At 65.5% G+C, this 219,633-nt stretch overlaps 13 protein-coding genes across 23 annotated transcripts in view; 9 read left to right on the top strand and 4 right to left on the bottom strand.

Annotated features, from left to right (window-relative positions):
- Nucleotides 1–688: 688 nt before the first annotated feature.
- Nucleotides 689–16,944, top strand: PHF8 (PHD finger protein 8). Its single transcript, XM_045000369.1, has 21 exons — nucleotides 689–915; nucleotides 1,669–1,754; nucleotides 1,868–1,988; nucleotides 3,202–3,362; nucleotides 3,903–4,044; nucleotides 4,676–4,862; nucleotides 4,941–5,103; nucleotides 7,126–7,213; nucleotides 7,992–8,098; nucleotides 8,193–8,284; nucleotides 8,662–8,751; nucleotides 9,443–9,676; nucleotides 10,223–10,320; nucleotides 11,556–11,725; nucleotides 11,982–12,067; nucleotides 12,314–12,444; nucleotides 13,079–13,338; nucleotides 13,905–14,000; nucleotides 14,847–14,956; nucleotides 15,664–16,021; nucleotides 16,362–16,944. The coding sequence occupies exons 1-21, from the start codon at nucleotides 818–820 to the stop codon at nucleotides 16,448–16,450; spliced, it is 2,967 nt and encodes a 988-aa protein (XP_044856304.1). The 5' UTR covers nucleotides 689–817; the 3' UTR covers nucleotides 16,451–16,944.
- Nucleotides 16,945–18,891: 1,947 nt separating this feature from the next.
- On the top strand, nucleotides 18,892–85,159 carry HUWE1 (HECT, UBA and WWE domain containing E3 ubiquitin protein ligase 1). Of its 4 annotated transcripts, none has more exons than XM_045000334.1 (84): nucleotides 18,892–19,034; nucleotides 23,414–23,545; nucleotides 35,091–35,161; nucleotides 35,873–35,971; nucleotides 37,514–37,720; nucleotides 38,299–38,451; nucleotides 38,542–38,604; nucleotides 39,247–39,324; nucleotides 39,849–39,896; nucleotides 39,985–40,053; nucleotides 40,340–40,439; nucleotides 40,545–40,645; nucleotides 40,865–41,015; nucleotides 41,357–41,484; nucleotides 41,897–42,037; nucleotides 42,112–42,223; nucleotides 43,842–44,003; nucleotides 44,079–44,180; nucleotides 44,337–44,417; nucleotides 45,258–45,364; nucleotides 45,898–46,075; nucleotides 46,489–46,580; nucleotides 47,094–47,305; nucleotides 48,021–48,078; nucleotides 48,768–48,944; nucleotides 49,392–49,637; nucleotides 49,732–49,865; nucleotides 50,212–50,312; nucleotides 50,876–51,070; nucleotides 51,372–51,588; nucleotides 52,099–52,221; nucleotides 52,414–52,648; nucleotides 53,076–53,306; nucleotides 54,395–54,517; nucleotides 54,636–54,731; nucleotides 54,907–55,176; nucleotides 55,303–55,455; nucleotides 56,252–56,379; nucleotides 56,739–56,820; nucleotides 57,624–57,800; nucleotides 57,875–58,034; nucleotides 58,208–58,566; nucleotides 59,170–59,365; nucleotides 59,698–59,865; nucleotides 59,951–60,096; nucleotides 60,193–60,259; nucleotides 60,945–61,159; nucleotides 61,290–61,501; nucleotides 61,977–62,159; nucleotides 62,564–62,736; nucleotides 63,849–63,997; nucleotides 64,083–64,158; nucleotides 64,561–64,659; nucleotides 65,141–65,274; nucleotides 65,668–65,839; nucleotides 66,058–66,286; nucleotides 66,433–66,611; nucleotides 66,697–66,786; nucleotides 66,869–67,023; nucleotides 67,537–67,582; nucleotides 69,617–69,883; nucleotides 70,116–70,356; nucleotides 70,465–70,598; nucleotides 71,125–71,339; nucleotides 72,087–72,375; nucleotides 73,151–73,253; nucleotides 74,051–74,594; nucleotides 75,361–75,811; nucleotides 76,293–76,408; nucleotides 76,487–76,643; nucleotides 76,749–76,881; nucleotides 76,960–77,162; nucleotides 77,630–77,757; nucleotides 78,944–79,040; nucleotides 79,842–79,991; nucleotides 80,421–80,666; nucleotides 80,932–81,049; nucleotides 81,753–81,893; nucleotides 82,145–82,432; nucleotides 82,514–82,619; nucleotides 82,706–82,823; nucleotides 83,407–83,588; nucleotides 84,244–84,434; nucleotides 84,631–85,159. In XM_045000334.1, exons 3-84 carry the CDS (start codon nucleotides 35,117–35,119, stop codon nucleotides 84,731–84,733), a joined length of 13,104 nt encoding a protein of 4,367 aa, XP_044856269.1. In that variant the 5' UTR covers nucleotides 18,892–19,034; nucleotides 23,414–23,545; nucleotides 35,091–35,116; the 3' UTR covers nucleotides 84,734–85,159. The 4 variants fall into 4 exon arrangements, with proteins under 4 accessions (XP_044856269.1, XP_044856268.1, XP_044856270.1 ...); XM_045000333.1 differs by lacking the exon at nucleotides 18,892–19,034 and adding an exon at nucleotides 19,654–19,797; XM_045000335.1 differs by lacking the exon at nucleotides 18,892–19,034 and adding an exon at nucleotides 19,654–19,797 and having other exon boundaries at nucleotides 77,630–77,712.
- A 5,355-nt stretch (nucleotides 85,160–90,514) lies between these two features.
- LOC123357093 (protein FAM71C-like) lies at nucleotides 90,515–94,174 on the top strand. Its single transcript, XM_045000404.1, has 7 exons — nucleotides 90,515–90,776; nucleotides 91,355–91,569; nucleotides 91,667–91,848; nucleotides 92,160–92,424; nucleotides 92,814–93,109; nucleotides 93,307–93,359; nucleotides 93,940–94,174. Exons 2-7 carry the CDS (start codon nucleotides 91,414–91,416, stop codon nucleotides 94,047–94,049), a joined length of 1,062 nt encoding a protein of 353 aa, XP_044856339.1. The 5' UTR covers nucleotides 90,515–90,776; nucleotides 91,355–91,413; the 3' UTR covers nucleotides 94,050–94,174.
- Nucleotides 94,175–94,465: 291 nt separating this feature from the next.
- Nucleotides 94,466–99,693, top strand: APEX2 (apurinic/apyrimidinic endodeoxyribonuclease 2). The gene is made up of 6 exons (XM_045000386.1): nucleotides 94,466–94,582; nucleotides 94,857–94,940; nucleotides 95,057–95,243; nucleotides 95,423–95,569; nucleotides 98,592–98,661; nucleotides 98,791–99,693. The coding sequence occupies exons 1-6, from the start codon at nucleotides 94,474–94,476 to the stop codon at nucleotides 99,691–99,693; spliced, it is 1,500 nt and encodes a 499-aa protein (XP_044856321.1). The 5' UTR covers nucleotides 94,466–94,473.
- A 5,805-nt stretch (nucleotides 99,694–105,498) lies between these two features.
- Nucleotides 105,499–117,540, bottom strand: ALAS2 (5'-aminolevulinate synthase 2). 2 transcript variants are annotated; one of them, XM_045000374.1, is made up of 11 exons: nucleotides 117,447–117,540; nucleotides 116,150–116,341; nucleotides 115,831–115,989; nucleotides 115,236–115,358; nucleotides 111,314–111,521; nucleotides 110,984–111,168; nucleotides 110,599–110,778; nucleotides 109,237–109,401; nucleotides 106,584–106,852; nucleotides 105,978–106,140; nucleotides 105,499–105,771 (listed from the first exon to the last, which is right to left on the bottom strand). In XM_045000374.1, the coding sequence occupies exons 2-11, from the start codon at nucleotides 116,322–116,324 to the stop codon at nucleotides 105,608–105,610; spliced, it is 1,791 nt and encodes a 596-aa protein (XP_044856309.1). In that variant the 5' UTR covers nucleotides 116,325–116,341; nucleotides 117,447–117,540; the 3' UTR covers nucleotides 105,499–105,607. The 2 variants fall into 2 exon arrangements, with proteins under 2 accessions (XP_044856309.1, XP_044856308.1); XM_045000373.1 differs by having other exon boundaries at nucleotides 115,831–115,992.
- A 1,688-nt stretch (nucleotides 117,541–119,228) lies between these two features.
- On the top strand, nucleotides 119,229–130,807 carry PRICKLE3 (prickle planar cell polarity protein 3). Of its 5 annotated transcripts, none has more exons than XM_045000378.1 (9): nucleotides 119,229–119,337; nucleotides 122,672–122,757; nucleotides 123,427–123,610; nucleotides 124,018–124,131; nucleotides 124,773–124,910; nucleotides 126,258–126,326; nucleotides 126,473–126,659; nucleotides 127,747–128,163; nucleotides 128,776–130,807. In XM_045000378.1, the coding sequence occupies exons 1-9, from the start codon at nucleotides 119,296–119,298 to the stop codon at nucleotides 129,435–129,437; spliced, it is 1,899 nt and encodes a 632-aa protein (XP_044856313.1). In that variant the 5' UTR covers nucleotides 119,229–119,295; the 3' UTR covers nucleotides 129,438–130,807. The 5 variants fall into 5 exon arrangements, with proteins under 5 accessions (XP_044856313.1, XP_044856310.1, XP_044856314.1 ...); XM_045000375.1 differs by having other exon boundaries at nucleotides 126,123–126,326; nucleotides 128,776–130,806; XM_045000379.1 differs by lacking the exon at nucleotides 119,229–119,337 and adding an exon at nucleotides 119,563–119,672 and having other exon boundaries at nucleotides 126,123–126,326; nucleotides 128,776–130,805.
- Nucleotides 130,808–132,754: 1,947 nt separating this feature from the next.
- On the bottom strand, nucleotides 132,755–140,139 carry PLP2 (proteolipid protein 2). Its single transcript, XM_045000410.1, has 5 exons — nucleotides 139,759–140,139; nucleotides 135,296–135,451; nucleotides 134,363–134,458; nucleotides 133,875–133,965; nucleotides 132,755–133,535 (listed from the first exon to the last, which is right to left on the bottom strand). Exons 1-5 carry the CDS (start codon nucleotides 139,846–139,848, stop codon nucleotides 133,516–133,518), a joined length of 453 nt encoding a protein of 150 aa, XP_044856345.1. The 5' UTR covers nucleotides 139,849–140,139; the 3' UTR covers nucleotides 132,755–133,515.
- A 1,533-nt stretch (nucleotides 140,140–141,672) lies between these two features.
- On the bottom strand, nucleotides 141,673–154,036 carry MAGIX (MAGI family member, X-linked). 2 transcript variants are annotated; one of them, XM_045000420.1, is made up of 12 exons: nucleotides 153,760–154,036; nucleotides 152,265–152,649; nucleotides 150,758–150,903; nucleotides 150,380–150,456; nucleotides 149,737–150,279; nucleotides 148,625–148,900; nucleotides 146,754–146,915; nucleotides 146,534–146,616; nucleotides 146,144–146,305; nucleotides 145,548–145,686; nucleotides 144,069–144,183; nucleotides 143,054–143,190 (listed from the first exon to the last, which is right to left on the bottom strand). In XM_045000420.1, coding segments are annotated over exons 3-12 (1,623 nt in total). In that variant the 5' UTR covers nucleotides 150,823–150,903; nucleotides 152,265–152,649; nucleotides 153,760–154,036; the 3' UTR covers nucleotides 143,054–143,189. The 2 variants fall into 2 exon arrangements, with proteins under 2 accessions (XP_044856354.1, XP_044856355.1); XM_045000419.1 differs by lacking the exon at nucleotides 144,069–144,183 and having other exon boundaries at nucleotides 141,673–143,190; nucleotides 152,293–152,649; nucleotides 153,760–153,914.
- A 1,301-nt stretch (nucleotides 154,037–155,337) lies between these two features.
- GPKOW (G-patch domain and KOW motifs) lies at nucleotides 155,338–162,207 on the top strand. The gene is made up of 11 exons (XM_045000433.1): nucleotides 155,338–155,546; nucleotides 156,556–156,704; nucleotides 156,904–157,043; nucleotides 157,173–157,279; nucleotides 157,492–157,702; nucleotides 157,833–157,965; nucleotides 158,059–158,194; nucleotides 158,770–158,908; nucleotides 159,175–159,244; nucleotides 159,672–159,757; nucleotides 160,800–162,207. The coding sequence occupies exons 1-11, from the start codon at nucleotides 155,338–155,340 to the stop codon at nucleotides 160,932–160,934; spliced, it is 1,515 nt and encodes a 504-aa protein (XP_044856368.1). The 3' UTR covers nucleotides 160,935–162,207.
- A 64-nt stretch (nucleotides 162,208–162,271) lies between these two features.
- Nucleotides 162,272–166,135, top strand: HSD17B10 (hydroxysteroid 17-beta dehydrogenase 10). Its single transcript, XM_045000425.1, has 7 exons — nucleotides 162,272–162,518; nucleotides 163,571–163,735; nucleotides 163,977–164,141; nucleotides 164,338–164,466; nucleotides 165,011–165,119; nucleotides 165,720–165,944; nucleotides 165,982–166,135. The coding sequence occupies exons 1-6, from the start codon at nucleotides 162,492–162,494 to the stop codon at nucleotides 165,908–165,910; spliced, it is 786 nt and encodes a 261-aa protein (XP_044856360.1). The 5' UTR covers nucleotides 162,272–162,491; the 3' UTR covers nucleotides 165,911–165,944; nucleotides 165,982–166,135.
- Nucleotides 166,136–167,196: 1,061 nt separating this feature from the next.
- On the bottom strand, nucleotides 167,197–171,220 carry RIBC1 (RIB43A domain with coiled-coils 1). Of its 2 annotated transcripts, none has more exons than XM_045000424.1 (8): nucleotides 171,009–171,071; nucleotides 170,185–170,309; nucleotides 169,598–169,679; nucleotides 168,836–169,180; nucleotides 168,314–168,432; nucleotides 167,886–168,113; nucleotides 167,599–167,765; nucleotides 167,197–167,368 (listed from the first exon to the last, which is right to left on the bottom strand). In XM_045000424.1, exons 2-8 carry the CDS (start codon nucleotides 170,299–170,301, stop codon nucleotides 167,287–167,289), a joined length of 1,140 nt encoding a protein of 379 aa, XP_044856359.1. In that variant the 5' UTR covers nucleotides 170,302–170,309; nucleotides 171,009–171,071; the 3' UTR covers nucleotides 167,197–167,286. The 2 variants fall into 2 exon arrangements, with proteins under 2 accessions (XP_044856359.1, XP_044856358.1); XM_045000423.1 differs by lacking the exon at nucleotides 171,009–171,071 and adding an exon at nucleotides 171,089–171,220 and having other exon boundaries at nucleotides 167,198–167,368.
- Nucleotides 171,221–171,467: 247 nt separating this feature from the next.
- Nucleotides 171,468–191,062, top strand: SMC1A (structural maintenance of chromosomes 1A). Its single transcript, XM_045000328.1, has 25 exons — nucleotides 171,468–171,720; nucleotides 172,565–172,753; nucleotides 172,842–172,954; nucleotides 173,076–173,279; nucleotides 174,044–174,282; nucleotides 176,242–176,500; nucleotides 176,872–177,012; nucleotides 177,763–177,845; nucleotides 180,415–180,622; nucleotides 181,353–181,538; nucleotides 182,975–183,154; nucleotides 184,404–184,550; nucleotides 184,819–184,956; nucleotides 185,252–185,368; nucleotides 186,123–186,229; nucleotides 186,405–186,546; nucleotides 186,788–186,933; nucleotides 187,315–187,468; nucleotides 187,953–188,063; nucleotides 188,727–188,883; nucleotides 189,138–189,292; nucleotides 189,680–189,831; nucleotides 190,005–190,074; nucleotides 190,352–190,462; nucleotides 190,677–191,062. Exons 1-25 carry the CDS (start codon nucleotides 171,612–171,614, stop codon nucleotides 190,758–190,760), a joined length of 3,702 nt encoding a protein of 1,233 aa, XP_044856263.1. The 5' UTR covers nucleotides 171,468–171,611; the 3' UTR covers nucleotides 190,761–191,062.
- A 24,608-nt stretch (nucleotides 191,063–215,670) lies between these two features.
- Nucleotides 215,671–219,633, top strand: part of IQSEC2 (IQ motif and Sec7 domain ArfGEF 2) — a 40,597-nt gene continuing 36,634 nt past the window's right edge. The window contains exon 1 of the mRNA XM_045000326.1: nucleotides 215,671–215,830. Coding sequence (XP_044856261.1) covers nucleotides 215,808–215,830 — 23 coding nt within the window. The 5' untranslated portion in view covers nucleotides 215,671–215,807. The remainder of the gene's footprint in view (nucleotides 215,831–219,633) is intronic.

The following is a 219,633-nucleotide window of genomic DNA, read 5'->3' on the forward strand; positions in this document are numbered from 1 at the left end:
GCTCTCCGGCTGGCACGGCCGCCACTCCGCAGATGGGCGCCGCTCACTGGCCCCTGATCGATGCCACACTCAAGATGGCGGATGGGCCCGGCCGGGCAAACATGGCTTCCGCACCCCCCCTCCCAGCCAGGCCACTCCCAAGATGGCCGCGACGCCCGGCCGCGGCCGGGGCCGCTCCCAAGATGGCGCCGGGGCCCCTCCCCGTGTTTTGAATAAACTTTATTGGGAGGCCGGAGCCGGAGCAGGATCCTGGGGCCTGGCCAGGCCGAGCGGGACCGGACCGGGCCTGGAGAGACCCCCCCCCGCGGGGCCTGGGCGGCGGGAGGCGGGGAGCCCCCCCATTGGGCGGGGGAGGGGAGCGGGAGGCGGGGAGACCCCCCAGTGGGAGCGGGAGGCGGGGAGACCCCCCCCGGGAGGGGGAGGGGAGCGGGAGGCGGGGAGACCCCCCTATTGGGCGGGGGAGGGGAGCGGGAGGCGGGGAGCCCCCCCCCGGGTTGCAGGTGGGCGGGAGGGAGCCCCCCCGTCTCTAGGGCAGAGGGAGGGGGTGTGGGGTGACCCCCGGGGGCTGCAGGGGGAGGGGAGACCCCCCAGGGCTCAGGCTCGCTTGGGGGTCAGTAGCCCCAGGGCGGGGCACCACGAGGGGGGCACTTGCTCTTTAGGGTGTCGAGGGGAGCCCAGAGTTTTTTGGGGGGTCGGGACTGATTTGGGGGCACCCCGGGGGCCGGGCTCTAGGAGGGGGGAGGGGCCCCCGTGTCCAATGCCCCGTAGCGGGCCCTGAGGGGGGCGTCAGTCGATTATTGGGGGGCGGGGGGCAGCCATGGCCTCGGTGCCCGTCTACTGCCTGTGCCGCCTGCCCTACGACGTGACCCGCTTCATGATCGAGTGCGACATCTGCCAGGACTGGTTCCACGGCAGGTGGGGCAGGGCCCGGGCCCTCGGGGGGCGCTGGGGGGCCGGCTCGGGGTGAGGGGTGGGGAATGGGGCAGGGCCCGGCCCCTCGGGGGAGCTGGGGGGCCGGCTCGGGGTGAGGGGTGGGGAATGGGGCAGGGCCCGGCCCCTCGGGGGGCGCTGGGGGGCCGGCTCGGGGTGGGGGGTGGGGCATGGGGCAGGGCCCGGCCCCTCTGCAGGCGCTGGGGGGCTGGCTCGGGGTGAGGGGTGGGGAATGGGGCAGGGCCTGGCCCCTCTGCAGGCGCTGGGGGGCTGGCTCGGGGTGAGGGGTGGGGAATGGGGCAGGGCCCGGCCCCTCGGGGGGCACTGGGGGGCCGGCTCGGGGTGTGGGGTGGGGAATGAGGCAGGGCCTGGCCCCTGGGCTGGCTGGTTTGGGGGGGGGTGGGGAATGGGGCATGTCTCCTCTGGGGGCGCTGGGGGGCTGGCTGGCTCCGGGGGGTGGGGAATGGGACAGGGCCTGGCCCCTCTGGGGGCGCTGGGGGGCTGGCTGGTTCGGGGGGGTGGAGAATGGGGCATGTCCCCTCTGGGGCGTGCTGGATCCCACCAGGGCTGGGGGGCTGGCTGGCTCCGGGGGGTGGAGAATGGGGCATGTCCCCTCTGGGGCGCGCTGGATCCCACCAGGGCTGGGGGGGTGGGGAATGGGACAGGTCTGTCCCGCCGGGGGGCTGGCTCGGGGGGCTCGGGAATGGGGCACCGGGTAAGCGACTCTCTCTCCCCCAGCTGCGTCGGGGTGGAAGAGGACGCGGCCGCTGACATCGACCTGTATCACTGCCCCAACTGCCAGCTGGCGCACGGCCCCTCCGTCAGTGAGTACCCGAACCCGCCCCCTCAGGCCGGGGGGGGGGGGGGTGGCTGCCACGGGGACGGGGGGAGGGGATCTGCCCCCCACACCCTTGACGGGGTCTCCTGCCCCCTGCAGTGAAGCGGCGCCGGGGGCCCCAGAGGCAGCAGGATGTGGGGCTGAGCCGAGAGGCGGGCGCCACGGTGCGGACGGGCAGCGCCCAGTTCATAAAGGAGCTTCAGGCCCGGACGTTCCCCAGGTGAGAGTCACGGGAGGGGGCCGGGGGGGGCGTGTGGGCTGGTGCTGGGAGGTGCCAGGGGTCTGGGTGAGGGGCACTCTCCCCTGGCAGGGCCGGGCGCTGGGGGGCGCCGGGGAGTGGGACGGGGGGCTGGTTAGGGGGCACTCTCCCCTGGCAGGGCCGGGTGCGGGGGGGCACCGGCGTAGGGGGCTGGTTAGGGGGCACTCTCCCCTGGCAGGGCCGGGTGCTGGGGGGCGCCGGGGAGTGGGACGGGGGGCTGTGATGGTCGCACTCTCCCCTGGCAGGACCGGGCGCTGGGGGGCACCGGGGAGTGGGACGGGCGGCTGGTTAGGGGGCACTCTCCCCTGGCAGGGCCGGACGCTGGGGGGCACCGGCATAGCGGGCTGGTTAGGGGGCACTCTCCCCTGGCAGGACCGGGCGCTGGGGGGCGCCGGGGAGTGGGACGGGGGGCTGGTTAGGGGGCACTCTCCCCTGGCAGGGCCGGGTGCTGGGGGGCGCCGGGGAGTGGGACGGGGGGCTGGTTAGGGGGCACTCTCCCCTGGCAGGACCGGGCACTGGGGGGCACCGGGGAGTGGGACGGGCGGCTGGTTAGGGGGCACTCTCCCCTGGCAGGGCCGGATGCTGGGGGGCACCGGCATAGCGGGCTGGTTAGGGGGCACTCTCCCCTGGCAGGACCGGGCGCTGGGGGGCACCGGCATAGCGGGCTGGTTAGGGGGCACTCTCCCCTGGCAGGGCTGGGCACTGGGGAGTGGGGTGGGCTGGGGGCTGGGCAGGGGGTTTCTCACCCCTGGCAGTCAGTGCTGGGCGCTTGGAGGTTTGTGAGGTTGTCAGCACCTGGCCCCAGGATTTTTGTTTCTAGCTCTGTCCCTAAATCTCATGTCCGCACTGGGCGAGCCGTCCCCTGCGGTGTTATATGTGGCTGTTCCCAGCCGCCCCGCCCCAGAGCTGGCTGCATCTCAGCGCCGGGAGAGCCGTCCCCTGTGGTGTTATGTGTGGCTGTTCCCAGCCGCCCCGCCCCAGAGCTGGCTGCATCTCAGCGCCGGGAGAGCCGGCCCCTGCGGTATTATGTGGGGCTGTTCCCAGCCGCCCCGCCCCAGAGCTGGCTGCATCTCAGCGCCGGGAGAGCCGGCCCCTGCGGTGTTATGTGGGGCTGGTCCCAGCAGCCCAGCCCCAGAGGTGGCCGCACCTCGCTGACTCTCCCTCCCGCCGGCAGCGCGGACGAGGTGGTCCTGAAGCCCAGCGGGGCGCAGCTGACGGTCGAGTTCCTGGAGGAGAACAGCTTCAGCGTCCCCATCCTGGTGCTGAAGAAGGAGGGGCTGGGCATGACGCTGCCTCCGCCGTCCTTCACCGTGCACGACATCGAGCACCATGTGGGTAAGGCCGGGCCGGGGGGCTTCCAGCGCTGGGAACTGCTGCCGGGGGGGCGGGCAGCGGGGGGGGTCAGAGGGCTGGGGGGGGACAGTAGGGAGGTCAGGGGGGTGGTGGCGGGGTCGGGGGGCCGTGGGGGGCCCATAGCTGCCGGGTGGGTCAGGGGGCCACAGGGGGATAGTGGGGGGGTCGGGGGGCTGTGTGGGGGGTGGAGGGGTCAGGGGGGCAGTGGCGGGATTGGGGGGCCGCAGGGAGCCCACAGCTGGCGGGGGGGGTCGGGGCCAGAGGGGGGCAGTGGAGGGGTCATGGGGGGATCGGGGGGCACTGGGGGGGTTGGGGGACCCACAGCTGGCGGGGGGGTCGGGGCCAGAGGGGGGCAGTGGGGGGGTCGTGGGGGGATCAGGGGGACAGTGGGGGGGTTGGGGGCCGCGGGGACCCACCGCTGGCGGGGGGGTCGGGGCCAGAGGGGGGCAGTGGGGGGATCTGGGGGGGTTGGGGGACCCACAGCTGGCGGGGGGCCGGTCACTCTCACCCTGCGCCCCCCAGGGCCCGACAGAGAGATCGACGTGATCGACGTGAGCCGCCAGGCCGACCTCCGCATGCGCCTGGGCGACTTCGTCAGCTACTTCGGCGCCGCCCGGCGGGACAAGGTGCTGAACGTCATCAGCCTGGAGTTCTCCGAGAGCCGGTCAGCGGGGGCCGGGGGGGCGGGGGGGAAGCCAGGGGAGAGCGTATTATCTGTCGTATCTCCCGGACGCCTGGGTCCCTGAGATGCACCCTCCACCTGCCCCGTTCTGTGCCCCCCAACATCCCGGGGTTCCTTTGGCTGCGGTCTGACGGCCGGGCCCCCCCCCTCCCGGACACCGGGGTCCCGCAGGAGGGTAGCCAGGTCCCCCTCCCGGATTCTGGGGTCCCGCGGGCGGGTAGCCGGGCCCCCCTCCCGGACGCCGGGGTCCCGCAGAGGGGTAGCCGGGCCCCCCTCCCGGACGCCGGGGTCCCCGAGCGGGTAGCCAGGCCCCTCTCCCGGACGCCGGGGTCCCGCAGGGGGGTAGCCGGGTCCCCTTCCTGGGCGCCAGGGTCCCGCAGGGGGGTAGCCGGGCCCCCCTTCCTGGGAGCCGGGGTCCCGCAGGGGGGTAGCCGGGCCCCTCTCCCTGGGAGCCGGGGTCCCGCGGGCGGGTAGCCGGGCCCCTCTCCCTGGGAGCCGGGGTCCCGCGGGCGGGTAGCCGGGCCCCTCTCCCGGGCGCCGGGGTCCCGCAGGGGGGTAGCCGGGCCCCCCTCCCGGGCGCCGGGGTCCCGCGGCTGACGGCTCTGCCCCCCAGGCTGTCGAACCTGGTGGAGACCCCGAAGATCGTGCGGAAGCTGTCGTGGGTGGAGAACCTGTGGCCGGGCGAGTCGGTGTTCGAGCGGCCGAGCGTGCAGAAGTACTGCCTGATGGGCACACAGGGCAGCTACACCGACTTCCACATCGACTTCGGGGGCACCTCCGTGTGGTACCACGTGCTGTGGGTACGGCCGGGCCGGGCGCCGCGCGGGGGGGGGGGGCGGGGCGCGGGGAGCCCCCTGCTCACTGTCCCGTCCCCCCAGGGCGAGAAGATTTTCTACCTGGTGCGGCCGAGCCCGGCCAACCTGGCCCGGTTCGAGGCCTGGAGCAGCTCGTCCAACCAGAGCGAGACCTTCTTCGGGGACCAGGCCGAGCACTGCTACCGGTGCCCCCTGCGCCAGGGCCAGACGCTCTTCATCCCCACGGGTACCCGCCCCCCGCCCCCCGCGGGCCCCCCCCGGCTCCCCCCGACCCCTGCCCCCCGCGGGCCCCCCCGGCTCCCCCCCGCCCCCCGCGGGCACCTCCCGGCCCCCCGCAGGCACCGCCCAGCCCCTCTATCCCCCACTGCTACCGGTGCCCCCTGCGCCAGGGCCAGACGCTCTTCATCCCCACGGGTACCCGCCCCCTGCCCCCCGCGGGCCCCCCCCACCCCCCGCGGGCACCGCCCAGCCCCTCTATCCCCCACTGCTACCGGTGCCCCCTGCGCCAGGGCCAGACGCTCTTCATCCCCACGTGTACCCGCCCCCCCGCCCCCCGCGGGCACCTCCCGGCCCCCCGCGGGCACCGCCCAGCCCCTCTATCCCCCACTGCTACCGGTGCCCCCTGCGCCAGGGCCAGACGCTCTTCATCCCCACGGGTACCCGCCCCCCCGCCCCCCGCGGGCCCCCCTGGCTCCCCCCGCGGGCACCGCCCAGCCCCTCTCTCCCCCACTGCTACCGGTGCCCCCTGCGCCAGGGCCAGACGCTCTTCATCCCCACGGGTACCCGCCCCCCTGCCCCCCGCGGGCCCCCCTGGCTCCCCCCGCGGGCACCGCCCAGCCCCTCTATCCCCCACTGCTACCGGTGCCCCCTGCGCCAGGGCCAGACGCTCTTCATCCCCACGGGTACCCGCCCCCCGGCCCCCCGCGGGCACCTCCCGGCCCCCCGCGGGCACCGCCCAGCCCCTCTGTCCCCCACTGCTACCGGTGCCCCCTGCGCCAGGGCCAGACGCTCTTCATCCCCACGGGTACCCGCCCCCTGCCCCCCCAGGGCCCCCCCGGCTCCCCCCGCCCCCCGCGGGCACCTCCCGGCCCCCCGCGGCCACCGCCCAGCCCCTCTATCCCCCACTGCTACCGGTGCCCCCTGCGCCAGGGACAGATGCTCTTCATCCCCACGGGTACCCGCCCCCTGCCCCCCCAGGGCCCCCCCCGGCTCCCCCCGCCCCCTGTGGGCACCTCCCGGCCCCCCGCGGGCACCACCCAGCCCCTCTATCCCCCACTGCTACCGGTGCCCCCTGCGCCAGGGCCAGACGCTCTTCATCCCCACGGGTACCCGCCCCCCTGCCCCCCGCGGGCCCCCCCGGCTCCCCCCACCCCCCGCGGGCACCTCCCGGCCCCCCGCGGGCACCGCCCAGCCCCTCTCTCCCCCACTGCTACCGGTGCCCCCTGCGCCAGGGCCAGACGCTCTTCATCCCCACGGGTACCCGCCCCCCTGTCCCCCGCGGGCCCCCCCCGCTCCCCCCGCGGGCACCTCCCGGCCCCTCTATCCCCCACTGCTACCGGTGCCCCCTGCGCCAGGGCCAGACGCTCTTCATCCCCACGGGTACCCGCCCCCCTGTCCCCCGCGGGCCCCCCCGGCTCCCCCCGCGGGCACCTCCCGGCCCCCCGCGGGCACCGCCCAGCCCCTCTATCCCCCACTGCTACCGGTGCCCCCTGCGCCAGGGCCAGACGCTCTTCATCCCCACGGGTACCCAGCCCCCTGCCCCCCACGGGCCCCCCGCGGGCCCCCCCCCCGGCTCCCCCGTGCCCCCCGCGGGCCCCCCCCGGCTCCCCCCTGCCTCCCGCGGGCTCCCCCCGCCCCCTGCGGGCACCTCCCGGCCCCCCACGGGCACCGCCCAGCCCCTCTCTCCCCCACTGCTACCGGTGCCCCCTGCACCAGGGCCAGACGCTCTTCATCCCCGCAGGTACCCGGGCGCCCCCCATGGGCCCCCCCCAGCCCCTCTATCCCCCACTGCTACCGGTGCCCCCTGCACCAGGGCCAGATGCTCGTCATCCCTACGGGTACCCCTGCTCCCCACAGGCACCCGCTGCCCCCTCTCCCTGTGGGTACCTCCCTTCCTCCCCCCTGCGGGCACCCCCGAGCCCCCTTCATCCCCACGGGTACCTGCCCCCCTCCTGCTCCTGTACCTGCGGGTCCCCGACCCCCCATCGCCCCACGGGTTCCCCTGGTTCTGACCCCGCTCTGCCCCCAGGCTGGATCCACGCGGTGCTGACCCCCGTCGACTGCCTGGCTTTCGGGGGCAACTTCCTGCACAGCCTCAACATCGAGATGCAGCTCAAGTGAGTGTCGGGGGCGCCCGAGACCCCCAGCCCTGCCCAGGGGGGTGGGCTTGGTGCAAAGCGCTCTGGGAAAGGGCCCACGGTGGCTCAGTGGAGACAAATGGGACAGCCGTCCCCAGGCTGCGTTGTGTGTGGCTGTTCCTAGCTGCCCCGCCCCAGAGGTAGCTGCATCTCAGTGCCAGGCGAGCCCCCCCCCGCTGCGTTGTGTGCGGCTGTTTCCAGCTGCCCCGCCCCAGAGGTGGTTGCATCTCAGCGCCGAGCAAGCCATCCCCAGCAGCATTATATGTGGCTGTCTCCAGCTGCCCCGCCCCAGAGGTGGCTGCATCTCAGTGCCGGGCGAGCCCTCCCCATGTGGCGTTGTGTGTGGCTGTTCCCAGCTGCACCGCCCCAGAGGTGGGTGCATCTCAGCGCCGGGCGAGCCATCCCCAGCAGCATTATGTGTGGCTGTTTCCAGCTGCCCCGCCCCAGAGGTGGCTGCATCTTAGTGCCAGGCGAGCTCTCCCCTGTCGCGTTGTGTGCGGCTGTTCCCAGCTATCCCACCCCAGAGGTGGCTGCATCTCAGCGCCGAGCAAGCCATCCCCAGCAGCATTCTGTGTGGCTGTTCCCAGCTGCACCGCCCCAGAGGTGGCTGCATCTCAGCGCCGAGCAAGCCATCCCCAGCAGCATTCTGTGTGGCTGTTCCCAGCTGCACCGCCCCAGAGGTGGCTGCATCTCAGCGCCGGGTGAGCCGGCCCCGAGCTGCCCCGGCCCAACCCAGCTCAGTTGTCTCCCCCGGCAGGGCCTATGAGATCGAGAAGCGCCTGAGCACGGCCGATCTCTTCAGATTTCCCAACTTTGAAACCATCTGCTGGTACGTCGGCAAACACCTCCTGGACATCTTCCGAGGTGAGCGGGGCCAGGGGGGCGTCGGAGGTGAGAGGGGCCGGGGGGGAGGCCGTGTCCATCCTCTGAGCCCTACCTGTGCCTCTCGCCCCCCCAGGCCTGCGGGAGAACCGCCGACACCCGGCTGCCTACCTGGTCCATGGAGCGAAAGCTCTGAACACGGCCTTCCGCGCCTGGACCCGCAGAGAGGCAGGTGGCTGCGCTCCGGGGGCCGGGAGCGATCGATTCGCCGGAGGGAGGAAGACGCTGCGGGACGAGGAGCCGTCGCGCCCCACCCCAGCGTCAGCCGCATCTCGGGGCTGGGGGGGGGGGGGGGGGGCGTTGGCCTTACAGAGGCGCCTGCTCTGGGCTGCGTCTGTTCCACGACCGTAACTCGACAGCGTTAGCTCGACTCACAGCCCCCCCGAATTCCCATGGGGACCCCCCCGCCGCGCCCGCCCATGCCAGGAGCCCTTCCCCCGGCTGGGGAGGGGCAGAGAGGGGGGCTGGAGCTGGGCTCTCAGATCCGCACGGGGCTTCGGGCCTCCCAAGCACCGGAGCCCCCCGTGACCCCCCCCTTCCCCCAGGTCCTGGAGGAGCACGAGGACGAAATCCCCGGCACCGTGCGTCCTGCGCAGCTCATCAAAGACCTGGCCAAGGAAATCCGCCTGGTCGAGGTGCGGGGCAGCCGGGCACCAGGGGGCGGCGGGGCAGGGGGCGCTCTCCCCTGGCATCCAGGACTGGGCGCTGGGGGGGGCAGGGGCTCTCCCCTGGCAGGTGGGACTGGAGACTGGGGGGCGGGGGCCAGGCCATGGGGGGGGCACTGTGGGGTGGGGGCCTGGCAGGGCCGGGGACTGGGGGCGGGGGCCAGGCAGTGGGAGGGGGCACTGTGGGGCGGGGGCCGGGAGGGGCCGGGCACTGGAGGCGGTGGGGGGCACTGGGGGGCGGGGGCCGGCCGGGGCCGGGCAAGGTAGGCTGTGGAGTGCACTGAGGGGCGGGGGCCGGGTGGGGCCGGGCACTGGAGGCGGTGGGGGGCACTGCGGGGCGGGCGCCGGGCGGGGCCGGGCACTGGAGGCGGTGGGGGGCACTGCGGGGCGGGGGCCGGGCCCGGGAGGCGGGGGGGGGCACTGCGGGGCGGGGCCGGGCACGGGAGGCGGTGGGGGGCACTGCGGGGCGGGGGCCGGGCGGGGCCGGGCACTGCGGGGCGGGGGCCGGGCACGGGCACTGGAGGCGGTGGGGGGCACTGCGGGGCGGGCGCCGGGCGGGGCCGGGCACTGGAGGCGGTGGGGGGCACTGTGGGGCCGGGCACTGGAGGCGGTGGGGGGCACTGCGGGGCGGGCGCCGGGCGGGGGATTGAAGCCCTCCCAGGATATCTTTCAGCAGAACATCGGGAAGACGGGCAGCCCCTTCGGGGTGCAGCGGGCCCCCCCGCCCGGCGCCAGGAGGGGGGACCAGAGCCCCCAGGAGCCGGGCCGGAGGGGGGGCCGGAAGGGGCGCGAGGGCCCAGCTGCCGGCGCCCCCACGAGGCTGGACTTGGAGCTGCTGGACACGTGCGCGGAGCTGCCGACGCTGGAAAGCAGCGAGAGCCCCCCGGCGGAGGAGGTGACTGCTGGGGGCAGGGGCTGGGGAGTGCCGTGGGGCAGGAGGGGCTCGGCAGGGGGCTGGGGGGTGCCGTGGGGCAGAGGGGCTGGGGGCGGGTGCTGGGGGGTGCCGTGGGGCAGAGGGGCTGGGGGCGGGGGCTAGGGGGTGCCGTGGGGCAGAGGGGCTGGGGGCGGGGGGTAGGGGATGCCGTGGGGCAGAGGGGCTGAGTAGGGGGCTGGGGGGTGCCGTGGGGCAGAGGGGCTGGGGGCGGGGGCTGGGGAGTGCCGTGGGGCAGAGGGGCTGGGCAGGGGGCTGGGGGGTGCCGTGGGGCAGAGGGGCTGGGCAGGGGGCTGGGGGGTGCCGTGGGGCAGAGGGGCTGGGCAGGGGGCTGGGGGATGCCGTGGGGCAGAGGGGCTGGGCAGGGGTCGCTGTCCCCTGGAAATCAGAATCCCGGTATCTCCTTGCCAGCCTTACGTGCAGCTGTTCCTAGCGGCTCCACCCTAGAGGTGGCTGCAGCTCCTCAGCCGCACCCCCCGTTTGCTGAGCCCCCCCCCCCCCTTTTCACAGTTTGACGTTCCCAGCTCCAGCCTGGAGGAGACGGACGTGGATTCGGAGCTGGCCGAAGGGGAGCTCACCTTGGTGCTGGCCGATGGCCGGCCCCTGCGGTGAGTGGGGCGAGTCGGGGCTGGGCAGGGGGCGCTACAGGGTGGGGAGCGGGGCTGGGGCTGGCAGGGGGCTCTGTGGGGCAGGGAGCTGGGGCGCTGCGGGCCGGCAGGGGGTGCTGTGGCCTCGCAGGGGGCTCTGCGGGCCGGGGGGCTGCGGGGTGGGGAGCTGGGGGGCTGCAGGCCGGCAGGGGGTGCTGTGGGCCGGGCTGCGGGGGGGGGCCAGCAGGGGGCTCTGTGGAGAGCGGGGTGGGGGGTGCTCTGGGGGGCCGGGCTGAAGGCACTGCGGGGCGGGGAGATGGGGGGCTGCGGGCCGGCTGGGGGGCTGCGGAGCTGCAGGGGGGCTGGGGCGCTGCGGGGGGCTCTCGGGGGCCGGTCCGGGGGTGGGGGCGGGGAGCTGGGGCGCTGCGGGGGGTAGCTGGGGGGCTGGGCGCTGCAGGGGGCTCTCGGGGGCGGGGGGTGGGGGCGGGTAGCTGGGGGGGGGGAGCTGGGCGCTGCGGGGGGCTCTCGCGGGCCGGCCGGGGGTGGGGGCGGGGAGCTGGGGCACTGCGGGGGGGTAGCTGGGGGGCTGGGGGGCTGGGCGCTGCAGGGGGCTCTCGGGGGCCGGGGGTGGGGAGCTGGGGGGGGTAGCTGGGGGGCTGGGCGCTGCGGGGGGGGGTAGCGGGGGGGCGGGGTGCTGCGGGGGGGGGTAGCTGGGGGGCTGGGCGCGGCGGGGGGGGTAGCTGGGGGGCTGGGCGCTGCAGGGGGCTCTCGGGGGGTGGGGGTGGGGGCGGGGAGCTGGGGGGGGTAGCTGGGGGGCTGGGCGCGGCGGGGGGGGTAGCTGGGGGGCTGGGCGCGGCGGGGGGCTCTCGGGGGCTGGCTGGGGTTGGGGGCGGGGAGCTGCGGGGGGGGTAGCTGGGGGGCTGGGCGCGGCGGGGGGCTCTCGGGGGGTGGGGGCGGGGAGCTGGGGGGGTAACTGGGGGGCTGGGCGCTGCGGGGGGGTCGCTGGGGGGGGTAGCGGGGGGCTGGGCGCGGCGGGGGGCTCTCGGGGGCTGGCGGGGGTTGGGGGCGGGGAGCTGGGGGGGCTGGGCGCTGCGGGGGGTAGCTGGGGGTCTGGGCGCGGCGGGGGGCTCTCGGGGGCTGGCCGGGGTTGGGGGCGGGGAGCTGGGGGGGGTAGCTGGGGGGGGTAGCTGGGGGGCTGGGCGCGGCGGGGGCTCTCGGGGGCCGGCCGGGGGTCTGACCCGCTCCCCCCCCCGCAGGCCGAAGCAGACCAGGGGCTCCCGGCGCCCCCGCCCGTCCCGCTCCCCGTCGCCCCCCAGCTCCCCGGGCGCCCCGGGGCTGGACCTGGACTCGGAGGAGGATTTGCAGATCGACGAGGCACCAACCCGCAAGGACCGGCGGGGCCCAGCGCCCCCCCGGAGACTGGCCAGTAGGTCGCCCCCCCGGCTCTGCCCCCCTCCCCCCCCTGGGGGCCGTTGGGTGAGGGGCTCTGCGCCCCCCCCGGGGGCCGTTGGGTGAGGGGCTCTGCCCCCCCCCGGGGCTGTTGGGTGAGGGGCTCTGCCCCCCCCCGGGGGCCGTTGGGTGAGGGGCTCTGCCCCCCCCGGGGGCCGTTGGGAGAGGGGCTCTGCCCCCCTCCCCCCCCCCAGGGGCCGTTGGGTGAGGGGCTCTGCCGTTCTCTTTCCCAGAATTCCCCAGGAAGCTGCCAAGGGCCAAACCCTGCTCTGACCCCAACCGCGTGCGGGAGCCTGGGGAGGTCGAGTTCGACATCGAGGTAAATGGGGCTATCGGGGGGTGGGAGCAGGGGGTCGTGGGGGGCTGGGCCCTGGGGCTGGGAGCAGAGGGCCGTGGGGGGCTGGGCCCTGTGGGGCTGGGAGCAGGGGGCCGTGGGGGGCTGGGAGCAGGAGATGTGGAGGGCTGAGCCCTGTGGGGCTGGGAGTAGAGGGCCGTGGAGGGCTGGGCCGTGGGGGGCTGGCAGCAGGGGGCTGGCGGCGGGCGCCCCACGTCTCTCTCCCCCCAGGAGGATTACACCACGGAGGACGAGGGTGGCTCGGGGGACGAGGGGCTGGGGCCGGGGGGCAGCGCGGCCGGGATCCTCGACCTGCTCAAGGCCAGTCGCCAGGTCGGGGGGCCCCACTACGAGGAGCTGAGGTGAGATGCGCTGCGTGGGGGGAAGGGGTAGGGGCGTGTCATGGGGCACCATGCTGGGGGGAGGGTGCTGGGCATTGCTGGGGGGGAAGGGGAAGGTGCTTGGGGGTCGTCGGGGGGCGCTCTGCCTGGAGGGGGGGGCTGGGTGATGCTGGGGGGGCGCTGTGCCGGGGGGAGGGGAGGCTGGGTGAGGCCGAGGGGCGCTGCGTCGGGGGAGGGGAAGGTGCCGGGGGGCGCTGTGCCGGGGGGAGGGGCGGGGGGGCTGGGTGGTGCCGAGGGGCGCTGCCCCGGGGGGAGGGGAAGGTGCTGAGGGGCGCTGCGCCGGGGGGCGGGGGGGCTGGGTGAGGCCGAGGGGCGCTGCGCCGGGGGAGGGGAAGGCGCCGGGGGGCGGGGCGGGGGGGCTGGGTTCGGCCGGGGGGCGCTGCCCCGGGGGAGGGGAAGGCGCCGGGGGGCGGGGCGGGGGGGCGGGGTGGTGCCGAGAGGCGCTGCCCCGGGGGAGGGGAAGGCGCCGGGGGGCGGGGCGGGGGGGCTGGGTGGTGCCGAGAGGCGCTGCCCCGGGGGAGGGGAAGGCGCCGGGGGGCAGCAGGGGAGGGGGTCGCAGGGGATCCCGCCCCCCCTAACCCCGCTGCCCCCCCAGCGAGGCGCCGGCCTCGCCCAGCACGCAGGAGGCGATCCAGGGCATGCTCTGCATGGCCAACCTGCAGGCTGCCGGCTCCTCGCCCAGCCGCCCGGCCTGGTGGGTGCCGGGCCAGGAGCGCGGCTGGGCGGGCGGGTCGGGCACCAAGCGCCGCCGGGCCCCGACGCGGGCGGCCGCCCACAGCACGGACAGCGAGGGGGAGACGGGCAGCCTGGACGAGCAGGAGAGCCTGGGCGCCTGCTTCAAGGACGCCGAGTTCAGTGAGTGCCAGGCCGGGGGGCAGGAATGGGGCAGGGGCCTGGCCCCTCTGCGGGGCACCAGCTCCCACCCAACACAGGGCGGGGACTGGCTGGCTCAGGGGGGCGGGAATGGGGCGGGGGCCTGTCCCCTCTGCGGGGCGCCGGCTCCCACCCAACACAGGGCGGGAACTGGCTGGCTCAGGGGGGGGGGAATGGGGCAGGGGCCTGGCCCCTCTGGGGGGCACCGGCTCCCACCCAACACAGGGCGGGGACTGGCTGGCTCAGGGGGGCGGGAATGGGGCAGGGGCCTGGCCCCTCTGGGGGGCGCCGGCTCCCACCCAACACAGGGCGGGGACTGGCTGGCTCAGGGGGTGGGGAATGGGGCAGGGGCCTGGCCCCTCTGGGGGGCGCCGGCTCCCACCCAACACAGGGCGGGGACTGGCTGGCTCAGGGGGTGGGGAATGGGGCAGGGGCCTGGTCCCTCTAGGGGGCGCCAGCTCCCATCTGGCCCCTGGGCGGGGGGCTGGTTGGGTCAGGGGCATGGGGGCCCCCCAACTTACCCCCTGCCCCCCCACCCCACCCCACAGTTTACCCCTCTCTTGAGTCTGATGAGGACGACCCAGCCTTGAAATCGCTACCAAAGAAGAAGAAATGTACAGATGACGCCCCCTGGAGCCCGAAAGGTAATGGAACCCAGGAGCCCGGGGGTCTGGGCTTGTGGTTAGAGCAGGGTGGGGCTGGGAGCCAGGACTCCTGGGTTCTCTCCCGGCTCTGGGTGGGTAGTGGGGGCTGGTGGGTTAGAGGAGGTGGGGGCTGGGAGCCAGGACTCCTGGGTTCTCTCCCGGCTCTGGGAGGGGAGTGGGGGCTGGTGGGTTAGAGCAGGTGGGGGCTGGGAGCCCGGACTCCTGGGTTCTGTCCCCAGCTCTGGGAGGGGAGTGGGGGCTGGTGGGTTAGAGTGGGGCTGAGGGGGCTGGGAGCCCGGACTCCTGGGTTCTCTCCCAGCTCTGGGTGGGGAGTGGGGGCTGGTGGGTGAGAGCAGGTGGGGGCTGGGAGCCAGGACTCCTGGGTTCTCTCCCGGCTCTGGGAGGGGAGTGGGGGCTGGTGGGTTAGAGCAGGGGGCTGGGAGCCAGGACTCCTGGGTTCTCTCCCGGCTCTGGGAGGGGAGTGGGGCTGGTGGGTTAGAGCAGGTCGGGGCTGGGAGCCAGGACTCCTGGGTTCTCTCCCGGCTCTGGGAGGGGAGTGGGGCTGGTGGGTTAGAGCGGGGGGGGGCTGGGAGCCCGGACTCCTGGGTTCTCTCCCGGCTCTGGGAGGGGAGTGGGGGCTGGTGTGTTAGAGCAGGTGGGGGCTGGGAGCCAGGACTCCTGGGTTCTCTCCCGGCTCTGGGAGGGGAGTGGGGGCTGGTGGGTTAGAGCAGGTGGGGGCTGGGAGCCCGGACTCCTGGGTTCTCTCCCGGCTCTGGGAGGGGAGTGGGGGGCCCGGTTGCCGGCCAGGCCGAGAACTCTGTGGTTCCCTCTCTGCTCCCCCCACAGCCCGGGTGACCCCGACGCTGCCCCGCCAGGACCGGCCCGTGCGGGAGGGGACCCGAGTGGCGTCCGTGGAGACGGGGCTGGCGGCTGCCGCGGCCAAGCTGGCCCAGCAGGTAACGGCCCCGCGGGGCGGGGGCTGGGCAGGGCCGGCTCTAGGCACCGGCAAACCAAGCGCGTGCTGGGGGCGGGGGCCCGTTTTCAGGGGCGGCGGCAGCGCGCGGTGCCTGGGGGCCGCCGTGGGGAGCAGCGCCTGCACCTTGTGGCCAGGCCGGGCAGGCTCCGAGCGTGGGACACTCGGGCTGGGGCCGCCCCGTGGGGCACACGGAGCCGCCGGCAGGTGCCGCAGGGCAGCCGCCTCCCAGTGCCGCAGCCGGGGCTGGGCGAAGCGGCCCGAGCTGGCCAGGGCCTGCGCAGGGCAGCCACCAGCAGCAGCAGCAGCGGCAGGGCCATGGAGGGTGGGGCCCGTGTCCCGCTCTCTGGGGCTCCTCAGCCCCCTGCCGGGACGGTTCCCCGGTTCTGCCCTCCCGGGTCCCAGACGGTCCTGGAGGCGGGAGCCCCGACCCGGCCAGCGCCGGACCGGCTGGAGGCGAGGGGGGAGCGGGCGGAGTCAGCACTGGTGGGGGGGGGAGCAGGCTGGGGTGGCAGGGGGTGCGGGTGTGTGGGGGGAGAGAGAGCCCTGGGCTGGGGGTAGCAAAAAACCTAGAGCTGGCCCTGACTAGGGGGCACCGTGCCGTGGGGAGGCAGGTGGGGGGCACTGTTGCAGGGACAGGCGGGGGGCACGCCGCAGTCCCCCTCCCCACCCCCACGCTCCCTCCCCCAGGAACACCAGCGGCTGCAGCGGCGGAAGAGCCAGGCCAAGCGGAGGGCCCCGTCCCCGTCCCCGAAGGAGCCGGAGCCAGACCCGGAGCCGGACCCGGAGCCAGAGCCGGAACTAGAGCCGGAGCCGGAACCAGAGCCGGAGGCGCCTGCTGTGCCGGACGGCGCCCCCGGGGTGCCCCCCACCCCCGAGCCCAAGGCAGAGCCCTACACCGGCAGCCTGGCCGACCACGAGTACACGGCCCGGCCCAGCGTCTTCGGCATGGCCCAGCTCAGCCGCGGCACCACCCCCATGGCCCCCGGCGTCTTCCTGTCCCAGCGCCGCCCCTCTGCCGGCGCCCCCGGCACCCCACCCGCTCAGGGTAAGGCAGGGGCAGCTGGGGCCAGGACGCCTGGGTTCCTTGCCGCTCTCTGGGAGGGGAGTGGGGGCTGGTGGTTAGAGCAGGGAGGGCTGGGAGCCAGGACGCCTGGGTTCCTTGCCACTCTCTGGGAGGGGAGTGGGGGATGGTGGTTAGAGCAGGGAGGGCTGGGAGCCAGGACGCCTGGGTTCTCTCCCTGGCTCTGGGAAGGGAGTGGGGGCTGGTGGTTAGAGCAGGGGGCTGGGAGCCAGGATGCCTGGGTTCCACAGTGGGTCTGTTGGTATCTCCTGGGGGTAGGGGAGGGATCCGCCCCACTCCCCTAACCCTCCACTCTGCCCCCCAGGAAAGCGCCCCAAGAAGGGGCTGGCCACGGCTAAGCAGCGGCTCGGCCGCATCCTCAAGATCCATCGCAACGGGAAGCTGCTTCTCTGAGCCCCATGGAGCGGGGTGGGGGGGCAGCATGGACGGCCGTGCCCCCCCCCAAACCTGGGACTGCAGGGGGGAGGGGCTTGCCTGGCACCTCCACTGATTGGCTGCTGTGTCCTGGTAGCCCCCCCCCTCCCTTTGCCTCTGATTGGTCTCTTCTGCCTGGGGGGGGGGGCTCTTCCGAGCCTGGATTGCGTGGGGCCCCCATCAGAAGGGATCCAGACTTCAGCCTGTTCCCCTGCCCTGATTTTTGGGGTACCCCAGTCCCCCTTCCCCATGACAGGACCGGCCCAGGGAGGGAGGTGGCTGGGGGGCCCTGAGCCCAGCCAGTGCCCCCGCCCCCCCCGCTGGTGGGGCACACAGGGGTGGTGGTAGAGGGTCCCTGTTCTGCCCCCCACTCCAGGGGTCCTGGGCTCCCCCGGGGCCGTGGGGGTTCGGGCCGCGCTGGGGCTCGCGCCAGACGTTTTATATCCAGGGTTAGAATAAAAATCTGTCGGTTCCGCTCGTCTCGGGGAGACCCCCCGTCTCTTAACTGTGCCCCCCCGCGCCAAACGGCTCCCCTCCCCTTCCCGCGAGCCCCCCCGCGCCGAACAGCTCCCCCCCCTTCCCGCGAGCCCCCCCGCGCCGAACAGCTCCCCCCCCCTTCCCGCGAGCCCCCCTGCGGCGAACAGCTCCCCCCCTTCCTGCGAGCCCCCCTGCGGCGAACAGCTCCCCTCCCCGTCCCGCGAGCCCCCCTGCGGCGAACAGCTCCCCCCCCTTCCCGCGAGCCCCCCGCGCCGAACAGCTCCCCCCCTTCCCGCGAGCCCCCCCCGCGCCGAACAGCTCCCCCCCTTCCCGCGAGCCCCCCGCGCCGAACAGCTCCCCCCCTTCCCGCGAGCCCCCCCGCGCCGAACGGCTCCCCCCCTTCCCGCGAGCCCCCCCGCGCCGAACGGCTCCCCCCCTTCCTGTGAGCCCCACTGCCTGCCGGCCCCCCTGCGCCTAACAGCTCCCCCCCCTTCCCGCGAGCCCCCCTGCGGCGAACAGCTTCCCGCGAGACCCCCCGCGGCGAGCCGCTCCCCCCTTGCCGCGAGTCCCCCCGCGGCGAACAGCTCCTCCCCTTCCCGCGAGCCCCCCTGCGGCGAACAGCTCCCCCCCTTCCCGCGAGCCCCCCCGCGCCGAACAGCTCCCCTCCCCATCCCGCGAGCCCCCCCCCCGCCGAACAGCTCCCCCCTTTCCCGCGAGCCCCCCCCGCGCCGAACAGCTCCCCCCCTTCCCGCGAGCCCCCCCGCGCCGAACAGCTCCCCTCCCCTTCCCGCGAGCCCCCTGCGCCGAACGGCTCCCCCCCTTCCCGCGAGCCCCCCTGCGGCGAACTGCTCCCCCCCCGTCCCGCGAGCCCCCCTGCGCCGAACAGCTCCCCCCCTTTCCCGTGAGCCCCCCTGCGCCGAACAGCTCCCCCCCTTCCCGCGAGCCCCCCGCGCCGAACAGCTCCCCCCCTTCCCGCGAGCCCCCCTGCGCCGAACAGCTCCCCCCCTTCCCGCGAGCCCCCCTGCGCCGAACAGCTCCCCCCCTTCCTGCGAGCCCCACTGCCTGCCGGCCCCCCTGCGCCGAACAGCTCCCCCCCTTCCTGTGAGCCCCACTGCCTGCCCGCCCCCCTGCGCCGAACTGCTCCCCCCCTTCCCGTGAGCCCCCCCGCGCCGAACAGCTCCCCCCTTCCCGCGAGCCCCCCCGCGCCAAACAGCCCCCCCCTTCCCGTGAGCCCCCCTGCGGTGAACAGCTCCCCCCCTTCCCGCGAGCCCCCCTGCGGCGAACAGCTCCCCCCCCTTCCCGCGAGCCCCCCGCGCCGAACAGCTCCCCCCCTTCCCGCGAGCCCCCCCGTGCCGAACAGCTCCCCCCCCCTTCCCGCGAGCCCCCACTGCCTGCCGGCCCCCCTCCTGTCCGTCACCCCTCACCGTACAGACCCCCAGACCGTTGCGCCAGGTGCTGCACAGACCCTGACCGAGAGCGGAGCCCCCCATAGCAGCCTCCCTCACTCTTCCCAGGGGTTCTGTTCACCCCCATACCAGCCCCCCCTCCCCCCAGGGGCTCTGCCCCGATACCAGCCCCCCCCTCCCCCACGGGGCTCTGTGCCCCATACCAGCCCCCCTCCCTCCAGGGGCTCTGCCCCGATACCAGCCCCCCCTCCCCCTCACGGGCTCTGCCCCCCCCGGGGCTCTGCCGTCATTAGCCTGAGCGGTGACGTGCCATGACCGCATGGGGGGAGGGGCGGGACCCTCGCGTGTCCGCCCGGAGGCGGCTCAATAAAGTTACATTTGTCTCAAGAACGGCTGGGATTGGGCTTTGGCAGCGAAGTCTCGCGAGAAATAGTAATCTGAGGTCTCGCGAGACGAGGGTTCGATGGCGGAAGATCGTCGGCCGAGATCTCGCGAGAGTTCAGAGGGTGACACAGCCTCCCGAGATCTCGCGTGATTAGAAGCCTCCTTGGAGGAAGCGCGGCGCCGTTGCAGGTCGGCGCTCTCGCGTGGTTTCCTATCATCGCGATACCTCACGTGGGCTCTTGGCCAGCCACCCCCGCCGCGGCCGGCCGTTCTCGCCCCCTGTCGCCTTGGAAACGGTTAGTTCTCGCGCGAATTCCCCTCAGGGCTCCCATCCCCTTCTAGCACCTGGCACGGGGGGAATTCGGGGGGGGGCGCGTTCATCCCCCCCCGCCCGGCCTGAGTTCTCGCGAGTTTTCTCTTCTCACAGCCCGGGGAGTGAGTTCTCGCGAGGTTCTGTTCCCGGGCCGAAGGCAGTTTAGTCTCATGGGAAGGGCGGGACCAAAGCGAGATCTGCAGCCACAAGTCTCGCGAGATCTCGCATCACCACTTTATTCCGGGCCGCAAACAGTTAAAGATCAGTCTCGCGACCCTTGCGAGATTTTCACCCTCAAGTCTCGCGGGATCTAATGCTCAGCAGGCGGACTCGCGGTGAGGTCTGCTCCACGAACTATCGCGAGATTTCGCTCGTCCCTTCTAGCTCCGGCGATCGCTACCCCGGTATTGAATGCGGACGAGAACCATCAAGGTCTCGCGATATCTCGACTTTGCTTCTTGCGGGAAGGGGGAAGTCTCACGTCGCCTGACTTCTCGCGAGATCTCTCCCGCTTTGCTTCATCGCGGCCTCGCGGGATCTCCCTGGCTCGGTTCTCGCGGCCGGGAGGGAGGGGGCGGAGCCTGTCTCGCGGGAACTCGCTCCCGAAGTCTCGCGGGATCCCGTCCCGAGCGGCAGGCAGCGAGTTCTCGCGGGATCTGCCTGCTGGGCTGAGGCTCGGGGGCTGCTGTTAAGATGGCGGCGGCGGGAGGCGACTGGGCCTGGCACTGACCCCGCGCCCGGAGCAGGTACCGCCGGGGGGGAGGGGCCCCCCCGCCCGCGTGGGGCTGTTCCTCGGGGGCGGGGCGCCCGGCACATCCCCCCCCCCCGCGACCCGCCCCCCCCGCCGGCCCCCCTATGTCCTGAGCCCGCCGCCCCTCCCGCCCAGCGACCTCCCCCCGCCCAGGGACCCGCCCCCCCCCGCCTGCCCCCAGCGACCCGCCGCCCCCCCCCGGGCAGGGCCCCGCCCCCCCCCGCCGGCCCCCAGCGACCCGCCCCCCCCCCCCCGGGCAGGGACCTGCCCCCCCGCCGGCCCCCCAGCGACCCGGCGCCCCCCCCCGGCCCGGCCCTCCCCCCCCCGGCCCCCCCCAGCGACCTGCCCCCCCCGCCGGCCCCCCAGCGACCCGCCCCCCCATGTCCTGACCCCTCGCGGGCCCCCGGGCAGGGACCCGCCGCCCCCCCCCGGGCAGGGACCCGCCCCCCCCGCCTGCCCCCAGCGACCCGCCGCCCCCTCCCGGACAGGGACCTGCCCCCTCCGCCGGCCCCCCAGCGACCTGCCCCCCCATGTCCTGAGCCCAGCGACCTGCCCCCCCCCGGCAGCGACCTCCCCCCGCCCAGGGACTCCCTCCCGCGACCCCCATCGTATCCCCATCTAGGGACCTCCCCCCACGCCGGTCCCCCCAGCAAGCTGCCCCCCATCATACCCCCCCGCCCAGCCACCCACCCCCCCTCATATGCCCCCCCGGCGCCCCCCCTGCCCAGTGACCTGCCCCTCCAGCAACCCGCCCCCAGCGACCTGCCCCCGTCATATCCCCCTTGCTGGGCCCCCCATCGTATATCCCCGCCCCCCCCGTGACTTCCTCCCGCCCTGCCGGCCCCCCCATTATATAACCCCCCCCACCCAGGGACCTTCCCCCCACACCAGTCCCCCCAGCAACCCACTCCCAGTGACCTGCACCCCTGTCATATTCTCCCCGCCGGGCCCCCATTGTATCCCCCCGAGACCTCCCCCGCTCAGGGACCTGCCCCCCACCGGGCCCCCCATCGTATCCTACCCCCCACCAGTGACCTGCCCCCCCCCGCCACACCCAGGTACCTGCCTCCCGCCGGGCCTCCCATCGTATCCCCCCCGGGACCTCCCTCCCACCCGGTGACCTCCTCCCCCTGCCCAGGGACCTCCCCTCATCATACCCCCCTACCTCACCAGGCCCCCCCCGTCTTGCCCCCCCAGTGACCTGCGGGGGGGCCCTCACCCAGAGGCCTCCCCTCATCATACTCTGCTGGGCCTGTCCCCACATCATATAGGCCTCCTACCCAGATGGGCGACAGGGAGATCTGTCACCTCCCCCCCCCCCAAGGGACTTGCCACCCCCCCAGGAAGAGAAGGAAGACACCCCCCCCCAAGCGCAGGGACGTGGACCCCCCCAGGGAGAGATGAGAGACCTGACCCCTGCTGGGAGACACGGGGCGCCCCCTCCCCCCCCACCGCCACAGGCAAGAGGGGACTCTGCTTCCCATGGAGACCTGTTCCCCCAGACTGACCTGCCACCCCTGTGAGAGGAGAGTCCCTGCTCCCCCTGGACAGGGACAGAGCCACCGCGGGGCAGAGACTTGCTTTCCTCTTCCCATAGAGCCCTGCCTCTCTCCTACCCCCATCTCCATAGAGCCCTGCCCCCTGGACAGGGACCTTCCCCCCCTCCCAGATCTCCCTGTGGCGATCCCCTGAGCCTGATCTGCACCATCCATCCACAGACTGCTGTCCTCCTGCCACCCCCATTGGGTAGGGACCTTCCCTTCCCCCCACGAGGGTCCATCTCCCCCCATTCAGTGCCTGGCCTCCCTTCTCCCGCGAAACCTCCCCCCCCCCCCCCAATGAGGGAGCCTGTCGTTCCCCCTTCCTGGGCAGAGATCCCGCCTCCCCTTGGGACCCCAGGAGTGAACTTGCTACCTCTCACAGGGACTTCTCCCTGGAACCCGTCCTCCTTGCAGGGTATTCGCTCCAGTTCCCCATAACTCCATAACAGGACGTCCGTGCCCCCCGAAACCTGGGCGTGGATGTCCCCCGAAGGCAGGGGATGATTGCGGGAGTGAAGAGCTCACAGGGGGATCCCTGAAGCTAGCGGGAGGTGGGGAGGAGACGCTGTGAGACTCCCACCCAAAGGGGAGGGTTCTTTTGGTGGGTGCTGCCAGGGTAGGGAGATGTGAAAGAGGGTGCGTCAGCGAGGCCTCCCTGATTTCTTTGCGGGGCGGGGAATGGTGCCCGCCCCCGGTCTGGATGGGAAGCTCACCAGGAAACTTTATCATTGGGGAAAACCCTCCCCGCCCGCCCGGCTGGGAGAGATGCTATGGGGCTCCCCACTCCCAGGCCAAGCCCTAGGAATCTCTCCTGGAGAGGGGGGGGCACCTGGAGCTGACAGTTCTTACCGCCCCTTGCATGTGGGGCAAAGCTGCAGCACCCCCCAGTTCTGGGGCTAAATTGAAGTGGCAGCTCAGGGGGAGGTTTTTCTCCCCCCCCCGGACCCGTGTCTGGGCTCGGCTCGGGACCCAGCAGGGCTAGTGGGCGGGGAACTTCTAGAGCGGCAGGGCTGCTGAAAGAGCTGGAGCGAGCCTAGCACGGGGGCGGGGGGTGTTCCAGCACCGCCGGGCTGCCCGGGCTCGTCCTCGAGCTGCCAAAAGTTCTGTCTGCCACGGCCGAGCCCAGCCGGCCTCTCCCTGCTGCCGGCGCTCAGCCCGGTTTGCGGGCGACCAGCCGCATAGTGGGTGGTGCGCAGAGGTGGGAGACCCCCCGTCAGTAACGTAGCGCCTACGCGAGGGCAGAATGCTTGTTGGGTGACTAGGCTCACCCAGCCCTTCGGTGCTTCGTTTGGGTGAATAACGACCCTCGGCGCTTTCCTCGGGGGCTGGAGCGGGGTGGGAAGCAAGTCTGTCTGGGGAGGTGGGTGGGACTAGCTCCCCATGTAACACAGGCCAGGGGGGATCACCCCCGATTTCCTGCTTTGTGGCAGGTGAGCCCATAAGCCGGGCCAGACGTGCAGAGCAATGGTCCATCCAGCCCAGTATCCATCTCCTGTGGTGGCCAGGCCCAGAGCTTCAGGGCAGCCCCCCCGCCCCCCCAAATCTTCCCCCTCCAGGTTCTGGCCGTCAGAGTTGGGACACCCCAAGCATCCTTAGCCATCTGGGCTAGTAACCTCCTGGAGGACAGCTCCATTGCTGGCTGTGTGGTTCTATTCGGACCCCGGTTATCTGCTTCTGGCCTTCACAACACCTCAGTGAGGTGGCCGTGGGTTCCACAGGTTAACGCTGTGGGGGGGGTGAGAGGGAGGGAGGGAGGGAAGAGGTGCTTCTTGTTTCATGTTCATGCCGTTGCTTGTGGATGTTCTCAGGGAACTCCTGGGTGTTGTAGGGTGGGAAGGGGAAATGCCACGGCTGGGTTCACTCTTTCCACGCCAGGCAGGGGTCCCCTAGGGCGAGTGGGATGGTATTACTGGTACCCCACTTGCCCCCAATTCGCCTGCTAGGGACGGATCTGTTCTTAACCCTGTATAAGGAAATATCCAGGTCTCCATGGTCTGGCCTCTGCCCCGCGCCCGTGCTGGGGTCTCACCCCCCGTGCCAGGTCTCACCCGTGTCTCTGGTTTCTCCTAGGCCCTCAGTTAGTCTGGTGGAAGTGGATCAGAGCGGAAGGTGTTTCCCTTGGCCGGCTGGGGCGACACGTGGGTGCCGGATTAGTGATTCGGATAGCAGACCGGACCGAGCATGGACTGGCTGTGATTCCAGGTGGGTGTCCGCGCGCCGCCAGCGCTTGCTTCTGTTGGTGACCTAGCAGGGTGCTTGGCTCTGGCAGCGATCTCTGGGTGCGGTTGCCTGTCTGTGGCGAGAGGAGACTGTGGTCCATGTTGGTCGCGCCGCTGAGGCTCCTTCTCTGATGAGTGGGTGTAGGGACCCACGTGCGGCGGCGGGCACGTGGTGAACTGGCTAACACCGCAGCCGGCAGGCGTGTTCTCTCGGGATTGATCTGTATTCTGAGGGGTGCCCTGCTCGGTATCAGGCCGCCTGTCTGCTGGGGCCCGCACAGATGTGGGGAGAACGCCCCTTTCCCAAGGAGTTGGTGGGAGGGGAAACTGAGGCACGGCTGAGCTCAGAACTAGGCCGGGAGCTCTGGTCTCCAGACAGTGCTGCAGGGAGGGGGCCTGGTGCTGTAGGTGAGGGGTTCTGCTCTGAAAGCCCTGGCGTCCGCTCTCTCTGGAAAATGAGGCTGGTGATGTGCTGGGAGATCCTCGCTGAAGGTGGTGGATGTTAGAGCAAGACCTGCTGGGGGTTTCAGCGTCCTGCGTTCTGGCTCTGGGCGGCGGTGAGGTGGAGTGGGGTAGTGCAGGTGGCGGGGCTGGGCGCCAGGACTCCGGGTTCCTAGGTTCTTCCCAAACTCCCAGCCTACAGCAGCACGGCAAGTTGTCTGATTAAGTCCAGTTAGATCCGGGTGTGGCCGCGCCCGATGTGATGCAGTGGAGCTGTATGTCCGAGCAGCTCGGTCACAGGGTTTCAGCCCTAGAAACGTCCCGGGTTCGATCCCCAGTACTGTCGGCCTGCTCAGGGCCTGCAGTTGCGGGGAGGTGCTGACGAGCTCCTCTTGGTACTGCTAAATTGCCTTAAGAAGGTTTATTTGTTGGCTGTGTAGGGAAGGGAGTGTGTCTAATGGTTAGCGCAGGGCCTTGCTAGCTCTCCTGGGAGAGAGACTGGGTGGTCTGATGCCCCAACACCTGTGGGATGACCCCCCACTCCAGCTGGAGTGCTCCTGGTGTGACGTACTGGGTGTCAGGTCTCCTGGGTTCTTTCTCCAACTCCAGGAGCAGAGTGGGGTCTAGTGGTTAGAGCGGGGTGGTGACTGGGAGCCACAATTCCTGGGTTCCATTTCCAGTTCTGCCACTGACTGTAACCTCTGTCATGTTACTTAACTTTCTGGTGCCTTTCGCTAGTCAGGACCCAGAGGATAGCACGTGGGGGGCGCGCGCAAGGTTTGCTGTTTTAGGTTCAAGTGGGGATCCTTTCTGTAAGAGTTCAGGCCAGCCTGACCCGAGTCCAGTGTACGTGCCCCGCCGGCAGCACTGCTCTGCTTTGCCCTGTGCTCTGCAATGGGGGTAATAGCTCTTTAGCGGCGTTCTGCAAGCTCTTGGCTTGTCTGAGGCTCGGGGTTAGCCCCGTGGGGGAGCTATCGTTTTTCCTTGAAAAAAGGCTGATTCAGACGGCTTGGCGTACCTATTAACATGCAGCGTCACTATGGGATCCCATATTTAGCCTTGTGAATCAAACAATCGAAAGAACCTTTTCCACTTCAGCTCCCCCTGCTTTGGCACGCCCGTGAGGAGCGGTCCTGGAGGCAGGCTCCCTCGGCGAAGCTGTGCCAGGACTGCAGCCTGCCAGCCCTCCGGGCACTGTCCACTGTCAGCTGATGGGAGACTCAGGGTAACCGAGTCCAAGATGCCACTTGTTTCAGTCTCTTAAATGCCTGCATCTTAGAGAACCACGAAACTGACTGGAGCAAGGATCAGAGCCTGCAGGCAGCCGTTGGGGTGCGGGGTGTGTGGGTGTGTGTGTGTAGACGTACTGGACTGGCTTTGTGGCCTGGTGTCTGACACATTTCCTCAGCAATAGCTAAGTGGTGGCTGCATGGCCAGATAAATAGGACATCACTGGTGGAACCTATTCTGCCCTGGATCCTTCAGAGACTCAGTCTGATGTGTGTCATAATGGCTGAGTTACTAAAACTTGCTATACTTGTTGGTCAGCTCGCTGGGGCAATTTTCCAGGTGAGCTGGCGGGTTGAAGTGAGTGGATGGGTGTATTCTCTCCCCCCCCCCACCCCTCGTTAAAGGTATTGGCAGATTTCGCCTCTCTAACCAAGTGCTCTGCTTCTGTTGTGGAGGACAAGCCGCCCCCCTGGGCAAAAACGTGGGAATGTGCCTTCCAACCTCTGCAGTTTCTTAAGGGTGTTCGTCGGGAGAGCCGGCCTCACTGCCAATGCCTGCAGCCTTCTGTGTACCGCTGTCACCATGTCTAGAACCTGTGCAGAATAAATCGCTCCGGGGTAGAGACACCACTGGTCAGAGTATCTCCACACTTCCTGTGTCTCAAACTTCTGCCTCTTAATCAGTGGGGAAACAGGCTCGGAGGTAGTGACTTGCCTGTGGTCTCACCTTGTCAGTGTAGGAATAGAGCAGAGCACAGAACCCAGGAGTCCTGGCACTCAGGCGGGTGCTGTAACCACCGCGTTGTACTTGGCAGTGGGAGCTGGTTCTTTGGGTGAGCAAAGAGAATCCGACTTGAATATTGTACAGGAGCCTGACGTGATCTGATGGACTCTGCTTACCGCCCAGTCAGACTGAGAGACCAGTGTGTGGCTGCAGTGTCTACGTGCCTTCATCCCACGCTCGGGTCGGAAGCCCCTTCTAGTGGTGAAAGGTGGAACCGCCACCGATTGGAAGCTCAAGCCAGCCAAACGCCAATCGCAAATGAGGATGATGAATTCTTGGGACCCGCTTCCCGGGGACGGAGATGGAGGCTCCCGTCCAGACTGGCTGCCGGTTAGCGCCTGCTTTTGCCAAACACAAGTTGCTCCCTTGGGGGGAACTAGTCAAATTCTCTGTTAGCCAGGAGGTCAGGCTGGGCTGATCCCTTCTGGCCTTGGAATGGCAAGTTACAGACGTCAGGGGCCACTGTCCAACTGAAATCGTGCCAATTAAAACACTTGGCTGATCACGCACCTCTCCCCCTGCCTTGGCAGGTCGTGTCCAGCCCCCCGTCTCCCCCCAGGCTGGCCCCTCGTTCAGTGGGAAAGATCAGAACAAACGAGGGCTAACGGTACAAAGCCAGCGCTTTATAAAGCGAACCAAAGAGCCTGTTTCTCCCATCGATCGTAGGCAGGGAAAACCATTAGACATTGGCGGAGAACGGAGATGGTGTCCCAGCGAGGAACCTCTCTGGACCATAGATCAGGCTAGCGCAGTAGCTGTCTTCGTCTGTTGGTTTCCCGCGGATGTTGACCGGGGGGGGGGGGGGGGAATGTTATGTACCCTCTTGGGGACTCAGCGTTCTACACCGAGCGCTTTCATTTCACTCTAGAGCAGTAGCTGCGTAGTGAGGGACAAGGGGCGCTGAGGTGGGAGGCAGGACTCCTGGGTTCTGCCTTGCTGGCTTCATGTCTCCAGGCGTCTTTCCTCTCCCCGTCCTTTGTCAGGCTGTAAAGCCGTGAGCGGCGTCGGTACAGCACCTGGCAACGGGAAGGAGCTGCGGTTGCTGTTGGGCAGGATGCGAGAAATTGACAAGCGCATGCTGAGCGCTAACGTGTGACTGATGGATGGCTGTCGTTGGAGCTGAGACAGGCGTGTGCCAGGCAGTCCCAGCCGCTAACGTGAGGATGCAGCTAGGCCGGGTGCTTTAGGAAAACACATCCTCATCCCTTGCAGAGATGGGCCGGGTCATTGGGAGGTTGTGTCTAGGTCTGGTGCCCCTGTGGATCTAGAATGATGCTGGGAAAAGTAGGAGAGGGTTCGGAGAAGAACCGTGGAGGCCATTGAGGGCTCGTGTGGTGAGCAACTGAAGTAGCTTTATGGAAGCAAAGCTTGAGGTGACTTCACCGCAGCCTAGGGAGAAGAGACGTGATCTCCGACGGCTCTTGGATCTAGCCCACGAGGCAGGTGAGATCGCTGGTCGGAGTTGGTCCATGATGGATGAAAATCAGGAGTAGGCTGCTGCCCATTGGGACAGACAGGCAGAGATCTGGTATGTGAGTCTCCGTCACACGCAGGTCTTCAGTCAAGTCTGGGTGTATTCGTAAGAGGGATGTTTGTTCAATTGCCTCTTATTGAACTCAGCTCAGGAGTCCTGTGGTCTCACCTTACAAGAGATTGGACTAGATCTACGGTTCCTTTCTAGCCTTAACACTTCCGAGGGGACGGGCAGGAACCGCTGGGTGGATTCGGAACGTGCGGCCCATAACCCCACAAGACCGGCACCTCCACTGGCTGTCCAAGACCTCCTCCTAGCTTGGCACTGGGACGGGGACTGTCACTGGAGGCCCGGAGAGGAGGCGTTCAATGAGAGACCCGTGGGTCTCTTTCCGGCGGTGCTTTTGGCACACGTGGGCTGTGTTGGGCCAGAATGTCTCCGGTTTGATCTTGGCTCAAAGGGGCCACTCGTCCCTACCGCCGGGTGACTTGTGCTCAGACGGTGCTTTGCTCTTAAGGCCTGAAGCAAAGTGGCCTGTTTGAAAACAGCTCGCCAGGAAGGGGGTGTGAAGACCCCAGCAACGTTCCAGGAGTGGAGATGGCCAAGCAGGATTTGTAGATCAAACGGGTGCTGACCCGGCAAAGTTTGCCACCTCCCCTGTTGGATTTAAGCGCTCTGTCTTCCCCAGTCAGGCTGACTCCAACTGCATTGATCTCAGAGCACCTTGCTCCTCGCTTCGTTGGCATCTTCAGCCAAGGTCCCGTCTCCTCTGCACGGGTTACTGGTATGGCGGCAGTCCCAGAAGCCCCTTGTTTTAGGTGCTGCACAAACAGAACAAAAAGAGCCCAAAGTCTTAAGTAAGCTGCTAAAGATCCCGTATTGCTCTTCACGGGGCTTCCTTGGCGGCCCAGAACTCCCCCCTCCCTCCCTGTCCCGCAGCTGCCTGTTCTGTTTAGCTGCTGCTCTCTGCACCAGAGGTGGCTGCGCTTCCTTCTGCCTCCGAGATTTCTCAGACTCCACAGCCCGACTGTTCGCATTGATGTGCCATGGAGGGCCAGGGCCTTGGGGGGGAACCACCTTTCAGTCTCTAACAGCGGAGCCGTGCAGGGCCGTATTTCGTCTGAGACGCCAAAACCTCCAGCAGCCAGGACCCTGCCCCCGTGGCACGTGTTAGCTCACAAGTGTCACCGCACCAGCCGAGCAACGTGCCGTGGGTGTGAGTGGCGGCTCTCGGAGGCTGAAGCAACGTAGTGTCACGGGTGGTGACTGTTCCTGGGGTTTATTCCCGCTGCCCCATCGGGCGACTCTTCTCTCTCTCTCTCGGTGCCCCTGTTCCTCTCCCACCCTGCGTCTATTGTCTTTGTTAGACGTGGCTGGTGCAATGTCAGAACTACCGGAGCCAGGAGCGTCCCCAGCCTTTGCACCCGTGCGGGGTTCTGCCTTGAACGCGGCGTGTGGCCCAGCAGGCGCCTGGTGGGGTTGGGTGTGAGCAGAATGAGTAAGTGCTGCTTGCTGGGCAGTGGCCCTAGCAGAGATGGACCCCGCCCCAAGGAGCTGATGTTCTCGCTAGGCTGGGAAACCTTCTGTGGAGACGGGGGCTTGAGAGACGCCTGATTTCGCCAGCCTCACTTGGGATCTGACACTGGTGCGACTGTGGCTGGAATATTGTGTCCCGTTCTGGTGCCCACGATTCAGGGCGGATGTCGATCAGCTGGAGAGGGAGGGTTGGCAAACCGGCCTGTGAGCTCCCTGCGTGTGTCGCTCTTTCTGACAGGTTTCAGGGTAGCAGGCGTGTTAGTCTGTGTGCGCAAAAGCGAGGGGTCCTTGTGGCACCTTCGAGACCAGCAAATGTATTTGGGCCTAGGCTTTTGTGGGCTACAACCCACTTCGTCGGCTGCACGGAGTGGAACGTGCTGTAGGGAGGTGTAAAGACGGGAGTCGCCTTACCAAGCGGGGGGTCAGTGCTAACCAGCTGATTCAGTTAAGGTGGAAGTGGGCTGCTCTCAACAGTGTAATCAAGGTGGCCCATTTCGACCAGTTGACAAGAAGGTGAGAGTATCACCGGGGGGCGGGGGGGTCACTTTTTGCAGTATTAATTCCAGTTGTTGGAGGCTGGTTTTGAAGGGTTTGGTTGAAGAATGGCCACTTCTCAGTCTGTTGTTGAGTGTCCAGGACGTGGCCTCCTACAGGCTTGTGAATGTTCTAGTTCTTGAGGTCTGGTTTGTGCTTCTGCCCAGGTAGATTTTAGTCTCTCAGGTTTAGCCACCGGGACTCGCGTTGTTTCGCTCTCTGGTTAACCTCACAGAGCAGCTAAGGGGCGACTCGATCCCGGTTCAGAGAGCCCCCTCAGCTCCAGCCAGCTGCTGACGCCGAACACACTGAGAGGAGAAATCAGATGCGCGGTTTTCACAGGGAGGCGAGTGAACCGCCGGCGCAGCTCGCTGAGGGTCACGCTGGCTTCGCCAGCGCTGGTGCGTATGTCAGAGCTCTGCTCTGGTTCCATGGGAATGAGTTGAGGGGGCTCAGACGGGTGAACGCCACGCGCCCCTCAGCAGGACTCTCTGGCACTTAGGGTGCTAGCCTGGGAATTGAGACGGGGGCAAGTCTCTTAGGTTGGGAAACTGAGGCAGCGCTGCTCCTGGCACTGCCCTCCTCACAGGGCGGTTGTGGGGATCAGTGACCTACAGACTGAGACACCGCATGGGGGTGGGCATGGACCAGACCCAGGCCGCCCCCTTCATTCCTGCCCCTTGGCCGGGGGAGTTTTGGGTGGGGAGGGCTCTGAAGCTCAGCGCCCCAGCAGCTCCCCACCCCACAGCACATGGGGTTTGTCTAGCGCCAGCTTAGCTCCAGCCCCGCGAAGCTGCTGCTGCTGGAGCCTGAGTCACAGCAGGCAGGATGCAAAAGAGGGGGCGGGAAGCCCTGGCGCGCTCCAGGCTTTGCCCTATATTTTTGGCGTTGCCGCGTGAGCGGGCAGCTATGTATTGGGCGGGGGCTGAGGGCTCTCGTTCCAGAACCGAAACGAAAACTCCTCGTGGAGTCATGCCTGTGACTAAGCAGCTGCGGGTTACAAGGTGTCGGTGCAAATCCCCGGGGAGGAAGTCTCTGGAGGACGACACCCTGGGCCCTTCTAGGGTGTCCAGTGTTGCTGGGGGTGGGGGGCAGGAGGGGATTGACTTCCTGATCGCTCTGATCTCCCCAGATTTGACTGGGGGAAGTGGCTGCCGTGGGGCGGTCTGGTGAGTGTCGGCCGTGCTCTGTCACTCGGAGCCTGCGCTGGTAGCTCTTCAGCTTGGGATGCTGAGTGACTTTTGCTTTCAGTTTCAGGCTGGAGCCTGGCTCCTTGAGGGGTAGGAAAGGGGGGGTGTCTGTGGGCTGTGCCCAGCTGGAGGAAGCCTGGCATCGGAGCAGCTGGGAGCTGTGCAGAAGTGCAGCCGGGTGGCTTTTAAAGCCAGCCAGTGTGAGGAGAGGCGTTCCCGCAATCTGCCCCACAGCCTCGGGGCCTGCAGCTGGAGCAGACGGCTCTGGGAGCGGCCAGCATCCAGGCTCCGGTTGTTTTGGCACGTTAAGGCAGCCAGCCTGGAGCGGTGGGGGCCCGCTGGCCTGCAGCCCTGCCGAGACGTCTGGAGCTCTCGGAGGGCTGGTGGGGTAGGCTCCCAGGCCTCGCCAAGCGGGTGTGTACGGCGGGCCCCGGCCCACCACCGGGCTTTGGTTCCCAGGGAAGGCTGGTTTCTCTGGCAAACTGGGTCATCCAGCAGGAAGTGCTTTGTCAGCGTTTCCGGGCCGGCCCCGGGGGGAGGCGCGGCGTTTCTGTGCTGTAGGCTGCGTTGAGGCTCCTCTCCCAAGGGTCTAGGCAGAACGTAGGACGTGGTGCTGGGATTAGCAGCGATCTGCCGCCCAGGCTTGGAGCCCGAGGCCGTCGCCGTCGGAAGAGGGGCAGGAGCTTTCAGTGGGAGCCTGGCGCTGAGCACCGTTGCCCAGCCAGGCTGATGGAGATGGCAGCAGCTCCAGCCCAGGGACGAAGTTCTTAGCCCCGCGGCTCGGCTGGCGGGTCTGTGGAAACCCGGCTTCGCGGGGTACTGCACAGACACCCAGTCGGAAGGTCTCTGCCCTGAGGAGGTCCCAGTCTAGGCCACAGAAAGAGACAGAAAAGCCCCGTGAAAAGCTGGTCCCAGCCACCGGCCTGCGCTGGATCAAGGGCGAGGGAGTTAAAACAAGTGACACATCCGCACGGTTACTCGGCTTGCCTTGAAATGTGGTGCCCCTCAGCCGGGCCCGGAATAGGGTGAGCGGTGCACTTTGGGGCTGTCTGAGCAGATGGGGCCTGAGACCCCCCCCCCGGTCAGCTTTTCTTACCAGTGACATTCGTCCAAACTCCCCCCAGCCTGGGAATCCAACCACGGGGGAAACCTTCACAGGCAAAATCCACTGTCACGTGGGCTGCCTGGGCTAGAACCTAATCAGGCCAGGACTGGCTCCTTGCGCCCCTGTGTTTCTCTCCCCGGTCCCGGGTCCTGGGCTCTGTAGGGAAGGATCCTGCTGGCTGGTGCCCGTTGCGTGGCAGGAGAGCTCGTCGATCTGCCGTGGGGCAGGCTCCGCGAGCCAGGACTGGCTTCCCTAATGACCTGACCGGGGGTGCAGGAGTCGGCAGTTCCTCTGGCTGGCATCGGGTACCGGGAGCCAGGACTCCTGGGTTCGATTGGCCTGTCTGTGCCTTGTGCGTCCCTTCTGTCAGAGGGGGGAAGATCCCGGTGTTCTGGATTCCGAGCTTGTGTGGCCGGAAGGCTCCTCTGTGATCGGTCAGTTTGGCCTGACCATGGTGTCTCGAGACATCAGCTGTGCAGGGAGCTGAGCAGATCCTGGCCGGAGGAAGTTAATCTAACCTCCCCCCAAAGGGGTGTGAAGAGTTTGGGACCTAAAAGGGACCCTGAGTTCTGTCTAGTCTGCCCTCCTGTGCATTGCAGGCAGTTGGAGCTCATGTTTATAGAGCATGTGGCTGCTTTAGAAAGGGTAAACTGAGGCACGGGACTGCGTGCGCTGAGAGGACCTGGTTCCCGGTCCTACGCTCTGTCAGGCTATAATTAATGACTTCCTTGGGGTGGGGAGCAGTGCTGGCTGGGCTCCAGAAGGTCAGAGCTCTGAAATTGGCCTTGGTAAAGAACGTACGTTTCCCCGGCCTCCTTTGTGTACCCCGGCAGGTGGGCTAATAAACCTCCCTCCTGGCCCAGCCCCGCTGGGACACGTGGCCATCTGTGGACCTTGCCTGCTGCTCCTCCCAAACTGGCCTTCCAAACGCTTGTCCTGGCAGCCTGTGAAGGTGTCTGGCCTCCTGTTCACAGCAGCCATAGGACTTCCCTGAATTAATTCCTGCCTAACCTAGAGCCAGGCTCTTCGCTGACTTGCTTTACAGAAAGCGGCACCGGCTGCGCTCCTCCAGTCTGTCTTTCATTTTTTGAATGTCTCGTCCAGTTTATTCAGTCACATTGGAAGTGCTGCAAAACCAGGACTCCTGGGTTCTGTAGCGAGTGAGGGACTGGGACCTGTCGGGGGGCAGTTCCCTGGCCTGTGCCAGCTGAGATCCCCGCGAGCCCTTCATGCCGTGGAGAGAGACGGAGAGGAAGCAGGCAGGGCTCCTAGTCCGTAGGCTCTGAACGAACCGGGGAGTTGCCTCAGGTGTGTCTGGGGGGCCGTTGCCAGCGCCGGGACGCAGCTCAGGGTCCCTGTTGTGCACGTGCTGTGGATTTGAGCCTGCACGCTGGGTTTCGGACCCGAGGCTGCCCCAGCAGCCCTGAGCGTGCCCCCCAGACCCCTCCCACCCACTGCCCCTGCGGGGTTTTTGCACATTCATTGTTCCAGAGCCGGAGCTGTGATGTCATCAGCCGAGGCCAGCCCACTGCCTTCTGGGAGTTGTAGTTCAGGCCTGACTGCGGCCCCGGCTTTGTTTGCGGGGCAGCCTGGCCCTACAGAGCAGATTGCAAGGGCAGGGGTCAGCGGCCAGCCATGTGCCCGAAGGAGAAGTGCCCAGTTTGGGCTCAGACCGGGGTTCCCAGCACAATGGAGCTCGGCTCCTCTGACCTTTCTCTGCGGGATCAAAGAGCCTGGTCTCAAATGTTGGTTCCCCACGGCTAGACCCTCGGCTGGGATCAAGTGCCCCCCCCAACACCTTCTCCTTGGGGAGCTGAAGAGCTGGCGGTCCTGGAGTATCGCTCGGAAGCCGGTTTGCGAATCCCTTAATCGTGGCCTTCGCCAACCGCTCTCTGACTGAACTGGGCACCTCAGTCCAGCCGTGGTCGCACCGGTGCCGAATAAAGCTCTGCAGGCCGGGGGCTCGGGGAGGCTGCGAAGCCGCTCCTGGGAGGAGGCGCTGTGGCTGTTCAGGCCCCGTCCCCGTCCCCTCTGGGCTGCCCTGGGGGCCGGGAAGCTGTCTGCCTCGCTCTGAACCGGAGGCTTCTCGTGCAGGGGGAGCTCGGGCTTGGGGTGGAGGGTGGTTGTTGTTTTGCCGTTGATCTGCCTGGGGTGGGTTCCAATCCAGCCATGCCGCTTGCTTGCTGGCCCCTTGTGAGGCATGCGGAGCCCAGGTGTTGCCCCCGTGCCCACAATCAAGGGGGCGCAGTTGAGATCGGGGTCCCTCCCTCCCCGTGCTGCCTAGCCAGTGGCTGTCCCGAAGCCTGTGCTCCTTGGACAGCTGGCCACCTGCCGCCCAGAGCGAGGGAGCCATTTGGGTGCCCGTGGGTCAGACCCGGCTGGCGGGGGACCATTGGGCTCGCCCCACACGTCTCTTCCGGGCCAGCCCAGTCACGGTCGGGGCTGGAGCCTGAATCGAGGGTCAGAAGCCGATTCCTTTCTGAGGGGCTCAGACCCCCGGGGGCTCAGATCCACTGCTGCCGGAGCAGAGACCCACCCCCCTGCCCAGGTGGGGGGGGAGGGGTGAAAGCGGAGAATGGATCGGAGGGGGAGGGGGCATTCCCAGAACTCCAAGCTGTTGGCCAGGTGTGTGGGCTGGCCGGGGGCGGAGTCAGCTTTGGCTCCGCCCATACGTGGCACTGTCGCCCTGCCCTGGGTAGCTTGGGGGTCACCCTTCCCTGCTCCAGTGGGATGGGCCGCGGGCTGGAGCTGGGCTGCCACAACGGAGGGGGCTCGTTTTGTTTGGGGGAGGGGGGAACTGAGTGGCACCCGGTGCAGTGGGAAGACCCCCTGATCTGGGAAGGGGGCAGCACAGCTGGAGTCTGGTGTGATTTAGGGGGACCCTGGTCTCGAGTCAAGGTGGCTGCGGTGTGGGCACATGGGGTCCCCCAATCTTGATTGACTGAGGGTGGGGTGTAGTAGTTAGTGAGGGTTGAGCTGGGAGCCAGGACTCCTGGGTTCTGTCCCCAGCTCTGCCACAGACCTGTGGCCATTCTCCTTAGATTGCCCCTGCGGGGGGAAGGGCCCGCCTGGGTGCGCTGTCTGTCCAGGCCTGGCTTGGTTGGGGGGCCTTGAGCCGGGACACGGGTGCCTGGCTCCTACGGCAGCGCAAACAGGACAAACCCCTCTGCTGGCTGCGAGGCTCCCTGCCTGGCCCCCCCGTGTTCACCGCCCGTTCTCCCCTCTTCTCTTCCAGGATCAGAACGTGGAAAAGAATAAAAAATGAAAGTGGACCGAACGAAACTGAAGAAAACCCCCACGGAGGCTGTGAGTATCGCTGGGGGTTGGAACTTCCGGGCATGACTGGGGGCTGGAAGGTTAAACACAGGGGTCGGGGCTGGCTAACGAGCAGAGTGCTGGGCTACTGGCCAGCCAGGCCGTCACGCCGACCGGGAGATATTACCACTGCGGGCGGGATCCTCCCTTCGCAACGGGATGTAAATCCTCTGGCCTAGGAATTGCTAGGCCACGCTTGGGCTGCCATTTTTACTGGGATCAAACTGAATCCAGAGCTGGAGAGAGAACCCAGGGGTCCTGGCTCCCAGCCCCCCCTTAACCCCGCTGCTCTAACCACTAGCCCCCACTCCCCTCCCAGAACCAGGGAGAGAACCCAGGAGTCCTGGCTCCCAGCCCCCCCTGCTCTAACCACTAGCCCCCGCTCCCCTCCCAGAGCCGGGGAGAACCCAGGAGTCCTGGCTCTCAGCTCTCTCGTACTAAGCACTAGACCCAACCCGGTGTGAAAACTGTTGCTCCCTATAGGGGGTGTTCTGAGGGCCCTGCTGTGTGAAGAGGGGGTGCTCTCCCTTGATGCCAGAGGGCTGGGGTTCAGTCCTGTGGGTCCATCTCTGATGCCCCGCAGACCTGCCGGGTTCTCCCAGCGTGTTGGAAATCAGCCCTGGGGGAATCCGGCCGGATCATCGCCCCAGGCCCCAAGCAGCCTGGTCCCCCTGACCTGCCTCTCCCCACTTGTCTCCCCAGCCTGCCGACTGCAGGGCCTTGATTGACAAGCTCAAAGTCTGCAACGATGAGCAGCTGCTGCTGGAACTGCAACAGATCAAGACATGGAATATCGGGAAGGTGGGTGTCCGGGCGCTCGCCGCTCGGCTGGGGCCGCCTCTGGCTGGGCACTCGGCTCCTGGGCCAGCCCCAGGCATTGCTGGGGGGTTGGCAGGAATCGGTCACTCGCTGCTTCCAGGGGTCCCCGGCTAGGGGTCTGTGAGAACTGAGGAGAGGAGAAGGTACCACGGCCCCTCCAGGGAGCACCAGCTCTGGGGACTGGCTGGCTCAGTGGGTGGGGAATGGGGCTTGGGGCTTTCCCCTCTTGGGGGCGCTGGCTGTGATCCCAGCCGGAGAGTGGGGGCCGCCAGCCGAGCCCGTGACTATTGGGTGGCTGTCGTGTACGGTTGTGACGCTGGTGCCCGGGGGAGCCAGCTGAGGTCACTCAATCAGGGTGAACTGCAAACAGACCGGGGCAGAGGAACCCCAGACGCTGGTGGATCTTCCAATACTGAGATTTAGCAGCCAGCAGAAACCAGCTTCTCTGGTACCTGCCTGGTTACTGAGGAGTCCAAACCCTGCAGTTCCCGTCCAGTGCCCAGCTCAGGCCTCCGCCCAGACACACCTCAGATCGGATGGTGATTCCTGAACATCTTCTCTCCTCATAGAAAAGGAAAGTTCTTCCCGCCCCAGAGGGTCAGCCACACACCCGGGTCCAGCCGTAACTTAGATCTTACCCAAAATACCCGCTACAGCCAATTCTTATTAACGAAGCTAAAATCTATTAAAGAAAAGCGAGTGAGCGAGAGTTGGTTCAAAGCTCAATCTACAGACACTGGAATTCAATTCCTGAGGTTCAGGGACAAGCCGAGAGGAGCTTCTAGTTGCCAAAAGTCCTTTTAGAAACAGTCCAGAGGTTACAGTCCCATGTCTGTATTCAGGGCGACCCCAGTCAGTGACTGGGGATCTCGATCCTTGTGGCTCAAGGTTTCGCCCTTTTGGACCCCAGAGCGGCTCTGAGGTGCAGCCGGATCGTGGCCCAGGGTTTTTATACATTTCCTGCAGCCTTTGGGCCTGAGAAAACAATCGGCTTCACTCGCCCCCTCCCAGCCATGCTGGCAATTAGCCCAGGGTGATTTACCCATCAAAGCGGTCAGATACAGGTTACCACGACCTGCAAAGAGACGCAGACAATAATCCTATTTCCCTCAAGGATCTTCCTAAACGTTAATGGGCCTTTTCTGATCCCTGAATCCACAGCGATAGACCAGACTTGTTTGCTCACGTGGCAGGACCTGAGCAAACCTCCCCTTGTACCCCTAGCAACGCCCACCGGCTGCATGTCCCAGCTCGGGTCAGTTCCAGACCTTCCGAACCAGGCTGGGTCAGGCTGGGGGGGATTAACTCTCTCGGGCCCTGTCACCCTCCAGTGAGAGGTTATATTACACTCCTGAGGTCACAGCGGTTAGAGCCTCCCATCTCGGTACTGGCCTGGGGCTGTGTGGGGGGAGAGCCGTGTAGGGGCTGGGGGGAGCCAGGACTCCGGGGTTCGCTGGGGCTGGGGGGAGCCAGGACTCCGGGGTTCGCGGGCTGCTCCCCTCACCCCCATCTCCCCCCCTCCAGTGCGAGCTGTACCACTGGGTGGATCTCCTGGACCGCTTTGACGGCATCCTGGCCGACGCCGGGCAGACGGTGGAGAACATGCTGTGGATGCTGGTGTGCGACCGGCCGGAGCGGGAGCAGCTCAAGGCCCTGCTGCTGGCCGTGCTCAACTTCACTGCTCTGCTCATAGAGTACAGCTTCTCCCGGCACCTCTACAGCTCCATCGAGGTGGGGAGGCAGGGCCCCTGGCTTCCATGGGAGGGGAGTGGGGGCTGGGAGCCAGGACACCTGGGTTCTCTTCCTGGCTCTGGGAGGGGAGTGGGGGCTAGTGGGTAGAGTGGGGCGGGGGGCTGGGAGCCCGGACTCCTGGGTTCTGGAAGAACTTCTTCCACCAGCATAGTGCTGTCCACACCCGCACTTAGGTTAGTGTAACTTACGTCACTCAGGGGGTTGGACTAGATGATCTCCTGAGGTCCCTTCCAACCCTAATAATCTATGATTCTCTCCTGGCTCAGGAAGGGGAGGGGGGTCTAGTGGTTAGAGCACGGGGGATGCCCTGGGAGCCAGGATTCCGGGGTTCTCTCCCTGGCTCAGGAAGGGGAGTGGGGGCTGGTGGGTAGGGGGCGGGGCTGGGAGCCAGGACTCCAGGGTTCTCTCCCTGGCTCAGGCTGGGGAGTGGGGGCTGGTGGGTTAGTGTGGGGGGGGGGTGCTGGGAGTCAGGACTCCGGGGTTCTCTCCCTGGCTCCGGCTGGGGTCCCCCGGCTCTGAGCCCCGTGCAGCGTCTAACCCCTCCCGCCGTCCCACAGCACCTGACCACGCTGCTGGCCTCCTCGGACATGCAGGTGGTGCTGGCCGTGCTGAACCTGCTCTACGTCTTCAGCAAACGCTCCAACTACATCACGCGCCTGGGCTCCGACAAGCGGGCGCCCCTGCTGTCCCGGCTGCAGCACCTGGCCGAGGTGAGCGCCCCACACGCCGCGGGGGGCGGGGCGGGGCTGGGGGGGCTGTGGATGTCACTAACCCCCCTCTCCTCTCCTCTCCTCCTGCAGAGCTGGGGCGGCAAGGAAAACGGCTTTGGACTGGCCGGGTGTTGTAGAGACTTGCACATGGTGGTGAGTTCCCACCCCTGGCTTCCTTCTCTTCCGCTAGCCGGCCCTGGCACGCCCTGAGCTGTGGCTTCCTGGCACCTGAGCGGCTGGCCCAGGGTGGGGACAGATTCCGCACCCCGAGCCCTCATGGGCGGAGTTCTTGGGGGATCCCCAGTGCTGCCCCACATCACTTGTTCTCGCCTGGACGCCTGGGTTCCCTCCCGGCTCTGGGAGGGCAGTGGGGTCTAGTGGGTTAGAGCTGGGGGGGCTGGGAGCCAGGACTCCTGGGTTCTATTCCTGGCACAGGGAGGGGAGGGGCGGTCTAGTGAGTTGGAAGGAGGGCTGGGGGCCCGGACTCCTGGGTTCCCCCCTGGCTCTGGGAGGGGGTTCCTTGTAATGGTAGCTGCTCCGTCTCCCCTCCCTGAAGCAGCAGCACACGGTGCCCTGCCAGGGCGGCTGGCACACGAGGCTGGTGCTCCGGACTCCTGGCTTCTAGTCCCAGCTTGGCCTGCGTGCCTCAGTCCCCCTCTTGAGGGGGAACTCAGAGGCGAGAAGAGCGGGGTAGCTGCCGGCGCTAGGTGGGGGGTGGGGCTCTCCCCGGTCTGGGAAGGGGCAGGCCGGCCCCTGCAGTCCTCTGACCCCCCCCGTGCTGTGCTCTCTATGTAGAAATACCCACCCAGTGCCACCACGCTGCACTTTGAGTTCTATGCAGATCTGGGCACCGAGGTCAAAGTGGATAAAAGGGTGAGTGTCCGGCCGGGGAGGGCTGAGCCCCTAGGGGGAGACCCCAGCGTGGGGCTCGGGGGGGCGGGGGTGGAATCGTAGCTTGAAAGGCCCTGGAATGAGGCCAGTTCCGGGGGGCTCTGGCTCACAAGCTCTGTCCTTAGCGCCCTGAGCTGGCAGCGCTCATCCGGGAAGGGCAGGTTTCCTTAGCCGTGCCCACAGCGCCGGGGCGCCTTCCCCCCTCAGCAGCTCATGGCCCGCCGTGCCCCCCAGAGCGAGGTGGGACTGGGAGCCAGGACTCCTGGGTTCTCTCCCCGGCTCTGGGAGGGGAGTGGGGGCTAGTGGTTAGAGTAGGGGGCTGGGAGCCAGGACTCCTGGGCTCTATCCCTGGTGCCAGGAGGGGCGGGTGTGGGGGAGGTTGGAAGTCAGGACTCCTGGGTTCCATCTCCTAGCTTTTGTGTGGGGAGACTGACCAAAGCTGTGGGCAGCTCCCCTCCCAGTTCCCACCCGCCGCCCCCTTAACGCCGCCCCCCCTTCCTTTGCAGACGACCAGCAACACGCTGCATTACATCCACATAGAACAGCTGGACAAGGTGAGGCTTTGGGCCTGGGGGGGATGGGGGGGGGACGTGGGTGTGAAGCCGCCCGGTGCCGAGCGCCTCCTCTGGTCTCCTCCTGCAGATTTCAGAAAGTCCCTCCGAGATCATGGAATCCCTCACCAAGATGTACAACATCCCCAAGGACAAGCAGGTCAGTGCCGGGGCATGGCCGGGGGGGCTGGGAGCCGGGGGCAGAGGAGGGGTCCTGGGGGGCAGGACTGCTCTGGGAGGGGGCTGGGGGCCGGGAGCCAGGACTCCTGGGTTCTATCCTCAGCTTGACTTGGCTCTGGGAGAGAGCCCGGGCGCCTCTGCCTCAGCTTTCCACCCGCCCCCATCTCCTTGGGGGTGGGGGGAGCTGTGCAGTGCCAGGAGGGGTGGGGCCCAGTTGTGGGCTGTACCGGAACCCCCCCAATACTCTGTCCCCCGCCCCACTCCAGATGCTGCTCTTCACACACATCCGCCTGGCGCACGGCTTCTCCAACCACAGAAAGCGGCTGCAGGCTGTGCAGGCCCGGCTGCACGCCATCTCCATACTCGGTAAGGGGTCTCTGAGCCTGGCGCCGCTGGCGCCCGCGCGGCCTGCTCGAGCTGAGGCCGCTGCCTCTGGCTTGGGCCCTGACGCGCTGCCCTCTGTGCCCGCAGTGTACTCCAACGCCCTGCAGGAGTCGGCCAGCAGCATCCTGTACAACGGGCTGATAGAGGAGCTGGTGGACGTGCTGCAGATAACGGACAAACAGCTCATGGTGGGTGTCACTGGGGGGGGGGGGGGCTGGTAACCCCATGGAGTCGGGGTACCGGGGTTCTCGGGGCGCCTGTGCTTGTCGGCCGCACTCACATGGGAGGGGAACCCAGCCAGCCGCTGATGCAGGGCGGCCTTAGCGGCTGTGCCTCAGTTTCCCCCCAAGGGGGCTGGGAAGCCGGGGCCGGGCTTGGCGTCTCACGCCCCTCGTCACCTCACGCAGGACATCAAGGCAGCCTCCTTGAGAACCCTCACCTCCATCGTGCACTTGGAGCGGACCCCGAAACTCAGCAGCATCATCGACTGCACGGGAACCGCCTCCTACCACGGCTTCCTGCCGGTCCTGGTGCGCAACTGCATCCAGGCCATGATCGGTGAGCGGGGGCGGCTGGGGGGAGTGGGGCCGGGAGAAGCGGGGCCGGGCTGGGGGAGCGGGGCCAGGGCCAGGCGGGGCTGGGCTGGGGGAGCGGGGCCGGGGCCAGGCGGGGCTGGGCTGGGGGAGTGGGGCCGGGGCCAGGCGGGGCTGGGCTGGGGGAGTGGGGCCGGGGCCAGGCGGGGCTGGGCTGGGGGAGCGGGGCCAGGCGGGGCTGGGCTGGGGGAGCGGGGCCGGGGGAGCGGGGCCGGGGCCGGGGAAGCGGGGGCCGCCGGGGCAGCGGGGGCCGGGGCCGGGCCGGGGGAGACCCGGGCGAAGGGCTGACCGGGACGTCCCTCGCAGACCCGACCATGGAGCCGTACCCTCACCAGTTCGCCACGGCCCTCTTCTCCTTCCTCTACCACCTGGCCAGCTACGACGCGGGCGGGGAAGCGCTGGTCTCCTGCGGCATGATGGAGGCCTTACTGAAGGTGACGTGGGGAGAGGCCTCTGTCCTCTAGAGGGCGCCGGCTCTGATGGGGCTGGCTCGGGGAGGGGAGGGCGTGGGGGACAGGACATGGGGCCCCAGCTCCCGTCTGGCTCAAGGGCAGAGAGCTGGCTGGCTCACTGGGGGGGCTGGCTCACTGGGGGGGCTGGCTCACTGGGGGGGCTGGGCTGCAAAGGGCTTCTGCCCTCCCTGGACCTTGTCCCGGAGCCGGAACTGAAGACCCCCGGACGGGTCCTGGGTTGGCAGGGCTGGCTGGGACGGTGGTGGTCTCGGCTGTCCCCTCGCGCTGAGCAGGCCGCACTAGGGGGGTTTCAAAGCCCCGCAGGGGTGGGGGGGCGCCTGGCCCCCTCCTGGGCTCGCTCCGGAACCAGAGATCTCGCTGCTCCCCCCGCCAGGTGATCAAGTTCCTGGGGGACGAACAGGACCAGATCACCTTCGTGACCCGGGCGGTGCGCGTGGTGGATCTCATCACCAACCTGGACATGGCGGCCTTCCAGTCCCACAGCGGCCTCTCCATCTTCATCTACCGGCTAGAGGTAACCAGCCCCCCGCCGCCTGCCCCCCCCCCGATCCCCCCGCCCGGCCCCACTGACGCCGTCTCTCTCCCCAGCACGAGGTGGACCTGTGCCGCCGGGAGTGCCCCTTCGTCATCAAGCCAAAGATCCAGAGGCCGCCCACCGCCCCCCTCCAGGAAGGGGAGGAGATGGAGACGGACATGGAAGGTAACTGGGACCGTGGCTGGGCCGTGCGTTTCACCCCCATCGCCCAGCAGCTCTGCCCTGTCTGCGGGCGGCTCGGCGCTGCGGCCGAAACCCCGGGGAGATGGGTGCCGGCCTGGGCTTGGCCAAGCTGCAGGTCTCCTTCGCCTCCCGGGCAGGGGTTGGGGATTGAAAGAGATTCCCAGAGGTCTTTGCTTCCAGCCCCCCCGCTCTAACCCATAGTCCCCACTGCCCTCCCAGAGCTGGGGAGAGAACCCAGGAGTCCGGGCTCCCAGCCCCCCTGCTCTAACCCATAGTCCCCACTGCCCTCCCAGAGCTGGGCAAAGAACCCAGGAGTCCGGGCTCCCAGCCCCCCTGCTCTAACCCATAGTCCCCACTGCCCTCCCAGAGCTGGGGAGAGAACCCAGGAGTCCGGGCTCCCAGCCCCCCTGCTCTAACCCATAGTCCCCACTGCCCTCCCAGAGCTGGGGAAAGAACCCCGGTGTCCGGGCTCCCAGCCCCCCCCCCCCCCCCCCCGCCGCCCGCCCCTGCTCTAATCCACCAGCCCCCACTGCCCTCCCAGAGCTGGGGAGAGAACCCAGGAGTCCGGGCTCCCAGCCCCCCTGCTCTAACCACTAGCCCCCACTGCCCTCCCAGAGCTGGGGAGAGAACCCAGGAGTCCGGGCTCCCAGCCCCCCTGCTCTAACCCATAGTCCCCACTACCCTCCCAGAGCTGGGGAGAGAACCCAGGAGTCCGGGCTCCCTGCCCCCCTGCTCTAACCCAGCAGCCCCCACTGCCCTCCCAGAGCTGGGGAGAGAACCCAGGAGTCTGGGCTCCCAGCCCCCCTGCTCTAACCACTAGCCCCCACTCCCCTCCCAGAGCTGGGGAGAGAACCCAGGAGTCTGGGCTCCCAGCCCCCCTGCTCTAACCCACCAGCCCCCACTGCCCTCCCAGAGCTGGGGAGAGAACCCAGGAGTCTGGGCTCCCAGCCCCCCTGCTCTAACCCATAGTCCCCACTGCCCTCCCAGAGCTGGGAGAGAACCCAGGAGTCGGGGCTCCCAGCCCCCCTGCTCTAACCCATAGTCCCCACTGCCCTCCCAGAGCTGGGGAGAGAACCCAGGAGTCTGGGCTCCCAGCCCCCCTGCTCTAACCACTAGCCCCCACTCCCCTCCCAGAGCTGGGGAGAGAACCCAGGAGTCTGGGCTCCCAGCCCCCCTGCTCTAACCCACCAGCCCCCACTGCCCTCCCAGAGCTGGGGAGAGAACCCAGGAGTCCGGGCTCCCAGCCCCCCTGCTCTAACCTATAGTCCCCACTGCCCTCCCAGAGCTGGGAGAGAACCCAGGAGTCCGGGCTCCCAGCCCCCCTGCTCTAACCCATAGTCCCCACTGCCCTCCCAGAGCTGGGGAGAGAACCCAGGAGTCCGGGCTCCCAGCCCCCCTGCTCTAACCACTAGCCCCCACTCCCCTCCCAGAGCTGGGGAGAGAACCCAGGAGTCTGGGCTCCCAGCCCCCCTGCTCTAACCCGTAGTCCCAGGGATCTCAGCCCCAGAGAGGTGGGCTCCATGGGGCTGGAAGGAGTCGGGTGCCGGGGAATTCCGGGGTGGGGGGTTCCCGGCGTGTAACGTTCCGTGTCCCCCTGCAGTGTCGGACGTGGCCATGGAGAGCAGCCCGGGCCCCTCGACCTCAGCGGAGCCCCGGCCGGAAGCGGCGGCAGTGGTGGTGGCGGAAGCGAGGACGCCGAGCGCCGTTGCCCCCAGCTGCAGCACCGGCGGCACGACCAGTGCGGCGGTCGCCCCCCGCAGCGGTGGGTTGGGCTGGCGCGGGCGGGGGGGGGCAGTGAGCAGCGGCCCGGGTGCTGACCTCTTCCCCCTGTCCGCAGGCGTGCAGTGTATCCCGCAGCGAGCCGCCCTCCTCAAATCCATGCTCAACTTCCTCAAGAAGGCCATCCAGGACCCCGCCTTCTCGGACGGCATTCGCCACGGTGAGGGGGCACCTGTGGCGGGCGGGCCCAGGATCTGAGCTGCCTATTTCCTCCTCTGTCTCCTCCCCCGCCAAGAGAACCCAGGAGTCCTGGCTCCCAGCCCCCCTCCTTTCTCCCTGTTATGAAGTGTGTCTCACGGCCCCTCTCCCCTCGCAGTGATGGATGGCTCCTTGCCTACCTCTCTGAAGCACGTCATCAGCAACGCGGAGTACTACGGCCCGTCTCTCTTCCTGCTCGGTGAGTGCCGGGACAGGGCCAGGGCGATGCCTTCCCGAGTCCCCCCTCCAGCTGCCCTTCTTGGGGGGAGCCACCCTGCGTCCACGAATCCTCCGCAGAGCCGGGGCTAGCGGCCTGGCGTGATCCGGGGAGCCCAGCGGTTATCTGAACTCTGCTGCGGCCGGCTCTGGTGCCCACAATTCAAGGCGGATGGGGGGGTCGGCAGCGGCGGCTGGCTGGCCCGCTGGTGCCTTGGGCTCAGATTCCCCAGCTGTCGAAACGGGGGAACGACCCCGCAGAAGTGAGCTCTGTGTTAGCCGGTATCCCCAGCGCAGCCTCGCGATACGGCCTCCGGACTGGCTCCTGCGGGGCGAGCCCTTGCCCGGCTGTGGTGGGACACAGCGGGCAGCCTGCTGCTTGCGCGAGTTAGGGTAGCGTGTGGAGTCAAACGGAAACTGGGGTGCCCTGACGTACAGCGCCTGGCGCAGGGCGGGGGCTGGGTGCGGCTCATTAGTGTCCAACTTCCCTGACCGCCGCACCCCATAGCCGAGCCAGGCTCCTAAAAGAGGATTCTCTGGGGCAGCCCAGGCTGTCAGATGGTCTGTCTCCAGCCTCCCTGATGCTGCAGAGGAAGGGAATAACTAGCCCCATTGGGCATGGGTGGGGGGAGGGAAATTCCTTCCTGACCCCCGCAGGACCCTGGCTGAAGCCCTGAAGCATGAGAGTGGGTGAGAGGCGTTTCAGTGGGCTCTCTCCCGAACGGGTGGCTGGGCGTGGTAGCTGATCCCTGGCTGGGGGGCGTCTCCGAGAGGAGTGGGGCAGCCGTCCCTCACCCCCCGTGCTCTCTCCTCCGCCCTGCAGCCACCGAAGTGGTGACGGTCTTCGTGTTCCAGGAGCCCTCGCTGCTCTCCTCGCTGCAGGACAACGGGCTGACGGACGTCATGCTACACGCCCTCCTCATCAAAGACGTGAGCCCGGCTGCCCCACCGTCCCCACGCCCTCGCCTGGCCGGCTGGATCCCCGGGCGGGCGGGCTGTGGGTCCCCGCGGGGATCGAAGCGCCTTCGGCTGGGGCTGGGTTCCCGGCTGAGCAGGCCTCCGGTGCCCCCTTGGCCGGGGACTGAACCATCCGCCTGGCGTGTGCTGAACAAGTCCCTGCTGTGGGGTCACTCTGGCCCCCCTCTCACTGGCCCTCTGTTCTGGCTCCTGGCGGCTCTTGGGAGGGCGTGGGGGGGGGCAGCTGACCCCCCGCCCCCGTGGCCGACTCGGCTCTTGGGAGGGCGTGTGGGGGGGGGGCAGCTGACCCCCGGTGGCCGACTCGGCTCTTGGGAGGGCGTGTGGGGGGGGGGCAGCTGACCCCCCGTGGCCGACTCGGCTCTTGGGAGGGTGTGGGGGGGGCAGGTGACCCCCCGCCCCCGTGGCTGACTCGGCTCTTGGGAGGGCGTGGGGGGGGCAGGTGACCCCCCGCCCCCGTGGCTGACTCTGCTCCCCCCATCGGGCAGGTCCCGGCCACACGGGAAGTCCTGGGCTCCCTCCCCAACGTGTTCAGCGCCCTGTGTCTGAACGCCCGCGGCCTCCAGTCCTTCGTGCAGTGCCAGCCCTTCGAGCGGCTCTTCAAGGTGCTGCTGTCCCCGGATTACCTGCCCGCCATGCGGCGCCGGCGCAGCTCCGACCCGCTGGGTGAGTACCGGGGGGGGGGGGCGCTCGCCAGCCATCCCTAGGCTCCTGAGCCTGGCACCCTCCTGGCAGTGGGCATCGGATGCTTTTCTGGGGGAAGAGACTTGCCCAAGAACTCACAGCTAGAGAACCCAGGAGTCCTGGCTCCCAGCCCCCTGCCCTAACCACTAAGCCCCACTCCCCCCCCCAGAGCCAGGGAGAGAACCCAGGAGTCCTGGCTCCCAGCCCCCTGCCCTAACCACTAAGCCCCACTCCCCTCCCAGAGCCAGGGAGAGAACCCAGGCGTCCTGGCTCACCCCGCCCCCAGCTGTGGCCGGCCCTGACAGGCTGCGCTGCCCCCGGGGGCGCCCCAGCCCGTGTGGGAGGCTGGCGGCTCTGGGGCTCTGCTCGCGCGCTGAGCCTGCTCTGCCCTGCAGGGGACACGGCCTCGAACCTGGGCAGCGCCGTGGACGAGCTCATGAGGCACCAGCCCACGCTCAAGACGGATGCCACCACCGCCATCATCAAGGTAGGGGGCGGAGGGAGGGCGGATCTGCCCCCCCCGGGCCCTGGACTCGCCCGGCCTGCGGGGTCGGGCGGGGGGGGGTGGCACTGCCATCCTGCAGCGCTGGTTGTTGTGGGTCCTTAGCGCATGGCTCTGACCCCACCAGCCCCGCCCCGGGCTCTGGCCACCAGGAGGAGCCGTTTGCCTAGTGTCACCTGGCTTAAAATCCTCGTGAGCCCCTTCGCTCCTCCCCCCCCCCGTCCCGCCAAACGCCCTCTCCTGGCCTTTCTCCCCCCTCCCCTGCTCCCCCCCCCCCGCGCTTTGGTACGCGCCGGCCAGGCCAGTCCGTCCCTTGGGATCCCATCTGTCTCTGGGTCTCCTCCCCCTCCCTGTCTGTCTCTCCGACCTCACCCTGGGGTCGGCAGCCCATGGGAACGGCCCCCCCCCCCGCTGCCCGAATCCCCCCAGTCGGGCGCTGAGCAGCTGGGCCCCTCCCCGGCCGCCCCGGCTCACTGCGCCGTCTCCTCCCCGCCGCAGCTGCTGGAGGAGATCTGCAACCTGGGCCGGGACCCCAAGTACATCTGCCAGAAGCCCTCCATCCAGAAGGCCGACGGCACGGCCACGGCCCCGCCGCCCCGCTCCACCCACGCGGCCGAGGAGGCCTCCAGCGAAGACGAGGAGGAGGAGGAGGTGCAGGCCATGCAGACCTTCAACGCCACCCAGCAGAGCGAGGCGGAGCCCGGCCAGCAGTGAGTGCCCCCCCCCCCCCGATGGCGCCAGGCTTCACCCGTAGACACGGGAGCCCTTCGGCACCTGGGCCGGCCCCGCGTCTTTCCCAAGCTCGTGGTGGGAAACTGGTCTTCGCAGCTCAATTTGCCGTGAACCCAGGAGTCCTGGGTCCTAGCCCCACCCATGGTCTGATCCCCTAGACCCCACTCCCCCCCCCAGAGCCGGGGGTTGAACCCAGGAGCCCTGGTGCCCAGCCCCCCCCCGCTCTAACCACTAGACCCCACTCCCCTCCCAGAGCCGGGGGTAGAACCCAGGAGTCCTGGCCCCCAGGCCCCCGCCGCTCTAACCTAACATGTGAATTAGGCCCCAATGGCTCTGCTCCCAGAGCACAGCCAAGCTATCCCCACCTTGATGATGATGGGGTGGGGGAGGGTGCAGAGGAGAGGGAAACTGAGGCACGGTGGGGGGAGATGGCTTCCCCCGGGAGGAGGCTACGAACATCCCAGCCCCCTAGAGTGGCTTGGAAGCTGCTGTCCAGCCCAGGGAGAGGTGGGGGCAGATCTGGTCCCGCCACGTTTCGGGCACGGCAGCGCCCCGGCCGCTCACGGGGGGCGTGTGGGAGCCAGATGCCGCGTGGGTGCGAGATCTCCGTGCTGGGGGCTCCGGATCCCACCGCTTCCCCTCAGCGCCAGGCTGGGCGAGGCGCTAACTGGGGCACTTCCCTTCCTCTTCCAGGGTGGTTGGGACGGAGGAGCGAATCCCCATCCCCCTCATGGACTATATCCTCAACGTGGTGAGTTGGGCAGGGCTGGGGGGACGTGGGGCCCCTCGCCGGCCGCCCCCTGGGCGAGATCCCCCCGCTGGCCTGTTGCAGTGCCCGGGGCAGGCTCCCACCCGCATGGCGAGGCTCGTGATGGGGCCAGCATCTGTGCCACGCTCCAGGGGGCGGCTGGGCCGCGGGTGCGAAATCATGTTTCCTGGGCACGGGGCTAATGCCCCCTCCCCCCGTCCATCTGTGCAAGGGACCTTTCCCCACCTTGGGGGCCCCCAAACCTCCAGTGTCCTTCGGTCCCCTCCCCTCCCCATTCACCTCTCGGCTGAGCCCGAGGGAGTGGGGCGGGGACTGCGCCCCGGGCCGGCGGGGCGGGGGGCTCGGGGGGGGCGGGGGCTGCGCCGCGGGGCGGGGGGCTCGGGGGCGGGGGGCTCGGGGGGGGCGGGGACTGCGCCGCGGGGCGGGGGGATCGGGGGCGGGGGGATCGGGGGGGGCGGGCACTGCGCCCCGGGCCGGCGGGGCGGGGGGATCGGGGGGGGCGGGGACTGCGCCCCGGGGCGGGGGGATCGGGGGGGGCGGGGACTGCGCCCTGGGCCGGCGGGGCGGGGGGATCGGGGGCGGGGACTGCGCCCCGGGGCGGCGGGGTGGGGGGATCGGGGGGGGCGGGGACTGCGCCCCGGGCTGACCCCCTCTTCCCCCCCCCATCCCAGATGAAGTTCGTGGAGTCCATCCTTAGCAACAACACGACGGACGACCACTGTCAGGAGTTCGTCAGCCAGAAGGGGCTGCTGCCCCTGGTCACCATCCTGGGCCTGCCCAACCTGCCCATCGACTTCCCCACCTCGGCCGCCTGCCAGGCCGTGGCGGGCGTCTGCAAATCCATCTTGGTAAGGGGGGGGCTGCCCGGGGCTGGGCCGGGGGAGACACAGCAGGTGGGGAATCGCTCTCCCCCTCCCTTTCGGAAATCGCTCTCCCGGGGCTTTGAGAGCACTTGGTACCCCAGATCCTTTCCAGCAGGGCCGGGGTCCTGCGGAACTCCCTGCCACCGGGAAACGGGGCTGAGCCCTTGAGGGGAATTCCACGGGGAGGCCGGCACCTGCGGGGGTTGGGCAGGAATGGGGGCGGGACCACAGCCCTCCGTGGGCACCCCGGCTCCCATGGTGCATCTGGTTCAGCAGAATCAGCGTCTGCCCTCAGGGTGGGCAGAGGGCAGCTGGCAGCGACTCGTGGCACCTCGCGTCTCCCACCCCAGCTAGCTGGAGTCGGCCATGAGTCCCACCCCAGCTCCGGGGCCCGTGTGTCAGGCCGGACTCACCCCGCTCCCTCTGTTCCAGACGCTCTCCCACGAGCCCAAGGTGCTGCAGGAGGGGCTGCTGCAGCTCGACTCGATCCTCTCTTCCCTGGAGCCCTTGCACCGGCCCATTGAGGCGCCGGGCGGCTCCGTGCTGCTGCGGGAGCTGGCCTGCGCGGGCAACGTAGCCGACGCCACCCTGTCGGCCCAGGCCACGCCGCTGCTCCACGCGCTGACGGCCGCCCACGCCTACATCATGATGTTCGTCCACACCTGCCGGGTGGGCCAGGTGAGCCGGCGGGCTGGCGGGCGGCTGGGGGTGGTGGGGCCCACCTGGGCCGGGCGGCGGGCTGAGTCTGCAACCGGAGCTCTGTCTCTTCCAGAGCGAGATCCGGGCCATCTCGGTGAACCAGTGGGGCTCCCACCTGGGCCTGAGCGTTCTCAGCAAGCTGAGCCAGCTGTACTGCTCCCTGGTGTGGGAGAGCACCGTCCTGCTGTCCCTCTGCACCCCCAACAGGTACGGGGGGTCCGCCCCCCACACTGCTCCAGCCTGGTGCAGACGCTGCTTCCGGCCCACGGCCGCCCCAGAGTGTTCGGAGCAAAGGGGCAGCTGCAGCTGTCGGGCTGGACGCTAAGGGGTGGGGGTAACGGGGTCCTGGCTGGGGCTGGGGTCTAATCCAGCTGTTGGGGGAGGTGCCGGGCCGGGTGGGCCCACGGGTCGGATTGGGCGGGTACCAGGCCGGGGGGGCCCACGGGTCAGATCGGCGGGGGTGGGCGGGTGCCAGGCTGGATCGGGGGGGCGGGGAGGGGGTGCCGGGCCAGGGGGGCCCACGGGCCTGACGCCCCCTTGCCCCTATTCCCAGCTTGCCAACAGGCTGTGAGTTCGGCCAGGCCGACATGCAGAAGCTGGTGCCCAAGGAGGAGAAGGCGGCACCCAACGCCCCCCAGGGAGCCAAGAAAGCAGGTACGGACTCGGGGACAGGGTGCCGGCAGGGAGCTCCCCTCAGCTTCTCCTCATGCAGGTTCCTGGGCCCTGGCTCTGGGAGGGCACTGGGGCCTAGTGGTTAGAGTGGGGGGGAGTGAGAGCAGGGATCCCAGCATGAACATAAGAACGGCCAGACCGGGTCAGACCAAAGGTCCATCTAGCCCAGTATCTGTCTGCCGACGGTGGCCAGTGCCAGGTGCCCCAGAGGGAGTGAACCCAACGGGTGGTGATCAAGTGATCTCTCTCCTGCCGTCCATCTCCACCCGCTGACAAACGGGGGCCAGGGACCCCATTCCTCACCCAGCCTGGCTACTAGCCATTAACGGACTTAACCTCCATGAATTTATCCAGTTCCCTTTTAAACATTGTTATTGTCCCGGCCTTCTCAGCCTCCTCAGGCAGGGAGTTCCACAGGTTGACTGTGCGCTGCGGGAAGAACAACTTCCTTTGATTTGTTTTAACGGCTGGGGCAAGGTCTGGGGGGCTGCTGGTTAGTCCAGGGCTCAAGCCCCACCCAGCACTAATTCTTTCCCTCCCCCCAGAAGGTGAAGCGGAGGCAGTCGCAGGGGGGAGTGTGGAGCCCCCGGCCCAGGGCCTGCTGGAGGGGATCGGCCTGGACGGAGACGCGTTGGCCCCCATGGAGACGGACGAGCCCAGCACTGCCGATGCCAAGGGCAAGCCCAAGATCACGCCGGCCATGGCGGCCAGGATCAAGCAGATCAAACCCCTCCTGTCGGGTGAGCGACACGGACGCCACTGGGACGCCTGGGTTCTCTCTCCAGCTTGGGGAGGGGAGTGGGGTTTAGGGGTTAGAGCAGGGGGCGTGGGAGCCAGGACTCCTGGGTTCTCTCTCTGGCTCTGGGAGGGGAGTAGGGTTCAGTGGTTAGAGTGGGGGGTGGGCTGGGAGCCAGGACTCCTGGGTTCTCTCCTCAGCGCTGGCGGGGAGGGAAAGCAAATCCTCCATGCCAGGGGATTGCAGGGCCTTGGGTAGTGCCTGGTGTTGGCTGCCCGCTCACCTCTGCCCCATGCCCCCCACAGCCTCGTCCCGGCTGGGCCGCGCTCTGGCCGAGCTGTTTGGGCTGCTGGTGAAGCTGTGCGTGGGCTCCCCGGTGCGCCAGAGACGGAGCCACCACGCTGCCAGCACCACCACCGCGCCCACGCCGGCCGCCCGCTCCACTGCCTCGGCCCTCACCAAGCTGCTGACCAAGGGGCTCTCCTGGCAGCCCCCGCCCTACACCCCCACGCCGCGCTTCCGGTGAGTGTGAAAAGCAGGCGGTTTTGGCTCCCCGCGCGCCGGGTACAGGTCACAGGTTGGAGCCCCTCCCGCTTAGTTCAGTGTGGTTCAGGTGTTCACTGGTGTCACCAGCGGGGAGAGGGGGGGGTGTAGAGGCCACTCTGGGGTGCAGGCGACAAGCCGGCTCTTGTGGACGTGAGGGGTGAGGCTGTGTCTGATGCCTGGGCATTACGCAGAATTACAGCCTGTTGCAGGAAGAATCTTACAACGTGTAGCGTTACTGCACCCGTGTCGCCGGGACAATGATGTTCAGCGGATTATGGCTTTTCAAATAACACCTCACAAGTTCATTAAGTGGTGAACATAATGGTATAGACCGTCACAGGGGTGTGTGTTGGGGCCGGGGTCTGATCCCTTGGGGAGGGCATGGGTGGGGGGGCTGGATGGGAGACGGTTCTGGTCTGCCAGGTGGGAGGGGGGGCTTGGGGGTGTCCCCAGCGCGGGGCTGACCGCTTTCCCCACCCCCCACAGGCTGACGTTCTTCATCTGCTCGGTGGGGTTCACGTCGCCCATGCTGTTCGACGAGCGCAAGTACCCCTACCACCTCATGCTGCAGAAATTCCTCTGCTCCGGTGGCCACAACGCCCTCTTCGAGTGAGTCCCCGGCAGCCCTGGGGCCGGAGCCGGGGCCCTGGGATGTCCGAGTTCCCTGCTCGAGGCTGAGGGGGGAGTGGGGACGAGTGATTAGAGCAGCGGGGCTGGGAGCCAGGACTCCCGGGTTCTGCTCCCCGGCGTGTGGGGGGGATCCCAGCCTGGGACAGACCTTTAACCTGCCCTTACCCACAGGACCTTCAACTGGGCCCTCTCCATGGGGGGCAAGGTCCCCGTGGCCGAGGGGCTGGAGCACCCGGACCTGCCGGATGGGACAGGGGAGTTCCTGGACGCCTGGCTCATGCTGGTGGAGAAGATGGTGAACCCCAGCACGGTGCTGGAGTCGCCCCACGCTCTGCCTGCCAAGCTGCCGGGCGGGCAGAACTACCCGCAGTTCAGCGCCCTGCGCTTCCTGGTGGTCACCCAGAAGGTGGGTGCCGAGGCCGGTTGGCACCGTCCGGGCCGCAGCGGTGTGACTGCCACAGCCTGGGCCAGTGGCTCGCAGAGCGCGGAGACAGTGGGGTGTCCGTCCCCGTCTCCCCCCGCCGGCCCATTGCTCAGTCTGCGGCATGAGAGGGCGCCAGGCCGTATGCCCCAGCTACTGGGGATGGGCATGGGGGATCCTTGCTGCTGCTGACAGGGTGGGGCTCCCTGCCCCCCCTCCTCTGCCATGGGGCCTTGTCAGCCCCTCCCAAGGAACTGGCAAGAGAGAGCATGTCAGGTCAGATGCTGTGGCTCTTGGGTGAGGGGATATGGGGGGATCCCACTGCTACCACCAGCAGTGCTGACTGGTGTGGGGGGGGGGAAATCCCACTCCTGCCACTAGCGGAGCTGCCACTAACTCCTCTGCCTCCCAGGCGGCCTTCACCTGCATCAAGAACCTGTGGAACCGCAAGCCCCTGAAGGTGTACGGGGGGCGCATGGCAGAGTCCATGCTGGCCATCCTGTGCCACATCCTGCGGGGCGAGCCCCTCATCCGCGAGCGCCTGGGCAAGGAGAAGGAGGGGGCGCGTGGGGAGGAGGAGGCCGGGCAGGAGGAGGGCGGAGCCCGGCGGGAGCCCCAGGTCAACCAGCAGCAGCTGCAGCAGGTAGGGGGTGATGCCGGGGCTGGGAGCCTGGGTTCTCTCCTGGCTCAGGGAGGGGAGTGGGGTCTGGTGGTTAGAGCAGTGGGGCTGGGAGCCAGGATGCCTGGGTTCTCTCCTGGCTCGGGGAGGGGAGTGGTGGCTTGGAGTGAGGGGGCTGGGAGCCAGGACGCCTGGGTTCTCTCCTGGCTCGGGGAGGGGAGTGGTGGGTTGGGAGCCAGGACGCCTGGGTTCTCTCCTGGCTCGGGGAGGGGAGTGGTGGGTTGGGAGCCAGGACGCCTGGGTTCTCTCCTGGGGAGGGGAGGAGAGTGGTGGGTTGGGAGCCAGGATGCCTGGGTTCTCTCCTGGCTCGGGGAGGGGAGTGGGGTCTGGTGGTTAGAGCAGGGAGGGCTGGGAGCCAGGATGCCTGGGTTCTCTCCTAGGGAGCGGAGGAGTGTGGGGTCTGGTGGTTAGAGCAGGGGGGTTGGGAGCCAGGACGCCTGGGTTCTCTCCTGGGGAGGGGAGGAGAGTGGTGGGTTGGGAGCCAGGACGCCTGGGTTCTCTCCTGGCTCGGGGAGGGGAGTGGTGGGTTGGGAGCCAGGACGCCTGGGTTCTCTCCTGGGGAGGGGAGGAGAGTGGTGGGTTGGGAGACAGGATGCCTGGGTTCTCTCCTGGCTCGGGGAGGGGAGTGGGGTCTGGTGGTTAGAGCGGGGGGGCTGGGAGCCAGGATGCCTGGGTTCTCTCCTGGGGAGGGGAGGGGAGTGGGGTCTGGTGGTTAGAGCAAGGGGGCTGGGAGCCAGGATGCCTGGGTTCTCTCCTGGCTCGGGGAGGGGAGTGGGGTCTGGTGGTTAGAGCAGGGGGGCTGGGAGCCAGGATGCCTGGGTTCTCTCCTGGCTCGGGGAGGGGAGTGGGGTCTGGTGGTTAGAGCAGGGGGGGCTGGGAGCCAGGATGCCTGGGTTCTCTCCTGGGGAGGGGAGGAGAGTGGGGTCTGGTGGTTAGAGCAGGGGGGCTGGGAGCCAGGATGCCTGGGTTCTCTCCTGGCTCGGGGAGGGGAGTGGTGGGTTGGACGCCTGGGTTCTCTCCCTCTCCCGCTGAGGTTCGCCTCCCTCTCCCAGCTGATGGACATGGGTTTCACGCGGGAACACGCCATGGAGGCCCTGCTGAACACCAGCACCATGGAGCAGGCCACCGAGTACCTCCTGACCCACCCCCCGCCGCTCATGGGCGGGGTCGTACGGGTAAGCACCCCATGGCCCAGCCCCGGGTCCCCCACCCCCACCCGGGCCCTGTGCCCCCCAGCTCCCTCTGGGGCCGCCCGGCGCCTGCCCCTCAACTGCCCCATGGCTTGTGCTGCAGGACCTGAGCATGTCGGAGGAGGACCAGATGATGCGAGCCATCGCCATGTCGCTGGGCCAGGAGATCCCCATGGAGCAGCGGGCCGAGTCCCCGGAGGTAAGGGGCCCGCCCAGGGCTGGGGTAGCAGGAGTGGGGGGCGCTGCGGATACGGTGTAGGGGACCTGGCAGTGCTGGGGGGATCCGGCGGTGGGGATCCGGCTGCGGCAGGCGGGCGGGCGGGGGATCCGGCGGCCGGGCAGATCTCACCCCGTGCCCCCCACCCCCGGCGCAGGAGGCCGCCTGCCGGAAGGAGGAAGAGGAGCGCAAGGCGCGGGAGAAGCAGGAGGAGGAGGAGGCCAAGTGCCTGGAGAAGTTCGAGGACGCGCAGCCGCTGGACCCGGCCGAGCTGCACGGCTTCACGGACGCCATGTTGCCCGGCTGCTCCCAGCTGCTGGACGAGCTGCCGGACACCGTGTACCGCGTCTGCGACCTCATCATGACGGCCGTCAAGCGCAACGGCGCCCCCTACCGCGACACCATCCTCAAGCAGGTGGTCAAGCAGGTGAGGAGCCCGCACCCCGGGCAGACTGCGGGCAGCTGTCCCGGGCCTGGCACCCATGGGGGGGGAGGGAGTCACTCAGGGGGCCATGGGGCCTGACGCTTGCCCCTGTCCCCCCTCCCTGCCCAGGTGTGGGAAGCGGCCGACGTGCTCATCAAGGCAGCCCTGCCCCTCACCACCAGCGACACCAAGACGGTCTCGGAGTGGATCAGCCAGATGGCCACACTGCCCCAGGCTGCCAACCTGGCCACCCGCATCCTGCTGCTCACCCTGCTCTTCGAGGTGAGGCCGCCGGGCCGGGGGAGACCCCAGGAGTCCTGGCTCCCAGCCCCCCTGCTCTAACCACTAGACCCCACTGCCCTCCCAGAGCCGGGAGAGACCCCAGGAGTCCTGCCTCCCAGCCCCCCTGCTCTAACCACTAGACCCCACTGCCCTCCCAGAGCCGGGAGAGAACCCAGGAGTCCTGGCCCCCAGCCCCCCCTGCTCTAACCACCAGCCCCAGAGCCGGGAGAGACCCCAGGAGTCCTGGCTCCCAGCCCCCCTGCTCTAACCACTAGACCCCACTGCCCTCCCAGAGCCGGGAGAGATCCCAGGAGTCCTGGCTCCCAGCACCCCCTTTCCTACATGCCTGACTCCCAAGGGGGGGGGTGTCTCCACTCATCCCGGGCCGGCCCCGTGGCCTCCAGCCACCTCCGAATAAGCCCCTGGGCTCAGGTCCTCCGGCTCCCTCCCCCCCATGCTCTGCCCAGCAGGCCCCACCGCCCCCGGCTCCCTCCGCGCTGCCAGCCTGGCTGGTGAATTACCCGCGGCGCAGGAAGCCTGTGGGGTAGCACAGCCCGGAGCCAGCTGGGGCCTGGTGTCCGGGGGCCGGTTTCTCGGCACTTTGGGGGCCGCTCGGCCTGGGGACACCCCCCAGTGCCTGCAGTGCGAAGTATCGGGGAAACTGAGGCACGCTTGGGCTTCCTAAATTGAGCACAGACCATTCAAAGTGGGGCTTGTCCCCTCCAGCAAGGGGTGCTGTTTTCCCGGGGGGGGCTTACCCAGTGGCCCTGCCCCACATCGCTTGTGCCCCCTGCAGGAGCTGAAGCTGCCGTGTGCCCGCGTGGTGGAGTCGAGCGGTGTCCTGAACGTGCTGATCAAGCTGCTGGAGGTGGTGCAGCCCTGCCTCCAGGCCGCCAAGGAGCAGAAGGAGGTGCAGACCCCCAAGTAAGGGCCCAGGGGGTGCCCTCAGCCTCCCCACAGCTGGGGTGAATGGGGGACGGGGTCCCCGGGGGACTGCCCTGGGGTGCTGCTCAGACCCTGTGAATGCGCCCCCCATAGGGGACAGGCCCCATTCCCCGCCCCCCCCCCGAGCCAGCCAGTCCCTGCCCTGGGGCCGGATGGGAGCTGGCGCCCCCTAGAGGGGACAGGCCCCTGCCCCATTCCCCGCCCCCCAGCCAGCCAGATGGGGCCGGGTGGGAGCCGGCGCCCCCAGAGGGAACAGGCCCCTGCCCCATTCCCTGCCCCCAGAGCCCCGACCCCGTCATTGTTCCGTGGGACCGACTGCCCTCCCCTCCCTGCCCCAGGTGGATCACGCCGGTGCTGCTGCTCATTGACTTCTACGAGAAGACGGCCATCTCCTCCAAGAGACGAGCCCAGATGAACAAGGTACCGGCCTTGCGAGGCCTCGTCGGCTCCGTCCAGGGGGGTCTGTGCCCCCGTCACCTCCCGCTCCGCTCGGCCGCCGGGCCGGGAGCGTCCCCAGTGGGAAAGGCCGAGGGGTCAGGGAGGGATCCGGGCGGCGGGGGGAGCGCAGGTCAGCGGGGCTGGGGATCCGGGCGGCGGGGGGAGCGCAGGTCAGGGGGGCTGGGGATCCGGGCGGTGGGGGGAGCGCAGGTCAGGGGGGCTGGGGATCCGGGCGGCGGGGGGAGCGCAGGTCAGGGGGGCTGGGGATCCGGGCGGCGGGGGGGAGTGCAGGTCAGGGGGGCTGGGGATCCGGGCGGCGGGGGGAGCGTAGGTCAGGGGGGCTGGGGATCCGGGCGGCGGGGGGAGCGCAGGCTGTGGGTGGGGGTGGCTGGGAGTGGGGGGGATCTGGGTGGGAGTGGGGGGCGCAGGCTGTGGCTGGGAGTGGGGGGATCTGGGTGGTAGTGGGGGGCGCAGGCTGTGGGTGGGGGTGGCTGGGAGTGGGGGGATCTGGGTGGTAGTGGGGAGCGCAGGCGGTGGGTGGGGGTGGCTGGGAGTGGGGGGATCTGGGTGGTAGTGGGGAGCGCAGGCTGTGGGTGGGGGTGGCTGGGAGTGGGGGGATCTGGGTGGTAGTGGGGAGCGCAGGCGGTGGGTGGGGGGATCCGGGCGGTGGGGGGATCCGGGCCGTGGGGGGAGCGCCGGCCGGGAGGGGCAACGGGGAAGGTTCCTAGCAGCAGGAGAGGCAGGGCCCGGGCCCCCCCCAATCCACTGGGTTCTCTGCCCCCCAGTATCTCCAGGCCAACGGGAACAACTGGCGCTGGTTTGACGACCGCTCCGGCCGCTGGTGCAGCTACAGCGCCAGCAACAACAGCACCATCGACACGGCCTGGAAGGCGGGCGAGACCAGCGTGCGCTTCACCGCCGGCCGCCGGCGCTACACCGTGCAGTTCACCACCATGGTGCAGGTATGTAGCCCAGCTCCCGGGGCGGGGGCAGCCCGGTCCCCCCGAGCAGGCGCTGACCCCCCTTCCCCTGCCAGGTGAACGAGGAGACGGGCAACCGGCGCCCGGTGATGCTGACGCTGCTGCGGGTGCCCCGGCTCGGGAAGGGAGCCAAGGAGGGCAACGGGCAGGAGCTGGAGAAGACCCTGGAGGAGGCCAAAGAAATGGAGGGCAAAGCCAAGGAGGAGAAGGCAAATGGTACGTGGCTCGGGCTGGCGGGGGGCTGCGGGTCGGGAGTGAGGGGAGCCCAGGGCTGGGCTGGGCTGGCAGGGGCTGCGGGTCGGGAGTGAGGGGCACCGGGGCTGGGCTGGCAGGGGCTGCGGGTCGGGAGTGAGGGGCAGCTGCCATCCCCAATGTGCTCTGCCCCCCAGAGGCCCCAGTGCCCGCGGAGCCCCTGCCCCCCGAGAAGGAGGTGGCCCCCGAGGAGCCGAAGGCGGCCGAGATCCTGATCGAGGGGCTGACGGAGGAGATGGTGACGGTGCTGATCCGGGCCTGCGTGAGCATGCTGGGGGTGCCGGTGGACCCCGACACGCTGCACGCCACCCTGCGCCTCTGCCTGCGCCTGACGCGCCACCACAAGTACGCCCTGATGTTCGCCGAGCTCCGCAGCACCCGCATGATCCTCAGCCTGACCCAGAGCTCCGGCTTCAACGGCTTCACGCCCCTCGTCACCCTGCTCTTCCGGCACGTCATCGAGGAGCCCTGCACCCTGCGCCACACCATGGAGAAGGTGGGTGCCGCCCGCCCCGCCCCGGCACTGCCCGGGGTCCCCTGAGAGATGGTGGGTGCTGCCAGCCCTGGCACTGCCGGGCTCCTTGGCCGTACTAGGTGGATGGTGGGTGCCCGTGGGCCCTTGGTCCACACCGGGGAGAAGGTGGGTGCCGCCCGCCCCGCCCTTGGCACTGCCCAGGGTCCCCTGAGAGATGGTGGGTGCCGCCGCCCCTGGCACTGCCGGGCTCCTAGGCCATGCCAGGTGGATGGTGAGTCCCCGTGGGCCCTTGGTCCACACCGGGGAGAAGGTGGGTGCCGCCCGCCCCGGCACTGCGCGGGGTCCCCTGAGAGATGGTGGGTGCTGCCGGCCCTGGCCCCTGGCACTGCCGGGCTCCTAGGCCGTGCCAGGTGGATGGTGAGTGCCCGTGGGCCCTTGGTCCACACCGGGGAGATGGTGGGTGCCGCCGGCCCTGGCCCCTGGCACTGCCCGGGCTCCTAGGCCGTGCCAGGTGGATGGTGAGTGCCCGTGGGCCCTTGGTCCACACCGGGGAGAAGGTGGGTGCCACTGGGCCGCCCCCTCCCTCCCCCCCCCAGATGTTGCATTGTGGCCTCCCCCCCCCAGGTTGTGCGCTCGGCGGCCACCAGCGGCGCAGGCAGCACCACCTCCGGGGTGGTGTCGGGCAGCCTGGGCTCCCGCGAGATCAACTACATCCTGCGCGTGCTGGGCCCGGCCGCCTGCCGCAACCCCGAGATCTTCACCGAGGTGGCCAACGGCTGCATCCGCATCGCCCTGCCCGCCCCCCGCGGCTCAGGCACCGGTAAGTGGGGCACAGAGACCCCCTGGCTCCCCCTGCCCGGACCAGGCAGGCCTGGGAGCCAGGATGCCTGGGGGCTCTCCCCGGCTCTGGGAGGGGAGTGGGGTTCACTGGGTTAGAGCAGCGGGGGCTGGGAGCCGGACTCCTGGGTTCTTTCCCCGGCTCTGGGAGGGGAGTGGGGTTCACTGGGTTAGCGCAGGGGGTGCTGGGAGCCAGGACGCCTCGGTTCTTTCCCCGGCTCTGGGAGGGGAGTGGGGTTCACTGGGTTAGAGCAGGGGGGGCTGGGAGCCGGACTCCTGGGTTCTATTTTGCTTCCCTTTCTCTCCCCTTGGGAGCATCGGACGACGAGTTCGAGAACCTGCGGATCAAGGGCCCCAACGCGGTGCAGCTGGTGAAGACGACGCCGGTGAAGCCGTCGGCCCTGCCCGTCATCCCCGAGCCCATCAAGGAGGTGATCTACGACATGCTGAACGCGCTGGCCGCCTACCACGCCCCCGACGAAGGTAACACCCCCCCCCACCCCCCAATGCCGCCAGGCTCCCCGTGCGCCGGCCGAGCCGCGTCTCACCCGCCCCCCCCTCTCCGCAGCCGAGAAGAGCGAGGCCAAGCCGGGCTCGGCCAGCCAGGAGGTGAGCCAGCTGCTGTCGGACATGGGCGACGACGTGTACCAGCAGTACCGCTCCCTCACCCGCCAGGGCAGCGACTTCGACTCGCAGAGCGGCTTCGCCATCACCGTGAGTCCGGCCGCGCCGGGGCGGGGCGGGGGGCTGGGGGGGGCGCCCCACACCCAGGGGACCTGGTGCTGACCGGCTGCCCCTCTCCTTTCCCAGGCCCAGGTGTTCGGTGCAGACGGAGCAGCCGCCGAGACGCCGCCGTCTGGGACCCCCCAGGGAGAAGGTAACGGTGACTTCCGGGGCTAGGGGACCCCCTGTACCCCAGTACTGCCAGGGGTCCCCAGGATCCCTCCCCCAGCCGGCGCGGGGGCCCCCCCGGGACCTCCCCCCCCCTGCCCCCGACAGCCGGCGCGGGGCCCCCCCGGGGCCTCCCCCCCCCGCTGCCCCCGACAGCCGGCCCGGGGCCTCCCCCCCCCGCTGTCCCCGACAGCCGGCCCGGGGCCTCCCCCCCCCGCTGTCCCCGACAGCCGGCCCGGGGCCTCCCCCCCCCGCTGTCCCCGACAGCCGGCCCGGGGCACCCCCGGGGCCCCCCGCCCCCCGCTGCCCCCGCCAGCCGGCGCGGGGCGCCCCCGGGGCCTCCCTCCCCCCGCTGCCCCCGACAGCCGGCCCGGGGCACCCCCGGGGCCTCACTCCCACCCCCCGCAGCCCCCGACCGCCGGCGCGGGGCGCCCCCGGGGCCTCCCTCCCCCCCCCCCCGCTGCCCCCGACAGCCGGCGCGGGGCGCCCCCGGGGCCCCCCGACCCCCCCCCGCTGCCCCCGACAGCCGGCGCGGGGCACCCCCGGGGCCTCCCTCCCCCCGCTGTCCCCAACAGCCGGCGCGGGGCGCCCTTGGGCATCTGCTGGCACCGGGTTCCCAGGGGACCCCTTTCTGTGCCCGCCCCCGCCTAACCCATCCCCCCCCCCCGCAGCCTCCACCCCCGAGGAGTCGCGGGAGGGCCGGAAGGACAAGGAGGGGGACAAGGCGACGGAGGAGGGCAAGCAGAAGGCCAAGGGCAGCAAGCCGCTCATGCCCACCTCCACCATCCTGCGCCTGCTGGCCGAGCTGGTGCGCTCCTACGTGGGCATCGCCGCCCTCATCGCCAACTACAGCTACACCGTGGGCCAGTCCGAGCTCATCAAGGAGGTGAGGGGCAGCCCGGACCCCTGGGTTCTCTCCCTGGCTCTGGGGGGAGTGGGGGCTGGTGGGTTAGAGCCGGGGGGGGGTTGTGGGGCTTGGCGTGGGGACCCGCTCACCCCTCCCCATGTCCCGGCAGGACTGCAGTGTGTTGGCCTTTGTCCTGGACCATCTGCTGCCCCACACCCAGAACGCAGAGGACAAGGACACCCCCGCGCTGGCCCGTCTCTTCCTCGCCAGCCTGGCTGCAGCGGGCAGCGGCACGGACGCCCAGGTGGCGCTGGTGAACGAGGTGAAGGCTGCACTGGGGCGGGCGCTGGCCATGGCAGAGAGCACGGAGAAACATGCCAGGTGAGTGGGGGCTGGCAGCCCTGGGGTCGCTGCCCGGCTGGGGGGTGGGGTCAGGAATCTGGGCTCCAGGACCTGGTAAAGGCCGTGGCTCCCGGGATGACACAGTGGCTCCCAAATCCCCTCTTCAGGTTTCTAGCCCTGATGGTTGGGGAGAAAAGTTTAAGACGACGACGCTGCCGGAGTTTGCCGAGAGCCTGAGCCAGTCGCTTGGGGGTGGGGAGGATGCAGCTCAAAGGGGTGTCAAGTCCCACGTTGGGAGCTCTGGGCGATTGGCGCTTTGCCAGCAGCACCCCACTGAGGGGCAGGAGAACAGCCCCCCGTGACTGTTGGGAGAACGTCTCGGGGTATCCCACCGCTGGCACCAGCACCTCGCTGGGGGTGATCTCCCAGTGCAGACGCCGGTGCCTGTCTGGGTGCGTGGGGGGGGTCCCAGAGTAGGGGTGTCGCGGCGCTGACCCCTCCTCTCCCTCCCCAGGCTGCAGGCCGTGATGTGCATCATCAGCACCATCATGGAGTCCTGCCCCTCCACCTCCAGCTTCTACAGCAGCGCGGCCGCCAAGACGCAGCACAACGGCATGAACAACATCATCCGCCTCTTCCTCAAGAAGGGGCTGGTCAGCGACCTGGCGCGGGTCCCCCACAGCCTCGACCTCTCCAGGTGTGCCTGGCTCTGGGAGGGGAGTGGGGGCTGGGCGCCAGGACGCCTGGGTTCTCTCCCGGCTCTGGGAGGGGAGTGGGGGCTGGGCGCCTGGACGCCTGGGTTCTCTCCCTGGCTCTGGGAGGGGGCTGGGCGCCAGGACGCCTGGGTTCTCTCCCGGCTCTGGGAGGGGGCTGGGCGCCAGGACACCTGGGTTCTCTCCCGGCTCTGGGAGGGGAGTGGGGGCTGGTGGGTAGAGCGGGGGCGGGGGGCTGAGAGCCAGGACGCCTGGGTTCTCTCCCTGGCTCTGAGAGGGGAGTGGGGGCTGGTGGGTAGAGGGGGCGGGGGCGCTGAGAGCCAGGACGCCTGGGTTCTCTCCCGGCTCTGGGAGGTGGGTGGGAGCTGATGGAGACTCTGCCCTGCAGCCCCAACATGGCCAACACGGTGAACGCGGCGCTGAAGCCCCTGGAGACGCTGTCGCGCATCGTCAACCAGCCCAGCAGCCTCTTCGGCAGCAAGAGCACGGCCAGCAAGAGCAAAGCGGAGGGCGAGGCGCAGGGCGCTGCCCGCGACGCCAACAGCAACCAGCAGGACGTGGGTACGTGGGGCCGGGATCCCTCGCCCGCAGCCTGACACCCCCCCGGCCTGCTGCCTCCCCCCGGCCTGCTGCCTCCCTCTCTGCCGCGCCCCCTCCCCTCCCCTCGCCCGCAGCCTGACACCCCCCCGGCCTGCTGCCTCCCCCAGCCTGCTGCCTCCTTCTCTGCCGGGATCCCTCCCCTCCCCTCGCCCGCAGCCTGGACACCCCCCCGGCCTGGACCCCTCCCCTCCCCTCGCCCGCAGCCTGACACCCCCCCGGCCTGCTGCCTCCTTCTCTGCCGGGATCCCTCCCCTCCCCTCGCCCGCAGCCTGGACACCCCCCCGGCCTGGATCCCTCCCCTCCCCTCGCCCGCAGCCTGGACACCCCCCCGGCCTGGACCCCTCCCCTCCCCTCCCCTCCCCTCCCCTCGCCCGCAGCCTGGACACCCCCCCGGCCCGGACCCCTCCCCTCCCCTCCCCTCGCCCGCAGCCTGGACACCCCCGCTGCCGGGACCCCTCCCCTCCCCTCCCCTCGCCCGCAGCCTGGACACCCCCGCTGCCGGGACCCCTCCGCTGCCGGGACCCCTCCCCGCCCCTCGCCCGCAGCCTGGACACCCCCGCAGCCGGGACCCCTCCCCTCCCCTCGCCCGCAGCCTGGACACCCCCCCGGCCTGCTGCCTCCCCCGGCCTGCTGCCTCCCTCTCTGCCGGGATCCCTCCCCTCCCCTCCCCCGCAGCCTGGACACCCCCGCTGCCGGGACCCCTCCCCTCCCCTCGCCCACAGCCTGGACACCCCCGCTGCCGGGACCCCTCCCCTCCCCTCGCCCACAGCCTGGACACCCCCCCGGCCTGCTGCCTCCCCTCCCCTCGCCCGCAGCCTGACACCCCCCCGGCCTGGACCCCTCCCCTCCCCTCGCCCGCAGCCTGGACACCCCCCCGGCCGGGACCCCTCCCCTCCCCTCCCCCGCAGCCTGCTCCCACCCGCCTCCCCCACTGGCAGGTTCCCTCTCCGATTTCCCCCCCGCTCCGCCTGCCGCCCCCTCGCCTGCGCCCCTCCCCATGCTCCCAGGATCCCTGCGCCCCGGCTGGCAGCTCCCCAGCCGCGGGCCGTCTCCTGAGGGCTCTGTTTCCCCAGGGGAGCCGGGTGAGGCGGGTGCCCACGAGGAGGACCACGACGCCGGCCAGGCGGAGGTGGCGGACGGCGACATCATGGACGGGGAGGCGGAGGGCGACGCAGTGGTGATCGCCGGGCAGCCCGAGGTGCTCAGCACCCAGGAGATGCAGGTGAGGGGCCGGCCGGGGAGCCGGGGGGGCCAGGACGGGGAATCCCAACCGGCCTGGCCCCCACCCACCGCCTCTGCCCCCGCAGGTGGAGAACGAGCTGGAGGACCTGATAGACGAGCTGCTGGAACGGGATGGCGGCCCCGGGAATAGCACCATCATTGGTGAGGGGGGGACTCGGGGGCAGGCACCGAGGGGCGTGTGCTGGGTCTTGGGGGGGGGGGGGGGACGAAGCAGGGCCTGGCAGGATACACGCTGCTCTGGGAGCCAGGACTCCTGGGTTCTTTCCCTGCCTCTGGGAGGGGAGTGGGGGCTGGTGGTTAGAGCAGGGGAGCCAGGACTCCTGGGTTCCCTCCCTAGATCTGGGAGGGGAGTGGGGGCAGGACCCCTGGTCTGGTGTGGGGGGGGGACAGAGGGCCCATGTTGAGGGGGATCTTGGTCAGGAGCCTGGGGGGCGAACTCACCCGCATTCACCCCCCTTCCCTGCCTCACCCCTGTGGCCCCGGAGCCAGGCCCGTGTGTGTGGCTGCGTGCGGGGCCCCCCTCACCCCGTCCCTCCCCCACAGTGAGCCGCAGTGGGGAGGACGACGCCCCGGAGGACGTGCTGATGGACGAGGCCCCCTCCAACCTGAGCCAGGGCTCCACGCTGCAGGCCAACCGGGAAGGTAAGGGTTAACCTGCGACACTGCCCCCGGTGGCCAGTGTGGGGTGCTGCCGGGGACACCTGCAGCTGAGCCCTGCGGCCAGAAAGACATTGGATGTGTGTGCAGAGAGGACCCGGACGCCTGGGTTCTCTCCCGGCTCTGGGATGGGGGCGGGGGCTGGGACCCCGGACTCCTGGGTTCTCTCCCCAGCTCTGGGAGGGGAGTGAGGGCTGGTGGTTAGAGCCGGTGGGGCAGGGAGCCCGGACTCCTGGGTTCTCTCCCCAGCTCTGGGACGGGAGTGGGGTCTAGTGGTTAGAGCGGGGGGGGGCTGGGAGCCTGGACTCCTGGGTTCTCTCCCCAGCTCTGGGAGGGGAGTGGGGGCTGATGGTTAGAGCCGGAGGGGCTGGGAGCCAGGACTCCTGGGTTCTAGCCCGGCTCTGGGAGGGGAGTGGGGGCTGGTGAAGGGCAGGGCTGACCTGTGGCCCCCCCGTACCGTCCCCAGACTCGATGAACATCCTGGACCCCGAAGACGAGGAGGAGCACACGCAGGAGGAAGACAGCAGCGGCAGTAACGAGGACGAGGATGACAGTCAGGACGAGGAGGAGGAGGAAGAGGAGGAAGATGAAGATGATCAGGTGAGGTGGGGGCCAGCAGCTGGCATCACCCCTGGCTCTGGGAGGGGAGTGGGGTCTAGTGGTTAGAGCGGGGGGGGGGCTGGGAGCCAGGACTCCTGGGTTCTCTCCTTGGCTCTGGGAGGAGAGTGGGGGCTAGTGGGTAGAGCAGGGGGCTGGGAGCCAGGATGCCTGGGTTCTCTCCCGGCTCTGAGGGGGAGGGCAGCAGGGGCTGGGCTGGGCTCCAGGACTCCGGGGTCCTCTCCCGGCTGGGGGAGGGGGCTGGGCTGGGCTCCAGGACTCCGGGGTCCTCTCCCGGCTGGGGGAGGGGGCTGGGCTGGACTCCGGGGTCCTCTCCCGGCTGCGGGGGGCAGGGGGGTGCTGGGGGCAGGCTGTAAGCAGGCTCTGCGCCGGCAGGACGACGAGGAGGGCGAGGAGGGGGAGGAGGAGGAGGAGGACGACGACGGCTCGGAGATGGAGCTGGACGAGGATTACCCCGACATGAACGCCTCGCCCCTGGTGCGCTTCGAGCGCTTCGACCGCGAGGACGACCTCATCATCGAGTTCGACAACATGTTCTCCAGCGCCAGTAAGGGGAGGGGAGTGGGGCGGGGCGGGGGGGTCCCCAGGCTTTCAGTCCCAGCGGTCAGGGCTGGGTGGGGCCGGGCCCCCAAGTTCTCAGCCCTGGAGCGTGGGGCCGATCCCTGCCAGCCCCTGAGCCCCACGGTTCCCTGGCACCCCCAGTGGGCGGCGTGGGCTGCTCTCCAGGGGCTCTCTGTGGCTAACCTCTCTCCTCCCCCCCCGCAGCGGATATCCCCCCCTCCCCAGGAAACATCCCGGCCACCCACCCGCTCATGGTGCGGCACGCGGACCACGGCTCCCTGACCCTCGGCAGCGGCTCCTCCACCACCCGCCTGGCCCAGGGCATCGGGCGGAGCCAGCGGACGCTGCGCCAGCTGACGGCCAACACCGGCCACACCATCCACGTGCACTACCCCGGCACGCGGCAGCCCAACCCCCCCCTCATCCTGCAGAGGTGAGACGCGCTCGCTCCCGCCCGGCTGGGGACCCAGCCGCCCTCCCTGTGTGCTGTTGTGTGCGGCTGTTCCCCACCTGCTCCGCCCCAGAGGTGGCCGCATTTCGGCGCCAGGGAAGTACCCTAACGGCACCCCCTCCCCTCAGGTTGCTGGGTCCCTCGGCCGCAGCCGACATCCTCCAGCTGAGCAGCAGCCTCCCGCTGCAGAGCCGGGGCCGCGCCCGCCTCCTGGTGGGGAACGACGACGTCCACATCATCGCCCGCTCCGACGACGAGCTGCTGGACGACTTCTTCCACGACCAGAGTACGGCCACCAGCCAGGCAGGCGAGTGCCGGGGGGGCCGGGGGCCTGGCCCTTGGGGGTCTCCGGCTCCGAGCCAGCCTCCTTACCCTCCCTCTTCCCTCCGCAGGGACCCTCTCCAGCATCCCCACCGCCCTGACGCGCTGGACCGAGGAGTGCAAGGTGCTGGACGCGGAGAGCATGCACGACTGCGTGTCAGGTGAGCCTCACGCCCCCCCTCACCCCCCCACCCGGCCCCCTCGCCGGCCCAGCCCCCTGACCCCGGCTCTGCCCCCCCGCAGTGGTGAAGGTTCCCATCGTTAACCACCTGGAGGCGCTGCGGGACGAGGAGCTGGAGGAGCGCCGGGAGAAGCGCCGCAAGCAGCTGGCCGAGGAGGAGGCCAAAGCCACGGACAAAGCCAAGGAGGAGAAGGACGGGAAGGAGCAGAGCGCCCAGGTGGGGAGCTGCCACTGAGCTCACCTGGCCCTTGAAGGCTTAAAGGGCCGGTGCAGAACTAGCCACACCCCTCCCCAGCCCTGCCCTTCCCCCATGGCTGGTGGGGCCCAGGGCTCAGACCCCACAGACTCATTGCATCCATGGCGATGGCTGGAGAGCAGAGCTAACCTGCGGCGGGGTGGGAGCTGGCGCCCCCTAGAGGGGACAGGCCCGGGCCCCATTCCCTGCCCCCCTGAGCCAGCCAGTCCCCACCCCTGGGGTGGGTGGGAGCCAGCGCCCCCTGGAGGGGACAGGCCCGGGCCCCATTCCCTGCCCCCCTGAGCCAGCCAGTCACCACCCTGGGCTGGATCTTAGCCAGTGCCCCCTCCCACATCCCCCATTCCCTGCCCCCCATAGCGAGCGGCCCCCCCAGGGGGTCCAGGCCGCATGCCCCATTCCCTGCCCCCCATAGCGAGCGGCCCCCCCAGGGGGTCCAGGCCGCATGCCCCTCTAACTCCCTCTCTTGCTTTCCAGGGGGCGGTGCCCACACCTAACACCGCCACCGAGCAGAGTCTCTCAGGTAACTGCCCCGCCCGTCACCCCCACTTGCCCCTCGGTCCCAGGCCGGGCCCAGCAGCGCCCCGAGGCCCTGGGGGATGAGGTAGTAGATTGTATAGTTTTAGGGTCACACCCGGTCTCGGAGATAACTATACAGTCTACTGTCTTTCCCGCGGGGTCACCCTCAGCACTGCCAGCAGGAGCCAGGAACCGCCGTCGGCCCAGCTCGCCTGGGTTCCCCCCCGGCTCTGGGAGGGGAGTGGGGGCTGGTGGCTAGAGCAGAGGGGGCTGGGCGCCAGGATGCCTGGGTTCTCTCCCTGGCTCTGGGAGGGGAGTGGGGAGCTGGTGGCTAGAGTGGAGGGGGCTGGACGCCAGGACGCCTGGGTTCTCTCCCTGGCTCTGGGAGGGGAGTGGGGTCTAGTGGTTAGAGCAGAGGGGGCTGGACGCCAGGACGCCTGGGTTCTCTCCCGGCTCTGGGAGGGGAGTGGGGAGCTGGTGGCTAGAGTGGAGGGGGCTGGGCGCCAGGATGCCTGGGTTCTCTACCGGCTCTGGGAGGGGAGTGGGGGGCTGGACGCCAGGATGCCTGGGTTCTCTCATGGCTCTGGGAGCAGGCGGGGGAATGGGGTGTAATGGATAGAGCATTGGGGGCCCAGGATGCCTGGGATCTCTCATGGCTCTTGGAGGGGAGTGGGGGCTGATGGTGGGAGCACAGGGGGTCCTGCCCTTTCCCCCAATCGTGGGTCTCTGTAGGACTATGAAACAAACTGTCTGTGCATCCTGCCAAGCTGCGTGTGAGAGATGTGGGGCGACAGGAGGGCTCCTGGGGTGGATCCAGCCCCCGCAGTGGGTGGGTGTCAGATGGGGGGCGGCGGGAGGCCCCCGGGGTGGATCCAGCCCCCGCAGCGGGTGGGTGTCAGATGGGGGGCGGCGGGAGGCCCCCGGGGTGGATCCAGCCCCGCAGCGGGTGGGTGTCAGATGGGGGGCGGCGGCAGGCCCCCGGGGTGGATCCAGCCCCCGCAGTGGGTGGGTGTCAGATGGGGAGCGTCGGCAGGGCCCCGGGGTGGACCCAGCCCCCGCAGCGGGTGGGTGTCAGATGGGGGGTGGCGGGAGGCCCCCGGGGTGTATCCAGCCCCCGCAGCGGGTGGGTGTGAGATGGGTGGTGGGGGGAGGCCCCCCGGGTGGATCCAGCCCCCGCAACGGGTGGGTGTGAGATGGGGGGTGGCGGGAGGCCCCCGGGGTGGATCCAGCCCCCGCAGCGGGTGGGTGTCAGATGGGGGGTGGCGGGAGGCCCCCGGGGTGGATCCAGCCCCCGCAGCGGGTGGGTGTCAGATGGGGGGCGGCGGGAGGCCCCCGGGGTGGATCCAGCCCCCGCAGCGGGTGGGTGTCAGATGGGGGGGGCGTCAGGAGGTCCCCCGGGGTGGACCCAGCCCCCCGCAGCGGGTGGGTGTCAGATGGGGGTTGGCGGGAGGCCCCGCGGTGGACCCAGCCCCCGCAGTGGGTGGGTGTCAGATGGGGGGGGGGAGGCCCCCGGGGTGGATCCAGCCCCGGCAGCGGGTGGGTGTCAGATGGGGGGGCGTCAGGAGGCCCCTCGGGGTGGACCCAGCCCCCGCAGCGGGTGGGTGTCAGATGGGGGGTGGCGGGAGGCCCCCGCGGTGGACCCAGCCCCGGCAGCGGGTGGGTGTCAGATGGGGGTTGGCGGGAGGCCCCCGGGGTGGACCCAGCCCCCGCAGCGGGTGGGTGTCAGATGGGGGGTGGCGGGAGGCCCCCGGGTGGGTGTCAGATGGGGGGGGCGTCAGGAGGCCCCCCCGGGGTGGACCCAGCCCCCGCCGGGATGAGGTAGTACGTTGTATTGTTGTGGGGTCGGGATTCGTGCCCCAATCAGAGATAACGATACAACTTACTACTTTCCCCGGCGCCGGGCCCTCGCCGGCAGGAGGAGCCTGGTGGGCCGGAAGCCAGGACTCCTGGGTTCTCTCCCAGCTGCGGCGGCGGGAGCAGGGGCCGGCATGGCCTGGGTGTGGGGTGTCCCATCTAAGCCCCGTCTCACCCACCCCAGATGCAGCTGGCCGGACCGACGGTTTCCCCGCCGCCCCGCCCGCTGCCGAGGGCCCCTCCGCCGGCCCCAAGCAGACGCTGGTCACCCTGGAGACCCCACAGCCGGCAGCGGCGGGTGGGGAGCTGCCCCCGGAGCTCGCCGGGCAGCCCAGCACCGAGGCCCCGCGGCAGCTGCTGGTACCGGCCGAGCAGGAGGACTCGGGGCCGGGTAGGCCCAGTGCCGACGCGGAGGCCACCCAGATGGAGCTGTCACCTGCCCCCACCATCAGTAAGTGGGGGGGATTGCGGGGGCTGGGAGCCAGGACGCCTGGGTTCTCTCCTAGGCTCTGGGAGGGGAGGGGGATCTAGGGGTTGCAGCAGGGCGTGGGGGCTGGGAGCCAGGACTCCTGGTTCTGTCCCGGCTGGGTCACTGGCTGACCCTGGGAAGGCATCCGTCCCCTCTCTGCCTCAGTTTCCCCTCCGGGATCCCCCTGACCTCCCCACCCCCGTTTCTCCCCCAGCCTCGCTGTCCCCAGAGAGGGCAGAGGACTCGGATGCCCTGACGGCCGTTAGCAGCCAGCTGGAGGGCTCGCCCATGGACACCTGCAGCCTGGAGGAGGGCGTCGGGGAGGGCGCCATGCCTGGCGGGGCGGAGCAGCCTCCCGCCCATGGTGCCCCTGGGGCCGAGCCAGCCCAGCAGCGCCCCGAGGGCCAGGCCAGCGGCGACAGCCTGGCCGATGCCAGCCAGCAAGGGGAGGACAGGTATGGGGCAGGGGGTGGGGCAGCGGGTGGGGATCTGGCTTGGGGCGGGACTCGCTGAGGAGGGGGCTGGGATCTGGCCCCCACTCACCCCGTTTCCCATCCCCCCAGCTCACCCCCTGCTTCGTCCTCCGAGAGCTCCTCTACCAGGGACTCGGCCGTGGCCATCTCGGGAGCCGACTCCCGGGGCATCCTGGAGGAGCCGCTGCCCTCCACCAGCAGTGAAGAGGAGGACCCGCTAGCAGGTACCGGGGGCGACTGACCAGCCTCTTTGCAGCGGGGTTGGGTAGCTGGGATGCTCTAGCATGGCTGGAGGGGGCGCTGTGCTGCCGAGGGTGGGCGGGGGCCTCGGCAGGGGGCGCTCTCCCCTGGCAGCCAGGGCCAGGCACTTGATCCCTTCTGGGCATTCGAACGATGGAGTCGGGAAGAATCCTGGTGTCCTCGTCCCCGTTCTCCTGCTGCAGCCCCACGGTGCAGGCCTGCCCCAGAGGTGGCTGCATCTCAGGGTGTGCCGAGCCTTCCCTGTGCAGCGTTATGTGCGGCTGTTCCCCAGCTGCCCTGCCCCAGAGGTGGCTGCATCTCAGGGTGTGCCGAGCCTTCCCTGTGCACCGTTATGTGCGGCTGTTCCCCAGCTGCCCCGCCCCAGAGGTGGCTGCATCTCAGGGTGTGCCGAGCCTTCCCTGTGCAGCGTTATGTGCGGCTGTTCCCCAGCTGCCCTGCCCCGCCCCAGAGGTGGCTGCATCTTTTGCTGACACCCCCATCTCTTTTCAGGGATAAACCTCCCTGAGGGCGTGGACCCCTCCTTCCTGGCGGCCCTGCCAGACGACATCCGGCGCGAGGTGCTGCAGAACCAGCTGGGCATCCGGCCGCCAGCCCGGCCTCCCCCCACTGCTGCCATCCCCACCCCGCCTGTGGTGAGCAACCCTGGGGTGACAGAGGTCAGCCCCGAGTTCCTGGCTGCCCTGCCCCCCGCCATCCAGGAGGAGGTAAGTGCTGCTCCTGAGGGGGAGGAGCTATGTTTGAGGGGCGGGGCTAGGTGGGATGGGGAGGAGCTCTGTCTCGGGCGGGTCAGTGGGCTGGGGCCGGGGCTAGGGGCAGAGCTGAGGGTGGAGCTAGGTGTCAGGGTGGGTGGGGCCTCTGCATGGGGTGGAGCTACAGCCCTGTGGGCAGGGTCTCTGGCCATGGGCGGGGCTATGGCTCTGTGGGCGGGGTCTCTGGCCATGGGCGGGGCTATGGCTCTGTGGGCGGGGTCTCTGGCCATGGGTGGGGCTATGGCTCTGGTCATGGTCTGTGGGTGGGGGCTATGGCTCTGTGGGCGGGGTCTCTGGCCATGGGTGGGGCTATGGTTCTGCGGGCGGGGCTATGGCTCTGTGGGCGGGGTCTCTGGGGCTGGGCGGGGCTATGGCTCTGTGGGCGGGGTCTCTGGCCATGGGCGGGGCTATGGCTCTGTGGGCGGGGTCTCTGGCCATGGGCGGGGCTATGGCTCTGTGGGCGGGGTCTCTGGCCATGGGTGGGGCTATGGCTCTGGTCATGGTCTGTGGGTGGGGGCTATGGCTCTGTGGGCGGGGTCTCTGGCCATGGGCGGGGCTATGGTTCTGCGGGCGGGGCTATGGCTCTGTGGGCGGGGTCTCTGGGTATGGGCGGGGCTATGGCTCTGTGGGCGGGGTCTCTGGCCATGGGCGGGGCTACGGCCCGGCAGACAGGGTCCCCCCGGCAGTGACCTGTCCCCCCAGGTGCTGGCGCAGCAGCGGGTGGAGCAGCAGCGGCGGGAGCTGGCGCAGGGCATCAGCTCGGACACGCCCATGGACCCAGTGACCTTTATCCAGACGCTGCCCTCGGACCTGCGGCGCTCGGTGCTGGAGGACATGGAGGACAGCGTGCTGGCCGTCATGCCGCCCGACATCGCCGCCGAGGCCCAGGCCCTGCGCCGCGAGCAGGAGGCCCGGCAGCGCCAGCTCATGCACGAGCGGCTCTTCGGGCACTCCAGCACCTCGGCCCTGTCGGCCATCCTGCGCAGCCCGGGTACGGCCCCCGGGCACCCCCCCACACCCCTACCCCCGCTCCGGCACCTCGGCCCTGTCGGCCATCCTGCGCAGCCCGGGTACGGCCCCCCCGGGCACCCCACACACCCCTCGGGCACCCCCCCACCCACCCCTACCCCCGCTCCAGCACCTCGGCCCTGTCGGCCATCCTGCGCAGCCCGGGTACGGCCCCCCCGGGCACCCCACACACCCCTCGGGCACCCCCCCACCCACCCCTACCCCCGCTCCAGCACCTCGGCCCTGTCGGCCATCCTGCGCAGCCCGGGTACGGCCCCCCCCCCCACACACCCCTACCCCCGCTCCGGCACCTCGGCCCTGTCGGCCATCCTGCGCAGCCCGGGTACGGCCCCCCCGGCCCCCCCCCACACCCCTCGGGCACCCCCCCACCCACCCCTACCCCCGCTCCGGCACCTCGGCCCTGTCGGCCATCCTGCGCAGCCCGGGTACGGCCCCCCCGGGCACCCCACACACCCCTCGGGCACCCCCCCACCCACCCCTCCCCCCTCTCCGGCACCTCGGCCCTGTCGGCCATCCTGCGCAGCCCGGGTACGGCCCCCCCGGGCACCCCACTCACCCCTCGGGCACCCCCCCACCCACCCCTACCCCCGCTCCAGCACCTCGGCCCTGTCGGCCATCCTGCGCAGCCCGGGTACGGCCCCCCCGGCCCCCCCACACACCCCCTACCCACCCCTACCCCCGCTCCAGCACCTCAACCTGCAGCCCCCCAACTCCTGTCTCCTCTCGTCTCCCTGCAGCCTTCACCAGCCGGCTGAGCGGGAACCGCGGGGTCCAGTACACGCGCCTGGCCGTGCAGAGGGGGGGCACCTTCCACATGGGCGGTAGCAGCAGCCACAGCAGGTACCTGCCCCGGGGGGGGGCGGGGGGGGGACCTCTTAGCTACAAGGCTCAAGTCTCCTCTCCTGTGGAGACGCAGGACACGTGGGATCCATGCCGGGCTCCGGGAGGGACGTGGGGGCTGGCGGCTCCAGCACGCGGAGGGGGTGGGTGGAACCTCCTGGGTTCCATGCCCAGCTCTGGGAGGGACTTGGGGGCTGGTGGTTATAGCGGGGTGGAGGCCGCCCGGACTCCTGGGTTCCATGCCGGGCTCCGGGGGCTGGTGGTTATAGCGGGGTGGGGGCAGCGTGAGCTGGCCCCCGGACTCCTGGGTTCCATGCCGGGCTCCGGGGGCTGGTGGTTATAGCGGGGTGGGGGCAGCGCGAGCTGGACTCCTGGCTTCCATTCCGGGAGGGATGTGGGGGCTGGCGGCTCCAGTGCTGGGGGTGGGAGCAGCCCGGACACCTGGGTTCCATGCCCAGCTCTGGGAGGGTGGTGGTTATAGCGGGGTGGGGGCAGCGCGAGCTGGACTCCTGGGTTCCATGCCGGGCTCCGGGGGCTGGTGGTTATAGTGGGGTGGGGGCAGCGCGAGCTGGACTCCTGGGTTCCATTCCGGGGGCTGGTGGTTATAGCGGGGTGGGGGCAGCGCGAGCTGGACTCCTGGGTTCCATGCCGGGCTCCGGGGGCTGGTGGTTATAGCGGGGTGGGGGCAGCGCGAGCTGGGTTCCCTTCCGGGAGGGACGTGGGGGCTGGCGGCTCCAGTGCGGCCCTCGCAGCCGCCCGGTTCCTCTCCCCGCTGTCTGAGCCGCCTCCTCCCGCAGGCCGTCGGGCAGCGCGGTGGACAGCCTCCTGCGGCTGCGGGGCCGGCTCCTGCTGGACCACGAGGCGCTCTCCTGCCTGCTGGTGCTGCTCTTCGTGGACGAGCCCAAGCTGAACACCAGCCGGCTGCACCGGGTGCTGCGCAACCTCTGCTACCACGGCCAGACGCGGGGCTGGGTGATCCGCAGCCTGCTGTCCATCCTGCAGCGCAGCAGCGAGAGCGAGCCCTGCCTGGAGACGCCCAAGGGGCCGCCGGACGAGCGGGGCAAGCGGGCCGCCAAGGCCGGGGCCCCCGAGGGCCGCCCGCTGGAGCTGCTGCACAAGATGGAGGCCCGCAGCTCGGGCCAGCTCTCCTGGCTCTCCGTCTCCATGGACGCCGCCCTGGGCTGCCGCACCAACATCTTCCAGATCCAGCGGGCCGGCGGGCGCAAGCACACGGAGAAGCACGCGGCCGGCACCGCCGCCGGCGCCGCCGTCCACATCCACCCGCAGGCTGCCCCCGTGGTGTGTCGCCACGTGCTGGACACCCTCATCCAGCTGGCCAAGGTGAGGGGCCGGGGCAGGGCGGGGGTCTCCCCAGGCAGGGGACACTGTCTCTCGGCAGGCAGGGCTGGGGGTGGGGAGGATGCAGGGTGAGGGGCTGGGCGGAGGGCCCTCTCCCCCAGCAGGGCTGGGCACTGGGGGTGGGGGCTGGGCAGGGGACACCTTCCCTTGGAAGGCAGGACTGGGTGTTGGGAGGGTGCAGGGTGAGAGGCTGGGCAGGGGGGCGCTCTCCCCGGGGGGGGTGCAGGGTGAGAGGCTGGGCAGGGGGCGCTCTCCCCTGGGGGGGTGCAGGGGGAGGGGCTGGGCAGGGGGCGCTCTCCCCTGGGGGGGTGCAGGGGGAGAGGCTGGGCAGGGGGCGCTCTCCCCTGGGGGGGTGCAGGGTGAGAGGCTGGGCAGGGGGCGCTCTCCCCTGGGGGGGTGCAGGGGGAGGGGCTGGGCATTGGGAGGGGGAGGGGGCGCTCTCCCCTGGGGGGGTGCAGGGGGAGGGGCTGGGCATTGGGAGGGGGAGGGGGCGCTCTCCCCTGGGGGGGTGCAGGGTGAGAGGCTGGGCAGGGGGCGCTCTCCCCTGGGGGGGTTGCAGGGTGAGAGGCTGGGCATTGGGAGGGGGAAGGGGTGCAGGGGGAGGGGCTGGGCAGGGGGCGCTCTCTCCCGCCAGCCAGTCCCCCGTGGCGTTATGTGCGGCTGTTTCCCAGCCGCCCCCACCCCAGAGGCAGCTGCATCTCGGCGCCAGGCCGGCCGGCCCCAGGCTGAGACTCTGCCCTCTCCCCAGGTGTTCCCCAGCCACTTCACGCAGCAGCGGCCCAAGGAGGCGCCCTGCGAGGGGGAGCGGGGAGCCAGGCAGTCGGGCAGCCCGGGCCAGGCCAGCGGCATCTCCACCGACTTCTGGGACTTGCTGGTCAAACTGGACAACATGAACGTGAGCCGCAAGGGCAAGAACTCGGTCAAGTCGGTGCCGGTGAGCGCGGGCGCCGAGGGCGAGAGCTCCCCCTACAGCCTGGAGGCCTCGCCGCTGGGCCAGCTCATGAACATGCTCTCGCACCCCGTCATCCGGCGCAGCTCCCTGCTGACCGAGAAGCTGCTGCGCCTGCTCTCGCTCATCTCCATCGCCCTGCCCGAGAACAAGGCGCCCGAGGGGCCGGGCGCCGCCCCCGCCGCCCCCACCGCGCCCTCCGCCGGGGCCGCCGCCCCGCCCGCCCCCGCCCCCGCCCCCGCCCTGCCAGGTGAGGGGGGCCGCCTCCCTGCCCCGGGGGCTTCTGGGATTCAGGGGGTGGCAGCTGGTGTATCCCTGCCCCGGGGGCTTCTGGGATTGAGGGGGTGCCAGATGGGGGCGGGGGTGGCAGCTGGTGTATCCCTGCCCCGGGGGCTTCTGGGATTGAGGGGGTGCCAGATGGGGGCGGGGGTGGCAGCTGGTGTATCCCTGCCCCGGGGGCTTCTGGGATTGAGGGGGTGCCAGATGGGGGCGGGGGTGGCAGCTGGTGTATCCCTGCCCCGGGGGCTTCTGGGATTGAGGGGGCACCTGGTGTGTGTCTGCCCCCGCAGACTGCTGGGATGAGGGGTGGTGGGATCCTGATTCCGCCCTGCCCCAGGGGGTTCTGGGGTTGAGGGGCACAGGGTCCCAGCTGGGGTCCTGCCCAGGTTGCCACCCCCATTGCCCATGGATCCTGGGCCGGGCCCCGCTAACCCCACGGTGTTTTCCCGCAGCTCCTGCCAAGGGCAGCAAATCTCCGGCCAAGGCAGGCGAAGCGGGCGGTGGCGGGACAGACGCCAAGATGGTGGCGTCGGGCCTGACGGAAAACCAGCTACAGCTGTCGGTAGAGGTGAGTGCTGGGCAGTGCCCGGGTGGGGCAGGGGGCACCCGGTGCCCTCCCCCCCGCTCACCCCATGTCCCCCCCCAGGTGCTGACGTCTCACTCCTGCTCGGAGGAGGGGCTGGAGGACGCAGCCAACGTCCTGCTCCAGCTGTCGCGGGGCGACTCGCCCACCCGGGACACGGTGCTCCGGCTCCTGCTCAGCGGCGCCCGCCAGCTCGGCTACACCCTCTGCAAGCAGATCGGTAACGGGGCGGGGGGCTGGGGGGGAGAGGGCGGGGCCAGCAGGGAATAGCTGGGGGGCTGGAACAGTGAGGCGTGGAGGCCCTGACCCCCCGCTCCCCCCCCAGGCACCCTGCTGGCGGAGCTGCGCGAGTACAACCTGGAGCAGCAGCGGCGGGCGCAGTGCGAGCTGCTCTCCCCCGACGGGCTCCCCGACGAGCAGCCCCAGACCACCAAGCTGAAGGGCAAGATGCAGAGCCGGTGAGTGATCCCCCCCCCGCCTGTCCCCTGCCCCCCCGCCGGCCGCCCCCCCCCGCTAACTCCCCCCTCCCCGGGCAGGTTCGACACGGCGGAGAACGTGGTGATCGTGGCCTCCCAGAAGCGGCCCCTGGGCGGGCGGGAGCTGCAGCTGCCCTCCATGTCCATGCTGACCTCCAAGACCTCCACCCAGAAGTTCTTCCTGCGCGTGCTGCAGGTCATCATCCAGCTGCGGGACGACACGCGCCGCGCCAACAAGAAGGCCAAGCAGACGGGCCGGCTAGGTAGGGCTGGGGCTGGGCCCGGGGATGGAGGGGGGCTGGGCCTGGGGGTCTCGGGGATTGAGGGGCAGCAGGGCGGGGGGGGGCACCTGCCTCTGGGATTTGGCCAGAGGGGGACGCCTGCCCTGGGGGGTTCTGGGCCGGAGGGGGACCGGGGCCGAGTGGGCGGGGGAGGGGGGTTCCAGGGGACCGGGGCCGAGTGGGCGGGGGAGGGGGGTTCTGGGGGACCAGGGCCAAGCGGGGGGAGGGGGTCGGTTGTGGGCCGGAGGGGGACCAGGGCCGAGTGGGCGGGAGAAGGGGGTTCTGGGGGACCAGGGCCAAGCGGGGGGGGGTCGGTTCTGGGCCGGAGGGGGACCGGGGCCGAGTGGGCGGGGGAGGGGGGTTCCAGGGGACCGGGGCCAAGCAGGAGGGGGGGTCGGTTCTGGGCCGGGGGGGCCTGGCCCCGCGCTGACCCGTCTCCCCCCCGGCAGGTAGCTCCGGTCTGGGCTCAGCTAGCAGCATCCAGGCCGCTGTCCGGCAGCTGGAGGCTGAGGCTGACGCCATTATACAAATGGTACGTGAGGGGCAGCGGGCGCGGCGGCAGCAGCAAGCAGCAACGGTTAGCATGGGGCCTGTGGCGCTTGGGGGCCACTCCATCCGTGGGGTCCAGCCCCCCTTCCTGGGACCCCCGCTCCACCCTGCCTCGGGCTGGCAGCCAGGACGCCTGGGTTCTCTCCCCCCTGCCGCAGGGTGGGGGCTGGCAGCCAGGACGCCTGGGTTCGCTCCCGGCCCTGGGAGGGGGTGAAGCTTCCTGGGGATACTTAGGGCTGTGTGGGCCCCCCCTGCTGTTCGAAACCCCCCGGGTCCCCCCCCCCCCCCCCGCGAGAACGAGGAGACGTTCGCCTGCCGGGGAGCCGAGCCCCGAAGACGCGAGTAGCGTTAACGGGCTCCCGGGACGATACCACGTGCGTCATCTCACCCCGGGCACCAGCAGCCAATCCCCTGCCTCCGCCCCTCAGCCCTTCTCCCCAGCCCCCCCTTCGCTGCCTGGGAATTGAGGGGCCCCCGCACACTCTGCTGGGGGAGCCAGGACTCCTGGGTTCTCTCCTGCCTCTGGGAGGGGAGTGGGGGCTGGGGGTTAGAGCAGGGGGGGCTGGGAGCCAGGACTCCTGGGTTCTCTCCTGTGGGAGGGGAGTGGAGGCTGGGGGTTAGAGCAGCGGGAGCTGGGAGCCAGGACTCCTGGGTTCTCTCCTGGCTCTGGGAGGGGAGGGGGGGCTGGGGGTTAGAGCAGCGGGAGCTGGGAGCCAGGACTCCTGGGTTCTCTCCTGGCTCTGGGAGGGCAGTGGGGGCTGGGGGTTAGAGCAGCGGGGGCTGGGAGCCAGGACTCCTGGGTTCTCTCCTGGCTCTGGGAGGGGAGTGGGGATCGGGATACATCTAATGGCTCCCAGCCTCAGGGTCCCCCACTTCACAGGCCCTGATGGAGGTGGGAATCCGCACCCACCCACCCTCATCCTCCTCCGATTTCACCCTTCTGGAGAGCGTTCCCCCCGCATGCCCCCATCCCCATCCGGCTGCCGTGGGGCTGTGCCATCGCTGATCCATGCATGCCATGCTGGGGGGGCACCTACCCATCATCCCTTGCAAGATCAGCTTGTGTGTGTGAGCTGCATGGGGGGGCACGCTGTCTGTCTGTCAAATTGTCCCCCCCCCGCCACTGCTGGAGTGAGAGTCCCTCCGTGCCCACCATACATCCGGCCCCAAAGACCCCTCCAGCCCCGCCCTGACCCCCCCTTTGTCCCGTGCAGTCTGAGTCGAGCCAGTCGGAAGGGTCTGTTCGGAGGGACGAGTCGCCCATGGACGTCGATCAGCCCTCGCCCGTCACGCAGGATGCCCAGTCGGTTGGTGAGTGTCCTGCTGTCACAGCCACGCCTGGGGCCGGCTCACCCAGCGCTGAGATGCAGCCACCTCTGGGGTGGGGCAGCCCAGGAACAGCCACACATAACGCTGCACAAGGATGGCTCGCTCAGAGCTAAGATGCAGCCACCTCTGGGTGAGGCGGGCGGGCGATGGCTGCCCATAACGCCACGCTGGGATGCAGCCAGCTCTGGGCGAGGCGGGCGGGCGATGGCTGCCCATAACGCCACGCTGGGATGCAGCCACCTCTGGGGCGAGGCGGGCAGGTGACGGCTGCCCATAACGCCACGCTGGGATGCAGCCAGCTCTGGGGCGAGGCGGGCAGGTGACGGCTGCCCATAACGCCACGCTGGCATGCAGCCACCTCTGGGGCGAGGCGGGCGGGCGACGGCTGCCCATAACGCCACGCTGGGATGCAGCCACCTCTGGGGCGTGGCAGGCGGGCGATGGCTGCCCATAACGCCACGCTGGGATGCAGCCAGCTCTGGGGGGAGGTGGGCGGGCGACGGCTGCCCATAACGCCACGCTGGGATGCAGCCAGCTCTGGGGGGAGGTGGGCGGGCGACGGCTGCCCATAACGCCACGCTGGGATGCAGCCAGCTCTGGGGGGAGGTGGGCGGGCGACAGCTGCCCATAACGCCACGCTGGGATGGTTCACCTGGTGCTGAGATGCAGCCACCTCTGGGGCGGGTTGGCTGGGGAACGGCTGTGTATACGCAGCTCAGCCAGGGGTGGGGAGGGCTCCTTAGCTGCAGGGACCCCCGGGGTGACCCTGCCCCCCCTTTGCAGGTTCCGAAGGGTCCCAGCCCGGGGAGAAGGACGAGCGCCCCCCGGATCTGCCCCTCCTTAGCGAGCAGCTGAACCTGGACGAGCTCTGGGCCATGCTGGGCGAGTGCTTGAAGGAGCTGGAGGAGTCCCACGACCAGCACGCTGTGCTAGGTAAGGGTCCCGGCTCCCAGCTCCCAGCCCCCTCCCCACCCCGCAGCGCTGCAGCCGGCCGTGGGGTGGGGGTCCCGGCTCCCAGCCCCCTCCCCACCCCGCAGCGCTGCAGCCGGCCGTGGGGTGGGGGGCCCCGGCTCCCAGCCCCTCCCCACCCCGCAGTGCTGCAGCCAGACAGCCAGCTAGCCATGGGGTGGGGGGTCCCGGATCCCCCCCAGATCTCAGCCTTCCTCCCTGCAGTGCTGCAGCCGGCTGTGGGGTGCGGGTCCCTGGGTCTCCCCAGATCTCAGCCTCCCTCCCTGCAGTGCTGCAGCTGGCTGTGTGGTGCGGGTCCCTGGGTCTCCCCAGATCTCAGCCTCCCTCCCTGCAGTGCTGCAGCCGGCCGTGGGGTGGGGGGCCCCGGATCTCACCCTCTCTCCCTCCCTGCAGTGCTGCAGCCGGCGGTGGAAGCCTTCTTCCTGGTGCACGCCACGGAGCGGGAGAGCAAGCCCCCGGTGCGGGACACTCGCGAGAGCCAGCTGGCCCACATCAAGGACGAGCCCCCGCCCCTGTCGCCCGCCCCCCTCACCCCCGCCACCCCCTCCTCGCTGGACCCCTTCTTCTCCCGCGAGCCCTCCTCCATGCACATCTCCTCCAGCCTGCCGCCCGACACCCAGAAGTTCCTGCGCTTCGCAGGTGAGGGGGGGTTGGGGGGTCGCAGGGCTCCAAGGGTGAGGGGCGAGGCAGATGGGGAACGGCCCCACATGGGGAGGGCTCGCTCAGCGCTGAGATGCGGCCACCTCTGGGGTGGGTCAGCCTGGGAACAGCCGCACGTACCATCGGGAGGGCACAGCCTGGGGTCAGGTTAGCGGGGGAGGTGAGGGGGGAGTGGTTTGGGGGGGTGTCTCGTGGTGCGGGGGAGAGCAGCGAGTCTCACCCCACACACCCCCCCCCTCCCCAGAGACCCACCGCACGGTGCTGAACCAGATCCTGCGCCAGTCCACCACCCACCTGGCCGACGGGCCCTTCGCCGTCCTGGTCGACTACATCCGCGTGCTGGACTTCGACGTCAAGCGCAAGTAGGGCGGGCCGGGAATGTGGGGTGAGGGGCTGGGCAGCGGGGCCGTGTCCTGTGGCGGTGGGTTCCCCAGGCCCTGCACCGGGGGATGGGCAGCGGGGCCGTGTCCTGTGGCGGTGGGTTCCCCAGGCCCCGCACCGGGGGATGGGCAGCGGGGCCGTGTCCTGTGGCGGTGGGTTCCCCAGGCCCTGACACCCCGCACCGGGGGATGGGCAGCGGGGCCGTGTCCAGTGGCGGTGGGTTCCCCAGGCCCTGACACCCCGCACCGGGGGATGGGCAGCGGGGCCGTGTCCAGTGGCGGTGGGTTCCCCAGGCCCTGACACCCCGCACCGGGGGCTGGGCAGCGGGGCCGTGTCCAGTGGCGGTGGGTTCCCCAGGCCCTGCACCGGGGGCTGGGCAGCGGGGCCGTGTCCAGTGGCGGTGGGTTCCCCAGGCCCTGCACCGGGGGATGGGCAGCGGGGCCGTGTCCAGTGGCGGTGGGTTCCCCAGGCCCTGCACCGGGGGATGGGCAGTGGGGCCGTGTCCAGTGGCGGTGGGTTCCCCAGGCCCTGACACCCTGCACCGGGGGCTGGGCAGCGGGGCCGTGTCCAGTGGCGGTGGGTTCCCCAGGCCCTGACACCCTGCACCGGGGGATGGGCAGTGGGGCCGGATCCAGTGGCGGTGGGTTCCCCAGGCCCTGACACCGCCCCCGCCCCGCCCCCCAGGTACTTCCGCCAGGAGCTGGAGCGTCTGGACGAGGGGCTGCGCAAGGAGGACATGGCCGTCCACGTGCGCCGCGACCACGTCTTCGAGGACTCGTACCGCGAGCTGCACCGCAAGTCGCCCGAGGAGATGAAGAATCGACTGTGAGCCCTGCTTCTTGGGGGGGGGCAGCAGCCGGGTACCCCACAGCTGGGGGGGGGGGGAGAGGGTTGTGGGGCAGGGGACGGGGCCACGTGGGGCCCGCCCACTAACCCTCTCCTAGGTACGTTGTGTTCAAGGGTGAGATGGGGCAGGATGTGGGTGTGGGGGAAGACGGGGGGCAGGGGGTGTGGTGCCTGGTGAGGGCAGGGCTATGTGGGTCCTGCCCCCTAACCAACTCTCCCCTGCCCCCCAGGTACATCGTGTTCGAGGGCGAGGAGGGGCAGGACGCGGGCGGGCTGCTCCGGGAGTGGTACATGATCATCTCGCGGGAGATGTTCAACCCCATGTACGCCCTGTTCCGCACCTCGCCCGGCGACCGCGTCACCTACACCATCAACCCCTCGTCCCACTGCAACCCCAACCACCTGAGCTACTTCAAATTCGTGGGGCGCATCGTGGCCAAGGCCGTGTACGACAACCGCCTGCTGGAGTGTTACTTCACCCGCTCCTTCTACAAGCACATCCTGGGCAAGTCCGTCAGGTGCGCCGGGGCCGGGGGGCGCGGGGGGCGGGCGCGGGGGGGGGCTCCGTGACCCCGCTGACCCCATTGTCCCCCCCCCAGGTACACGGACATGGAGAGCGAGGATTACCACTTCTACCAGGGCCTGGTTTACCTGCTGGAGAACGACGTGTCCACACTCGGCTATGACCTGACCTTCAGCACCGAGGTACCGGGGGGCTGCACTGGGGGGCTGCGGGGGGCTGGCTGGGAATGGAGCCCCCCCTCACCTGCTGCCCCCCCTCGCCCCGCCAGGTGCAGGAGTTCGGGGTGTGTGAGGTGCGGGACCTCAAGCCCAACGGGGCCAATATCCTGGTGACGGAGGAGAACAAGAAGGAATACGTGCACCTGGTCTGCCAGATGAGGATGACGGGTAGGCGGCTGCGGGGTGGCTCGGGCAGGGGGCCCGGGTTTCTGTAGGACCTACACAAAACAAACGTCGCCAAGGAGCCCAGTGAGACTGTGCTGTAAATAAAGAGCTAAGCAGGAGCCAGGACTCCTGGGTTCTCCCCCTGGCTCTGGGAGGGGAGTGGGGTCTGGTGGTTAGAGCAGGGGGGGCTGGGAGCCCGGACTCCTGGGTTCTCTCCCCGGCTCTGGGAGGGGAGTGGGGTCTGGTGGTTAGAGCAGGGGGAGCTGGGAGCCAGGACTCCTGGGTTCTCTCCCCAGCTCTGGGAGGGAAGTGGGGTCTGGTGGTTAGAGCAGGGGGGGCTGGGAGCCCGGACTCCTGGGTTCTCTCCCCGGCTCTGGGAGGGGAGTGGGGTCTGGTGGTTAGAGCAGGGGGAGCTGGGAGCCAGGACTCCTGGGTTCTCTCCCCGGCTCTGGGAGGGGAGTGGGGTCTGGTGGTTAGAGCAGGGGGGGCTGGGAGCCCGGACTCCTGGGTTGTCTCCCAACTCCGGGAGGGGAGGCTGGGGGTTGGAGCAGGAGGGGGCTCACTGACTCGGCTCCCCGCCCCCCAGGAGCCATCCGCAAGCAGCTGGCTGCCTTCCTGGAGGGTTTCTACGAGATCATCCCCAAGCGCCTCATCTCCATCTTCACGGAGCAGGAGCTGGAGCTTCTCATCTCGGGACTGCCCACCATCGACATCGACGACCTCAAATCCAACACCGAGTACCACAAGTACCAGTCCAACTCCATCCAGGTGAGGGGTCGCCCCAGAGCTGGCTGCAGCTCCGGGCCGGTCGCTGTTATGTGCGGCTGTTCCCCAGCTGCCCCGCCCCAGAGCTGGCTGCATCTCAGCACCAGGCAAGCCGTCCCCGTGCGGTGTTATGTGCGGCTGTTCCCCAGCTGCCCCACCCCAGAGCTGGCTGCATCTCAGCACCAGGCGAGCCGTCCCCGTGCGGCGTTATGCGCGGCTGTTCCCCAGCTGCCCCGCCCCAGAGCTGGCTGCATCTCAGCACCAGGCAAGCCAGCCCCGTGCGGCGTTATGCGCGGCTGTTCCCCAGCTGCCCCGCCCCAGAGCTGGCTGCATCTCAGCACCAGGCAAGCCAGCCCCGTGCAGCGTTATGCGCGGCTGTTCCCCAGCTGCCCCACCCCAGAGCTGGCTGCATCTCAGCACCAGGCAAGCCAGCCCTGTGCGGCGTTATGCGCGGCTGTTCCCCAGCTGCCCCGCCCCAGAGCTGGCTGCATCTCAGCACCAGGCAAGCTGTCCCCATGCGGCGTTATGTGCGGCTGTTCCCCAGCTGCCCCACCCCAGAGCTGGCTGCATCTCAGCACCAGGCGAGCCAGCCCCGTGCGGCGTTATGCGCGGCTGTTCCCCAGCTCCCCACTCTGACCCGCTCCCTCTGCCCTGGCAGATCCAGTGGTTCTGGCGAGCCCTGCGCTCCTTCGACCAGGCAGACCGAGCCAAGTTCCTGCAGTTCGTGACGGGCACCTCCAAGGTCCCCCTGCAGGGCTTCGCCGCCCTGGAGGGCATGAACGGCATCCAGAAATTCCAGATCCACCGGGACGACCGCTCCACCGACAGATTGCCTTCCGCTCACACGTGGTGAGGGGCCGGGCGGGGCCACGGGGCAGGGCCCCCCCATGGGATAGGGGCATAAGCTGTAGACTCTGATCTCCTGGGAATGGGGGTGGGGTCTGTCTCAGCCCCGGGGGGGTGGGGGGGGCAGTGTCCAATCCTAGAATGGGGGGGGTTCGTTGGCCTCCCGCCCCCACTCACTGGTTTCTCCCCCTCGCTCTAGTTTCAATCAGCTGGACCTTCCCGCCTACGAGAGCTACGAGAAGCTACGTCACATGCTGCTACTGGCCATCCAGGAGTGCTCGGAGGGCTTCGGCCTGGCCTGAGCCGGGCACCCGCCTCCGCGGCTCTTTGTGCTGAGGCAGACTCGGGGGATGGGAAGGGGCGCGGGGGGGGGCGGGGCTCAGCGGATCTCCACCCCCTCCCTTTCCGAGGTGGCGCCCCCCCTCCCACCACACACACACACGCCCCCCACGCGTCCGGAGAGAAGACAAATGATATATATAAATATATATATATTTTTTTTGGTTTAGTTTGCATTTCTTCAGTTGTGCTTGGAATGTGTTGCCGTGAGCCGGACAGACGAGACGACGATACAATCTGCTTTGGTTTCTCCATCCTTCCCCTTGCCCCAGCCCCCTTCTGCCCCCGCCCCCACCCCGTTGGGCCCCCGTGGAGGGGGAGGGGAAAACAAGGGGGGGGAGACACCCTGAGGTTTAAAAAAAAAAAAAAAAAAAGAAATCCCTCCCCCCTCCAAAAGAAGAAAAAGACAAAAAAAAATTAAAAAATAAAAGCGCACTCTTGGTAAGAAACTCGGCTGCCGCGTCTTTGTCCGGCGCCACCGCTGGGGGGTGGCGAGTTCATGGGCCCCAAACCCGGAGGGGCCGGTGTGACCCAGGTCAGAGAACAGCCTGGAGCCGCTCTGTTAGAAACACCCGGTGTTGATGGGGGAGATTCCCCCACGCCCCTGGGTCAGACATTCCAGCCGGTGACGCCTCCTTCCCGGGCTGTTTGTCTCACTTCCGCTTCCAGCTTTGCACTGGGAGCTCCACCGCGACCCCCAAATCTGCCTAGGAGTCGCTGCTTTCCAGGGGAGAGCCCGCCCCCGCCCCAGCCTGTACACATGCCTGGCCTCTCGTTCCCGTATTAAATCACTTTGCACCCACTTTGCCAGCCGGCTCCGGAGCAGTGACCTGCCCTCTGCACCATTTCCCGCTCCTGCAATGCTTGTGTCGTCTGCAGCTTTATCGGCGCGGATTGTTTGCTGCCAGGTCATTGATGATAAAAACGTTACACGGCGTTGGGCCAAGCACCAATCCCTGAGGGACCCTGCTGGAAACAGACCCACTGGATGACGATTCCCTGGTTAGACCTATCAGTCAGCCAGGTTTTGATCTATTTCATGTGGGCTGGGTTCATTTTGAGGTTTTCATGAAGATGTCGTGCGGTACCAACTCAAATGCCTCACGAAGTCTTACGTCAGCACTTACCTCTGTGGACCCAACTTGTAATCTCATCAACATACCAAGTTTGACAGGAGCGAATTTTGATACCATTACCCTCCTTTAATTCCTTATTAACCAGAGTCCTGTTCCAACCTCTCCATTATCTTGTCCGGGGTTGATGCCACATCATGCACCCTCTTTAAATATTGGCATAATATTTCTTCCAATCTTCTGGAACTTTGCCAGCATGCCAAGACTTACTGGAAATCAGCGTTAATGGACCAGCGAGATCCTCGGCCAGCTCTTGTAAAACTCTTGGATGTAAGTTACCTGGATCTGCTGATTTTTAAAATGTCTTAACTTTGGTAGCTTCTGCTGAACATCCTCTAGAGATATTAGTGGAATGGAAAGTGTTGTAGTCACCATATGACTATATCGTGTGTTCCTCCCAAACACAGAAAAGAAATATTTATTGAACACGGCTGCCTTTCTGCATTAAAATTTGATAATTCTACTGTTTCCATCTAGTAATGGACCTATACCAGTGTCAGGATCCTTTTTGTTCCTGATATATATGTATGAAATACTCCTTTTTGTCCTTAATTCTGTTGGCTCCTTGTCTCTCTCTTAGCTTCCCTCATCAGTTTTCTACAATTCATAAGTTCTGGTTTATATTCATTGCTATCAACTTCCCCTTTCTTCCTTTATGTGTGTGTCTATAAATAACTCCTTTCACATCCCCACTCAGCCTTTGTCAAGGGGGAGATTATGGCTTTTAGGGCATCTAGTACATTGTCCTTCAGTGGTTCCCAATTCTAGTCACATTTTTGTGGTTAAATTCTTCCTCCCAGCTGCCTGGGCTCATCACCTTTTTCAGCATTGGGAAACTGGCCCGGTCAAAGCACCAGGTGTAGCGGTCACTGGGCTGGCTGCAAATCACATGGACCGAAGCTCCCACTAACTTTTAGTGCTGTGAGGTTTGGACAAGGCCTAAGAAAGAACGGCCAGACTGGGTCAGACCAAAGGTCCATGTAGCCCAGTGTCCTGTCTGCCGACAGTGGCCAGTGCCAGGCGCCCCACAGGGAGTGAACAGAACAGGGCAATTATCAAGTGATCCGTCCCCTGTCGCTTGTTCCCAGCTTCTGGCAAACCAGAGGCTGCGGACACCATCCCTGCCCAGCCTGGCTAATAGCCATTGATGGACCTGACCTCCATGAACTCCTCTAGCTCTTTTTTGAACTCTGTTATAGTCTTGGCCTTTGCAACATCCGGTGGCAAGGAGTTCCCCAGGCTGACTGTGCGCTGGGTGAAAGAATACGTCCTTTTGTTTGTTTTAAACCTGCTGCCTGTTAATTTCATTGGGTGACCCCTAGTTCTTGTGTTATGGGAAGGAGTAAATAACACGTCCTCCTTTACTTTCTCCGCACCCGTCGTGATTTTATAGACCTTAATCATATCCCCCCTTAGCCGTCTCTTCCAAGCTGAAAAGTCCCAGGCTTATTCATCTCTTCTTTTGTTCCCCTTTTCTGAACCTTTTCCAATTCCAATAGATCTTTTTTCAGCTGGGGCGACCACAGGTGCACGCAGAACTCAAGGTCTGGGCAAACCATGGATTTACAGAGCAGCAACATGATATGTTCTGTCTTCTCTCTCCCTTTCTTAACGATGCCCAACGTTCTGTTGGCTTTTTGGCTGCTGCTGCACATCGAGTGGGTGTTTCCAGAGAACTATCCACAGTGACTCCGAGATCTTTCTCGAGTGGTAACAGGTCATTTAGAGCCCATCATTGTGTACGTAGAGTTGGGACGATGTTTCCAATGGGCATCACTTTGCATTTATCAACACTGAATTTCATCTGCCATTTTGCTGCCCAATCGCCCAGTTTCGAGAGATCCTTGTGTAGCTCTTCGCAGTCTGCCTGGGACTTCACTATCTTGAGTGGTTTTGTAGCATCTGCAAATTTTGCCACCTCCCTGGTCACCCCTTTTTCCAGCTCATTTATTAATATATGAAAAGGACTCGGCCCAGCACAGACCCCTGGCGGGGGGGGGACACTATTTACCTCTCTCCATTCTGAAAACTGACCCTTTATTCCTACCCTTTGTTTCCTGTCTTTGAACCAGTTACCAATCCCGGAGAAGCTCTTCCCTCGTATCCCAGGGCAGCTTCCTTGGCTTAAGAGCCTTTGGTGAGGGACCTTGTCAGGGGCTTTCTGAAAACCGAAGTGCACTATATCCACGGGATCCCCCTTGTCCACGTGCTTGTTGACCTCCTCAAAGAATTCTAGTAGAGTGGTGAGGCGCGATTTCCCTTTACTAAAACCATGTTGACTCTTCCCCAAGTTATGTTCATCTCTGTATGTGACAATTTTGTTGTTTACTATAATTTCAACCAGTTTGCCTGGTACTGAAGTCAGGCTCACCGGCCTGTAATTGCCAGGATCACCCCTGGAGTCCTCTTTAAAAACTGGCATCACATTAGCTACCCTCCAGTCATCTGGAACAGAAGCTGATCTAAGTGATAGATTACAGACAGGTGCTAGTCCTGCAATTTCACTTTTGAGTTCCTTCAAAACTCGAGTGAATACTTATTACTGTTCAGTTTATCAGTTTGTTCCAAAGCCTCCTCTACTGACACCTCAATCTGGGACAGTTCCTCAGATTTGTGTCCTAAAAAGAACGGCTCAGGTTTGGGAATCCTCAGCTGTGAAGACCGATGCAAAGAATTCATGTAGTTTCTCCACAATGGCCTTATCGTCCTTGAGTGCTCCCTTAGCACCTCGAGCGGCCAGTGGCCCCACTGGTTGTTGAGCAGCTTCTGATGTACTTAGCAAATTTTTGTTTTTTTACTTTGGCGAATTGTTCCTCAAATTATTTTTTGCCCTTCCTCATGGTATATTTACCCTTCGTTTGCCGGAGTTCAGGCTCTTTATTTTCCTCACTAGGATTTAACTTCTGCTTTTTACATGAGGCCTTTTGGCCTCTCACTGTGTTTTACTTTGTTGGTTAACCACTGTGGCTCTTCTTTGGTTCTCTTACTATGTTTTCTAATGGGGGGAATAGGTTTAAGTTGAGTGTCTCTTATGGTGTCTTAGAAACGTTTCTATGCGGCTTGCAGGGATTTCACTCTTTGCAATGGACCTTTTTCATTTCTGTTTCCCCAAACCTTGTTTTTGTGTAGTTCCTCTTTCTGCAATTAAACGCCACAGTGTTGGGCTGCTGTGGTGCCTACCCTGCCACAGGGATGTTACATTTCATTATATTATGGTCACTGTTACCAAGCGGTCCAGCTCTACTCACCTCTTAGACCAGATCCCGTGCTCCACGGTGGGACTACATCAAGAATTGCCTCTTCTCTGGTGGGTTCCAGGCGTCGCCGCTCCAAGACACAGTCATTTCAGGTGTCAAACTTTATCTCTGCATCCTGTCCTGAGGTCACATGTACCCAGTCAAGGTGGGATAGTTGAAATCCCTCATTATTATTGAGTTTTTTATTTTAATAGCCTCTGTAATCTCCCTGAGCATTTCACTGTCACCATCCTGGGCAGTAATATATCCCTCTTGCTATATTCTTTATTTTCAAGCAGGGGATTACAATCCATAGAGATTCTAGGGTACAGTTTGATTCATTTAAGATATTCATTCAATTCTATGCTTTCTTTCACAGATAGTGTCACTTCCCCACCATGACCTGCTCTGTCCTTCTGATATATTTTGTACCCTGGTATTACTGTGTCCCACTGATCATCCTCATTCCACCAAGTTTCTGTGATGCCTATTATATTAATAGCCTCATTGAGTACAAGGCTCTAGTTCACCCATCTTCTTACTTAGACTTCTAGCATCTGTATATAAGCACTTTAAAAACGTGTCACTTTTAAGCTGTCTCCTATTTCATGATGGAATTGACTGGGTCTCTTTCATTGGCCTGTGTCTCATCTGATCTTACCTGTATTTTTATGATAGAGAATCTCCACTAATCCCTCTCCCCCCCCCCCCCCGGCCTGCCTTTGTCTGACCCAGGGGCTCCTCTGCACCTGTCGGCTTTGCTCCAGCCCTTAGAACCAAGTGCCAGCAATCCGGTTCCCGCGTGGTGGAGCGCATCCTTCCCCTCTCGGTTCCCCCTTTCCCCAAAGTTTCCCCAGTTCCTAAGGCCTCTAACCCCCTCCCCCCTACACCATCACCTCCTCCACGCAGTGAGACCGGGAGCCAGCTCAGGAAATGGGAGGGGGGGGGGGAGAGAAGCTAGTTCCTCTGCTCTGCTAGTACCTGACCACCACCCCCCAGCCCGGTTAGTGCCCCTCACTCCTGACTTGCAGCCCCTTAGGCATTTCCCCCCCCCCCGCTCTGCCATCTTAGCCCCAGGCCATGGAGTGGCAAGAGCTCGGTGTAGTGAGACGACGGGGGTGGGGGGCGAGACATTAATTCCCCCCACATCCCTGCCCCCACCCAAGTGCAGGGAACCAGGCTGGAACCTTAGGCACGCAGCCTCTGTCGCAGGGGGGGCGGAATGACCGCGCACATCAGCGCCATCTTGGTAGAGTCCGGGAAGGGCCGTCGCGCGGCCGCCATATGGGGTGTGGCGGATGAATACTCCGTGCGCGGGAAGAGGAAACAATGGGGCGCGTCCCGTGCGCCATCTTGGGTGTGGCGGATGAATACTCAGTGCGCGGGAAGAGAGACGCCATGTTGATTGTGTCGGAAACAATGGAGCGCGCGGACCGTGCGCCATCTTGGGTGTGGCCCTGCCACAGTGGGCGCTATTGAGGGGCCATCTTGGGTGTGGCACGTGCTAGATTGGCTCCCCCGGTATTATGTCATAGAGAGGAGCGTGACATCATAATTTCCCCTCGCCAGGCACAGGGAGGGGGGAAAGGGGTGGGGCCAGTGGGAGCTGGAGCCCGCCCCCTCTAGGGGCAGCAGAGGTGAGCCCCTCCCCTTCCTCTAAAATGGCTGCTACAGAGACACCCCCACCCCCACCCCAAAGGAGCAGAGGGGCTGGTCCCTCCCCTGCTGGATAACTGCCCCCCAGCGTGGGGAGGGGCGGGGCATGGGGCTAGGGGGCGGAGCTTGGAGCTCGGGAGGCGGAACTGGAGAGCAGAATGAAGCTGGGGGGGCGGGACTATTGGAAAGCCCGGAGCTGGGGGGGGGTTCAGAGCTGGGGGGGACATAAGGGAGGTGTCTCAAGATTGCTAGGAAATTTCCCACTGCTACAACCCTCCCACCCCCAAAACATTGTTGAGTGCGATACCCCCACCTCTACCAAAGTGGGGGGGGAGGCCAGGCACCTGGGGGTGCAGGACCAGCAGGGCTGGGGTGGGGGGTCTCAGCTTATACACACGGGGCCCAACACACACCAGGCAGCAAACAGAACCCAGGAGTCCTGGCTCCCAGTGCCCCCTGCTCTAACCCTCTGGACTCCCCTCCCAGAGCTGGGAAGAGAACCCAGGAGTCCTGGCTCTCCCCACCCCGCTCTAACCACTAGTCCCCCCTCCTCTCCCAGAGCCGGGGAGAGAACCCAGGCGTCCGGGCTCCCTCCCCCCGCTCTAGGCTGGTGAGAAGATGCACCAGGAGTTTGTGCTGCCGTATTACACGGCGGATTGCGACCAGGCGCGGGGGCTGATCAACACGGCCATGGGGCCCCTGCAGCGCCAGCTCCGGGCCGGCGAGTACGAGATCTTCCAGTACGCCCCCATCTTCGAGAGCGACTTCATACAGGTACCGGGGCTGGGGGCGGGGCTATGGGGCAGCGAACAGCTGGGGCCAAGCAGCTGAGGGGGAGGCACTAACCTGCCCCTCTACTCCCCACCCGCAGATCAGCAAGCGCGGGGAGGTGGTGGACGTGCACAATCGTGTCCGAGTGGTCACGGTGGGCGTGGCCTGCACAAGCCCCGCCCTCCTGGTGCCCAACGTGCTGCTGCTGGCCCGGCCTGTGGTCCCCTCCGAGGAGAGCCGGGGCCGCAGGGGCCCCCCTGCCAAAGCACTAGAGCTCACCAGGTGAGACACGCCCCCCCCCCCACCGCCATAAATGGTGCCCCTCACTCCTGACCCGCAGCCCCCTCCTAGCCCAGCCTCAGCCCTGCCGGTGCCCCTCACTCCCGACCTGCAGCCACCTCAGGCCCTGCTAGTGCCCCTCACTCCTGACCTGCAGCCCTGGGCTCCCCCCTCCCAGCCCTGACAGCGCCCCTCACTCCCGATCCGCAGCCCCTGCCAGCCCAGCCCCCTCCCCCCCCCCGGCCCCTCACTCCTAGGCCTAGGCTCCCCCACCTCAGTCCCTCCCGACCCACAGCCCTCTGCTGTCCCGGCAGGCTGCTCCCGCTGCGGTTTGTGAAGATCTCGGTGCACGACGGCGAGATGCTGCAGCTGCGGCTGAAGCTGGCCAGCGGCCGCTCGTTCTACCTGCAGCTCTGCCCCCAGGGCGACGCCCACTACGAGCTCTTCGACATGTGGGTGCAGATCATCAACCTCCTCCGGCCGCCCGCGGAGGGGAGCCACGGGGGACAGGCCCTGCCCGGAGACCCTGGGGCTTTCGGGGAACCCCTGCTCCAAGGCATCAGCCAGGACACTACCGGGGTGAGGCACCACCAGCTGCTCTGCTCCAGGCAGGGGGCTGGTGGTCAGAGCCGGGGGGGCTGGGAGCCAGGACACCTGGGTTCTCTCCCCGGCTCTGGGAGGGGAGTGGGGGCTGGTGGGTCAGAGCTGGGGGGCTGGGAGCCAGGACTCCTGGGTTCTCTCCCCAGCTCTGGGAGGGCAGTGGGGGCTGGTGGGTCAGAGCTGAGGGGGGCTGGGAGCCAGGACTCCTGGGTTCTCTCCCCAGCTCTGGGAGGGCAGTGGGGGCTGGTGGGTCAGAGCTGAGGGGGGCTGGGAGCCAGGACTCCTGGGTTCTCTCCCCAGCTCTGGGAGGGCAGTGGGGGCTGGTGGTTAGAGCAGGGAGCTATAACCCATTCCGTTGTCCTCCCCAGAGCCTGGAGTCGCTGGCCCCCGAGGAAGGGGGCCCGGATGCCTTGAGCATCTGCAGTCTCCGGACTCCCAGCCCCTCCCGGGATGACCCAGGGAGCTCGCGCAGCCGCACCCCCCCCAGCCTCAGCCCCTCACTGCCCCGCAAGCCACCCAGCGTGGGGAGGGGGTCGCAGCGGGGCGGGTCCACAGGGGAGCGCAGGAGCCAGTCTGAGTCGCCAGGGGGGTCACCGGCCCCCCAGGAGAGGAGTCAGGGCAGCCAGGGGAGCAGCCCCTCGAGCAAGAGGAAAGAGTCCAGCAGGTGATGGCGGGGGGACCAGGAAATTGGGATCTGGGGGGGTTGGGGCAATGGAAGGTGTCGGGCGTATGGGGTGGGGAGGCTGGGGGCGGAGATGGAGGGCCTGGGAGGTGGGGGGAAGGGGGGGAGGATGGAGGGCCTGGGAGGTGGGGGGAGGCCTGGGGGGATCCCAGCATCTCATCGTCTCGTTTCGTTTCCAGGCGGGCGGATCGAGGGGGGGGAGCCAGACAGAGCAAATCATCGCAGAGCCGGGGTAAGAGCCAGACACAGGCCGGGGAGGGTGCCCCCCCCCCCCCGTGTGACAGCCCCTAGCCCAGCCCCTGCGGCCCGAGCCCAGGGCGCCCCGTCTGGCCGTCCCTCTGGGGCCTCGGGTGGCCAACTTCCTAATGGCACAAAACCACAGACCTGGTCCCTTGCTCCGCCCCCTGCCCCGCCCCTTCTCCGGAGCCCCGCCCCCATTCACTGCCGCTCGCTCGCTGTCACCGGGCTGGGGCTGGCGGCCACTTCTGGGGAGCGGTGCTGGGCCCTGGAGCCTCCCTTAGCCCTGCTGCGCCGCCGACCGCAGCCGCCAGGGGCCCTTTTCGACGGGGCGTTCTGGTCGTCCGCGCGGGGCCACGTTCCCCCCCCCCCCAGCCCGACGCCAGGCCCCCCCAGCCCGACGCCAGGCCCCCCCAGCCTGACACCGGCCCCCCCCAGCCCGACGCCAGGCCCCCCCAGCCCGACGCCAGGCCCCCCCAGCCTGACACCGGCCCCCCCCAGCCCGACGCCGGCCCCCCCCAGCCCGACGCCAGGCCCCCCCAGCCTGACGCCGGCCGTTCTCGCCCCGCCCGCAGGCAGGAAGCCCGGCCGGATCCTGTCGCTGGTGAAGTCTCTGTCCCGCATGAGCCTGAGTCGGGGCGACGGCCGGAGCCGCCCCCCCAAGGACAAGAAGAAGAGGCGCTGACGGCTGCTGGGGGAGGAGCCAGCTGCACGTGGGAGGAGCCAGTAGAGAAGGGGGCGGGGCATGGTGGAGAAAGGGGCGGGGCCTCCTGGGGCAATTGGGGGAGGAGCCTGCCTGAAAGCCCAATAAAGTCTCTGTTACCAGCAAGGGGCGTGGTCCTGAGGGGGAGGAGCTACCCCATGGGGCGTGGCCAAAGGGGGCGCGGCTCTGGCAGCAGGCACCCGAGGGGTGTGTCCAGGGCATGGGGGCGGGGCCACGGCTCGGAAGCGGGAGCTCTGAGCGTTCCTAGTCTCCTCCCGGTCCTCCGAGCATCACTTCCGGTGCGGAGCGGAAGTGGTGCGTAGCGTGGCGGAAGTGAAGTTAGTTAAGGGGGTTGCGGGGCGGAAGTGACGCGGGCGGCGTTTCCGCGCGGCGGGCGGGGTGGGGGATGCGGCTGCTGAGCTGGAACGTGGCCGGGCTCCGGGCCGGGCCGGGCCCCGCGGGGCTCGGGGCGCTGGGCGGGGACGTGATCTGCCTACAGGAGACCCGCGTCACGCGTGAGCGGGGTCAGGGGTCACGGGGGCGGGGTCAGGGCAAGGGTCAGGGGTCACAGGGGCTGGGTCAGGGCAAGGGGTCACAGGGAAGGGAGCAGGGGTCAAAGGGCAGGGCTTGGGGCGGGAGGTCCAGTGGGGCAGGGGTCACAGGGCATGGCCAGTGAAGTAGTGATGGCAGGGGGGGTCAGAGGTCAATGAGCAGGACCAGCGATGGGGGTCAGAGGGCACCGCGCACAAGGGGGCCCAGCCTGACCCCACGGTGACCCCGTGTCCCCAGGGGACCTGCTGGCGGAGCCGCTGGCCATGGTGGACGGCTACAACTCCTACTTCAGCTTCTGCCGCACCCGGAGCGGCTACTCAGGTAACGGGGGAGAGCTTGGGACCCAGGCGTCCGGGCCCCCAGCCCCACCCCACTCCCAGAGCCGGGGCTGGCACCGGACTCCTGGGTTCTCTCTCGCTCTTTCTCCCCCCAACCAGGTGTGGCGACCTTCTGTAAGGACAGTGCCACCCCGCTGGCAGCGGAGGAGGGGCTCTCCGGGCTCCTGGCCCGGCCCGGGGAGGGCGGCGCCGTGGGGTGTTATGGAGACCTAGGGGCCTTCACGCCCCAGGAGCTGAAGGCGCTGGACAGCGAGGGGCGCGCGGTGATCACCCAGCACTGCATACGGTGAGGGACATCCTAGGGCCGTGTCCCCGAGGATTGTGGGGTGAGGAGCTGTGGGCCCACAGAGTGCTGGGTTGGGGAGGGCAGGGAGCCAGGTGTGGGGGGATGGTTGTTGGCTGGGGGGGCGCAGATGCCAGCCTAACACAACCCCCCAATGTGTTTTCTGCCTTCTCCCCCCGCAGGACATCGGCACAGCAGGAGACCACCCTGACGGTGATCAATGTGTACTGCCCACGGGCTGACCCCCAGCGCCCCGAGCGCGCCGCCTACCAGGCATCCTTCTACCAGCTGCTGCAGGGCCGGGCCGAGGCGCTGCTGAGAGACGGGGGGTACGTACCCTGCCCCCAAATCCCTGACACCCCCCAACCTGGGCCAAGGTGCTGCTGAGAGATCGTATCCCCCTCAGTCTCCCCTGACCCCATCAACCCAAACCCAACACCTCTTGAAGCCAGAGGGTCCAGGCCGCGCCCCCCCCCCCATCTCCATGTGACCCCCCTCCCGCACCGAGGTCTTGTCTCTCCATCACCCTCCTCAGAGCCCCTCCTGAGACTAGAGATCTCCCCTCCATCTGGCGTGCTGCCCCCATCCTCTCATTGCCTGAGCTCATCATTTGCAGATGATACCAAACTGGGAGGGATTGCAACTGCTTTGGAGGACAGGGTCATAATTCAAAATGATCTGGATCGGGGTAGGCAATGGCACGCGAGCTGATTTTCAGTGGCACTCACACTGCCCAGGTCCTGGCCACCAGTCGGGGGGGGGGGGGGGGGGGCTCTGCATTTTAATTTAATTTTAAATGAAGCTTCTTAACCTTTTTAAAAACATTATTTACTTTACATACAATAATAGTTTAGTTATATATTATAGACTTATAGAAAGAGACCTTCTAAAAACATTAAAATGTATGACTGGCACGCAAAACCTTAAATGAGAGTGAATAAATGAAGACTCGGCCCAGCACTTCTGAAAGGCTGCTGACCCCTGACCTGGACAAATTGGAGAAATGGTCTGAGGTAAACAGGATGAAGTTTAACAAAAACAAATGCAAAGTGCTCCCCTTAGGAAGGAACAATCAGTTCCACACATGCAGAATGGGAAGAGACTGTCTAGGAAGGAGTACGGCAGAAAGGGATCTAGGGGTTCTAGTGGACCACAAGCTAAATATGAGTCAACAGTGCGATGCTGTTGCAAAAAAAGCAAACGTGATTCTGGGGTGCATTAACAGGTGTGTTGTGAGCACGACACGAGAAGTGATTCTTCCGCTCTGCTCCGCGCTGGTTAGGCCTCAGCTGGAGTATTGTGTCCAGTTCCGGGCACCGCATTTCAAGAAAGATGTGGAGAGGGTCCAGAGAAGAGCAACAAGAATGATTAAAGGTCTAGAGAACATGAGCTACGAAGGAGGCTGAAAGAATTGGGTTTGTTCAGTCTGGAGAAGAGGAGACTGAGAGGGGACATGAGAGCAGTTTTCAAGTACATAAAAGGTTGTTACAAGGAGGAGGGAGATAAATTGTTCTTCTTAACCTCTAAGGATAGAACAAGCAGCAACGGGCTTAAACTGCAGCCAGGGAGGTTTAGGTTGGACATTAGGAAAAAGTTCCTAACTGTCAGGGTGGGTAAACACTGGAATAAATTGCCTAGGGAGGGTGTGGAATCTCCATCTCTGGAGATATTTAAGAGCAGGTTAGAGAAATGTCCATCTGGGATGGTCTAGACCAGGCCTGCACAGCATATGGCCCGCAGGCCGCATGCGGCCCGTGGAGCCTCACTGTGCGGCCCGCGGGGGGATTCTAAATCTCCCGCACACGGCGCTCTGCGGGCAGCCCAGAGCCCTTTGAATCCCTGCCGTGGCCGGGAATCAGAGGGCTCTGCGCTGCCCGCAGGGGCAGGGAGACCAGAGCCCTTCGAATCCCAGCCCCTGTCCGCTGATTGCCCCCTCCCCAGACCCCTGCCCAACTGCCCCCCAGGACCCCCACCCCCTATCTAAGCACCACTGGTCCTTGTCCCCCAATTACCCCCTCCCGAGACCCCTGCCCCTAACTGCCCCTTGGGACCCCAGCCCCTATCTAAGCCTCCCTTCTCCTTGTCCCCAACTGCCCCCTCCTGAGACCCCACCCAACTTCCCCCCAGGACCCCACCCCCTACCTGTCCCCTGATAAACCTCCTGGACTCCCATGCCTATCCAATTGCTGCCTGTCCCCTGACTGCCCCCCGGAACCCCCTACCCCTTCTCCAACCCCCAAACCGCTTACTGTGCCACTCAGACCAGCGTGTCTGGCTCCGTGCAGCTCCAGACAGTGGCTGCCCCATGGAGCCCACAGCCCTCTCCCACCCCCAGCACCTGCCTTCCAGATTTGAACACCTCAAAATTCAGGAGTGCTCAAGCTCGGTTTGGGCAGCTTTTACTTCATTTCTCCCAAATCAAATATACTGATCCACTGTAACTTGCTGTAGAATAAAATTGAGCAAGAAATGCTTATTAGCACTGGAATTGCTATTTTCAACAGCCATTGCCTTTTTGTTTGTTTCAGCAAGACAGTGAGATTGCATTGGCAAATTCCCCATAGAAAGAGAGAGTGGAACAAAAGAATAATAAAGGCACCTCAACTTTTCCTCATTTATGGAGGACAGTCTCATAATATGCATCCAGATCTCCTCCAATCACACACGCTGAAAATTGTTCCACTTTACTGCAGCTCTGTAATCATACGGGAACCAATCCTGTCTGTGTTTTGTGCACATCCAAAATTCCGGCTGAATGACCCGCCCTGGGAGTGAGTTACCAGTGACCCAGGGCTGGGGCAGCAGGAGGTGGGGGGGGGGCACTGGTGGGCAGCAGGGGGGTACAGGGGGGAGCCCAGGGCTGGGACGGGGGGGGCAGCCAAATTTTTTTTTGCTTGGGGCAGCAAAAAACCTAGAGCCGGCCCTGCCGGGTTCCCCCAGCCACCGGAGCCCCGGGCCCTTTAATTTGACCCTGAGGGCCCCCAGCTAAAGAGGTGGCTGGGAGCCTGGTTGATTTAAAATCAAGTATCACCTCCCCACCCCCAACCTTCCTTTTTGGCCCACAGCTGTTTTGGTGGGGCGGCGCTGGGGAAGGAGGGTTTGTTTCCGCAGGGCTGGGCGGCCCTGGGGCGGGGTGTTTCCTCGGGCCGGGAGGTTTTGGCCTCAGCTGTTTTCTTTGGAGGAATGTGGCCCTCGCCGCTGCCGCTTTATGAGTTGTGCAGGCCTGGGCTAGACAGGATTTGGTCCTGCCAGGAGGGCAGGGGACTGGACTCGATGACTTCTCGAGGTCCCTTCCAGTCCTAGAGTCTAGGAATCCCTCCTGACTCCCCAGCCCCATTTTTTGTCTTCCAGGCACGTTGTGATCTTGGGGGACATCAACACGTCGCATCGGCCCATCGACCACTGTGAGCCAGGGGACCCGGTTAGTGCCCCTCGAATCTGGGGGGGGATGGGGAGCCAGGACTCCTGGGTTCTCTCCCCAGCTCTGGGAGGGGGGTGAAGAGGTTGTTTGTCCACTTTCCACTGACTCTCCCCTCCCTCCCTCCCGCAGGAGGCGTTCCGGGAGCACCCAGGCCGGCGCTGGCTGGACGGGTTCCTGTGGGCACCAGATGGGCCCCCCGGGCAGGGGCTCTTCGTCGACACCTTCCGCCTGCTGCACCCCAGCCAGCCGTACGCCTTCACCTGCTGGCGCATCGACACCGGCGCCCGGCTCACCAACCATGGCACGCGGCTAGACTACGTCCTGGCCGACCGGGCCCTGGCGCTGGCCGAGCTGCGGGATGCCCGCATCCTGCCCGACGTGCCCGGCTCTGACCACTGCCCGGTGCTGGCCGAGCTGGCAGCCACTTTCCTGCCAGCGCCCCGCTGCCCCTCGCTCTGCACCCGCCACATGCCTGAATTCGCCGGCACCCAGCAGACGCTGAGCCGCTTCCTGGTCAGGGTGGAGCGGGGAGCGGGGGCCACAGGCGGCCCTGGGATGTGTCGGGGGGCAGGGGTGAGGCCAGGGTGCTCTGCACGGAGGGGGAGACGCTCGCCCAGGGGGCAAGGGGACCTGCTGAGGTATTTCAGAGCCGCACAGGGCCAGCTGGGGACAGGCACAGGCCAGGCCGGACAAGAGTCGTCAGACCACAATGCCTCAGGGCACGGGACACAGGAACTGGCCCAGGATGCGCTGGGGCAGACAGGACAAGAGGCAGCCCACAATGCACCAGGGCAGGGCAGACCACAGGCAGCGCCCAGCAGCACAGCCCAGTGGCGCATGGTGCTGCGTGGCCCGACTCCCCCGCCCTGCTGCCCGGCCCATGGGGAGCCCTGTGCCCTGCGAACTGTCCGCAAACCAGGCCCCAACCGCGGGCGGCGTTTCTACGTCTGTGCCCGGCCCCCAGGGCGCCCCAGTGACCCCAGGGCCCGCTGCGACTTCTTCCGCTGGGCTGGGGAGCAGGGGCGCTCCTGAGCGACCCTGTGGGAAGGAGTCCTTCCCATTAGAATTGCTGGGGAGCCCAGGCTCCTGGGTTTAAACCTACCACAGTGTCTTTCTAAATAAAGATGCTGAAAGATGAAAGACACTGGGGGGGTGGCGGCCTTCACATGTTAGGTGGGAATGTTCTTGTCGAGTTACAGTGAATCGCCCTGCCTTGCTCATGCTACTGGCCCCTATTTGAGAGGAGTGTTCAGTTCACTAGGAACAGTTGGCCAGGTTTATAAATCTGTGGCCCTGTCATTGGGCTGCCAGCTTCTGGTGCACAGCTAGACTTTTAATGCTGACATAAAGCAAAGTCTAGCTCATTACAAAAGTGAAATCCCTACATGAGCACCTCTAGATGGAAATTATGACCCTTTACAACACACCAGGGTGGGTGTGTTGTAATATTCTTTACTGCCCCAACAGCCTGTTTGCTTTTTTTGATGGGCTCTGCACACACCACAGGAACATCTTCAGAGCACTGTATCCACTCCACAATGACTCAAAGATCATTTTCTTGACGCTGTAGGTAAACTAGCCCCTCCCCCCCCCCCCCATCAGATCATATGTATAGTTGGGGTTATTTTTCCCCCAATGTGCAGGACTTGACATTTATTGAAGTGTGGTCACTAGAGGAGGTTTTGGAATTAATTGATAAACCTCAACATTAACAAGTCACCGGGCGGGACCAGATGGCATTGGCATTCATTCACCCAAGAGTTCTGAAAGAACTCAAATGTGAAGTTGCAGAACTATTAACTAAGGTTTGTAACCTGTCCTTTAAATCGGCTTCGGTACCGATATGCATAAACTGATATAGGATTGGTCCTAGGACTGACCCTTGGGGAACAGTGAGGTGGCAATGTTTGATAATACAAAACTACTCAAGAAAGCAAGCAAACAGGACAGGATGTTAGGAATCATTAAAAAGGGGATAGCGACTAAGACTGAGACTATATTCTTGCCCTCATATAAATCCATGGTACGCCCACATCTTGAATACTATGTACAGATGTGGTCGCCTCACCTCAAAAAAGATATTCTAGCACTAGAAAAGGTTCAGAAAAGAGCAACTAAAATGATTAGGGGGTTTAGAGAGGGTCCCATATGAGGAATGAGGAAAGGACTCTTCAGCTTGGAAAAGAGACATGATAAAGGTCTATAAAATCATGAGCATACAAGATAATAGGCAGCAGGTTTAAAACAAATAAAAGGAAGTTGTTCTTCACGCAGCGCACAGTCAACTTGTGGAACTCCCTGCCTGAGGAGGTTGTGAAGGCCGGGACTGTAACAATGTTTAAAAGGGGTTGGCCACTGTCAGCAGACAGATACTGGGCTGGATGGACCTTTGGTCTGACCCGGTACGGCCGTTCTTATGTAGATCGGATCCTTCTGAAGTTCTTCACTATCTTGGGCAGGTCAGTATCAGCTGCAGGCAGCCAAGGACTCCCAGGCTCCTGCCTTGGTGCGAAGAAAGAAGCGGGTCTGGCGCCACCACCCCTGATTTACTGCGGGAGGATGAACCCGGCAGCGGCGGGGGCGTGTTCGCGGCTTCGGACCCACCGGCCCCGCGTCTGCTGCGAAACAAGAAACATGGAGCCGTTGGTCCCACCCAGGACAGAGCCCAGCTCCCCCCCACCCCGCCTGGAGCCAGGCCCCACGTGCCCAAGCCGGGCCCGCACCCCGCGAGAGCCGAGCTGGTCCGGTCCGGTCCGGTCGCCGCCCCGCCCCCGCCAGAGGCAGCAGCGGCCCGGAGCCGGGTCCCAGCCGGAGCCCCGCCCCCAGCCTCACCTCCCGGACGCCGGGGTCCCTCCGGCCCGTCCCGGCCGCTCCCTCCCTCCCCTGCTCCGGATGCAGCAGCAGCCGCCGCTCCCCGCGCGGGGGCCGCACCCGCTTTTATACCCCGCCGCGCTCCATTGGCCGGGCCGGACCAGCCGCGCATGCGCCCTTCGGCCCGGGCGAGGGCCGCGGCTCGTCAGAGCGGCCGCCAGGTGGCGTCAGAGCCTTAGAAAGGCGCCGCCCCCCCATTGCTCCTCATCTGGACCCCCCCCCATGCACCCAGCCCCCCCCCCCAGACACTGGGATCCTGCCTGGCCCCGGGGGGCAGGGCCCCAGGGTGGTTCTGGGTCAGGGTCGGAGGCAGCCCCCCCCCCACCCAATCTGGGGGCAGAGGGTGAACCCCCACCTTGGTGCAGCCGGGGGTGGGGGCTCCCCCCTGCCAGGCTGCAGCCTCGGCCTGGATTTGATTGACAAATAAAAGTGGCCAAATGTTCAAATATTGGGCACGGAATTTGTAACGTTTTGGTGCTGAATGGCCCCTGCGGCCCCCCCCCCCCCCCCAGTAACACTTGTCCCGTATTGTTGTAAAATGTGTGTAGGAGACGGCGCGGCGCAACCCAGGCCTGGTCCGTGCGACGTCAGCAGGGGACTGGCGTCGCTGGCGCTGTCTCTGGAGTCGTTGGTAAAACCAGGCCCGTGGTCCCCACCTGTTACCAACCCGGGCGCCCCTTTCACTGGAACATCAGGTCTCGCGAACCCCCCCTAAAATGGGATTTTCTCCTTGACCTAAGTATAAATGGGAAAGGCCCTTGGAAATCTAACAGGGGGGTTTATGGCCTGCTTCTTCCACAATAATTACTATTCATCACGACAGCAGGTTTATTACACGATGACAACGGCAACTCTCGTCCGAGCCCTCACGTCCGTCGCTCGCGGCCCTCGGAAGCAGCCGGTCACGGGACAAGGCTCCCCCGTTTCACCGGGGAGTCGCGGATGTGAAACAGCCGGAAGGGATTTAAGAAGCCGACTCGGGGTGTCTACACCGCCCCCCCCCCCCCCCGCCGGATCCAACACCCCCAGGGCTTCGGGTCCCGAGCAGTCCAGGCAAACGACGCACGTTCCGCCAAAGCTGAAATTGTTCTTCGGCGTCATGTTAAAAACAGGAGCTGCCGATTTACTTTAAAAAACAGCAACAAATTATCCACCCCCTTTTCTGTTTGAATCTCCCCAGTGGGTGGAGACGGCGCCGCTTAGCGCTTGGAAGTCCAGGGGCTCGGGCTGCCCCCCCCCCCCGGGGCCCTAGGGACAGCTCTGTCTGGCCACTGTTGGGGAGTCCGTTCCCCCCCCCCCCCGAGACCCCCCCGTAACATTTCACGAACCCCAGTTTGAGAACCAGGAAAATCTCTAGATGAGTTGATGGACCCCCCCAGAAGACCTCTGAGTACCCCCAGGGGCCACTGGTCTAACCCACTAGCCCCCCACTCCCCTCCCAGAGCCAGGAAGAGAACCCAGGCGTCCTGGCTCCCAGCCCCCCCAGAGCCAGGGAAAGAACCCAGGTGTCCTGGCTCCCAGCCCCCTCCCCCTGCTCTAACCCACTAGCCCCCCAATCTCCTCCCAGAGCCAGGGAGAGAACCCAGGCATCCTGGCTCCCAGCCCTCCCAGAGTCATGGAGAGAACCCAGGCGTCCTGGCTCCCAGCCCCCCCAGAACCAGGGAGAGAACCCAGGCGTCATGGCTCCCAGCCCCACCTTGCTCTAACCCACCAGCCCCCACTCCCCTCCCAGAGCCGGGAGAGAACCCAGGAGTCCTGGCTCCCAGCCCCCCTGCTCTAACTACCAGCCCCCACTCTCCTCCCAGAGCCGGGGGGAACCCAGGAGTCCTGGCTCCCAGCCCTTCCCCCCATTCCCGGCCTCTCTCCACCTTGGGGCAGCCATCTGGGACCACAGCCTGTGCCCTGCTCAGCCCCCCAGGCCTTTAATCCACCCGGCCCCACCCCCCTCCGAGACCCAGACCTGGATTGCGGCTGGGCGTGGTCCCCTCTGCCAGCCCCACACCTCGCGCCCCCCCCCGCGACCCCCCAGCCCTCACCCCTTGCTATCCAAGTCCTGCCCCCCCCCCAGTACCTGCGCCCCGTTCCCCCTACCTGCGCCTCAGGGGTTAGGGCCGGACGCCTGGGTTCTCTGGGAGTGGCGTCTGGTGGGTTGGGGTGCGGGGGAGCCCGGACGCCTGGGTTCTTCCCCCCCCCCGCTCGGTGCCTGGTGGGGGGGGCGGGGTCCAGCTACCGATGGCCCCGTTCAGCGCTTGTCCCGGCCCCGAGCTGCGTCCTCCCGGCCCGGCTCCCTGGCCAGACCGAGCCGGCGGGGGCGGGACCCGGACCCAGCTGTGAGGCTGGTCATGTGACCGAATCAGCTGATTTCCCCGCCCCCCCCCCGGCTTTGCCTGGTGACAAACAGCGCCCCCCCGTCCGCCAGTCTCGGGGGGGGGGCTCCCTCCAATGGCCAAGGCTGCAGCCCCCCAACTGGTGTCCGGGAGCGGGGGGGGGGCGCCCCCAGAGATCGGGGGTGTCCCTCGCACGTGACCCCTTCCAGGCCCCCTCCATGACCACGAGGGCTCTGGGGGGGGGGGAGGCCAGGCAGGGGGGCAGCAGGAACCACAGTGACACCCCCCCGCGCCCCATTCCCCCCCCCCGCAGGAAACACTCCAAACTTTTATTCAAAAAATGTCTGTAGCTACGAGGACAGCGCGGGGGGGGGGCTCTCGGGGCGCGGGGGGGGGCAGCGAACTGCAAATGACCGTGGCGGGGGGCTGCCATTCCCACCTTGGCCACCTGGGGGGGTCATGAGTCTGTACCCCCCCCCGTGCGATGCCTGCTGGGGGGCGCACAAGTTCCCCCCACTAACAGGATCCAGTGGGCTAAATACTCCGATGTCATTTAAACCCTGCCTGGTGCCCCCCCTCCCTGAGCAGGGAGCCCCCCCATCGTGGGGGGGGGCAGAGTCCCCCGGGGAGGGTAACGAACTCCCCCCCCCTTGGCCTTTTGTTCTTCTTCGCCTAAAAAAACGCGTTACAAAGTTTTTTTCCCACGGGGGGGGCGGGTGGCAGGACCCCCCCCCCGAGAGCCCCCTTTGCTGGGGAGGAGATGGATGCTCTGATTTGGGGGAGGCAAGTGAGGTGCCGGTGGAGGGGTCACGACCCCCCCCTTTCCTCTGCAACTCGACACTAAAAGGAAATTGGGAGACGGGAGCTGGGGCGAGGGAAGCGCCCCCCCCAGTCCGCCCCCCCCCCACGGGACACCAAGGACGGGGCACAAATTCCAGCGACTGCAGCACGTAACCCCCCCAGCCCCCTCCCCTCCGGAAACAAAAGGCCGCAGCCCCTTGGGACCCCCCCAGCCCCGCTGCCAAGGGCCCCAGCTGCAGATGGGGTTGGGGGGGCTGATACAGGGAGTTCCTGAAACCTTGGCGGGCGGGGGGGGGGGGCAGCCTGGGTCTGGAATAGGTGGGGGGGGCAGGTTGGGAGGTCCGGACCCTCTGGAGCAGGTGGGCTGCAGAGAGGGGGCAAGATGAGCACAACCCCCCCACACACACACAGCACCGTGGGGCTGCCCCATAGCCAAGTGCAACCGTGATTATCTTCCCCCCCTGCCACATGGGGCCCCTAGGGCCAGCCCCCCCCTCCCCCACCGCCAACCAGGCAGGGAGCCCAGGGGCCCACATGGCAGGGGAAGACCGGGCCCAGGATTCAATGGGTTACAGCACAGGGGGGCTGGGAGCCAGGACTCCTGGGTTCTCTCCCTGGCTCTGGGAGGGGAGTGGGGGCTGGTGGTTAGAGCAGGGGGGGCTGGGAGCCAGGACTCCTGGGTTCTCCCCCCGGCTCTGGGAGGGGGGTGGGGGCTGGTGGTTAGAGCAGGGGGGGCTGGGAGCCAGGACGCCTGGGTTCTCCCCCCGGCTCTGGGAGGGGAGCAGTGGAGGGACAGGTGCCCGGACCCCTGGGTTCCACGCAGTCAGGGACACAGACACAAGCTGAGTGGGTTTTATTTAGAGCCCTTGTCAGGTCGCGCCGGGGGGTCCGCCCCATGCGGGGGGGGGGGGTCCATCCCACGCCGGGGGGGTCCGTCCGTCCCGGGCTCAGGCGCTGCTGGTGAGGCACGGGGCCCCCAGGCTGCCGAAGGAATCCCGCTCCCACTCGCTCAGGAGGGCGAAGTGCAGGGGCCGCTGGCAGAAGTGGCAGGCGGAGGACGCGGGGGGCTGCAGGGGGAGCCCCACGTCCTGCCAGCCCCGCACCAGGCGCTCTGGGGGGGGGAGATGGGGTGAGACCTCTGTGCCCCCCAGGTACCCTCCCAGCCCCCCCCCCGCTGCCCCAATCTCCCCTCCCCCCGGGATCTTCATCCTTCACCGACCGCCCCCCACAAGTGCCCCCGCCCAGCCCCCACCTCGCTCCCGTTTCCCCCCCCAGCTCCCGACGGCCCGTCCCCTCCCCCCAGCCCGCTGCCCTCACCCACGAAGTAGTCCATCATGGGGGGCGTGTGGTGGGGGGAGGGCGCCAGGCGCAGCAGCTCCTCGCCCCGGGGCACCGTGGGGTAGTTGATGGCCTGGACGTAGATGTTGTGCTGGGACAGGAGAAGGTCGCAGAGCCGGGAGTTCAAGGCCGCGTCACCCACCTGCAGGGGGACAATCGGAGAGACAAGGGTGGGACCCAGGAGTCCGGGAAATACCCCCTCCCCCCTCCACACCACACCCCCCCTCCCTGCTCCCCTCCTGGTGTCCTGGCTCCCAGCCCCACCTGCTCTAACCACCAGACCCCACTCCCCTCCCAGAGCCAGGGAGAGAACCCAGGAGTCCTGGCTCCCAGCCCCCCTTGCTCCAACCACCAGCCCCAGCTCCCCTCCCAGAGCCGGGGGGAGAACCCAGGAGTCCTGGCTCCCAGCCCCCCTTGCTCTAACCACCAGACCCCACTGCCCTCCCAGAGCCGGGGAGAGACCCCAGGAGTCCTGGCTCCCAGCCCCCCTGCTCTAACCACCAGACCCCACTCCCCTCCCAGAGCCAGGGAGGGAACCCAGGAGTCCTGGCTCCCCGCCCCGAGGACCCAGGCGTCCGGCCGTACCCGGATGGGGATGATGTGGCTGGGGCAGCTGACGACGGGCAGCCCGGCGTCCATCAGCAGCTGCCGCATGTGCTTGACGTTGCGCTGGTGCGCCCGGCGCAGCCCCCGTCCCTCGGGCCCGGCCAGCACCCGCAGCGAGGCCAGGGCGCCGGCCAGCACCGGGGGCGGCAGCGAGGTGGTGAAGATGAAGCCGGCCGCGTAGGAGCGAACCGCGTCCACCAGCGCCGCCGTGCTGGCGATGTACCCGCCCACGCAGCCGAAGGCCTTCCCTGGGGGGGAGAGCAGGGTGAGCCGGTGCCCCCGGGGCCGGGCCTGCGGGGAGAGCCCCCCGCCCCACAGCACAGCGCCCCCTGGTGCCCAGCCCCGGCCTGCGGGGAGAGCCCCCCGCCCCACAGCGGAGAGCCCCCTGGTGCCCAGCCCCCGCCCCACAGCACAGCGCCCCCTAGTGCCCAGCCCCCGCCTGCGGGGAACATAAGAACATAAGAAAGGCCGTACCGGGTCAGACCAAAGGTCCATCTAGCCCAGTATCTGTCCACCGACAGTGGCCAATGCCAGGTGCCCCAGAGGGAGTGAACCTAACAGGCAATGATCAAGTGATCTCTCTCCTGCCATCCATCTCCATCCTCTGCCGAACAGAGGCTAGGGACACCATTCCTTACCCATCCTGGCTAATAGCCATTTATGGACTTAGCCACCATGAATTTATCCAGTCCCCTTTTAAACATTGTTATAGTCCCGGCCTTCACAACCTCCTCAGGTAAGGAGTTCCACGAGTTGACTGTGCGCTGCGTGAAGAAGAACTTCCTTTTATTTGTTTTAAACCTGCTGCCTATTAATTTCATTTGGTGACCCCTAGTTCTTGTATTATGGGAATAAGTAAATAACTTTTCCTTATCCACTTTCTCAACATCACTCATGATTTTATAGACCTCTATCCTATCCCCCCTTAGTCTTCTCTTTTCCAAACTGAAGAGTCCTAGCGTCTTTAATCTTTCCTCATATGGGACCCTCTCCAAACCCCGAATAATTTTAGTTGCCCTTTTCTGAACCTTTTCTAGTGCTAGAATATCTTTTTTGAGGTGAGGAGACCACATCTGTACACAGTATTCGAGATGTGGGCGTCCCATGGATTTATATAAGGGCAATAATATATTCTCAGTCTTATTCTCTATCCCCTTTTTAATGATTCCTAACATCCTGTTTGCTTTTTTGACCGCCTCTGCACACTGCGTGGACATCTTCAGAGAACTATCCACGATGACTCCACGATCTTTTTCCTGACTCGTTGTAGCTAAATTAGCCCCCATCATGTTGTATGTGTAGTTGGGGTTATTTTTTCCAATGTGCATTACTTTACATTTATCCACATTCAATTTCATTTGCCATTTTGTTGCCCAATCACTTAGTTTTGTGAGATCTTTTTGAAGTTCTTCACAATCTGCTTTGGTCTTAACTATCTTGAGTAGTTTAGTATCATCTGCAAACTTTGCCACCTCACTGTTTACCCCTTTCTCCAGATCATTTATGAATAAATTGAATAGGATTGGTCCTAGGACTGACCCTTGGGGAACACCACTAGTTACCCCTCTCCATTCTGAGAATTTACCATTAATTCCTACCCTTTGTTCCCTGTCCTTTAACCAGTTCTCAATCCCCCCGCCCCACAGCACAGCGCCCCCTGGTGCCCAGCCCCCACCCCACAGCACAGCGCCCCCTGGTGCCCAGCCCCCGCCCCCCCGCACAGCGCCCCCTTGTGCCCAACCCCCTGCCCCACAGCACAGCGCCCCCTAGTGCCCAGCCCCCGCCCCACAGCACAGCGCCCCCTAGTGCCGGGGCCGGGCCTGCTGGGGAGAGCCCCCTGCCCCACAGCACAGCGCCCCCTGGTGCCCAGCCCCCACCCCACAGCAGATCGCCCCCTGGTGCCCAGCCCCGGCCTGCGGGGAGAGCCCCCCGCCCCACAGCACAGCGCCCCCTAGTGCCCAGCCCCGGCCTGCGGGGAGAGCCCCCTGCCCCACAGCACAGCGCCCCCTGGTGCCCAGCCCCCACCCCACAGCACAGCGCCCCCTAGTGCCCAGCCCCTGCCTGCGGTGAGAGCCCCCTGCCCCACAGCACAGTGCCCCCTGGTGCCCAGCCCCCACCCCACAGCACAGCGCCCCCTAGTGCCCAGCCCCGGCCTGCGGGGAGAGCCCCCTGCCCCACAGCACAGCGCCCCCTGGTGCCCAGCCCCCTCCCCACAGCACAGTGCCTCCTCGTGCCCAGCCCCTGCCTGTGGGGAGAGCCCCCCGCCCCACAGCACAGCGCCCCCTAGTGCCCAGCCCCCGCCCCACAGCACAGCGCCCCCTGGTGCCCAGCCCCTGGCCCACAGCACAGCGCCCCCTGGTGCCCAGCCCCCGCCCCATAGCACAGCGCCCCCTGGTGCCCAGCCCCCTGCCCCACAGCACAGCGCACCCTGGCACCGGGGCAACACCCCCACCCAGCCCCCTGCCCTATGGTGCCCCCTACTGCCCACCCTTGCTTGCTTGTCAGGAGACAGCAGCCTCTGCCCCGCTCCCTGCCCCACAGCGCCCCCTAGTGCCTGGCACTGACTGCCAAGGGAGAGCGCCCCCTGCCCCCCAAGCATCCCCCGCCCCAGGGTGCCTCCCCCCCGACTCACCCAGGGTGCCGGAGACGATGTCGACCTTGCACAGCACCCCGTCGCGCTCCCCGATGCCGGCCCCACGGGCGCCGTACAGCCCCACGGCGTGAACCTCGTCCACGAAGGTGAGGGCGCCGTGCGCATGCGCCACGTCACACAGCTCCTCCAGGGGGCAGATCCCACCTGCGGGGGGAGAGGGAGCAGCTGGGGGGGGTCCCTGGGACACGGGGGGAGGGCGGGGCCCTGGGGGGCAAGGGGGGGTCCTGGGATGCGGGGGGCGGGGGGGTCCCTGGGCTGCGGGAGGAGGGCGGGACTCTGGGGGGCAGGGCTGGGGGGGCACTGGGATGCAGTGGGTGAGGCCTGGGGGGCAGGGCAGGGGGGTCCCTGGGCTGCGGGAGGAGGGTGGGACTCTGGGGGGCAGGGCAGGGGGGCCCTGGGATGCAGTGGGGGAGGCCTGGGGGGCAGGGCAGGGGGGTCCCTGGGCTGCGGGAGGAGGGCAGGACTCTGGGGGGCAGGGCTGGGGGGTCCCTGGGCTGCGGGAGGAGGGCGGGACCCTGGGGGGCAGGGCTGGGGGGTCCCTGGGCTGCAGGAGGAGGGCGGGACCCTGGGGGGCAGGGCTGGGGGGGCCCTGGGCTGCGGGAGGAGGGCGGGACTCTGGGGGGCAGGGCAGGGGGGTCCTGGGATGCAGTGGGGGAGGCCTGGGGGGCAGGGCTGGGGGGTCCCTGGGCTGCGGGAGGAGGGCGGGACTCTGGGGGGCAGGGCAGGGGGGTCCTGGGATGCAGTGGGGGAGGCCTGGGGGGCAGGGCTGGGGGGTACCTGGGCTGCGGGAGGAGGGCGGGACTCTGGGGGGCAGGGCTGGGGTGTCCCATGGCTGCGGGAGGAGGGCGGGACGCTGGGGGGAAGGGCTGGGGGGGCCCTGGGCTGCGGGAGGAGGGCGGGACGCTGGGGGGCCGGGCTGGGGGGCCCTGGGCTGCGGGAGGAGGGCGGGACTCTGGGGGGCAGGGCAGGGGGGTCCTGGGATGCAGTGGGGGAGGCCTGGGGGGCAGGGCTGGGGGGTCCCTGGGCTGCGGGAGGAGGGCGGGACTCTGGGGGGCAGGGCAGGGGGGTCCTGGGATGCAGTGGGGGAGGCCTGGGGGGCAGGGCTGGGGGGTCCCTGGGCTGCGGGAGGAGGGCGGGACTCTGGGGGGCAGGGCTGGGGGGTCCCTTGGCTGCGGGAGGAGGGCGGGACTCTGGGGGGCAGGGCAGGGGGGCCCTGGGATGCAGTGGGGGAGGCCTGGGGGGCAGGGCTGGGGGGTCCCTGGGCTGCGGGAGGAGGGCGGGACCCTGGGGGGCAGGGCTGGGGGATCCCTGGGCTACGGGCGCTGGGCAGGGGGGCCCTACCGTCCATGGAGTGCACGGTCTCAAAGGCCACGATCTTGGGGATGCCGAGGGGGCTGCGGCCCAGCAGCTGGGCCAGGTGCTGGGGGTCGTTGTGCCGGAAGACGTGTTTGGGGACCCCGCTGTTGCGGATCCCCTGGATCATGGAGGCGTGATTCCCCGCGTCCGAGAAGATCTCACAGCCTGGGGGGGGAGGGTGTGTGTTAGTGCTGTGACCAGAACCCAGGAGTCCGGGCTCCCAGCCCCGCCCCGCTCTAACCACCAGCCCCCACTGCCCTCCCAGAGCTGGGTAGAGAACCCAGGAGTCCGGGCTCCCAGCCCCCCTGCTCTAACCACCAGCGCCCACTCCCCTCCCCGAGCCAGGGAGAGAACCCAGGCGTCCGGGTACCTGGCATCATCCTGGCGAGGGTGAAGAGGGTGGAGTCGTTGGCGACGTAGCAGGAGGAGAACAACAAGGCGGCGTCTTTGCGATGGAGCTGGGCCAGCTCCCGCTCCAGGTCCACGTGGTACTGGCTGGTGCCCGAGATGTTCCTGGTGCCCCCGGCCCCCAAGCCATGGTGCTGCAGGGCGTCCCTGGAGGGGAGAGAGGGGTCAGCGCACAGGGCCGGGCTGGCAGGGGCTGCGGGTCGGGAGTGAGGGGCACCGGCAGGGCTGTTGTGGGGAGCCCAGGGCCGGGCTGGCAGGGGCTGCGGGTCGGGAGTGAGGGGCACCCTCTCACATGGCAGCCTGCAGCACCCGTGGGTGGCGGCTCATGCCCAGGTAGTCGTTGCTGCACCAGACCGAGACCTCGGGGCCCGCGGCCTCCCGGGCGAAGGGGAAGGCGTCCGCTCGGCGCGTCACCGTCTTGAAGACGCGATAGGTGTGATCCCGGCGCTTGGCCTCCAGCCGCCCCTCCAGGAAGGAATCGTAGGAGAAGGCCCCGGATCCTGTGGGGGGGGGGCAGACAGGGTCAGAGACAGACCCCCAGACACAGGGGTTCCCCCCTCGCCTCCCCCCAGTCACAGCGGTTCCCCCCCTCCAGAGCAGTGGGGCGAGGGGGGGGCTGCAGAGTAGGGGGGCACAGAGCAGAGGGGTGGGGGGGACCCTGAATCCACGGCTCCCACTCCCACAAGCGACCCTGGCGTCTAGGACGGGGCCGGGTAATCAGCCAGGGAATATCCCCAGCTGCCGCGAGCTCTATTCCAATTGGGAACGGTGCAGAGACGGGCCAGGAAACGGATCCAGGGGCTGGAGGAGCCACCGCAGGAGAGACTGAAAAGTTCAGCTCGGAAAAGAGCCGCCAGAGGCGGGAGGCGAGCGCGGGCTCTGAACTCGGGATTGGTGCAGAGAGAGGGAACCCAGGGGGCTTCATTCACCCCTTCCCATAACACAAGGGCCAGGGGTCCCCCTACGAAATCAAGAGGCGGCAGGTTTCACGCAGACACAAGGCCAGAGGTCTTCACGCGGCGCACGGCCGACCTGCGGAACTCCCCGCCGCAGGATGTTGTGAAGGCCAGAACTATAAGTGGGTTCAGAGCAGTTCCTGGAGGCGAGACCCAGCAACGGCTGGTAGCCAGGATGGGCCGGAGGAACCCCATGCTCCGGGTGTCCCTAAACCTTTACCAGACTCGCAGTCAAGCTGGGCCGGTCTTTCCGAAGGGATCCGCTCCGGGAATTATTTGGCAGGGGGGATGTTCTCTGGCCTGCACTATGGGGGGGGGTCACTTCTGGCCTGGGGGGTGTCTATGAAGAATGAGGTGGGATTTGATGGCTGCTTACAACTACCTGAAGGGGGTTCCAAAGAGGCTGGAGCTCGGCTGGTCTCAGTGGTGGCAGATGACAGAACAAGGAGTGATGGGCTCAAGTTGCAGAGGGGGAGGTTTAGGTTGGATAGTAGGAATCACTATTTCACGAGGAGGGTGGTGAACTGATGAATGAAATTGTTTTAACTGTTCACTTTATTCATGTAACTTCATAAGTAAAGTTTTAGGAATGAAACAACGTTAATTCATCAAACCGGTTACCCCAAGAACTGGCTAATTGACAGTGAAGATGCTGGTTAAGAGCCAGAGCTGTTCAGTCAGCTGCCCTTGTACGTTTCACTATCAGTCCAATTCCTGCTTAAATCACTGAGACTTGCACTGTTTCACTATTGTAACTTCTGTTCACCATTGACTACACGTGCCTACATTGTAACTTCTGTTCACTGTTCACCAGTCACTACACGTGCCTACATTGTAACCTCTGTTCACTGTTCACCAGTCACTGCACGTGCCTACATTGTAACCTCTGTTCACGGTTCACCAGTCACTGCACGTGCCTACATTGTAACCTCTGTTCACTGTTCACCATTCACTACACGTGCCTACATTGTAACTTCTGTTCACTGTTCACCAGTCACTACACGTGCCTACATTGTAACCTCTGTTCACTGTTCACCAGTCACTGCACGTGCCTACATTGTAACCTCTGTTCACGGTTCACCAGTCACTGCACGTGCCTACATTGTAACCTCTGTTCACTGTTCACCATTCACTACACGTGCCTACATTGTAACTTCTGTTCACTGTTCACCAGTCACTGCACGTGCCTACATTGTAACCTCTGGTCACTGTTCACCAGTCACAGCACGTGCCTACATTGTAACCTCTGTTCACTGTTCACCAGTCACTGCACGTGCCTACATTGTAACCTCTGTTCACTGTTCACCAGTCACTACACTTGTCTACACTGTAACTTCTGTTCACTGTTCACAATTCACTGCACGTGCCTACATTGTAACCTCTGTTCACTGTTCACCAGTCACTGCACGTGCCTACATTGTAACCTCTGTTCACTGTTCACCATTCACTCCACGTGCCTACATTGTAACCTCTGTTCACTGTTCACCAGTCACTGCACGTGCCTACATTGTAACCTCTGTTCACTGTTCACCAGTCACTGCACGTGCCTACATTGTAACCTCTGTTCACTGTTCACCAGTCACTGCACGTGCCTACATTGTAACCTCTGTTCACTGTTCACCAGTCACTGCACGTGCCTACATTGTAACCTCTGTTCACTGTTCACCAGTCACTACACGTGCCTACATTGTAACTTCTGTTCACTGTTCACCATTCACTGCACGTGCCTACATTGTAACCTCTGTTCACTGTTCACCAGTCACTGCACGTGCCTACATTGTAACCTCTGTTCACTGTTCACCAGTCACTGCACGTGCCTACATTGTAACCTCTGTTCACTGTTCACCAGTCACTGCACGTGCCTACATTGTAACCTCTGTTCACTGTTCACCAGTCACTGCACGTGCCTACATTGTAACCTCTGTTCACTGTTCACCAGTCACTGCACGTGCCTACATTGTAACTTCTGTTCACTGTTCACCAGTCACTGCACGTGCCTACATTGTAACTTCTGTTCACTGTTCACCAGTCACTGCACGTGCCTACATTGTAACTTCTGTTCCCTGTTCACCAGTCACTGCACGTGCCTACATTGTAACTTCTGTTCACTGTTCACCATTCACTACACGTGCCTACATTGTAACTTCTGTTCACTGTTCACCAGTCACTACACGTGCCTACATTGTAACCTCTGTTCTCCGTTCACCAGTCACTACACTTGCCTACATTGTAACTTCTGTTCACTGTTCACCAGTCACTGCACGTGCCTACATTGTAACCTCTGTTCACTGTTTGCCATACTGGAATCCAAACCCCAGTTTAAAACGCTCTCTCCATTTCGTAAAAGCTTCCTCCAACCTTCCTTTTTGCAAACCCTGCTGTGCTCTCGTTAGTAGGGTCGATGTGTGACTGAGGTATGGATGGATGATGGCCCCGGCCTGTCCTGATGAAGCAGAGTTCACACCCCACCGGCTGAAGCTGCAGACAAGAGCCCTAACAAAGTGAGCAGAGTCCACCCTAAACAGAAAAGCTACAAGAGAAGGAAGCTCAAAGCCGGGTCCCAGGCTGACAGTCAGGCCTGCAATTGACGGGTGATCAGTCACCAGACCCAGAGGTGGTGACACAGCAAGACCTAGAGACTCTGGATTCAGACTCAAGCCTACAAAAAGGCTGGGTGAGATGGGAGACTTGGGGGGTAACGTTCTGCTGCCAGCATGGACGGGCCTCGGCGCCTGCCCCCCAGAGACCAGCTCCTCCTCCTGCCCGGCTGTGCTGGCCTGTTACCGCCCCGAGCTACCAACCCAGGCTGGGGAATCCAGCCACGGACTCCAGCCATGTCCATGCAGCAGCTGCAGAGCATCTGATGGGTGTGTGTGTGTGTGTGTGAGAATGTGAGTGTGTGTGTGTGTGTGTGTGTGTCTGTGTGTAGGTATTAGGTATAATGTGTGTGTGTGTGTGTGTGTATAAGGATTAAGATATTAGTTATTGGTCATGAATCAAGTTATAATAAATGTGGCATCTTTCTCTTCCCCCTGAAAAGCTCCCCTGCAGTTTTGTCTGTAAAGCCGAGGGGGGGGAAGCCCTGGGCTGGGTTCCCTGGGGCGGGGGTGGAATCTCCTTCCTTGGGGTGTTTAAGGCCCGGCTGGGAGGATTTAGGTGGGGCTGGTCCTGCTTTGAGCAGGGGGTTGGACTGGAACCTCCCGAGGTCCCTTCCCACCCTGAGATTCTCTGAGTCTCTCACCCGGCCTCAGGCCTCACCTGGCAGGTTGTCCTGGAGCAGGTGCGTGGGGAGGAGCCGGGCGTCGGGCCCCGGCCCATCACGGCCCAGGAATTTCTTCCGGAGGCTGGACTGGACCTCGAGGAGCAGAGAGCTGAGGGGGTCTGGAGGGGCACAGAGATGGGGGGTGAGTGGGTTAGAGCAGGGGAGCTGGGATCCAGGACTCCTGGGTTCTCTCCCAGCTCTGGGAGGGGAGTGGGGGCTGGTGGGTTAGAGCAGGGGGGCTGGGAGCCAGGACTCCTGGGTTCTCTCCAAGCTCTGGGAGGGGAGTGGGGGCTGGTGGGTTAGAGCAGGGGGGGGCTGGGAGCCAGGACTCCTGGGTTCTCTCCCAGCTCTGGGAGGGGAGTGGGGGCTGGTGGGTTAGAGCAGGGGAGCTGGGAGCCAGGACTCCTGGGTTCTCTCCAAGCTCTGGGAGGGGAGTGGGGGATGGTGGGTTAGAGCAGGGGGGGCTGGGAGCCAGGACTCCTGGGTTCTCTCCCAGCTCTGGGAGGGGAGTGGGGGATGGTGGGTTAGAGCGGGGGAGTGTCTGGGAACCAGGACTCCTGGGTTCTCCGACGAGGTCAGAGCAGCCCTCACCTGCCTTGTAGACTTTCACATCCTCCTGCACCTCTGGCCCAGCGCGCTGAACGATCCGGCTCCGTCCACCCCGCACCTCCGACTCCATGAAGGGGCAGTGGGTTTGGGAAGGGCTGGAGGCTGCTTCTGGGGTCTCCGACTCCCGGGGGACAGATCCTGCTGCTGGGGAGAGACAGCCAAGCCAAAGGGATGGAACCCAGGAGTCCTGGCTCCCAGCTCCTCCTCCCCCTCCCCCCGCTCTAACCACTAGACCCCACTCCCCTCCCAGAGCCGGGGAGAGAACCCAGGAGTCCTGGCTCCCAGCCCCGCCACTGCTTACCAAGTGGGATGGGGTTGTCCGTCCCCCTCTGCGGGTCTGGGGAGGAGCCCATCAGGGACCGGGCCACCATGACTGGACATCGCTGGGCGCTGCTCACCAGCAGGGGGCGAGCTTTGAGCAGGAAGACGCTGGGGTCCCGGGTCAGGAACGGGCAGCGCTGGAGGAAGGAAGCCATCGTGCCGGATTGCGGTGCTGCCCGGGAGAGAGAATGGGCGTGAGGAACCCAGGCGTCCGGGACCCCCGCCCCGCAGCACGCCACCCCCGCCCCAGCTCTTCGGGGGAGGGGGGAAGATGCAGATACAGCTGGCCAGTTGTGCCTGGAGGAGAACGGTGGTGGTGGAGAACCTCCTTCCTGACCCTGGGGAGCCCTGAAGCATGTGATTGGCCTATTGGCCGAATTTGCCCCTCCGGGATTTTTTCTGACAGGGGGCTAATCTGAAAATGGGAAGGGGGGGACACCTTGGTACAGCCACACCGGTAAGCACCTGTCTGCCAAGAGATCCAGGCGGGCAGAAAGCGACACCTTCCAGCAGCCCAGCCCCCCGAGTGCCCCCATGGAGACCCCTCCCGAATGAGTGCTCCCCACCCCCATCCCAGAGGAGTAACAATAGGGGGACAGGTGGGGAGGGGATCATCCACCGAGCGGATTGGAGGGTGGGCGCAGGCGGGTGGACGGGACCCGATTCCGTCCCTCGTCCCGTCGGTCTTTATGGACCGAGTGCGAGGTTGTGTGACATTCGGACACCCCGGAGCAGGGCGGCGCCGTGTCTGTTGGAGGCTGATAAGAGCCATGGGGGGGGCCCACCCATCGCAGCTGCGGGGGATGGGGGGGCTTGCGGTGGGGGGGGAGACGGATGGACGGGGGCCAGAGGGGAGGCCCTCAAAGAATGACACCCCGAATGCCCAGGGGATTTTATGGGGGCAGCACTGCCCAGGCCCTGTTCCCTGTCCCACCATGAGCCAGCCCCCCTGCCCTTGCCGTGGGGCCAGATCAGAGCCGGTGCCCCCTCGAGGGGCAGGGCCCCCTAACATGCTCGAGGGGCGAAGCCATGGGGCTGAGGTATGGTGTCTCCGGGCTGCTGACATCCACAGGCTGGCTGGCCCCCCAGCAGACCCCCCCAACCTTCATTGCGTCCCCCCCAAAGCGTGCCCTCCTCAGCCGCCCCTTCCCCCTAACCGCCCCCCCAGCTGAGTCCCCCATTTATCCCCCCAGCAGCCCCCCGTCCTCCCTAACCAGCCCCCCATTCCCCCACTGAACCCCCAATGCCCCCCAGATGCCAGACGACCCCCCCGTTACCTGTTGTCCTGCACTGAGGACGAACAACCAGCACTGACTGACACCCCCTGAGAGGCTGCCAGGGCCCCCTCTCGCCAGCCCCACCCCATAACGGAGCCGCCCAGGCCCACAGATAAGGACAGGCTCTATAAGGCCGAGGGGGGGGGAGGGAAGGGTCCATGTTGCAGCTCGGGGGGAGCGACAGGCCCCACAGAGACTGAGCCCCGGATGCCTGGGTTCTATATCCCAGCACCCCGGCCCTGCCCCCGGCCCCCAAAGTTGCCCTCATTGGGAGGAATAGGGCTGAGATCCAGCAAACTCATTTCAGACACACAGGCCAGGTCAGAACTAACCACCTCCCAGCCAGAAATACAAGGAGACCTGGCTCCCAGCCCCCCCCGCCTGTCCTAACCACTAGCCCCCACTGCCCTCCAGAGCCAGGGAGAGAACCCAGGAGTCCTGGCTCCTAGCCCCCCCCCCCCGCCCTAACCACGAGCCTCCACTCCCCTCCCAGTGCCAGGGAGAGAACTCAGGAGTCCTGGCTCCCAGCCCCCCCCTGCCCTAACCACTAGCCCCCACTCCCCTCCCAGTGCCAGGGAGAGAACTCAGGAGTCTGGCTCCCAGCCCCCCCCGCTCTAACCACTAGACCCCACTGCCCTCCAGAGCCAGGGAGAGAACCCAGGAGTCCTGGCTCCCAGGCCCCCCCTGCTCTAACCACTAGCCCCCACTCCCCTCCCAGTGCCAGGGAGAGAACCCAGGAGTCCTGGCTCCCAGCCCCCCCTGCTCTAACCACTAGACCCCACTCCCCTTCCAGAGCCGGGGAGAGAACCCAGGAGTCCCTGGGGTTTGTGGTGGGGGGCACTGGGCTTGCGGGGGGCTGTGGGTCGGAATGGGGGCGGGGGCAGAGCTATGGGGGTCCTGGGGGGCTGCAGGTGGCCAAGGGCACGTGTTACAGGACCCAGGTTACCCCCCAGCACCCGAGGGTCGGGGGGGGGGGGCCGCCGGGGACGGGACAAGCGATGGGGAGAGAGCAGGGGGAGGGAGGGCAGCCGCAGCGGACGGAGGGGGAGGGCGCTGGTTAGGGGGCGGTGCGGTGCGGGAGGGGCCCGAGGTGGGGCGTGAGGACGGGGGAGGAGCTTGGGGGGGGCCCAGGGGAGAGGGGGCGGAGTGAAGGACAGGGCGGGGGTGGGGAGGAGCCGTTGGAGGACCGGGGAGGAGCAGCGGGGGGGAAGGAGGAGGAGCAGCGAGGGGGCGGGGGGAGCTGCGGGGGGGAGGAGGAGGAGCACCCAGGGGGCGGGGGGAGCTGCGGGGGGGGAGGAGGAGGAGCAGCGAGGGGGCGGGGGAGCTGCGGGGGGGGAGGAGGAGCAGCGAGGGGGCGGGGGGAGCTGCGGGAGGGAGGAGGAGGAGCAGCGAGGGGGCGGGAGAGGAGCTGCGGGGGGGGAGGAGGAGCAGCGAGGGGGCGGGGGGAGCTGCGGGAGGGAGGAGGAGGAGCAGCGAGGGGGCGGGAGAGGAGCTGCGGGGGGGGAGGAGGAGCAGCGAGGGGGCGGGGGGAGCTGCGGGGGGGAAGGAGGAGGAGCAGCGAGCGGGCGGGGGGAGCTGCGGGGGGGGCGAAGGAGGAGGAACAGCAGCGGGGGGGGCGGGGGGGAGCTGCGGGGTGGGGAGGAGGAGGAGCAGCGGGGGGGCGGGGGGAGCTGCGGGGGGGGGCGAAGGAGGAGGAGGAGCAGCGGGGGGGGCGGGGGGAGCTGCGGGGGGGGAGGAGGAGCAGCGAGGGGGCGGGGGAGGAGGAGCTGCGGGGGGGGAGGAGGAGCAGCGAGGGGGCGGGGGAGGAGGAGCTGCGGGGGGGGCGCGGTGCCGGTGCCGTCACCAGACGATGTTCACCCGGGGGTCTCGGCGCCGAGGCTCCTCCCGCCCCGTGAGTGCTGGGGGGGGGGACCGGGCGGGGGGCCTCCGATCCCGGACACACGGGCTGGGCTGCGCCCCCCCCCTCGCACAGCGCGGGGAGGGGAGAACGGGGGGGCGCCGTGCTGGGGGGGGCTCGGGGGTGTCGCTGTGCCCTGGCAGTCAGGGCCGGGCGCTCGTGGGCGCCGTGGGGCAGGAGGTTGGGGGGGGTCACCGTCCCCTGGCAGTCAGGGCGGGCGCTGGGGGGCCCGTGGGGCAGGATCTCAGGGTCTGGGGGTAACAGGCCCCAATCCCCCGGCAGTCGGGACCAGGCCGGCACTGGGGAGCAGTTTGTTTTGCTGTTGACAGGTGGGGAGTTTTCTGGTTGACTCAGTTTCCCTTCCCTAGGGCAAACCAGCTGTGGCACCTGCCCTACATGGGGCAGGGCGACTCCTGGTTACGATTGCCCCACTTCTCACGCTGCTGCCCCTCGTCAGACCCCCATCTACCCCGGTATCCCGGCTCCATCACCCCCGGTCAGACCCAGGGGCCCATCTACCCCGGTATCCCGCCTCCATCACCCCGGTCAGACCCAGGGGCCCATCGACCCAGGGAACACGCCTCAAAACCCCCCCGTCAGACCCAGGGGCCCATCTACCCCGGTAGACCGCCGCCATCACCCCGGTCAGACCCAGGGGCCCATCTACCCCGGTATCCCGCCTCCATCACCCCCGGTCAGACCCAGGGGCCCATCTACCCCGGTATCCCGCCTCCATCACCCCCGGTCAGACCCAGGGGCCCATCTACCCCGGTATCCCGCCTCCATCACCCTGGTCAGACCCAGGGGCCTATCTACCCCGGTATCCCGCCTCCAACACCCCCGGTCAGACCCAGGGGCCCATCTACCCCGGTATCCCGCCTCCAACACCCCCGGTCAGACCCAGGGGCCCATCTACCCTGGTATCCCGCCTCCATCACCCCCGGTCAGACCCAGGGGCCCATTTACCCCGGTCTCCCGCCTCCATCACCCCCGGTCAGACCCAGGGGCCCATCTACCCCGGTATCCCGCCTCCATCACCCCCGGTCAGACCCAGGGGCCCATCTACCCCGGTATCCCGCCTCCAACACCCCCGGTCAGACCCAGGGGCCCATCTACCCCGGTATCCCGCCTCCATCACCCCGGTCAGACCCAGGGGCCCATCTACCCCGGTATCCCGCCTCCATCACCTCCGGTCAGACCTCCCAGGTGCTTTTAGCTCAATATCCCCTCCCAGTTCCCTCCAGGGGGACAGTTGAGTGGGGGTTATGGGGGGGTTATTAAATGTACCCCCCATGGGTGGGGTTACAGCCGGGGGTGTGGGAGGGAATAATCCAGGCTGCTTCACCCGACAGCACCACCTCCCCGATGTTGGGGGTGGGGATTGTCTCTCATCTGGGTCAGGATTAACTCGCTGGTGGTATTAAGGGGTCGGATTTAATGCGGCTTTGGGGTCAATCCCCTGGCGAGGGGCGTGGGGAGGGGGCTGTGGAGTGGGAAGGGGTCTCTGCGTGTAGGGGGAGGGGGCCATGTAGTTACGGCGGGGGGCTGTGGGGGAGGAAAGGGGGGCTGTGTATGTATGGAGGGGTTGAGGAGGGGGAGGGGCGGACGGGGAGCTGTGTCTGAGGGCAGGGGGACAGGATGGGTGGGGGAGATGGGGGGGTGTGGGGGGAGAGGGTTTCCTGAATGGGGGGTGGGGGGACAATGGGGATCTGTGTCTTGGGGGCCCTTGAGCTGGGAGGGGCAGTGGTTGGGGGCACTGTGCCGGGGAAAGGGGTCCTGAGTCAGAGGCCGTGGGACAGGAGGGGAGGTTGGGGGGCTGTGTATGGGGACCTGGAGTGGGGAGGGTTGGGGGGAGGGACGGTGAGGGGCTGGAGAAGGGGCACAGGGTCACTGTGGGGAGCGGGGCAGGAGCACAGGTTGTGGGGGGAGCGCCTGGCTGCTCCAGCCCCGGCCTCTCCCAGCAGGGGGTGCTGTGGGGAGTGAGGGGGGGGTTGCTGGGGTGTGAGTAGGGTCGGTGGGGGGCTCGGTCTCTCTCACCCCCCTCCCCGGCTCATGTCCCCCCGCCTGCCAGGCCAGAAGCTGCCCTGACCCACCCCACCTCCGGCATGAACCCCCCAAATTTGGTCTCCCCTTGATGTGTCCTTCCCCAAGGGGAAGGGGTGGGGCCCCCCAATTACACCCCCAGCCCCTCCCACTCTCTGCCCCCCTCCCTTGGCCACGGCCCAGCTCTCGGCGTGTGTCACGCTCCGCTGAGCCGCGCTGGGGCAGGTCCTGGCGTGCGGGGCGGCTCTCGCCTCCCACAATGCCCTGGGCCGGCCCGGTTGGCGTCTGAGCTCCCACAAGCCCCAGCGTGACCCAGGTGGCCCGGCACCGCGGCTCCCACGAGCCCCCTGCATGGCTGAGGTTGGTGGCTCTGCTCTCACAATGCCCTGGGGTGCCCTGGTTGGCGTCTGGGATCCCACAATGCCCTGGGGTGTCCGGGTTGGCGTCTGGGATCCCACAATGCCCTGGGGTGCCCGGGTTGGCGGGATTTGCACCCACAATGCCCAGGGGTGCCCTGGTTGGCGGGATTTGCACCCACAATGCCCTGGGGTGCCTGGGTTGGCGTCTGGGATCCCACAATGCCCTGGGGTGCCCGGGTTGGCGTCTGGGATCCCACAATGCCCTGGGGTGCCCGGGTTGGCGGGATTTGCACCCACAATGCCCAGGGGTGCCCTGGTTGGCGGGATTTGCACCCACAATGCCCTGGGGTGCCCTGGCTGGTGGGATTTGCACCCACAATGCCCTGGGGTGCCCTGGTTGGCGTCTGGGATCCCACAATGCCCAGGGGTGCCCGGGTTGGTGGGATTTGCACCCACAATGCCCTGGGGGGCCCTGGTTGGCATCTGGGATCCCACAATGCCCTGGGGTGCCCTGGTTGGCGGGATTTGCACCCACAATGCCCTGGGGTGCCCTGGTTGGTGGGATTTGCACCCACAATGCTCTGGGGCACCCTGGTTGGTGGGTTTTGCACCCACAATGCCCTGGGGTGCCCTGGTTGGGGTCTGGACTCCCACAATGCCCTGGGTGCAGGGGTTGTGGCTCCTGTCTCTGCCCCAGACCTGCCCCCCGGCTGGGTTTGGGGGTCTCCGGCCTCTGCCTTGGCAGCTCAGAGATGGGGCGCGTGGCCGTGGGGCTGGAGAGACACCCCTGCCCCCTCCAGAGCTGGCCATGGGACCCAGGAGTCCTGGTTCCCAGACCCCCCTCCCCCGCTCTAACCACCAGACCCCACAGTTTCAGGGTGGGGGGGCCGTGGTGGGTGGTGACGCTCTGTGTCTGCGCCCCGCAGCCGCCCGAAGATGCCGACCCCGACCGGGGGCAGCCGTGCCACGCGTGTGGGGACCAGTGTCCCGGCTTCCTGGTGCACGGATGGAGGTAGGGACCCTGCACTGGCCTGCTGGCCCCCCAGCACCCACCCTGCTGCCCCCCCTGGCACCCTGCCCATCCCATCCCGCTGCCCCCCCCCCCGGCTCCCACCCCGCTGGCACCTGGCACCCACCCCTCTGCCCATCTCACCCCCAGCCACCCTCGGCCCCCCGCCGCTCCCCAGCACCCTGCCCATCCCACCCTGCTTACCCCCGGCACCCTCCATGTTGCCCCCCCTCCCCGTGAAGCGGCCCCAGAGCAAAGTGCCCGGCCTGGTGCCCTGGGTGGGGGGGACGCAGACAAACTGGGCCCTGCTCCCAACGCTGTAGCGCTGTGGGGCCCAAGCCGTCGGGGTTAATGGGGCAGAAGGAGACTCTCTGCACCTGCTTGAATGGGGGGGAGGGGGAAGAGACCTCAGGGCCCCTCCCCCTCCAGAGACCTCCCCCTCCCAGTGACCCCCCTCCCCAAGAGACTCCTCCTCAACCCCCTCCCCCACCCATGCCCAGCCTACAGCCCCACTCCTGGTGTTCCTCTGCTTCAGTGTATTTATTGTAGGGTCTCTCGGGGGGGGGGAGGGGGGTGTATTTTTGTAGGGTCTCCCTGAGGGTGGGCAGTGCATTGTTGTGGGATCTCTCCCGGGGGGGCTGGTGTGTTATTGTAGGGTCTCCCCTCCCCCAGGAAGATCTGCCAGCACTGCAAGTGCCCTCGGGAGGAGCACGCGGTGCGGGCGGTGCCCGTCGACCTGGAGCGCATGATGTGCCGGCTCATCTCGGATTTCCAGCGCCACTCCATCTCCGACGACGACTCGGGCTGCGCCTCCGAGGACTACGCCTGGGTGCCCCCCGGCCTCAAGCCGGAGCAGGTGAGCCCCGCCCCCTGGAGGTCCCAGCGCCCCGCCCACCCTGGGGGAGCCCCACCCCCTGGGGGAGCCCCGCCCCTATAGCCAAAGCCCTGTCTCATGGGTCGGGATCCCAGAGCCCCACCCCTCTGGTCATAGCCCCGCCTCCTGGAGGGAGATGTCCCATAGCCCCACGGCCGCATAGGGGCCAGACATACCCTGGGGGGGGATTCTAGCCGTGCCCCATGTTGGGATGGAAGGCACGGCACCGCCCTTCTGGCTCCTCCCCCTGTGGCCTCCCAGCCCCGCCCATTTGGCTTCAGGCCCCTCCCATCGCAACCCCAGCCCTGTTCTGTGACTCCGCCCCTTGGGGTGGCCAGGCTACGCCCCCTGGGCCTGACACCCCCCCCCCGCCCTTCTCCCCCCGCCAGGTGTATCAGTTCTTCAGCTGCCTCCCTGAGGACAAGGTGCCCTATGTGAACAGTCCTGGGGAGCGGTACCGGATCCGCCAGCTCCTGCACCAGCTGCCCCCCCATGACAGCGAGGTGAGGGGCCAGCTCTGGGGGGCAGGTTGGGGGGCTGGGCAAGGGGGTGCCCTCCTCTGGGGGGCCGGTTCTGTGCTGCAGGAGGTGTCCCTAAATGAGATCCTGATCTCTTAAATATTCCCCTGGCATGTTTTCCCCAAGAGACCAGGAGCAAACCCTGGCGTCCGGGCCAAATCCCAGTTCAAGGGATTCCAGTCGGCCTCCCTCGGTCACTCTTCCCCCCCGAGACTGGTCTATGGTGTCTCTGTGCGGCTGTTCCCCAACTGCCTCGCCCCAGAGCTGTCTGCATCTCAGCGCTGGGCGAGCCGTCCCCATGCGGCATTATGTGCAGCGGTTCCCCAGTTGCTTCGACCCAGAGCTGGCTGCATCTCAGTACCGGGCGAGCCGTCCCCGTGCGGCGTTATGTGTGGCCGTTCCCCAGCTGCCCCACCCCAGAGGTGGCTGCATCTCAACACCGGGCGAGCCGTCCCCATGCGGCATTATGTGCAGCTGTTCCCCAGTTGCTTCGCCCCAAAGGTGGCTGCATCTCAACACTGGGCGAGCCATCCCCATGCAGCGTTATGTGTGGCTGTTTCCCAGCTGCCCCACCCCAGAGCTGGCTGCATTTTGGTGCTGGCTCAGTCTGTCTCTCTGTGTCCTAGGCTCAGTACTGCAGCCCTCTGGAGGAGGAAGAGAAGAAGGAGCTGAAGCTTTTCTCCCAGCAGCGGAAACGGGAGAATCTCGGGCGGGGGACGGTCCGGCTGTTCCCGGTCACCATTACTGGTGCCATCTGTGAGCAGGTACCCAGCACGGCCCCCGCCTGTGCCCCGTCTCGCCGCCCCCACCCACACTCCACTACCCCTACTGGGATTTTGGGAGCAAGAACCCACCCCTGTGGGCTGTGCAAAGCATTGTGGGAGCTGGGACGCCACCCTTGGCCAGGCAGGGAGTTGTGGGAGAGGAGTGGGGCCTAGTGGTTAGAGCAGGGGGGGCTGGTAGCCAGGACTCCTGGGTTCTCTGCCCAGCTCTGGGAGGGGAGTGGGGCCTAGTGGTTAGAGCGGGGGGGGCTGGGAGCCAGGACTCCTGGGTTCTCTCCCCGGCTCATGCACTGGCAGCTCTAATCCCATGCTGAGCACTCAGTCCTGGCCAGGCTGCCCAGACCCATCTGTCGGGTGTGGAGGGGCGGAGCCTGCACCCAAAGCCCCGCCCAGAGCTCGGGCTCCCCTCCCCCTGCCCATGGAGGCCCCTGAGAGCGAGCAACTGAACAGTGACACCTACAGGCCAGAGGGGGCATTGCAGCATCTGACAGTATCCTACCCCCCCCCGCACCCTGGGGCTGGATGGGAGCTGGCGCCCCCCGGAGGGGACAGGCCCCTGCCCCATTCCCAGCCCCCCTGAGCCAGCCAGTCCCTGCCCTGGGGCCGGATGGGAGCCGGTGCCCCACAGAGGGGACAGGCCCCTGCCCCATTCCCTGCCCCCCAGCCAGCCAGTCCCTGCCCTGGGGCCGGATGGGAGCTGGTGCCCCACAGAGGGGACAGGCCCCTGCCCCATTCCCTGCCCCCCTGAGCCAGCCAGTCCCTGCCATGGGGCTGGATGGGAGCTGGCGCCCCCCAGAGTGGCCAGGCCCCTGCCCCATTCCCTGCCCCCCAGCCAGCCAGTCCCTGCCCTGGGGCTGATGGGAGCCGGCGCCCCCCAGAGGGGCCAGGCCCCTGCCCCATTCCCCGCCCCCCTGAGCCAGCCAGTCCCTGCCCTGGGGCTGGATGGGAGCCGGTGCCCCCCAGTGGGGATAGGCCCCTGCCCCATTCCCTGCCCCCCTGAGCCAGCCAGTCCCTGCCCTGGGGCCGGATGGGAGCCGGTGCCCCCCAGAGGGGACAGGCCCTGCCCCATTCCCCGCCCCCCTGAGCCAGCCAGTCCCTGCCCTGGGGCCGGATGGGAGCCGGCGCCCCCTGGAGGGGCCAGGCCCGGTGCCTGGCTCCCCGTGACCCGTCTCTCCCTCTCTCTCTGCGGGGCAGTGCGGGAAGCAGATCCGTGGCGGGGACATCGCGGTCTTTGCCAGCCGGGCGGGGCACGGGGCCTGCTGGCACCCCCAGTGCTTCCAGTGCACCACCTGCCAGGAGCTGCTCGTGGATCTCATCTACTTCTACCAGGAGGGGAAGATCTACTGCGGGCGGCACCACGCCGAGCGCCTCAAGCCCCGCTGCCAGGCCTGTGACGAGGTGAGGGGCAGGGGGCCGGCTGGGGGGCCAATACAGGGGGGCTCCGGAGGTGGCAGGGGGCAGGAGTATGGTGGGGGGGAATCTGAGGGGGTCCCCCCCCACAGGGGGTCAGAAGGACGTGCCTCCATCTCCCCCCCTCCCCCCAGATCATCTTTGCCGACGAGTGCACGGAGGCCGAGGGTCGTCACTGGCACATGCGACATTTCTGCTGCTTCGAGTGCGAGGAGGCGCTGGGTGGCCAGCGTTACGTCATGCACCAGAGCCGCCCCTACTGCTGCCGCTGCTACCAGGCCCTCTACGCCGAGTACTGTGACGCCTGCGGGGAGCCCATCGGTACGGGGGACCCCGGCGTCCGGGCCGCAGGGGGAGCTGGGGTCTGGGGACCGTGGAGAGCGGGGGGACCCCGGCGTCCGGTGCTAACCTGATTATATAGGGCTGATTTATTGTAGGCTCGCAGAGACTGTCCCCAAATCAGGCTACACTGAGCTAAACGAGCGAGTAACGAAAGCGCCGAATCACGGAGCCCCAAAGACGTCGTCTGGCGCTTCGCTCTCTTACAGCGGCCTGGCACTATCCAGAATATCCGTGTCTGTGCCCAGCCGTCCATGCCCAGAGCGGACCTCCTCTCCCGGATAATTCTTAGGGGACGCTCACTCCACGGGCTGGCACGTTCTCACATAGTCCTACGTAGCTCGTTCTCGAAAGCGTTTCCTTTGGCCTGAGCCGTTACTTCCATGCCCTTGCGGTTACCGGTCCGTCCCAGAGTTTGGTTCCCCATTCAGAGTCACAAGGGGTAACCGATGGGCCGTTTATCTCTAGGCCCAAGATTACAGACACTGCGCTAACTCGCTGTAGCTAATCAGACAGGATACAGGCCTGCAGGTTTCTTGCGTTACGGCCGAGTAGGATGAGATAGTGGCTGCTGAAATGGAAAAACCGAAATCGTATAATTGATCAAACCGATTGAAAAAACCAAACAGATTATATAATATAGGAAGCTAGGAAAGTAACCCCATGGGCTACACCGGGCAGTGGGGGGAGCTGGCGTACAGGAATCGTGGAGAGCAGGGGGACCCCGGCATCCGGGAAACAGGGAGACCTGCTGTCTGGGGACCTGGAGAGCAGGGCAACCCTAGTGTCCAGGGGGACTTGGCATCCAGGGACCGTGGAGAGTGGGGAGACCTGGTATCTGGGGACAATGGAGAGTGAGGGACCCAGGGATCCGGGCAGCAGGAGGACCCAGGCAAGCAGGGACTCATGAAGCAGGAGAGCAGCTGCTTGGGGAGTGTGGGGGGGAGGTGTAGGGTGCACCCTGGTATCAGAATAGAACCCTGGAGTCCTGGCTCCTCTCCCCTCCCAGAGCCGGAATAGAACCCAGGAGTCCCGGGTGACATTGTGCCCCCATCTCTGCCCCCCGCAGGCATCAACCAGGGCCAGATGACGTACGAGGGCCAGCACTGGCACGCCACCGACGCCTGCTTCTGCTGCACCCGCTGCCGGCTGCCGCTGCTGGGCAAACCCTTCCTGCCCAAGGGGGGGCAGATCTTCTGCTCCCGGGGCTGCAGCCTGGGGGGGGACGAGGCCAGCGCCTCAGACTCCTGCGACTCGGCCCTCCACGGCCCCCGCCCCCAGGACGGGCGCCGGGCGCCCCCCCGCCACCCCCCCATCGCCCGCTCCATCTCCTTCGCTGTCCGCCCTGCCCCGGCCCGGGGCGTGGACCCCGGCGGGCGCCGCAGCTGGAGCGGGACCCCCGGAGCGGAGGAGGGGAGCGAGCCGGCCGGATGCACCTCGCGGGGCACCTCCACCTGCCCGGGACCCCTGGAGGAGGAGGAAGGAGGTGAGACTAAGGAGGGATCCCAGTGGGGTGTGGGATGCAGGCAACATGGGGTGTGCAGATGGGGGGGATCCCAGTGTGGGGGGGGTGCACAGATGGGGGGGATCCCAGTGTGGGGGGGTGCGCAAATGGGGTTGGGGATCACAGTGGGGGGGAGGTGGGCGGTGGGGGAGGCGGGTGGCGTGGGGGGTGCAGATGGGGAGGGATCCCAGTGGGGGGAAGGCGGGGGGTGCACAGATGGGGGGGGGAATCCCAGTGGAGAGGGAGGCGGGTGGCAGGGGGTGTGCAGATGGGGAGGGATCCCAGCAGGGGGGGGAGGCGGGCGGCCGGGGGTGCGCAGATGGGGGGGATCCCAGTGTGGGGGGGTGCGCAAATGGGGTGGGGGATCCCAGTGGGGGGGGAGGTGGGCGGTGGGGGGGGTGCACAGATGGGGGGGGAATCTCAGTGGGGGGGGAGGCAGGCGGCAGGGGGTGTGTAGATGGGGAGGGATCCCAGCAGGGGCGGGAGGCGGGCGGCGGGGGGTGCGCAGATGTGTGGGGGGGATCCTGGCGGGGGGGGAGGCAGGTGGCATGGCAGCTCCTGTCTCTAACACCCCACCCGTCTGTCCCCCCCCAGGTTCCGAGTCTTGCTTCCACCGCGGTGTCCCCCACCGACACTCCATGCCCGAGCTGGGCCTGGCCCCGGCCAAGGGGTCCGACTGGACCAGCAGCTCCGCCTCCAAGCTCTCGGTCTCCCCCCGGCTCAGCCAGGGCCCCTCCCTGGAGGGTGGGGGGGCGGCAGCGGGGGAGGGGGGCTTCCCCCGGGGTGCTGCCCCCCGGGTGAGCTTTCGGGAGCCCCTGGTGGCGGGCGAGCCGGGGGGGCCCCGCAGCGCCCAGCTGCATCGGCGCCGGCCCCGCGCCCGGCCCTGCTCCTCCTCCGACAACGCCCTGCACCTGGCGGGGGAGGGGGAGCCCGACGGGGGGCTCCCTCCGGAGGAGCAGGGCCGGGGGGGGCGGCGCTTGGTCTATTCGGCCTCGGAGGGGGCCTTCCCCCCCAGCCACCGGCACCGCTACCTCCGGGGCCGCGGTGGCCCCTGGCACGACTCCTCCTCCTCCTCTTCCTCCTCGGACTCGGAGGAGGAAGGCTACTTCCTTGGGGAGCCCATCCCCCTGCCTCCCCACCTGCGGGGCGGGGCCGGCCCCCCTCCGGCCACTGAGGCGGGACCCCCCCGGCAGGGAGGGGGCAAAGGGCGCCAGCGGCTGCGGGGGGCTCGGGACAGGAGCTGCGTGGTGGCCTGAGTCAACCTTTGAACTTTGACCCTCCTGCTGGCAACGACCTCTCCAGTGTGACCTGTCCACGGCGGCCTCTGACCAGCACTTATGACCTTTGAACTCTGACCCCCCCCGTTGGCAACCTTTGACCTCTGCTTTCAGCCTTTGGTCACACCTTTTGAGCTTTGACCTCTCCCGTGTGGCCTCTGACCTTTGCTTGTGACCTTTAGACTTTGACCTCTCCGCTGTGAGTTCTGACCTTTAGTGGTCACCTTCCATGAAGGACCTTTGAACTTTGACCTTTTCTGGTGTCACCCCTGACCTTTCACCTGGGACTCTCAGTGATTGGCTTCTGCATTGGAACCTCTGACCTTTGATCTGTGACCTTTCCAGATCTGTGACCTTTTGTCTGGAATCCTTAGCCATTGACCTCTGTGGTGACCTCTGACGTTTGCTGTGAATGCTCGGTAGTTGATCTTTCCACTATGACCTTAACCCATCACGTTTCACTGGGACCTTTGGACTTTGACCTTTCCACTGTGACCTATGACCTTGTTAACCTGGGACTTTGCACTGTGATCTTTCAACTTTAACCTCTGGCCAAGGATCCTGGGGCAATGACCTCTCAACAACGACCTTGCCCCTTGTCTTTGCCCTGGGGCTGTGGATGGTTGGACCTCGGCCTTGTGATTTTTGACCTCTCCTCAGGGACCTATGAGCACTGACCTGCCCGTTGTGACCTTTGAACCCTACTCAGGATCTTTGCATTGGTGACCTTTGAACCCTGGTTGGCACCTTTCCACTGTGGCTGGTTAGATTTGGTGGCGACCTTTGACCTGCTGGTGGTGAGCTTTCCCTTGTGGCCTTTGACCTTTCCACTGTGCCCCTTGACCTTTGGCTTGGAACTTTGACCTCTAACCCCTGAAAATGCCTTCCCACCCTGACCTTTGCCTTTTGGATGGGACCTTTGCACTGTGACTTTGGGGCCCTTGACCTGTTGACTTTTGTGCTTTGACCTTTCATCCCTCTCACATGATTTTTGGGGGATCATCGTTGACCTGTGACTTGTCCATTGTGACCTTTGAACTTTGACCTGGGAGGGGGCTAGCAGGATTTTGGCTGTTTTTTTTGGTGTGTTCCCGCATTTGGATCAGGTTTTTTGATTGTTTAATAGTGGAACATTTGAGGGGTTCAGTTCCCACCCTCCAGACCTTCTTGGGGGCTGCACTGGGAGGAAGGGGGGGGTTGCAGAGAATGGGGGTACAGTTATGTATGGGGGTACACCCTGTACTGGCCCCAGTACAGAATTGGGGTCCTCACTGTGTCTGGAATTTAACCTTGCAATTTGTTTTTCTATTAAAGGGTTAATTTAAAGAAAAAGAAGCAACCTTTTTAATAAAAGAGTCTTTTAAAACCTGGATCAGAGTCTGAGCTGTCCCCTTGTGGCGTTATATGCCACTGTTCCCAGGTGCCCCGCCCCAGAGGTGGCTGCATCTCGGCACCGGGTGAGCAATGGAGGTTATTCCTTTTCCTGGCAGTAGAGGGTGCCAGTGTCATTGTAATGTGATAATTTATAAGGCCGGACGTGACCTGTGTTTTAACAAATATCAGGGGGTAGCCGTGTTAGTCTGTATCCACAAAAACAACAGGGAGTCCGGTGGCACCTTAAAGACTAACGGATTTATTTGGCATAAGCTTTCGTGGGTAAAAACCCCACTTCTTCAGATGCCTGGAGAATTACAGATGCAGGCATTGTGCGGACTGACACGTGAAGAGAAGGGAGTCACCTCACAAGTGGAGAACCAGCACTGACAGGGCCAATTCGATCAGGGTGGATGTGGGCCACTCCCAATAACTGATGAGGATTTGTCAATTCCAGGAGAGGAAAAGCTGCTTCTGTAATGAGCCAGCCACTCCCAGTCCCCATTCAAACCCAGTTTTTTTGTTGCAGGATGGCTACTTTTTAAATCTGTTACTGAATGTCCAGGGAGATTGAAGTGTTCTCCTGCCGGCTTTTGTGTGTTACCATTCCTGATGTCCGATTTGTGTCCATTTATTCTCTTACGTAGAGACTGTCCGGTTTGGCCAGTGTACATGGTGGAGGGGCATTGCTGGCACGTGATGGCATATATCACATTAGTAGACGTGCGGGTGAATGAGTCCCTGATGGTGTGGCTGATGTGGTTGGCTCCTCTGATGGTGTCGCTAGAGTAGCTATGGGGACAGAGAAGGCCACGGGGTTTGTTACAGGGTTTGGTGTTTCTGTGGTGTGGTGTGTAGTTGCTGGTGAGTATTTGCCTCAGGCTGGGGAGCTGTCTGTAAGCAAGGACTGGCCTGTCTCCCCCGGTCTGTCAGAGGGAGGGATCATTTTCCAGGCTGGGTTGTAGATCGTTGATGATGCGCTGGAGAGGTTTTAGCTGGGGGCTGTACGTGATGGCCAGTGGCGTTCTGTTATTTTCCTTGTTGGGCCTGTCCTGCAGTAGGTGACTTCTGGGTACCCGTCTCGCTCTGTCAATCTGTTTTCTTACTTCATCAGGTGGCTACTGTAGTTTTAAGAACACATGATAGAGATCGTGTAGGTGTTTGTCTCTGTCTGAGGGATTGGAGCAAATTCCATTGTATCTTGGGGCTTGGCTGTAGACAATGGATCGTGTGATGATAATATAATATATGGAGATACACCAATCTCCTAGAGCTAGAAGGGACCCTGAAGGATCATCGAGTCCAGCCCCTGCCTTCACTAGCAGGACCAGTTTTTGCCCCAGATCCCTAAGTGGCCCCCTCAAGGATTGAACTGACAACCCTGGGTTTAGCAGGCCAATGCTCCAACCATTGAGCTCTCCCTCCCCCCGCTGTGTCCTGGCTGGAAGCTGGAGGCATGTAGGTAAGTGTAGCGGTCGGTAGGTTTCCGGTATAGGGTGGCGTGTATGGGACCATCGCTGATTTCCACTGTAGTGTCCAGGAAGTGGATCTCTTGTGTGGGCCATTCCAGGCTGAGGTGGAAATGGTGGAAATCCAGGTGGAGTTTTTCCAGGGCCCCCGTCCCGTGGTGCAGATGAGGAAGATGTCGTCAGTGTAGCGCAAGTGGAGCAGGGGCGCTAGGGGACGAGAGCTGAGGGAGCGTTGGCAAACTGGGGGGCCGTGCGGGTACCCGTAGCAGTGCCGCTGGCTTGGAGGTTGTGTTTTAACAGACCCTGGGGAGCGGGGGAAACAGGCTGGCTGGGCCCATGGGTCTCATCTGGGGTGGATGGGCCCTCTGACCCCCCCCCCAGTTCAGAACCCCCTTTTCCTCTCCCCCTCCCCCCAACATCACTGGGACCAAACAAAACCATTGATCAGTATTTTTATTAACCCTTCCCCCCCCCCCCCAAATAAGCAGAAATTAACACAAGCCACATGCAGGACCGGGTAGTGGGGGGGGAATGTGAGGGGTTCGGGGGGGGGTTCAGTGCCCTGAGCATCACCACATGAATCCCCCCGTGTGCCATTCCCCACCAGTCCCCCACCCTGAGGCCAGTTTCCTTGCCTTAAGTTTAGTTCATTTAAAAAAAATCTCCTTATATTAAAATTTATTTCCCTTGAAAACATCCCATGGGCTCCGGTTCTGGTAGGCCCTATGTAAACACATGGGTCCTTCTGCCCTGAACAGCTGGCAGTGTAACACCTGTTAGCGCAGGAGAAACCGAGGCACAGAAAGAGTAAAGGCACTTGATTAGGAACAAGTGGTAGGGACAGAACCCACCAGACCCCACTCCCCACCCTGAACTGGGGATAGAACCCAGGAGTCCTGGCTCCCAACCTCCCCCACCTGTTCTAACCACTAGACACCACTGCCCGCATCCGTGCTCCAGCCAACCTAGGAAAGTGGGGGTGGCATTGCTGGGGTGGGGGGGGGCTCCCCCCATGCGATCCCCATTGTCAAGGCTTCTGAACATGGGTGTGGCCCTGAGGTCAGGGCAGGAATTGGGGATGGGGAGCTGGAGGGAGATTAGTGGGTGGGGGGTTCCTCTTCTTTGCCCCCCCCAGCAGTATGTACAAGAATCCTTAGAAACAGCGAGGGGGGGGGGCAAAGGCACCAAAGTGGGGGCCGGGGTCGTGCGACTTCTCAGACACCCTCCGGGGATTCTGTAAGGAGAGAGAGAGACCACAAGGGGGCGTCAGAGAGTCAGGGATCATCCCCCATCTTCCCTTGTCTAGCCCCCGCCCCCCCCCTCCCTGTGGTGGGGCAGGGTCACCCCGTCCCGTCTTACCTCCCCCGGCCCTGTGGTGGGGCAGGGTCACCCCCTCCCGTCTTACCTCCCCCGGCCCTGTGGTGGGGCAGGGTCGCCCCCTCCCGTCTTACCTCCCCCGGCCCCGTGGTGGGGCAGGGTCGCCCCCTCCCATCCAGTCCCCCCATCCCAGGGGGTGGGGCAGGGTCACCCCCTCCCATCCAGCCCCCCCATCCCAGGGGGTGGGGGCACTTACCAGTGGGGGCAGCTGTGTGGGTTTTCCGAAGGGTGGGGAATGTAATATAGGCATCGTATGCAAACAGGATGCCAGCCAGGAGCCCAAAGACCTGCGGGGGATGGGACCAAGCAGGAGTTAATTGCTGTATCAGTTGATTGCTGGTAACGAGCAGAGGATTTGCAGTGTGGGTTCAAGGCCCCTGGATCAAGAGGAGCAGAAAATCCCCCCTCCCCAATTTTGTGCAGTTTGCCTAATTTCTTCCCCCACCCAACATTATGATGCGGCCACCTCTGGGGTCAGGCCTGGCGGCTGATTGCAAGGAATGAATGACAGACGTGCTGCAGCACAGTGCCCCCATTGCCACGGCCAGCACTGACTGCTGGCCAGTGTCCCCTGTCGAGCCCCCCAGCGCCCGGCCCTGACTTGCAGGGGACAGCACCCCCAGCCCCGCTCCCTGCCCCCACGGCCCGCCCAGTCCCGGCTGCCAGGGAAACCAGTTGCTTTACCCCAGCTGCGATCCCAGCTCCGTCCCTGTGGCCAATGACGACGATGAGGGAGGTGATGAGGAAGAGCAGAGCACCAATCAGAGCACGGATGAAATCCTGGGAAGAAAGAAACGGAAGGTAAGAAGCAGAGAGCGGCACCGACCTGGCTTTGGTACGATGCACTCGACCTACAGTAACGAAGTTTTTGCCACAGGAACGTGCTGGCACATTAATAACGACATGAGATTGTCAGTGTAACAAAGCTTCCTGCATAGAAATTTCTTGCATTTTTATGGAGTTTTCCATGGGAATTTCTATGCGTAAGATAAATTCATTAACTCGTTTGCACAGACATTTCCTGGCAGATGAATAACTTGGCCCAGAATTTCTTTGCATTTTAACAAATTTGCCATGGAAAATCCTTGTATATTAAGAAATTAACCTGGGTTTCGCGGGGGAATTTTCTCAGTATATTAACCCCTTTAATGGACTTTTTTTTTTTTTTACATTGGCATTTCTGAGTATGTTTGGTTTTAGCTTAATATTTTTCCCTGTGGCAATTCCTTCATTTATTTATTCTAAATTACCAATTTCTGCGCGCAGCAATATCTTTGTGTGGTCACACATCAACCTTTCAGGATCTGATTGCATGTTAACTGTTTTCTTGCTAATTCACCAAGTTCTTTTGCATAGCGAGGGCCGTGCATTTTAACAAAGTTTTTTGCACATCTATTTCCATGGGTTTTAACAAAGTTTTTTGTCTTTGCATTTTCACATAGGTTTTTGGGCTGTTCTCGTCTTGCATGTTAATAAATTAAAACAAGTTTGTTAGGGGATTTTCCTCCCCTTGTTAAGGGTTATTCAGAACAGCGAATTGTACAGAAGATTCCAGCTGTCCTGGCAGGTGGTATGTTCTAGCTTCCCCCAATGGCGTGATAGAATAAAGCTCCTTACACTCCAGCCCCAGTGCACAAAAGCCAGCTGCTTGTTTAATCCTAGCGTGTAGATGACGAAGAAGACGATTGAAAACACCATCTCGAAGATGGCCACACCCGTATAACCAGGGGTCCGAGACGCACCATAGCAGATCAGGATAACAATACAGAGGCCCTGTGTGGGGTGGAAATGGACAATAGTTAGGACAATTGTTCAGCCAGTGCTAAGATGCAGCCATCTCTGGGGTGGGACACCGGGGAACAGCCGCACATAACGCCGCACAGGGATGGCTCGCCTGGTGTTCAGAGGCAGCCGCCTCTGGGGCAGGGCAGCTGGGGACCAGACGTACACCTTTGGGACAGGAAGTGAAAGAGAATCTTGTTTCCAGTGGCAGCTGCAGGGGGATGAAAGGAAACAGAATGGGAGTGTCCCTAAACTGGGATATGGCCCGGACACCGGGGTTCCCATCCTGAACATAAGGCAGAAGGGATAAAGCGGGTAATGAGCAGAGCAGGTTGGGATCTCATGTTTAGATGTTTAAATAAGTACAGGGCCCCCCCAGCACCCAGCTCTGCCTGCCAAGGAACAGTGCCCCCTGCCCAGCCCCCCGCCCTGCTCCCCACAGCACAGCACCCCCCAGTGCCCGGCCCTGCCTGCCAGGGGAGAGCACCCCCTGCCCAGCCCCCCAGCTCCCCGCAGCACGACGCCCCCCAGGAAGGGCAAGGGGGTGGTTGGAGAATCTGAGTCACGCTGTAATATTCCATTCGCTGCAAGACGGGGCGTCTGCTGCTCTGCCAAGGGTCTGACTCACCCGCCGCTTTCCTGTACATGCCTGGGGAGAGGTGTCTCCTGAGAGAGGGGAGCGGGGGCTGGTGGTTAGAGCGGGGGCGCTGGGAGCCAGGACTCCTGGGTTCTCTCCCAGCTCTGTGAGGGGAGTGGGGGCTGGTGGTTAGAGCAGGGGCGCTGGGAGCCAGGACTCCTGGGTTCTCTCCCAGCTCTGGGAGGGGGGGTCTAGTGGTTAGAGCGGGGTGGGGGGAGGGAGTGGGAGCCCGGACTCCTGGGTCCCGCGTGGGCTGGGCGGGGCATTCGGGGCGCCTGGGGAATGTTCCAGCTCGAGTCACATCTGGAGGCTAAAAATACCAGCCCACGCTGGGCACACAAAGGGGCGAGTGTGTGGAGGGTGGGGGGTGGGGCCGGTCACCATGGCAACTACTAAATTCAACCAGCTCCCCCTGCCAAATATTCGCAGGTCAGGAAGGGTGGAGCCTGTCACAGGCGGGGGCACATGGGGGCATCTTAAAGGGGCGGTGCCTTCTACGGGTGGGGGGGGGGGCTGTGAAAGGGGTGGCACCCCCTACAGGTGGAGCAGAGGGGAGGCTGTTACAGGGGTAGTGCCTGCTACAGGCGGAGCGGGGGGCTGTTAAAGGGCCAGTGCCTGCTACAGGCGGAGCAGGGGATTGTTACAGGAGTGGTGCCTGCTACAGGTGGAGCAGGGGGCTGTTACAGGAGTGGTGCCTGCTACAGGCAGAGCAGGGGGCTGTTAAAGGGCCAGTGCCTGCTACAGGCGGAGCAGGGGGCTGTTACAGGGGCGGTGCCTGCTACAGGCGGAGCGGGGGATTTTTACAGAGGTGGTGCCTGCTACAGGCAGAGCGGGGGGCTGTTACAGGGGCGGTGCCTGCTACAGGCAGAGGTGATGGGGGATGTTACAGGGATGGAACCTGCAACAGGCGGAGGGGCCATGGTGGTGGTGGGTCCTAAAGGGATGGAGTGCCCCCCTGGCAAACACTTCACGGGCCAGCCCACTGTGGCAGGGAGGTGGCACCCCTGGCAGCGCAGGGGTGGGGAAAGTGAGGCACGAGGAGACAGGTCTGGACAGGGTGCGGAACTGGGTGTATATTCCCCACCCACCCGCACCTCGGTCCTGCCGGGACCTGCTGCTCCCACGCCCACCCCATAAACGCCCCTGAGCCTTAAAGGAGCCCTGCCCCTGTAAGAAGGAAAATCAGGGCAGTGGGCTCTGGTGGTTAGAGCGGGGGGCTGGGAGCCAGGACTCCTGGGTTCTCTCCCCGGCTCTGGGAGGGGAGTGGGGGCTGGTGGTTAGAGCAGGGGGGATCTGGGAGCCCGGACTCCTGGGTTCTCTCCCCGGCTCTGGGAGGGCAGTGGGGGCTGGTGGTTAGAGCAGGGGGGATCTGGGAGCCCGGACTCCTGGGTTCTCTCCCCGGCTCTGGGAGGGGAGGGGGGGCTGGTGGTTAGAGCGGGGGAGGGGGGCTGGGAGCCAGGACTCCTGGGTTCTCTCCCCGGCTCTGGGAGGGGAGTGGGGGCTAATGGGTTGCAACGTGGGGGGGAGGGAGTGGGCTGGGAGCCAGGGCTCCTGGGTTCTCTCTCTGGCTCATTTCTCCCTTTGCAAGAGCTGGGCGGGGTGGTTAATAATTGATTCTGGGTGAGGTTCAGGGAGTGGGGGGCAGGGAATCCTATGGGCCCGTGGGAACAGCCAGATCTGAGGGGCAGGCGGTGGGGTGGAGTCATCCCCCCCCGGGCCCTGGAGGGGGACCTGTCCTACGCCCAGGATCACACAGACCCTACCCCCCCCCCCCCGCAGACAGGGGGACACTCCCCGCACCTCCCTTTCCACAATGCAAACACACACACACATCCCACAGCCGCAGGAGACAGGCCCCACCCCTAATCTGCACACACCAGCACACAGCTAGATACACACAAACACACCCTCTGCGCCCTTCCAGCCACATGGCATCCATGCCCCGTCGCACAGATACACACCCACACACAGGGGGCACACACGGTAACCCTCACACACACAGATACACACCCACACACAGGGGGCACACACGGTAACCCTCACACACACAGATACACACCCACACACAGGGGGCACACACGGTAACCCTCACACACACAGATACACAAACACACAGGCAGCACATGCGGTAACCCCCCCCACACACACACACACTGCCCTTCCAGGCACATGGCATCCACACCCTGTCTCCCACACACTCCCGCACAGGTGGCACATGCTGTAACCCTCAGCCATGCACACTCACAGCCGCAGGAGACAGGCCCCACCCATAATCTGCACACACCAGCACACTGCTAGATACACACACACACACACACCCCGCACCCTTCCAGCCACATGGTGTCCACACCCTGTCACACAGATACACACACCCTGCGGTAACCCTCACCCACACAGACACACACACACATGTTCTCTCTCTAGTCCCAACACACACACACACACACACACTCCACAGGTGACACACGGGGTAACCCTCACACACACACACACACACACACACACACACTATCCCGGACAGCCACACCCAGGAACATGGCCCCGGGGGGGAGGGCCAACAGGACACAGACTGAAGGGAGCCGCTGGGAGTGTTGAAATAACGGAGGCAGAGGAGGAACTAGGATGGGCCCCAGGAGTCCTGGCACCCAGCCCCCTCCGCTCTAACCACTAGCCCCCACTCCCCTCCCAGAGCTGGGGAGAGAACCCAGGAGTCCTGGCTCCCAGCCCCCTCCGCTCTAACCACTAGCCCCCACTCCCCTCCCAGAGCTGGGGAGAGAACCCAGGAGTCCTGGCTCCCAGCCCCCCGCCGCCTTTGGGTGCCAACCCTGTTTGAATCACAGTTCCCTCCAGTCAGTTGGCGGGAGCCACATCCCAACTCTACCCTTCGTGGGCTGCAGCTGATTCATCTCCAACAGGGCGGTAACCCGCCCCCCCCCCACTACCCAGAAATCACACGCTGCTCTGGACTGGGAACCAGGACTCCTGGGTTCTCTCCTGGCTCTGGGAGGGGAGTCTGGTCTAGTGGTTAGAGCAGGGGGGCACTGGGAGCCAGGACTCCTGGGTTCTCTCCTGGCTCTGGGAGGGGAGTGGGGTCTAGTGGTTAGAGCAGGGTGGGGTGGGAGCCAGGACTCCTGGGTTCTCTCCTGGCTCTGGGAGGGGAGTCGGGACTGGTGGGTGAGAGCAGGGGGGCGAGGGCTGGGAGCCCGGACTCCTGGGTTCTCTCCCTGGCTCTGGGAGGGGAGTCGGGGCTGGTGGGTGAGAGCAGGGGTGGGGGCTGGGAGCCAGGATTCCTGGGTTCTCTTCTGTCCTGGCTCTGGGAGGGGAGTGGGGTCTAGTGGTTAGAGCAGGGTGGGGTGGGAGCCAGGACTCCTGGGTTCTCTCCTGGCTCTGGGAGGGGAGTCGGGACTGGTGGGTGAGAGCAGGGGGGGAGGGCTGGGAGCCAGGACTCCTGGGTTCTCTCCTGTCCTGGCTCTGGGAGGGGAGTGGGGGCCAGTGGGTTCGAGCAGCGCGTGTGGACGCACCGGGTCAGGACCCTGTTCCTGCCTCTGCGGGGCGCGTGTAAGACCTGACGTGTGGCTGACACCCATGGGCGCCTCCTTCCTCCGTGTGCCCCGGGACCCTCGTCTCTGCTCGGTGCCCCCCCCCCCCGCGGATAACTCACAATCTCCAGCGCCAGGACGGTGCCCTTGTGAGAGCGGAGGAAGCTGGTGCATTGCCCCATGCACCCCGGGGTGCCGCTAGAGGAGTCCATGGCCCCGGAGAACCCCCAGACGGCTCCGGCTGTCAAGCGACTGTCAGAGCGGGCAGCCGACGGGGCAGGGCGTGGGGGGGGGCGGGCGGGGCTCGGCCGGGCGGGGCTGCCCCTTTCAGAGGAGCCGGAGGGAGCCCGTCACTTTCTAAGAAAGGCATTGGACGGGGCGCGGCGCCGGAAGGCGGGGCGGGCGCCGGAGGGTGCTGGAGCCCGGGTAAGGTGGCGCCGGAGCCTGGTTAAGGTGGCGCCGGCGGATGCTGGAGCCCAGTTAAGGTGGCATCAGAGCCCGGTTAACGTGACACTGGCGGGTGCTGGAGCCTGATTAAGGCGGCGCTGGAGTCTGGTTAAGGTGGCGCCGGAGGATGCTGGAGCCCAGTTAAGGTGGCATCAGAGCCCGGTTAACGTGACACTGGCGGGTGCTGGAGCCTGATTAAGGCGGCGCTGGAGCCTGGTTAAGGTGGCGCCGGAGGATGCTGGAGCCCAGTTAAGGTGGCATCAGAGCCCGGTTAACGTGACACTGGCGGGTGCTGGAGCCCGGTTGCGGTGGCGCCGGAGGGTTAGGCAGGAGGGCGCCGGAGCCTGGCTTAGGCGGTGTGGGGGGCTCAGGGGAGAAGCCCGGCTGGTTATGGGGCGCTAGAGACAAAGAATAGAGGAAGCCAGACGGAGGGAGGGACGCGCCTGGATTCTGCCCCCTCCTCCCCCGCCCTGTTCTTTACAAATGGCTCAGAGGGACAGAGAAGGGAGCTAGTCACCCCCCCCCGCTTGTGTCTATATCGCCCCCCTTCCCTCCGCCCCTCCCCCTCCTTCCCCCGCACCCCTCTATCCCCCACCCCTCCCCACTCCTTTCCCCGCGCCCCTCTATCCTGCACCCCACCTATCCCCCCTCCTTCCCCCCATCCCCCACCCCTCTAGCCACCCACCCATCCCCCCACCCCCTCCGTCCCCACACACTCCTCCAGCCATCCCCAGACCTGCCCCCCCCCAGCCAGGTGGGGCTGCGCTGTGCAGGGCGGGACCCACGTGGGCATGGTGCCAGCGGCTGCATCACCCGCTGCTCGCAGAGCCTGGCAGGAAGTGGCCAGGCTGGGCAGAGCCGTGCCAGACGCGGGGGGGGGCAAACAGCACAAAGCCGGAGTCCCCCCCGAGCTTGTCCCCCTCCCCTCCTTTAACCCCCCCCCATCTACCGGCCGGGGGGTGCCCACCCCAGCAGGGCTGCTGGAGTCAAAGGCAAACAGCAGCCTGCAGACCTGGGGGGGGGGGGGCGGAGAGCGTGTAGGGGGCGTCAGTGGTACCATGTGGCTGAACCACCTCCCCCTACACCGCTCCCTGGCTCCCCCACGGGAGGTCTCGACCCCACCCCCCTCCCACAGACAGAGACTCCTGGGTTCTCTCCCTGGGGAGGGGAGTGGGGGCTGATGGCTTAGAGCGGGGGGCTGGGAGCTAGGACTCCTGGGTTCTCTCCCTGAGGAGTGGAGTGGGGGCTGATGGCTTAGAGCGGGGGGGCTGGGAGCTAGGACTCCTGGGTTCTCTCCCTGAGGAGTGGAGTGGAGGCTGATGGCTTAGAGCGGGGGGCTGGGAGCTAGGACTCCTGGGTTCTCTCCCCGGCTCTGTGAGGGGAGTGGGGGCTGGTGGTTAGAGTGGGGGGGGGTCTGGGAGCCAGGATGCCTGGGTTCTCTCCCCGGCTCTGCGAGGGGTGTGGGGGCTGGTGGTTAGAGGAGCAGCAGGGGCTGGGAGCCCGGACGCCTGGGTTCGCTCTGTGGCAGGACGGGCATGTTCCAGATGCTCTTTGTGCTACTGAAATGACTCAGGCTACACAACCGCAAACCCCTTTGGGTTTTTTCCTTTTTATTCGTTGCCCGTAAGAGAGTTTCTGTTCATCTTAAATAAAGACTGTCCCCATGGAGACAGAAACCAAGGCAACTGCAGCATCTTAATGCGAGACCGCGACCCCTCCACACCTCCCATCCCCGGGGGAAGGAGGACCCCTTCTGGAGCAGAACCAACCATTTCCCATCTCCCCCCACCTCGAACCATTCTGCCCCCCTCCATGGAATAGGTCTGTGATTTCCCCCCCCCCACTGCTGCACAGAATGGATCAGTCCAAATGTGAGCCTGCAATGGATTGGTCTATTCCCCCTGCTCTATGAAATGGTTTGGCCCTTGATGATATCCTTCCCCCACCTCAAGGGAATGGCTGGGTCCATTCCCCCCCCACACCCATACATGGAGTGGATCAAGCCACATGTGGTGGCTCCCAGCCCTTATGGATCAGTCCATCTGACATTGCTCTATGCAGGGATAGTCCCCCCCCATGGAATGGATTGGCTCAGTTTCCTCCCCTTCCATGGAATGGATCAGTCCATGTGTGGCTCTGTGGAATGTTGGCAAGGCAGAGTGGACAATACCATTGCAATCCTGACATGGGGGATGCAAAATTACAAGTGGCCAATACCATTGCCAAAGAGGGCACCAGTGGACAGCACCATTGCACAGACGGGGGGGGGGGAAGGTACCAGCAGAGTAGAAGGTATGAGTACAGATTGTGAATGGGGGAGGGGAGAAAGGAAAGTACCATTCATTGCATGGTTTTGGGGGGGGAGACACGCACAAGACGAACTGAAGGTACCATTTCACAGCCCAGAGGGTGGGGGACGGGAGAGGATGATACCACTGCATAGCTGATTGGGGGGGAGGAAATGGCAGGTACCACTGTGAGTAGATTAGACAGTACCCTTAATCAAAATGGGGAGGGGAACAAGAGTGGAGGGTACCACTACATAGCTGGGCCCTGGCTGAAGAGGTGGAGATGAGAATGGAAGGTACCATTGCACATCCAGATGAGGGGTGGGTGGATTCTCCCAGGCACTGAGAACATCCTGCTCTGGGCGGGGCTGGACTAGGTCCTCCACCTCACCTCTCTGTCTTTGCCCTGCCCCAGGCTGCCCCCTTCATCGTCCTCCCCCTCCCCCATGCAGACGCCCCTCAGGGCTCGGGAGAGGCGCTCCTTGCTGGGCACCAGCCAGGGCCCGGGGGCTGGTTCCGAGAGGCCCCTCCAGACCCGCTCCCTCTGGGGGGAGAGGGACCCACTCTCTCCCTTCCTGGCCTCCGCCTCCGTCCCCGATGCTGGCCAGCCCTGCTCTGCGCCCCGACAGTCCCGGGACCCGCGTTGGTGGCAGCGGTGGGATCCTCGCTCGGCACTGCTGGGAGAAGCCTCCAGGCAGCACCTGGCATCCCGTCCCCAGCGCGGAGACCTCTCGGCTGTGTCTGCTCTCCAGCCGTGTGGTGCCGGTCCACCCTCTGGCATCCGGTCCCGTCCGGCGGGGCTGGGGATGTGCTCACGGTCTGGAGAGGGGAAAGAGAATGAGATGGGGGGGATCAGGCCCAGAGAACATAGTGAAAGACACACACCCCTCCCCACAGTTAACCTGGGATTGCTTCCTTAGGGGTCCTTCCCCCTGGGATCAACCCCATTTTCTGGGTGTGTGTGTCCCCCTCCCATCCGCATGTCCTTGCCAACATCCGTTCAGATGGTTTGGCTAAACAGCAAGGGTCTGGTGAAGCTTTGGGGGGATTGGTAGTGGGGGGGTCTCCTGGGGGTACAACAGGGTCAGTGATGGGAGGGTGGGGGTGGTCTGTGGGGAACAGCAGGGTCAGGGCAAGGGTCCACAGCTGGGGGCCAAGAACAGAGAGGGGGATTACTCATATATCCCCATCTATGGGGGGGTATCTCTCTCTCTAGCACTGGAGAGATCCTCCCCACCCCCCCGGGAAACAGCACTGAACTCCACATTCCCGGGGGGGGGGTGTCTTGTCAGGATTGGCCAAGCAAACAGATAAGGGGACCTGGTAGTATGGGGAGAGGGGGCAGGATTGGCCCATTCCTCTGGTCTGGGGGGGCAACTGGATTGGCCCATTACTGTGACTGGAATGGGGGGGGGCTGGATTGACCTACTACTCTGATGGGAGGGAGAGGAATTGCCCATCACTGTGACTGGGATGGGGGTGGGGGCTGGATTGCCCCAGTGCTCTGGCCTATGTGGGGAGGAATTTCCCATTGCTGTGACTGGGGCAGGGCCTGGATTGACCCATTGCTCTGACCTGGGCGGGGGGGGGGGGGAGGATTTACCCATTGCTGTGACTGAGGGTGGGCTGGATTGGCCCATTGGCCTGGGGGGGGAGCAATTACCCATTGCTGTGACCGAGGGGGGGGGGCAACCCACCAGTCACGCTCCAGCCGTCCCACGAGGCAGAAGCAGGGCTCCCCCCTCCGGGAGTTGGTGACGCACAGCGCCAGGGTGCAGAGCGGAGTCGCTGTGGGGGGGGCGCACACGGACACTGGGGGGGGCAGTACAGATGGGGGGGGACCCAGGAAGGGGGACAGATGGGCGGGGAGGGGACATCAGGGATGGGGGTCAGAACAGGGCATGGGGGTGCCGTGAATAGTGGGAGAGGCAGAGGGGCATGGGCAGGTGGGGTTGGCCGGGGAGTGGGGGTGGAGAGGACATGGGGGGGGCAGGAAGGGACAAAAGGACCAGGGCGGGATGTGGAGGGTCAGAGTCAGAGAAGGGGCAGAAAGGGGGGAGAGAAATAGGATGAATATTGAACCCCAAAAATCAGCTCCCCATTCAGAGACCCCCCCGGGGGGGAGGGGAGGCAGAGGGGTAAACCAGCTCCCGGATATCATACGCTATTCCCCCAGGCCCCACTGCCCCCCCTGCACTGGGACACCTGCTACCCCCGTAGGGTGACCAGACAACAAGTATGAAAAATTGGGACAGGAGGTGGGGGGTAATAGGAGCCTATATAAGAAAAAGACCCAAAAATCGGGACTGTCCCTATAAAATCGGGACATCTGGTCACCCTATACCCCCCCGCAACGATGGGTCGCACCATCTGCCCTACCATGGGAGGGTGTCATGATGGGGCTGACCCATCTCCCCAGGGATGCAGGGGGGGTCACTGAGGGTCACACCATCTCTCTAGGGATGCAGGGGTTGTCACTGAGGGTTGCCCCCTTCTTCCCAGGGATGTGGGGGAGGGTCATTATGGGGTTGTACCACCTCTCCAGGGATGCAGGGGGGGTCACTGAGGGTCAGACCATCTCTCCTGGGATGCGGGGGAGTCACTGAGGGTCATACCATCTCCCCTAGGATGCGGGGGGGGGGGAGTGTATAACTGGGGATCATATCTCCCCTGGGGTGTGTGTGTGTGTGTGGGGGGTCATTATGGGGTCTTACCATCTCCCCAGGGATGCAGGAAGGGGGTGTTGCTGTGGGATGTGTGCATGGGGTCACTATGGAGTTGTATCATCTCTCCATGGGGGGGGGGTTCACTATGGGGTCGTACCATCTCCCCAGGGATGCGGGGGGGACACTGTGGGTTGTACCATCTGCTCTGGGAGAATCAGGGGAGGTCACTATGGATTATGTCATGGGGGAGGGGAACAGAGGGATGGTCATATCATCGCCCCAGGAACTGGGGGGGGCACACTATGGGTGGTACCATTTTCCTTAGGATTTAGAGGAGGGGGGGAAAAGAACCTCACTTTAGATCATACCATCTCCCATGGGATAAGGGGGGGAGGATATTGTGGGTCCTACCATCTCCCTTGGGAGGCGGGTGGTGGGGAAATACCACCTGCCCTCAGTTTTGGGGGGACGCAGGCTGTAGCAGGAGGGAGGCAGGGGGGCAGGACTCACCGTAGTCGGGGACGAAGCCGTCGCCTTTCCTGAGCACCAGGCAGATGCGGCTGCCCCCCCGGCGGATCTGCTCCACGGCCCGGGCGTGCGTCATGCCCAGCGTGGGCTCCCCATTGATCTCCAGCAGCTGGTCACTGACCTGCCCCAGAGACTGACACTGCAGTACCGGCCACTGCCACAGGGGGAGCCCCCGCGCCACATCCCCGTGCCCTCCGCAGCATGGCGCCCCCCAGCGCCCGGCCCCACCGCCAGGAGAGACCCCCCCTGCCCAGCCCACACCCTGCTCCCTGTCCCACAGCACCCCCCAGCGCCCGGCCCCACCGCCAGGGGAGAACCCCCCCTGCCCAGCCCACACCCTGCTCCCTGTCCCACAGCACCCCCCAGCGCCCGGCCCCACCGCCAGGGGAGACCCCCCCTGCCCAGCCCACACCCTGCTCCCTGTCCCACAGCACCCCCCAGCGCCCGGCCCCACCGCCAGGGGAGACCCCACCTGCCCAGCCCACACCCTGCTCCCTGTCCCACAGCACCCCCCAGCGCCCGGCCCCACCGCCAGGGGAGACCCCCCCGCCCAGCCCCCGCCCAGCGCAGGCAGGTACCTGTATCTTGCCGCTCTGCTGGGCCGGCCCCCCCTCCAGCAGCCCCAGCACGTAGATGTCCATGTTGTATTCGCTGCCCCCCCGCAGGCTGAACCCGAAGCCGAGGGGGCCACGCAGCAGCTCCACCGAGTAGCTGGGGGGGTCCCGGGGGGCTGACAGACACTGGGAAAGGGGTGGGGTGGGGTGAGTGCCTGGCTGGGACCCCCGGCCCAAGGGCTCTCAGCCCCTGATAGCAAACGCGCTGCCCCTCCCTTCCCCAATCACCATCTGCCCCCCCATATCTGCCCCCCCACTGGCCCCACCCCTCCCCTCACACCCATGTCCTGCAATAGCCATCCCCCCCCCCGGCCTTCCCTCCCCCTCATACCAGCCCCTCTGCCTGCCCCCTACCTGTGGCTGGGGCAGCCGGCACCCCGGCCTCCCGGCTCCTTCCTCCACCTGGATGTCGGCCCCGTCCAGGTCGCTGGAGGCAGCTGGGGAGGGGATGGGGGGGGTCAGTGGGTGTGGGAGGGGGCAGCGGCCTGCTCCCCCTCTGGCCCCTCCCTCACACCCCCATCCCCCACCCTTTGCCCCCTTCCCTTCTCCTCCTGGCGGGGGGGGGGGCACTCACCCATGTCCCTGAGGGGGGGCAGCATTCGCAGCCGGACCTTGGCCCCCACCTGGCGAAAGAGGCCCCCGAGTTCAGGGTGGGAGAACCGAGCCAGGAGCCCCCCGTCCTCCGGATGCTTCCCGCCGGGGGGGTCGCTGCTGGGCCCAGGTACCAGCCTGTCTGCTGGGCGGGGGGGGGGAGAGGGTCTGTGAATGGGGAGGGGGGTGCCAGCTCCCCCCAAACCCCCCCACTGATGAACTGAACCTCCTGCCCACAGACCCTGCCCCCCGTCCCCCTCACGACCAGACCCCCCCCACTGACCCCCCCTCCCCCCCAGACCCGAACCCCTTCTAGAGACCGGAGCCCCCCCACCCGGCATCGGCCTCCCCCAGCAAACCCCCATCCCCCCAACCAGCCCCCCAGAAACACAGACCCACCCCCACCTCCAGACAGGGCCCCACCCAAATTCTCCCCTCCCCCCCAGCTTTCAAACTTGAAGCTCTTATCGGGGGTCAATATTTACCCAGTGGGGGGGGTGGGCAGGAGACAGACAGGGGTGGGAGGGGGGGGAGTTGGTTGTGGGGGCAGGGGGGGCTGTGGGGTAGGAGGCGAACTGTGGGATGTGGAGGGCTGAGGGGGGCGGGGGGACAGAAGGGGCTGTGTGCGGAGGGGGGGAGAGGGGTTTATGTGGGGGGAGGGGGCGGGTTGTGGGGAGAGGGGGCTGAGTGAGGTGGCAGCAGGGGGCCGTGCGGGGCAGGGGGAGTCCAGGGGAGTGTGACCCTGGAGGTGGCAGTGGGGTGTGTGTGTGTGTGGAGGGAGGCTGGGGGGGTGACATGTGGGGTGAGAGACACTCCCATCCCCCCTTCTATCTCCCCCCCAAAACCACCCACTCAAAGTTACAGACCCCCCCCTCCCCCTGTGTGTGGGGAGAACCCCCCCTCCCTCAGGATGCAGCCCCCCCACCCCCAAAACCAGGACAGGACAAGAAAGGCCGGGGGGGAAGCCGGGGTCAGGCGGGAGGTATGGGGGGGGGGTCGGTTCAAACCCTGGACGTTTCGCAGCACGGACTGGACCCTTTGCAGCATGGCTGGCCGTGGGGGGGGGAGCCCCCTGGTTCCTGGGGGGCACAGGCGTGGGGCGGGGTGTCCACGGGCCCCCCAGCTCGGCCGCCTTCCTCCCCGAGGAGTTTCCCAGGACAAACAAGCTGGGCTGAGAAAGTCAAGGACACTGGGGGGGGAATGTGGGCGTGGGGGGGGGTTAACCCTTTGGGAGCTGGGGGGGGAGGGCCAGGCCTCGCCCAGCAGGGGGCGCTGTGGGGAGCGGGGGGGGGGAGGAGAAATTCCAGAGCTTTATGGGGTGGAACAGGCCGTGCCCCACCATAGGTGCCCCCCCCAGCTGCCTGGGGAGGGGGGCGGAGCCTGACATGGGTCAGGGAGCAGAACACAATGGGGTCTCTTGTGCCAGGCCGAGGGGGGGAGGCTCAGAAGTGGGGGGGAGGGGATAGCTTGGAGTACGGGGGGGAGGCAGCCTCCCCATGTCCCCCACCCCACCCAGGAGTCACCCTGCCCCCTACATGCATCTCCCGGCGAGCCCCCCCCAGCTCCCTGCCCCTCCCCCTGCAGCCCCCAAGATTGCCTCCATCATCCCCCCTTCGCAGGCCCCCCATCTTCCACCCTCGCAGACCCCCTGCCCCCTTCACTCCCCCCGGCGGAGCCCATCCCCCCCAGCTGTGCCCCCAGCCCCTCCCCCACTGCTCCACAGACCCCCCCCAGCCCTGGCAGACCCCCCCTAGTCCTAAGCACCCCCAAACCCATCCCCCATAGCCCCCTCCCCCAACCTGCAGCCCTCTGCTTCCAACCCCCCCCTTCCTGCCATGCCTCCCCCCCACTCACCTGCTCTCCCGGCGCTGTCTGGGGCCACGCTGCCCCCCAGCTCCCCGGGGCCCCCCGCGGGCTGGGGGCGTCGCGGTCTCCGGGCCTCCCCCCCACGGCAGCGGGCCGGGCACAGCAGCACATCCCTGGGTTCGGGCCCCACAAAGCTGGTGACGGCCAGAGTATCCCCGCTGGGACCCCCCCAAGAGCCCCGGGGCCCCCCCGCCCGGGGGGGATCCCGGCAGGGGGAGGGGATGGAGAACAGGGGCTCCAGGGGGGGCTGGCGGAGTCCAGGACCTGGGGGGAGGGGAAGAAAAAGGGGGATCAATCAGTATGGGGTCCCCCAACATTACCAACACCCCACAGCTCCCCCTGCTCCCCCAACAGCCAGCGCCCTCTAGTGGGTCAGGCAGGAGGTGCAGCAGCCAGGGGCCCCCGGCGCCCCCTAGTGGGTCAGGCAGGAAGTGCAGCAGCCAGGGCCCCCGGCGCCCCCTAGTGGGTCAGGCAGGAAGTGCAGCAGCCAGGGCCCCCGGCGCCCCCTAGTGGGTCAGGCAGGAGGTGCAGAAGCCAGGGGCCCCCGGCGCCCCCTAGTGGGTCAGGCAGGAAGTGCAGAAGCCAGGGCCCCCGGCGCCCCCTAGTGGGTCAGGCAGGAAGTGCAGCAGCCAGGGCCCCCGGCGCCCCCTAGTGGGTCAGGCAGGAAGTGCAGCAGCCAGGGCCCCCTTGTGCCCCCTAGTGGGTCAGGCAGGAGGTGCAGCAGCCAGGGCCCCCCTTGTGCCCCCTAGTGGGCCAGGCAGGAAGTGCAGCAGCCAGGGCCCCCGGCGCCCTCTAGTGGGTCAGGCAGGAGGTGCAGCAGCCAGGGCCCCCCTTGTGCCCCCTAGTGGGCCAGGCAGGAAGTGCAGCAGCCAGGGCCACCGGCGCCCCCTAGTGGTCCAGGCAGGAGGTGCAGCAGCCAGGGCCCCCTTGTGCCCCCTAGTGGGCCAGGCAGGAAGTGCAGCAGTCAGGGCCCCCTGGCGCCCCCTAGTGGGTCAGGCAGGAAGTGCAGCAGCTGGAGCAGCCCCCGGTGCCCCCTAGTGGGTCAGGCAGGAAGTGAAACGGCCACGAGTGCCCCCCCCAGTGCCCACAGCCCCCCTTACCTCTCCGCTCCACCAGCAGGATGACGTCCCCGGCCCGCGTGTGCTGCTGCAGGACATTCTCCACCTCCTGGGGCCCGAGGCCCCTCACGTCAGCCCCGTTCACCTTGGCCACGAGGTCGCCCTCCTCCAGCAGGGGGCAGCGCCCCCGGTCCCAGATCCTGGCCACCCGGGCCCCGGGCCCACCGTCCTCTGGCGCCTCCACCGTAAACCAGGGCCCCGTGGCGCTGCGGGGCAGGGGCACCGGCGTCAGCCGGCCGGGCGGCGGGGCACGGCGGGGGGGCGCCCCCGGGTGGCAGGGTCTCCGCTCCGCCCGCTCCTCTTCCTCCCCCAGGCAAAACTCAGCGCAGCAGCGGACCCCCAGGCCCCGGGCCCGGCGGGAGAGGGGGGGCCCAGCAGCAGGGGGGCTGCAGGGGGCAGCGGCCCCGTAGCAGGGGGGAGGCCGGCGGGCCAGCAGGGCGTCCCCACGGCGGAGACAATGGCAGGGGGAGTCCCGATGAGTGTATTGGAGGATACAGCTCCCGTCCACCACCACCACCACGTTCACTGCGGGGCAGAGAGGAGACAGTTAATGGGCCGGAGCGGGGCGCCCCCCGGTGCCCAGGGCAGGGAGGGTGCGGTGCCCCCTAACACCCCCCCCACTTACCTCCAGCCACCGGTGCCGTCTCTGCTGCCGGGATTGGGGGTTCAGGGGCCCGGTGGGGGCTCTGGTGGGCACTGCAGCTGGGGGGGGGGAGAATACATGGTGGGGTTAAATATTTGGGGGGTCCCTTTCTCAGGCAGCCTTATCCCCCTGGAATCTGCTCCCCTTTCCCACCCTCACAGCCCCCCGCTTCCCCTGGAGCTTCCAAATGCTCCCCCCCGACACACACTGTCCCCATGTCTACCACCCCGACCCCCTGGATCTCCCCCAATTGCCCCTCCCCAAGTATCTCTGCAACCCCTTAGTCCCAGATCTTCCCCATCCCTGCCCCAGGAAGCACCCACCCCCTCTGACCCTCGGCCTTGGAAGGGGGGAAATCACCTGATTCCACAGGCTTCACTTTTCTCCGCCCCCCAGTGCTGGAGCTGGGGCCCAGCCCCGCCCATGGCGCACTCGGGGACCAAACCGGGGTCTCTGCCCGCTGGGGAGGGGAACCCCGCGACCCCCGGGGGCCGGCTGCCTCAGCCCTGTGAGGAGAGAGAACGGGAGAGTTAGAACCTCCTCAGATGCAGCCACGTCTGGGGCGAGGCAGGTAGGTAAGAGCAGCACAGAAACAGTCTGCAGCACAGCGCCCGGCCCTGACTGCCAGGGGAGAGCGCCCCCTGCCCAGCCCCCAACCTGCCCCCTAGCGCCCGGCCCTGACTGCCAGGGGAGTGCATCCCCTGCCCTGCCCCACGGCACCCCCCAGCGCCCGGCCCTGACTGCCAGGGGAGAGCGCCCCCTGCCCAGCCCCCAACCTGCCCCCTAGCGCCTGGCCTTGACTGCCAGGGGAGTGCACCCCCTGCCCTCTAGAACGTGCTGGGCTCTAGAAAGGCCCCCTTCTAGAACCCCCAGGGGGAGCTAGATCCTGGGGTGTAGGGACTGGCTGAGATCTAGAACTTGCCCCCAGTTACTCTAGAACCACTTGAGGAGCCAGGGCTGGGTTCGAGCACTCTGGGGATCTAGAACATGGATCTAGGCTCGAGCCCCCCTGGGTGATGGGGCGTCCTCCCCACATTGGCCCTGGGAGGGCTGGATTAGCCCGATCAGCCAATTAGGTGGCAAACGGGAGGGAGCGACTCAGAAGAAGGCGCAGCGGTGAGGGACCGGGGTGGGAAGGAGCCTGGCAGGAAGGGGTCCGGGGGGGTGCAGTAAGATGGAGAGATGCAGGGGGCGAGGCCCCCTACCAGCCACAGCATGGGGGTATTGCTATGGGCAGGGGGTACAAAGGTCCCCCCAGCAGAAGGGGAACCCCTGGGGCGATCGGGCTGGGGGAACTGAGTCACGAAGGCGCCGCAGCAGCTCCTGGAGCAAGAGGGAGAGACGGGGGGCAACCACAGGGAAATGCTCCATCGCTCTCAAAGGCAAGGAGGAAATCTAGAGCCCTGTTGTTCTAGAACCCAGGTGGGATCCAGAGAGAGAGCTCTGTCACTCTAGAACCCACCGGGAATCTAGCACGCAGCTCCGTAGGCCCCAATGGAAACTCCTCCGCTGCTCTAGATCCCGTGGAGGATCTGAAAAAGTCCCCATTATTTGAGAACCCATGGAGGGTCTAGATAAGCCCCTGTTACTCCAGAACCCACTGGGAGTCTAGAAAAGCCTCCATTACTCGAGACCCCACTGTGGGTCTGGAAAGGCCTTCATTACTCCAGAACCCCTGGGGAGCTGGGCAAGGCCCCCTTCTTCTAGGCCCCACTGGGTATCTGGAAAAGCCTCCCGCCCCCGAGAACCCAGCGGGGATCCAGGGACTCTAGAACCCAGTTTGCTGGGGATGTGAGCTAGAAACGTCTCCTGCCTGGGACTCTTTGAGGCCGGGGTGGCGTGATGGGGGGGGTGGTTCGTCCCCTACCCAGGCTCTGAGCGGCTGGTGATGTTACCTGGCTGCGGCTGGGGGGGAGCCGGGGCAGGCCGGCAGGTGCGGAGAGAGGGTGTTCGCCCCAGAAGGGGGCCCTGCCAGAAGACCCTGCTCTCCTCCGAGGCCCCGGGGCGGCTTGACCTGGGCCGGCGCAGCTGCCTGTTCCTAGCCCACAGGCATCGACACACGAGGATCAGGAGACGGTCGTGTCCGCTCCCTACCCCCACCCCCGCGAAAGCAGCTGGGACGAAGGGGGAAGCTGCCGTCGTCTTTTGCCGCCGTGTGCCTCAGTTTCCCTCCGGACTTTGAACGGGGAAGACGTTTCTGTCTGCTCCTCGGCCACTGCGGGAGGTATGAGGTAGGGGTGTCATCTCGCCGCCTGGGGTGGGGGGGAGAAATAACCGGGGTCATTGGAGAACGGGCCAAAGCCAACCCAAAGCGCCAGAGGATCCGAGCAAAATGCCCCCCCCCCTGCGACTCACCCATCCATCCCCCACCAGTGGGAAAGCCACCCTGGGACACGGAGGCTTTCTGGAGGATTCTGGAGCCCGGCCCGGGGGGGGGTGGGACTAGGCCGGTCCTTGGGGCCCGGAGCCTGGATCTAGGCTGGGGCAGATCCCAGATCTGGGGCCTCCGTGACTGGGGGTAGCAGCCTGGGGGGAGAACCAGCCCCGGGGTCCCAGCCCTGAGGTGTGCCAGGTGGGGGGAGTTTGGGGAGTTTTTGCAGCTCCCCGGCAGGAAGATGTGGGGGGTCTAGATCCCAGGGGCCGATGCTGCGGAAGTGGGGGGTGCTGAGAGGTGGTTCTGGCAAAAGGGGCCCTGCCTCGCCATGAGAACAGACTCTGGAAAACGATCTGAGTCTAGATCTGACTGGTTAAAGGGGGGGAGGGGTGACTCCAGCCTCCCCCCCTTTAGCATCCGGGGGAACTCAGAAATAGCCGCAAGGGGTGGGCAGGCTCCCTCGGGGCAGGTGGGACGCTGGTTCTAGAGTGGGGACCGGTTCTAGAGCAGAGGGGGCCGGTTCTAAAGGCGTCCGGGGCTGTTTGTGCCGGGGGGGGGAGGTTCTGGAGACAGGCTGGGTGTGTCTACAGGGGCGGGTTCTAGATCCGGTGGGGGAATGGAGGGGAAACATCTCCCATGGGGGGAGGGGGATCATGAGCAGGGAGGGGGAGAAGCCAGCGGGGGAGGGGCTCTGGTCCCCCCACTCCAGAGCCCCTCCGAAGAAGGAAGCTGAATCTGTCCCCTCTGCCATCTCCATCCCTGCCCCCTGCCCCCCCCAGATCCACCCTGACCCCCCTCCTAGTCCCTTAGGAGCCGTTCGTCCACCACAGATCCAACCCCAACCCCCCCCAGCCCTTGGGATGCCCCCTCCCCCATCTATCCAAGCCCCCCCATCTCTTACTCCCCCCCCCAGCCGGGACAATCCAATTAACAGCTGATCCCGCTGCCCGCCCCGTCTCTGCTGGCTGAGCTGGGGGGGGGGCTTTACCTTGGGGTGTCCCCGGCCTCCAGCGCTGCTCCGACCACCCCCCCAGTGGTACCCGATGCTGCCGGGGTTAGCAACGGGGGGTCGCCAAGGCAACGGGGTTTGCTGTCCGGGTAACCTTCCTCCTCCGTCGCTAGGCTGGGCGGGGGGGGGGGCAGGGGATGGACAGACGGGCCGGCCAATCGGAGACCAGAGCAGCTAATCTCCCCCCCCCCCGCCCCGGGATATGGGACACGGGGCCTTTCCCCTCTAGGGGGCGCAGGCTCCAATCCAGCCCCAGGGGGGCCAGTAATTAATCATCAGCCATTTCATGGGAAAGCCTCCGGGGGGGGGGGGGGGCTGTTCATTCACCAGCCCCACCCCTAAAGAGGTCTTACCCCGGCCACACAAGGTACTGGGGCAACTGGGCTGGGGGGGCCGGGAGCCAGGACTCCTGGGTTCTCTCCCTGGCTCTGGGAGGGGAGTGGGGTCTAGTGGTTAGAGCAGGGGGGCTGGGAGCCAGGACTCCTGGGTTCTCTCCCTGGCCCTGGGAGGGGAGTGGGGTCTAGTGGTTAGAGCAGGGGGGGGCTGGGAGCCAGGATTCTCTCCCTGGCCCTGGGAGGGCAGTTGGGGCTGGTGGGTTAGAGAGACGCGAACTGATTGATTTGGCATCGAGCCCGAAGTGGCTGGAGCTGGTGTTAAGAGATTTTTTTGAGGGGGGGGTATGGGGTTCCCCAGGCTCCCAGCCCAGCGCCCCCTCCCCCAGGCTGTGAGGCGGGGTATGGGGGCTTAATAATTTGCTGCCTCCAAGGGGGGGAGCTGGTCCAGATGCCCCCTCCCCACTGTCCTGACAGCACAGGAGCTTACAGACCTTCCCATGGCTTCTGGGCCTTAGTCGGGCCCATGGGCCACATTTTTTTGCCCCCAACCTCTGGGGCAGCAATGGGGCAATTTGCGGTTTCTTTAAGGACAGAGGAAGTTCTCCAGTCATCGGGGGCTGGGGAAGCTGGGTGTGAAACACCCCCGCACCCCCCTGCATCCGGGCTAGGCCCAAGGCACAGGACACAGCAGGGAGAGGGCAGCTGGTGTCTGGGGCCAGGTGCCCTGAGGCCTGTAGGGGATATGGGGTGGGGGGGCAATGGTGCTCCCCTGGCTCCCAGCCCAGTGCCCCCTCCCTTAGGTCTGGGGGGGGATTGGGGTCCCCAGGCTGTGAGGGGGGGTATGGGGTCCCCTGGCTCCCAGCCCAGCACCCCTTCCCCTAGGGCTGGGGGGGAGGGTCTCATGGGCTCTCAGACAACTGGGGCGGGGGGGGGGGGGGCTCGTGGGAGCCACAGACCCCCAGCCCCGCATGGCCTCATGGGAGCCACACTCTCAGGCCCCCCCCATGAGATAGCCTGGGGCGGGGCTACACCCCCATGAGGCCCTGCGCGGGACGGGACTACACCCCCCATGATGCATTGGCGGGGACTTGCGCGGGGGGCGGGGTTACACAACCCCCATGAGGCAGCGCGGTGCCGGGACTACATCCCCCATAATGCTTTGCACGGGGGGCGGGGCCATCTCTCCCTAGAGGCAGCGCGCGGGGCCGGGACTACAACCCCCATGATTCCTTGCGCTGCGACGGCCTGCAAGATGGCGTCGGACGGCGGCCCGGCGGCGGGCGGGCCCCCAGCCCCGCGCCCGGTCTCGTTCGGGTTCACGCGCACGACCGCGCGCAGGCGGCTCGTGGGGGAGGGCGGGGCAGGGGCAGGGGCAGGGGCCGCGGCGGAGCCCGACTTCATCACCGCCGTGGAGGGGAGCGAGCTGCGCAGGTGAGAGCAGCGCGCATGCGCGGGCGCCGGGCCGGGGTGGGCAGCCTCGGGCGCGGCGCACGTGAGCAAGAGCTCGAACGCGTGCGAGTGCGCATGCGCCTGGGTCTGCAAAGACCTGGGAGGGGCGTGTCTGGGGAGGGGCCGTGGGGCGGGAGGGGGCGTGTCTGGGGCGTGGGGCGGGAGGGGGCGTGTCTGGGGAGGGGCCGTGGGGCGGGAGGGGGCGTGTCTGGGGAGGGGCCGTGGGGCGGGAGGGGGAGGTGCTGGGGAGGGGCCGTGGGGCGGGAGGGGGAGGGGCTGGGGGCGGGAGGGGGCGTGTCTGGGGGGAGGGGCCGTGGGGCTGGACGGGGCGTGTCTGGGGGAGGGGCCGTGGGGCGGGAGGGGGCGTGTCTGGGGAGGGGCTGGGGGGCGGGAGGGGGTGTGTCTGGGTGGAGGGGCCGTGGGGCTGGACGGGGCGTGTCTGGGGAGGGGCTGGGGGCGGGAGGGGGCGTGTCTGGGGGGAGGGGCCGTGGGGCTGGACGGGGCGTGTCTGGGGGAGGGGCCGTGGGGCGGGAGGGGGCGTGTCTGGGGAGGGGCTGGGGGGCGGGAGGGGGTGTGTCTGTTGGGAGGGGCCGTGGGGCGGGAGGGGGTGTGGCTCTGCAGATGGGTGAGATCACATCTGGGTGGGGAGGTCAGTGTGGGAGGGGCCGTGGGGCGGGAGGGGGCGTGTGTGGGGAGGGGCTGGGGGCGGGAGGGGGTGTGTCTGTTGGGAGGGGCCGTGGGGTGGGAGGGGGTGTGGCCCTGCAGATGGGTGAGATCACATCTGGGTGGGGAGGTCAGTGTGGGAGGGGCCGTGGGTCTGTGCGCAGGGTCTCCATGCAGTGGGTGAGAGTAGGAGAGGGGCCATTGGGGCCTGGGGCAGGCCCACGGGGGGTGGGGCCTTGCATGGAGGCTGTGGGGCAGTGGGAGGAGCCATGGCACAGGGGGCCGCAGGTATCCCATGGTAACGGGATGGTTTCTCTCTGGCCCCCAGCCTCCGGCCGGCCCCGACCCCTAAGGCGCTTGTCATCCCCTTGATCCAGCGCAACCAATGGAAGAAGCCGGCGACGCCCCCTGTGGGGGCCCCGGACCAGCAGAAGGATGACGGTGTGGAGTCCCAGGCTGTGAGGGAGATCATAGAGGGTGAGCATGGCGGGGAACCCAGGAGTCCTGGCTCCCAGCCCCCCTGCTCTAACCACTAGACCCCACTCCCCTCCCAGAGTGGGGAGAGAACCCAGGAGTCCTGGCTCTCAGCACCCCCCCCCCCATTCTAACCACTAGCCCCCATTGCCGGGGCCGGGACCCAGGCGTCCGGCTCCTGATGGATTCCTGTGCGTTGCAGAGTGCCGACAGTCCCAGGAGCGGTGGGAGAGCGGCACCAAGGCTGACCCCAACCTGGCCATCCCCCTGCTCCTGCAGAACCGCGTCCCTGACGGGTACGAGGACAGCGACCGGGTGGACGTGAGCCTGCGGCCGGAATCGGTAAGAGAGTCCCCCGACAGCCTCCCATCCGTCCCTGGAGTCCCACCCCCCTCCTGTGGCAGGGCCCCTTTGGTCCTGTGGCAGGTAGTTCCGCGGGTTAACGTCACTCCTGCCCTTCTCCTCCTGCAGTCGACGGAGGCAGATTACGAGGTGGTGCCCGTGGAGGCCTACGGCGTTGCCATGCTGAGGGGCATGGGCTGGAAGGCGGGCGAGGGCATCGGACGCACCTTCAAGCAGTGAGTGACCCTGGGGGGCAGACATAGGTCAGGGGCGGGGTTGTGAGTCAGATCTGGGGGAGGCAGGAGGTGGAGGGGTCATATGGGGGGGAGGGAGAGTTTGGGTGAGATTATAGGTCATGAGGGGGCAGAGATAGACTGGTGGGGGTCAAAGGTCAGTTGGGGGAAGGGAGTTTGGGGAGATCCCTGAATATCCCTTCCCCCCTATTCAGGGATGTGAAGCCCCTGGAGCACCAGCTGCGCCCCAGGGGGCTGGGCCTGGGAGCTGACCGCTCGGCCATCCAGGACCTGCAGCCGGCCCGCCCCCCGCGGCCCCCCAAGCCGGGCGAAGAGCGCCGGGGGGGCGAGGAGGAGCCGCTGGGGCTGGTGGCAGGGGGCGCCGTGCTGATCCTGGCTGGGCCCCACAAAGACCTCTACGGGAAGGTGAGTTTCCCGCGTTCCCGGCCTCCCCGAGCCAGCCAGTCCCCGCCCTGGGGCCGAGGGGGAGCCGGCGCCCCCTAGAGGGGACAGGCCTCGCTCCCCCAGTCTTAGCTTTTTCTCTCCCGGCCCGCAGATCGAAGGCGTAGACCCCGATAACGCCCGGGTGATGGTGAAATTGGCCATCGGGGATAAGATTGTCACCATCAGCCAGCACAGCCTGCGACCTGTGACCCGGAAGGAGTATGAGAAACTAGCCAAGGATCTGAGTGAGTCACATGACTTTCCCCGGTACCCCCGCCTCACCATAGCCCCCCCCCCGCCATCCTCACCCCCGTCTGTCTCCCCAATCCCCTTCTCAGGCCGCTTAAGCAAAGCCCACAAAGAAGAAGAAGAGAAGCAGAGAAATGGACCCACCGACGCCCCGGAGGCCAGGGTCCCCCGAGAGAAGGGGGAAGAGAAGGACAGAAAGAGGAAACAGCCAGCAGACTCGGAGAGGTAGAGACCTGGGATGGCTCGCCTGGCGATGAGAGGCAGCCACCACTGGGGTGGGGCAACGGGAGAACAGCTGCACATCATGCCTCATGGGGATGGCTCGCTTGGGGCTGAGATGCGGCCATGTCTGGGGTGGGGCAACGGGAGAACAGCTGCACATCACGCCTCACGGGGATGGCTCGTTTGGGGCTAAGATGCGGCCATGTCTGGGGTGGGGCACCTGGGGAACAGCCGCACATAACGCCTCATGCGGATGGCTCGCCCTGGGCTGAGATGCGGCCACCTCTGTGGCGGGTGACAGCTGGCGCTGCTGTTGAGGGCAGGAAGTGCAGCTGATTCTTGTCTCTGGTTCAAACCCCAGAGAATGTTTAGAAAGGCAAAATGGATTCCCCCGAGCTGTCGTGCAGCCCGGATGCCAGGGTTCCTGCCCTGAGGCCGGGGCAGCTCGAATACCTTTCTTGGTAAAACCCAGCGCCCCGCAGCACGGTGCCCCCAACGCCCGGCCCTGCCTGCCCCGCTCCTCGCAGCATGGCGCCCCCTAGCGCCAGGAGTGCCCCTGACTGCCTGTTGTCCCGCAGCGACGCCCACGCCGGGAAGCAGAGCAAAGGTAGCAGCAGCGGCTCCTCGTCCTCCCGCTCCCCCCACTGGCTGCGGCGAGATCTGCGGGTTCGCTTTGTGGACAAGCTCTACAAGGGGGGAAAATACTATAACACCAAGGTACCTGCCCCCCCCCCCCGGGGCCAGATGGGAACCAGCACCCCATTCCCCACCCCCCCCTGAGCCAGCCACTCCCCGCCCTGGGGCCGGGTGGGAGTCGCCCCCCCCGCAAGCTTGCCAGTGTCTGCCCTGGGGCTGGGTGTGAGCCGGCGCCCCCTAGAGGGGACAGGCCCCAGTCCCATTCCCTGCCCCCCTGAGCCAGCCAGTCCCCGCCCTGGGGCCAGGAGGGAGCTGGTGTCCCATTCCAACCCCCTCTCTCTCCCTAGATGCTGATCGAGGACGTGCTGAGCCCAGATACTTGTGTCTGTCGGACAGAGGAGGGGCAGGTCTTGGATGGTAAGTTGGGGGGGGGCACCCCTGTGTCATACCCCAGCAGAAGGGGGTTGATTCCCTGGGGGAGGTTATGGGGGAGTATGTCCAGATATGGGGCATGTGACTCTGGGGAGAGGGTTGTGGGGGGCAGGATGACCCCAGATTATTGGGGATGCTAGAGGAGCCGCTTTGTGTTTTGTGGGGTAGGGGAGACACGGGGGGCGGATCTGTAGATGGATCCATGGGGCAGGTGATCTCGCGGGTGTATCTGGGGAGGGGGTACTTGTCAGGAGGTAAGGGGGTTTGTGGGAAGTGAGCTGATTACATTGGGGGGGGCGGTGGTGTTGGAGAGGCCGGAGGGGTGTCTGTGAGGTGGGTTGTTGGGGGGCCAAGGATCGTGTGGTGGGGACCCACTGTATGGTGCTGACCCATCTCCTCCTCAACCCCCCAGGCATCCGGGAGGCCATGCTGGAGACGGTCATCCCCAGGGGCGCTGCGGACTGGGTGCTAGTGGTGCTGGGGGAGCACGCCGGCAGGGTGAGCGACCCCCAAACCCGCTCTCTGGCAGGGACCGCAGGGGGTAATGGGGAGGCTGGGAGCTGGAGGAAGTGGGGGGGAGCCGGCAGGGTGAGCAACCCCCAAACCCGCTCTCTGGCAGGGACCGCAGGGGGTAATGGGGAGGCTGGGAGCTGGAGGAAGTGGGGGGGAGCCGGCAGGGTGAGCGACCCCCAAACCCGCTCTCTGGCAGGGACCGCAGGGGGTAATGGGGAGGCTGGGAGCTGGAGGAAGTGGGGGGGAGCCGGCAGGGTGAGCGACCCCCAAACCCGCTCTCTGGCAGGGACCGCAGGGGGTAATGGGGAGGCTGGGAGCTGGAGGAAGTGGGGGGGGAGCCGGCAGGGTGAGCAACCCCCAAACCCGCTCTCTGGCAGGGACCGCAGGGTGTAATGGGGAGGCTGGGAGCTGGAGGAAGTGGGGGGGAGCCGGCAGGGTGAGCGACCCCCAAACCCCCTCCCTGGCAGGGACCGCAGGGGGTAATGGGGAGGATGGGAGCTGGAGGAAGTGGAGGGGAGCCGGCAGGGTGAGCGACCCCTAAGCCCCCTCCCTGGCAGGGACCGCAGGGGGTAATGGGGAGGCTGGGAGCTGGAGGAAGTGGGGGGGGGAACACAGCGGGGTGGGGTAGCCAATGGGCTCTGGAGGGCTAGAGGGAAGAACATATGGGGAGTCGGAGGGAGTGGGGGGAATCTGAAGGGGTGGGGGATGGATTCCGAGGACGTGCGGGAGCTGGGGGGAAGATACACAGGGTGTGGGGTAGTGGGGGTGGGTGGCAGGGTAGCTGGGGGTGAGTGCTGCAGGAGGGGGGGATCCAGGGGTAATGGGGAGGGGGATGTAGGGGGCTCCTGGGTGAGGGGAATTATGCTGGAGGAGCCCCCTCATCTGCCCCCCAAGTTACCCAGCTGAGCCCTCCCTGTTGTGGGAGTCTGTATGCAGCCGCCCTTCTTCCCAGAGTCCTTTGCAGACCACCCCCCCCGCCTCGCCCACCAGACTCACAGGAGCTTCCTATCTCGCCTCCCCTCCCCAGGTGGGCCGGATCCTGCAGCGCGACCAGCAGCGGAGCCGGGCGCTGGTGCAGCTGCAGCGCGATGAGGATGGGGACGTCCTGGCGCTAGACTACGACGCTGTCTGCCACTACGTGGGGGGCACCGAGGACGACTGAGCCCCCTTCCCCCCTCCCCCCATTCTGCTGGACTTGGGATGGGGGCACATCCTCTCTGGGGAGTGGAAGGACATGGATGGAGTCCGGCAGAGGGGGAACATGGCCGCCATGGCCGGGACTGAGTTCTAGAACAACTTCTGTGGGTTCTGGAGTGGTGATTCAGTGGGTTCTGGTGCAGGAGCAGCAAGATCTAGAACGTGACCAGGCTTGGGCTCTAGAGTGAGGCTTCGACTAGACTGAGAGTGAGTTCTAGACTGAGATGAAAGGTGGGTTTGGGACCAGAGAAGATGGGTTTGGGGATGGTTTTTAAATAGGCTCTAGAGCCAGGCCAATGTTCAGAGCACATGTGGCTTTGGGGTCTCAAGGAAGCCTCAATGTGGGTTCTGGAGCAAACCCAACCTGTTCTAGAGTGAGCTTTTCTGTGGGACACGGCGTATGCATAGTGGGTTCTAGAGTAAGGTTTTAAAACGGGTCTAGGGTGGGGTTCAAACTGGATCCAGAGCGACGCTGGAGTGACCCTGTAAAGTGGGTTCTGGAGCCTAATGGGCTCTAGAGCAAGAGTAGATGTGGGCCTGGGAGGTAGAACCACAGGGTTTGAGAGCAAGGTTTAAAGGGTGGGCTGGAGGGAGGCCCCTGGGTCCTAGATATAAACCGGACTGTTCTAGAGTGGTGGTGGTGTGTTTACAGCAGAGATGGGGGTTGATTCTAGAGCAGTGAGTGATTTCCAGCATGATGTCGCCTGTGAGCTCTGGAGCAAGTCGAGCTGCTTCTGGAGCGTCCAGGCTGGGTTCTAGATCAACCCTGGCCCCTGCTGTGTGTAGGTGACCCCAGAGTCAGTCATTTCTGGAGCAGTGTTCCAGAACCAGCAGGTTTAGGGGTGGGGATGAAAGGGGAGCAGCCCCTGCCCCTTTGGCAGGGGGAGATTGTGGGATAGGAGGGTGCCATGGGCAAGTACTGTCTGTGGAGGGGGGCTCAGCAGGAGGCCTGGCAGGACCCCCTGTGCCAACTTCCAAGATGGCTGCTGGGCCTTCGACAGCCCCTTGCCTGTGGGCACTTTGTAAAGCAAGATGGTGTAAATAAACTGCGCTAGCCCCATCCCCCCATGTTGTGTGGGGTGCTGTGGAAAGCTATGAAGGGACAAACAACCTCTTCACCCCCTCCCAGAGCTGGGCAGAGAACCCAGGAGTCCTGGCTCCCAACCTCCCTGCTCTAACCACCAGCCCCCACTCCCCTCCCAGAGCCAGGGAGAGAACCCAGGAGTCCTGTCTCCCAGCCCCCCTGCTCTAACCACCAGCCCCCACTCCCCTCCCAGAGCTGGGCAGAGAACCCAGGAGTCCTGGCCCCCCACCCCTTCCTCTAATGACTTTGTTCATTTTTTTCCTATCTGTGGCCTCCCTCTTTCCCTTTAAGATCTCCCTTCACCTGCTCCTTTAAGAGCCCCTCGCTCCTGGGGATTAATAGCCCCTGATTATTAAAGTGTCTGCCTCCCCTTTAAGAGTGGCCTTGCCTCTGATTGGCCCACCCTGGGTAAGGGGCGTGGCGTGGAGGGGCAGCAAGATGGCGGCGGCGTTGAGGAACGTGAAGGTAACCAGCAGGGCCAGCTACGGGAGCCGGGCGGGGACCGGCGCGGCTAAGGAGGGGGCAGGGGGAGACCATTCTATGTGGGGTAGGGGGAGGCACCACAGAATGGGTGACAGCATTAGGCAGGTCCCCCGCATCTCGTCGGCAGCCGAGACCACGGGGAGGCTGTGCCTGGGAGAGATCATTCTGCAGAATGGGGGGGAATTGGGATGGGAGGAACCATTTTACACTTATTGTCCTCTACCAATCGTGGTGGCTGGAGGTCTTTTATCCCCGTGGGAGGCAGAGACCATTCTACACAATTGGGATAGAAGAGACCATCAAACAAGAGGGGTGGTAATTGGGCGAGACTATTGTACACAATTGGGTGGGGGAGTCTGGTGGGAGAGACTATTCTACACATGGGGGCGGGGAGAGTGATGCTGCACTATACCATGATACACCTGAGAAGAGGGGGAGACCATTTGACGGGGGTGGGAATCGAAGGAAAGGACCATTCTGTGCACTAGGAGGAGGCAGGGCTGGGAGGGACCATTATGCAGCTCGCAGGAGGAGGCTGTGCAGGGCGAGACCATTATATTCCTGGGGGAGCTTAGAAAGCGACTGTAACACAGGGGTTCTCAAACTGGGGCTTGGGACCCCCTCAGGAGGTCACAAGGTTATTACATGGGGGGGGGTCGTGAGCTGACAGCCTCCACCCCAAGCCCCCTTTGCCTCCAGTATTGATGATGGTGTTAAATAAAAAAATTTTTTGTGTGTGTGTGTTGGGGGAGAGACCATTATGTGCAAGATTCAGGGGTCTTAGGAAGAGACCAGTGCACACTTTAGGAGGGGGTTGTGGGGGAGACCATTATACACAGGCAAGGAGGGAGGTGTGCACATGAGATGGGGGGGATCTGGGAAGAGACCATTATGGTAAGAGGAAGAAAGGGGTGTAGGGACAGCCCATTAGGCACATGAGATGGGGGGCTCTAGGAGAGCCCATTAAAGCCGTGGGTGGTATTCAGTTTTTTTTGTTTGTATTTACCGCCCCCTCCCTCTGCTTTTGCCCCCAGGGGATGGTTGGCCTGGTCACTGGTGGGGCCTCTGGCCTGGGTCGCGCCACCGCTGAGCGCCTGGTGCAGCAGGGAGCCAGCATGGTGATCGTGGACCTGCCAACGTCGGATGGGCCGAGTGTGGCCAAAGCGCTGGGGGAACAATGCGTCTTTGCTCCAGCTGATGTAGGGCCCGGACTCCTGGGTTCTATTCCTGGCTCTGGAAGGGGAATTGGGACTAGTGTATCGGGGGGGGCTGGGAGCCTGGGTTCTATCACTGGCTCTGGGAGGGGAGTGGGGTCCTGTGGGTTAGAGCAGGGGGGCTGGGAGCCAGGACGCCTGGGTTCTCTCCCCAACTCTGGGAGGGGAGTGGGGGCTGGCGCAGAGGTGACAGGGGTTAACCTCTCCTCCCTGCCCGGCGGCTCAGGTGACGTCAGAGGTGGACGTAAAGGGGGTTCTGGCTCTGGTGCGGGAGAAGTTTGGGCGCTTGGATTTGGCCGTGAACTGCGCCGGAATCGCCGTGGCCGTCAAGACCTACAATGCCAAGAAGGACGTGCCCCACAGCCTGGAGGATTTCCAGAGGGTCCTCAACGTGAGTGGGGCTAGAGGGACCCCCTCTCTCTGTTCCCTCCCCTGATCCCCTTTGCCCTGCCAACGCCATGGTGGTGAGAGGGGACCGAGGAGAGATAATGGGCTGGATGAGCCAATGGGTCTGGTTTTTGGGGGGTGGGATATGGGGCTGGGCGGGCCCAGAGGTTTGATCTGATCTGTCTCCCCTGCCCTCCCAGGTCAATGTTGCCGGCACCTTTAACGTGATCCGACTGAGTGCTGGTGAGATGGGCAAAAATGACCCTGACTCCGATGGGCACAGAGGAGTGATCGTCAACACAGCCAGCGTGGCTGCTTTCGAGGGCCAGGTGAGCACTGGGGGGTGCTGTGCTACAAGGGGCTGGGTTGGGGGCACTCTCCCCGGCAGGCAGGGCCGGGCGGCACTGTGCTGTGGGGGGGGCCTGGGCAGTATGTGCTCTCCCCTGGCAGGCAGGGCCGGGCGCTGGGGGACGCCGTGCTGCGGGGCGGGGGGCTGGGCAGGCAGGGCCGGGCGCTGGGGGACGCCGTGCTGCGGGGCGGGGGGCTGGGCAGGCAGGGCCGGGCGCTGGGGGACGCCGTGCTGCGGGGCGGGGGGCTGGGCAGGCAGGGCCGGGCGCTGGGGGACGCCGTGCTGCGGGGCGGGGGGCTGGGCAGGCAGGGCCGGGCGCTGGGGGACGCCGTGCTGCAGGGTGGGGGGCTGGGCAGGCAGGGCCGGGCGCTGGGGGACGCCGTGCTGCGGGGCGGGAGGCTGCGCAGGCAGGGATGGGCGCTGGGGGACGCCGTGCTGCGGGGCGGGAGGCTGGGCCAAGGATGCTCTCCCCTGGCAGTCCCCCACCTCCCTGTGCCCCAGCTAATGCTCTGCTTGTTGTATAGGTGGGTCAAGCCGCGTACTCCGCCTCTAAAGGGGGCATCGTGGGCATGACCCTGCCGATTGCCAGGGATCTGGCCCCTATGGGGATCCGTGTTGTCACCATCGCCCCAGGTACCAATCCCAGCGTAGCTCCTGTCATGTTGTGGGGAGCCGAGGGCTGAGAGGGGAGGGGGCTGCAGGCTGGGATTGAGGGGCACCGGCAGAGCTGGGGGGGCTGCGGGTGGGGATTGAGGGGCACTGGCAGTGCTGGGGGCGGGGGCGGTGGGCTGGGATTGAGGGCCACTGGCAGTGCTGGGGGGGGGGCTGGGATTGAGGGGCACCGGCAGAGCTGGGGGGGCTGCGGGTGGGGATTGAGGGGCACCGGCAGAGCTGGGGGGGCTGCGGGTGGGGATTGAGGGGCACTGGCAGTGCTGGGGGCGGGGGCGGTGGGCTGGGATTGAGGGCCACTGGCAGTGCTGGGGGGGGGGCTGGGATTGAGGGGCACCGGCAGAGCTGGGGGGGCTGCGGGTGGGGATCGAGGGGCACTGGCAGAGCTGGGGGGGCTGCGGGTGGAGATTGAGGGGCACTGGCAGTGCTGGGGGGGGTGGGCTGGGATCGAGGGGCACCAGCAGAGCTGGGGGGGTCGGGGGTTGCAGGCTGGGATTGAGGGCCACTGGCAGAGCTGGGGGGGTAGCGGGGAGCCACCCCCCCTCACTGTCTCTCTCCCCCCAGGTCTGTTTGCCACCCCCCTGTTGGCAGGGCTCCCCGAGAAGGTGCGAACGTTCCTGGCTCGCCAGGTGCCCTTCCCCAGCCGCCTGGGGCTGCCCGGGGAATACGCCCACCTGGTCCAGTGCATCGTGGAGAACCCCATGCTGAACGGGGAGGTGATCCGCCTGGACGGCGCCATCCGCCTGCAGCCCTGAGCCGCTGCCCCAGGCTGGGGGGCGCTGATTCCCCTCCTCCGGCTGCCCCTGAAAGGGGGGGGTGATTCCTCCCCTTCTGCGGTTCCGCCCTCTCTGGACTCTAATCATGGACTCCTGCAGTGATTCGGCCCCCGCACAATGAGGATGTGGGGGGCGGAGTCTGAGTCGTTCTGACTCCTGCCCCCGGTCGGCGACTGGGCCTTAATAAATGATCGTCTCGAGGTGCTTTCGGGGGTGCTGGGGATTCTGTGCTAGCCCCGAGCCCCCATTCTCCTCCCAGAGCCGGGGAGAGAACCCAGGCGTCCTGGTTCCTAGCCGCCTGCTGTAACCACTCAACCCACTCGCCTCCTAGAGCTGGGGCAGGAACCCAGCATTCTTGACTGCTGCCCTGGGCCGGGGGCCGGGTTGCGAGGGGAAGGGAGCGGGGCCCTCTCCTGCCGTGGGGAGCTGCCCAGTGCTACCCTGCCCTACAGACCATGGGGGCAGCACGTTGGGGGGCAGCACGTTTATTTGGATGCTGTTGTGGCTGAAGGAACAGGGCCAAGTGTCAGAACCCCTCTGCAAGGCGGGAGGTGGGGCGGCGGCCTAGCCATAGGAGGGGAGAATGTCAGGCGTGTCATGGTGGGGGTGGGGATTGGGGGTGTCAGGGCAGGGGGTGGGGATTGGGGGTGTCTCTGTGGGGTAGATTGGGCCTGTCCTGGCAGCGTGGGAGTAGTAATGGGGGCAGGGAGTGGGTGTGTCCCTGAGGGGTAGATTGGGCATGTCCTGGCAGGGGGCAGGGATTGGGCATGTCCAGGTGTGGCAGGGGGCTGGGATTGGGCGTGTTCCATGGCCAGGTGGGGAGTGGGCGTGTCCCGGTGGCATAGATTGGGCATGTCAGGGTGGGGCGGGGCAGAGGGTGGGGAGTGGGCGTGTCCCGATGGGGTAGATTGGGCATGTCCTGGCAGCAGTCAGGGATTGTCCCTGCAGGGTGGTGGGGCGGAGAGTGGGCATGTCCCGGTGGGGTGGGTAGTGGGCGTGTCCTGGCAGGGGGTGGAGATTGTCCCTACAGCGTGGGGGGGGGGAGTGGGCGTGTCCTGGCAGGGGGCAGGGAGTGGGCGTGTCCAGGTGGGGCAGGGAGTGGGCGTGTCCCGGCAGGGCAGGGGGCGGAGATTGGGCATGTCCAGGTGGGGTGGGCAGTGGGCATGTCCCGGCAGGGGGCAGGGAGTGGGCGTGTCCAGGTGGGGTGGGCAGTGGGCGTGTCCCGGCAGGAGGTGGAGATTGGGCGTGTCCAGGTGGGCCGGGAAGTGGGCGTGTCGCGGCAGGGGGCGGGGAGGGGGCGTGTGTCCCGGCGGGGCCGGGGGCGGTCCATGGGGGTTTCGAAGGCGGGGCCGGGCCTAGCGGCTGCTGGTGTTGAACTGCAGGTGGTACTGGGCGCTGGGCGGGTTGGTGTACACCTCCCTCTGCAGGTACTGCTGCCTGCAAGACAAAGGGCGGGGCTTAGCCCCCGGCCTGACTCCCCTGGCCCTGCCCCCATAAAGCACCAGCCCCACCCGTCCAACTCCTGCCCCTGCCCAACCTCGCCCCCTCTTCTTTCCACTCCTTCCCAGCCCCACCCCACATGGAGCCCCACCCCTTCCTGCACCCACACCTGCCCTGCTCATGGCTCCCCACCCAGGGCCCATCCCCACCGCACGGGGGGCACTCACTGTGCCCTCTGCTCCTGCGCCAGCTGCTGGTTGTAGGCGTCCAGGCCTTTCCTCAGCTGCAGCCGGGCCCGGCGCTCCTCCTCCTCCAGCGCCATGGCCGCGCGGGCTGCCAGCTGCCGCTGCGCCTCCCACTCAGCCTCCCGCTGCCGCTCTGCCTCCCGCAGCCTCTGGGGGGGGGGGCGCAAAGAGAGGGGCAGGTGAAGGGGGGAGGGAATAGTGCCCTGCTGCCCCCCATGCTGCCCACATCCCCCACTGACGGAATCCCTCCCTTCCCTTCCCCTGGAGACCTGGTTCTCCTGCCGTTGCTCCTCCTGGGCCTTCCACACGGCCTCCACTTGCTTGGGGCTCATGCCCTTCCAGCGGTCGGTGAGAATACGGTGAGGCCCCAGCGGGCTCTCGGCCACGGCTGGATCCTCAGTCAGCAGCTGCCCCGTCAGGTGGTTGTGGATCTCGGCTTGGTTGTCGTCCTGGTCCCGCTGACGCGCCAGCCGGTGCTGCTCCGCTGCCTCCGCCGCCTGCGGGGAGAGGGGAGACCTGGCACTGAGCCCCAGGCATGGGGCCTTGCCCTGACATCCCCCCGGGCAAGGGAGCAGGTGAGACCTAATATCGCACAATCCCCTGGGGCGGAGGAGCCAGCTCTATTATCCAACCCATGCCGAGGTCTGCCAGCTCCATAGCCCCCACCCTGGTTCCCCATTGGTGGCTAGGGGGTTACCTGGGCCCGGTTGTAGTCGGCCGTGGCGAGGTCCTTGGCACGGCGGCATTCCTCCTCCAGCTGGGCCAGCTGCTGTGCCCGCAGGTCCAGCTCCATCCGCTTCTTATCCTCCAGCGTGTCTGTCAGGACAGCACACGGAGCCCCTGAGTGGCTTTCCTGCGGGAACCCAGGAGTCCTTCCTCCCCTGGATCTAATGCACTCGACCCCACTCCCCTCCCAGAGAACCCAGGAGTCCTGGCTCCTAGCTCCTCCCACTCCCCTCCCAGAGAACCCAGGAGTCCTGGCTCCTAGCTTCCCCCACTGTAACCTACACTCGACCCCACTCCCCTCCCAGAGAACCCAGGAGTCCTGGCTCCCAGCTTTCTCCGCACTAACCACGAGACCCCACTCCTCTCCCAGACTGGTGAAGAGAAGAAACCCAGGAGTCCTGGCTCCCAGGGCCCCCACTCTAAATCACTAGACTCCAGAACCCCGGGGTCCTGGCTCCCAGCCTCTGCACTCCCCCTGTGCCCATGCTCTCACCTGCATACTTGGTGTCGGCCATGGCCTGCAGCCGCTCAGCCCGCTGTTCCTCCAGGCTGCGGCACTGCTGCTCCTGCTGCAGCCGACGGCGGCTGGGCAGCGCCAGGTCCTCGCCGGCGAAGCGCTGCAGGCTGGCGGGACCGCAGCGGGGGTCGTAGTCGCTGACCCGGGCCGGCTGGTCCTGGCGCAGCCCCTCGGGGTTGTACAGGTCCCACTCCCGCCGGGTGGGGGGTGGCTGCTCCTGCTCCCGGAACTCCTGCACGGCCTGGTGGAGGCGCCGCACCCGCTGACGTTCCTCCTCCTCCAGCATCTGCGCCACCCGGTCGCACAGCACCCGCTCGGCGTCTGTGGGGAGAGAGGGTCAGTTCCCCCAATCCCCCACCAGCCAGAGCTCCTGCCCAGCTCCCCACAGTGCCCCTTCCTGGAGAGGCCAGGAGCTCCTCCCAGCAGCCAGCGCTCCTGTCTCACCCCCCATAGCACCCCCTGCTGGAGAGACCAGGGCTGGAGTAGTGGGGATCTCCCCCGCGCCAGAGCCAGTTCTCCTGCCCCAACCCCCACGGTGCCTCCTGCTGGAGAGACCAGGGCTGGAATAGCTGGGCTCTCCCCCCACAGCCAGCCCTCATCTTTGTCAGAGGTAGAGGACCCCCATTGTCCTGCCATCTCACTGGCCTGGCCCCCCGTTGCTTTCTGATGCTGGGGTTCAGGGGCACCTCCCCCGGAGATCAAAGGGGTGGACAAGGCAGGGCTGGCCAGAGCTCTCACCATAGGTCCCATCCCGGCGTTTCTCCGTTTCCTCTCTCAGTTTCCGCTCCTCCACTTGACTTCTCAGGGCTTCCACGTCCACCTGGCGGGGTGGAGGGGGGGGGGGGGAAGAAGGGCAGGGGAGAGCTACTGAGGAGGCAAAAATCTTCCCAGAGTTGGGGAAAGAGACCAGGAGTCCTGACTCCCCCCCAATCACTAGACCCCCCCCTCCCCTCCCCTCGCCAGGGAGAGAACCCAGGAGTCCTGGGTCCCAGTCCCTGCTCTAACCACCAGCCCCCACTCCCCTCCTAGCACCAGGGACAGAACCCAGGCCTGCAATCAAAACCATTCACTCCTGTCTGGTGTCCGCTAGGTGGCCTCTGAGTGAAATTAGGAGCTGGGTCTCAGCTTGTTCCACAACAGATAGTGCCCAACTTTGTCAAGGCTCCCTGGACAGGTGAGGCCAAGCACTGAGCAGGTGCGGGGCACCGAATGCCCGTTGGAGGGTGGCACACATGGGAGCCCTCCCCGCCGGTGTCTTGCTCCGGGCTCTTGATCTGGCCCCTCTCCCAGCGTTGCAGCCCCTGGAAGGTCCCCGCAGGGCTCACCCCCATGGTGCGGTGGCGTGCATTGAAGATGCGACTCAGTCGCTGCTTCTCTCGCTCCCTCCGCGCCTCGAGGGCAGCCGCCTCCTTGTTCTCCACCGGTAGGTCCACTTTGTGCATCTTGGCGCCTACGTGGGAGGAAGGAAAGTAAGAACCCAGGAGTCCTGGCTCCTAGCCCCAACCAACAAACCCACCCACTAGCCCCCACTCCTCTCCCAGAGCTGGGGAGAGAACCCAGGAGGCCGGGCTTGCAGTGGACGGGAGCAGGGCATTGTTTCCTGTGGAGCTGTGAAAGATCTGGGGGGAACCTTTCTGCTCTGGCAAGAGGGGGGTTAAATCTGGGGTCCCCAAAGCTGAGGGTTGGACATGGGGAATCTGCCCCCCGACCTTTACCCTCTGCCCCCCCCTCTGACTTTGACCTGTCCTATGTGCAAGTTACCCTCTGACCCCCACACCCGCCCCGTTAACCTTTGACCCCCCTCTCCCATTAATATCTGACACCCTCGCTGTACCCTTTAACCTCTGTCCTCTTACCCCTGCCCCCCAGCCCTCTGGCCCCCTCACACCACCCTTTGACCTCTGACCTCCTCATTCTATCCTTTGACCTCTGACCCCTCACACCACCCTTTGACCTCTGACCCCTCTCCCATTAATATCCCATGTGCTGTAACCTTTAACCTTCTGCCCCCCTTGCACTGACCTTTCACCCCAATCTCTTACTCCTGGGGCCCCCCCTTGACCTCCCTCACCCTGACCTTTGACCCGCTCCCATTAATATCTGACCCCCCCTCCCTGTACCATTCAACCCTCTGACCCCTTGCACTGACCTTTGACCCCTGACCTCGGACCCCCTCGCCCTGCCCTTTGACCTCGGTCCCTGGCCCCTGACTGCCGCGCCCCCACTCACCTGAGCCCCCCACCCGCCTCGCGCTCTCTCTCTCTCTGTTTCGAGCCTGGTCTCCCTGGTAACGGGACCGCCCATTCCCTTTTCCCCGCCCCCACTTGGTTCCGTCCAACCGCCCCTTTATGCAAATGAAGGCGTCGGACTATTCAGCAGGAGAGAACGCAGAGGGCGGCCCCGATATGCAAATCACGCTCTGAGGCGCGGCCCTATCAGCACGGAGAACCTGCAGTGGGCGTGTCCCTATATGCAAATGAAGCAAGGAGGCGGGGCGCTGAGCGTCGGGGAGGGGGCGGGTCCCGCTATGCAAATCTCGTTCTGAATCGCGGCCCCTTCCCGCGGAGGGCGGGGTCTGTCTCGCGGGAAGTGTGGCGCCTGTCGCGAGGTTTGCTCCGTTGGCGGCTCCGGGAGGGGGGGTGGCTCTGGCCGAGCCGGGAGCTGCGATTCCCGCCCGACCGTTCGCGGGCCCCGTGTCCGCCGCGGGTTTCCGTAGCCCTCCCTCCCCAGGCCCCCCCGCGGCCCCCCAGCCATGGGGTTCCTGAAGCTGATCGAGATCGAGAACTTCAAGTCTTACAAGGGGCGGCAAATCATCGGGCCCTTCCGGAGATTCACGGCCATCATCGGGCCCAACGGCTCCGGTAAGGGACAGCCCCCCCCCCCGCGCCCGGACATGGTACGGTCCGCGGCTCCCCCCGCCCCACCGGAGTGGTATGGCCCACGGAAGGTGGTATAACCGGCAGACACCCCCTCCCCACGGGGGGGGGTGGTACGGCTCTAGGAACCCCCTCCCCACGGGCCCCGTGGAATCCCCCTCCCCAGGCAGGTAGTACGGCCCGTGGAACCCCCTCCCCACGGGCCCCGTGGAACCCCCCTCCCCAGGTAGTTAGTACGGCCCGTGGAACCCCCTCCACACGGAACCCCCCTCCTCAAGGGAGGTGGTACGGCCCGTGGAACCCTCTCCCCACGGGTGTGTGTGGTACAGTCCACGGCACCCCTTCTTTATGGGAGGTGGTACAGCCTGCGGGACCCCTCCTGCCCCCGGGGGGCGGGGGCAGCTTCATGCCCTGGAACTCCCCCCCCCCCCCGCATAGGAGGGGTAGAGGTGGGATGGTGCAGTCCATGGACCCCGTGTCCCTACGGTGGAGGGGTGGATAGTACAGTCCATGGGACTTCCCAGTGATGAATGGTACAGTCCAGGGAGACCCCCCCCCTCCCCTGCTCCAGTGCGTTCCTCCCAGTGAGGAATGGTACAGTCCATGGAACCCCCCCCCCCATGTGGGGGAAGGGGGGATGGTGGGTCCATTGACCAACACCCCCCTTGGGAGGGATAGCGACTCCAGAGGACAAACCCTCCCTGAAAGGCACATGGTACAGTCCAGGTCCCCCCCCCCGCACCCCATTCTCCCGCCCCATGGCGCTGATCCTCCCCCCCCCCCCCCGGCCCCATGGCGCTGATCCCTGCCCCCCCCCCCTTTCTCCCAGGCAAGTCGAACCTCATGGACGCCATCAGCTTCGTGCTGGGCGAGAAGACGAGCAACCTGCGGGTGAAGACGCTGCGGGACCTGATCCACGGGGCGCCCGTGGGCAAGCCGGCCGCCAACCGGGCCTTCGTCAGCATGGTGTACTCCGAGGACGGGGCCGAGGACCGCACCTTCGCCCGCGTCATTGTGGGTGAGTGCCGGGGGGCGGTGGGGAGGGGGCTGGGCCGTGGGGGGCTCGCCCCTGGCGCTGCCGGGACTGACCCCGCCATCCCTTGCAGGGGGCTCGTCGGAATACAAGATCAATAACAAAGTGGTGCAGCTCAGCGAATACAGCGAGGAGCTGGAGAAGCTGGGGATCCTCATCAAAGCCAGGAACTTCCTCGTCTTCCAGGTGAGGGTGGGGCGTGGCTGACTTGTGGGTCCATCCGGGCATGGGCAGGGGGGAGGTGGAGGATAGAGTCGGGGCTGGCTGGCTCTGTGGGCCTGACCCAGCCCTGACCCGCTCTCCGCAGGGGGCGGTGGAGTCGATCGCCATGAAGAACCCCAAGGAGCGCACGGCGCTGTTCGAGGAGATCAGCCGCTCGGGGGAGCTGGCCCAGGAGTACGACAAGCGCAAGAAGGAGATGGTGAAGGCCGAGGAGGACACGCAGTTCAACTACCACCGCAAGAAGAACATCGCGGCTGAGCGCAAGGAGGCCAAGCAGGAGAAGGAGGAGGTGGGGTGGGGGCAGAGTGGCCCGGGGGGCAGGGAAGAAAGAGGTGGGGTGAAATCTGTGGGGGTATGGGAAGCAGGAGGAGATAGTCTCTCTGTGCGGTCAGTGGGGGTAGGGGCAATGGGGTGGTGTGTCTATGGGTTGTGAGGTGTTTTCGGGAGTGGCTGGGCTTTAGGAGGGGGGCCGTCTGGGTTCTAGTGGATGGGTGCTTGGGGGCTGGATGGGACTTGGGGGGGCAGGTGGGAGTGGGGGTTGTGAGGGGGTTCTAATGAGTGGGGTATCGGGGTGGGATTTGGAGGGCAGGGGGGAGCAGGGGGCTGGGCTCTAGTGGGTGATGGGCCGGTGGGGCAGGCGGATGAGGCTGGGCCCACAGGAAGAAGGTGGGGCTGGGGTTGAGGGGAAGGAAGGGAGAGGTAGGGAGGGGATCTAGAAGGGCAGGAGTGGGAGGTGGGATCTTTAGGTGGAGGTTGGGGCTGGAGAGGGATCCCTCAGTGAGACGGAAAAGGAGGGATGTCTTGGGAAGAAGGGTGGAGACAGGATTTCGAGGGGCAGGAACAGGTGGAGCAGGATCTCTAATGGATGGGGCAGCGGGGCAGGATATCAGGGTATGGGTGGAGTGGGATCCCTTGACTGGCCTGGGTCAGAGGTATCTGCTGGGAGTAGGAGGAAGTGGGGCGAGGTTTCTGAGGGCCAGGACAGAAGAGGGGGGAGGTGGTAGGTGGGAATCTCCCCTGACCCGGTGTTTACTCAACACACACCTCGGGCAGGCGGACCGGTACCAGCGCCTGAAGGACGAGGTGGTGCGGGCCCAGGTCCAGCTGCAACTCTTCAAGCTGTACCACAACGAGGCCGAGATCGAGAAGCTCAATAAGGAGCTGGGCTCCAAGAACAAGGAGATCGACAAGGACAAGAAGCGCATGGACAAGGTGGAGGATGAGCTCAAGGACAAGAAGAAGGAGCTGGGCAAGATGATGAGGGAGCAGCAGCAGATCGAGAAGGAGATCAAGTGAGGGCAGCATGTGGTAAAACTTGGGTGCTAGAACGGGGGGGGGTCCACGCTCCAGAGTGGGGCTGGGAGACACCGGAGCCAGAGGGTGCTGTTATGACCTAGAACTGGAGAATGAACACATTCTGGACTAGCGCACTGCAGAACTGGACTAAAGTTTCTAGATCAGGTCACTGTGCACTCTAGAACAGGAGAAGGGCTCTAGATCTTGTGAGCTCTAGAATGCCCCTTCCCCTTCTAGGTCTAGGGGAAGGACTGCACATTAGGATGGGAAGGGGGACACTGCAGCTGGGTCTTGTTCTAGAGCACGTGTGGGTATGCACTGCACTCTAGAACCTGGGGTTGCACTAGAAAGGGGACAGCTGCGCTGTAGAATTATGGGTTGCACTAGAACAGACAGAGGCTTTGCTCTAGAATGGGACATGACGCTCCAGGCAGGGTCTTGCTCTAGAATGGGAGCAAGATGGCAGAACAGGAGTAGGTATGGGCTGTACTCTAGAACCATCGTGGTGCACTAGAACAGGGGCGGGGATAGGGCTGCTGTGGGCTAGAAAGGGAAGGATGTGGTCTAGTAAGGAGCCCAATCTAGCATGAGGGGATACTGATACAGACTTGGGCTTCTTGGGTGCAGTCTACAGGGAATTGGGTCTAGAGCTGAGGGTGACTGTATAGTCTTTAAGAAGGATGGTATGGAAGGGTGATCTAGAACTGAGTTAGGTCTTGAACCAAAGTGCGGGGCAGGAGTATGGTTTGAGTAAGGTTGGCTGAAGCCAGCAGGTTAGCATTACATTCTAGAATGGAGTTGGGTTTAGAATGTGGCCTGGGCTGGAATGAGGTGATGAAAATTAGTAGAGTGGTGATTCTGATCTCAGTAGTGTGGTCTGGAACATTGCATTGTCTAGAACAGGGGTAGGCAATCTATGGCATGCGTGCCGAAGGCGGCATATGAGCTGATTTTCAGTGGCACTCACACTTCCCGGGTCCTGGCCACCAGTCCAGGGGGCTCTGCATTTTAATTTAATTTTAAATGAAGCTTCTTAAACTTTTTTAAAACCTTATTTACTTTACATACAACAATAGTTTAGTTATATATTATAGACTTGTAGAAAGAGACCTTCTAAAAATGTTAAAATGTATGACTGGCACACGAAACCTTAAATCAGAGTGAATAAATGAAGACTCGGCACAGCACTTCTGAAAGGTTGCCAACCCCTGGTCTAGAACAAGGGGTGGTTGGTGGAGGAGGATGGGTCAGGCTAGTTCAACATTAGTACGGTCTAGAATGGGTGTGGTATATGGAGGTTTCTCTGGAATGGGTCTGGTGGTGGAACAGTGTGGAATGGGGCTTGTTCTAGAATGAGGGTGGTCATGGTCCCCTCCAGAATCATGGCTGATCTAGAACAGGAGGTGATGGCGCAGGAATGTGGGTGAACTATAAAATGGGTGACCTGAAACAGTATGGGCATATGCTCTAGAACAAGGTAATGTATAATGTGGCAGGTAACAGTGTCTAGATTGGGTGGTCTGCATCAGTTTGGAGGTACACTCTAGAATCAGGCTGATGACATTGTCTGCATTGCATGGCCTGGCATGCCACTAACCTCTCGTAAAGTGGGGTGTAGAATAGACCAAGTGATGCTGTCTACGTTGGGTGGCTTAGAACAGGATGGATACAGACTCCAGAAATCTTGAACTAGGGCATATCAGGTGATTCTGGCTGGGTAGGATGGTCTGGGTTGAGTGTCCTAGAACATTATGTATGATCTAGAAACGTGATTTAGTACAATCAAGCTGATACTGTCTAGGTTGGGGTGTCTAGAACGGCATAGACATACACTTTAGAAGCGCTCTAATCTAGAATGGAGCAGGTGGGCTGTCCAAGTTGGAAGTCCTAGGATCCTACAGGCACAGCCTAGAGCGGGGTGGGGATCTGGAACCCATGGTGCCCCCCTTCCCCAGGGAGAAGGACTCCGAATTGAACCAGAAGCGGCCGCAGTACATCAAGGCCAAGGAGAACACCTCTCACAAGATCAAGAAGCTGGAGGCGGCCAAGAAGTCCCTGCAGAACGCCCAGAAGCAGTACAAGAAGCGCAAAGGCGACATGGACGAGCTGGAGAAGGAGATGCTGTCGGTGGAGAAGGCTCGGCAGGAATTTGAGGAGCGCATGGAGGAGGAGAGCCAGAGCCAGGGGCGAGACCTCACGCTGGAAGAGAACCAGGTATGGGAGGGGAGAGGGTTGGGGGGGTGGTGCTGGGCTTCAGGATTTTCTTTCACTTCCTGTCCTAAATGGGTGTGTGGCATTGCTCCCCAGTTCTACCACCCCAGAGGTGGCTGCATCTCAGCGACAGGCGAGCCCTCCCTGTGCGGTGTTATATGCGCCTGTTCCCCAGCTCTCCACCCCAGGCGAGCCCTCCCTGTGCGGTGTTATATGCGGCTGTTCCCCAGCTCTCCACCCCAGGCGAGCCCTCCCTGTGCGGTGTTATATGCGGCTGTTCCCCAGCTCTCCACCCCAGGCGAGCCTCCCTGTGCGGTGTTGCTGAGCAGCTGGGATTTGATGCTGTTGCTGTCCTGTTCTCTCCCCCCCGGCAGGTGAAGAAATATCACCGGCTGAAGGAAGAGGCCAGTAAAAGAGCTGCCACGCTAGCCCAGGAGCTGGAGAAATTTAACCGGGACCAGAAAGCAGATCAGGACCGGCTGGACCTGGAGGAGAGGAAGAAAGTGGAGACTGAGGTGAGACAGGATCTAGGATCCTTCCTCTCCCCGCACCCCACACTGCTGGGATCCCCCAGGCTGCTCCCCACGCCGCCCGCCTGTCACGAAGTGGGAATGTTCTTAATGTTTTCTCTGAATCCTGTGTGGGTGCCTCAGTTTCCCCTCTGCAGTTCTTGGGGATCTGGGTGGGGGGAGAAGGAGGGTGCGATTGTTGCAGAGCCCAAGAGGGCAGATGTGATGTCCCGACCGGCACCCTGTCTCCTGGGCCCCTCCCCTGCAAGGTGCCAGCTGAAGGTGTCGGAGAACAAAGAGATCAGGTGCCTCCTGGCCCGGGAAGGAGACAGAGGCCAGAGAGGAGGGGCCGGGGAGTCAGTTTGGAGCTGGCTGGGAAAACGGAGGGGAGCCCAGATGGGGCTCTGGCCTCCCTGGGGCCCCCCAAGATGGACCTGAGCGGGGGGGTCCTGTTGTCCGTACCTGCAAGACCTGTCTTGGATTGTTCCTGTCGGCTAATAAGCCTCCTGTGTTACTGGCTGGCTGAGAGTCACGGGGGCTCGCAGGGAGCCGGGGGTGCAGGGCCTTGGCTCCCCCAAAACTCCATGACACCGGCTCTCGCCAAGTTCTGATCCTCCCCTCGGTGTGGCCGTCCGGAGCCCAGCGGCTAGCGAGCTCCCTCCCGATGTCTAAGCCCCGGCTCGGGCCCAGGCCCTGCTCCCCACCCTTCCCCCATCTCCGTTTGTCCCCCCGCCTCACGCTGCGTCTCCGCCCCAGGCCAAGATCAAGCAGAAGCTGCGGGAGATCGAGGAGAACCAGAAGCGGATTGAGAAGCTGGAGGAATACATCGCTACCAGCAAGTACGCCCGGCCCTGCCCTGCCGGCGCCAGGCTCCGGGGGCTCAGCCGGGGGGGCTCCCCTGGCAGTCGGTGCTGCGGGGTGGAGGGGCTGGGAATGGGGCGCTCTCCCCGGGCGGTGGGTGCCGGGGGGCTGGGCAGGGGGCGCTCTCCCCGGGCGGTGGGTGCCGGGGGGCTGGGCAGGGGGCGCTCTCCCCGGGCGGTGGGTACCGGGGGGCTGGCCAGGGGGCGCTCTCCCCGGGCGGTGGGTACGGGGGGGGAGCAGGAGGCTGGGCAGGGGGCGCTCTCCCCGGGCGGTGGGTACAGGAGGGGAGCAGAGGCCTGGCCAGGGGGCGCTCTCCCCGGGCGGTGGGTGCCGGGGGGCTGGCCAGGGGGTGCTCTCCCTGGGCGGTGGGTGCCGGGGGACCGGCCAGGGGGCGCTCTCCCCGGGCGGTGGGTGCCGGGGGGCTGGGCAGGGGGTGCTCTCCCCGGGCGGTGGGTGCCGGGGGGGGAGCAGAGGACCGGCCAGGGGGCACTCTCCCCGGGCGGTGGGTGCCGGGGGACCGGCCAGGGGGCGCTTTCCCCGGGCGGTGGGTGCCGGGGGACCGGCCAGGGGGCGCTTTCCCCGGGCGGTGGGTGCCGGGGGACCGGCCAGGGGGCGCTCTCCCCGGGCGGTGGGTGCCGGGGGACCGGCCAGGGGGCGCTCTCCCCGGGCGGTGGGTGCCGGGGGACCGGCCAGGGGGCGCTCTCCCCGGGCGGTGGGTGCCGGGGGGCTGGCCAGGGGGCGCTCTCCCCGGGCGGTGGGTGCCGGGGGCCTGGCCAGGGGGCGCTCTCCCCGGGCGGTGGGTACGGGGGGGGAGCAGGAGGCTGGGCAGGGGGCGCTCTCCCCGGGCGGTGGGTACAGGAGGGGAGCAGAGGCCTGGCCAGGGGGCGCTCTCCCCGGGCGGTGGGTGCCGGGGGGCTGGCCAGGGGGTGCTCTCCCTGGGCGGTGGGTGCCGGGGGACCGGCCAGGGGGCGCTCTCCCCGGGCGGTGGGTGCCGGGGGGCTGGGCAGGGGGGGCTCTCCCCGGGCGGTGGGTGCCGGGGGGGGAGCAGAGGACCGGCCAGGGGGCACTCTCCCCGGGCGGTGGGTGCCGGGGGACCGGCCAGGGGGCGCTTTCCCCGGGCGGTGGGTGCCGGGGGACCGGCCAGGGGGCGCTTTCCCCGGGCGGTGGGTGCCGGGGGACCGGCCAGGGGGCGCTCTCCCCGGGCGGTGGGTGCCGGGGGACCGGCCAGGGGGCGCTCTCCCCGGGCGGTGGGTGCCGGGGGACCGGCCAGGGGGCGCTCTCCCCGGGCGGTGGGTGCCGGGGGGCTGGCCAGGGGGCGCTCTCCCCGGGCGGTGGGTGCCGGGGGCCTGGCCAGGGGGCGCTCTCCCTGGGCGGTGGGTGCCGGGGGGCTGGCCAGGGGGTGCTCTCCCCGGGCGGTGGGTGCCGGGGGGCTGGCCAGGGGGTGCTCTCCCCGGGCGGTGGTTCGGGGGGGGCTGGCCAGGGGGCGCTCTCCCCGGGCGGTGGGTACGGGGGGGGGAGCAGAGGGCTGGCCAGGGGGCGCTCTCCCCGGGCGGTGGGTGCCGGGGGGCTGGCCAGGGGGCGCTCTCCCTGGGCGGTGGGTGCCGGGGGGCTGGGAATGGGGCACTCTCCCCGGGCAGTGGGTGCTGGGGGGCTGGGAATGGGGCACTCTCCCTGGGCGGTGGGTACCGGGGGGCTGGCCAGGGGGTGCTCTCCCCGGGCGGTGGGTACCGGGGGGTTGGGCAGGGGGCGCTCTCCCCGGGCGGTGGGTGCCGGGGGGCTGGGCAGGGGGCGCTCTCCCCGGGCGGTGGGACCGGGGGGGGTGGGGAGCAGGAGGGGGGGCAGGGGGCGCTCTCCCCGGGCGGTGGGTGCCGGGGGGCTGGCCAGGGGGTGCTCTCCCCGGGCGGTGGGTACGGGGGGGGGGAGCAGAGGGCTGGCCAGGGGGCGCTCTCCCCGGGCGGTGGGGACGGGAGGGGAGCAGAGGCCTGGCCAGGGGGCGCTCTCCCCGGGCGGTGGGTACGGGAGGGGAGCAGAGGCCTGGCCAGGGGGCGCTCTCCCCGGGCGGTGGGTACCGGGGGGCTGGGCAGGGGGTGCTCTCCCCGGGCGGTGGGTGCCGGCGGGCTGGCCAGGGGGTGCTCTCCCCGGACGGTGGGTACGGGGGGGGGGAGCAGAGGCCTGACCAGGGGGCGCTCTCCCCGGGCGGTGGGTACCGGGGGGCTGGCCAGGGGGCGCTCTCCCCGGGCGGTGGGTACGGGGGGGGAGCAGAGGCCTGGCCAGGGGGCGCTCTCCCCGGGCGGTGGGTACGGGGGGGGAGCAGAGGACTGGCCAGGGGGCGCTCTCCCCGGGCGGTGGGTGCCGGGGGGCTGGGCAGGGGGCGCTCTCCCCGGGCGGTGGGTACCGGGGGCCTGGCCAGGGGGCGCTCTCCCCGGGCGGTGGGTGCCGGCGGGCTGGCCAGGGGGCGCTCTCCCCGGGCGGTGGGTACGGGGGGGGGGGGGAGCAGAGGCCTGGCCAGGGGGCAGTGCCCTGAGCGCTCGCCGGCGCCCCCCGCAGGCAGTCGCTGGAGGAGCAGAAGAAGCTGGAGGGGGAGCTGACGGAGGAGGTGGAGCTGGCCAAGCGGCGCATCGACGAAATCAACAAGGAGCTGAACCAGGTGATGGAGCAGCTGGGGGACGCCCGCATCGACCGGCAGGAGAACAGCCGCCAGCAGCGCAAGGCCGAGATCATGGAGAGCATCAAGCGCCTCTACCCCGGCTCCGTGGTGCGTGGGGGGAGGGGATCTATGGGGCACCGGCTCACCTGGCGCGTGGGGGTGCGGTGGGGCCAGGCGCCTCGGGGAGGGGGAGGGGTCTCTGGCTCTGTAATTTTGGGGGAGGGGGTGGCTGGGAGGGGACTCTTGCCTTGCTGGGGTGTCCCATTGGTTGGGGAGCTCATCGGGGGGTTGGGGGGCTCTGGGACAGGCGGGATTGCAGGAGTGTCTGGGATGGGAAGAGTTGAGGGGGGTCTCGGGGATGGGAGGGATTTTGGGGCATCTCTGAAACAGGAGAGGTGGGGGGGGTCTCTGGGGTGGCTGTGATTTTGGGGGGCTGGGAAGCGACTGAGATTTGGGAGTCACACAGGAGGGATTGTGGGGGTCTCCGGGAAGGGGGTGGGGGTTTGGGCCGTCTGGAACAGGAGCGGGGGGGGGTCTCTCGGCCGGGAGAGATTTGGGGGGGTCCCTGGAACAGGAGGGGGGGGGTCTCTGGGATGAGACGGGTTGTGGGGGGTCTCTGGGAAGGGGGTGGGGGTTTGGGCGGTCTGGAACAGGAGCGGGGGGTGTCTCGGCCGGGAGAGATTTGGGGGGTCTCTGGAACAGGGGGTGGGGTCTCTGGGACGAGACGGGTTGTGGGGGGTCTCTGGGAAGGGGCTCTTGGACTGGGGGAGGCTCTGGGCAGCAGGGAGTGGGGGTCCCTGTCCCGCTCACCCCTGCCCCCCCCTCCTTCCCTGCACAGTACGGGCGACTCATCGACCTCTGCCAGCCCACGCAGAAGAAATACCAGATCGCGGTCACCAAGGTGCTGGGCAAGAACATGGACGCCATCATTGTGGACTCGGAGAAGACGGGCCGCGACTGCATCCAGTACATCAAGGAGCAGCGGGGCGAGCCGGAGACCTTCCTCCCCCTGGACTACCTGGAGGTGAGCCCCCCCTGCGGGCGGGCGAGCCCCCCACCGCCTGCCCTCTCAGGCCCGGTCTGCGGTAGGCACACGCCGACCCCCGAGTGCCCGGCCCCTGGCCGCTCTGTTATGCTCCCCGGGAAGCAGCCTGTGCCAGCCCCCCGACTCCCCTTTAGATCCATGCCCAGCCTGTGCCAGCTGCCCCCAGATCCCTCCAGCGCCTGGGGCTCCTCGCGGTACCCGCCCGAGCCTTCGGCTTTCGTTTGTAAACAGGCTGTCTCGGTCGGCGTCGATTTCACCCTGGGTGGTTCTGGGCCAGCACCCGCTCTGTGTGTGCGGCCCCCGACGCCGTCCCCAAACCCCACCGGCGCGTTAGGAACGGGATGGGGAGTAAGACGGAAAATATCCCTGGGCCGCTGTGTAAATCCACGGTACCTCGAACGCCGTGGGCAGCTCTGAGCACCCTGACACCTGAAAGATCTGTTCGCATTGCGGCCAAGTACAGAGAGAGGCAACGGAAATAATTAGGCGGCTGGAACCGTTTGCATATGAGGCGTGATTGAAAAGACCGGGACTGTTCAGCTTAGGAAAGAGACGACTGGGACAGGGCTCTAAAATTGTGACTGGTGTGGACCAGGCGTCATTCGCCCCTTCGTGTAACACCGGGACCGGGGGTCACCCAATGAAACCTGTGGCCGCCAGGAGCTGGACTGGACAGGGGCTGGGTCACTCGATAGCTGCCCTGTTCGGTTCATTCCCTCTGGGGCGCCAGGAGCTGGACTGGACAGGGGCTGGGTCACTCGATAGCTGCCCTGTTCGGTTCATTCCCTCTGGGGCGCCAGGAGCTGGACTGGAGAGGGGCTGGGTCACTCGATAGCTGCCCTGTTCGGTTCATTCCCTCTGGGGCGCCAGGAGCTGGACTGGACAGGGGCTGGGTCACTCGATAGCTGCCCTGTTCGGTTCATTCCCTCTGGGGTGCCTGGCTCCAGCTGGTATCACAAAACGGGACCTTGGGGGAGCTCTGATCCGGGTCGTCTCGTGTTCGCTGCCCGCACGCTCGCCCCGGCCCCGAAAATCCCGTCTCGGCGAGGTCAGGCGACCGCCGCGTGAGGACGGCCCAGAGTTCGGTTTGAGGCCGTGCGCGCCGGCTCGCCTGGCGTGGCGCCGACGAGCTGCGGCTTAACGCTTAGACGCCTCAGCGGCTGCCGTCGTTCCTGCAAGGGGGGACGTTGAAACGGATGAAAATCTGACTCTCCCCCGTAACTTCGCAGGAGGGTGAAGATTTAAATCCAGAAAGGGGCCGGGCCGGGGGGGAAGGTTTCCATGAATGGGCGTTAGCTGGACGCGCGTTTCCTGGGGGCTCTGCCAGTTGGGAGCAAGGGGTCCCTGGCTGGTGTGTCGCTCCCTCCCCCCGCTGCACCGGGACTCTCCTGCGATCTCGCCCCCTCCCCCCGCAGGTGAAGCCCACGGACGAGAAGCTGCGGGAGCTGAAGGGAGCCAAGCTGGTGATCGACGTGATCCGCTACGAGCCGCCCCACATCAAGAAGGCCCTGCAGTACGCCTGCGGGAACGCCCTGGTGTGCGACAACGTGGAGGACGCCCGGCGCATTGCCTTCGGGGGCCACCAGAGGCACAAGGTGAGCCGCGAACCCAGGTGTCCGGCCTCCCAACCCACTAGACACCCCCTCTCCCCCCGTCCCTCCAGGAGAGAACCCAGGCATCCTGATTCCTATTCCCCACCACCGCCACTAGACCCCCTCCACTTCCTTCCCAGGGCTGGGGGAAGAACCCAGGAGTCCTGGGCCCCAGCCCCCTACTCTAACCACTCAACCCCACTCCCCTCCCAGACACAGGGACAGAACCCAGGAGTCCGAGCTCCCAGCCCCCCCTGCCCCTGGCTTTCTTCCTCAGCCTGGTCCAGTGCGTTGCGGGGGCTGGAGCCGCCTGGCAGAATCCTAGCAATCGGCCCGGAGGGGATCTCGACAGGGCGTCCCGTCCACCCCCGGCGCCGAGACAGGCCCGAGTCAGCCTAGGCCACCCAGGCAGGGGTTTGGCCAACCCCCTCCCATGACGGGGCTTCCACGCCCCCCCCTTGGGAGCCGATTCCGGCGCTTGACTCTCCGTCGAACGGGGAAGCGTTTCCTGCTCGCCAGCCGCAGTCTCCCCTGCTGCTGGCTCCTCGTCCCGCCGTCAGCGGGCGCAGCGAGCAGCTGATCCCGGCCGCGCCAGACTCTACCCCACTAGCCCCCCACTTCCTTCCCAGAGCTGGAGAGAGAACCCAGGCGTCCTGGCTCCCTGCCACCCTCCTGAATTCAGACCCCGGCTCCCAGTTTGTCACGGGTGGGTTGTTTTTTAGTTTTTGTTTTGTTTTTTTAAACCCTAATCCCGCCCTCCGAACGGCTGGCGACCCTCCCGGCTGGGCTGCAGACTTCATCAGCCCGCTCTCCGGGCCGTCGCTCGAATCGTCCGTGACCATAGCGAATCGCAGCGGCCCCGGGACCAAGCCCCACGGGAGCTGGATGCGCCCTCAGGCTTTGGGGATGGTTTTTTCCACCTGCCGGATGCTCATTTCATCTAGCTCCCACGGCCCCAGTTTGCTTGTGAGAATGTCCCCTGGGACTGGGTCCAGAACCCGACGAAAATCAAGATTTAGCTCGTCTGCAGCTTCCGCCGTCTACTAGGCCGGTGGCACCGGCAGAGAACAGAAATCGGTTGGTCCGGTGTGATTTGTTCGGCAAATCCGTGCTGGCTGTTCCTTGTTGCCCGGGTCTCCTCCAAGTCACTGCAGCCTCTTTCCAGGCGATATCCCTGAACCTCGCCCCGGCTGCGGCGCATGGGCGGGGACGGATGGCCGTGCCCTGACCAGCCGTGCTCTCGCCCCTGCAGACGGTCGCCCTGGACGGCACCCTGTTCCAGAAGTCGGGGGTGATCTCCGGAGGCGCCAGCGACCTGAAGGCCAAGGCCCGCCGTTGGGACGAGAAGGCCGTGGATAAGCTGAAGGAGAAGAAGGAGAGGCTGACAGAGGAGTTAAAGGTGCCGGAGGCTGGGGGTCGGATCCAGTAGGGGGCGCTCTCTCCTGGCAGTCAGTGCTGGGAGCTAGGCAGCTCTGTGTTGTGCGGCGTTCTGTGCGGCTGTTCCCCAGTTGCTCCGCCCCAGAGGTGGCTGCATTTCAGAGCCGGGTGAGCCGTCCCCGTGTGGCGTTCTGTGCGGCTGTCTCCCAGTTGCTCCGCCCCAGAGGTGGCTGCATCTCGGTGCCGGGCGAGCCGTCAGGCTGTTGTTAAAACCCTCTTGTGCCCTTTAGGAGCAAATGAAGGCCAAGCGCAAAGAGGCCGAGCTGCGGCAGGTACAATCCCAAGCCCACGGGCTGCAGATGCGGCTGAAATACTCCCAGAGCGACTTGGAACAGACCAAGACGCGTCACCTCGCCCTGAACCTCCAGGTACCATCGACTCGGCTGTTCTTGGGGGGTGGGGGTGGGGGCGCTAAATGGATCGTGGAGTCTCTGCCCCCACCCACCCCATTCTCCCTGACGTCTGTTTCTGGGAGGTGGCGTCGGCAGGGTCGCCAGGACAGACGTTCTACAGGTGGGGGTTGGGGCTGTAAAAAGTCCTGGGGAATTGTGCGGGGCTGTAGGGGGAGGCAGGATCGGGGCTGCGGGGGGCCTGCCGCGGTGGGGGGGGCTGCTCCCCCAGCTGGGTATTCACCCCTTGTCCCCCTGGCCTCCCCCCCCACAGGAGAAGTCGAAGCTGGAGAGTGAACTGGCTAACTTTGGGCCCCGCATCAATGACATCAAGCGAATCATCCAGAGCCGGGAGCGGGAGATGAAGGATCTCAAGGAGAAGATGAACCAGGTAAGCGTGAAGCGTAGTCCATGCAGTGCCCCCCCGTGTGGTGCATTGTGGGGAATGTAGTCTGTGCTGTGCCCTGGAAGCGGTGCATTGTGGGGAATGTAGTCCGTGCTGTGCCCTGGAAGCGGTGCATTGTGGGGAATGTAGTCTGTGCTGTGCCCTGGAAGCGGTGCATTGTGGGGAATGTAGTCCGTGCTGTGCCCTGGAAGCAGTGCATTGTGGGGGCCGTAGCCTGCAAGGTGTCCCGGAAGCAGTGCATTGTGGGGGACATAGTCCATGCATTGTGGCATCTCTTTGGCCTGTCCCCTGCTGCAATGCATTGTGGGGGTTATACTCCACCCTGGTGATCATAGGGGGAGTCATAGTTTGAAGCAATGCATTGTGTGTGTGGGGGGGTAGTCCATGTAGCATTGCTCTGCTGCAGTGCATTGTGGGGGATGTAGTCCAAATAGCCTTGGTCCCTGGCCCTCTTCTGCTGCAGTGCATTGTGGGGGATGTAGTTCGTGTGGCACCTTCCCATGCTGCATCCTGGGGGTTGTAGTCTGTGGCTATGCTCCCAGTTCTGCCTCTCCACTCCTGCCGGCCCCTTCCTGTGCAAAGGGAGGGGAGATCAGTTGCTGGGGGGTGAGGGGTGGAGTTCGATGCTCCTGGGTGGTGCCGGGTTGGTAGCCCAGGACCCGGAATTGGGGCTGTCAGATGGGGCAGGGAAGGGGCACCCCCCAGCCAGGGTCTAACAGCAGCACTCTCCCACCGGCAGGTGGAGGACGAGGTGTTTGAGGAGTTCTGCCGGGAGATCGGGGTGAGGAACATCCGGGAGTTTGAGGAGGAGAAAGTGAAGCGGCAGAACGAGATTGCCAAGAAAAGGTACCAGCCCGGATGGGAGACAGCGCCCCCTAGAGGGGAAAGGCCCCGAGTCCCATTCCCTGCCCCCTGAGCCGGCCAGTCCCTGCCCCAGGGTCGGATGGGAGCCAACGCCCCCTAGAGGGGACAGGGGGAGGGGAGAACCCTGCACCCTGACTCTCCCCCCCCCGGCCCCCAGGCTGGAGTTTGAGAACCAGAAGACGCGGCTGGGGATCCAGTTGGATTTCGAGAAGAACCAGCTGAAGGAGGACCAGGAGAAGGTGCACATGTGGGAGCAGACCGTCAAGAAGGACGAGGCCGAGATCGAGAAGCTCAAGAAGGTACCAGGAGTCAGGGGGGCGGGAGGAGGTGAGGGGGCGGGATCTGGGCGCTGGGGGAGGGAGGGGCGTGGGGGTGCTGCATTGGAGGGTGGGGCTCCCTCTCCAGCTACCCCGGAAGAGCAATGCTGGGGGGGTGGTTTCTCCTCTCCCTGTCCAAGATGAGCCATATGGGCAGTGGTGGGTGGGGCTCGTTCCCCCAGGAGCACTGTGGGCGGGGCTCACTCCCCCCTCCCCCGTGCAGGAGGAGCAGCGTCACATGAAGATCATCGACGAGACCATGGCCCAGCTGCAGGACCTGAAGAACCAGCACCTGGCCAAGAAATCCGAGGTCAACGACAAGAACCACGAGATGGAGGAGATCCGCAAGAAGCTGGGCGGGGCCAACAAGTGAGTGACAGCCAGGGGGTGGGGCCAATGAGCTGGTTTCCAGCTGCCCCGGGGGTGGGGCCACTGCATTGACAGCTGGTCATTGGAGGCGGGGCCAGTGAGTGACCTGGGCCCATTGGAGATGGGGCCTGTGTATGGTAGATTCCCATTGGAGGAAGGTCCATGGGGGCGGGGCCAGTGCATGGTAGCTCTCCATTGGAGGCGGGGCCACTGACTCAGGTGCAGTGGGGGTGGGGTCAGGGAAGGGGGCGGGGCCTGTGCGTGGTAGCCCTCCATTGGTGACAGGGCCGGCCAGTGGAAGTGGGTGGGGCCAGCACATGATGGACATCCGTTGGAGGCGGGGCCAGCCAGTGACCTGGGCCCGCCCCCCTCGCCCCGCAGGGAAATGACCCACCTGCAGAAGGAGGTGACGGCCATCGAGACGAAGCTGGAGCAGAAGCGCAGCGACCGCCACAACCTGCTGCAGGCCTGCAAGATGCAGGACATCAAACTGCCCCTCTCCAAGGGCACCATGGACGACATCAGCCAGGAGGAGGTGGGGGATGGGCGGGGGCTGGCCGTGACGCTGTGTGTGTGTGTGTGGGGGGGGGGGGCTTGGGGGAACAAATGGGGGCTGGAGGAGTGGGGAATGCGGGGGGGTCGTGATGCTGGGGGGGTGACTGCAGGGGTACAGATGGGGGCTGGAGGAGTGGGGGAGGGGGGGGGGGACTCGTGATGCTGTCGGGTTGGGGTACAGATGGGGGCTGGAGGAGTGGGAGAGGCGGGGGGGTCGTGATGCTGGGGGGTGACTGCGGGGGTACAAATGGGGGCTGGAGGAGTGGGGGAGGCAGGGGGAGTCATGACACTGTCGGGGGGTTGGGGTACAGATGGGGGCTGGAGGAGTGGGGGAGGCAGGGGGGGCCATGGTGCTGTGGGGAGTGGAGGGGGGGGTTTCAAAGGATGAGTGGCACTACGGGGCAGGGAGGGGGAGGGCTCTGTCCTTCCCGGTCCCTCCTTCGCTCACCTCCCCCCCACCCCAGGGCGGGGCGCACGGCGAGGAGCCTGTCAGCAGCTCCCAGCGCACCTCCAACATGTACGCCCGGGAGGCCCTGATCGAGATCGACTACAGCGACCTGTCCGAGGACCTCAAGGTGGGCAGAGCCTGGGGGACTCCCCGGCGCACAGGGCTTGGGGGCGGGACACCCGTGGGCACCGACTGTGGGACTCCCCGCCACTGGAGATCCCGCTGCGGCGACCCCGCCCGGATTGCCCTGCGGGACTCCCCGCCACTGGAGATCCCGCTGCGGCGACCCCGCCCGGATTGCCCTGCGGGACTCCCCGCCACTGGAGATCCCGCTGCGGCGACCTTGCCCGGATTGCCCTGCGGGACTCCCCGCCACTGGAGATCCCGCTGCGGCGACCCCGCCCGGATTGCCCTGCGGGACTCCCCGCCACTGGAGATCCCGCCGCGGCGACCCCGCTGCGGCGACCTTGCCCGGATTGCCCTGCGGGACTCCCCGCCTCTGGGCAGGGGTGGGGAGGGTTCCTTGGCCAACCAGGGTCTCCATGGAGACGATCGCTTGGTTGTAAAATGGATGAGGGTTCTCAAGTTTCCTCCCTCCGAGGCATAAGCCCCGCCTCCTAACGGATGGAGGCGGAGCCAGGAAGAAATGCTCCTCCCCCACCCTATTGTCGATGGCACCTTCCGCTGAGGCCCGGGAGGTGAGATATGGGGCCGGATGGGCCTGTGGAGGGAGGTGGGTGGGGCATGAGTGGCTGGCTCCACCCCCTCCCCTTCTGTCCCGCCCCCCCAGGACGCCCAGGCGGAAGACGAGATCAAGCAGGAGATGAACCAGCTGCAGCAGAAGCTGAATGAGCAGCAGAGCGTCCTCCAGCGCATCGCCGCCCCCAACATGAAGGCCATGGAGAAGCTGGAGAGCGTCCGGGACAAATTCCAGGAGACCTCCGACGGTACCGGACGCCTGGGTCCCAGCCCGGGGAAGGGGGGTTAGAGCAGGGAGGGCTGGGAGCCAGGACTCCTGGGTTCTCTCCCCGGCTCAGGGAGGGGGGTAGGGTCTGGTGGGTTAGAGCAGGTGGGGCTGGGAGTTAGGACTCCTGGGTTCTCTCCCCAGCTCTGGGAGGGGAGTGGGGTCTAGTGGTTAGAGCAGGGGGGCGGGAGCCCGAATGCCTGGGTTTCCACTCACCACCCCCACCCCACCCCGCAGAGTTTGAGGCAGCCCGGAAGCGCGCCAAGAAGGCCAAGCAGGCATTTGAGCAGATCAAGAAGGAGCGATTTGACAGGTTCAACGCCTGCTTCGAGTCCGTGGCCACGAACATCGATGAGATCTACAAGGCTCTGTCACGGAACAGCAGCGCCCAGGTGAGCTCCGCCCCCTCTCTGCCCCCTCCCCCGTTCTCTCCTTCCCTGCCCCATCTGGGACCCCCTTTGACTCCGCCCTGCCCCCACCTTCTTCCTGGAAAGGCAGCATCTGTCCTCTGGGCAAGGTAGCTGGGGACCCCACCCCTGAGCCCCATGCTGGGTTGGGAGTTAACCCCCATTGAGATGCGTGTGGCAGTTCACACCTCTGCGAGCGATCGGCTCAGGCTCTCAGCAGACTCAGGCACCGTCGCCTTTTTGAGCTTTTCTCCCCAGTCACGAGGGCTAGGAACGTTAGTAGTATTGTGATCCGAAAGTGGGGAGGTGGGGCTGGAGGCTCTGCCTCCTTCGGGCCCCACCCCTTACTGCCCCTCCCACCCCCCTCTGTAGGCGTTCCTGGGTCCGGAGAACCCCGAAGAGCCGTACCTGGATGGAATTAATTACAACTGCGTGGCCCCCGGCAAGCGGTTCCGGCCCATGGACAACCTCTCCGGAGGGGAGAAAACTGTAGCAGCCTTGGCCCTTCTGTTTGCTATCCACAGGTAGGAGACGCGGGGGCCCAGTGGGGTAGAGTGGGGGGGCTGGGAGCCAGGACTCCTGGGTTCTCTCCCCGGCCCTGGGAGGGGAGTGGGGGCTGGTGGCTGAGAGCAGGGGGCTGTGGGGCAGGGTCATCGGCGAACTCCCCGTCACCCCCTCGTCTCCGCTCCCTCCCCAGCTACAAACCTGCCCCCTTCTTTGTGCTGGACGAAATCGACGCCGCGCTGGACAACACCAATATCGGGAAGGTGTGTGGGGCTGATGGGGGGCCTCCGTGGGCCATGTGATGGGAGGGAAGCTGGGGGGGGAGAAAAGGGAAGTGGTTTGGGGAGACGAGGATTTGGGGCAGGAGAGTTCGGGGCTGGGGACTCTGGGGAGAAAGGTTTGGGGGAGGCAGTCGTGGAGGGGGTGCCCCATTGACCCCCCCCCCCGTAGATGAGAGGGTTTGGGGGGAAGGTCTGGAGCTGGGGGGGGGCTGAGGGTTTTAGGGGACCCCCATTGACCCCACCCAAATCCCCCCCACAGGTGGCCAACTACATCAAAGAGCAGTCGGCCTGCAACTTCCAGGCCATCGTCATCTCGCTGAAGGAGGAATTCTACACCAAGGCCGAAAGCCTCATCGGGGTCTACCCCGAGGTACGGGGGGCTGCCCCCCACTTCTCTGCCGACCCCTCCAGCCCCTGGGGGTGGGGCACGGGGTGCCTGTCTCTGCCTGGGTCTGGGGGGCATGTGGGGGGGGCGGGCAGGGCATTTGGGGGGGCGGCACAGGCCCTGCCTGGGGTTGGGGGGGGTGGGGGGAAGGGTCCCCCCCATTTTATCCATCTCTGACCCCCCCCTCCTCTCTCCACAGCAAGGGGACTGCGTGATCAGCAAAGTGCTGACCTTTGACCTCACCAAGTACCCCGACGCCAACCCGAACCCCAACGAGCAATGAGCCGGCCGGACGCTGCCACGGGTGGGGGGCTGTGATGGGTTAACCCCCATCCCCTTTATTTTAACCATTTCATTGCCTCTGCCAGTGCAGTCTGGGGGGGCAGGGGCTATTAACCCCCCGTCTCTAAGGTGAGGGCCACCTGTCTCCACAACGCTGGGGGGAGCGGTTTTATCCCGGGGGGGGCTCAATTCCCCCCACCCCCCCGATGCTATTTTTAGAATCATGCTATTTAACTTGCTTTTTAAAATCAGCCCCCCGGGGGATCAGGCTTGGACGTTTTAGCCCTGGTAGGGCTGGGATTAGGGGGCGGGGGGGGGGGGATCACGGGGCTGTTGCTTTTCGAGTTGTGTGTCTGTGTGTGTGTGTGGAATGTGTCTTTTTGCAACAAAATAAACCAGATTTTCCCCTTCCCTGGATGGCTCGTAGGTCAATCTTTGGGGGCTGGGGTTGGGTGGGTGTGTGCCCCCTGCTGGCGGGGATCAGACCTGCTCCCTGTGCCAGGGGGCACGTGCCCTGGGGTGAGGCCCCGGGTACCAGCCAGGGGGCTGTGACGGGAGGTGGGCAAAATGGGGGTGCTGATCTGATGGGGAAGGGTACTGGGGGTCTGGTCTGGGAGATGTGGGGCAGGCTGGGCCTGTGGGTCTGATTTCCCCTCCCCCTCTGTTGAGACCAGAGCCATCGCAGCCCTCAGGGCACGGAGCTGTGAGCCGGGCATGGGACAGGGGGACCAGAAAGTGCCAACCCTGGCCTAGATCCGTGTGGTGGCAGGAACTCAGGTGAGACTGGCCAGGTGGTGCCAGCTCCCTGCTCATCCCTACCGGCGCCCCAGAGCGGCTCAGAGCCCCCTGTCCTGTGTCCTGGTGCCAGGGCAGCCTGGGAGCGGACGGACCCAAATAACCTGCCTGACCCCTCCAGGCAACCGCCTGGTGCCCTGAAACATGAGAGTGGATTGGAGTCAATTATCCTCATGCCGAGCTGCAAGGGGTGGGAGCATTTGGGGCAATCGGGGTGTCCCCAAAGGTCCGTTCCCCCAGACAGGAGCCCCGGAAGTGCTCACAAGCCAGCCTGGGGGGTGGTATGTGTGTCGCTGCCCCGCCCCAGAGGTGGCTGCGTCTCCACACTGGGCGAGTTCTCCCCATACGGCCTTGTGAGACTGTTCCCCGGCTGCCCCGCCCCAGAGGTGGCTGCACTGGGCCAGCCGTCCCTCTGCAGTTGTTAATTAGCAGTAAGGTTATTTGCATTTTGTTTCTGTGGTAACAGGGCCCCTGGGTGCTGGCATAAACTATTGGCTGGGGGGGAGGGTGTACGTGGGGGTGGGCATAACCTTTGAACTTACTTTTCCCATCAGCCACTCCCACCCTGATCCTGTGCGAGAGGGGCTGGGAGCCAGGACTCCTGGGTTCTCTCCCCAGCTCGGAGGGGAGTGGGGGCTAGTGGGTTAGAGCAGCGGGGGCTGGGAGCCTGGGCACCTCATTTTGCCTGTAATCCATAGGGGCAAGTTCACCACCTGTATTTGTGCCTCAGTTTCCCCTGGGCTATGCCTGGGATGAGTCTGGGTATTTTGGGCAGGGAGGTTAGTCCTGGTGTCACCCCCCCCCCCAAACAGCCACCCCCCTGCCTGGCTGACTCAGCTTCTCCCCCCATGCACATGGCTGGAGGTGATTATAGGGTACCAGGCCCTGGTGCAGGTGGGGAGTGGGCTGAATACGGCTGCCAACCCTCCCCCCAGCACACAAACTGAGGCTGCTGGCTCAGCATTTTGGGAAGTGGGGGCAGAGAGGGTCACAGTGTGCAGGGAGGGTTCTGCCCTGGAAACCAGAGGTGGCTGTATCTCAGCACCGGGCGAGCCCTCCCTGTGGGGTGTTACATGCGGCTGTTCCCTGCCCCAGAGGTGGCTGCATCTCAGCACCGGGCGAGCCCTCCCTGTGGGGTGTTACATGCGGCTGTTCCCTACCCCAGAGGTGGCTGCATCTCAGCACCGGGCGAGCCCTCCCTGTGGGGTGTTACATGCGGCTGTTCCCTGCCCCAGAGGTGGCTGCATCTCAGCACCGGGCGAGCCCTCCCTGTGGGGTGTTACATGCGGCTGTTCCCTGCCCCAGAGGTGGCTGCATCTCAGCACCGGGCGAGCCCTCCCTGTGGGTGTTACATGCGGCTGTTCCCTGCCCCAGGGGTGGCTGCATCTCAGCACCGGGCGAGCCCTCCCTGTGGGTGTTACATGCGGCTGTTCCCTGCCCCAGAGGTGGCTGCATCTCAGCACCGGGCGAGCCCTCCCTGTGGGTGTTACATGCGGCTGTTCCCTGCCCCAGAGGTGGCTGCATCTCAGCACCGGGTGAGCCCTCCCTGTGGGTGTTACATGCAGCTGTTCCCTGCCCCAGAGGTGGCTGCATCTCAGCACCGGGCGAGGCCTCCCTGTGGGTGTTACATGCGGCTGTTCCCTACCCCAGAGGTGGCTGCATCTCAGCACCGGGCGAGCCCTCCCTGTGGGGTGTTACATGCAGCTGTTCCCTACCCCAGAGGCAGCTGCATCTCAGCACCGGCTGTGCGTGGCTGTTCCCCAGTGGTGGTGGAGGGATTCTCTGCTGAGCTGCTGTGGTATGTGCATTAGAAATAGGAGACTGATTTATTAATCTGGGCTAATTAATTAAACAGTCCCTGGAAGGGGGTGGAGGCGGGTTCCCCCCGGGCCTGGCTGCTTTTCCCTCCTGCCCGGTCTTCACCTCTCCCCCCGTGGGGCCTGGCTCACGCTCTGCCCCCTCCCTGCCAGGGTCCTGGCCTGGGACGCCTGACATCTCTAACAAACTGGAAGGAGGGTCAGGACTCCTGGGTTCTCTCCCGGGCTCTGGGAGGGGAGGGAGGGCTGGTGGTTAGAGCAGTGGGGTTGGAGCCTGGACTCCTGGGTTCTCTCCTAGCTTTGGGAAGGGAGTGGGGGCCAGAGGGTTGGGGGGGGGGGGCTGGGAGCCAGGACTCCACCCTGCCTCATGTTTTTGGGCCCATGCCTCAGTTTCCCTTCTCCATCCTGCCTCCCACTACTGCCCCCCCACCCTATGGCAGTGGAATTCACCCGTTATCTAAGCAGGGGGACGCTGGGTACCCCAGGGTGGCAGATTTGATCCCTCCTACCCCAGGCCTGTCCCCTCTCTGGCCGGCTGGCCCCGATCCATGAGGCCCGTGGGGCTGGGCCCACGACTCACCCCAGGAGCAGGGGCCACCGCAGGGCTGCCCCCTGACCCCAGCTGTGGGCCCAGGCACCTCCCCCTGGGCTTTGGGGCTCCCTGCCCCCAGGCTCAGCTGGGGATCCCCAGCTCAGGGCTGGCCCTTGTGCCCCCTCCCGTCTCAACGTGGGGCTCCCCTCCTGCCCCCCCAGGCTCGGCTCAGCCTCCCCGTCTCCCAGGCGCGGCTCAGAGCGGCTCCCCCCAGCCTCGCACCCCCCAGGCTCAGCCAGGGGTTCTTAGGGACCCCCCCCAGCTTGGCCGGCTCGGGGCTCGCCCCCCAGGGATTGTCTCAGGGGACCTCCCCCAGGCTCGCCCCCGGGCTCGCCTCAGCCTCCCCCCGCAGGCTCGGCCGGCTCGGGGCTCCCCCCCCCCCCCGGCGGGGCTCGGGCTCGCCGGGGCTCGCAGGGCGGCGCGCCGCGCCGGCAGTGCGCAGTGGGCTGTGCGCTGCGGCGGGCGGGCGGGCGCTCCGGTTGCCGTCGCTCGGCGGAGGCAGCAGCCGGGGCGGCCCCCCCCGCAAAAGGCCCCTCCCCCCGGGGCTCCCCGCAAGGCTCCGGCGGCGGCCGGGACCCTGCAGCCCCCTGGGGGCTCGCCAGCCGGCCCGGGGGGAGAGGCAGAGCGGGGCGGGTCGAGGCCCCCCCCGCCCCAGTCCCTCTCCATCATTGCGGGGCGCAGGGCGCACGGCTCCGGGCGCAGCCTCCTGCGGGCGTCCCTCTCCATGGAGGGGGGACCGGGGGCGCCCGGGGCCGACAGCCCGAACCGGGCCGTGGAGTACCTGCTGGAGCTCAACAACATCATCGAGACCCAGCAGAAGCTGCTGGAGACCCAGCGGCGCCGGATCGAGGAGCTGGAGGGGCAGCTGGAGCAGCTGACCCAGGAGAACCGGGACCTGCGCGAGGAGAACCGGGAGCAGCCCGGGCGGGAGCGGGAGCGGGAGGGGCCGTTCCACCAGCACCCGGGCCGGGAGTACCAGGGCCGGCCGGAGCGGGACAGTCAGTACCAGAACCGGACAGAGCGGGACAGTCAGTACCAGGGCCGGCCGGAGCGGGATGGGCAGTTCCAGAGCCGGCCGGAGCGGGATGGGCAGTTCCAGAGCCGGACGGAGCGGGACGGGCAGTTCCAGAACCGGACGGAGCGGGACGGGCAGTTCCAGAGCCGGACGGAGCGGGATGGGCAGTTCCAGAGCCGGACGGAGCGGGACGGGCAGTTCCAGAGCCGGACGGAGCGGGACGGGCAGTTCCAGAACCGGGAAGGCCAGTACCAGAACTGGGAAGGGCAGTTCCAGAACCGGGAAGGCCAGTACCAGAAGCGCGGGGACGGGCCGTACCAGAACCGGGATAAGGAGCCAGAGCCGCACCCCGGGAACCGCGAGGGGCCCTACCAGAACCGGGACGGCCACTACCGGGACCAATGCCAGCTGCACCGAGACGGCGGCTCCCTCCGGGAGCGAAGCGGCCCCCACCCGAACCGAGACAAGGAGCGGGAGTACCCCCGCCCGCCCCGGGAGAGGGAGCGGGGCCCGCTGAGCCGGGGCGTGTCCCGGAGTTCCAGTCCCGGAGCCGGCGGGGGCCACAGCACCAGTGCCAGCACCAGCCCTGCCACCACTCTGCAGAGAAAGTAAGGAGTTGTGCCCCTGTTCTAGAACCTGCCCCAGTCTAGATCCCATGGGGGTCCCCATGCCTGGATCTCTGCTTTGCTGGGATCCTTGGGCCTCTTTTCTCTGGTTTCAGCTCTAGAATCACACCCCTGCTCTGGATCCCGCCCTAGAACTCTCTCCCCCCTGTGCTAGGTACTGGAGCCACCCTGCTCTAGATCACTCAGGAGATCTGCTCTGGATCAGTCTCCCATGCTCTAGGAATCTTAGACTCTAGATCCTGGTGTGTCCTGCTCTGGATCCCTCTCTTCCCTGTTGTAGATCCTGGATTCACACTGCTCTGGGTCCCTCTGGATCTCTGCTCTGACCCCTGCTCTAGAGCCCTCTGCCTGTGGCCTGGTTCCTTGTTCTGGGTATGATCCAGGCTCCCTGTTCTAGATCCCTGGATCCTTCTCCCTCTGCTCTAGATATCTCTACTTTCCCCACTATTGCAAGTGTCACCTGCCCCTTCTCTGAACTCCTCATCTCCGCCCTGCTCTAGATTAATCTCCTCCCAGCCTACTCTAGACCGTCCTCTGCTTCCTTCTAACCCCCCTCCACCCTGCTCCAGAATAGACCCCTCCCCTTTCCAATAGATCCCACCTCTCCCTCTCTATCTCCTTGGAACCTGTCCTGCTCCCCATCCAGTAGGCTTTCAAGGGTCTTCCCTGAGCCTTGCAGCAGCAGGGGCTCTAGAGCTGCCCCTGATGTGTCTAGATGAAAGGGGTTCTCCATGTCTCAAGGCAAGGGATTCTGGAGCCTGGTCTCCTGAAATCTAGAAGAAGGGGTTCCAGAGTCAGAATCCAGATGCAACAAGGAACAATGCATTCTAGAGCCTTCTCTTCAGGGCCTCTGAAAGTATGATGTTCTAGATCACATCCAGACATGCCTAGAAGCAGTGGATCATAGAACCTGCCCCACTGTGCTCCTGGCAGTGGGGGGTTCTTGGGCCTGCTCCCTGACACGTCTGGAAGCAGCGATGTTCTGGGCATCCCACAGTGCATCTGGAAGCAACAGTTCTAGAGTCTCCTCCCAACACTTCTAGCAGAAGGGGGCTCTAGAACCTGCTCCTCTGACCTGTCCAGATCGGGACGGGGGGGTTGTTTGTGGAGTCTTCCCTGATGAGCCTGGAAGCAGGAGGGTCAGGAGCCACTCTGCTGTCTGGTAGCAGAAAGTTCTAGAGGTGACACCCCAACGCATAAAGGAGCGGGGGGGGGGGGGGTTTATGGAAGTTGGGGTTCTAGAGCCTGGTCCCCTTATATGGATGTTCTAGAGACACCTAGAGCATGTCTACATCCATGAGGACTAGTAGCTGGTTTCTAGACCACAGTCCCAACCTACCTAGTACCACAAGGTCTCTAGAGCAGCACGGGCCTTCTAGATCACAGACTCTGGTGCCCCTAGCAGCTGGGGTTCTAGAGCTACTTTTGCCACTCCTGGTGGTTCTAGAGTATGGTCCTGCCATGGCCATCAACAGGCGGGTTCTAGAGCTGGCCACAACACTCCTGGCAACACGGAGTGGGGGATTGAGACCTTGCACCAGGGACTCCAAGCTCAGAGCATTCTAGAGACACTCTGGCAAACAAGGGATCTAGAACATGCTCCTGATACTGCTAGCAGCAGGGAGCTAGAACGTGCTCTGGACTCTCTTGGCAGCAGGGGGATCTAGAACCTAACCCCAATGCATGGGGGGGGTGTCTCCATCTGTGGCCAGATACCCGCCCCCTTCTCCAGGGAGTGGGGAGCAAAGTGTTATGCGTAAGAGCAGGGGGCTTGGGTCATGGGCTGCTGGGGGGCCTTGCGTGGGTTCTCCTGAACTCCTGGGTTCTCTCCCTGCCTCTGGGAGGGGAGTGGGGGCTAGTGGGTAGAGCAGGGGGGTTGGGAGCCAGGACTCTTGGGTTCTCTCCCCAGCTCTGGGAGGGGAGTGGGGTCTAGTGGTGAGAGAAGAGGGGGGCTGGGAGCCAGGACTCCTGGGTTCTCTCCCCGGCTCTGGGAGGGGAGTGGGGTCTAGTGGTGAGAGAAGAGGGGGGCTGGGAGCCAGGACTCCTGGGTTCTCTCCCCGGCTCTGGGAGGGGAGTGGGGTCTAGTGGTGAGAGAAGAGGGGGGCTGGGAGCCAGGACTCCTGGGTTTCATTGCTTTAGTGTCCAGTTAGGAAGGAATCTGATTCCAGCTGCAGTTTGGCTTCTGAAGGGATCCTTCCCGCTGCCCTGTCAGCGCTCTCCAGTCGGGAGGCCTGTCTGTGCTTCCCCACAACATTGCCCCGATAAAATCCAACCCCCCTCCTGCCACTTCTGAGTTGTGGGCAATCCTCTCCTAGGCCGGGCACAGTGTGAGCTGGGGGCGAGCCGGCGATCCCCGGGGGTGGGAAATCTGGGGACTTGGCAAGCTTGGGGAAGGATCTGGCGACCTTGGGATGGATCTGGTGATGTTTTGGGGATCTGGGGATCTCACAGGGGATCTGGGGATCTCAGGGAGTATCCAGCGCCCTTGGGATGGATCTGGTGATCTCATGGGGGATCGTAGGGAGGATTTGGCAGGCTTGAAATGGACACAGTGATCTTATGGGAGATCTGGTGGCCTGGGGATGGATCTGGTGATCCCAGGGCTCGGATGTGCTTTGCGAACTTTGGGGACGATCTGGTGAGCATGGAGGCCCCGTGGGGGGCCTTTGGGGAGCTCTGCAGGCTTTGGGGGGAGCCTCCCCGAGCCCCGCTGGCTGGGCTGCGCCGGGCAGAGCCGTGTGGGGCGTGCGAGGTGGGAATTGATGGCTCCAGCCGCGTGTTCTCTTCTCTTCCCAGCGCCGCCTCCTCCCGCAGCTCAGAAATTAGCAACGTGGTTTGGATGCTGCCGCAAATGACTTAAAGCAGCACAAATCTGTCTTGCTTTTACCGCCCACTCTGCACCGAGGTGTTCAGCAGAGCCCGGAGTGCGAGCGCTGAGGGGGCGGGCGGGGGAACGCAGGGGCCTGGGCTCCCCTCCTCCCCGAGCCAGGGAGAGAACCCAGGCGTCCTGGCTCCTAGCCCTCCCCCACTCTGCTCTAACCCGCTAGACCCCACTCCCCTCCTAGAGCTGGGGAGAGAACCCAGGCGTCCTGGCTCCCCCCGTGCTGTAACCCACCAGCCCCCACTCCCCTCCCTGAGTCAGGGAGAGAACCCAGGCGTCCTGGCTCCCCCCGTGCTGTAACCCACCAGCCCCCACTCCCCTCCCTGAGTAAGGGAGAGAACCCAGGTGTCCTGGCTCCTAGCCCTCCCCCACTCTGCTCTAACCCACTAGACCCCACTCCCCTCCTAGAGCTGGGGAGAGAACCCAGGCGTCCTGGCTCCCCCCGTGCTGTAACCCACCAGCCCCCACTCCCCTCCCTGAGTCAGGGAGAGAACCCAGGTGTCCTGGCTCCCCCCGTGCTGTAACCCACCAGCCCCCACTCCCCTCCCTGAGTCAGGGAGAGAACCCAGGTGTCCTGGCGCCCAGCCAAGGACTATTTCAGATGAGATCATTTGCAGCCTTGTGGTCAGGCTGCGTCCAGCCTGGCCCGGGGGAGCGGCGATCAGAGTCCGGCCCAGGGGTTACGCTGTCCTTGGCTGTCACCGACTTGATGTCACCTTCTTATTCCCAGCCCAGCCTGTCCTGTCTGAGCTTCTTCACTTCCTCTGCCTTTCCCCAGGAGTACGGGCTGGACCCAGGCGTCCGGGCCAAATCCCAGCTCAGGAGGTCCCTGCCTTCTCCCCTGCATTTTCATAGGAGGGAGGCAGGTTTCTTCTTCACTTCCTGTCCCAAACTACTGTTCCCCAGCTGCCCTACCCCAGAGGTGGCTGCATCTTAGTGGTGGGTGAGCCGTTCCCATGCGATGTTCTGTGCGGCTGTTCCCCAGCTGCCCCACCCCAGAGGTGGCTGCATCTCAGCGCTGAGAGAGCCGTACCCGGGAGTCTATTGCTATCCTAGCATCCCACGTGGCAGCCGCTAATCTCCCAGCACGGAGGAGGTCTGTAAAACACCCTGACCCTACAGGCACAGATCTGGAGGAGGGAGTGGGGGTGGGGGTGGAGGCTGAGATATAGCGTGTGGACTGCTGGGTACTGCAGAATCACAGCCCAGCTCCCACCCGACCCCAGGGCGGGGACTGGCCGGCTCAGGGGGGCAGGGAATGGGGCAGGGGCCTGTCCCATCTAGGGGGTGCCGGCTTCTATCCAGCCCCAGGGCAGGGACTGGCTGGCTCAGGGGGGCAGGGAATGGGGCAGGGGCCTGTCTCATCTAGGGGGCACCGGGTCCGAGGTTAAATCTCAGGCTCATGGGGCCAGCTGGTCCCCCCACCCTGCCGGAGGACGGGAAGCGGCAGCAGATGGGGCAGTCGGTGGGAACCGTGATCCGATGACGCCTGACCCCCGGCCCCTGCCGCCGCGCCACCTGTTCCCGGGAAATAGCCCCACTGGGCTCCGTGCCCTGGGGCAGGTGGCCAGAGCTGCTGGGCTGGAGCCAGTTCGTCCTGTGACCGCCTACAAGCCAGCCAGCCCCTGCCCCCGGCCCCATTCCCCCGAGCCAGCCAGCCCCTGCCCTGTTCCCCACTCCCCCGAGCCAGCCAGCCCCTGCCCCCGGCCCCATTCCCCCGAGCCAGCCAGCCCCTGCCCCGTTCCCCATTCCCCCGAGCCAGCCAGCCCCTGCCCCGTTCCCCACTCCCCCAAGCCAGCCAGCCCCTGCCCCAGGCCCCGTTCCCCCGAGCCAGCCAGCCCCTGCCCCGGGCCCCGTTCCCCCGAGCCAGCCAGCCCCTGCCCCAGGCCCCGTTCCCCCGAGCCAGCCACCCCCTGCCCCGTTCCCCCGAGCCAGCCAGCCCCTGTCCTGGGCCCCGTTCCTCTCTCCCCCGAGCCAGCCAGCCCCTGCCCCAGGCCCCGTTCCCCACTCCCCCGAGCCAGCCAGCCCCTGCCCCAGGCCCCGTTCCCCACTCCCCCGAGCCAGCCAGCCCCTGCCCCCGGCCCCGTTCCCTCGAGCCAGCCAGCCCCTGCCCCGTTCCCCACTCCCCCGAGCCAGCCAGCCTGCCCCAGGCCCCGTTCCCCCGAGCCAGCCAGCCCCAGGCCCCGTTCCCCTGAGCCAGCCAGCCCCTGCCCCCGTCCCCCGAGCCAGCCCCCCCCTGCCCCGGTCCCCCGAGCCAGCCAGCCCCTGCCCCGGTCCCCTCTCCCCCGAGCCAGCCAGCCCCTGCCCCGTTCCCCGAGCCAGCCCGCCCCTGCCCCAGGCCCCGGTCCCCCGAGCCAGCCAGCCCCTGCCCCAGGCCCCGTTCCCCCGAGCCAGCCAGCCCCTGCCCCAGGCCCCGTTGCCCCGAGCCAGCCTGCCCCTGCCCCAGGCCCTGTTCCCCCGAGCCAGCCTGCCCCTGCCCCGGGCCCTGTTCCTCTCTCCCCTGAGCCAGCCAGCCCCTGCCCCCGGCCCCATTCCTCTCGCCCCTGAGCCAGCCAGCTCCTGTCCTGGGCCCTGCTCCCCCGAGCCAGCCTGCCCCAGGCCCCGTTCCCCCGAGCCAGCCAGCCCCTGCCCCCGGCCCCGTTCCCCTGAGCCAGCCAGCCCCTGCCCCCTGCGCCGTTCCCCTGAGCTAGCCAGCCCCTGCCCCCGGCCCCGTTCCCCCGAGCCAGCCAGCCCCTGCCCCCGGCCCCGTTCCCCCGAGCCAGCCAGCCCCTGCCCCACTCCCCTGAGCCAGCCAGTCCCTGCCCCGTTCCCCACTCCCCCGAGCCAGCCAGCCCCTGCCCCGTTCCCCGTTCCCCCGAGCCAGCCAGCCCCTGCCCCGTTCCCCGTTCCCCCGAGCCAGCCAGCCCCTGCCCCAGGCCCCGCTCCCCCGAGCCAGCCAGCCCCTGCCCCCTGCCCCGGTCCCCGGAGCCAGCCAGCCCCGGCCCCGTTACCCACTCCCCAGAGCCAGCCAGCCCCTGCCCCCGGCCCCCGTCCCCCGAGCCAGCCAGCCCCTGCCCCGGGCCCCGTTCCCCCGAGCCAGCCAGCCCCTGCCCCAGGCCCCGTTCCCCCGAGCCAGCCAGCCCCTGCCCCCGGCCCCGTTCCCCCGAGCCAGCCAGCCCCTGCCCCGGGCCCCGTTCCCCTGAACCAGCCAGCCCCTGCCCCAGGCCCTGCTCCCCCGAGCCAGCCAGCCCCTGCCCCAGGCCCTGCTCCCCTGAACCAGCCAGTCCCTGCCCCAGGCCCTGCTCCCCTGAACCAGGCAGTCCCCGTGCTGGGGCCAGATTGGGGCGGGCGCCCGCTAGAGGGAAAGGCCCTGGGTTGGGGGTATCCCTGCTCTGCCAGGCCTGTCTGGGCATCTGTCCCCCCCTCAGCTGCAAATCAACTGCTCTCAGATCCCAGCTCCGGCTCCACGCGGGCGAGTTTATGCCAGGGCCTGAGCCCAGATCCCCGTCTGCGCACCCTGCACATCCCCACCCCCGCCGCTCGCCTGGACTCCTGGGTTTCCCCCCCAGCTCTGGGAGGGGAGTGGGGCCTAGTGGTTAGAGTAGGAGGGGCTGGGAGCCAGGACTCCTGGGTTCTCTCCCTGGCCCTGGGAGGGGAGTGGGGTCTAGTGGTTAGAGCAGGGGGGGCTGGGAGCCAGGACTCCTGGGTTCTCTCCCTGGCTCTGGGAGGGGAGTGGGGTCTAGTGGTTAGAGCAGGGAGCTCTTGCCGTCCGGACACCTGGGTACTATGAAACTTCCCCACTGTATCCTCTCTGGGTCCGTACTTTTCTCTCATTGGTTAGCGAGCAGTTTAATTTGGCCTATTCTCCCCCCCCCCGATATTACTCTTATATGAATTGGTGTCCCTGCTTGACGCAGACTGTGTGCGGGGGGGGGGGAGGACACGGGGCCTGTCCCCTCTGGGGGGCGCCGGCTCCCCCCCAGCCCCAGGGCAGGGACTGGCTGGCTCAGGGGGGCGGGGAATGGGGCAGGGGCCTGTCCCCTCTGGGGGCGCCGGCTCCCCCCCAGCCCCAGGGCAGGGACTGGCTGGCTCAGGGGGGCGGGGAATGGGGCAGGGGCCTGGCCCTAAACCACAGAGTCCCCAGTGTTGTGTGACGCCGCTTGGCGGGTGTTGGCATTATGTGCTCTCGATTCCCGCTCCCTTCCCATCCTGCCCCCCAAAACAGAGTCTGGGCTGGCAGGGGCTGCGAGTCGGGAGTGAGGGGCACCGGCAGGGGTGGGGGCAGGGCTGGGCTGGCAGGGGCTGCGAGTCGGGAGTGAGGGGCACCGGCAGGGGTGGGGGCAGGGCTGGGCTAGGCGGGTCGGGAATCAGCTGCGGTTCCCCCCACTCCCTGGCTTTCACCTCCCCCCCGCCCCATCCAGGACGCCTGGGTTCCAGCCGCAAAGAACAGACCCAGGCACTTTAATAATTCCCTTCTCCCGCTGGTGCCCAGCAGCAATGGGGCGGGGGGCGGGGGGGGCTGGGTCAGGGGGCGTCTGGCTCTGGGGGGCCGCCCGTCGCTTATCCTGCTCTCTCTCTCCCTCTCTTCCGCAGGTCCGACGGTGACAACTCCCGAGCCGTCAGGTCAGTGCTCGCTCCCCGCTTTCCGCGGCCTCTCGCCTCCCCCGGCCCCCCCACTCCCGGTGCTGTTTTATCGGCCCTTCCCCGTCCGATCCCGGCCCCTTTGGGCCCACGGATCCACCCCACCCCCCGCCCCGACCGGATGCTGCCCAGGACGGTCGCCCGACCGGCCCAGCCCATCTCTGCTCGTTCCCGGCCCCCCTGCCCGGCCTTGGGTGTGAGCTTGGTGCCTTGGTAGCACGGTGCGCGGCCTCCGTGCTTGATGCCTTGCTTGATGCCTTGGTAGCACGGTGCGCGGCCTCCGCCAGCAGGAGGCGCCGTGTGGGGTGGGGTAGGGGGCGGGGCTGTGAGAGGGGCTCCCGGCTCCTCCAGCCCCGGCCTCTCCCCGCAGGGGGCGCTGCACCCGGGGCTTTGGGTGCCCAGGAGCGGTGCATGGGGGGGGGTGCCCCCTTTCCACCAGAGGCTGGGGGGGGGGATGTGTACCTGGGAGGATCTCACCTCCAGCGTGGCTGCAGTTTCGGGGTCCGGCTCCGCTTGGCGAAGCGGGTCGCACGTTGGGGGCCAGCGGCGTGGGGCCAAGAGGCTTTCCCTGGTGCTGGGGGGGGGAGATGATCGGGGAGGGGGCTGTCAGGATGACAGGCACAACAGGGGGCCCTGGTCTCGGTTTGGGGGGGGCAGCACCCGGCGCGCCGGGGCCCTGGTCTCGGTCGGGGTCCGGGCCGCGCCCGGCGCGACGGGGCCCTGGTCTCGGTCGGGGTCCGGGCCGCGCCCGGCGCGACGGGGCCCTGGTCTCGGTCGGGGTCTGGGCCGCGCCCGGCGCGACGGGGCCCTGGTCTCGGTCGGGGTCTGGGCCGCGCCCAGTGCGACGGGGCCCTGGTCTCTGTCTGGGCCTGTCGCTGCTGTTGCAGAGTTAACCCCGTTACTGATACATTTCAAGACCTGAGCTGCCTGGGCAGCCCCCAGAATTTCTTCTGTAACAAATACGTCGGCTTTGGGGCACTTTGAACGAATCCTGCTGGTTCCCTCATATCGTGTCCTGTACGAATGGGAAACATCTAGAACCCAGGAGTCCTGGCTCCCAGCCCCCCTGCTCCAACCACTAGACCCCACTCCCCTCCCAGAGCCAGGGAGAGAACCCAGGAGTCCTGGCTCCCAGCCCCCCTGCTCCAACCACTAGACCCCACTCCCCTCCCAGAGCCAGGGAGAGAACCCAGGAGTCCGGGCTCCCGCCCCCCCCCCCGCTCTCACCACTAGACTCCCCACCCATCCCTGGGCTGGGAATAGAATTATTTCCCTCTGCTAATTATGTAATTAGCAAAGCAATTATTTCCGATTTTCCCCTGTTCCTATATTGTACATAATACACACAACCGCTGCTTATAAACACCACCATATTGATACTGTGTGTATGTGTTGTGTTAAAACAACACTGCCAGATCGGTGGATAGATATTGATGTAAATAACAGAGTGGTTAGAGTCCGGGGGGCTGGGAGCCAGGACTCCTGGGTTCTCTCCCCGGATCTGGGAGGGGAGTGGGGGCTGGTGGTTAGAGCAGGGGGGCTGGGAGCCGGGACTCCTGCGTTCTCTCCCGGCTCTGGGAGGGGAGTGGGGGCTGGTGGTTAGAGCAGGGGGGCTGGGAGCCAGGACTCCTGGGTTCTCCCCCCGGCTCTGGGAGGGGAGTGGGGGCTGGTGGTTAGAGCAGGGGGGCTGGGAGCCGGGACTCCTGGGTTCTCTCCCCGGCTCTGGTGAGATGGGAGCCAGGACTCCTGGGTTCTCTCCCCGGCTCTGGTGGGGGTGAGATGGGAGCCAGGACTCCTGGGTTCTCTCCCCGGCTCTGGTGGGGGTGAGATGGGAGCCAGGACTCCTGGGTTCTCTCCCCGGCTCTGGTGGGGGTGAGATGGGAGCCAGGACTCCTGGGTTCTCTCCCCGGCTCTGGTGGGGGTGAGATGGGAGCCAGGAGTGCTCGATGAAGTGCTCAGTGACGGAAATGGGGTCAGAGCAACTTGCGCTCTAACCACTACACCCCACTCCCCGCCCAGAGCATGTTCCTTCCCCCGTATTGCGGTGGGGGGGAGGTTTATCTGGCTGCGCTGCGTTGGGATGGGAGGTTACTGCAGTATCACGACTTGGATGCTGCCTGCTGCCCGAATACAAAGTCCCAATCGCTGGGCCCTCCCCTCCCCCTCTCGACTTCACGTGGGCGCCCCGCTCCCCGGACAGCTGGCGCTCTTGTGCGCCAGGTCCTCGTGCACCGGACCCGTGTCAGGCCAGGACTCGGGGACGCTGGGAGACCTGCCAGCGTGGTGACGGGGCAGGGGCTGGTGTGGTCGTGCGGTAGCTTTCTCGCCACGTGCCCAGGGGAGCCGTGCCCCCTCCGCTGTCGTGGAAACAGTGCAATACAATGGCCCGTCGTGTGAATAGTGCGACACGACGGGCCATCGTGTACACCGCGGGGTGGGAGAGGCCGGCGGGTGATGGGCATTCAGACGTCATGCGACGGGTCGTTATCGGGTCACGGGGACTTTCCCTTCTCAAAGGGGGTGGGGGGACCCGGGGTGCTTCCGTCTCACCACGATACCCCCGGGGAGCGGGAAGGGAGATTGTCCCCACCGCTGGCTGGGTTGGGGGAGCGTGTAGCCCCTGGAGCTGCACTCAGGGCTGCCTCCCTCCCCTGTGATCCCGGGGGCCCCGTCGCCCCGGCCTGGGGCCAAGACGCCCAAGATGGCATCATTCGGCGGACGCTTCTCAGTCCCACCCTGTCCCCGCGGCCACCGGTGCCAGCTGGCAGGAGCGGCAGGGCTGTCGGGCAGGGGACAATTGGAGATGCCAAGCCCCCCCCCCCCGCTCTAACCCACCAGACCCCACTCCCCTCCCAGAGCCGGGGAGAGAACCCAGGAGTCCTGGCTCCCAGCCCCCTGCTCTAACCACCAGACTCCATTCCCCTCCCAGAGCTGGGGAGAGAACCCAGGAGTCCTGGCTCCCAGAATCCCCTGCTCTGATCCACTAGACCCCACTCCCCTCCCAGAGCTGTGGAGAGAACCCAGGAGTCCTGGCTCCCAGCTGCCCCCACTCTAACCTAGTCCCTTCTCCCAAGAGTTTGGAATACAATCATGACTCTGGATTGGGGGGCCAGGGTGTCAGGACTCCTGGGTTCTCTCCCTGGCTCTGGGAAGGGAGTGGGGTCTGGTGGTTAGAGCAGGGGGGCTGGGAGCCAGGACTCCTGGGTTCTTTCCCTGGCTAGGGGATGGGAGGGGTGTGGGGTCTGGTGGTTAGAGCAGTGGGGCTGGGAGCCAGGACTCCTGGGTTCGTTCCCTGGCTAGGGGATGGGAGGGGTGTGGGGTCTGGTGGTTAGAGCAGGGGCGGGGGCTGGGAGCCAGGACTCCTGGGTTCTCTCCCTGGCTAGGGGACGGGAGGAGAGTGGGGGCTAGTGGTTAGAGCAGGGGGGCTGGGAGCCAGGACTCCTGGGTTCTCTCCCCAGACCGTAGCTGGGAGCTGTGTTGCTAGGGGTGCGTGGTAGTGGAACCTCGAGGCTAATGTAGCAGGACGTTGCTAGGAGACATGGGGGCGAGGGGGGGGGAACTGACAGCTCGGAGGAGGAGTGACAATGTTGGGCTGCCAGGATACATTGCCATGGCAACCAGAAACATACACAGCACCAGCCTCCCAACAGCTGTTTCAACGGTAGGCGAGATTCACGTGGTGCAGCCACCTCTGGGGCGGGACAGCTGGGGACCAGCCGCACATAACGCCTCATGGGGAGGGCTCCCCCCGCTGGGGTGCAGCTGCCTCTTCCCTCCTTCATCTGCATTCTGGTTCATTTGCCTCTGCCTCAGTTTCCTCACACCCCCCTCCTGTGTCTGGCTTTGTTTGGCGTCGCCCCTCCGGCACCAGGTGTGGGTGGGGAACGGGGCTGGGCCTGGCGGGGAGTTGGAGCCTGGGGCATCATCAGCCGAGGGCACCCTACAATAACATACCAGGCTGTGCAAGGAGACCTGAGACGGAGCAGGGCCCTGCCAAATTCCCCGCCATGAAAAATGAGTCACGGACCGTGAACTCTGGCCTTTTGGGTGCTGCTACCCTGTACCGTGCTCAACCTTATACATACTCACGGGGGAGACCAGACTGGGGGGCCTGACCCCAAAGGGAGTTGCAGGGGGGTCACAAGGTTATTTCAGGGGGGGGTCACGGTATTGCTACCCTGACTTCTGCCCAGCTCTGAAGGCAGCGCCCCCCCCCCAGCAGCAGCACAGAAGGGTAACAGTACCGCAACCCCCCCCCCCCCCCGCAAAAAAACCCTTGTGACTCCCCAAGTCCTTTTTGGGTCAGGACCCTGACCGTTACAGCCCCCTGAAATTTCAGATTTCAACAGCTGAAATCATGAAATTTACTATTTTAAAAACCCCTGTGACCGTGAAATTGGCCAAAATGGACCTTGAATTTGGCAGGGCCTGCATAATAACAAACCAGAGAGACTCTGTAACAGCCAGGGAGACACAGAAACCCTACAATAACAAACCAGCGGAACTCTACAGTAAACACACCCAGGTCTGCAGACAGACCTTACAATAGCCAAATCAGCGAGACTCTGTAAATAACAAACAGGGACGCACAGAGAGACCCTACGATAAACAATCTGGTGCACACAGAGAGACACTCCTCCTCCCATAACAGACTGGCCCGTGTTCCTGGTGGCTCGGGCAGACCCATGGAGGGTGGTAGGTGAGGTCGGGTGAGTTTTCCGGGCGGGGGGAGGGTAAACGGGGAGTCCCTGGTTGCCATGACAGCTGGGGGGCCCCCCTCTGGAATCAGCGTTGTTACTAAAATAAATTTTCCCCCATCCCCCCCCTCGTTTCCTGGATTAATTAATAGCTAGAGCTTGAGTCATCACTGAGCAGCTGGAGGGATGCGGGTGTGTGAGAGAGAGACTCTGTGTGTGTGGGTGTGTGTGTCCCTGCTGCCCCCCCACTCTGCTGGGGGGGGGGGGGGGCTGGCCTTGAGCTGTTGCGGGGCCGTTACCCCATCATGGCAGAGTTTTCCCCTTCCTCAGGGCAAGCTGGTGCCAGCCAACACCGTGAGAGACTAGATACTGGAGTAGATAGGCCCGTGGTCTGATCTGGGGTGGAGGAGGTGGGATACCGGGGTAGATGGGCCCGTGGTCTGATCTGGGGTGGAGGAGGCGGGATACCGGGGTAGATGGGCCCGTGGTCTGATCTGGGGTGGAGGAGGCGGGATACCGGCGTAGATGGGCCCGTGGTCTGATCTGGGGTGGAGGAGGCGGGATACCGGGGTAGATGGGCCCGTGGTCTGATCTGGGGTGGAGGAGGCGGGATACCGAGGTAGATGGGCCCGTGGTCTGATCTGGAGTGGAGGAGGCGGGATACCGGCGTAGATGGGCCCGTGGTCTGATCTGGGGTGGAGGAGGCGGGATACCGGGGTAGATGGGCCTGTGGTCTGACCTGGGGTGGAGGAGGCGGGATACTGGGGTAGATGGGCCCGGGATCTGATCTAAGGTAGAGGAGGCGGGATGCCAGAATAGATGGGCCCGTGGTCTGATCTGTGGAGAAGGAGGTAGGATACCAGGGTAGATGGGCCCCTGGGTCTGATCTGGGGTGGAGGCGGGATACCAGGTAGATGGGCCCATACTCTGATCTGGGAAGGAGGAGGCAGGATACCAGGGTAGATGGGCCCCTGGGTCTGATCCAAGGCAGCCATTTTTGTGTTATCATTTGAAAAAAAGTTGCCCGAAAAAAAAAATCCCAGGTAGTTACGCCTGCTGGAAGAATTAATCATTTAGGGGAAAAAAAAAATCAAAGCCGTGCTCTCTGTGGGTGTATTGTCTCGGAGACGGGTTGTGAAATGCGGTGTTACAATGGGAGCTCACCCGTGCGTCTGGCTGGGGAAAGAAATATATCCAGGTGCTTCAGGCAGCTGAAGGATCAGCTGTAAATCTAATACACAGACACACAGCCAGGTCTCAGCCCCTGCGGCAGGGACACACAGACACACACACAGTCGCACAACAAATTTAGCAATGATTTCAGTGGACATCTAGGTGAATCGTGTGTATGCGAAAAACTGGTGTGTTACCTTGTATTTGAGAGGTCACTTTCTAGATCTCTAATTAAGAGAAATCTCTAAAAATTATGATTATTCTGTATAGCGAAAGGGACAGAGTAAAGGGTAGATAATCATTTGTCCGTACTGGGTTAATATTAGATGATGTGGGTTGTGTATAGAGAGATTTCTATCTTCTCTTCTCTTCTATTTATATTTAATACTATAGGATATTTCATGATCTATACATGGAAGCAGTCACACATAACTAGAAACCTTACAAATTCCTAGCTATATGTGTATATATGAATTTAATGTAACATTCACCTGTATACAGGCATATACACAAATAGCTCTGAGTACTGTATTACAGTAAAAAATGCATGTGTATATTTCTGTTGATGGCTATGAATAATGTAATATTAGCTATATGTGGATATGAATATCATATAATATTCATAGGTATTATATGTAGAGAGACACAAAAATATACATATCTGTCTATTAGGGCTGTCAAACGATTACAGAAATTAATCGCGTTTCACTGCAGTTTTAAGCAATAAGAGAATACCAATTGAAATTGATTGTAAATGTTTTTGGATGTTTTCTACATTTTCAAATATATTGATTTCAATGACAACACAGAATACAAAGTGTACAGGGTTCACTTTATATCAAGGGTAGGCAACTTATGGCACACGTGCCGAAGGCGGCACCTGAGCTGATTTTTAGTGGCACTCACACTGCCTGGGTCCTGGCCACCGGTCCAGGGAGATCTGCATTTTAATTTAATTTTAAATGAAGCTTCTTAAACATTTTAAAAACCTTATTTACTTTACATACAACAATAGTTTAGTGCTATATTATAGACTTATAGAAAGAGACTTTCTAAAAACATTAAAATGCCTGACTGGCACGTGAAACCTTAAATTAGAGTGAATAAATGAAGACGCGGCACAGCACTTCTGAAAGGTTGCCGACCCCTGCTTTATAAGATCATTTGTATTACAAATATTTGCACTGTAAAAATTAAGACCAAAGGAACTAGTATTTTTCAATTCACCTCATACAAGTCCTGTCCTGTAATCTCTTTATTGTGAAAATGCAATTTACAAATGTAGATTTTTTTTGGTGACGTAACTGCACTCAAAAACAAAACAATGCAAAACTTCAGAGCCTGCAAGTCCACTCAGTCCTACGTCTCGTTCAGCCAATCGCTCAGACTAAGAAGTATGTTTATATTTATAGGAGATAATGCTGCCCGCTTCTTGTTTACAATGTAACCTGAAAGTGAGAACAGGCGTTTGCACAGCACTTTTGTAGCCGGCATTGCAAGGTATTTATGTGCCAGTTTTGCTAAAGATTCGTATGCCCCTTCATGCTTCAGCCACCGTTCCATGCTGATGACGGGTTCTGCTCGATAACGATCCAAAGCAGAGCGGACCGACGCATGTTCATTTTCATTATCTGAGTCAGATGCCACCAGCAGAAGGTTGATTTTCTTTTTTTGGTGGTTCCGGTTCTGTAGTTTCCACATCGGAGTGTTGCTCTTCTAAGACATCTGAAAGCATGCGCCACACCTCACCCCTCTCAGATTTGGGAAGGCACTTCAGATTCTTAAACCTTGGGTCGAGTGCTGTAGCTATCTTTAGAAATCTCACATTGGTACCTTCTTTGCGTTTTATCAACTCTGCAGTGAAAGTGTTCTTAAAATGAATGTGTGCTGGGTTATCATCCGAGACTGCTATCACATGAAATATATGGCAGAATGCAGGAAAAACAGAGCAGGAGACATACAATTCTCCTCCAAGGAGTTCAGTCACAAATTTAATTAATGCATTCTATTTTAACGAGTTAATCAGCATGGACGCATGTCCTCTGGAACGGTGGCCGAAGCATGAAGGGGCATATGAATCTTTAGCGCATCTGGCACGTAAATACCTTGCAACGCCGGCTACAAAAGTGCCATATGAACACCTGGTCTCACTTTTAGGTGCCATTGTAAATAAGAAGCCTGCAGCATTATCTCCCGTAAATGTAAACACACTTGTTTGTCTGAATGACTGGCTGAATGAGCCATAGGACTGAGTGGACTTGTATGCTCTGGAGTTTTACATTGTTTTGGTTTTGAGTGCAGTTATGTAACCAAAAAAAAATTTGTAAGTTGCTCTTTCACCATAAAGAGATTGCGACAGGACTTGTACGAGGTGAACTGAAAATACTAGTTCTTTTTTACAGTGCAAATATTTGTAATAAAAAATAATAATATAAAGCGAACCCTGTACACTTTGTATTCTATGGTGTAATTTAAATCAATATATTTGAAAATGTACAAAAACATCCAAAAATATTTATAATCAATTTCAAGTGGTATTCTATTGCTGTTTAACAGTGCAGTTAAAACTGTGATTAATCGCAATTAATTTTTTTAAAAGTGATTTTTTTTCAGTTAATCGCATTAATTAACTGTGAATAATTGACAGACCTTCTATAATCTATCTATCTATCTATCTCCATACACCTTCTTTCTTTCTTTCTTTCTTTCTTTCTTTCTTTCTTTCTTTCTTTCTTTCAACAATGTTAGCTGTAAGCGTATCTGAGTATAATGTGAGTAGCTATGTTACTTTATAATATGAATATACACAAGAAGATATACATCTATTCATATAATATTAATCATTAATAATGTAATAACTATATGAGTATCCATGATTATCACTATATATATAAGAATATACATGTATCTATTAATATAATATGATATAATTAATAATAGCTGTAACTATAGCTATGAGTATCATCATATTCTTAGGTATTTATATAAATGTACATACACACAATGCATGATATATACTCTAATGTGATACTGTACTACAATATACTACCTATATGTGTATATCTGTTCATATAATATTCATATCTATTTTCATAATGTAATAGTATGTTAATATGACATGTATGTTAGCCATATGTGTGTGCCTAGGAATATAATATTTTATATACACAAGAATATACCCATACCTAGGCATAGATGTTAATGATGTTATATGAATAACATTACTTGTTATTCAATTATATTTGATCATTTATAATATATTCCTAGATATGGGTATATTCTTGTGTGTAGATCCCTATTAGATTATATTCATAGCTATACACGTATAGCTAATGTATCATATTCTAGTACAATATAATTAGTATCCATGCTTGGATGTGTGGTATCTAGGAATATAATATACCACAATATATATTGTAGTCTATGGATTCCCTGGTTCTTTCCCTTTTTTCATGTGCTTTGGGGTCTACATGATCACCTATATTGCTCTTAACCGGCGCCTAACACTTGGAGCTCTGTGTTATGATAATTTACTCTAACCTAATCTCATGCTCCATGGCTGAAGCCAGGCACCTGGAGGGGTCAGGAAGGATTTTTTCCCCTAGTGGGAATCAATCTTGTTGGTGTCTCCCCCCCCCGCCCCCCCCCCCCCCCCCCGCGCCTTTCTCTGAAGTATCTGGGGCTGGTCAAAGCTGGAGCCAGGATACTGGCCAGCGGTGCTCCAAGCTAGCAAGGGGATAGATCATCTGGTCACCTCTCCATCGAATACCTGTCGTGGCAGGGGCCGTGGGCATTGGTGAGGTCTCGGTTGCCCCCGTTCTCAAGAGTTTAGTTTCCTGAGCACTGAAAAGCTTCACTCTAACAAGGCGGGCAAGGAACTCTCTTTTATTGGCCCAACTTCTGTTCCGAGAGAGACGAGCTTTCCAGCTTACACGACGGAGCTCGTCTTTGGGTCTGTAAGTGAAGTCTTTGGGCTCAGTACAGTGACCAGATGGAATTCTCTGGCCTGTGACTCAGGAAGTCAGACTAGACGATCTAATGATCTCTTAAACCCTCGGAAACGATCAGATTCATAAACTTGTGTAAATAAATAGACTGTAATCATATATATATATAGATCTAGACACATATAGCTCCTATATTACATTGTATTCCTAGATCTGTGTAGATCTATGCATATAGTATAGTGAGTAAGATTATTAATACGAATTCCTGGTTGTATTTGTAGATTTAGGAATAGAACAGTTGCAGATTTCTGTGTAGATTTCTGTATATACCTGTGTATATATTAGCTTATATTCTTAGAGCTACACATACCTATCAGGATTATATATCAGAGGGGTGGCCGTGTTAGTCTGGATCTGTAAGAGCGGCAGAGTCCTGTGGCACCTTATAGATTAACAAACGGGGGTGAATACCCACTGCGTCAGATGCATGCATGCACGCGCATCCGACGCAGTGGGTATTCACCCCCGAAAGCTCATGCTCCAATAGGATTATATAATATGTACCAATATTTTCATAGATCAAGGAATACAGAATGATAGAGTTCTGCGTATATTTCTGTAGCTATTGAATCTGTAAAATGTACATCTGTATGTCTGTCTGTGAAATCTGTACAACGAATAGCTGTAGCACTGGAGAGATCTGTGAAATACATAATCTATAGCGAGGAAATCTATGATGTTCCTAGCTCTGTGGGTATGCGTCTGTAGAGATTTGTGTACATTTCTGTAGACAGTGATGGAGTGTGTAATTAACCTAGGAAGGATCCGATTTTTGACCATAAATGTAGATTTCACCATACGCACACAAGCCAATGGGAAAAAATTGTCCCTTGGTGGTAATCGCAATTGACAGGTAGGCAAAGTAAGACACTTGCTTCTTAGAGTTACCTTTCGGGAGAGTTATTTTTTGGGATATTTTGACACACGATATTGACGAGTTGTTTTAAGAACAGGAGTACTTGTGGCACCTTAAAGACTAACAAATTTATTGTAGCATGAGCTTTCATGAGCTACAGCTCACTTCTTCGGATGCATAGAATGAATAGAGTTGTTTGAGTGGTTTCAAAGCTTTAACTGTTCGCATCTCAGCACCTGCTGCCGTTCAGTCGTCGGGTTCCTCCCTTATCCGGCCTTCCTCACAACCATGACATTTTAAACGTTTAAAAATGGGGGGGGGGGATGCTTAAAAATAAACAAAATGATTTGTTCAAATTTGGGGAAAAAAATCCTGTCCCACCCAGCTATAATATTCCTGGCTATAAATATATATTTCAGCTTGGAGCTAGGAAATCTGATACAGTCATAGCTATATGGGTATATTTCTCCCTGTAGCTGTGACATCGCCACATATAGCTGTACATGTATATTTGCGTATACAGCTGTGAAATCTATACGATTCCCAGCTATACGTGTCTGTTTCTATAGGGAGCTGTGCAGATAATGTGCAATCCTTGGGCAGATATGCATGTTTACCCCCCCTCACTTCTATTGTGTATTAACACACTCGCTCTTATACAAGTATTAGCAACCCACAAACAATTCGCTCCTGAGCGTGGAGCAGGTTGCTAAGTAACTGCAGTGTTTCTATACCTATTACTCGTACAAACCCGAGGACTTAAATGCAAGAGAATTAATAGCTGTGGCTATTACTGGTTGTGCGCTGTCTCCCGAACAGCCCTCCCTCTTCTCTAACCACTAGACCCCACTCCCCTCCCAGAGCCAGGAGAGAACCCAGGAGTCCTGGCTCCCAGCTCCCCTGCTCTCACCACCAGCCCCCGTTCCCCTCCCAGAGCTGGGGAGAGAACCCAGGAGTCCTGGCTCCCAGCCCCCCCTGCTCTAACCACTAGACCCCACTCCCCTCAGGTATGCTTGCATGCTAGTTTGTTATTGTAGGCTGTGCTACGCAGGTTGGGTTGTTATTGTAGGGTCTCTAGCTAGGGGGAAAGAATCTACAGGCTAGGAGATAAACTTTAGTCAAAACCCTTATAGGGAGTGTGAAATTTTCTGCGGCCTGCACTGCCCTCTAGTGACCATTTCCATCTCTGCAGATGAAATTTTCACAGTAACGGAGTAGGGAAGAGAACCCAGGAGTCCTGGCACCCAGCCCCACCCTGTGCCAACCGCTACCCACTCCCCTCCCAGAGCCGGGGAGAGAAGCCAGACGTCCTGGCTCCCACCCCCGCCCCTGCTCTAACCACTAGACCTCACTGCGCTCCCAGAGCCGGGGAGAGAACCCAGGAGTCCGGGCTGCCTCCCACGGCAGCGGGCTCAGAGGTCTGGGGAACGCATTATCCTTGCTATTGGTCTCCCTTCCTGTTGACAGCCCAGCTGTGTATTAGCCAACTGTCAGAGGGGAGAGGGGTCTAGTGGTTAGAGCAGGGGGGGCTGGGAGCCAGGACTCCTGGGTTCTCTCCCCGGCTCTGGGAGGGGAGTGGGGGCTGGTGGTTAGAGCAGGGTGTGGCTGGGAGCCAGGACTCCTGGGTTCTCTCCCCGCTCTGGGCAGGGAGTGGGGTCTAGTGGTTAGAGCAGGGTGTGGCTGGGAGCCAGGACTCCTGGGTCCCTCCCCTGGCGCACCGGGAAGAAGGACTTTTCCCAGCCCTCACAGGGTTAACCCCCCCCTCCCCGCCCCCTTTGGGTGCCCCACGGAGCTCGGATTTCCGATCAGCTGATGGCAGTGCGGTGACACCCTTCCCCTTGCTGGGGCGCCCTGCCCGGACCCGCGGCCCAGCTCCCTCCCGCCGGGGAGTGTCTGTGCGCCAGGGCAGGGGGAGCCCCCCAGCCCCCCAAGCCTGGGGATCGGGGGCAGGAGAAGCCAGGAGGCGGCGATGGACTTTGCTCCAGGAAGCCCGTGAGTGGAGGAGGAGGAGGCGGCAGAGCTGGAGCCTGGCAGAAAGGGGGTGGCCCTGGGGGCGCAGGGTGACTGGCCATGGGGGGCCAGCAGGGGGCACCGTGGGGCAGGGGGGCTGGGCAAGGGGCGCCCTCCCCTGGCAGTCAGGGGTGGGCGCTGGGGGGTGCTGTGCTGCTGGGAGTGGGGCAGGGGGGCTGGGCAGGGGGGTGCTCTCCCCTGGGGTGGGAGCTTCTGTCTTTGGTGCCATGAATTATAGCGGTGACTCAGTTTCCCACTAGACTCTGAATTTATCTCCCCCCCCCCAACCCGGAACTGATTCCTGTGGCTTCATGAGCAGAAACTTTCTGTAAACATTGACATGGAGGTTTTTATAAAGAGGCAATAAATATACAGGGAATGTATTTGCTTCCACTGCCAGCTGTGGGGTCTGGTGGTTAGAGCAGGGGGGGGGCTGGGAGCCAGGACTCCTGGGTTCTCTCCCCGGCTCTGGGAGGGGAGTGGGGTCTGGTGGTTAGAGCAGGGGGGGCTGGGAGCCAGGACTCCTGGGTTCTCTCCCCGGCTCTGGGAGGGGAGTGGGGTCTGGTGGTTAGAGCAGGGGGGCTGGGAGAACGGGGGTGGCCGAGATGGCCACTCAGCTGGTTGCCCTCCCAGGCTGGGCGTTGGGTCGAGGGCCCGGTGGGCATCTCTGCGTCTCACAACCTCGGTGCCGCTCTCTGGGGTCCTGGCAGCAGCAGGGGAAGTCGTCGGAGCCCTTGTGACCGGATCTCCTGGCTTCCCTCCTGCCTGCTCGATCCCTCTGGATCCCTGTCCCGCTGAGCCGTCTGCACCCTTCCCATCCGCCCCCCTTGATCCCATCCGGAAACCTCTCCAGATCCCAAAGGATCCCTCCCCCTGCTGTCCCGGCCACGCAGCCTTCGTCTCCGGCACCCCCAACGGGCGGCGGGCGGGGTGCTGGCCCGTGGCCGGGATCCCGGCCTTCGCACGCGGGCACCTCTCTCTGCGGGGCTCCGCTGCCCGCCTGCCCGTCCCAGCCAGCCAGTCTCTCTCCGGGCCCCATGGCTCTCTCTGGGGCCCGCCTCCCGCTTCTCTCTCTCTCTGGGCCTGGGATGTCCTGGCCCCTGGCGCTGGGGCTTGTCCCGGGGGGTGCAGCTCCGTGTCTCTCTCCGTGGCCCCGTGTCTCTCCGTGCCGTGGTGTCCCGCCGGGCCCTCGCTGTGTGTCTCAGCGTCCGGCTCCGGCGCGGGGGGCTCTGCTCCCCCCTCGCTGGGCCGGGGTCTCCGTGTGGTCAGTGCTGTCCTGCTCCTCCTTGACTTGGTGTTTTCTCTTCTCTTCCCTCCTTTTGTCTGTCGCTCGCTCTCCCCATCTGGCTGCCCCCCTGCTCTGTCCCACTGCCTGTCCCCGCGTAACCCCCCTGCCCCGCCGGCGGCCTGTCTGTCGCATCTACCTGTCGACCCCGTCCACCTCCTCCACCCCATCTCTCGATCCATCCCCGTCCACCTCCTCCACCCCCATGTCTCGATCCATCCCCGTCCACCTCCTCCATCCCCATCTCTCGATCCATCCCCATCCACCTCCTCCACCCCCATCTCTCGATCTATCCCCATCCACCTCCTCCACCCCCATCTCTCGATCTATCCCCGTCCACCTCCTCCACCCCATCTCTCGATCCATCCCCGTCCACCTCCTCCACCCCCATCTATCTATCTATCCCCATCCACCTCCTCCACCCCCATCTCTCGATCTATCCCCATCCACCTCCTCCACCCCATCTCTCGATCCATCCCCGTCCACCTCCTCCACCCCCATCTATCTATCTATCCCCATCCACCTCCTCCACCCCCATCTCTCGATCTATCCCCATCCACCTCCTCCACCCCCATCTCTCGATCTATCCCCGTCCACCTCCTCCACCCCCACCTCTCGATCTATCCCCATCCACCTCCTCCACCCCCATCTCTCGATCTATCGAAATCCACCTCCTCCACCCCCATCTCTCAATCTATCCCCATCCACCTCCTCCACCCCCATCTCTCGATCTATCCCCATCCACCTCCTCCACCCCCATCTATCTATCTATCCCCGTCCACCTCCTCCACCCCCATCTCTCGATCCATCCCCATCCACCTCCTCCACCCCCATCTCTCGATCCATCCCCATCCACCTCCTCCACCCCCATCTCTCGATCAATCCCCATCCACCTCCTCCACCCCATCTCTCCATCTATCCCCGTCCACCTCCTCCACCCCCATCTCTCGATCCATCCCCATCCACCTCCTCCACCCCCATCTCTCGATCCATCCCCGTCCACCTCCTCCACCCCCATCTCTCGATCTATCCCCGTCCACCTCCTCCACCCCCATCTCTCGATCCATCCCCTTCCACCTCCTCCACCCCCATCTCTCGATCCATCCCCATCCACCTCCTCCACCCCCATCTCTCGATCCATCCCCGTCCACCTCCTCCACCCCCATCTCTCGATCTATCCCCCTCCACCTCCTCCACCCCCATCTCTCGATCCATCCCCGTCCACCTCCTCCACCCCCATCTCTCGATCTATCCCCGTCCACCTCCTCCACCCCCATCTCTCGATCCATCCCCGTCCACCTCCTCCACCCCCATCTCTCGATCCATCCCCGTCCACCTCCTCCACCCCCATCTCTCGATCTATCCCCATCCACCTCCTCCACCCCCATCTCTCGATCTATCCCCATCCACCTCCTCCACCCCCATCTCTCGATCTATCCCCGTCCACCTCCTCCACCCCCATCTCTCGATCCATCCCCATCCACCTCCTCCACCCCCATCTCTCGATCCATCCCCTTCCACCTCCTCCACCCCCATCTCTCCATCTATCCCCGTCCACCTCCTCCACCCCCATCTCTCGATCCATCCCCATCCACCTCCTCCACCCCCATCTCTCGATCTATCCCCATCCACCTCCTCCACCCCCATCTCTCGATCTATCCCCATCCACCTCCTCCACCCCCATCTATCTATCTCCATCCACCTCCTCCACCCCCATCTATCTATCTATCCCCATCCACCTCCTCCACCCCCATCTCTCGATCTATCCCCGTCCACCTCCTCCACCCCCATCTCTCCATCTATCCCCTTCCACCTCCTCCACCCCCATCTATCTATCTATCCCCATCCACCTCCTCCACCCCCATCTATCTATCTATCCCCATCCACCTCCTCCACCCCCATCTCTCGATCCATCCCCGTCCACCTCCTCCACCCCATCTCTCTATCTATCCCCATCCACCTCCTCCACCCCCATCTATCGATCTATCCTCATCCACCTCCTCCACCCCCATCTCTCGATCCATCCCCATCCACCTCCTCCACCCCCATCTATCGATCTATCCCCATCCACCTCCTCCACCCCCATCTCTCGATCTATCCCCATCCACCTCCTCCACCCCCATCTATCTATCTATCCCCATCCACCTCCTCCACCCCCATCTCTCGATCCATCCCCATCCACCTCCTCCACCCCCATCTATCTATCCCCATCCACCTCCTCCACCCCATCTCTCTATCTATCCCCATCCACCTCCTCCACCCCCATCTATCTATCTATCCCCATCCAACTCCTCCACCCCCATCTCTCGATCCATCCCCATCCACCTCCTCCACCCCCATCTCTCGATCCATCCCCATCCACCTCCTCCACCCCCATCTCTCGATCCATCCCCATCCACCTCCTCCACCCCCATCTCTCCATCTATCCCCATCCACCTCCTCCACCCCCATCTCTCGATCCATCCCCATCCACCTCCTCCCCCCCCCTCTCTCGATCCAT

Source organism: Mauremys mutica, unplaced genomic scaffold (genome assembly GCF_020497125.1).
Source record: "Mauremys mutica isolate MM-2020 ecotype Southern unplaced genomic scaffold, ASM2049712v1 000298F_np12_obj, whole genome shotgun sequence".
Classification (NCBI taxonomy): Eukaryota; Metazoa; Chordata; order Testudines; family Geoemydidae; genus Mauremys; species Mauremys mutica.

Excerpts from the sequence above, each read along its gene's own strand:
- PHF8 (XM_045000369.1), top strand. The coding sequence starts at position 818 with ATGGCCTCGGTGCCCGTCTACTGCCTGTGCCGCCTGCCCTACGACGTG. Across the intron at positions 11,726-11,981 it reads GCCCCCCCGGAGACTGGCCA|AATTCCCCAGGAAGCTGCCA; the intron begins GTAGGTCGCCCC and ends TCTCTTTCCCAG. Across the intron at positions 16,022-16,361 it reads CGGCACCCCACCCGCTCAGG|GAAAGCGCCCCAAGAAGGGG; the intron begins GTAAGGCAGGGG and ends TCTGCCCCCCAG.
- HUWE1 (XM_045000334.1), top strand. The coding sequence starts at position 35,117 with ATGAAAGTGGACCGAACGAAACTGAAGAAAACCCCCACGGAGGCT. Across the intron at positions 38,605-39,246 it reads GTAGAGACTTGCACATGGTG|AAATACCCACCCAGTGCCAC; the intron begins GTGAGTTCCCAC and ends CTCTCTATGTAG. Across the intron at positions 53,307-54,394 it reads ACCAGCAGCAGCTGCAGCAG|CTGATGGACATGGGTTTCAC; the intron begins GTAGGGGGTGAT and ends TCCCTCTCCCAG.
- LOC123357093 (XM_045000404.1), top strand. The coding sequence starts at position 91,414 with ATGCACCAGGAGTTTGTGCTGCCGTATTACACGGCGGATTGCGACCAG. Across the intron at positions 91,849-92,159 it reads AAAGCACTAGAGCTCACCAG|GCTGCTCCCGCTGCGGTTTG; the intron begins GTGAGACACGCC and ends CTGTCCCGGCAG. Across the intron at positions 93,110-93,306 it reads AAGAGGAAAGAGTCCAGCAG|GCGGGCGGATCGAGGGGGGG; the intron begins GTGATGGCGGGG and ends TTTCGTTTCCAG.
- APEX2 (XM_045000386.1), top strand. The coding sequence starts at position 94,474 with ATGCGGCTGCTGAGCTGGAACGTGGCCGGGCTCCGGGCCGGGCCGGGC. Across the intron at positions 94,941-95,056 it reads CACCCGGAGCGGCTACTCAG|GTGTGGCGACCTTCTGTAAG; the intron begins GTAACGGGGGAG and ends CCCCCCAACCAG. Across the intron at positions 98,662-98,790 it reads ACTGTGAGCCAGGGGACCCG|GAGGCGTTCCGGGAGCACCC; the intron begins GTTAGTGCCCCT and ends TCCCTCCCGCAG.
- ALAS2 (XM_045000373.1), bottom strand. The coding sequence starts at position 116,324 with ATGGCTTCCTTCCTCCAGCGCTGCCCGTTCCTGACCCGGGACCCCAGC. Across the intron at positions 115,359-115,830 it reads TGTGAAAGTCTACAAGGCAG|ACCCCCTCAGCTCTCTGCTC; the intron begins GTGAGGGCTGCT and ends GTGCCCCTCCAG. Across the intron at positions 109,402-110,598 it reads GACCGTGCACTCCATGGACG|GTGGGATCTGCCCCCTGGAG; the intron begins GTAGGGCCCCCC and ends CTCCCCCCGCAG.
- PRICKLE3 (XM_045000375.1), top strand. The coding sequence starts at position 119,296 with ATGTTCACCCGGGGGTCTCGGCGCCGAGGCTCCTCCCGCCCC. Across the intron at positions 119,338-122,671 it reads GCCGAGGCTCCTCCCGCCCC|CCGCCCGAAGATGCCGACCC; the intron begins GTGAGTGCTGGG and ends TGCGCCCCGCAG. Across the intron at positions 124,911-126,122 it reads CTGGTGCCATCTGTGAGCAG|TGCGGGAAGCAGATCCGTGG; the intron begins GTACCCAGCACG and ends TCTGCGGGGCAG.
- PLP2 (XM_045000410.1), bottom strand. The coding sequence starts at position 139,848 with ATGGACTCCTCTAGCGGCACCCCGGGGTGCATGGGGCAATGCACCAGC. Across the intron at positions 135,452-139,758 it reads CCGTCCTGGCGCTGGAGATT|GGCCTCTGTATTGTTATCCT; the intron begins GTGAGTTATCCG and ends CACCCCACACAG. Across the intron at positions 134,459-135,295 it reads TTGTGCACTGGGGCTGGAGT|GATTTCATCCGTGCTCTGAT; the intron begins GTAAGGAGCTTT and ends CTTTCTTCCCAG.
- MAGIX (XM_045000419.1), bottom strand. The coding sequence starts at position 150,822 with ATGGGCGGGGCTGGGCCCCAGCTCCAGCACTGGGGGGCGGAGAAAAGT. Across the intron at positions 150,280-150,379 it reads GACGGCACCGGTGGCTGGAG|TGAACGTGGTGGTGGTGGTG; the intron begins GTAAGTGGGGGG and ends TCTGCCCCGCAG. Across the intron at positions 145,687-146,143 it reads AGCAGAGCGGCAAGATACAG|GTCAGTGACCAGCTGCTGGA; the intron begins GTACCTGCCTGC and ends TCTCTGGGGCAG.
- GPKOW (XM_045000433.1), top strand. The coding sequence starts at position 155,338 with ATGATTCCTTGCGCTGCGACGGCCTGCAAGATGGCGTCGGACGGCGGC. Across the intron at positions 157,044-157,172 it reads TGAGCCTGCGGCCGGAATCG|TCGACGGAGGCAGATTACGA; the intron begins GTAAGAGAGTCC and ends CTCCTCCTGCAG. Across the intron at positions 157,280-157,491 it reads ATCGGACGCACCTTCAAGCA|GGATGTGAAGCCCCTGGAGC; the intron begins GTGAGTGACCCT and ends CCCCCTATTCAG.
- HSD17B10 (XM_045000425.1), top strand. The coding sequence starts at position 162,492 with ATGGCGGCGGCGTTGAGGAACGTGAAG. Across the intron at positions 162,519-163,570 it reads CGGCGTTGAGGAACGTGAAG|GGGATGGTTGGCCTGGTCAC; the intron begins GTAACCAGCAGG and ends TTTTGCCCCCAG. Across the intron at positions 164,467-165,010 it reads TGGCTGCTTTCGAGGGCCAG|GTGGGTCAAGCCGCGTACTC; the intron begins GTGAGCACTGGG and ends CTTGTTGTATAG.
- RIBC1 (XM_045000424.1), bottom strand. The coding sequence starts at position 170,301 with ATGCACAAAGTGGACCTACCGGTGGAGAACAAGGAGGCGGCTGCCCTC. Across the intron at positions 167,766-167,885 it reads AGCAACGGCAGGAGAACCAG|AGGCTGCGGGAGGCAGAGCG; the intron begins GTCTCCAGGGGA and ends CCCCCCCCCCAG. Across the intron at positions 167,369-167,598 it reads GCGCAGGAGCAGAGGGCACA|GCAGCAGTACCTGCAGAGGG; the intron begins GTGAGTGCCCCC and ends TTTGTCTTGCAG.
- SMC1A (XM_045000328.1), top strand. The coding sequence starts at position 171,612 with ATGGGGTTCCTGAAGCTGATCGAGATCGAGAACTTCAAGTCTTACAAG. Across the intron at positions 188,064-188,726 it reads ACCTGTCCGAGGACCTCAAG|GACGCCCAGGCGGAAGACGA; the intron begins GTGGGCAGAGCC and ends CCGCCCCCCCAG. Across the intron at positions 190,075-190,351 it reads ACAACACCAATATCGGGAAG|GTGGCCAACTACATCAAAGA; the intron begins GTGTGTGGGGCT and ends TCCCCCCCACAG.